Source organism: Sciurus carolinensis, chromosome 5 (genome assembly GCF_902686445.1).
Source record: "Sciurus carolinensis chromosome 5, mSciCar1.2, whole genome shotgun sequence".
In the NCBI taxonomy this organism is placed as follows: Eukaryota; Metazoa; Chordata; class Mammalia; order Rodentia; family Sciuridae; genus Sciurus; species Sciurus carolinensis.
Window position 1 is genome coordinate 569,319 of NC_062217.1, and position 278,591 is coordinate 847,909.

Sequence of the window (278,591 nt, forward strand, 5' to 3'; positions counted from 1 at the left end):
TTCTTGTCTCCACCTTCTCCTTTCACTTGCATTGTCTTGTCTTATATCAGCATAGCTACCTGCTTTTTTGGAGACTGCCTACATGGAATAGCTTTTTCATGCTTTTACTGGCCATCTATGTGTCCTCAGAACTAAAGTCAGACATTTAACAGAACAGACACGTGTATGCGGATCACACATCCTATCCGCAGGCCCACCTGTCTCTGGAGAATCCATTCATTCTTATTTAAAGTGACCACTGATAAGGGAGGACTGCCGTCATTGTGCTACTTGCTCATCCTTTAGGCTTTCCTCATCCCTTTTTCCCCCTTTCCTTCTTTCTTTTAGTATTTTAAATGTATTTGCCTACTGGTTTATGGCCCCAAGATGAAAAATCTCTGCATCACATTATTGAGGAATTCCTGTACATGACAACTGCTGTTTCCAAGACCATTTTCAAAAGTCTAACTACAGTGTTCCTTAAACTCCTTGGATGTTTATGATCCTCCTTCCATCAGACGTGGTGAGTGTGCAGCCACTATTCTCTGTGCCCTCTCATTCTGAGTCTCTCAAAATGTGTATGTTGGTCACCTGGGAGTCCCCTGTCCCTTGAACTTTTCACTTTTTCAACCTCTTCCTTTTCTGTTCCACGTCACTATGATTTCCATTGTCCTATTTTCTAGTTTTCTGGTGCTACCTTTGATTCCCTCTAGTGAATTTCTTACTTGAGTTATTGTACTTCTCAGCCCCAGGATTTCCTTCTGGTTTCTTGTTGGATTTTCTGTCCCTTTATTGATCTTTTCATTTTGTTCAGACATCATGTTAACTTTTTCCACAGCTTTCCTTGCTCTTCGAGAATCTCGGGTTTTCAAGTCCCTAAGTACCTGTCTAGGGTACCTGCCCTCGCAGCGTTGCCAGGGACGGTGTTGCTTTCCTCTCTTTGAAGGGACCATGCTTTCCTGTGTCCTTGTCGCCTTTCGTCTTCCTGCTGTAACTGGAAGTCTGAATCTGTTAACCTGCAACTGAGAAGCAGGCCCCACTTCCCGGGGCTCCTGGCCTTCGCGCTTGCTGCTGACGGTGGTCTGCTGTCTGCAGTGGGATCGGCAGACCAGCAGCCTTCCCGGCTCCTCCGGGCCTGCCTTGGGCATGCACAGCTGCTCTCTACATTTCCTGGGAACACAGAGCTGTCAACTGCCCTCGGCATCAGTGTCTGGCTCCCCAAGGGGAAAGAGGCAATGGGGGGGGGGGGGGGTTGGGAGGAGGAGGCTCCACCCCTCAAGTTCCCCGGAAGTCACCGTGGCCCAGGGGAGGGACCTGCAGTCGGCAGGCGGAGCACAGACCCTGGATGGTTAGGACGTGGTTCTTTTGTCACCTCAGCTCCCACCAGCTGTGCACGGGCTCCCCCAGGAACACGTGCCCAGCGGCCTGCCAGGGTGGAGGGGTGCACACCTGCTGCTGGGCTACGAGCTGGAAGGGACCAGCGTGAACTACGATTTCCCTCCAGCCTGGAAGTTGCGGGCCTTCCAGGCTCCTGATAGTCACATCTGGCAGATCCTGCTGCGTGAGACCACTGTCCAGGTGGCGAGGCGCTGGGGCTCCCACCCAGCTCTGCCATATTTCCAGAATGTGTTCATAATCTTATTCTTTTTCTCAAAGTCAAACCTCTAAAATCTGCTTCAGTTTCTAGGATTGAGGAAAAAAGTCAAGGAGTAAATGTCCTCTGCACTATGGACATTCAGGAAGCAGCGTCCAGGTGCCCCACAGCCCATGCCCACCCTGGCCTCCTTCCTGGCCCCCACAGTGTGGGGGCGGCGGTGGCAGGACCCCCAGCCGCTGCAGACGCGGGGCTGCTTGGGCATCAGCACACAGCAGGTGTTCTCCGTGGAGCCAGAACAATTCAGACAACCCTGAACCAAGACACAGAGCGTGTTTAAAATGCCCATGCGCGTTTTATTAATAAAAACTAACAGTGCCAAGTTAAACAAGTCAACAATTAAAGTCTCTTCATATTCCATAAAATATTACAGAAAATTTTATTTGTGTTTCAATAAAAAGACTATTGTTTCAGAACAGGCAGCTAACAGCAACTGTGCAGTTAACGGTTTTCTGTGAATAAATTTTAAAAGAGACTACTGCCTGTCCTTAAATTCCTTTTTCTTTTTATAAAAAAAGAACTATTAAAAATGATTGACAAATTTTGAGTTAAAAAACTGTTAAAACATTCTCTATGTTTAATTTCAACTTTATAATAGATTACAGGAAGATGCTTACGAAACAAATACGACATTTGTTTCAGTACATGTCTTTAAATGATAGAATTATAAGTATGTAAACAACTATATAATAAAAAGTTTCCAAATGCTGCCTGTAAGAAATCAGGCAAATTTTACCATAAGCAATGACCCTTCCCGACAGTCTCCACAGCGGCACCAGCGTGGCTGTAACTCACCAAACACACACAGAGAAAAGAAGTACTTTGCGATCCGATACTGCAGTAGAGCAGCGCCCGCCACGGGCTGGCGGCCAGCGTCACTCACGGAGAAGCGCAACGCGAGGTCGGGGCCTCACCTCTGTCCTGTGCTGCGCGTGGTCTCCTGCCGGAGCGTCCCCGCAGCAGGCCGGTGAGCACTGCCCGGCGGGGCACAGCACGGCCTCAGCAGGCCAGCGAGCACAGGCAGGAGTGGACTCTGAACTTAGAAGAAAATGTGCTGTGGGCCTGTGTGCAGGCTCCACGTCGCAGGGGTGGCCGCGTCCACGGCAGGATGGGAACCCGGGCAGTCCTTTCTCATCGACTCCGTGGCTGACCAGCATCCTCTTCTTGGGAGAAGCCAAAAGGAAACAAAACCCACCCTAAAGGCAGCAGTCTCTCCTCTCTGCGCAGTGCTCCCGAGGCTGGCGGCTGCGGGGTCAGTCCTCCTCCTCGTTCTCGTTGAACTCGTCATCATCGTCCTCGTCCTCCCCAACGTAGGACACAGGGGTCTCCACCCGGGATCCACTGTACTGAGACCCGTTGGAGCTTGTGGCCAGCATCCCGTCCGCACCGTTGCTCAGGTCACTGCGGGGATGCGGTCAGACAGGGCGGTCAGTGGCATGGCCCACTCTGCCCACCCAAAGACAAGCCACATGTGTCCCCGGCAGGCTTGGTTTTTAAATGATGCGGCACAAAGGAAGCTCGCGTGTCCATGACAAGGCCCCACCCTGTCCTGGGTGGCGTCCTGCCCCCGTCCTGCCCCAGCCCTGTCTTCTCAGATACCCACCCCTGACGCAAGGGCAGGTCGCAGCCCGCACAGCCGGGTGCCCCAGCCCTCCCCCAGGACTCGCTGGCCCAGGCCAGGAAAGCGGAGTACAGCACGCGTGGCCCACGTGGAGACCACGGTGCCCCCGCAGAGGCTGGGTGCCGCTGGCAGGCACACGCCCCGGCCCATCCCAGCACAGAGGTGCACACGTGGGTGAACGTGGACAGCAAGCAAACCCAGCCCCGCGCCCGCCGTCAGCACCAACCAAGTCCAACTCGGCCCGCTGGCAATCGGCACAGCACAGCAAGAACCAGCACCAGCTGTGCTTGGCAGAGATGCCCGTCTGGGAGCGGAGTGGGACCTGGCCTCGTGGCTCCCTCAGCCGCCCACAGCCTGCAAACACCGAGGTGCCACAAGCCCACCCTCGGGACTGGTTTCCGTTCTCCGCGTTTTTCTGCAGTACTAGGGATTAAACCCAGGGCATTGTGCCACTGATGAACGCCCAGGCCTTTTGCTTTATTTTGAGACAGGGTCTTATCAACTTGCCTGGGCTGACCTGAACCTGCGACCCTCCTGCCCAGCCCCTGAGCAGGGACTACAGAGCTGGGACCACTGAGTGGCCACCACGCTGCCCCAGTTAGTTTTCTTGTGAAATGGCTCCAGCTGTGTCTCCCTTGTTGCAAACGCTGCCAAGTCTGGGAAGTTTAGACCGTGAAAAGGACAACCTGAAGATAAAACCTAACACGCAGATTCCACCCGCAGGAACCTCTGCCAGCATTTTGCAGACTGACACTCACAATTCATGAGGTAGAAATTCAGGATGAAGAGCAGGCCTACAGGATGCCACCCGGGTCCCCACTGCACTGCCACCTGCCTGCCCCGCAGCGCACCTCCAACGGTGCCCCTGTGCCCCATGGGCCTGCCCCTCCTGTGTGGCCCACCCCTCACGCCAGTGGCTGCGGAGCACCTACTCACCACACCGTGGACGAGCCGGGAGTGTCAGCTCAGCCCTGCTGACTTACCTAGGTTCTAAGAAACAAGGCCAGTGTTTCAGGAACGTGTGGGCCTGCCCTAAAGCTACACCACCTGAGGTCTTCAGGAACATGTGGGCCTGCCCTAAAGCTGCACCACCTGAGGTCTTCAGGAACGTGTGGGCCTGCCCTAAAGCCACCTGAGGTCTGCAGGAACGTGTGGGCCTGCCCTAAAGCCACACCACCTGAGGTCTTCAGGAACGTGTGGGCCTGCCCTAAAGCCACACCACCTGAGGTCTTCAGGAACGTGTGGGCCTGCCCTAAAGCCACACCACCTGAGGTCTTCAGGAACGTGTGGGCCAGCCCTAAAGCCACACCACCTGAGGTCTGCAGGAACGTGTGGGCCTGCCCTAAAGCTGCACCACCTGAAGTCTTCAGGAACGTGTGGGCCTGCCCTAAAGCTGCACCACCTGAGGTCTTCAGGAACGTGTGGGCCTGCCCTAAAGCCACACCACCTGAGGTCTTCAGGAACGTGTGGGCCTGCCCTAAAGCCACCTGAGGTCTGCAGGAACGTGTGGACCTGCCCTAAAGCTACACCACCTGAGGTCTGCAGGAACGTGTGGGCCTGCCCTAAAGCCACACCACCTGAGGTCTGCAGGAACGTGTGGGCCTGCCCTAAAGCCTCCTGTGGTCTTCAGGAACGTGTGGGCCTGCCCTAAAGCCACACCACCTGAGGTCTGCAGGAACATGTGGGCCTGCCCTAAAGCCACCTGAGGTCTTCAGGAACGTGTGGGCCTGCCCTAAAGCTACACCACCTGAGGTCTTCAGGAACGTGTGGGCCTGCCCTAAAGCCACACCACCTGAGGTCTGCAAGAACGTGTGGGCCTGCCCTAAGGCCACCTGAGGTCTGCAGGAACGTGTGGGCCTGCCCTAAAGCCACACCACCTGAGGTCTGCAGGAACGTGTGGGCCTGCCCTAAAGCTACACCACCTGAGGTCTTCAGGAACGTGTGGGCCTGCCCTAAAGCCACCTGAGGTCTTCAGGAACGTGTAGGCCTGCCCTAAAGCCACCTGAGGTCTTCAGGAACGTGTGGGCCTGCCCTAAAGCCACACCACCTGAGGTCTTCAGGAACGTGTGGGCCTGCCCTAAAGCCACACCACCTGAGGTCTTCAGGAACGTGTGGGCCTGCCCTAAAGCCACACCACTGAGGTCTTCAGGAACGTGTGGGCCTGCCCTAAAGCTACACCACCTGAGGTCTTCAGGATCGTGTGGGCCTGCCCTAAAGCTACACCACCTGAGGTCTGCAGGAACGTGTGGGCCTGCCCTAAAGCCACACCACCTGAGGTCTGCAGGAACGTGTGGGCCTGCCCTAAAGCTACACCACCTGAGGTCTTCAGGAACGTGTGGGCCTGCCCTAAAGCCACCTGAGGTCTTCAGGAACGTGTAGGCCTGCCCTAAAGCCACCTGAGGTCTTCAGGAACGTGTGGGCCTGCCCTAAAGCCACACCACCTGAGGTCTTCAGGAACGTGTGGGCCTGCCCTAAAGCTACACCACCTGAGGTCTGCAGGAATGTGTGGGCCTGCCCTAAAGCCACACCACTTGAGGTCTTCAGGAACGTGTGGGCCTGCCCTAAAGCTACACCACCTGAGGTCTTCAGGAACGTGTGGGCCTGCCCTAAAGCCACCTGAGGTCTTCAGGAACGTGTGGGCCTGCCCTAAAGCCGCACCACCTGAGGTCTTCAGGAACGTGTGGGCCTGCCCTAAAGCCACCTGAGGTCTTCAGGAACGTGTGGGCCTGCCCTAAAGCCACACCACCTGAGGTCTGCAGGAACATGTGGGCCTGCCCTAAAGCCACCTGAGGTCTTCAGGAACGTGTGGGCCTGCCCTAAAGCCACACCACCTGAGGTCTGCAGGAACATGTGGGCCTGCCCTAAAGCCACCTGAGGTCTTCAGGAACGTGTGGGCCTGCCCTAAAGCTACACCACCTGAGGTCTTCAGGAACGTGTGGGCCTGCCCTAAAGCCACACCACCTGAGGTCTGCAGGAACGTGTGGGCCTGCCCTAAAGCCACCTGAGGTCTGCAGGAACGTGTGGGCCTGCCCTAAAGACACCTGAGGTCTGCAGGAACGTGTGGGCCTGCCCTAAAGCCGCACCACCTGAGGTCTTCAGGAACGTGTAGGCCTGCCCTAAAGCCACCTGAGGTCTTCAGGAACGTGTGGGCCTGCCCTAAAGCCACACCACCTGAGGTCTGCAGGAACGTGTGGGCCTGCCCTAAAGCCACACCACCTGAGGTCTTCAGGAACGTGTGGGCCTGCCCTAAAGCTACACCACCTGAGGTCTTCAGGAACGTGTGGGCCTGCCCTAAAGCCACCTGAGGTCTTCAGGAACGTGTGGGCCTGCCCTAAAGCCGCACCACCTGAGGTCTTCAGGAACGTGTGGGCCTGCCCTAAAGCCACCTGAGGTCTTCAGGAACGTGTGGGCCTGCCCTAAAGCCACACCACCTGAGGTCTGCAGGAACATGTGGGCCTGCCCTAAAGCCACCTGAGGTCTTCAGGAACGTGTGGGCCTGCCCTAAAGCCACACCACCTGAGGTCTGCAGGAACATGTGGGCCTGCCCTAAAGCTACACCACCTGAGGTCTTCAGGAACGTGTGGGCCTGCCCTAAAGCCACCTGAGGTCTTCAGGAACGTGTAGGCCTGCCCTAAAGCCACCTGAGGTCTTCAGGAACGTGTGGGCCTGCCCTAAAGCCACACCACCTGAGGTCTTCAGGAACGTGTGGGCCTGCCCTAAAGCCACACCACCTGAGGTCTTCAGGAACGTGTGGGCCTGCCCTAAAGCCACACCACTGAGGTCTTCAGGAACGTGTGGGCCTGCCCTAAAGCTACACCACCTGAGGTCTTCAGGATCGTGTGGGCCTGCCCTAAAGCTACACCACCTGAGGTCTGCAGGAACGTGTGGGCCTGCCCTAAAGCCACACCACCTGAGGTCTGCAGGAACGTGTGGGCCTGCCCTAAAGCTACACCACCTGAGGTCTTCAGGAACGTGTGGGCCTGCCCTAAAGCCACCTGAGGTCTTCAGGAACGTGTAGGCCTGCCCTAAAGCCACCTGAGGTCTTCAGGAACGTGTGGGCCTGCCCTAAAGCCACACCACCTGAGGTCTTCAGGAACGTGTGGGCCTGCCCTAAAGCTACACCACCTGAGGTCTGCAGGAATGTGTGGGCCTGCCCTAAAGCCACACCACTTGAGGTCTTCAGGAACGTGTGGGCCTGCCCTAAAGCTACACCACCTGAGGTCTTCAGGAACGTGTGGGCCTGCCCTAAAGCCACCTGAGGTCTTCAGGAACGTGTGGGCCTGCCCTAAAGCCGCACCACCTGAGGTCTTCAGGAACGTGTGGGCCTGCCCTAAAGCCACCTGAGGTCTGCAGGAACGTGTGGGCCTGCCCTAAAGCCACACCACCTGAGGTCTGCAGGAACATGTGGGCCTGCCCTAAAGCCACCTGAGATCTTCAGGAACGTGTGGGCCTGCCCTAAAGCCACACCACCTGAGGTCTGCAGGAACATGTGGGCCTGCCCTAAAGCCACCTGAGGTCTTCAGGAACGTGTGGGCCTGCCCTAAAGCTACACCACCTGAGGTCTTCAGGAACGTGTGGGCCTGCCCTAAAGCCACACCACCTGAGGTCTGCAGGAACGTGTGGGCCTGCCCTAAAGCCACCTGAGGTCTGCAGGAACGTGTGGGCCTGCCCTAAAGACACCTGAGGTCTGCAGGAACGTGTGGGCCTGCCCTAAAGCCGCACCACCTGAGGTCTTCAGGAACGTGTAGGCCTGCCCTAAAGCCACCTGAGGTCTTCAGGAACGTGTGGGCCTGCCCTAAAGCCACACCACCTGAGGTCTGCAGGAACGTGTGGGCCTGCCCTAAAGCCACACCACCTGAGGTCTTCAGGAACGTGTGGGCCTGCCCTAAAGCTACACCACCTGAGGTCTTCAGGAACGTGTGGGCCTGCCCTAAAGCCACCTGAGGTCTTCAGGAACGTGTGGGCCTGCCCTAAAGCCGCACCACCTGAGGTCTTCAGGAACGTGTGGGCCTGCCCTAAAGCCACCTGAGGTCTGCAGGAACGTGTGGGCCTGCCCTAAAGTCACACCACCTGAGGTCTTCAGGAACGTGTGGGCCTGCCCTAAAGCTACACCACCTGAGGTCTTCAGGAACGTGTGGGCCTGCCCTAAAGCCACCTGAGGTCTTCAGGAACGTGTGGGCCTGTCCTAAAGCTACACCACCTGAGGTCTGCAGGAACGTGTGGGCCTGCCCTAAAGCCACCTGAGGTCTGCAGGAACGTGTGGGCCTGCCCTAAAGCCACACCACCTGAGGTCTGCAGGAACGTGTGGGCCTGCCCTAAAGCCTCCTGTGGTCTTCAGGAACGTGTGGGCCTGCCCTAAAGCCACACCACCTGAGGTCTGACAGTGACCGCCTTGGCATTCACTGTGAAGGCTGCCAGCACCTACCATCAGTGCTGGACAGACCCTAGGATAGCCTTCTGCTCCGGGGAACTGCGGGCCCAGAGGCTAGACACACACTTACTTGAACAACAAGATTAAAAGTTAGAAAAGTAAACGCACAGTGTGATCTCAAAAGCATTTTACGAGAATCAAAGGGAGGTCCTGGCAGCTCTCTCGTCACTGGGGCAGGGGCATGGAGGTCCCCCTCCCAGCGTCGGAGCAGAAAGCACGCACGACTCTCGGCTCTGAGGGTGAGAAAGCTCTTCTCACGGGTCGAGGATGAGGACGGTGGGCTCCCTGGCCTGTGCCCAGGGTGGAAGGTCCCACCACACCACCCCCAGCTGGCTCACCTGGCTGACAGCCTTGTGCCATTGGAGGCGGAGCCTGCCGAGGTGAGGAGCACACCTCCGATGGATCCCTGAGCCATTTCTGCAAAGAGGAAGGGGTTGCAAAGCCCAGAAAGACCAAAGGAGCAAGGGTCGGGAGCAGCTGGGAGCAGGGGGCCAGGGAAGCCTGCAGCCACACAAAAGCCCACCCGCCCCCAAGGTGGCCAGGGCCTACTCATGGCCCGCTCCCCAGCCATGGGTCTGGCCAGACCGTCGCAGGCCCCGGGGGGAGCGGTCCCCGACCCTTGGAGTGCGTCCACCCAGCCAGGGACCACAGGAGGTTGGGCATCTCTGTACACTCACCAAAGCCGTCCCTCAGGCCTGCAGCCAAAGCCCTGATGCTGCAGCAAAGAGGTCACCACACAGGGGCCCAGGGCCCAAGCCCACTGCTCCCCACACGCCCCCAACGAGAGCAACACCCGACAACTGCTGGCTGGCCGCGGTCAGTGGCACCCCCAGGACAGCCTGGCCCCCTCTGGCTCTGCCTGCAAGACCAGCCTGCCTCGGCTCAAGGCCTCACACACACAAAGGCCACCCAGGGCTCCAACAGCACCCATGTTCGCAGGACCGTGCTCAGGCCAGGGCAGGACTGACCTGTCACATACGGTTCCAGAGCCTTGGGTACCAAGCTTCTGGCCATCTTGAGGTCTTCGGCGGAGCAGCTCCCGGACTCCAGCCCGCAGGCCATGCCCATGCGCTTGAGCACCTCGATGTCGTCGTGGATCTCAAAGGTGTTGTCGAAGTTGAACAGGTACTCGAACCTGCGGGGCAGGGGCGTCAGCAGGCCTCCGGGCGAGGCCCTCTCGCTGGCGAGGCCCGGGCTGCCCACAGCCATACCCACCCCCGGTCCTTGTGGCCGCGTCTCTGTACAAAACTTAAGAACTCAGACGCAAAGGACGAGAGGCTCGCACGTCTGTAAACGGCGGTCCACACCCCAGGCACCGCCTGGGGCATGGACGTCCCGCCAGCAGCACACGCTGGCCGTGGCCGCCAGGGGACAGCGCACGATCCCACAGTGCTAGCATGGAGCACTAAGGACGCTCCTGTGGGCTTCTCCTGCGAGGACGCCGGCCACGCACTTGTCATTGGAGATGCTGCAGTCGATGACCGTCTTCCTACTGGTGTTGACGATGATGAAGGGCAGGTGGATGACCGAGCTGGGCGGCGGTGGCCGTCGCGCCTGCAGCTCTGCCTGGCGGTTTCTCTGCACCAAGTTCTTGAAGGCAATTTGCTAAAAAAGAACAGCAGGCAACCTGCATGGCCAGGGCACCGGGGGGGGGCAGGCCTGGTCTCAGAGACGTCCACACCACTCCTGTGGGCACCGTGAGACCAGGCCCCACTGTTGGGAGGGACACGGGAAGCCGAGACTTCAGAGGACGGACCCGTCCCTGGGAGAAGGCCAGGTGTGGAGAGCAGACCAGCATGGTGCCCGCGCTGGCCCACGCTGGCCCACGCGGCCACACCCACGGGCAGGGCTGACCCTGGCCTGCGCCAGGCCATGCATCCTGGACACCAGCCCTGAGTCGCAGCGAGGTTTCAGGTAGTGGATGTGGTGCTACTGAGGGGCTGGGGCCTGCCCCGCTCTGGCCTCTAGGTGCCACTGGACGGCCACAGTTCCCCCAGGCTGGTGGCCTTTCACCCTATGAGCCCCAACCTCCTATCACTCCTTCTGGAAGGTTCTAGCACACCTTGGTCAGGGTGTTGGCCTGCCCCCACAAGCCCCCGCAAGCATGTCACCTTCACTGTCACCCCCACGCTAGACGCTGGACCCTGGGCTCTCCATGGGGACGTCCAGCTCCAGGGCCACTGGTACAGTCACCAGCCCGACCACCTGTGCTGCCCAAACAAAAGGTGTCAGACCACATGGCCCACATTCCCTGGCCTGGCCACGGAGGGGCCCTCAGTGCTACGTGGGTAGGAACTGTGCCCTGGCGCTTGTGTCTCGCACCATGGGAGGCCACGCTCGCACACACGCAGGGCCTCCACCAGCTGCCGCACACAGGAGGCCGCTACCTGCAGGATGAGCTCCTGGAGCTGGGACTGCTTCTGCTTGATCCTCTCCAGGCGCCGCTGCCTCTCCACCTGCAGACAGAGGTGTGTCGCCATGGGCGCAGCGCCCGGCCCCGCAAGCCCCAGGGCCGGCTCGCTCTAAGGACCGCCCTGCACCGCGCCAGAGTGGCGGGCTCCAGACGAGAGCCAGGCCTGGGCCTGGAAGGACACCCAGCCCCCTCCTTGCGAGTTCCACAGAGGACTGAGAAGCCTTCCACTAGGGCTAGACCCAGTGGCCAACAGCGGCAGCTCCAAGGCCCTGCAGCCAGATGCAAATTGCCCCACGACAGCCCGAGATGGTGGGGACACACACCCGCCCACAGAATGCCCCTGCCCCCAAGGGACCAGACAGCACGTCCCGTCACACAGCGGGGACCAGGCAGCAGCCCACCTCCAGATTCTGGCACTCCTGGGCAGAGTTGGTGGGCAGCCCGATCCACTTGATCTCCTTCTTCTCCTTGGAGATGATGTTCATGGCCATCAGCACGTTTAAGGCATCATAGACTCGCCGCCTTATGTTCTTCTGGTCGTACGCCTGGGGGGCACAGCAACAGTCTTCCAAGTGCTCTGAGTGCAAGGCGCAGCCCGGGCGCCTCGGGGCAGAGGCCAGGGGCACCTTAGGGGCAGAGGCCAGGGGCACCTTAGGGGCAGAGGCCAGGAGCATCCTAGGGGAGAGGCACAGGGGCATCCTAGGGGAGAGGCACAGGGGCATCCTAGGGCAGGGCACAGGGGCATCCTAGGGGAGAGGCACAGGGGCATCCTAGGGGAGAGGCACAGGGGCATCCTAGGGCAGAGGCACAGGGGCATCCCAGGGGAGAGGCACAGGGGCATCCTAGGGGAGAGGCACAGGGGCATCCCAGGGGAGAGGCACAGGGGCATCCTAGGGGAGAGGCACAGGGGCATCCTAGGGGAGAGGCACAGGGGCATCCCAGGGGAGAGGCACAGGGGCATCCCAGGGCAGAGGCACAGGGGCATCCCAGGGGAGAGGCACAGGGGCATCCCAGGGCAGAGGCACAGGGGCATCCTAGGGCAGAGGCACAGGGGCATCCTAGGGACAGAGGCACAGGGGCATCCCAGGGCAGAGGCACAGGGGCATCCCAGGGCAGAGGCACAGGGGCATCCTAGGGACAGAGGCACAGGGGCATCCCAGGACAGAGGCACAGGGGCATCCCAGGACAGAGGCACAGGGGCATCCCAGGGGAGAGGCACAGGGGCATCCTAGGGACAGAGGCACAGGGGCATCCCAGGGCAGAGGCACAGGGGCATCCCAGGGGAGAGGCACAGGGGCATCCTAGGGGAGAGGCACAGGGGCATCCTAGGGGAGAGGCACAGGGGCATCCTAGGGGAGAGGCACAGGGGCATCCCAGGGGAGAGGCACAGGGGCATCCCAGGGCAGAGGCACAGGGGCATCCTAGGGACAGAGGCACAGGGGCATCCCAGGGCAGAGGCACAGGGGCATCCCAGGGCAGAGGCACAGGGGCATCCTAGGGACAGAGGCACAGGGGCATCCCAGGGGAGAGGCACAGGGGCATCCCAGGGGAGAGGCACAGGGGCATCCTAGGGCAGAGGCACAGGGGCATCCTAGGGACAGAGGCACAGGGGCATCCTAGGGACAGAGGCACAGGGGCATCCTAGGGACAGAGGCACAGGGGCATCCCAGGACAGAGGCACAGGGGCATCCCAGGACAGAGGCACAGGGGCATCCCAGGGCAGAGGCACAGGGGCATCCTAGGGACAGAGGCACAGGGGCATCCTAGGGCAGAGGCACAGGGGCATCCTAAGGCAGAGGCACAGGGGCATCCCAGGGGAGAGGCACAGGGGCATCCTAGGGCAGAGGTACAGGGGCATCCCAGGACAGAGGCACAGGGGCATCCTAAGGCAGAGGCACAGGGGCATCCCAGGGGAGAGGCACAGGGGCATCCTAGGGCAGAGGTACAGGGGCATCCCAGGACAGAGGCACAGGGGCATCCTAGGGCAGAGGCACAGGGGCATCCCAGGGCAGAGGCACAGGGGCATCCTAGGGCAGAGGCACAGGGGCATCCCAGGGCAGAGGCACAGGGGCATCCTAGGGACAGAGGCACAGGGGCACCCTCGGGGACACAGGCACAGGCCCTGCCCAGGGGGAACCCTGTCCCCAGGCTGGGCTCCTCCTGGGCTCTGCGGGACTTCCTGCCGACCCCACCAGCAGGCCCAGAGCCCGAGGGGACTCACGGATTCGCTGGGCAGGATGTGGCTGTCAGCGGCACTGAACTCGGCCACCAGCTCGTCAGCCACCTCGTTGTAGGAGGTGGTGCCCTTGCGCTGCACCTTCTCGCACACCTTCATGGAGAAGTGCCGCAGGCCTTTGCCGTGCTTCTCCCCCTTCCTGTTGCGCTTCCTTGAAACACACAAGCGCAGCATCAGCAGTGCCGCAGCCTGATGCTCCACACCAAAGACAGCTGCTGCGGGGCAGCCGCCCACGGCTCCCCTGAGGACACGCGGGCACCCATGTACAGGAGGGAGAGAATGTCAGGGCCAGGTGGCACTCTGTGCCTGCGAGTGTCGGGGCCGAGGGGTGGCCACGGAGAGCGGGACCCAAGGACACCAACCATCATCAGAGCAGGACACTGTGGTCCGGATCCGGGAACGTTTAGGGCGGGTGTCTGCAGGCAGTCATGGCCTAAGGCAGGCACCTGGCAACAGCAGGTGCAAGCCACTAGGGGACAGCAAGCGAGCAGGCGCTCCCGCGGCCACACCCAGAAACAGGGCCACCTGTTCCCACAGGCCTGACTCCCAGCTGGGGACGTCTGCCTCAGGCCGGCACCGGGGCAGCTTTGTGCAGCAAGCTTCTAGGGACAGGCACCGCCGGCCTCCGAGAAGACCGTTCCCCGACAGGCTCCTTGGCAGGACGGCCCAGGAGAGGCTCAGAGAGGCTGGGCGAGCGGCCAGAGCCCACGGGGCCAAGGTCAGGGTGCTCACCCGGCAGACCAGGGCGAGGACTCGGAGGGCTGGTTCTGGGACGCGAAGTGCGCGCTGGGTGTGTGCGGGCTCCCCACCACGATCGTGCTGGAGGCCGCGGGCCTCTGGGGCGTGCCGATCACCTGCAGCGGAGAGTTCAGGGCAGTCAGAAAACGCCCACAGCAGTCCCTCAGTGAGGAGGGCCCGCCGAGCCACAGGCCGCCAGGCGGGCCCTGCAAACGGCCACGGCTGCCAGCACCCCAGCCACCTGCTCCGGTTACAGCACCAAGACTCCACCCGCCCGCCAAGGAGGGCAGAGGGCAGGCTTCGGGCCGCGTGGCCCGCAGGCACCGGTGCACTGGCCCAGGGAGGAAGGCCCACAGGTGCACAGCCAGGGCCCACTAAGACCACCCTTCCTGGATGGGTCCCCAGCATGGGCAGATGGCCCTTGCGTGAGGACGAGTGCTGGGCACAGACCTGCAGAAGCACCCGTCTCCTGCTCTGCCCGCCGGGCACGGCAGCCTCTGATGCTGTGCTGGGGCACCCAGGCTCCCACTGACCCACCATCCCGGGGTCCGCGCCACCCACGGAGGGAAGAGGCTCGCCCCAGGCACAGCCACAGCAGCCCTCCCAGGGCTACAGGCGCGGCGGGCTGGGCACACGCAGGGCGCTCCCCACCGCCCAGGCAGCCTGCTGCAGAGGGAGCAGGTCGACGGGCTGGCAGCAGCAGTGCCCTGCCCCAGGGACACGGGGACAGCCGAGGACGGGAGAGAACTGGAGGTGCCCGCAAGAGGGGCAAGAGGAGGAGGCGGTGGCAGGAAGAGAGGCTCCCAGGGTCAGAGGACAGTGGGAGGCTGCGAGGGCAGCAGCCACCCGGCTGGCAAGGCCAGCAGAAGACCCAGGACAGGACACAGGCCACACCATCTGGGAAGGGCCACCCAGGATGTGGACAGAGGGGGCCACCAGCACAGGGTTTCTGCTTGCACCTGCAGCCCAGGTTCCTGGAGCAGGGTGGCCACTTGGCCACTTGAACACCTGCCTCAGCTCAAGGTTCCTTCACCCGCCCATGGAAATATGGGTCCCCCAACCGTCCTAGCCTTGAGGAGAAACAGGGGGAGGTGACAGGTCACAAGAGGCCCCTCTTCCCTGCAGTCCTCACAGAGTCGGGGAAGGAGAGCAACCTGCTCCAGACCCAAGTGCCCACAGCTGCCGTGGGTCACATGATGAAGGTGGGAAACAGGGCAACGGGAGCCAGGCCCAGCATTCGCACAGAGCGGGCAGGACCCCGCGGACACCCTGGCCCAGAGCCAGCCACACTCCAGTTGTGCCTCGTTCTGTGGGGCTGGGCGGAACCCAGGGTCCTGCTCATAAGGCGGGCGCCCACGCTGAGCCTCTGGCAGCCTGAGCGTGGTCCCTGAACCTCGCATGCCCCAGCGAGTCAGACCACGTTGGTGTGCACTGCGGGATGCCCCAGGCAGAGAATCCACAGACACAGCCAACTGCAGCAGGGGCACGGCGGGGGAGCCAGCAGACGTGTCCCTCCAAAGCCCCCTCTGGCAGGAGGCTGCCCACTGCCTGCGGGGCGAGCGTGCATGAGCCGAGGGCCAGCATGCACCCTATGCCCAAAACCTGCCCCACAACAGCCTTAGACTCCCTGCGCCGTCAGGCCCCTCCAAAGGTGCCACCCAGCACTCAGAGCCTGACCTCAGAGCACCAGGGACCCAGCAGCCACCAGCCACGCCGACCCCGCAGGTCCAGGGACCACTGCAACACGTGAGCTTCAACTCACATCAGTGACACTTAGCAAAGCCGGGCACAGCAATTCCTAACCCACCAGCAGCTCCTTGCAAACACTGACGACTGGGCAATGAGTCTGAGCTGCACAAGTGAACGGCCCAATCGCTGGCTTCCACAGCACTGCCGCTGACCACCAGGCTCCTCTGCCCAGCCGCGATCCTCCGCAAGCTCACCTAGGGCACCTGTCAGCACTGAATCACAGGCACTATGAAGTAACACAGAAAATGGAATTCCTAGCCTTTACCAATGTGGCCTCCCTGAGCAGAAGCTTCAACACGCCACAGCCTGAGGCAGGATCGCCATCCCGCAAAGCCGGCAGCGCCTGGGCGGCAGCAAGGCAGAAGCCCTGCGGGACCCACGCTGAAGGCCCGAGCTCGGAGCGCGCCAGCCGCTACTCTGCACTCACACTCAAGCCAAGTGCAGGCCGACACCTCCCTGGTGACCAAGCCTCCCTGGTGCGGCGTCTGCTCAGGAGGGTGTGATCACACTACAGGTGGCCAGAGGACTGCAGGGCGGGGCACTGGGGCCAGGGACGGGGAGACCAGACGCAGGAGCCCTGGTTCCCAGGGGTGGCGGGCTCCCAAGAAAACATGGAACAGCAGTGGGGACAAAGGACGAGGGGGTTGGGCAAGGGAGCACTGCAAGAAGAGGTGGAGTCTGGCCAGGGACAAGATACGTGCTTGTCACTGAGGCCCAGGACTGGACAGGAGGCCTCAGAGTGGAGACTGCAGCCCAAGGTGCCAAGCAGGGCGGGAGCATCTCGGGATGAGGGAAGAGCTTGCAGCCGCAGGTTGGAAGCCCGTCCTGCCTCTGGGCTCAGCGAGGGAAGGGCAGGGCGGGTGCCCCGCTCCGCCTGAACAGAAGGAGAAGCCGGTCCTGCTGCCTGTTCGGCACACAGGGTGACACCCCACCCCCCACCCCCCACCCCCGGTCACACAGAGTCCCTCCAGCAATGAGGGGACCCTGCTCAGCCCAGCGCAGATGGGGCAGCAGCCACAAGCAGGAAGCCGGGGGGAGGCCACTGGGCCAGGGTCATGGCCCCTGCTGGGCCTCCAATGCCGCGGGGCCGGTGCCTCCCTGGCCCAGGTGTGAGAGGCCAGGGCCAGAGCCCACGCCTGCCGCTGGGGAGCAGAGCAAGCCCCCCGGGCCTCACCACTTGCTGGGCGATGTTGACGTTGGACTGTCCAAAGGTCTTCGGCAGGAGCTGCTTCCCGAGAGTGCTCACCGTGGACGGGTGCACAGCGACCAGGGACACCACACCTGCAGCACAGGGGTCAGAGTCAGGGTCAGGGTCACGCCCCCCGTGCTGGGCTGAGGACCCCACTGCTGAGGAACCCCCCACGCTCCCATCCACGAGACCCGGGCTGCGCTGAGCTGCAGCCCACGGCCTGTGCTCCACGCGTGGGCCCCTCCCTCCCAGTGCCCACTAACACTGCTCAGCTGTCTGGCCTGGGGGTTCCAGTGACCAGGGGTCCCAGTGACCAGCGCCCCCCGAGGCCTCTCCAGCACAACACCAGCAGCCCCGCAGCCTCAGGAAAAACGGCCACGCACAGGAGTTTCCTGTTGTTGGTTTGGTACTGGGGATTGAGCCCAGGGGGCTTAACCACTGAGCCACACCCCAGCCTTCTATTTATTTATTTATTTTCTTAAGACAGTCTCCCTGAGTTGCTTTCTCTTAAGTGGCTGGGGCTGACTCTGAACTCGCAATCCTCCTGCCTCAGCCTCCCGAGACGCTTTCACAGGATGGTACAAATTAGAACATAACAGGTTTCCCTGGTAAAAGGCTGCCACGCAGTCCTCAGAGGGGCCGCGGGTCGGGTACGTGGCCAGGAGCCCACGTTACAGATCACGCCACCCAGAGCAAAGTCCTTCCCAAGGAACACACAGCAGGCAGAGCTTGGTGAAGGCCCAGTGGTGGGCCCGTAACACCTGCGCCTCCGTGTGGCCTCCGCTCCCTGGAGAGCGGCTTCTGTGAGATTCCACAGAGAGCACACTGCACCCTCCAGTCTGGAGGCTCGGCTCACTCGGGAGGTGCTGTGCTCACACGGCTGCAGCAGACGGCCAGCCTCACTCTTCAGGACCGAGTAACGTGCGCGATCGAGGCTGCTTGATCCTCTGGTCACTGACGGGCACGCAGGCTGGCTCCCACCAGCGGGGACACGGGAGAGGGCGCGCCTGCTTGGCTTGCGCTGCGGATGGGGGCCAGCGAGGGCCAGCTGCAGTGGATCCTACGGGAGCCTCCACACGTCCGCCCAGGCCTGCGCTCGCACCCTGCGCTCCTCACCACCCTCTGACCTGAGGCAAGGGCCACCCTGACAGTGGCTCCAGGGAGGAGGCCCCGCACTGCAGCTGGGCACAGGCGGGACCTCAGGACCTGCGCACACCCCTGCAGGCAGCCGCATGGCCGTCAGAGTCCCGACTCTCCCTCTGTGCTGAACACTGCAGACGTAGCTTAAAGGACCAGAGGACGCCTCGCACAGCAGCCCGCTGGCCAAGCGCGCGCACACAGCAGCCTCCGCTGGCCCAGGGAAGCGGCCACCCCAACACTCCACAGGCAAGACTGGCGGGGCAGACCACACCATGCACACTGTCTACACAGCTGGGCCACTCCACACCACCCCATGCACACTGTCTACACAGCTGGGCCACTCCTCACCACCCCATGCACACTGTCTACACAGCTGGGCCACTCCACACCACACCATGCACACTGTCCACACACAGCTGGGCCACTCCACACCACCCCATGCACACTGTCTACACAGCTGGGCCACTCCACACCACACCATGCACACTGTCTACACAGCTGGGCCACTCCTCACCACCCCAAGCACACTGTCTACACAGCTGGGCCACTCCTCACCACCCCATGCACACTGTCTACACAGCTGGGCCACTCCACACCACCCCATGCACACAGTCTACACAGCTGGGCCACTCCACACCACCCCATGCACACTGTCCACACACAGCTGGGCCACTCCACACCACGCCATGCACACTGTCTACACAGCTGGGCCACTCCACACCACACCATGCACACTGTCTACACAGGTGAGCCACTCCTCACCACCCCATGCACACTGTCTACACAGCTGGGCCGCTCATCACCACCCCATGCACACAGTCTACACAGCTGGGCCACTCCACACCACCCCATGCACACAGTCTACACAGGTGGGCCACTCCTCACCACACCATGCACACTGTCTACACAGCTGGGCCGCTCATCACCACCCCATGCACACAGTCTACACAGCTGGGCCACTCCACACCACCCCATGCACACTGTCTACACAGCTGGGCCACTCCACACCACACCATGCACACAGTCTACACAGCTGGGCCACTCCACACCACCCCATGCACACTATCTACACAGCTGGGCCACTCCACACCACACCATGCACACTGTCTACACAGCTGGGCCACTCCACACCACCCCATGCACACTGTCTACACAGCTGGGCCACTCCACACCACCCCATGCACACTGTCTACACAGCTGGGCCACTCCACACCACCCCATGCACACAGTCTACACAGCTGGGCCACTCCACACCACCCCATGCACACAGTCTACACAGCTGGGCCACTCCTCACCACCCCATGCACACTGTCTACACACAACTGGGCCACTCCTCACCACACCATGCACACAGTCTACACAGCTGGGCCACTCCTCACCACCCCATGCACACTGTCTACACACAACTGGGCCACTCCTCACCACACCATGCACACAGTCTACACAGCTGGGCCACTCCTCACCACCCCATGCACACTGTCTACACACAACTGGGCCACTCCTCACCACACCATGCACACAGTCTACACAGCTGGGCCACTCCTCACCAGCCCATGCACACTGTCTACACAGCTGGGCCACTCCACACCACACCATGCACACAGTCTACACAGCTGGGCCCTCACCACACCATGCACACTGTCCACACAGCTGGGCCACTCCTCACCACACCATGCACACTGTCTACACAGCTGGGCCACTCCACACCACACCATGCACACAGTCTACACAGCTGGGCCACTCCACACCACACCATGCACACTGTCTACACACAACTGGGCCACTCCTCACCACACCATGCACACAGTCTACACAGCTGGGCCACTCCTCACCACACCATGCACACAGTCTACACAGCTGGGCCACTCCACACCACACCATGCACACAGTCTACACAGCTGGGCCACTCCACACCACACCATGCACACTGTCTACACAGCTGGGCCACTCCTCATCACACCATGCACACTGTCTACACAGCTGGGCCACTCCACACCACCCCATGCACACTGTCTACACAGCTGGGCCACTCCTCACCACACCATGCACACTGTCTACACAGCTGGGCCACTCCTCATCACACCATGCACACTGTCTACACAGCTGGGCCACTCCTCACCACACCATGCACACTGTCTACACAGCTGGGCCACTCCTCACCACACCATGCACACTGTCTACACAGCTGGGCAACTCCTCACCACACCATGCACACTGTCTACACAGCTGGGCCACTCCTCACCACACCATGCACACTGTCTACACAGCTGGGCCACTCCTCACCACACCATGCACACTGTCTACACAGCTGGGCCACTCCTCACCACACCATGCACACTGTCCACACAGCTGGGCCACTCCTCACCACACCATGCACACTGTCTACACAGCTGGGCCACTCCTCACTACCCCATGCACACTGTCTACACAGCTGGGCCACTCCACACCACCCCATGCACACTGTCTACACAGCTGGGCCACTCCTCACCACACCATGCACACTGTCCACACACAGCTGGGCCACTCCCACCAGCCCATGCACACTGTCTACACAGCTGGGCCACTCCTCACCACACCATGCACACAGTCTACACAGCTGGGCCACTCCACACCACACCATGCACACAGTCTACACAGCTGGGCCACTCCTCACCACACCATGCACACTGTCTACACAGCTGGGCCACTCCTCACCACACCATGCACACTGTCCACACACAGCTGGGCCACTCCTCACCAGCCCATGCACACTGTCTACACAGCTGGGCCACTCCTCACCACACCATGCACACTGTCTACACAGCTGGGCCACTCCTCACCACAAAATGCACACAGTCTACACAGCTGGGCCACTCCACACCACCCCATGCACACAGTCTACACAGCTGGGCCACTCCTCACCACCCCATGCACACTGTCTACACAGCTGGGCCACTCCACACCACCCCATGCACACTGTCTACACAGCTGGGCCACTCCACACCACCCCATGCACACTGTCTACACAGCTGGGCCACTCCACACCACCCCATGCACACAGTCTACACAGCTGGGCCACTCCACACCACCCCATGCACACTGTCTACACAGCTGGGCCACTCCTCACCACCCCATGCACACAGTCTACACAGCTGGGCCACTCCTCACCACCCCATGCACACTGTCTACACAGCTGGGCCACTCCTCATCACACCATGCACACAGTCTACACAGCTGGGCCACTCCACACCACCCCATGCACACTGTCTACACAGCTGGGCCACTCCTCACCACCCCATGCACACAGTCTACACAGCTGGGCCACTCCTCACCACCCCATGCACACTGTCTACACAGCTGGGCCACTCCTCATCACACCATGCACACTGTCTACACAGCTGGGCCACTCCTCACCACACCATGCACACTGTCCACACAGCTGGGCCACTCCTCACCACACCATGCACACTGTCTACACAGCTGGGCCACTCCACACCACACCATGCACACTGTCTACACAGCTGGGCCACTCCTCATCACACCATGCACACTGTCCACACAGCTGGGCCACTCCTCACCACACCATGCACACTGTCTACACAGCTGGGCCACTCCTCACCACCCCATGCACACTGTCTACACAGCTGGGCCACTCCTCACCACCCCATGCACACAGTCTACACAGCTGGGCCCTCACCACACCATGCACACTGTCCACACAGCTGGGCCCTCACCGCACCATGCACACTGTCTACACAGCTGGGCCGCTCCTCACCACACCATGCACACAGTCTACACAGCTGGGCCACTCCTCATCACACCATGCACACTGTCTACACAGCTGGGCCACTCCACACCACCCCATGCACACTGTCTACACAGCTGGGCCACTCCACACCACCCCATGCACACAGTCTACACAGCTGGGCCACTCCTCACCACCCCATGCACACAGTCTACACAGCTGGGCCACTCCTCACCACACCATGCACACTGTCTACACAGCTGGGCCACTCCTCACCACACCATGCACACTGTCTACACAGCTGGGCCACTCCTCATCACACCATGCACACTGTCTACACAGCTGGGCCACTCCTCATCACACCATGCACACTGTCTACACAGCTGGGCCACTCCTCACCACACCATGCACACTGTCTACACAGCTGGGCCACTCCTCATCACACCATGCACACTGTCTACACAGCTGGGCCACTCCTCACCACACCATGCACACTGTCTACACAGCTGGGCCACTCCTCATCACACCATGCACACTGTCTACACAGCTGGGCCACTCCTCACCACACCATGCACACTGTCTACACAGCTGGGCCACTCCACACCACCCCATGCACACTGTCTACACAGCTGGGCCACTCCTCACCACACCATGCACACTGTCTACACAGCTGGGCCACTCCTCACCACACCATGCACACTGTCTACACAGCTGGGCCACTCCACACCACACCATGCACACTGTCCACACAGGTGGGCCACTCCACACCACCCCATGCACACTATCTACACAGCTGGGCCACTCCTCACCACACCATGCACACTGTCTACACAGCTGGGCCACTCCACACCACCCCATGCACACAGTCTATACAGCTGGGCCACTCCACACCACCCCATGCACACAGTCTACACAGCTGGGCCACTCCACACCACACCATGCACACTGTCTACACAGCTGGGCCACTCCACACCACACCATGCACACAGTCTACACAGCTGGGCCACTCCACACCACCCCATGCACACAGTCTACACAGCTGGGCCACTCCACACCACCCCATGCACACAGTCTACACAGCTGGGCCACTCCTCACCACCCCATGCACACAGTCTACACAGCTGGGCCACTCCACACCACACCATGCACACTGTCTACACAGCTGGGCCACTCCACACCACACCATGCACACTGTCTACACAGCTGGGCCACTCCACACCACACCATGCACACAGTCTACACAGCTGGGCCACTCCACACCACACCATGCACACAGTCTACACAGCTGGGCCCTCACCACACCATGCACACTGTCCACACAGCTGGGCCACTCCACACCACACCATGCACACAGTCTACACAGCTGGGCCACTCCTCACCACACCATGCACACAGTCTACACAGCTGGGCCCTCACCACACCATGCACACAGTCTACACAGCTGGGCCCTCACCACACCATGCACACTGTCCACACAGCTGGGCCACTCCACACCACACCATGCACACAGTCTACACAGCTGGGCCACTCCACACCACACCATGCACACAGTCTACACAGCTGGGCCCTCACCACACCATGCACACAGTCTACACAGCTGGGCCCTCACCACACCATGCACACTGTCCACACAGCTGGGCCACTCCACACCACACCATGCACACAGTCTACACAGCTGGGCCACTCCACACCACCCCATGCACACAGTCTACACAGCTGGGCCGCTCCTCACCACACCATGCACACAGTCTACACAGCTGGGCCACTCCTCACCACACCATGCACACAGTCTACACAGCTGGGCCCTCACCACACCATGCACACAGTCTACACAGCTGGGCCCTCACCACACCATGCACACTGTCCACACAGCTGGGCCACTCCACACCACACCATGCACACAGTCTACACAGCTGGGCCACTCCACACCACACCATGCACACAGTCTACACAGCTGGGCCCTCACTACACCATGCACACTGTCCACACAGCTGGGCCACTCCACACCACACCATGCACACAGTCTACACAGCTGGGCCCTCACTACACCATGCACACTGTCCACACAGCTGGGCCACTCCACACCACACCATGCACACAGTCTACACAGCTGGGCCACTCCACACCACACCATGCACACAGTCTACACAGCTGGGCCACTCCACACCACACCATGCACACTGTCCACACAGCTGGGCCACTCCACACCACACCATGCACACAGTCTACACAGCTGGGCCACTCCACACCACACCATGCACACTGTCTACACAGCTGGGCCACTCCTCACCACACCATGCACACTGTATACACAGCTGGGCCACTCCTCATCACACCATGCACACTGTCTACACAGCTGGGCCACTCCACACCACACCATGCACACTGTCTACACAGCTGGGCCACTCCACACCACCCCATGCACACAGTCTATACAGCTGGGCCACTCCACACCACCCCATGCACACAGTCTACACAGCTGGGCCACTCCACACCACACCATGCACACTGTCTACACAGCTGGGCCACTCCACACCACACCATGCACACAGTCTACACAGCTGGGCCACTCCACACCACACCATGCACACTGTCTACACAGCTGGGCCCTCACCACACCATGCACACTGTCTACACAGCTGGGCCACTCCTCACCACACCATGCACACTGTCTACACAGCTGGGCCACTCCTCACCACACCATGCACACTGTCTACACAGCTGGGCCACTCCACACCACCCCATGCACACAGTCTACACAGCTGGGCCACTCCTCACCACCCCATGCACACAGTCTACACAGCTGGGCCACTCCACACCACCCCATGCACACAGTCTACACAGCTGGGCCACTCCTCACCACCCCATGCACACAGTCTACACAGCTGGGCCACTCCACACCACACCATGCACACTGTCTACACAGCTGGGCCACTCCACACCACACCATGCACACTGTCCACACAGGTGGGCCACTCCACACCACCCCATGCACACTGTCTACACAGCTGGGCCACTCCACACCACCCCATGCACACTGTCTACACAGCTGGGCAACTCCTCACTACCCCATGCACACTGTCCACACACAGCTAAGCCACTCCTCACCACCCCATGCACACTGTCTACACAGCTGGGCCCTCACCGCACCATGCACACTGTCTACACAGCTGGGCAACTCCTCACCACACCAGGCACACTGTCTACACAGCTGGGCAACTCCTCACTGCCCATGCACACTGTCCACACACAGCTGGGCAACTCCTCACCGCCCATGCACACTGTCCACACACAGCTGGGCAACTCCTCACTGCCCATGCACACTGTCCACAGAGCTGGGCCACTCCTCACCACCCCATGCACACTGTCCACACACAGCTGGGCCACTGTGTGGCAGGCCCAGCAACACTGCAGGGAGGCCCCGTGGGGACGGAAGAGCTCGGCCCCTGGGGACAGCCTTTTCCTGAGGACCCACATGGGCACAGACAAGCTCTGGGGCAGGGAACATCACCAGCTAGAGTTATGTGCAGCATAAAGCAAGAAGAGGGACAGAAAACTGGAAGGCCTCGGGACAGGCCAGGGCCACATTCCTGAGGAAATGACCTGAGGCAACGCTGCTCTATGCAGGAGGGCCCAGGCAAGCAGCTCAGCAAGGCCACATTCCCCGCCAGGTGTGAACCTGACCAGGCCACACAGTCTACACACACACAACCCTACTCCTTACACTGCACCCAGAAGCAAAAAATTATAGAGGTAAAAGGACAACAAAAGGGAACAGATATTCTATGTCACAAAAATGAGAAAAAACAGTTGCAATAATAAAACAAAAAAATGCTAGAAAAAAACCAATGAAAGTTTTCCCAGAGACAGAGCATAACGAAAAGATAGAGACATCTCTAAAACAAAGAGGGCTTAGAGTGAGCACACAGAGAGCAAGCAGAACACAGACTGAGCAGAGCTCAGACCCAGGTGGGAAAGCTCAGAGAAGCAGGATGCCAACTAAGAAGAAACCAGAGTGATCAGACACTAGAGTGAGCAGACCCTAGAGTGAGCAGTGTCCTAGAGTGAACAGTGTCCTAGAGTGAGCAGTGTCCTAGAGTGAGCAGTGTCCTAGAGTGAACAGTGTCCTAGAGTGAGCAGTGTCCTAGAGTGAACAGTGTCCCAGAGTGAACAGTGTCCTAGAGTGAGCAGTGTCCCAGAGTGAACAGTGTCCCAGAGTGAGCAGTGTCCTAGAGTGAGCAGTGTCCTAGAGTGAACAGTGTCCTAGAGTGAACAGTGTCCTAGAGTGAGCAGTGTCCTAGAGTGAACAGTGTCCTAGAGTGAACAGTGTCCTAGAGTGAGCAGTGTCCTAGAGTGAACAGTGTCCTAGAGTGAACAGTGTCCTAGAGTGAGCAGTGTCCTAGAGTGAACAGTGTCCTAGAGTGAACAGCGTCCTAGAGTGAGCAGTGTCCTAGAGTGAGCAGTGTCCTAGAGTGAACAGTGTCCTAGAGTGAGCAGTGTCCTAGAGTGAACAGTGTCCTAGAGTGAACAGCGTCCTAGAGTGAGCAGTGTCCTAGAGTGAACAGTGTCCTAGAGTGAACAGCGTCCTAGAGTGAGCAGTGTCCTAGAGTGAGCAGTGTCCTAGAGTGAACAGTGTCCTAGAGTGAGCAGTGTCCTAGAGTGAACAGTGTCCTAGAGTGAACAGCGTCCTAGAGTGAGCAGTGTCCTAGAGTGAACAGTGTCCCAGAGTGAACAGTGTCCTAGAGTGAGCAGTGTCCTAGAGTGAGCAGTGTCCCAGAGTGAACAGTGTCCTAGAGTGAACAGTGTCCTAGAGTGAACAGTGTCCTAGAGTGAACAGTGTCCCAGAGTGAACAGTGTCCTAGAGTGAGCAGTGTCCTAGAGTGAGCAGTGTCCTAGAGTGAACAGTGTCCCAGAGTGAACAGTGTCCTAGAGTGAACAGTGTCCTAGAGTGAACAGTGTCCTAGAGTGAACAGTGTCCCAGAGTGAACAGTGTCCTAGAGTGAGCAGTGTCCTAGAGTGAGCAGTGTCCTAGAGTGAGCAGTGTCCTAGAGTGAGCAGTGTCCTAGAGTGAACAGTGTCCTAGAGTGAACAGTGTCCTAGAGTGAGCAGTGTCCTAGAGTGAGCAGTGTCCTAGAGTGAACAGTGTCCTAGAGTGAGCAGTGTCCTAGAGTGAGCAGTGTCCTAGAGTGAACAGTGTCCCAGAGTGAACAGTGTCCTAGAGTGAGCAGTGTCCTAGAGTGAGCAGTGTCCTAGAGTGAACAGTGTCCTAGAGTGAACAGTGTCCTAGAGTGAGCAGTGTCCTAGAGTGAGCAGTGTCCTAGAGTGACCAGTGTCCTAGAGTGAGCAGTGTCCTAGAGTGAACAGTGTCCCAGAGTGAACAGTGTCCTAGAGTGAACAGTGTCCTAGAGTGAACAGTGTCCCAGAGTGAACAGTGTCCCAGAGTGAGCAGTGTCCCAGAGTGAACAGTGTCCTAGAGTGAGCAGTGTCCTAGAGTGAACAGTGTCCTAGAGTGAGCAGTGTCCTAGAGTGAGCAGTGTCCTAGAGTGAACAGTGTCCTAGAGTGAACAGTGTCCCAGAGTGAACAGTGTCCTAGAGTGAGCAGTGTCCTAGAGTGAGCAGTGTCCTAGAGTGAACAGTGTCCTAGAGTGAACAGTGTCCCAGAGTGAACAGTGTCCCAGAGTGAACAGTGTCCTAGAGTGAACAGTGTCCTAGAGTGAACAGTGTCCTAGAGTGAGCAGTGTCCTAGAGTGAACAGTGTCCTAGAGTGAACAGTGTCCTAGAGTGAGCAGTGTCCTAGAGTGAACAGTGTCCTAGAGTGAGCAGTGTCCTAGAGTGAACAGTGTCCTAGAGTGAACAGTGTCCTAGAGTGAGCAGTGTCCTAGAGTGAACAGTGTCCTAGAGTGAACAGTGTCCTAGAGTGAACAGTGTCCTAGAGTGAGCAGTGTCCTAGAGTGAACAGTGTCCTAGAGTGAACAGTGTCCTAGAGTGAACAGTGTCCTAGAGTGAACAGTGTCCTAGAGTGAGCAGTGTCCTAGAGTGAGCAGTGCCCTAGAGTGAACAGTGTCCTAGAGTGAGCAGTGTCCTAGAGTGAACAGTGTCCTAGAGTGAGCAGTGTCCCAGAGTGAGCAGTGTCCCAGAGTGAGCAGTGTCCCAGAGTGAACAGTGTCCCAGAGTGAGCAGTGTCCCAGAGTGAACAGTGTCCTAGAGTGTACAGTGTCCCAGAGTGAGCAGTGTCCTAGAGTGAACAGTGTCCCAGAGTGAGCAGTGTCCTAGAGTGAGCAGTGTCCTAGAGTGAGCAGTGTCCTAGAGTGAGCAGTGTCCTAGAGTGAACAGTGTCCCAGAGTGAGCAGTGTCCTAGAGTGAGCAGTGTCCTAGAGTGAGCAGTGTCCTAGAGTGAGCAGTGTCCTAGAGTGAACAGTGTCCTAGAGTGAGCAGTGTCCTAGAGTGAACAGTGTCCCAGAGTGAACAGTGTCCTAGAGTGAGCAGTGTCCTAGAGTGAACAGTGTCCCAGAGTGAGCAGTGTCCTAGAGTGAGCAGTGTCCTAGAGTGAACAGTGTCCTAGAGTGAACAGTGTCCTAGAGTGAGCAGTGTCCTAGAGTGAACAGTGTCCTAGAGTGAACAGTGTCCTAGAGTGAGCAGTGTCCTAGAGTGAACAGTGTCCTAGAGTGAACAGTGTCCTAGAGTGAGCAGTGTCCTAGAGTGAACAGTGTCCTAGAGTGAACAGCGTCCTAGAGTGAGCAGTGTCCTAGAGTGAGCAGTGTCCTAGAGTGAACAGTGTCCTAGAGTGAGCAGTGTCCTAGAGTGAACAGTGTCCTAGAGTGAACAGCGTCCTAGAGTGAGCAGTGTCCCAGAGTGAACAGTGTCCCAGAGTGAACAGTGTCCTAGAGTGAGCAGTGTCCTAGAGTGAGCAGTGTCCCAGAGTGAACAGTGTCCTAGAGTGAACAGTGTCCTAGAGTGAACAGTGTCCTAGAGTGAACAGTGTCCTAGAGTGAACAGTGTCCCAGAGTGAACAGTGTCCTAGAGTGAGCAGTGTCCTAGAGTGAGCAGTGTCCTAGAGTGAACAGTGTCCCAGAGTGAACAGTGTCCTAGAGTGAACAGTGTCCTAGAGTGAACAGTGTCCTAGAGTGAACAGTGTCCCAGAGTGAACAGTGTCCTAGAGTGAGCAGTGTCCTAGAGTGAGCAGTGTCCTAGAGTGAACAGTGTCCTAGAGTGAACAGTGTCCCAGAGTGAACAGTGTCCTAGAGTGAACAGTGTCCTAGAGTGAACAGTGTCCTAGAGTGAACAGTGTCCTAGAGTGAGCAGTGTCCTAGAGTGAGCAGTGTCCTAGAGTGAACAGTGTCCTAGAGTGAACAGTGTCCTAGAGTGAACAGTGTCCTAGAGTGAGCAGTGTCCTAGAGTGAGCAGTGTCCTAGAGTGAGCAGTGTCCTAGAGTGAGCAGTGTCCTAGAGTGAGCAGTGTCCTAGAGTGAACAGTGTCCCAGAGTGAACAGTGTCCCAGAGTGAGCAGTGTCCCAGAGTGAACAGTGTCCTAGAGTGAACAGTGTCCTAGAGTGAGCAGTGTCCTAGAGTGAGCAGTGTCCTAGAGTGAGCAGTGTCCTAGAGTGAGCAGTGTCCTAGAGTGAACAGTGTCCTAGAGTGAGCAGTGTCCTAGAGTGAACAGTGTCCTAGAGTGAGCAGTGTCCTAGAGTGAACAGTGTCCTAGAGTGAACAGTGTCCCAGAGTGACCAGTGTCCCAGAGTGACCAGTGTCCCAGAGTGACCAGTGTCCTAGAGTGACCAGTGTCCTAGAGTGAACAGTGTCCCAGAGTGACCAGTGTCCTAGAGTGAGCAGTGCCCTAGAGTGAACAGTGTCCTAGAGTGAACAGTGTCCCAGAGTGAACAGTGTCCCAGAGTGACCAGTGTCCCAGAGTGAGCAGTGCCCTAGAGTGAACAGTGTCCTAGAGTGAACAGTGTCCTAGAGTGAGCAGTGTCCTAGAGTGAGCAGTGTCCTAGAGTGAGCAGTGTCCTAGAGTGAACAGTGTCCTAGAGTGAACAGTGTCCTAGAGTGAACAGTGTCCTAGAGTGAGCAGTGTCCTAGAGTGAGCAGTGTCCTAGAGTGAGCAGTGTCCTAGAGTGAGCAGTGTCCTAGAGTGAGCAGTGTCCTAGAGTGAACAGTGTCCTAGGGTGAGCAGTGTCCTAGAGTGAGCAGTGTCCTAGGGTGAGCAGTGTCCTAGAGTGAACAGTGTCCTAGGGTGAGCAGTGTCCTAGAGTGAACAGTGTCCTAGAGTGAACAGTGTCCCAGAGTGAACAGTGTCCTAGAGTGACCAGTGTCCTAGAGTGAACAGTGTCCTAGAGTGAACAGTGTCCTAGAGTGAGCAGTGTCCTAGAGTGAACAGTGTCCTAGAGTGAACAGTGTCCCAGAGTGAACAGTGTCCTAGAGTGAACAGTGTCCTAGGGTGAGCAGTGTCCTAGAGTGAACAGTGTCCTAGAGTGAACAGTGTCCCAGAGTGAGCAGTGTCCTAGAGTGAGCAGCGTCCTAGGGTGAACAGTGTCCTAGAGTGAGCAGTGTCCTAGAGTGAACAGTGTCCTAGAGTGAACAGTGTCCCAGAGTGAACAGTGTCCTAGAGTGAACAGTGTCCTAGAGTGAACAGTGTCCTAGGGTGAGCAGTGTCCTAGAGTGAACAGTGTCCTAGAGTGAACAGTGTCCCAGAGTGAGCAGTGTCCTAGAGTGAGCAGCGTCCTAGGGTGAGCAGTGTCCTAGAGTGAACAGTGTCCTAGAGTGAACAGTGTCCTAGAGTGAGCAGTGTCCTAGAGTGAACAGTGTCCTAGAGTGAACAGTGTCCCAGAGTGAACAGTGTCCTAGAGTGAACAGTGTCCTAGGGTGAGCAGTGTCCTAGAGTGAACAGTGTCCTAGAGTGAACAGTGTCCCAGAGTGAGCAGTGTCCTAGAGTGAGCAGCGTCCTAGGGTGAACAGTGTCCTAGAGTGAGCAGTGTCCTAGAGTGAACAGTGTCCTAGAGTGAACAGTGTCCCAGAGTGAACAGTGTCCTAGAGTGAACAGTGTCCTAGGGTGAGCAGTGTCCTAGAGTGAACAGTGTCCTAGAGTGAACAGTGTCCCAGAGTGAGCAGTGTCCTAGAGTGAGCAGCGTCCTAGGGTGAGCAGTGTCCTAGAGTGAACAGTGTCCTAGAGTGAGCAGTGTCCTAGAGTGAACAGTGTCCTAGAGTGAACAGTGTCCCAGAGTGAACAGTGTCCCAGAGTGAGCAGTGTCCTAGAGTGAGCAGTGTCCTAGAGTGAACAGTGTCCTAGAGTGAGCAGTGTCCCAGAGTGAGCAGTGTCCTAGAGTGAGCAGCGTCCTAGGGTGAGCAGTGTCCTAGAGTGAACAGTGTCCTAGAGTGAGCAGTGTCCTAGAGTGAACAGTGTCCTAGAGTGAACAGTGTCCCAGAGTGAACAGTGTCCCAGAGTGAGCAGTGTCCTAGAGTGAACAGTGTCCTAGAGTGAGCAGTGTCCTAGAGTGAACAGTGTCCTAGAGTGAACAGTGTCCCAGAGTGAGCAGTGTCCTAGAGTGAGCAGCGTCCTAGGGTGAGCAGTGTCCTAGAGTGAACAGTGTCCTAGAGTGAACAGTGTCCTAGAGTGAACAGTGTCCTAGAGTGAACAGTGTCCTAGAGTGAACAGTGTCCTAGAGTGAACAGTGTCCCTAGAGTGAACAGTGTCCTAGAGTGAGCAGTGTCCTAGAGTGAGCAGTGTCCTAGAGTGAGCAGTGTCCTAGAGTGAACAGTGTCCTAGAGTGAGCAGTGTCCTAGAGTGAACAGTGTCCTAGAGTGAGCAGTGTCCTAGAGTGAGCAGTGTCCTAGAGTGAACAGTGTCCTAGAGTGACCAGTGTCCCAGAGTGAGCAGTGTGCCAGAGTGAGCAGTGTCCCAGAGTGAGCAGTGTCCTAGAGTGAACAGTGTCCTAGAGTGACCAGTGTCCCAGAGTGACCAGTGTCCCAGAGTGAGCAGTGTCCCAGAGTGAGCAGTGTCCTAGAGTGAACAGTGTCCCAGAGTGAACAGTGTCCCAGAGTGACCAGTGTCCCAGAGTGAGCAGTGTCCTAGAGTGAGCAGTGTCCTAGAGTGACCAGTGTCCCAGAGTGAGCAGTGTGCCAGAGTGAGCAGTGTCCCAGAGTGAGCAGTGTCCTAGAGTGACCAGTGTCCTAGAGTGAACAGTGTCCCAGAGTGACCAGTGTCCCAGAGTGAGCAGTGTGCCAGAGTGAGCAGTGTCCCAGAGTGAGCAGTGTCCTAGAGTGAACAGTGTCCCAGAGTGAACAGTGTCCTAGAGTGAGCAGTGTCCTAGAGTGAACAGTGTCCTAGAGTGAACAGTGTCCTAGAGTGAACAGTGTCCCAGAGTGAACAGTGTCCCAGAGTGACCAGTGTCCTAGAGTGACCAGTGTCCCAGAGTGAGCAGTGTCCCAGAGTGACCAGTGTCCAGAGTGAACAGTGTCCTAGAGTGAGCAGTGTCCCAGAGTGAGCAGTGTCCTAGAGTGAACAGTGTCCTAGAGTGAACAGTGTCCTAGAGTGAACAGTGTCCTAGAGTGAGCAGTGTCCTAGAGTGAGCAGTGTCCTAGAGTGAGCAGTGTCCTAGAGTGAACAGTGTCCTAGAGTGAACAGTGTCCTAGAGTGAGCAGTGTCCTAGAGTGAACAGTGTCCTAGAGTGAACAGTATCCTAGAGTGAACAGTATCCTAGAGTGAGCAGTGCCCTAGAGTGAGCAGTGTCCTAGAGTGAGCAGTGTCCTAGAGTGAACAGTGTCCTAGAGTGACAGTGTCCTAGAGTGAGCAGTGTCCTAGAGTGAGCAGTGTCCTAGAGTGAGCAGTGTCCTAGAGTGAACAGTGTCCTAGAGTGAACAGTGTCCTAGAGTGAACAGTGTCCTAGAGTGAACAGTGTCCTAGAGTGAACAGTGTCCCAGAGTGAACAGTGTCCTAGAGTGAACAGTGTCCTAGAGTGAACAGTGTCCTAGAGTGAACAGTGTCCTAGAGTGAACAGTGTCCTAGAGTGAGCAGTGTCCTAGAGTGAACAGTGTCCTAGAGTGAACAGTGTCCTAGAGTGAGCAGTGTCCTAGAGTGAGCAGTGTCCTAGAGTGAGCAGTGTCCTAGAGTGACCAGTGTCCTAGAGTGAGCAGTGTCCTAGAGTGAACAGTGTCCTAGAGTGAGCAGTGTCCTAGAGTGAACAGTGTCCTAGAGTGAACAGTGTCCCAGAGTGACCAGTGTCCCAGAGTGACCAGTGTCCCAGAGTGAGCAGTGTCCCAGAGTGAGCAGTGTCCTAGAGTGAACAGTGTCCTAGAGTGAGCAGTGTCCTAGAGTGAACAGTGTCCTAGAGTGAACAGTGTCCCAGAGTGAACAGTGTCCCAGAGTGAACAGTGTCCTAGAGTGAGCAGTGTCCTAGAGTGAGCAGTGTCCTAGAGTGACCAGTGTCCTAGAGTGAACAGTGTCCTAGAGTGAACAGTGTCCTAGAGTGAACAGTATCCTAGAGTGAGCAGTGTCCCAGAGTGAACAGTGTCCTAGAGTGAGCAGTGCCCTAGAGTGAGCAGTGCCCTAGAGTGAGCAGTGTCCTAGAGTGAACAGTGTCCTAGAGTGAGCAGTGTCCTAGAGTGAGCAGTGTCCTAGAGTGAACAGTGTCCTAGAGTGAGCAGTGTCCTAGAGTGAACAGTGTCCTAGAGTGAACAGTGTCCTAGAGTGAACAGTGTCCTAGAGTGAACAGTATCCTAGAGTGAGCAGTGTCCCTAGAGTGAACAGTGTCCTAGAGTGAACAGTGTCCTAGAGTGAGCAGTGTCCTAGAGTGAGCAGTGTCCTAGAGTGAACAGTGTCCTAGAGTGAGCAGTGTCCTAGAGTGAGCAGTGTCCTAGAGTGAGCAGTGTCCTAGAGTGAACAGTGTCCTAGAGTGAGGAGTGTCCTAGAGTGAACAGTGTCCTAGAGTGAACAGTGTCCTAGAGTGAACAGTGTCCTAGAGTGAGCAGTGTCCTAGAGTGAACAGTGTCCTAGAGTGAGCAGTGTCCTAGAGTGAGCAGTGTCCTAGAGTGAGCAGTGTCCTAGAGTGAGCAGTGTCCTAGAGTGAGCAGTGTCCTAGAGTGAACAGTGTCCTAGAGTGAGGAGTGTCCTAGAATGAGCAGTGTCCTAGAGTGAGCAGTGTCCCAGAGTGAACAGTGTCCTAGAGTGAGCAGTGTCCTAGAGTGAACAGTGTCCTAGAGTGAACAGTGTCCTAGAGTGAACAGTGTCCTAGAGTGAACAGTGTCCAGAGTGACCAGTGTCCCAGAGTGAGCAGTGTCCTAGAGTGAACAGTGTCCTAGGGTGAGCAGTGTCCTAGAGTGAACAGTGTCCTAGAGTGAACAGTGTCCCAGAGTGACCAGTGTCCCAGAGTGAGCAGTGTCCTAGAGTGAACAGTGTCCTAGAGTGAACAGTGTCCTAGAGTGAGCAGTGTCCTAGAGTGAACAGTGTCCTAGAGTGAGCAGTGTCCTAGAGTGAACAGTGTCCTAGAGTGAACAGTGTCCCAGAGTGACCAGTGTCCCAGAGTGAGCAGTGTCCTAGAGTGAACAGTGTCCTAGAGTGAACAGTGTCCTAGAGTGAGCAGTGCCCTAGAGTGAGCAGTGTCCTAGAGTGAACAGTGTCCTAGAGTGAACAGTGTCCTAGAGTGAGCAGTGTCCCAGAGTGAACAGTGTCCTAGAGTGAACAGTGTCCTAGAGTGAGCAGTGTCCTAGAGTGAGCAGTGTCCTAGAGTGAGCAGTGTCCCAGAGTGAGCAGTGTCCTAGAGTGAGCAGTGTCCTAGAGTGAGCAGTGTCCTAGAGTGAGCAGTGTCCTAGAGTGAACAGTGTCCTAGAGTGAGCAGTGTCCTAGAGTGAACAGTGTCCCAGAGTGAGCAGTGTCCTAGAGTGAACAGTGTCCTAGAGTGAGCAGTGTCCTAGAGTGAGCAGTGTCCCAGAGTGAGCAGTGTCCTAGAGTGAGCAGTGTCCTAGAGTGAGCAGTGTCCTAGAGTGAACAGTGTCCCAGAGTGAGCAGTGTCCTAGAGTGAACAGTGTCCTAGAGTGAACAGTGTCCTAGAGTGAGCAGTGCCCTAGAGTGAACAGTGTCCTAGAGTGAGCAGTGTCCTAGAGTGAGCAGTGTCCTAGAGTGAGCAGTGTCCCAGAGTGAACAGTGTCCCAGAGTGAACAGTGTCCCAGAGTGAGCAGTGTCCTAGAGTGAGCAGTGTCCTAGAGTGAGCAGTGTCCTAGAGTGAACAGTGTCCTAGAGTGAGCAGTGTCCTAGAGTGAACAGTGTCCCAGAGTGAGCAGTGTCCTAGAGTGAACAGTGTCCTAGAGTGAGCAGTGTCCTAGAGTGAGCAGTGTCCCAGAGTGAGCAGTGTCCTAGAGTGAGCAGTGTCCTAGAGTGAGCAGTGTCCTAGAGTGAACAGTGTCCCAGAGTGAGCAGTGTCCTAGAGTGAACAGTGTCCTAGAGTGAGCAGTGTCCTAGAGTGAGCAGTGTCCCAGAGTGAGCAGTGTCCTAGAGTGAGCAGTGTCCTAGAGTGAGCAGTGTCCTAGAGTGAACAGTGTCCCAGAGTGAGCAGTGTCCTAGAGTGAACAGTGTCCTAGAGTGAACAGTGTCCCAGAGTGAGCAGTGTCCTAGAGTGAACAGTGTCCTAGAGTGAGCAGTGTCCTAGAGTGAGCAGTGTCCCAGAGTGAGCAGTGTCCTAGAGTGAACAGTGTCCTAGAGTGAGCAGTGTCCTAGAGTGAGCAGTGTCCCAGAGTGAGCAGTGTCCTAGAGTGAGCAGTGTCCTAGAGTGAGCAGTGTCCTAGAGTGAACAGTGTCCCAGAGTGAGCAGTGTCCTAGAGTGAACAGTGTCCTAGAGTGAGCAGTGTCCTAGAGTGAGCAGTGTCCCAGAGTGAGCAGTGTCCTAGAGTGAGCAGTGTCCTAGAGTGAGCAGTGTCCTAGAGTGAACAGTGTCCCAGAGTGAGCAGTGTCCTAGAGTGAACAGTGTCCTAGAGTGAACAGTGTCCCAGAGTGAGCAGTGTCCTAGAGTGAGCAGTGTCCTAGAGTGAGCAGTGTCCTAGAGTGAGCAGTGCCCTAGAGTGAACAGTGTCCTAGAGTGAACAGTGTCCTAGAGTGAACAGTGTCCTAGAGTGAACAGTGTCCTAGAGTGAGCAGTGTCCTAGAGTGAGCAGTGTCCTAGAGTGAACAGTGTCCTAGAGTGAGCAGTGTCCTAGAGTGAGCAGTGTCCTAGAGTGAACAGTGTCCTAGAGTGAGCAGTGTCCTAGAGTGAACAGTGTCCCAGAGTGAGCAGTGTCCCAGAGTGAGCAGTGTCCCAGAGTGAGCAGTGTCCTAGAGTGAACAGTGTCCCAGAGTGAGCAGTGTCCTAGAGTGAGCAGTGTCCTAGAGTGAACAGTGTCCCAGAGTGAACAGTGTCCTAGAGTGAGCAGTGTCCTAGAGTGAGCAGTGTCCTAGAGTGACCAGTGTCCTAGAGTGAGCAGTGTCCTAGAGTGAACAGTGTCCCAGAGTGAGCAGTGTCCCAGAGTGAGCAGTGTCCCAGAGTGAGCAGTGTCCTAGAGTGAACAGTGTCCCAGAGTGAACAGTGTCCTAGAGTGAGCAGTGTCCTAGAGTGACCAGTGTCCCAGAGTGAGCAGTGTCCTAGAGTGAGCAGTGTCCCAGAGTGAGCAGTGTCCTAGAGTGAACAGTGTCCTAGAGTGAGCAGTGTCCTAGAGTGAGCAGTGTCCTAGAGTGAACAGTGTCCCAGAGTGAGCAGTGTCCTAGAGTGAGCAGTGTCCTAGAGTGAACAGTGTCCCAGAGTGAACAGTGTCCTAGAGTGAGCAGTGTCCTAGAGTGAGCAGTGTCCTAGAGTGACCAGTGTCCTAGAGTGAGCAGTGTCCTAGAGTGAACAGTGTCCCAGAGTGAGCAGTGTCCCAGAGTGAGCAGTGTCCTAGAGTGAGCAGTGTCCTAGAGTGAGCAGTGTCCCAGAGTGAGGAGTGTCCTAGAGTGAACAGTGTCCTAGAGTGAACAGTGTCCTAGAGTGAGCAGTGTCCTAGAGTGAGCAGTGTCCTAGAGTGAACAGTGTCCTAGAGTGAACAGTGTCCTAGAGTGAACAGTGTCCTAGAGTGAACAGTGTCCTAGAGTGAACAGTGTCCCAGAGTGAGCAGTGTCCTAGAGTGAGCAGTGTCCTAGAGTGAGCAGTGTCCTAGAGTGAGCAGTGTCCTAGAGTGAGCAGTGTCCTAGAGTGAACAGCGTCCTAGAGTGAACAGCGTCCTAGAGTGAGCAGTGTCCTAGAGTGAGCAGTGTCCTAGAGTGAACAGTGTCCCAGAGTGAGCAGTGTCCCAGAGTGAACAGTGTCCTAGAGTGAGCAGTGTCCTAGAGTGAGCAGTGTCCTAGAGTGAACAGTGTCCTAGAGTGACCAGTGTCCTAGAGTGAGCAGTGTCCTAGAGTGAGCAGTGTCCTAGAGTGAGCAGTGTCCTAGAGTGAGCAGTGTCCTAGAGTGACCAGTGTCCTAGAGTGAGCAGTGTCCTAGAGTGAACAGTGTCCTAGAGTGAGCAGTGCCCTAGAGTGAGCAGTGCCCTAGAGTGAGCAGTGTCCCAGAGTGACCAGTGTCCCAGAGTGAACAGTGTCCTAGAGTGAACAGTGTCCTAGAGTGACCAGTGTCCTAGAGTGAGCAGTGTCCTAGAGTGAGCAGTGTCCTAGAGTGAACAGTGTCCTAGAGTGAACAGTGTCCTAGAGTGAACAGTGTCCTAGAGTGAACAGTGTCCTAGAGTGAGCAGTGTCCTAGAGTGAGCAGTGTCCTAGAGTGAGCAGTGTCCTAGAGTGACCAGTGTCCCAGAGTGAGCAGTGTCCTAGAGTGAGCAGTGTCCTAGAGTGAGCAGTGTCCTAGAGTGAGCAGTGTCCTAGAGTGAACAGTGTCCTAGAGTGAGCAGTGTCCTAGAGTGAACAGTGTCCTAGAGTGAGCAGTGTCCTAGAGTGAGCAGTGTCCTAGAGTGAACAGTGTCCTAGAGTGAGCAGTGTCCTAGAGTGAGCAGTGTCCTAGAGTGAACAGTGTCCTAGAGTGAGCAGTGTCCTAGAGTGAACAGTGTCCTAGAGTGAGCAGTGTCCTAGAGTGAGCAGTGTCCTAGAGTGAACAGTGTCCTAGAGTGAGCAGTGTCCTAGAGTGAGCAGTGTCCTAGAGTGAGCAGTGTCCTAGAGTGAGCAGTGTCCTAGAGTGAACAGTGTCCTAGAGTGAGCAGTGTCCTAGAGTGAGCAGTGTCCTAGAGTGAGCAGTGTCCTAGAGTGAGCAGTGTCCTAGAGTGAGCAGTGTCCTAGAGTGAACAGTGTCCTAGAGTGAGCAGTGTCCTAGAGTGAGCAGTGTCCTAGAGTGAGCAGTGTCCTAGAGTGAACAGTGTCCTAGAGTGAGCAGTGTCCTAGAGTGAACAGTGTCCTAGAGTGAACAGTGTCCTAGAGTGAACAGTGTCCCAGAGTGAACAGTGTCCTAGAGTGAGCAGTGTCCTAGAGTGAGCAGTGTCCTAGAGTGAACAGTGTCCTAGAGTGAGCAGTGTCCTAGAGTGAGCAGTGTCCTAGAGTGAGCAGTGTCCTAGAGTGAACAGTGTCCTAGAGTGAACAGTGTCCTAGAGTGAACAGTGTCCTAGAGTGAGCAGTGTCCTAGAGTGAGCAGTGTCCTAGAGTGAGCAGTGTCCTAGAGTGAGCAGTGTCCTAGAGTGAACAGTGTCCTAGAGTGAGCAGTGTCCTAGAGTGAGGAGTGTCCCAGAGTGAGCAGTGTCCCAGAGTGACCAGTGTCCCAGAGTGAGCAGTGTCCTAGAGTGAGCAGTGTCCTAGAGTGAGCAGTGTCCCAGAGTGAGCAGTGTCCCAGAGTGACCAGTGTCCCAGAGTGAGCAGTGTCCTAGAGTGAACAGTGTCCTAGAGTGAACAGTGTCCTAGAGTGAACAGTGTCCTAGAGTGAACAGTGTCCTAGAGTGAACAGTGTCCTAGAGTGAGCAGTGTCCTAGAGTGAGCAGTGTCCTAGAGTGAACAGTGTCCTAGAGTGAACAGTGTCCTAGAGTGAACAGTGTCCTAGAGTGAGCAGTGTCCTAGAGTGAACAGTGTCCTAGAGTGAGCAGTGTCCTAGAGTGAACAGTGTCCTAGAGTGAGCAGTGTCCTAGAGTGAGCAGTGTCCTAGAGTGAACAGTGTCCTAGAGTGAGCAGTGTCCTAGAGTGAACAGTGTCCTAGAGTGAACAGTGTCCTAGAGTGAACAGTGTCCTAGAGTGAGCAGTGTCCTAGAGTGACCAGTGTCCCAGAGTGAACAGTGTCCCAGAGTGAACAGTGTCCTAGAGTGAACAGTGTCCTAGAGTGAACAGTGTCCTAGAGTGAACAGTGTCCTAGAGTGAACAGTGTCCTAGAGTGAGCAGTGTCCTAGAGTGAGCAGTGTCCCAGAGTGAACAGTGTCCCAGAGTGAACAGTGTCCCAGAGTGAACAGTGTCCTAGAGTGAACAGTGTCCTAGAGTGAACAGTGTCCTAGAGTGAACAGTGTCCTAGAGTGAACAGTGTCCTAGGGTGAGCAGTGTCCTAGAGTGAACAGCGTCCTAGAGTGAGCAGTGTCCTAGAGTGACCAGTGTCCCAGAGTGAACAGTGTCCCAGAGTGAACAGTGTCCTAGAGTGAACAGTGTCCTAGAGTGAACAGTGTCCTAGAGTGAACAGTGTCCTAGAGTGAGCAGTGTCCTAGAGTGAACAGTGTCCCAGAGTGAACAGTGTCCTAGAGTGAACAGTGTCCTAGAGTGAACAGTGTCCTAGAGTGAACAGTGTCCTAGAGTGAGCAGTGTCCTAGAGTGAACAGTGTCCTAGAGTGAACAGTGTCCTAGAGTGAGGAGTGTCCCAGAGTGAACAGTGTCCTAGAGTGAGCAGTGTCCTAGAGTGAGCAGTGTCCTAGAGTGAGCAGTGTCCTAGAGTGAGCAGTGTCCTAGAGTGAACAGTGTCCTAGAGTGAACAGTGTCCTAGAGTGAACAGTGTCCTAGAGTGAGCAGTGTCCTAGAGTGAACAGTGTCCTAGAGTGAGCAGTGTCCCAGAGTGAGCAGGGCCCTAGAGTGAACAGTGTCCTAGAGTGAGCAGTGTCCTAGAGTGAGCAGTGTCCTAGAGTGAGCAGTGTCCTAGAGTGAACAGTGTCCTAGAGTGAACAGTGTCCTAGAGTGAACAGTGTCCTAGAGTGAACAGTGTCCTAGAGTGAGCAGTGTCCTAGAGTGAGCAGTGTCCTAGAGTGAGCAGTGTCCTAGAGTGAGCAGTGTCCTAGAGTGAGCAGTGTCCTAGAGTGAACAGTGTCCTAGAGTGAACAGTGTCCTAGAGTGAGCAGTGTCCTAGAGTGAGCAGTGTCCTAGAGTGAACAGTGTCCTAGAGTGAACAGTGTCCTAGAGTGAACAGTGTCCTAGAGTGAACAGTGTCCTAGAGTGAGCAGTGTCCTAGAGTGAGCAGTGTCCTAGAGTGAACAGTGTCCTAGAGTGAACAGTGTCCTAGAGTGAGCAGTGTCCTAGAGTGAGCAGTGTCCTAGAGTGAACAGTGTCCTAGAGTGAACAGTGTCCTAGAGTGAACAGTGTCCTAGAGTGAACAGTGTCCTAGAGTGAACAGTGTCCTAGAGTGAGCAGTGTCCTAGAGTGAGCAGTGTCCTAGAGTGAACAGTGTCCTAGAGTGAACAGTGTCCTAGAGTGAGCAGTGTCCTAGAGTGAACAGTGTCCTAGAGTGAACAGTGTCCTAGAGTGAGCAGTGTCCTAGAGTGAGCAGTGTCCTAGAGTGAGCAGTGTCCTAGAGTGAACAGTGTCCTAGAGTGAACAGTGTCCTAGAGTGAACAGTGTCCTAGAGTGAACAGTGTCCTAGAGTGAGCAGTGTCCTAGAGTGAACAGTGTCCTAGAGTGAGCAGTGTCCCAGAGTGAGCAGTGTCCTAGAGTGAACAGTGTCCTAGAGTGAACAGTGTCCTAGAGTGAACAGTGTCCTAGAGTGAACAGTGTCCTAGAGTGAACAGTGCCCTAGAGTGAACAGTGTCCCAGAGTGAGCAGTGTCCCAGAGTGAGCAGTGTCCTAGAGTGAACAGTGTCCTAGAGTGAACAGTGTCCTAGAGTGAGCAGTGTCCTAGAGTGAACAGTGTCCCAGAGTGAGCAGTGTCCCAGAGTGAACAGTGTCCTAGAGTGAACAGTGTCCTAGAGTGAACAGTGTCCTAGAGTGAGCAGTGTCCTAGAGTGAACAGTGTCCTAGAGTGAACAGTGTCCTAGAGTGAACAGTGTCCTAGAGTGAACAGTGTCCTAGAGTGAACAGTGTCCTAGAGTGAACAGTGCCCTAGAGTGAACAGTGTCCTAGAGTGAGCAGTGTCCCAGAGTGAGCAGTGTCCTAGAGTGAACAGTGTCCTAGAGTGAACAGTGTCCTAGAGTGAACAGTGTCCTAGAGTGAACAGTGTCCCAGAGTGAACAGTGTCCTAGAGTGAACAGTGTCCCAGAGTGAACAGTGTCCCAGAGTGAACAGTGTCCCAGAGTGAGCAGTGTCCTAGAGTGAGCAGTGCCCTAGAGTGAGCAGTGTCCTAGAGTGAGCAGTGTCCTAGAGTGAACAGTGTCCTAGAGTGAACAGTGTCTTAGAGTGAGCAGTGTCCTAGAGTGAACAGTGTCCTAGAGTGAGCAGTGTCCTAGAGTGAACAGTGTCCTAGAGTGAGCAGTGTCCTAGAGTGAGCAGTGTCCTAGAGTGAGCAGTGTCCTAGAGTGAACAGTGTCCTAGAGTGAACAGTGTCCTAGAGTGAACAGTGTCCTAGAGTGAACAGTGTCCTAGAGTGAGCAGTGTCCTAGAGTGAGCAGTGTCCTAGAGTGAACAGTGTCCTAGAGTGAACAGTGTCCCAGAGTGAACAGTGTCCCAGAGTGAACAGTGTCCTAGAGTGAGCAGTGTCCTAGAGTGAGCAGTGTCCTAGAGTGAGCAGTGTCCTAGAGTGAACAGTGTCCCAGAGTGAACAGTGTCCCAGAGTGAACAGTGTCCTAGAGTGAGCAGTGTCCTAGAGTGAGCAGTGTCCTAGAGTGAACAGTGTCCTAGAGTGAACAGTGTCCTAGAGTGAACAGTGTCCTAGAGTGAACAGTGTCCTAGAGTGAGCAGTGTCCTAGAGTGAACAGTGTCCTAGAGTGAGCAGTGTCCCAGAGTGAGCAGGGCCCTAGAGTGAACAGTGTCCTAGAGTGAGCAGTGTCCCAGAGTGAGCAGTGTCCCAGAGTGAACAGTGTCCTAGAGTGAGCAGTGTCCTAGAGTGAGCAGTGTCCTAGAGTGAGCAGTGTCCTAGAGTGAACAGTGTCCTAGAGTGAGCAGTGTCCTAGAGTGAGCAGTGTCCTAGAGTGAACAGTGTCCTAGAGTGAACAGTGTCCTAGAGTGAGCAGTGTCCTAGAGTGAGCAGTGTCCTAGAGTGAACAGTGTCCTAGAGTGAGCAGTGTCCTAGAGTGAGCAGTGTCCTAGAGTGAGCAGTGTCCCAGAGTGAGCAGGGCCCTAGAGTGAACAGTGTCCTAGAGTGAGCAGTGTCCCAGAGTGAGCAGTGTCCTAGAGTGAACAGTGTCCTAGAGTGAACAGTGTCCTAGAGTGAACAGTGTCCTAGAGTGAACAGTGTCCCAGAGTGAACAGTGTCCTAGAGTGAACAGTGTCCCAGAGTGAGCAGTGTCCTAGAGTGAGCAGTGTCCTAGAGTGAACAGTGTCCCAGAGTGAGCAGTGTCCTAGAGTGAGCAGTGCCCTAGAGTGAGCAGTGTCCTAGAGTGAGCAGTGTCCTAGAGTGAACAGTGTCCTAGAGTGAACAGTGTCTTAGAGTGAGCAGTGTCCTAGAGTGAACAGTGTCCTAGAGTGAACAGTGTCCTAGAGTGAGCAGTGTCCTAGAGTGAGCAGTGTCCTACAGTGAGCACTGTCCTAGAGTGAGCAGTGTCCTAGAGTGAGCAGTGTCCTAGAGTGAGCAGTGTCCTAGAGTGAGCAGTGTCCTAGAGTGAGCAGTGTCCTAGAGTGAACAGTGTCCCAGAGTGAACAGTGTCCCAGAGTGAGCAGTGTCCTAGAGTGAGCAGTGTCCTAGAGTGAACAGTGTCCCAGAGTGAACAGTGTCCCAGAGTGAACAGTGTCCTAGAGTGAGCAGTGTCCTAGAGTGAGCAGTGTCCTACAGTGAGCACTGTCCTAGAGTGAGCAGTGTCCTAGAGTGAGCAGTGTCCTAGAGTGAGCAGTGTCCTAGAGTGAGCAGTGTCCTAGAGTGAGCAGTGTCCTAGAGTGAGCAGTGTCCCAGAGTGACCAGTGTCCTAGAGTGAGCAGTGTCCTAGAGTGAACAGTGTCCTAGAGTGAGCAGTGTCCTAGAGTGAGCAGTGTCCTAGAGTGAGCAGTGTCCTAGAGTGAACAGTGTCCTAGAGTGAACAGTGTCCTAGAGTGAACAGTGTCCTAGAGTGAGCAGTGTCCTAGAGTGAGCAGTGTCCTAGAGTGAACAGTGTCCTAGAGTGAACAGTGTCCCAGAGTGAACAGTGTCCCAGAGTGAACAGTGTCCTAGAGTGAGCAGTGTCCTAGAGTGAGCAGTGTCCTAGAGTGAGCAGTGTCCTAGAGTGAACAGTGTCCCAGAGTGAACAGTGTCCCAGAGTGAACAGTGTCCTAGAGTGAGCAGTGTCCTAGAGTGAGCAGTGTCCTAGAGTGAGCAGTGTCCTAGAGTGAACAGTGTCCCAGAGTGAACAGTGTCCCAGAGTGAACAGTGTCCTAGAGTGAGCAGTGTCCTAGAGTGACCAGTGTCCTAGAGTGACCAGTGTCCTAGAGTGAGCAGTGTCCTAGAGTGAGCAGTGTCCTAGAGTGAACAGTGTCCTAGAGTGAGCAGTGTCCTAGAGTGAGCAGTGTCCTAGAGTGAACAGTGTCCTAGAGTGAACAGTGTCCTAGAGTGAGCAGTGTCCTAGAGTGAGCAGTGTCCTAGAGTGAGCAGTGTCCTAGAGTGAGCAGTGTCCTAGAGTGAACAGTGTCCTAGAGTGAGCAGTGTCCTAGAGTGAGCAGTGTCCTAGAGTGAACAGTGTCCTAGAGTGAGCAGTGTCCTAGAGTGAGCAGTGTCCTAGAGTGAACAGTGTCCTAGAGTGAACAGTGTCCTAGAGTGAGCAGTGTCCTAGAGTGAGCAGTGTCCTAGAGTGAGCAGTGTCCTAGAGTGAACAGTGTCCTAGAGTGAGCAGTGTCCTAGAGTGAACAGTGTCCTAGAGTGAGCAGTGTCCTAGAGTGAGCAGTGTCCTAGAGTGAACAGTGTCCTAGAGTGAACAGTGTCCTAGAGTGAGCAGTGTCCCAGAGTGAACAGTGTCCCAGAGTGAGCAGTGTCCTAGAGTGAACAGTGTCCCAGAGTGAACAGTGTCCCAGAGTGAACAGTGTCCCAGAGTGAACAGTGTCCCAGAGTGAACAGTGTCCTAGAGTGAGCAGTGTCCTAGAGTGAGCAGTGTCCTAGAGTGAGCAGTGTCCTAGAGTGAACAGTGTCCCAGAGTGAACAGTGTCCCAGAGTGAACAGTGTCCTAGAGTGAGCAGTGTCCTAGAGTGAGCAGTGTCCTAGAGTGAGCAGTGTCCTAGAGTGAACAGTGTCCCAGAGTGAACAGTGTCCCAGAGTGAACAGTGTCCTAGAGTGAGCAGTGTCCTAGAGTGAGCAGTGTCCTAGAGTGAGCAGTGTCCTAGAGTGAACAGTGTCCTAGAGTGAGCAGTGTCCTAGAGTGAGCAGTGTCCTAGAGTGAACAGTGTCCTAGAGTGAACAGTGTCCTAGAGTGAGCAGTGTCCTAGAGTGAGCAGTGTCCTAGAGTGAACAGTGTCCTAGAGTGAACAGTGTCCTAGAGTGAGCAGTGTCCTAGAGTGAACAGTGTCCTAGAGTGAGCAGTGTCCTAGAGTGAGCAGTGTCCTAGAGTGAACAGTGTCCTAGAGTGAGCAGTGTCCTAGAGTGAGCAGTGTCCTAGAGTGAACAGTGTCCTAGAGTGAACAGTGTCCTAGAGTGAGCAGTGTCCTAGAGTGAGCAGTGTCCTAGAGTGAACAGTGTCCTAGAGTGAACAGTGTCCTAGAGTGAGCAGTGTCCTAGAGTGAACAGTGTCCTAGAGTGAGCAGTGTCCTAGAGTGAACAGTGTCCCAGAGTGAACAGTGTCCTAGAGTGAGCAGTGTCCTAGAGTGAGCAGTGTCCCAGAGTGAACAGTGTCCTAGAGTGAGCAGTGTCCTAGAGTGAGCAGTGTCCTAGAGTGAACAGTGTCCTAGAGTGAGCAGTGTCCTAGAGTGAACAGTGTCCTAGAGTGAGCAGTGTCCTAGAGTGAACAGTGTCCCAGAGTGAGCAGTGTCCTAGAGTGAACAGTGTCCTAGAGTGAACAGTGTCCTAGAGTGAACAGTGTCCTAGAGTGAAGTGTCCTAGAGTGAGCAGTGTCCTAGAGTGAGCAGTGTCCTAGAGTGAGCAGTGTCCTAGAGTGAACAGTGTCCCAGAGTGAACAGTGTCCTAGAGTGAGCAGTGTCCCAGAGTGAGCAGTGTCCCAGAGTGAACAGTGTCCTAGAGTGAGCAGTGTCCTAGAGTGAGCAGTGTCCTAGAGTGAACAGTGTCCCAGAGTGAGCAGTGTCCCAGAGTGACCAGTGTCCTAGAGTGAGCAGTGTCCTAGAGTGAACAGTGTCCTAGAGTGAGCAGTGTCCTAGAGTGAGCAGTGTTCTAGAGTGAGCAGTGTCCTAGAGTGAGCAGTGTCCTAGAGTGAGCAGTGTCCTAGAGTGAGCAGTGTTCTAGAGTGAGCAGTGTCCTAGAGTGAGCAGTGTCCTAGAGTGAGCAGTGTCCTAGAGTGAGCAGTGTCCCAGAGTGAACAGTGTCCTAGAGTGACCAGTGTCCTAGAGTGAGCAGTGTCCTAGAGTGAACAGTGTCCTAGAGTGAGCAGTGTCCTAGAGTGAACAGTGTCCTAGAGTGAACAGTGTCCTAGAGTGAACAGTGTCCTAGAGTGAACAGTGTCCTAGAGTGAACAGTGTCCTAGAGTGAGCAGTGTCCTAGAGTGAACAGTGTCCTAGAGTGAACAGTGTCCTAGTGAGCAGGGCCCTAGAGTGAGTAGGGCCCTAGAGCAATCAATGTCCTAGAGTGAGCAGAGCCCTAGAGCAAGCCGGGCCTAGATAGACCTGGGGCTTAGCCCGCTCTTTAGCATGGAACCCAGGAGAGCTATACCCTGGAGGAGTTCTGCTCACCTCACAGAATGATCCCTGTGGACATTGCAGCCCATCTCTGCAAACATCTAAATTCTCCTTAATAATAAAAAAAATAGTCTACTCTAAAATCCAGCAGGATACGTTTCCACCAGACAGACTGACGTCTACAGGCAGCTGGTGACAAGGCACAGAGGCCCAGGTGGGAAGGCCCAGCAGTGCCTTCCAGCCACGTTCTGGGGTCTGTTCCCTGGCTCTCCTTGCCGTGCACCCCACTGTGTGTGCCCTGGGTAGGGTTTCACCGTGCCCATGAGCAGGCACTATTCACGAGGACCATTGGGGCAGGCAGAGCCCAGGACACAGGGAGGGACGAGCACACTGCTGCTCTGGTCTCCCTGGGGACAGAGGCCCAGGGACAGGCAGCACTGCGCCCACAGCAAGGCATGCAGGGCAGCTGACGGGCACAGCCACCGGGGCCAAGTCAAGGCACTGCAGGGCCACAGAAGCCCAGCGCCTGGCCCTCTGCCCACGGGTGAGGAGGAGGAGTGACCACCCCTCCAGATCCCCACCCCATAGCGAAGCCCCGCCCAGAGCAGTGACTGGGATGTGGACAGGGTCTGCCAGCAGCCTCCCAGCTCAGGAGCACAGCCATGCCCACAGCCAGCCGCCTGCGGCCACTGTCACCACCTCCAGCAGGGGGTCTTCTACCCGCCTCTGCAGCCGAGAGCTGGGTGTGTCCAGGCAAGGAGCGGAGTCTCAGAGGGAGACGCGCGCCGCAGCTTCCCCAGGGCCTCGGCTGAGCGCGGTGAGCTTTCTGGCGGGGGAGGCTCTGCCCTCCGCTGGCTCGTTGGAGAATGCCCTCTCTGTGGGCCTGGTCCAGCTGCCGGCCTTCAGCACCCGCGCCCGCTGCTCCAGCTAGCCAGTCCCAACCACCTTCCTCATGCTCACGGCTCCCACGGCCGCGCTTCCCAAAGCCCCGGTGGTCTAGTGTCTCTGCAGCAGGAGAGGCGGAGACACACGTGGTCCTCAGTGGCTCATGTGCCGGGAGGCCAGGAGGTGGACCAGGGTCCGGGAGGGCAATGTGGCAGGCCTCGGTGCTCAGGCCAGTGGGGCCGGAACCAACCCTGCCTCGTCCCAGGCGCAGGTGAGCACCAGCAATCTCAGCCCACGGCGCGGATGACAGTCGCCAGGGCACCACCTGTCCTGCTAATCCCCTGGCAGATGGCTGCGTCCGGCCACAGGGCCTCAAAGGCTCTGACCTGGCCAAGGCACAGGGTGGAGGGCGGGTGTCTGCAGGCCAGCTGCTTACCACCCACCAGTCCCAGGGCTGGTCTTCCTCCACTCTGTCCTGTGAGCCCCTTCCCTCCTGGGCAGTTCTGGTTCCTTCTCCCGATCTGACTCGGGAAGCAGCTCCAGCAGGAATCATTCCGACCACTCAAGGGCCGGGTCCGCTCATCACCTGCAGGCATTTGAGAACTGGCTCTGCTCCCCACCCGAGGCCTCGGCACAGGAGGCCAGGTCTTTGCTCACCACCTAGCGGTATCAGCTTAGGAGGGCTCAGTCTGCTGGCTGGGACCAGCATCTGCTGGGTGCTGCTCAGGAAGCACAGGATGAGGTTCAGAGACCGTCGGGCTGGAATGTAGCTCCGTGGGGAACAGTGCCCAGCACACAGGAGGCCAGGTCCCAGTCCTTCACCACCAAAAAGGAGGACGTTCCAATGCTGAGACCTGGCACCACCCATGGGACTTGCCACCCGGTGAAGGTCTGAGAGCGGCTCAAGCAGTCTAAAGGGTCAGACGTGAGTGCAGCCAGCAGGCAGATCAGCAGAGACTGCCACCCCAGGAGAAGCACACCACCTGCCGTGCACACAGGCCAGAGACACGGGACGGCCCCAGCTTCCAAACACCCCGAGTCTCACAGACCCTCTCTGTGCCCTCGTTCCCATGAAGCGCGGTCTCTGCAACCCAAGTTCCTACCACCCAGAACATCTGCGGGAAAGAAGGGGCACACCTGACAGGCAGACAGGTCCCTCTGCTGGGGAGAGTCCCTAGAGCAAAGGCCAGAAGCTGACGGCAGTGCTCCCCTGCGTGGGAGGGCGCAGGTGTGGGCCCAGGGAGCGGTCACTCTGCACAGAGAATGTCAGGGTCCCACGCGGCCTGCCCACAGCGAGAAGCTCCAGCCTGGGGCAGAGGCAGCCGGGAAGCTGGCTGACCAGCCAGAGCCTCCCACGGGAGCAGAACCGCCACAGCCAACCAGAGGCCAGGCACAGGGACACGTCCAGCCGAAGGCCTGCGTGAGGTAGCGCACAGCCCACAGGCCAAGGTGCTCCCTGTCCAGAGACCCGGTTGAGCTGTGACCCTGCAGGCCATCCTCGCGCCCATGTGCAGTGGTGAGCAGCGTGCGGGGCAGGGCCCCCGGATCAACGGTGTGGTCTCCCTGCCGCTTTCGCTCCTCAGCTGACATGCTGGGCCGGAGTCCCTCAGGGCGCTCCTGCTGAGGGTCTGACCTGGAAGCCCCCTTCCTCTCCAGCAGCCAGGAGAGCCCCACCCAACCCAGCCTGAGCCTCGCCCTCCACCCCTGGGAAACCAGTGGCAAGGCCAGGTCTCGGCAGATCTGTGGGGCAGCCTGCTCTCAGTACCGAAGTCAAGACCTCAGGCTGCCCTGTGCAGCACCCAGGGGACCAGGGATCACTCAGCACAGCCTGCTGGGCTGCTGGCCTGGCGCAGAGGCTGAGGGCCAGGGCACTGGTCTCCACCCCTGACCACGAGCAGACGGGGCCTGACCATCAACAGCGAAGCGGCCAGGTGTGCCCCCGAGAACACCAGAGCTGAGGACGCTGGTGACCTGCTGAGATGGAGCCCCCCTGCCCAGGACCACACCATGTCCACAGCCTGTCCTCCTGAGAACACCAGAGCTGAGGACGCTGGTCACCTGCTGAGATGGAGCCCCCCCCGCCCAGGACCACACCATGTCCACAGCCTGTCCTCCTGAGAACACCAGAGCTGAGGACGCTGGTCACCTGCTGAGATGGAGCCCCCCCCCGCCCAGGACCACACCATGTCCACAGCCTGTCCTCCTGAGAACACCAGAGCTGAGGACGCTGGTGACCTGCTGAGATGGAGCCCCCCCGCCCAGGACCACACCATGTCCACAGCCTGTCCTCCTGAGAACACCAGAGCTGAGGACGCTGGTCACCTGCTGAGATGGAGCCCCCCCGCCCAGGACCACACCATGTCCACAGCCTGTCCTCCGGCACCACCAGTGAGGCCTCCCTCCGAGTGGCCAGAGGACGGCGCCTAAAAGGGCTTCCCCGAGGACGGGTGCTGCAGCCCGAGGGCACACGTGGTGCAGTCCCTTAGGCTTTCCTACGTCCCCCGAGCTTCAGAACCTGTGACCCAGGAGGCAGAGCGGGCACAGGGGAGACCGAGCGCCATGCCCTGCCCTGGGGTTCCTGGAGCAGGGCGTCCCGTGGGGCCAACGGCACCCCAACTGCACCCTCACCCGCAGACTTACGTTTCCAAAACGGGCTCCTTACCTTTCCCAGGACTAAGGTTCTGGTCTATAAAGACCTTTAGTTCTCCGTTGGCTTCAATTAGACCGGCCTGCAGAGAGCAACGACAGCAGTGAATGCAGCATCCACAGCCACACGGCCACCACCAGCAACCCCTCCTGCTCGAAGGCCACCTCCACAGCACACAGAGGCCACGGGACCAGGGCCTCCAGCCAGGCCCAGGGGGCCCACCTCCGGACCCACGCGACGGGCAGCCACACGGTCCCAAGGACTCCAGGACGGGTGGTGGCAGGGGGGCTCTGCAAAGCCTCAAGTGGAAGGCCCAGTCCACGGCGGACGCAGCAGGAGGGTCTCACCCTCGTCCTCCAGGAGACCGCCTAGGCTAAGGCCATGGGACAGGAGACAGCCCTGCGTCCCCAGGCCCACTGAGTGCCAAGCGCACACCAGCAGGTCCAGACTCCTTTGCACAGAAAAAAACAGCCACAGATGGGGGTCAGGGCCACATGGGCAGAGGGACGTTGGCCAGGGCCAGGGCTGAAAGCCTTGAGGGCCCTGGACCGCTTCCTGGACCCAGCGCCCCACCTTCCCACAGATAGCAGGAAGGCAGGGCTGCCCCAGAGGACAAGGACCCCTGTAGCTGGTAGAGGCCACTAGTGGGGGAGGCACAAGAGAGGTCAGGGAGGAGGCCAAGGTGGGGCACAAAGATGGAGCTGGGTGGACACCAGGGTATAAGGAGGCAGACGGCGAGGCCCATGCTGAGGCCCGGTAAGCACGGCCAAGGGGGAGGCTAGAGTGAAGGCTGAGCAGGGAAGGCAGTGAGGCCAAGAGGTGAGAACAGCAGAAGGAACGCCCAGTGCGCAGGGCCCAGGGGAAGACCAGCAGGCTGAAACCATCATGGCATGGTCAGGAGGGTCTGGTCAAGCAGGCATGACCAGGAGATCAACAGAGGCAGGAGGGAGGTCTTGTCTGGAAAAATCACAGAAAAAGCAGAGGAAGGCCCAGGAGATAAGGTAAGGGTCAGGGCCCAAGGGCCAGGTCAGGTAGGTGAGAGCCAGTATGTGGAACTCAGAGATGAGGCCCGGCAGGGAGGCCAGCCCAAGGCCCATGGAGGCCCACAGACTCCAGGGCGACACAGGTCAGAGCCTCAGTTCACACAGTGGGGCCCACTGGGCATAATAGCGCCAAGGCCAGCTGAGCAAGGCCAGGTGGGGACCCAGGCGAGCAGCAGGTGAGGACAGGCCCACAGGTCAAGTGAGTAGGCTGCCGTGACATGGCCAGGAGGGCCACACCTGGAGTCCAGCCCAGGCCTGGGTGAGGCCCGAGGCCCAGCTCCGGCAGTGCCGGCTCTCCTCGGCGCCCCTGGGCATGGCCCACTGCTGCTCCGGGCCACGTGGGCACTCGGCCTAATGAAGTGGACATGCCACTGGGCTCCGTGGCCTGGCCCTCCCGGGCCCCCAACTCCACAGGAGGCTCCCTCTGACGGTGCTCCACGCAGAGGGGACCCAGGGTGAGGCGCCCAGGTCAGCTGGAAGCACGCTGCCTGCCGCCACCAGATCTGCCTCCGTGAACCGTGCATGGCGGCCGGGAGGCTCCGCCACAGACGCGGGCAGGGAACCACCAGGCCTAGGGAGGTGGAGAGACGCCCCGCTGTGCCCCACCCTTAGGAGACGGCTCTGGCTCCTCGCGGCCCAGGGCTCTCCGTGCCGCTCGGCCACACAGGCTGCAGGCACGAGGACAGACCGCCTCCTGCCCAGGGAGGCCTGCCGGGGGCAGGGCCAGACTCCCGGATGCCCCGGGCTCGGCTTGGCACCAGTCAGGACAGAGCACAGTCCAGTGCCACCCGCCCCAGAGGCCACCCAACACTGCCAGGTCGATGCCGCGTGACCCGGGGTGGCCTGCAAGGCCCCGCAGCAGCTCCGGAAAGCTCGCTGGCGGGGCAGACGGCCCGGCCCTGGCTGGGGCCTGAGAGGGAGCACGGGCCAGGCCCTCTGCGTGAGCCCGACCTGCCCGAGCTCGGGAGCGAGAAAGGTGCAGCCGATGCATCGCGCCACCCGGGCAAGACGGCATCCACTACTGGGCAACGGACTCACTTCGCTCCCCAAAAGCCTTGAGATAAATTCCTCCCCTCGTGTCCCTCACACGCTCCAAAAGGACGCTGACACATAGGGCTGGTCGGTGGCCTCAGCCTGCCTGCCTGCTGCCCACCACCCGGGGGTCTGCACACCTGACGCTCCCAGGCCCTACGCCGCCCCTTCCTTCAGCCCTGGCCCGCACACGCCCACCAGATCAACCTGCGTGGCTTTCCCACGGCAGCACAGATGGCCGGGAGACTCCTGGGGACTCCTGCTGTGGGGTGCTCAGCAGTAGCCCTGCTTCCACCCACTTCCTGTCCGCCACACCCCGGAGTCACAGCAACATCACCTGCAGACACGGGGAAACTGCCCTCGTCCAAGGCCCAGCCGGCCCCACCGCCCATGGTAAACACTCCTGGCTTTGTGCCAGCCCGTCTCTAGGCAGGTTCACGAGCCCTGGAAGACAGGAAGCCGGGCCCAGGAGGACCCCATGCAGGAACTCCCTGGCCCACCGTGCACCCACCACAGTCGGCCCCACCAGGACCCGAAAGCTCAGAAAGCTTCCAAAGCCGTCACGGCCACAGGGCCACGCCAGCCCTCCTCTCTATGGAGGAAATGAGGCAACCAAACTGCCTGGGCCTGCTGCCCAGCACTGTCCGAGGGCAGCAACACGTCACTGCGGAGGCCAGCGGCCTCGACACTCAACAGCTGAGCAGACCCTGGGGATGCAGGCCCGCCCACAGCCAGGCAGGGTCCTCAGAAGCACCCCCAGCCCCTGCGCTGCAGATCTGCACAGCACCGCGACCTGGGGCGGGAGTGTCTCGTCACACCTCCCACGTCCCAACCCAGCAACTGGGGGTCAGTAAGCGTGTCATCTTCAGCATCAATTTCCCAGCAGGTGACCGATGCAGTGGCTCAGGGTCACTCAGCACCTGGGAAGGAATCCTGAGCTGTACCTGAGGAAGGTTGCGTCCCATCTGCCCCACAGGGCCGAGCCGCTGGCCTCAGGGTGGCAACTCCAGCGGCCCTCAAGGGAGGTCACGCTGCTGGGCAGTGGTGAGGCCAGCAGCAGCGTTAGAAGCAGGACGTCACTGGCCTTCCCCGAGCAGAATCCCACCTGCAGTTCCACTCAGCTCTGACGTCTGACCCACAGCACCAGGACGGCTCCTGCATCAGTTAAAAACCTCACCCGGCTTTTCCACCTTTAAAAAGGACCTCACAGCCAGGCACAGTGGCCACACCTGCCATCTCAGTGACTAGGGAGCTGAGGCAGGAGGATTCCAAGTTCAAGGCCAGCCTCAGCAACTTAGCAAGGCCCTAAGCAACTCAGTAAAACCTGTCTCTAAATTAAAAAGGCTGAGGATGTGGCTCAGTGGTCAAGCACCCCTGGGTCCAATCCCCAGCACAAAAATAAAATACAACGGACCCTCCCTCCCAACAGTGGCTCCACCCCAGGGAAGGGTGGACCCAGCAAGGTGAGGAAGACCAAGAATCCCACTCTTGTAGCTCCTGCTCCTGCAGCAGAGCAGCACAACCCGACTAGCGTCACCACGAACGCCTCCAACGTCACATGGGGACAACCCCGTCTGCGACCCTGCAGGGTCGAAGCAGGCAGTCAGTCACAGCAGCTCTGAGGGTCGGTGGGTCAGCGGGAGCTGGGCACGGCAGTGCTCGGAGCCTCTGCGGGAGCGCCCAGGCCTGCTGGGTCCGCCCTGTCCAGAGCTCCCTGCCCTGGGAGCCTGGGTGTCCACAGGCACCTGGGCCATCCAGGCTAGGGCCGTGTGACAAACCACCGCACACGTCGGGGTGGAACCTGCCACAGAGCGGAGGAGCCCCAGGACGCCCGACAGGTTTCTCAGGGCTGACGCTCAGCAGAGGCTGCAAACCCAACTGCAGCCAGCACTGGCTCGGGGACGCACGGCCAGCGCCTCCACCAGCACCCACGCTGGAGCCAACAGAGCTGCCGGGCTCCACGGCGCCAGAGGCAGCCCAGGGCAGCACCAACACGAACCACCAGAGGCACCCCTTGTTGCCCCGGAAGCCGCCATCCCTCCCAGCAGCAGGTCATGCAGGACAAACAGTGGCCACCAGGGACCGTCCAGGACGGCGCCCATCACCATCTCCACTTAGACCCATCAGGGCTCAGCAGGCGGGTTCACACACTGCCCAGAAAGCCACTCTCTGAGGCCAGGACCAGCACCACGCTGCAGGCCGTGTCCTGAGGCCCGAGGGCGAAGCCCTAAGCAGGAGAGACATGGACAAGACAGTGATGGAGCAGGACGAGCTGCCACCACCCCCCACCACCCCCTCAGTGCCTGCCCAGCCCCCCCAGGCAGTCCTGGGAACTTCCCTGGCCAGGATGCAGGGGCCATGGAGACCAAGGCACCAGCTCAGCTGGGGAAGAGCGGGAGAGTCAGGGGGACGGCCCAGCCGGGTCGAGGTCCAGGGCAGCACAACAGCAGGCCTGCTGTGGCAAGGTACAGCTTACTTCCTGGGGACTCTGGAGTAAGGGCCTGCACCAGCGGCCCAGCCCCCCAGGCCCACAGCCAGGCCAGGAATGGGCGACCCTGCACACAACTATGCTACTCCCCAGATGGTCAACTGAGGCTTGGCACTGGAGGTCAGGAGTGGCGGACCGTGAGGGGCAAGCACAGCAGGAGGCGGGAGGCTTCGGAAGCACCAGGACACCAAAGCCTTGGGGCCACGCGATGGTGTGAGAAGGCCAACCACCGGCAGTCACTGACCAGCTGTGAGGGACTCCAAGTGGACATGCACAGCCTGACCACCACTACTGCCCATCAGAGGCAGCACCACAACACAAGGCCACCACCAACCTCAGGACCAGAAACACAGCCACTTCGACAGCCACGCGTGTGTCAGCAGAGCCCACAGCAGCCCTGGAAATGCAACGACCCCCAGGATGACACACGGAGTCAGGGAGACTCCGAGGTCGGGGCGGGAGGTGCAGATGTGAGGCACCCCAGAGACTCGTGGGAGACACGCGAGAGGGTTCGGGGGACGCGACGGTCTCTAGCACCTTGGCCTGCGCGGGGTCGAGGGGAGGGCTGGAGAAGCGGATCCCGGGGTGCCCTGGTAAGAGGCGCGCTCTGCGTCCCAGCCCGTCTCCCAGCTGTCTTCTCCGCCACACGCCTGCCGTGACGCTCGCTCCATGTCAGGCCTTGAGAATCAAACACCACCTGTGGACTGAGACTCCGAGCCCCGGAGCAAGAGCACTGGCTTTTCTTCCTCTAATGCTTCTTATTGGGTTTTCTGACCACAGCAGCAAAAAAGCTGAAACAGAAATTGGTACTGAGAAGTGGGGTCATGGCTGTGACTAACCGGACCATGTGGCTCAGAAGCTTTTGGAGCTTTGTGGAATTTGTGGGAGTTATTTTGAAGTTTAGTGATGTAAGCTGGAGAAGCTTTAGGTTGTTGTCGGTGGAGCTTAAGAGCAAATCTGGTGGGAGCTCAGAAACCAGAAGGCTAATAGGACTGTGGACAGTAAAGACTGGGCTCATGGGGTTTCATAGGAAAGAGAACTTTGTTGGAAATTGGACTGCAGGTCAATTTGTGTTAAGTTCTGCCTAAGATGTTGCCTGCATTTTGTCCATGTCCTGAAACTTTCTATGAGGTTGAATTTAAAAGTGATGTAATAATCAATCTAGTGAAGGAAATTTCAAGGTAGCACAGAATTCAGGTGGTGGCATGGATATTGCTGGTGGCTTTTAGTCAAATTTACTGTGATAATCAGGAGCAAAAAGCAAAGCAGAAAGATTTGAAAAACTCAGTTTGGCCAAAAAACTGAGTAAAACCGGGGTTAAGGAAAATATGGTTGTTAAGAACATTACTGCCACTAAAGAGATGCTAAATACTTTACCCAAAGACAATAGGAAAGATGGCTGAGGGCATCTCAGGAATTGGCAAGACCGCCCCATCTTAGATTCAAGGTTATAGAAGTAAAAATTCCCAATGAGGCACCTGCTTGCACAGGGCAGTCTAGGAGGTTGAGGGATCCTGCGGCCAGCACCCTCCCTGCAGTCCAGACTCCAAGCCCACAAACTGTGCTGTGCCAGACACTGTCGCGGGTCATTTAGCTAGACACTAGGCCAGCCCAGCTCTTCTTGGTCACACATAAACACAGCTGCCACCAACATGGAACTCAGCAGGACTGGCAAGGCAGCTGGCCATGCTGGCCTCCCAAGGAAACAGTCACACCTGGAGAAGACTTAAGATGCGCCCACAGGCGTGCGCTGAGCAGATAACAAACGGAAACAGAACCAGCAACGCCAGGTGTGCAACATCAACAGTGACTTCCAGACCAAGCCAGCAGCCAGAAATAGCCACAAGACACAGTAAGTGTAGATCTGCGCCGACACCCACGTGACAAGGAGTCCAGGAGGGAGGGGAGTGGGTCCCTTCCACGCCCAGGCCTGGCTGACCTGGGAAGACCGTACCAGCCAGGGATGTGGGACCAGAGAGAAGGCCCCAGGCCACACCTGGGGAGACACCTAGAAACCTCCAAGAAAGGGCCCTCTCAAGACAAGGCCCAGAGTCCACAGCCCCAGGACGAACTGCCCAGCTGAAGGAGTGTGCCAGAGCCTTGAGTCCCCATCACAGCTCCTGACCCAACACGTCCAGCGGGCAACCAGTCACAGCCCAGGTCAGAGCTGGAGCCCCAGGGGATGGGCCAGAAGCACCAGGACACACTGACATGCTCAAGAGCTCAGACTCAGGCCTCAGAACACAGCAAAGATCCAAAAGAAGGCTCCGGAACGGGAAAGGGCACTAACTGCACACTGGACATAGCTAGCGGTGCTGCGAGAACAGTGAGGCTGAGGGAACAGCGGTCCAACAAGCCAAGGGACAAGAGCCAGCAGAGGCTGCCCACACAGTGGGGCAGCACGCCGACTGCGGGGAGGGCCAGGGAAGGACACACAGCACAGGCCAGCGCACCCAGGAGACAGCCTCCAGGTAAACCCAGAAAGGGCTGGGGCTGCCACTCATTGGCGGAGCCCTGGGTTCAGCCCTGTACCAAAGAGGAAAAAAGACCGAGGCCTAAGAGGACACACAGGAGGCAGCCCTGGCAGCAGACCAGGAGTGCCACACCAGCGCAGGCGACAGCCGTGGTCTCCACCAGCCAACGCCCGGAGCCCGGAGCCCGGAGCCCGGCCTCTCCAGCCCTCGATCCCGGGCCCAAAGTCCCGCTGCCAAGAGCCCGTCTCCAGCAGCCAGCCCCAGCCACCGGATCTTCCTCAGGATCTGCTTAAACAAAGGGGAACACCTGGAAGGTGGACGGCCCCTCCTGGGGGTGGTGGCAGAGGCCATCTCCCTGCTAGCCCATAAGCAGGAGGTCTGTTCCTAGGATGAGCCTCAGGACCTCCCCACACCCTCATCCCGCCATCACTTTGCCTGGTGAGGGCTCGAAGTAAGAATGGCAAGAAAGCACCAGGAGATGGGCCCCTGCAGTCAAGCGCCCACGGTCCCTGCAGCCAAGCGCCCACGGTCCCTGCAGCCAAGCGCCCACGGTCCCTGCAGCCAAGCGCCCACGGCCCCTGCAGGCAAAGCCCACGGCCCCTGCAGGTAAAGCCCACAGTCCCTGCAGCCAAGCGCCCACGGCCCCTGCAGCCAAGCTCCCACGGCCCCTGCAGGCAAAGCCCACGGTCCCTGCAGCCAAGCGCCCATGGTCCCTGCAGCCAAGCGCCCATGGCCCCTGCAGTCAAGCGTCCATGATCCCTGCAGCCAAGTGCCCACGGTCCCTGCAGCCAAGCGCCCACGGCCCCTGCAGTCAAGCGTCCATGGTCCCTACAGCCAAGTGCCCACGGTCCCTGCAGCCAAGCGCCCACGGCCCCTGCAGGCAAAGCCCATGGTCCCTGCAGCCAAGCACCCACGGCCCCTGCAGCCAAGCACCCACGGCCCCTGCAGCAAAGCATCCACGGCCCCTGTAGCAAAGACCACGGCCCCTGCAGCCAAGCGTCCATGGTCCCTGCAGCCAAGCGCCCATGGCCCCTGCAGCCAAGCACCCACGGCCCCTGCAGCAAAGCGTCCATGGTCACTGCAGCCAAGCGCCCACGGCCCCTGCAGTGAAACCCACGACCACTGCAAACTTGGCCTGAGAGGCCCCGGGTCCCAAGAGTGCCTGCCTTGGCCATGCTGAAGAAGCTGTCTCTGAGGAGCAAGTCCAAATACAGAGGGACCAGAGGGACCGTCCCAAGGCAGGCAGCAGGGACACAGGCCTCCAGGCACAGCCTCCCTACTTGCGGGTGTGACTGAAGTGTCCTCAGGAGCTTTTAAAACTGCTGCCGGAAAAGCCTAAGGCAAACTGCAGAGGAAAACAGCCAGAGATGGCCAAGGGTCCAGCGCTCCCTCCTACAGCTGCTAAAGAATGAGAAGACAGGTCCCTGGAATGCAGGGAGACCACAGAGAAGAGGAAGGGTGGGAGGAGGGCAGGGAAGGACTTCTGCCAGACCACGCCATGTCCACAGAGACCAGAGACCTGTGCAGACAATGCGCCAATCAGAATAGTGGCAGGGAGAGTGAGTGCTGGGAAGGAGCCGGCCAGCTGTGTGTGCATGTGCCACTGGGATGCCCGCCTCCGAAGGGCCAAATAAAACAACAGCAGGGAAAGGGTGTGTGAGTCACGTGGGCACAGCCGGGACACCCCAGAACGGCAGCAGGCTGGGCACGAGAGCCACCCGGGCCTTGGCCTCAGGCCCCCTTCCTTCCCAACACCTTTGTGCACGGGGGGGGATTTCAACAAGACCTCCGTTTTGTTACGCAGAAAACGTAACGAAGCTGCTTCCTTTCCTGATGCGGGCAAGACTGCGGGCAGACTGCGGGCAAGACTGCGGGCAGACTGTGGCAGATGTGTCCAGAGGGTCACAAGTCCCAGGAAAGGAAGACCGGGCAGGAGCCCCAGGAAGTTGACGGGCAGGGTGAACTCACAAGGTGCCATTCCCGGAGTTGGACGGCAAGAGAACCAGGCGGTGCTGCAGGGAGGCCAGAGGAGCACGGGCGCTGGCCTGGATGGGGACAGGCGGGGGTCCCTCCGCACGGAGGTGCAGAGGTTCAGGGAGGCCGACCGAGGCCATCTTTCCCAAGACGGAGGAATCAAAGTCAAGCAGTCGGGACGGCTTCTCCAGCACAGGGAGACCCTGGCCACCTCGCCCACCCGGCTCCTGACCTCCTTCTCCACGAGCCCACCCAGCTCTGGCCCAAACAGAGGGGCTGGCGGCCCTCCTGAGAAGCACAGCGGCCTCTGCTCTAACACCTCTTCTTCCAGACGCCACATGCACTCGGTTCCACCAAGGACAAGGAAACCCTGCCTGCAGAGCCAAAGCAGCACCAGGGCCGCGGCCAGCTTCTGCCTGCCCCCCACGTCCTGGTGTCTCTGGGGCAGATCCCTGGGGTGAATGTAGTCCCGCGGAGCCGTGGGGTCCCAGGGAGTGAGGAACCGCCAGGGCAGACGGGGCCACCGGTCCCCAGGTCGCTCTCCAACAGGCCAGGGCCTCGTATCTGCACCGCCACCAGCGGAGCTGGAACCCCAGGGGCGGGTGCTGCCCGCCACTTTCCTAAACCAAAGCCACCCTGCATTTAACTGCAGGCCTCTGCTGTCAAGGTCCAAAGCCCAAGGCGCTGACATGGATGGAGTCGAGGCTGGAAGTCAGACCGCGAGACGGAGGACACAAAGTTCCCTCGTCCTTCGCCAAACGTTACTTCACAGGTGAGCATGGCAAAACAGCAGGTTTTCAAAAGAAGCTCTAAAGCAACAACCGCCAAGAAGAAACAGCCAGAATGACCCAAAGCACAGCAGACCCAGGTAGGAAGACTCAGCCATGAAGACATCTCCTTTTTCCTGCAAAATAAGGTGAGTGCTGACCAACAGAGGAGGCAGACGATGCCTCAGTGCAAATCCCAGGCTGGCCGTGGCGGGCAGAGCGGTGCTGAGCAAGCCTCCAGGCCCTGGGTGCCACCCCAGCAGGGAAGGAAAGACGCACCTTGCCTTTTCTGAAAGGCAGAAGAAAGAGCAGAGCCCCGAGATGAGAGCCATCCACACGCCTCCAATTTCCAGACAGCAGAAGCAGATCACAGCGGCCAGGAGGCTGGAGCTGGACCTTGTGCAGCACTGTCACCTTGAGCCAAGAGCCCGTGGACACACTGACTGCCCCGGGGACTGGGCCTCCAGGGCTTCAGGATCACACCAAGTAAGGACGACCAAATAAATGCTGATGGCCACACCAAGAACACGCCCTGGCACTATTTAAAAATCATCTGTATTTAATGCTGAAATTCAAGGTACACGGCCAGGCGCAGCAGTGCAGCTGAAATCCCAACGCCTCGGGAGGCTGAGGCAGGAGGACCGGAAGTTCAAAGGCAGTCTTAGCAACCTAGCAAGGCCCTAAGCAACTCGGTAAGACCCTGTCTCAAAATAAAAAATATAAAGGGCTGGGGACGTGGCTCAGGGGTTAAGCCACGACCCCAGGGTCAATCCCTGGTATCGAAAAAGAAAAAAATCAAGCTATGTTCCACTCAGGCTTAGAAAAAATTGAGTCCATGCAAATCAACACAAAACAGATAAAGACAAATGAGAACTGTCAGGACACATTCACCAATTTACAAAGAAATACAATGTTTTCAAAGGAAAATACTGCCAAGTGTAAAAAACGCAAATTAAAACAAGACAGTCTGACCCTCCAAACTGCAGAACCCTGTGGGCCTTGAGGTGTGCTAGACAGGCACTGTCCTGCCATGACACTCAAGGAAAACCTGGCACAAACCTTCTGGAAGAAGCCACATCTCAAAGGCACAGCATGTGCACATGCACACACGCATTCACACACGTGTTCACACCTCCAGGGATCTGTGCTAAGGGTCCCCATGGATGTGACTCACTGGAAGTCACTGGATGTCCACAGAAGGCCAGGGCTATCCGGGCCACTGAACAGCAGCACTGTCCAGGACTTGCTGGTCTCTCCCAATACCTGCTGATGCCACCTGTTTTTGTCATTGAAAGCTGGGGACACTTGCAGACAGTCCAGGAAGCTTTAAATGTCTTTTTCTCACTATTCGTCCTGCAGAAATCAGACTGGGTATCGTGGGACTAGATCATGCAGGCAGCTCAAGAGGACCCAGTTCTGAGAAGGGACTTCACCTGCTGCCGCAGGACCACGGTATTTGCTGGTCTAAAAGGAACCAAGGATCCAGGCTCTCCTGTTATTTCCCACGTTAACTCGCTACTCCAGTAACTGACCACCTACAATCCCAGCACAACAGACAGCGGCCGAAAACAGGTCAGGAGAAAGGTGAAAGGTGTGGGACTCCAGCGACAGGAGGAGAGGTGGGACAGGTGTGGAGCCCAGCCACAGGAGGAGAGGTGGGACAGATGTGGAGCCCAGCCACAGGAGGAGAGGTGGGACAGGTGTGGACTCCAGCCACAGGAGGAGAGGTGGGACAGGTGTGGGACTCCAGCCACAGGAGGAGAGGTGGGACAGGTGTGGGACTCCAGCCACAGGAGGAGAGGTGGGAGAGGTGTGGACTCCAGCCACAGGAGGAGAGGTGGGACAGGTGTGGGACTCCAGCCACAGGAGGAGAGGTGGGAGAGGTGTGGACTCCAGCCACAGGAGGAGAGGTGGGACAGGTGTGGGACTCCAGCCACAGGAGGAGGGGGGGACAGGTGTGGACTCCAGTCACAGGAGGAGAGGTGGGACAGGTGTGGACTCTAGCCACAGGAGGAGAGGTGGGACAGGTGTGGAGCCTAGTCACAGGAGGAGAGGTGGGACAGGTGTGGGACTCCAGCCACAGGAGGAGAGGTGGGACAGGTGTGGAGCCCAGCCACAGGAGGAGAGGTGGGACAGGTGTGGAGCCCAGCCACAGGAGGAGAGGTGGGACAGGTGTGGAGCCCAGCCACAGGAGAGGTGGGACAGGTGTGGAGCCCAGCCACAGGAGAGGTGGGACAGGTGTGGAGCCCAGCCACAGGAGGAGAGGTGGGACAGGTGTGGAGCCCAGCCACAGGAGAGGTGGGACAGGTGTGGAGCCCAGCCACAGGAGGAGAGGTGGGTCAGGTGTGGAGCCCAGCCACAGGAGGAGAGGTGGGACAGGTGTGGAGCCCAGCCACAGGAGAGGTGGGACAGGTGTGGAGCCCAGCCACAGGAGGAGAGGTGGGTCAGGTGTGGAGCCCAGCCACAGGAGAGGTGGGACAGGTGTGGAGCCCAGCCACAGGAGAGGTGGGACAGGTGTGGAGCCCAGCCACAGGAGAGGTGGGACAGGTGTGGAGCCCAGCCACAGGAGGAGAGGTGGGTCAGGTGTGGAGCCCAGCCACAGGAGGAGAGGTGGGACAGGTGTGGAGCCCAGCCACAGGAGAGGTGGGACAGGTGTGGAGCCCAGCCACAGGAGGAGAGGTGGGTCAGGTGTGGAGCCCAGCCACAGGAGGAGAGGTGGGACAGGTGTGGAGCCCAGCCACAGGAGAGGTGGGACAGGTGTGGAGCCCAGCCACAGGAGGAGAGGTGGGTCAGGTGTGGAGCCCAGCCACAGGAGGAGAGGTGGGACAGGTGTGGAGCCCAGCCACAGGAGAGGTGGGACAGGTGTGGAGCCCAGCCACAGGAGGAGAGGTGGGTCAGGTGTGGAGCCCAGCCACAGGAGAGGTGGGACAGGTGTGGAGCCCAGCCACAGGAGGAGAGGTGGGTCAGGTGTGGAGCCCAGCCACAGGAGGAGAGGTGGGCCAGGCTGGAGCTCAGCCCCAGGGACCACCAGGCAGACCTGAGGAGGACTTCCCTCTCTCCTCTGCTCCCCCAGATCTCCCAAACTCTCTCGTAATGAGCAGGAATTCCGCCTGATAAAACTCCTGTTACTCCACCTAACGGACCCAACAGCTCCCAGCGGCAGGCAGCACAGCCCACAGTGACCTGCAGAACAGTGCCTGGTCTCCATGGAGAGCTGCCTGCTGCCCCAGAACAGGCCTGGGAATGCGAGACGTCCCCTGCGAGGACAGACCTGGGACAGGGACTCCCTGCAGACACACTGAGGGCAGGGCCAGGTGCAGGGCAGCCCGGGCATCTGGTTACCTTCCTGCCCACCTCTCGGAGCACCCAGTCTTGCTTTCTCAGGCTCAGGAGCTATGACCTAATGGGAGCCCTGGATGCCAGGGCAAGTTCCAGGGCCACAGGGCACAGGTGGCTTCATTCCCACTCACTGTGACCAAGACCAGAGCTCAGGGAACAGGCTGCAGGGAAGCAGGCCCACTCTCCACTTAGGTCTCAGAATCACCAGCTGCACTCAAGGACGGGGGCCCAGCTCAGCATCCAAATGCACCCTGAGCGGGCAGGACCTGCAGAGGCTCAGCAGCAAGCATTCACCGACCCAGCTCGAAGATGAGGAATCAGGCTCCTTAAGAGCCAACACACCAGACAGAAGACCAAAGCTCCACCCTGTGCACCCTACACCCTCACTCTGAGGCCTGGCTGAGCAAGACTCAAGACATCGTGTCCTTCTGACAAACAGCAGAACTACACCAAAGGCAAGCCAAGTAGAAACTCCAAAGAGAATATTTAACTGTTCTATGATGAAAAGTAAGAATCAACTCTTTAAATACTGAGAGCAAGAGTATCCACATAGCAGGGTGATCATGAGACTCTCGCCCAGAGCACCTGCAAGGGTCCTGCTGGTCAACGGCAGGACTGCAGACTACATGCCCCCCACCAACAGGACAGCTCAAGGATCCCACCTGCGGGGGCTCAGGGGCACCACGCTCCACACACTCAAATCCAGGCTCAAACCCCAGCATCACGAAACAAACAAAAATGAGAAAGGACCATCTCTCTCCCGGCGTGCCCTCCAGCTAAGCACCAGGTTCCAAGAGCCTCTGTGGGCTTCTAGGCCACTTGGGATCTCTCCACCTTCCTCCCCCAGAACAGCCTGACCATCAGACTCCCCACACCAGCCCCAGGGCTGCATCTGCAGCCTGCTCATCTCCACAAGGGTCCTTCCTTCCAGAGAGGCTGCAGGGACCGCAGGAGTGACTGCCCGCGGGCCCTTCTGTCTAGGCCTGCAAGGTAGGGGTGCCCAGGTGCTTAGGTAAGGTCATCATCTGCTCCTGGCACCAGACCAGGTTTCCTGGCCAAACCACCCGAGAGCTGAGACCGCGATGCGCGTCCCCTGCCCCTACTCTCCACAGCACAAGTGAGTGCTCTCCAGTGACCCCAGGACACAACGGGTAGCACGGACCAGCCATCAGGGTCAAGGAACTGGACACGCCATGCTCTCTGCGAAGGCAGATGACCAGTGACGTCCACGTGCTCCCAGGACATGTGGCCGTCCTCCAGTATCCACAGGAATAGCTCCAGGACCCCACTGGACACAGAGACCCACCAAAGCTCAAGGGGCTCCCATAAAGTGCCCAGTGCTTGCACCTGACCGCACATATCCTGCAGACTTCAGAGCATTCCAGACGGCTCAGCAGCCCAACCCCTGCCGTGGCTGTGTTGACAGCAGTCGCTCTGCCTTGTCCAGGGAACAGCGACATGTCCAGAGCAGATGCAGCATTTTGTTTTTTTAATGTATTTTTTTTAGTTGCCAATGGACCTGTATTTAATTAATTTACTTATTTATATGTGGTGTTCAGAATCAAACCCCGTGCTTCACACATGCCAGGCAAGTGCTTTACCACTGAGCTATGCCCAGATGCAGTGTTTAAAGACCTTTAACTTGCAGTTGGTCGGCTGGCCAGCACACTCGTGGTGAGCACTGCGCCTGGCGCACATACTTCTCCCCACCAACAGCGCATGGGGCTCAGAGGGGCCCGTGGGCTCTACTCAACAAAGGTTCCCTCCCTGTGGCACTGTAGGAAGTGGCATCCCCTCCCTTGCCACCTACAAACCTCCCTGACGTGACAGGTACAGAACAGTTCCCCAGGCAGCGAGCACAGTGGAGACCCCGAGAGAGGGTCACACAGGGTCCTGCAGCCCGGCCCTGAGAATCCAGCACTGCAGCAGGGTGGCCGGCCTTCCCTGTGCACGCCTCCCGTCAGGGCCACTGGAGAGCGCCCCTAAGTGCCTGGTGGAGCAGTCAACGGACACCCCGCTCTCCTACCCACACCCCACATCCTCCCAGAGCACCCTTCTCCTCTGCAGCGGAGGCTCTGCAAGTCCATCCTCCAGCACCCGCCGCCCATCATCAGCCACTACTCAGACGCTCCTGCACTGGGCTCCGCGCGGCCCTGCTCCCCAGCGTGCAGCTCACCGGGCCCTGCCCAGACCTGCTGGTCCCACAGGGCCAGCACTGCGGCACACGCTCCTCCTCCTCTCCACTACCTTCCCGCCAACCCTCGTGGTCCACTCCTCTGTCCCCTGCCCTGGGCCCCAGAGTCCCCCACAGATCCCCGGCACTCACTAGGGCACTGCTTAGAAAACCCCAGTGTTCCTCCACATTCCTCCAGTGCCAGGTGCAAAGTCCTCTCTGAAACTCAAAAGCCATGCCCCCACTTTAAGGAAACGGGTAAAGGACAGGTCCAGCCCTTGGCCTGTCCATAACCTCTAGCCCAGCCTAATGGGACCGGACTCCCTCTAGCCTGAACAGGGAAGGCCCTCTGCCTCCCGACCAGCCGCTCTGCAGTGCACAGGGCCCCTCACCTCCCCACAGCAGCAGCTCCCACCAGCACAGTGAAGGGTCTGAGCCAGCTAGGGCTGGGCCCATCCCTGCATCCGTCTGCCTCACTAGCCAGGCAACCAGCTCAGGGGGTCCATCCTCCTCTCCAGATGGCCGAGACTGACCACAGGTCAGCACATCCACCAGGGCCTCACAGTACGCAGGATGTGCACAGTGCCAAGCAGACAATGTGGAATCAAGAGGGCCTCGGACCACATCAGTGATGTGTGCTTAATAAGGTGACCACACAATGAGAAGCACCCACAGGGCACGGGGACCCATCCCCACTTCAGACGACCTAGGCGTCCAGCTGCTTTCTAAGCACGCGCCCAGCCTCTTGCGCCTTAGGGCATGCACACAAGAGAAGAGGCATGGCCCTCGACCAAAAGCACCTAACGACGCTCACAGACGTGACTTCCGCTCGGCCACACTGGCCCGCCTGCAGGCCGGCCAGCGCACAGCTTCTCTGGGACGGGCAGAGCCTGTGCCAACGGGAGGGCCCTCCGGTTCAGCGCGGTGGGTACGCTCTTACCACACCACTGTACTCTGTCAAATGCAGCATACATGTCCAACGTGCCTACATGTCCACCTCCGCAGAGTGAACACTAAGTAGCCTCTTTTGCTGATGCTTCTGGAACCCCACATCCCCAGGACACACGGATGCAGCTGGCATTGAGGTGATTAAACAGATATTACAAAGAACTATGAGACCAACAGCACGGACTACGATTTCCAGACCTAAAAGTCTACTTCTCCACACCAGTTTAAATATTACTCGGAATAGTCGAGTTTCAAGACATACACGAAACTAAGCTAACTAGCATAGTGCACCACATTTCATTTATCACCAAACACTACCTCTGAGAAAACAGTGCCAAAACCAGCGTCAGTGTTTGACCCAGCAAAGCTGAATTTCTGTCCTCCACGATATGCAAGGCAGACACAGCCTGAGCCCTAGGCCCCTGGGTGCTGCTCAGTCCTCCTGTGCATAAGGTCACAGAGCCCGCGACACCCTCTTCCTCCCTGAACACAGCGGTGGATTCGCCCGTAGATTCAGTGCAGTCCAGAGGCACAGAAAACACTTGACGCTGCATCACCCAGCACCACCAAGGTGCAGCCAGGCGCTGGAATGACAAAGAGCAGGAAGCACTGGACCCCTCCATCTCTCACCTCTGCCACCTGGGTTCAGAAGTCTGAAAATGTACACACGGCAGTCCACCTGCTGCATCCTGAAATAAAGGGAAAGCCCCCAGGAACGAGCCTTGCTACCACCCATCTGCCTGCCTCGTGAAGCAGACATACTTACATCTTTTGCCATGTTACCAGATCCAGGAAATCGAGACTAAAGCTGTGCACCTCCACAGGAGAACTGACTTTTCTGGTAGAAAAAAGGAAAGACAGATGATGAGTAAGAATGAAAAAAGAAGTTTCGCACACATCACATCTCAAAGGCAATGCCTTCCCCCACCAGCACGCGGGCCTCCAGGCAGCAGGGCCTTCTCGGCCCAATCCTGAGAGTGGAGCTGGCCAAGTACGTCCCACAGTGGGTTTCTGGCCACCTCTCCAAATGTAAGTGCACCCCAGAACACCCCGCAGCACCTGCAGCCAGAGGGGCCAGCGCAGGACCCCAGAGCCTGGGCCCTGCGGTCAGGGGTCACTCCCACCCTCCGGGGCACAAGGCCCCACCTGGGCAGGAGGCCCCACCTGGGCGGGAGGCCCGGCGGGGCTCCGCCCGGCTCCCAGCGCAGTACGCAGGCTCTCAGTCCCATGGAGACCCCCGGCCGCGGCCGGCTACTCTGACAGGTGGGCTCCGGGGGTCCCGCCCGCCTCAACCTGTCACTAGGCCCCGCGGCCCGCCCCGAGCGCGCGCTGCGAGGGCGCGGGGGCGACCCGGGACCCCTGCCCGCCGACCGCCGGCCTGCAGAGCCCCGGCGCAGGCCAGGCCGGCTAGGGGCGCGGGCCGGGCCGGGCCGGGGCGGCGGTCGGCGGGATGCAGCCGGCCGGGTGCCGCCGCGCCCCACGCCCGCCCCGCCGCACCTGGCTCGCCGGGCGGGCGCGCTGGGCGCGGGCGCGGCGCCGGCCGGGCGGTCCGGCCGTGGCGGGTCCGTGCCCTGGGCCAGCGGCGCCGGGACGCGGGCTCACCCTGGGCCGAGCGTCGGGCCGGCGTGACGTGCGCGCGGCGCGGTGACGTGGGCGCGGCGGCCCGCTCCGCTCAGCGCGCCTGCGCGCCTTTTCGCGCCTTCGGTGCCCTCCTCCTCCTCCTCCTCCTCCTTCTCCTCCTCCTCCTCCTCTTCCTCCCCGCCGCTCCGCTCCCGCTCCTCCCGCCCGGGTCGCCCGCTCTGGGGGTGGGGGACGCGCGCGCGTCCTCGAGTGCGCGTGCGCCAGGCGCCGGTGGAGACGGGCTGGAACCAGAGCGCGCGGTGCGCGCGCGCCTGCGTGTGCGCACGGAGAGGGGCCACGTGTGTGCGTGCCTGTGTGTGTGCACGGAGAAGGCCAAATGTATGCATACCTGTGTGTGTGCGCACCAAGGGGACAAGTGTGAGCTCGCCTGTGTGTGCGCATGGAGGGCAAACGTGTGTGTATGCATGTGAGTGGGCACGGAGAAGGGGCCACGTGTGTGTACGCCTCCGAGCTTGCAGGGAGCAGGGCCAGTTGTATGCACGCCTGTGTGTGTGCAAGTAGAGGAACCACGTGTGAGCATGTCTGCATATATGCGTACCTATGAGTACATGGAAGAGAAGGAAACCTGTGTGCTTGTGATCACGCACAGAGAAGGCGCCAAGTATGTGCACGAAAGGGCCAGCTGTGTGCACTCACGTTTGCATGCCTGTGCACAAGAGAGGGCTGACTATGCACACCTTCGTGTGTGTCCGCGCGCATGGACAAGAAAGTGGCCAGGCTTGGGGGTGCTCTCAAGTGCTTTCATGTGCACCCAAAGGAAAGGAGGCCCAATTGGTGTAGGTTTGTGCAGAGGAGGGCAGGTGGGGCATGTGAGTACAGGTTTGTACTGGACACCAAGGAAGGACAGACTGCTGCCCTGAGTTAGGAAACGGCCTCAGCCCCCTTGCGACTGCACCCAGATTCCCAGCGATTCCACGAGTTCTGAGCGCGTGGGTAAAGGAACCAGGAAGGGGTTTGCAGGGAAAACCAGGCAGCCTGTTTGCTCCTGGAGGGCAGAAACAGTTTTGTCTCAGGATGGACCTGGTGCACCCTGGCCCTGGAGGCTCAGTCCAGACTGAATCCCACCACCCAGCCAGGCAGAGGACGGGCTGGGCCTCTAGAATCTGTGCAAAGGTCAAGGCTGCACCAAGCCCAGGGAGCAATTAACCTCTGTCAAGGACTTTAAGGAGTGCCTACCTAAGGCCTCCTTCTGTACCTGGAACATATTATTACAGGACACCCCACTTCAGACGATTTCACAATTTAACCACTTGTTCACAGACTACACCCACTCCTGCCTCTCCAGTGAAGCTCCGCCCCTGCTTAAGCCGCCAACAATTTAATTAGCCTTGGTTTCTTTGAAGAGAGCAGACACCTTCCAGTTCTGTGTGCTGATTGGCACATTCTAGATACTCAGAAAACGCTGACGGGGAGGTAGGGTGAGCCAGAGGCTCCTGGGGAAACCCTACAGATTACTAGCCTGGAGAAGGGCCTTGCTCTCTCTGGTGGAATCTGTGTGCTGTGAGGGGGTCAGCTTTACTTCCAAAACTACACTGCTCTGCACTTCTTTCCAGAAGGCTGTAGGTTCCTAGCTCCACTCCTGCAAATACAGGTTCTTCCAATTCAGCAGTTCTGTTATGGGCTTCTGCACAAAGATGGCCATGACACAGTGGAACAGGTACTCAGATGTCAGGGTCACCTGGAGAGCGATTCCTCCTTGCAGAGTGATTCCTCCTTGCCTCCCCACACCCCACCCCACAGAAAGCCCCTGTTTCCACTTTAACAAAAGTGAACAAAATTCTAAAATTTTTGGTTGAAGCTCCAATACTGTGGAGGGGATGGTGAAGTGCATGCCTTCACCTAGACCTGGTACACTGGGGCACCTCTGCAGCGTGGGCTATTCAGACAGTGTGATTCTTCTGACCTGTGTGTCTTCGGCATGGTCGCTACACTGTGGCTGGCTCTCACCCCTGTGTGGTTGGGCAGATGGGTCTGTTGTGAACTCTGAGCACCAGCTTGCTCTAAGGGTCCTGGTCTTAGAAATGACTGCTCTGAACTGCACGGGAAGCAGCTTCTCAGGTTCATCCCAGGAAGACCGAGGCTCCTGGGGGTCTGGGTCTGCTCCAGTCTCAGGGCACAGTCAACTCCTGTCCCTCGTCCCCCTCCTCCATTACACTGTTCCTTAAAGAGAAAGTTTTCTAATCCCATTCAAATTCTTCATCCATTTGCTGCATACCCAACTTGTTTCTGGTTTCCCTCCCAACGATACTGGTCTTTTCCCTTTATCCACCTTCTTGGGTCACTATGAGACCTTTTGTGGGAGAGGAAAGGGTCTTGGGACTTATGGGGGAAGTTAAAAAATAGTATTCCTGAGCCTGGGAAAGTGACTTTTCTCCTTCTCTGGTAAAATATCAGTAAAGGCACCTTTAGAAAACTGCTCTGCTGTTTTGAGTGTATGGTAAAATGTAAATCAGTGACTTCTGACCTCAGAATGAGGCCAGCCCCTCCCACCCGGATCACCACCTGGCTATAAGAGATGCAAGAAGCAGCCATTGGCCTGGGTCACATGCCTACCTAAACATCTTGGAAAACAGATTCTGGGAGACACTTGGCCATTTCTTCAAACTGATGTGGAGAGGTTGTGTTTCAGAGATAGATGGCAGTAGGCAGGATGGATGGGAGATTCGGGTGGGGCAAGGGGTCTGGTGCAGTGACTGAAACCAACTCCGGTCCTTCTTGAAAGGCGGCTGCAGAACCTGGATGACTGAGGCACAGGTCTTAGAGCCAATAGAGGCCTGAGCCAAGAAGGCCAGCCCCAGTCCAGCTCCAGCTGGGTGCTGGCATGACTGGAACTGGCTGGCTGGAGTGATGTGTCTCAAAGCTGTGCACAGGAGGCCTCAGATGGCTAAGTGTCCTCCAGGTCTCTCGTCCCTGCCCTCCACCCCAGAAAGCATTCTGTACTTCCACAGTGGGAGGTGACCCGGCCTCCTGCTAGTCTCTGACAAGGGTGGATTCCCTATGTTCAAGGAGTGGCTCCAGCATGTGATCATTCAGAGAGCAACTGAACTCACTTCAGTTGGGAGAGGTGGAGGCTCCACAAGCGCTTTGAAGACTGGATGGACCTGGGCAAAAAGGAAGTGACCAGATGGGGCACAGGGCCAGAGAACGTGGGCAAGGGGCGACTTTGGGAAAGCACTCCTAATGGATGAGTTGCAGGTTTCTGCTTAAAATTCTGGGGTGGGCTGCCCCGCCCCTGGGATGCGCAGTAAGCAGACTCTAGGTAGGACTTATTCATCAATGTGCCACTGTCACAGGAAGCGCAGCGAGCGTCTCCCAGGGCCTGTGTACCTGAGAACAGTGCCTTCTGCTGCCGGTGTGCAGCGTCTCCCATGCAGGCCTGTCGGGCCCTGAGTGCCCTGCCGGGTCCTGCATCCTTACTGGCCTCTTGTCTGGCTGCTCTATCCAAGGTGGAGAGAAGCACTGACGACTCCGCAGCTACTGAGAAGGGCCTGTCATGCAAGCCGCCACTGCTTCTTTGTATGTTTAGAAGCTCTGATGTCCGATGCACATGTATTTGCATTGCTGCGTCTTCTTGGTGAACTGGCCCTTGTATACGAGGTCCTTGTCTCTCTCCACAGTTTTTGACAGTCTGCATTCTTATATGGGTGGCGCTGCCTTGCTTTCTTCTGTTGACTGTTTGTCTTGATGTATTTCTCACCCTTTCACTTTCAGCCTCTGTCCTTAGATCTAAAGTGGATCTTTTGTAGACAGCATATTTTTGGATCCTGTATTCATTCATTCATTCATTCATTCACTTTAGTACTGGGTGTTGACTTTAGGGGCACTTTACCACTGAGCCACACCCCCAACCCTTTTTATTTTTTTTGAGATAGGGTCTCACTAAGTTGCTGAGGCTGGCCTCAAACCTGCAACACCCCTGCCTCAGCCTCCCAAGTCACTGGGATTGCAGGTATGTGCCACCAGGCTCAGCTTGAATTCTGTTTTTTTATTTGTTTGTTTGTTTGTTGTTTTTGTTTTTATCACTCTCACAATCTGTGCCTTTTGGTTGAGTTTTATCCACTTACATCTTTACACATTTTTTGCCCAATAACATTATATTTATTCTCCTTTAAATCACATAGGAAATAAAAAGAGGAGTTACAAACCAAAAATACACCACTTTTTGCCTTTCTACTTGCGCACATACCTACTGCATGGTGCCTGGAGACAGTCACTCTTCGCATGGCTCCTGCCTGCTGTCCTTCATGTCACCCTGTGGTATTCCTCAGGGGCAGGTCTACAGGTGACACATGCCCTCGGCTTGTGTTTGCCTGGAGAGTGTCTTACGCTCTCCTTTATGTTTTAAGGGCAGTTTTGACAGACACATAATTATTGATTTGGGGTCTCTTATTTTTTTCTTTCAACACTTCAAATGTACTATACTGCTGCTTTCTGGGCCCCACTGGTTTCTGATGGGAAATCAGGGTAGTTTGTGAGTGACGGATCACTTCTCTCTTCATGCCTTCAAGTTCCTTCTGTTTTGGTCTTTTGAGTTTGGTTATGTCTCTTGAGGAGCTCTCTTTTGAGTGTAACTATTTGGGATTCATTGAGCCTCTTGTATTTGTAGATTTGTGTCTTTCATCAAATAGTGAACACTTGAGATTTATTCCAGGAATGCAAAGGTCCTTCAACATAAGATGATCCTGCAACTTCACATCTACACACACAAGTATATATGTTGCTATGTCATGCCAATGCTCATTACAGCATTACTCGCAATAGCTGAAAGGTGGAAAGACTCTAAGTGTCCATCCACAAAGGAAGGGATAGACAAAATGTGAGGTATACACACAGTGGACTATCGTTCAGTCATGTAAAAGAATGAAATTCTGACACATCCTGCACATGGATGAACCTTGAAAGCATTACACGAAGTGAAATAGGCCAGACTTCCAGAATATAAGGAGGGATATTGTGTGATTCCAATTGTATAGAACATCCAGAACAGGTAAACTCATAAAAAAATGGACTGAACATTGTCCTGAGGCTGTTGGTTGTAAGAGATGGGTAGTTGCTAGTTGATGGTTGAAGTTTCTAATTGCAGTGATGGAAACATTTTGAAGAGTTAATGATGGATGGGTTAGGGTAGCAGCTCAGAGGTGGAGCACTTGCCTAGCACATGTGAAGCACTGGGTTCAATCCTCTGTACCACATAAAATAAAGAAAGTGAATAAAGGTATTGTGTCCATCTACAACTAAAAAATATTTTTAAAAAAGAGTGAATGGTGGTGACTGCACAATGTTGTAAACTAACTCCACTGTCTGTACACTTAAATGACTAAAAGGCAACCTTTGCTACAGATACACACACACATAAAGCTACAAAGGACCTCATCGTTCTGGGAACAACTGAAGATTTTACATGTTCCAACTATTAGGTAAGAGAAGAAATTACTCTGTTAGGTGTGAAGATGGTATTGTAGTAGTGTGATTGTCCTTATTCTTAGAAGAGGCAAGATAATGAATATAGGTACTAAATGTCATGTTATTTTTTTAATTAAAATATTTTTTATTTTTACAGACACATTTTGATTCATTTTACACAAACGGGGTACAACTTTTCATTTCTATGGTTGTACACAATGTAGATTCACACCATTCATGTAATCATACCTATATATAGGGTAATACTGTTTCATTCTACTGTTTTTCCATCCCCCCACCCCAGTTTCCTCTACACCTGTTGAGGGCCATCTTGGACAAGATGGCTCCTGGCAGTGAGCCAAAGGGCACTGGATACCAAAATAAGGAAGTACCCAAAAAGGTTGCTTGCCTGCTAGTTCCTTGGAGACTTATGACGTGTTAACGCCAGGCTCTAGGACTGGCTATCTAATATCATGCCACGCGTGGACAGCTCATGATTCATATAGTGCTATGCTGACATTCCTCTGCATGCTCTCCTGCGTGAGAGAAAGCTTTGCTATAATTGGCTGATAAGCTAGGAGCCTGGGGAAGGAGAGAGGGAGAGGGTAGAAGAAGGGAGACAGTGGGAGAACAAAGGAGGCAGAAAAACAGGGAGGACGCAATAAATCTCGTCAACTAAAGATTGGTGGTGTCTCCTTTCTCCACGCCGGTTCTGCTGGACGGAACATACACCATCCAAAGTTCCTTCATTCTTCTCTTCCCCCATCACCCCCCCTCATTATATATCATCATGCACTTATCAGAGAAAACATTCAGCCTTTGGTTTTTTGGGCTTGGCCTATTTCACCTAGCATGATATTTTCCAACTTCATCCATTTACTAGCAAATGCCATAATTTTATTCTTCTTTATGACTGAGTAATATTCCATCATGTATATACCAGTTTCTTTATCCATTCATCAATCAAAGGGCATCTAGGTTGGTTCCACAATCTAGCTCTTGTGAATTGAACTGCTATGAACATTGATGTGGCTGTATCACTGTAGTATGTTGACTTTAAGTCCTTTGGGTATAAACCGAGGAGTGGGATAGCTGGGTCAAATGGTGGGTCCATTCCAAGCTTTCTGAGGAATCTCCATACTGCCTTCCAGAGTGGCTGCACCAATTTGCAACTCCACCAGCAATGTATGAGTGTGCCTTTTTCCCCACATCCAAGCCAACACTTACTATTGCTTGTGTTCTTGATAATCGCCATTCTAATTGGAGTTAGATGAAATCTTAGGGTGGTTTAAATTTGCATTTCTCTAATCACTAGGGATGATGAGCACTATTTCATATATTGGTTGATCACCTGTATATCTTCTTCTGTGATGTGTCTGCCCAGTTCCTTAGCCCATTTATTGATTGGGTTCTTTGTATTTTGGGTGTAAAGTTGATTAAATTCTTTATAAACTTTGGAGATGAGTGCTCTGTCTGAAGTGTGTGTGTGGAAAAGATTTTCTCCCACTCTGTGGGCTCTCTTTTCACATTACTGATTGTTTTCTGTGCTGAGAAAAAAAATTTTAATTTTGAATTTATCCCATTTATTGATTTTTGCTTTTATTTCTTGTGCTCTGGGGGTCTTGTTAAGGAAGTCTGGTCCTAAGCCTACATGGTGGAGATTCGGGTCTATGTTTTCTTCAATTTGGTGAAGGGTCTCAGGTCTAATTCCTAGATCCTTGATCCATTTTGAGTTGAGTTTTGTACAGGGTGAGAGATAGGGGTTTAATTTCATTTTACTGCATATGGATTTCCAGTTTTCCCAGCACCATTCAACAAAATACAACACCCCTCCATGCTCAAAACACTAGGAAAAACAGGGATAGTAGGAACATACCTCAACATTGTAAAGGCTTTTTATGCTAAGCCCAAAGTCAACATCATTCTTAATAGAGAAAAACTGAAAGCATTCTCTTTTTTTAAAATTTTAATTTATTTTTATTGTAAACAAATGGGATACATGTTGTTTCTCTGTTTGTACATGGAGTAACAGCATACCATTTGCGGAATCATACATTTACATAGGGTAATGATGTTTGATTCATTCTGTTATTTTTTCCCTTCCTTCCACCCCTCCCACCCATCTTTTCCCTCTACACAGTCCCTCCTTCCTCCATTCTTGCCCCCCTCCCATCCCCCATTATGCGTCATCATCCGCTTATCAGTGAGATCATTCATCCTTTGGTTTTTGGGGATTGGCTTATCTCACTTAGCATGATATTCTCCAATTTCATCCATTTGCCTGCAAATGCCATAATTTTATTATTCTTTATAGCTGAGAAATATTCCATTGTATATATATACCACAGTTTCTGTATCCAGTCATCAATTGAAGGGCATCTAGGTTGGTTCCACAGTCTGGCTGTTGTGAATTGAGCAGCTATGAACATTGATGTGGCTGTATCTCTGTAGTATGCTAATTTTAAGTCCTTTGGGTATAGACGGAGGAGTGGGATAGCTGGGTCAAATGGTGGGTCCATTCCAAGTTTTCTAAGGAATCTCCATACTGCTCTGAAAGCATTCTCTTTAAAAACTGGAACAAGGCAGGGATGTCCTCTTTCACCACTTCTATTCAACATCATCCTTGAAATTAGCCAGAGCAATTAGACAGACCAAAGAAATTAAAGAGGTATGAATAGGAACAGAGGAACTCAAGCTGTCACTATTTGCTGATGACATGATTCTCTATTTAGAGGATCCGAAAAACTCCTCCAGAAAACTTCTAGACCTCATAAGTGAATTCAGCAAAATAGCAGGATATAAAATCAACACACATAAATCTAAAGCTTTTTAATACATAAGTAATGAAACATCTGAAAGGGAAATAAGGAAAACAACTCCATTTGCAATAGCTTCAAAAAAACATAAAATACTTAGGAATCAATCTAACCAAAGAGGTAAAAGATCTCTACGATGAAAACTACCAGAACATTGAAGAAAGAAATTGAAGAAGACCTTAGAAGATGGAAAGATCTCCCATGTTCTTGGATAGGCAGAATTAATGTTATCAAAATGGCCATACTTCCAAAGGCACTATATGGATTTAATGCAATTCCAATTAAAATCCCAATGACATTTCTCATAGAAACAGAAAAAGCAATCATGAAATTCATCTGGAGAACAAAAGACCCAGAATAGCCAAAGCAATCCTGGGCAGGAAGAGTGATGCAGGAGGTATCAGAACACCAGACCTTAAACTCTATTATAGAGCAATAGTAACAAAAACGGCATGGTATTGGCACCAAAATAGACAGGTATACCAATGGTACAGGATAGAAGACATGGAGACAAACCCACCTGAGTACAGTTATGTCATACTACACAAAGGTGCCAAAAACTTACAATGGAGAATAAATGTCATTGACAATTTTTTTTTTTTTTTTTTTTTTTTTTTTTTTGCAGTGCTGGGGTTGAACCCAGGGCCTAATGCTTGCAAGGCAAGCACTCTACCAACTGAACTGTATCCCCAGCTAGTTTCCTTTCCCTGGTGAACAGTATTTCGCGGTCTGGATAGACCACAATGTCTTATTTATTTGGGTGCTGGGGATGGACCCAGGGCCTTGTGGATATGCAAGCTCTCCACCACTGTGCTACCTCCCCAGCCCGTCTTCACTTTACCTTGAGACAGAGCCTCACTAGGTTGCTGAGGCTGGCCTTGAACTTACAATTTTACCTTGGCCTCCCGCTAACCAAGATGACAAGGTGAGCCACCTGCCTTCACCCACTGAAGGATGCCTTTGCTGCTTCTGAGTTTGAGCACTTAGCTGGTTTTGTGTGAAGTTTTTAAAAATATTTTTTAGATGTGGATAGGCTTTTATTTCATTTACTTATTTATATGTGGCGCTGAGAATCGAACCCAGTGCCTCACACATGCCAGGCAAGCGCTCTACCACTGAGCCACAGCCCAGCCCCTGTGTGCAGCGTCCCACTGCTTCGGTAGGCACCCAGGAGCACGGTGACTGGATCCTTCGGTAGAAGCATGCCTGGTTTTGCCAGAAGCGCCAAGCCGTCTTCCACAGTGGCTGCCCACTTGACATTACCACAGGCGATGGGCGGGTGCCATTCCTCCTGGACCTCGCCCAACCAGTGCCCCACCGCCAGCTGGCTTTGATGCAGGGTGTGGTGCTTGGAGGTCTGGGGTCACTCAGCTCTGGCCTCCTCCAAGGCCATTCTTTGGGGAGTTGGTCCAGCTGTGGCCGCTGGACAGGGGGTGCGCGGAAGGCGAGGATCTGTGGCGTTGCCCGAAGGCGCGCATGCAGTCCTGAACACAGGCACAGGTGCGCCTTAGACGGAGCCCCAGGGAGGTCAAGGGAGGGGACGACTGCTCTCGTGCTGCCACTGCAGCGGCAGAAGGCCCGTGATGTGTCCGTGACCACGGCAGGAACACCCCAGCAAAGATCAAGCAGTGTCCGCCTCGCGCCCATTTGGCACGCATCCGTTTGTTTCCTGAGAGTCGTAAAGAATTCCAGCTCAATTCTTGTTACTCTGAAGAAACCATAGCGAAGGCACCTCCCGGGAACCCTTGAAGACAGGAGGCGTGGTCCTTCACCCCACTTTGCGCTCTGTCTCCACGCTGCCGCCGCCGCCTCAGCGGTCTGGGTGGTGAAGACAGAACCAGCACGAGGTGAGCACAAAGAGGAACTGCAAGCGTCGCCCAGGAGCAGAGGAAGCTCGGCTCCTCCCGATGCTGGCAGGGAGCTGCCAGGGGGCTGCCCATGCCAGGAGCATCCCCAGCTATCCTCCCAGGCCAGAGCTGCCTGCTCCACCCACACCAGGCCCAGCACAGTGACCCTGGCTGCCACTGGGCCTTCCCTCTGAAGGTCACCATCCACCTGTCACCTCCACTGTTTGGGGCCCATCACTTTCCTTCTCATCTCTAACCTTAACTCACCTCTCAAGTAAAGTTTTTGTGGAAAATGGCGATTCTCAGCACAAACTCAAATTGCCATGGACATAGGCTCTGAAGCCACCGGTGCCTGCAGGGCACTGCACACGCGGCCTGCTTCTTTCTGGGTAGGACCATGCAGTTAGTCCACTCAGGGAAATACCTCCAGCTCCTCCTCTGGATGGACATCCCCATGGCCCTCATCAACACCAGGTCCTGGACATCCAGCCAGGGTGGACCGGTGGTTTGGACACCATGACTCACCTGCTGGCTCCTCTTCTACCACCAGGCCCCAGAACGTTCCTCTTGTCCTCGGGTTGTCTCCTCCATGCCCCCACGTGTCGGCTGTGGCCCGTGTCCAGAGTCCCCACCTCTCCAGGGACATGTGCTGGAAGGTGGGTGGGCAAGGCAGAGTTTGCATCTGCAGATGGGCTGCTGTAGAACCTGGCTAGCCAGCTGACTTTAGAACGAGGGCGGCCGAGGGGAGGACTGCAGTTAAAATGGGTGCAGTCGGAGCCAGTCAAGCGGAATACGCACTGCTCTGAAAACGCAGCGCCAGACTTTGCGTCTCACAGGTGCCCCCTTTTTGACTTTGCTTCTCACAAGTCCCCCCTTTTTCTGTTTAGACTTTGGTTTCATTTTCATGGCGCCCTTCAGTATCGCTGTCCATCCTAGGCAGACACTGTGACGTGGAAAGTGGCCCAGTCATGAGCTCCCTCCTTTCAGCAGTTTGGATAGCCAGCTGGTGATGCAATTGGTAAGGTCCTTTCTAGCTCGGCTGAAGACGGTCTTCTCTCCAGGTCCTGACTACAGTCAAACCAGGCTGGAAGTGATGAACTGTAAATTCTAGAAGGGGAGTCAGAGCAGAAGTTTATAATAACCAGACCAGAAAAATAAAAAGGCACAGATAGGTCTCAACCTAACTCAGAACAAACTTGTGCATCAAGCACTCCTGCAGAAAAAAAAAGTTTTTTTAAATAAAACTCCCCAGTATTTGCTTACTTTGGTGAGGACCGACACAAATGTGTATCTCCAGTTACACTGTCTTTTCTTTTAAATGCCCATGTAGGATTGTGCTTCAGTTATACTCTCCTGCCATGTATTTAAGGCCAAGTTGGTCAAAACTGACCTTGTTCCTTCCTATCTATTACTAAGAGTCAGCTGAGATTCCTCAGGAGCTCACTCTTAGAAACTTGTAAGAAGCCTCTTGGCTTCTCTAGTGCTATTTCCAGGCTGGATCAGGGTCTAGCTGACCACATGTGCCATCCCTTGGAAGCATTAGGGACATGACCTTCTTTGCAGACCACGCACTGGGCTGGCTTCCTGTTCTTGAGGGTCCTCTTAATCCCCCTGATCAGGAGGTCATGTGACCCAGAGTTGCAAAGCCCTTGGAGAAGTCCAATACATAAATTTTATATATGTCTGTTTATATATTGTTCCCTGGATCTGAGCAGACCTTGGAGGGCAAGGGCCAAAGATTGGCTACTTTTCCCTTAGCCCTTTAACTTTCTTGACTTTGTTTTGATTTTAAACACCCAGCAGGCCAGTTTCACCAGTCTTGAAGTACTGGGTTTGAACTTTAGTGTTTATAACTTTACAGTTAATTATCCCTTCCATTTAATTGGGGTCAGCATTAGTACTGGAAGCCAGACTTATATTTTGTCTGTCCTATAGGTGATAACTTGCTTTACAATTAACTTAGTTTGTCCTGTTAGAAGGAATACTTCTTCAAAACACTAACAGACAAAAGTTACAAAGTTCTATAAGGAAAATACAAAATGAAATTAATCAGACCAAAAACATATTCAGTTTGTATAATAGCTTTGGACCAAGAAACATAATTTCTATAATAACATTAATATTTCTTTGGTACCTATTTTGCCTGCACAAAGACACATAAATTCATCAACTCAATCATGAGACCCTTTACAATTTTTACTTTATTTTAAACCTCTTAGAACCTTACATACCTTTTATAACTTACCAAAATCTTTACTTAGTTTTGTATCATATCCCTTGGTTATTTTGAGATCACAGTAATCTTTACAACAAAAATCTATCTTTTGAACACAACTTTACCTGAGCTTAAGTCTAGGCTCCATTGGAGCCATCCTAATATGGAGTAGGGTGAGAGGCAGAGTCTTAACTCAGGTAAGCCTTATCTCTTGACAAATAACACGATACACGATTACATCCAAAACATGGGTCAAACAAAAAACTAAGAGAGCTCTTAGCTTTTGTTTTGTGGAAAAATTTTTAAAAAGTGGCAAAATGCTTTCATGTTCCACATTGTCAGCCTTTAAACAAATCAGGCTCTCGTTATTACCTTCCAAAACACATTTAAATTTCCATCCCAGTGTAAAGAGTAACACAAAATTTTACATATGTCTGTTATTGATGACAGGTTGTTTTTATCCAATTATTAAATATTAAATAACAAAAATAAATCCCCATTTATTTATGTAGAAATTTTTTTATTTCTACATAAGTCTGAAGAGACTATGGCTGTAGACATCTTCAGTTTGAAGACACCAGCTTGGTAAAGTGCTCTCCTATGCTTCACATTTCACTTGGAGGACATGAATATATCTAATACCCCAAGAAGCCAGTAACAGCATCACAATTATACCGATGTCCTAAGTTTAAACTTAAAAGAAAAATTTAGAAGCCATAGTGTAGGTAATAACCTAAAATAAAAATTGTTTGTTTAACCAGAGTTGCATAAAACCTAATTCCTTTAAGACCTAGCTTCCCTAAAGTGATAAAACCTAACAGACACAAGAGAATCATCTGGATAGAGAGCAGCAGCTCAGTGCTCAGATTCTGCTTCCTATCAGCACATTTGAGTTCCGGGGACTCTGCTGGGGCTGATCAGAGCGACTCAATCACACAGGCAAACTCTGAGATCCACCTTCCCTGAACCTCAGTAGCTTAGACATTCTACAGCTTATCTACATTCTCAGTTTTGTCCTCTTTCACCTTGAACTTAAGAACAAGAATGTTATTTTACCATACAAAAATACCATCTCACCTAGAAACATTTCTTTGATCTTCTAATTTTGTACAGTAAAATATATTTGTAGACCTATGACTTTCTTTGTTTTTTTCCTAGTGTTAGACATTTTCTTAAATTTATTTTGAAACAATCCTTATGAATATTATCTGTGCATTTAATTTACACAACGAATTTCATCCCAGGAGAGGGATCAGACAATCTGGCATACACAAAAATTCTGTACCTAGAGGCACATTTTGGGCCTTCTTCTTACATTAGGCAGATTGATTAATGGAAGAGGCCCTTTCCGTCTTTTTCCTTTTGTTTCCCTTTCTGGAACTTACTGAGAGAGCAGAACCCATGTGTAAGAGAAAGCGCCATAGCAGTTTGGGGCTAAAAGTGACATTTCCCCCTTCCTTTGGTCTCCAGCCAGTTTGGGTAACTGCTCAGGTAAGTCCAGCTGTAAGATGGGGTTACAGTGTCTGCCTTCCAACAAGCACAGAAAACGTCAGGCCTCTTTCCCCAGGCCGAGGGCCACAGGAATCCCCGTGTCCAGGTCTGTGCCAGGTGGAGTGTGACCCCTCCACAAGCCATGGGGAGGCTCCCTGGGCATCCATCCACTGTCTGAGCCAGATCGGGACGTTCCTTGATCCTGGGGACCTGACGCCACTGGCAACCACCCCTGGAGGACGGCCTAGGACTCCCGAGCTGGCCAGATTATGGCCCCTTAGCAATTCATGGCTCAGACCCCTCACTTCACCTCCGCGATCCTCAGGGCGTCGGGCTACAGAGCACAGGCTGAGGGGCCTCGGGGAGGCTGGCGTCAGAGGCTCCTTACCAACACAGGGCCCAACATCCCCTTTGTGCTCCTCCCCTCCTAAAGGAGGAGCCTGATTTTGTACTGTGTTTACTCCAATTGCAGAAGCATTGCAGACAGGCTGCACGTCCCAGAGGAGACAGGCCAACAGCTTTCCGGGCTGCTCTGGTAAGGGAGAGGCGTGCTCCTGACAGCCATGTGCCCTGGGCAAGTCTGAAGCCTTTGCTGAAGTCTGTGTTGGCCAGCCCGCTGTACCACCTGACGCACAGTCATGGCCACCAAAGCCCTGACCTATGGTTGTTGTACAAAGGGATCTAACTTACACGGCCAGGGATGATGTCCCCTCCACAGAACCAAAACCCGAGACCTGGAGGAGAGAAGTAGTCAATACCCAACTTCACGTTGCTCATTCCACCTGGCAGGTAGGCAGCAGTTACAAGGAGAGCCAGGGACAGGGAGGCGGTGGGAGCCTCGGCACACACTCGTCCTGGGAGGAGGAGAACATCTGTCCTATGTCTGATAAAGAACAAACTAGCAAAACCCAGGGTCAGTGGGGCAGGATGTGGAAGGTGGCTGCCGGGCAGGGCAGAGGAAGGAAAGGGTGCCTCAGCACCGGCAGGTGGAGCCATCAACTCACGCTGAGAAGTTACCCCAACAAAACAGGACAAGACAAACAGCAAACAAGGGACTCAAGAACTTAAGCAGAGAGGCTTTCAGAGTGAGCACTGGACATCAAAGCTGGGGGTGCGCAGGGACCAGGCCGCTGCTAAGCAGTGCTGAACGCCGCCTCATTTACGGATGGCGCCAGAGCCCTGGCAGGCGGGAAACGGTAGGGAGAGTCCAGGCCTGGACGCCAGCACGGGGCCCTTCGACACTGAAGGGCTGTCACTGCCAAGTGTCAAGCTGCTGCCGGGTCTGCTGGTCCTCCTGACAGCTGATCATCCCTGGTAACAGACTCGGGTTTCTTCCTTCCAGATAAAACTTATTTTTAATGTATTTGTCTTTGAAAATTTGAGAAATGCAGAAAAATATTTAAAAATTAAAGGTCATTCATATTCCTGTTTGAAAAAAAGGAATGAAGGGAAGAATACACAGCAGGACCCCACCATGCGGGCGAGGCCGGGCAGCAGGAAGCCGGCTTTGGTGTGCTCGTTGAGGGGCTGACGCCTCAAGCAGGCGTTGGAAGAGTGTGGAGGCCTGAGTTCGGCTGCATCCTTGGACCCGAGTTTTAACCCTTCTTGAAACTCTCATCTGGGTTCACCCCACCGTCACATTTTCCTGCCTCTGGGACACAGGAGCTGGCTGGAGTGTTCCCACAAGTGGATTCAAGGTCACTGACCTTTGAAATAGGCCTTGAAGTTGCCATTCATACTTCTATGGTTAACCTCCTGGTGTGGTCTCTGCATTTCAACAAGACCTGAGTTGGGGCCCATCACTTCTGACTGCTGACCATTGACTATTCTATTTATCAACGCTCTGCTGCCCACCTAGAAAAAACCTGTGGCTTGGTCATTTCAACCCACAGGCCCTTTGGCTAACGTTTTATTTACGTTGCATGAACTGAAAGGCGTTTGGATCCGCACGTTAAACATGTAAGTACTCACGGACCTACAGGTCAATTTTGATACCATGAACATGTGTAGACACAAGCACCTATACAGACACAGAGAGTGTGCACACATACACAGAACAGACAGGAAGCAAAGATCTGTTGCTAGCAGGTAGTAGATCTCCACAGGTAGGCGGCAACAGCCACAGATGTTTACTAAGGTCTCTGCTAGATCTGGCCCTTTAGAAATTAAAAATAGAGCAGGCCATACTTTTACAGGGTGACCCAGACATGAAGAGGGCCTGTGAAATGGGAACATTAGGAAAGAGTCCACCAGCTGTGGTGGACACTGAAGTCAAAGGTTCAGGTGGCCACCTGCCCTCCATGGGGCACATCTACTCCCACCATTACTACTGTCTATGTCCCTGCTCAGGACTCTTTACAGGAAAGGGTCTGTACATATGGGTTCTTTCCACTGTCCATCCCTGTCCCCAGCCCTAGGATTTTTATTCTTCATTTTTGGTAGGTTCCTGTGATTGGGCTTCTCCTTCTGCATCTAACCTCCCACTTTCTCTGTGCTCAGACCCCCTCACTGGGGATTTCTTGCCTGACCACCAAAGGAATACTTCTCCCTCAAGAATGGATTTTCTGACCTTGGTCTATGCACAGAATCACTCGGTTGCCGCGGTTCTTGCCTGGGCCTTTCCCTGTGTTGCCGATCCACTTTCAATCCACTTTTGATTTTGGGTCCTTTGTGGGCCTCAAAGGCAGGAGTAGTGGGTGTCTCCTCTGAGGAGGGGGGTCCCTGAGACCCCTACGTGATGCACAGAGCCCCACAGCAGGCTCCAAAATCCTTAGAAGTACCGAAGTGCCACAAGAAACCAAGCGTGCTGGCAAGTGGGTGGGCGAGGCACTCCTGCCAGAGAGGCACGGAACCCGCCAGCAAGCGCAGCTGGGAGGTGCCGCTGTTCCTATACCCCACGCAGCGCTGCCCCGCGCCCTGGGAGGATTCGGGTGCCATCCACGCGACTGGCTGACTTTAGAACGAGGGCGGCCGAGGAAAGGGCTGCAATTAAAATGGGTGCAGTTGGAGCCAGTCAAGCTGAACACACACTGCTCTGAAAACGCAGCGCCAGACTTTGCTTCTCACAGGTGCCAGTGTGCCGTGGGGACCAGGAGTGTTCCCAGAGGCTACCGGGCGGAAGGCTAAGTCTCCAGTGCAGCAGGGGTGAGAGGGGGCTTTGGGGAAGTGACCGATCGGAGGGCTCTGAGCTCAGCAGTGTGTTCGTCCATGGACGTCTGAGGGGACTCGGGAGCCGTGGGGCGTAGGACATGGGCTGCAATGGAGGAGTGGGTGACCAGGTACATCCTTCCTGGCCCCTCTCTCCCTCTTCCTCTCTCCTGTGCTGCTTCCCAGCTGCCAGGCGCTGAGCAGCTCCCTCTGTCCCACCCATCCACCATGATGTCTGCCTTCCCTCAGGCCCAGAGCAAAGAGCAGACGGCCATGGAGAGAATCCTTTCAAACCATGAACCCAAATCAATTTTCCTCCTCTAAGTTATTCGTCAGGTATTTTGGTCACAGTGACAAAGACAACCGACATATGGAGCATGGCCATGGAGCCCCAGAAATGCCCGCTAGAAGGCGGCCACAGCCGTTTCCTCCCTCCTGCCACCCCCGTTCTGAAGTCCAAGGGAACAGCACCGTCCCTTCCCGGCTCCTCCCAAAGCTTCCTCTGCACAAACCCACCTCCCCTCCACCCTCTGAGCAGGGGGTTCCAATGCTTTGGCTTTCATGAAACAAACCTCAGGAAAACTGGCATGCCAGCTGACCCCTGGCCACCCAGGACCAAGCCTGAGACACCGAGGCACGAGACTGCAGTCGTAGCTCCAAGGACTCCCGCCCCCTCCAGAGTGGGCCACGGCGGTCACCCAGGGGTGCCAGCTGGAGAAGCCTGCGGAAGCTCTTTCCATTCTGGCCAGCACCCGGCTTCCTGGGCCAAGCTGGCTCGGCTGCCTCCCCTCGTCAGAGCTGCACACCTAGCAGGCTGCCCCTTAAAAGTGTCTATTCTGAAACACAGATGCGGCACCGTTGGCAACTGCTCCCTTGGACAACAGCAAAAAAGGAAGTTGATCCTTCTCTGTCTGCTCTGGACCCAGGTGATGCCCCAGACCCAGTTCCCCATCTCTCCCTAGGTCAGGAGACACTCCGGTTAGTGTACAAAGTGGGATCCCAGCCCCAGGCCTCCTGGGACCAGGACACAGGGCGATCACTCTGGGTGCTCTTACCTCCCTGCTGCTAGGTGTAGGAAGATGTCTTGGTGTAGGCCTCCTGGTTCACCTCTCCCTAAACAGCTGGACTGTCCTGGACTCCCCTACCGTGTGGATAACCAAGACGAGGTCACAGGTAGCAGGGCCAGCACTCGGCAGGACCCTGGACATGGGGGAGGAAAGTCAGCAGCAATGAGCCGGGTGGTGTCATGCAGCAATGAGCGAGCCAGAGCCTTTTCCCCAACTCCTTTACATCAGCTCTCTATTCATTGCTCCAGACCAGAAGCACCCTGGTTACTTCCCATGGTTTGACCCACATCACGCACACAGCACACAGACACCTGATGCTCTCCCTCTCCCTCAAGGCCACTGGCAGAGTGTGCACAGTAAGACCACTTTCAGTGGCAGCTCTCCTGCATGAGGGACACACATGATCCATCTGCCTACTAAATATACGTGCAACGGAAAGGAAGAGAGAACATGCTATGACCCAGAGGTATGTCCCCAGACTTGTGTGATGCAGGCCTGTCCCCGTGGCAACAGAGCTGGGCTCCGTGGGGAAGCGGAGGTTGGGGTCTGCAGGAAGGGCTCGTGGGAGCAGATCTCCCTCTGCTGCTCCCCGAGGACACAGCTGTCAGGCGCTACCCTGGGGGTGCAGAGACGGTGCCTCCACCTGTGCTCTGCCAGCACCCAGACCCGGACTTCCTGGCCTGCAGACAGAGAAAGGAATGCCTGTTCTTTATCAATCACCCAGTCTCGGGAAGGTCTTGTTACAGCACCTCAACATGAACCAAGACAGGCCCTGTGAGTGTCAGACCACAGGGGCACCTGACAACATACCAGGAGTCAGAACTTAAGCTTTTCAAATAGTGCTGCACTCGTTCAGTCCTTGGAGAACAGCATGGTGATCTACAAGCCATCTTTATTTTAAAAATTAGCTGAGGTTTTGTGCAAAGATTAGTTCAATACAAAGATCAAAACAGATTCTCAATAAATTTCAATTAATTATACCCTGATCATAACTGACCATTAAGAATGCATATTCTTATGATTCAAAATCAAATATTTTAAGAGTGATATACCTAATAGTGATTGACATGGAAGTATTTTCACTTAAAATAGCTACGAGGATGGATGTGGTAGTCCACGCCTGTAATCCCAGGGACTCGGGGAGCTGAGGCAGGGGGATCACAAGTTCAAAGCCAGCCTCAGCAACTTAGCTAGGCCCTAGGCAACTTAGCAAGACCCTGTCTCAAAATAAAAATAAAAAAACAAAAAGGGGTGGGGATGTGGCTCAGTGATTAAACACCCTGAGTTAAACCCTTGATACTCCCGGTCCCCCAAAATTTTAAATTAAAAAATAAAATAGCTAAGAGGCAAATAGACATATATAAAATATTCATCTCACCTAGGAAACAAAGATTTTTTTTTTTTTTTTTGGTGATGCTGGGGATTGAACCCAGGGCCTCATGCTTGCAAGGCAAGCACTCTACCAACTGAGCTATATCCCCAGCAGAAACAAAGATTTTAAGAGTAAAAAGTTTCCAAACTCACTGCCAGAATTAAGATCTCAGCACAGACAGGTTTAATAACAAGTAGTTGACCAACAGATTGTAATTCTAAAGTTGCACAATAAGAATTTTTCTAATTTTATCTTCTTTACAAAAAAAATCATTAACTGATGAATTAACAATAAAAAGTTAATAATAATTTCAGAAAAAAGGCACATCCAGGCAAAACAGTTGAGGCGATCTGGAAGCGCAATGCCTCTATCCTACAGTGCCCGATGGCAAGAGAGTCACTCGGGGAATTTCTGCACCACCACAGGCAGGCAGAGACACAGCCTGCTTGCTGATGGCACTCTGTCCGAACGCGGTGCACAGGATAAGGACGCCTTCACGATGGATGGTGTGCACAGGAGGACGCCTTCGCGACAACGGTGTGCACAGAAGGACGCCTTCGCGATGACGGTGTGCACGGGAGGAAGGACGCCTTCGCGACGACGGTGTGCACGGGAGGAAGGACGCCTTTGCGACGACGGTGTGCACGGGATAAGGACGCCTTCGCGACGAATGGTGTGCATGGGATAAGGACGCCTTCGCGACGACGGTGTGCACGGGAGGAAGGACGCCTTCGCGATGATGGTGTGCACGGGATAAGGACGCCTTCGCGATGATGGTGTGCACGGGATAAGGACGCCTTCGCGACGAATGGTGTGCACGGGAGGAAGGACGCCTTCGTGACGACGGTGTGCACGGGAGGAAGGACGCCTTCGCGACGACGGTGTGCACGGGAGGACGCCTTCGCGATGACGGTGTGCATGGGAGGAAGGACGCCTTCGCGACGGATGGTGTGCACGGGAGGAAGGACGCCTTCGCGATGACGGTGTGCACGGGAGGACGCCTTCGCGATGACCGTGTGCACAGAGGAAGTACGCCTTCATTTCCCACAGAGGTGGTCCCAAGTCGCTCAACACCCAGTGCAGTCAGAGGCTGGACCGCCTTTCCGATCTTGGCACACATTTTGTAATTGCAACTCTCCACAGCACTGGGGCCAGTAAAAGGCTGAGTGTGGTCACACTGAGTATAAGGAGGTACACCTGCAACAGGTGAGCACAGCACGTGGACATAATGAGCTTTGGTGGGGACCCCTGCACAGGTACGAGGCTGGGCGCAGTCAGGCAGGGCACTCGAGGACCCCTGTGCGGGTACGAGGCTGGGCGCGGTCAGGCAGGGCACTCGGGGATCCCTGCGTGGGTACGAGGCTGGGCGTGGTCACGCTGAGCACTCGGGGATCCCTGCGTGGGTACGAGGCTGGGCATGGTCACGGTCACGCTGAGCCCTGGGGGACCTCCTGGGGGGGGGGGAGGCTGGGCGTGGTCACGCTGAGCACTGGGGGACCTCCTGTCGGGGGGTACGAGGCTGGGCGTGGTCACGCTGAGCACTGGGGGACCTCCTGCCAGGGGGTACCAGGCTGGGCGTGGTCACGCTGAGCACTGGGGGACCTCCTGCGGGGGGGGGGGGTGAGGCTGGGCGTGGTCACGCTGAGCACTGGGGGACCTCCTGCGGGGGGGGGGGGCGAGGCTGGGCGTGGTCACGCTGAGCACTGGGGGACCTCCTGCGGGGGTGGGGGGGACGAGGCTGGGCGTGGTCACGCTGAGCACTGGGGGACCTCCTGTGGGGGGGGGACGAGGCTGGGCGTGGTCATGCTGAGCACTGGGGGACCTCCTGCGGGGGGGGGGCGAGGCTGGGCGTGGTCATGCTGAGCACTGGGGGACCTCCTGCGGGGGGGGGCGAGGCTGGGCGTGGTCACGTCCAGCACTAGGAAGGTAAAGGCTGGGCGCCGTTATGCCCAGCACTCAGGGGATGCCTGCACACCAGGTGCTCTCCGTCTTTTCAGGGCACATCAAATGTAGCCACAGGTGAGAGGGCCCTGGACCCTGGACGCGGGAGGGGAGCGTCTCATGGCACGGAGCCTGGCTCCCTGAGGGTGCGCCTAGCACACTGACTCCACTCTGAAGCGAAGGCTCCTGTGCTCCTCCCCTGGGGGTACACAAGGGGATGACCGCTGGACTCTGAACGCCCCGCAGGCTTCAGTGTGTCAAGTTCATGGTTCAGGCCTCTCAAGTGCCGTTCCCAAGCTAGCCAACAGTTCAGCCTCCAGGGCAGGATCAGCACCGGGCACTGGCAGCAGTTCAGGAAGTGCGACCTGATGGTTCATCTGAGACGCTGCGTGTGCTGGTAAGCAGTGCCCTGGAGATCGTCCCCCGGCACAGATGTGCCCTGCAGGAGCTGCTGGCCCACCTGCAGCAGGGACTTGAGGGCGGACGCCTGAGGGGCAGCAACCACTCACCTCCCGGGAGATGATGCCTGCTCTCCGCGCCCGGCTCCCCAGGACGAAGGAGAACTCGCTGACCTGGGCCAGCCCTGCGGAGATGATCCACTTCATGTACTGGCTGCTCTTTGGCAGGATGAGAGACAAGACCAGTGCTGCCGATACAAACTGCAAGAGCACACCTCACGTTACTGGTGGAGACTGAAGCCCAGTGCAAATTAAACCACACAGCTGGGCACGGTGGTCCAGGCTGGTGATCCCAGCAACTGGGAGGCTAAGGCAGGAGAATTCAAAGTTCAAAGCCAGCCTCAGCAATTTAGTGAGGCCCTAAGCAACTTAGCAAGACCCTGTCTCAAAATAAAAAATAAAACGGGCTGGGAATTGGCTCAGTGGTAAGCACCCCCTGGGTTCAATCCTCAGGACAAAAAACAAAAAATTAAAACTCAAAACAGAACCTAGATGGGAAGCATCAAAGGCTGCCACAGCCCTGAGTAACAAGGCAGGGCGTGCCAAAGGCTCTTCCGGTCCCCAGCACACGCCAGGTACACAAACTGCCTCAAGTCCATGCAGCCCGCACAGGTGAAAGAAGAGGTTCAGGTTTACTAGCAGAAAACGTGCCTTTCCCCCAAATTAAATCAACAGCATTAGATGTTAGGCAGTGTCTAAGATGGAAAAGCTTTATTAAGAGAGAGGCACCTCTCTCACTAAGCAGCCCAGTGTTGGTGAGGCCACTCTGCCATCATCCGATTCTGAATCCTTTAAATGGAAATACCTCAAGTCCATTTTCATGAGAGGTACCTGCATCATAAAGCAAATGCTAACAGGGGCTCTGCAGACCCATCCAGAACAAGACCCGCACCGGGGAGAGCCTAACGGGGGTCCAGATGGGTGCTCCCGGTCCCACCTCCCAGCACCCCCAGCGTGAACTCCTCCATTCTGAGGCAGGTGACATCACCCCAACCCCAAAATCACCAAGCTTGGCTCAGTCTGCCTCCCAGGGCCTTCTGGCCAGGGGCAGCATCCAGGCTTCAAAGGCTGGATGCTGCTGCTGGACGCGGGGCCTAGGGATGCGCTCTGTGCCGGGAGGCAGGTGCGATGAAGTGGCGTGGGCATGACGGGCGTGAGGCAGGAGGAAGCATCAGTACCTTCATGACCACCACCGACAGGGTGAGGAACACCAGCACCGTGAGCTCGTAGGCCACGAAGGTGGGGAACACGTGCAGCCCTGCGGGAGACAGCACAGGTGACCAGGTGACCAGGCGACCAGCAGCCCAGCACAGCGAACTACCACCCACGTCCCCAGCACGCTGGTCAGGGACAGAGGGCCACTGCCTGCTTCCTGCAGCTGGCCCCTCCACAGTCACACGGAGAGTGGGGACCCCGCATGAGCCTTCCCTGACCTGGGTGTGCGGCCCTGCCTCTGCAAGTGGACAGCTGTACCCAGACGGGCAACAGTCCTGCGCGTCCGCCTGCCGGGTCTGGCTCTCCAGGCTCACGCTCATGCTCTTGAGAGGCCGCAGGAAATTCTTCCCAAACACTTCCCTCTGCCCCGTGCCACTGCAGAGGCTGCTGCGTGGGCACTGCCTAGGGACACCACCGGACAGGCAGCTGCAGGAGCCTCAGCGCCCTCCGAGGAAAACACTGGTGCCTGAGACCCTGTGGAGTGGAAACTCAGGGGAGCAGAGGTCTTGCCTGCCACCCACAACGCCTCTGCGTCTCCCTTGGAAGTGCAGTGTGAAGGCCTCCTCCTTCCTGAGATCCAGAGGTGCCTCCCTGACACAGCTGGGCTGTGTTTCACTGACCGCACACCAGGCCCTTGGCGAGGCTGCCCTTCCCAAGGCCTGTCTTCGGCCTGTGCCCGGGCCCTGCGTGCACCACCTGCTCTCCCTCAGTAGGGGTAGGATGGGCACTGTGGTCAGCTTTCCCTCTGGTGCCCCAGCTCTGCCCTTCCACTGCCTGGATGCCCTGCACTCCTGCCTCTGGCTTGGCCTGTGGTCACTGCAGACTGCTACACCACCCTATCCCAGGCCTGCCCTGCTGCTGTGGACGCCATACTGCAAGGGCAGCACCCGCTGGCTGGCACCTGCCCTGCGCTGAGCTCCTCACCAGATGGTGAGCTTGTGATGTCGGCATGACGGCATGGAGGACCGTGAGGAGCTGGGGCCCTGGGCCTCAGCCTCGAGTCACCGCAGCTGGCAGGAGGGCAAGCAAGCCAGGCTACCACCTCCCAGAGGTGCCCCAGTGCCACAGGGGCCTGAGCACTCACCCAGCCCTGGCCCAGCATTGCCTAAGGGCCCTCCCCGGCCCCTCAGCCCCGGTGTCCGCACCCAGGCGTGGGTTTGGGGCGGGTGAATAACGCCCGCCAGGGAGGTCACGTTGGTCTCAGGGCCACTCTGCCAGCAGCAAAGCCACTGACATCCAGGTGAGCACGGAACTCAAGGTGTGCAAGTCAGGTCCCCCAGGAACTTGACAAGCAACTACCATCTCCATCCCGCTAGAACCCACAGGCCCGCTCTGGAACCCTCTCTGTGCCCAGGGAGGTGGGCCAGGCAGGAGGATGAAGTTCTTGCTGAAAATTCCCTGAGAACAAACACTGAATGGTCAGCAGTGCTTGTGAGCTAGAGGTGACTGGGCCGGGCAGCAGCAGAGCTGGCCCCTGCTCCAGACACTGGGCGGCCCTGCTTCCTGCCCCTGGCCGGGCAGTCTGTGCTGCAGCAGGCCTGGGCCTGGACGGAGCTCCAGCAGGGGCCGCTCTTCTGGAGATGAAGCTGAGAAAGTAACCAGGAGACCCTGTGGTCCACACGCCAGGACTGTGGCCTTGGAAGAGCAAGAGAGGCAGGGACCGCGTATGATTTTTCTTTTTTAAAATAGTTTTTAGTTGTCAGTGGACCTTTATTTTATTTATATGTGGTACTAAGGATTGAACCCAGTGCCTCACACATGCCAGGCAAGTGCTCTTCCACTGAGCCACAACTCCAAGCCCCGCACGCTTTCATATTAAACTTCTGTCAAATAAAATTTAGTTAACAGTTAAAAAAATAAAAATAAAATAAATTAAAAAAAAAAAAAAAAAGGAAAGACAATTAGAGAGAGCTCTGGGCTGCAGCGGCTGTCCTAGTGTTCTCCCAACAACCACGCTGACCACCACACACACAGGAGCAGCCCTGGGCCCAGGAAGGCGTAACACCGTGGTGTCCAGACTGGGCATGGGCCTACCCCTGTCCAGTAGGGTGAACATGGGCTCCAAAGTTGGGGCTCGACACCCACTGGCCCTCTTCCCGGTGCCTTCAGCAGCCGGGTCAATTTCCTCAGACCCTCCCAAGGGAGTAGGAGAGCAGAGTCCATTCCGCGTGCTGAGAAACGCCATGGGGCGGGGGCCTGAGTGCGGAAGGGACAGGTGCCCAGGGGACGGGGCGGCCCAGCTGTCAGGCTCTCCATGGCCTCCCTGCTCTGGGCCGATTCCCCCTGTACTGAGCAGCACCGGATCACCGGCCCCACTGGCCAGAGGCTGGCTTCCCCTCTGAAGCGATGCTGGCTCCTCTGCTTCTCCTTGGGCAGGACATGGCTACGCGTGGCCCTTCGCATTTCCATGTAGCGCTCAGAGTCAGTTTCCACATCTCCTTGGGGCTGTGCTGAATCTAGGTAGCCATGTAGATTGCACAAGCATCTTAGACAATAAACACCAAGGGGAGAGAGGCCAGGGACACGTCAGGGCTTCAGAAGCCCAGGTGGCCCTGTCTGTTCACATCACTTCTCCCAACCAGGCACTCAAGAGTCTAGAGCAGCCACCTGGATGTGGCTGGTTTAGCTCCTACAATTTGCAGGGTGCTGGGACAGGAAGACAAAGCTCAGCCCCTCTGTAGGCTGTATGAGGACAGCAGGAGACGTCAGGGGATGGCCTCTCAGATCTGCTGACCACCAGGGTGCCTGCAGACAAGCTTCCCCGAGCACACCCCCTTTTCTGCCTGTCTCTCACTCTCTATGTAAGATTTCCTTCAGGCTCTGGAGAGAGACATGTTTACACACGAACATCGTAGAAATAATCTGCAAGTATTAACAAACAGTTACAACAAAAAGAAGACAGATTACCTATCGAGGCAAAGAAGACCATGGCCAGGAAGTCTCGAATGGGCTCGAGGTAGGCCATAACCTCCTCAGTGACTACGTGGCCTTGGGAAGAGACCAGCGCTCCAGCCAGGAAGCAGCCCAGCTCCATGGACACGTCCAGTAGCTCCGTGACCTGGACACAGAATGAGACAACGTCACCCATCAGGGATGTTTACACAGACACACCCGCAGGCCCGCCAGACCACCATGGTGCACAGCGAGGACAACAGCCCCCAGGAGAGCCCGGCATTGTGGCTCAGACGCAGGCTTCCCTGTGCCTAATTACCATGCGAGGAGGGTACTTCTGCATGAGACTCTCTTCAACATTTACTTTCAGCATTTGTGATGCATTTGCTCTCCCTGAAACAGTGAACAGCCAGACTGTAACACTAGCAGGGGAGTCCCACGTGCGGACGATGACCACACAGAACCATGGGAGCCAAGGCCCCGGCGTGAGCACAGGTGAGCAGGTCCAGGCAGCGAGGGGAGCCAGAAACACGTTCGCACACCGCACGCACGAAGACAGTCGCACACAGCCATGGGGCACACAAGCACTCACATACCCACGCAGCACACTCTCCAACACACGCCCACTACACAGCAGGACGACTCGAACTCTCATGGCCATGCTCCGGGAGACGGTGTGGGGCAGACATGCAGCATCCAGGGCAGGCACATCCAATCTGAGGCCAGCACACACCCAGGGCTGAGCTCTCAGAGGACAGTGGAGCTGGAGGATGACACGGAACATCCTATGTCCTGGGGCAGGCAAGGCCTTCACACAGAAAGTCCAAAGTGTCCGTGTTCGCTCAAGAAAACACACGGCCTCCGGAACATGCTGAAGTCCAGCTCAGTCATCAGCAAAACCCACAAAACACGAGTGCACAGGTGAGGCACAGCAGCGGGGGCTGGCCAGGGCACGCTCCACACCACAGACCCGAGGCCAGCACACGAAGTGGAGGCAGCCACCCTGGGAGCACGCGCAGGACCCCCTGCACGTGGGGCAGAGGCAGCACCACTGGGCGGGGAGGAAGCTCGGGTTTCTTCTCGGGCGGGGAGCGCTCCTGACCTGGCAGCACGGCACCCCGCAGACACTGCCTTCTTCCACATGGTGGGGGAGGCAACTCCGACCCAGAGTGGACAACAGAAACCTCCAGTGAAACTTGCCAGAGAAAACAGATCTAGAGTGGGAGAATCACGGCCGCAGACAGGAAGAACCTGAAGACTTCAACGGAGCCGAGCCAGCTCTCCAGCACCCCAGCAGGTGCCTAGACGCCTCTCCAGTGCCCACGCAGGTGCCTGCACGGTTCTCCAGCACCCCACGGGGCCCAGAGGGTGTGCAACATCGGCAGTCATGAGGCCAGAGGGATGACGGTGCCAGGACAGGGCAAAACCCAGGGAGACAATACCAAGTGGGTGCCGACCAGAATGGCTGGCTCCCATGGATTCTGGTGGCACTGCGGGCAGTCGCTTTGAGGAAGCCAGTGGGGACAGCAGTCAGGTGGGCTCCATGACGGGCAGCTCCACCTCTGCTCTGTGCTCATGCAGACAGCCCTCCTGGGACGTGCTGCAGCTGGACTCTCTGCAGCCCAGGGACACAGCCGGTGCCCCCAGCGTAGAGGAAGAGCAGGAACACTCACGCCCCACGCACGGAAGCTCCGACCAAGACCACCGGCCCTGGCCTCCGACGCCGAGCACCTGGGGCAGCTCTGCAGGCGCAGTACAGACCGTCCGCTTAAGGGAAGGAGACCGCCAAGGGAAGCACAGAGAAGAGAACTGTGCAACTGAGGATGTGGCCGTGGGAGGAGGCCACAGCAGACAGCCCGGCCACGAGCCGTCTCCGGAGAGGATGCCTCAGGACGCAAGGGGCCGTGGGAGAGCAGAGCAGGCACCGCTGGCGGCACCTGGAGCAGCTCTAGCAGTGGCTCTCTGTCCCCTCCCAGGACGAGCACATGCGGCCCGCGTGACCAAGTGGAGCTGTTCCTACGTGTGACCCTGAGCACAGATGTGCTCCCGGGGCTGAGGGACAGCTCTGCCGCCCAGGCCCCTGAGGCAGTGCCCCAGCAGCAGTGGCGCCTGCAGCACAGACCCGCAGCCCCGGTGCTCCCGACTGCCACCAGCCTTGTGCACAGACGGTCACTGCCCGCCAGCTACGAGAACGCACCTGGCAGTATGCAGCCCGGTGACCCTTCCACTCTGCCTGGCTCTCTGGGAAGCCCCTGGGCTACACGTGCCAGCATCCAGTGGGCTGGACAGTACTCCTGGGAGCCGCCTGCCCACCATTCACCCTGAAGGACATGGGGACAAGTTCTGGCTGGTTCGAGAAAAGCTGCTGTGGACATTCCTGCACCTGCTTCTGAGTGAACAGTCCTCACCTCAGTGAGATGAACGCTGAGGCAGCAACCGGTGGTCCTGATAGTGCAAGGTGCTGCCGTGCAGCTGGGTAGACTAGGGAGCCCCGGGGACCCTCCCCAGGCTCCCCTCACAGCGAGGAGAAGCCCGTGCTCCAGAGGCGGCCGGGCAGACCCTCCACACTGCAGCCACAGAGACTCGGCCTGGCCTGTCTCATCACACGAGGCTGCTCAGCCACACAGCTGCTCTAGGCGCCACAGGCACGGGGGCTGGGGACAGCAGCCCGGCTGACACGTGCATGGCTTTTCACCAGCTCAGAGGCACTGATCACTCCTCCCCTCGAGCTAGGAGCGAGCACGAACAAGCAGGCGCAGGCCCAGGCCCAGCACCATGAACCACACGAGACAAAGATCCGTGCATTTCAGACATTCAATTGAAACTCCCATGAAACGTAGGCAGGCCACACGTGAGGAGGAGCTGGAGAGGGACTTACCGTCAGCATGGAGAAGATGAAGGCAGACACACCCAGGACCAGGGCCTCCTTGTTCCCTTTACTCTCCAGACGCAGCTTCCGGCAGAAAGGCCCAATGAGGGACATCTTGATGAGGAGACACAGAACGAAGACCAGGGCCAGCGAGAAGAGGGCCTGGCCGACCAGGAGCAGCGTGCGCAGCACCCCCACCACGAGGCTGGAAGGGAAGGAGCCGCGTGGTGCACCTCCGGGGCCCAGGGGCGACCCATCCCTCCTGCAGCACACCACGGAGTGACCCAGACCACACGCTGCCACCACCACGGACAGCGAGCAGCCCTGCGAGGCAGACGCAGGCAGCACTGGGCTCACGTGCCTCGGGCCTGAAGACTGGACGGACGTGCTTCCACGTGCAGGAGGACGACAGCCCTCCCCGCGGTCAGCACCACGGCTCTCAGCAGGCCACCCGACCCCCAGGAGTGTGTCCCTAGTGCCCAGCCAGACTCCTCAGGCTGATGCCTAGCACCCAGGTGCAAGAGAATGAGTCCCTACCAAGCGCTTCAGAGGCTGTGGGGGCCTGTGGTCACTAAGACTTGGCCCACGGCTTCTGTGGAAAGGCATGATGGCATGGCAGCAGGGTTCAGACCCCACTGCTGCCCCTTGGGACAAAACCCTCCTCCGTCCTGCTCAAGGAGGAGACCTCGTCACCAAGGAAGGACTGGTCTGTCCCTGCGGTCAGGCTCATGCCAGCACTGGACTGCTGGACAGTGACCCAGGAGACCAGGAGAGACAGAACAAAGAGACCATTGACTGACCCTACAGCCCCAGAGGAAGGGACGCCGCCCCACTGCCCCAGCTGAAGCCGCCTGGGTGCCCACAGTCCTGACGAGGCTTCCCGACCACCAGCCTGCCCGGGATCCGCCCTGGGCCACGCTCTCAAGGCGCCAAGACCTGTCCGAACCCATGGCTCTGCTCACAGGAAGCTGCCCCCTTCACCAAGCATGCCTCCCCTCCATCCTGCGCAGACGCGGCCCGCAGGGGCAGGGCCTGTGCACCGTGTCCACATGCTGGATGCCCCCCAGGAGCCCTCTTCCCAGCTGGTCAGCTGAGTCCTCAGACCTCCGTCACAGGCTGGCTGGAACAGAGGCCCCTTAGGTCCTAGGAGGTCACTGCTGCCACAGATCTGCAGCGCCACCTCAGTCCTGGACTCACCTTCTTGTCACCCACGCGCCCGCACTCCCTCACACGGGGCACCTCTCCGAGCAAAGTCATGCCCCCTTCGCCCCATCCCCAGGGTGGAGGGTAGACCCTGTTCTAACCCATCCGGCCCATGAGAAAGGGGCAGCACAGGGAGAAGGGGAACCGGCTGCAGCGCCCGGCCAAGCCCCCACAGCTCTGCAGTGGCCACGCCAGGCTCAGCAAAGGCCCACCTCCCACGTACACAGGCCACCTGCAAGCAAGAGGAGGTCAGTGCAGGCCAGCCTCTCCGGCTCAGCACTGTTAGGACCAGGGCCAGATGTAGACGTGCGGCCTCCACCCACTACACCAATGGGGGGCATATGCACAAGGGGGCACACGCAAAAGGCACACACACAAGACACAGAGCACACAGGAGACACAGAGCACACAGGGGACACAGAGCACACAGGAGACACAGAGCACACAGGGGGCCCAGAGCATACAGGGGACACAGAGCACACAGGGGACACAGAGCACACAGGTGACACAGAGCACACAGGTGGCACAGAGCATACAGGGGACACAGAGCACACAGGTGGCACAGAGCATACAGGGGCACAGAGCATACAGGGGACACAGAGGACACAGGGGACACAGAGCACACAGGGGACACAGAGCACACAGGGGACACAGAGCACACATGGGGCACAGAGCACACAGAAGACACAGAGCACACAGGGACACAGAGCTCACAGAAGACACAGAGCACACATGGGGCACAGAGCATACAGGGGACACAGAGCACACAGGGACACAGAGCACATAGGTGGCACAGAGCACACAGAAGACACAGAGCACACAGGGGACACAGAGCACACAGAAGACACAGAGCACACAGGTGGCACAGAGCTCACAGGGGACACAGAGCTCACAGGGGACACAGAGCTCACAGGGGACACAGAGCATACAGAAGACACAGAGCACACATGGGACACAGCACACAGGGGACACAGAGCACACAAGTGGCACAGAGCATACAGGGGACACAGAGCACATAGGGGACACAGAGCACACATGGGACACAGAGCACACAGGTGGCACAGAGCACACAGGGGACACAGAGCACACATGGGACACAGAGCACACAGGGGCACAGAGCATACAGGGGACACAGAGCACACATGGGACACAGAGCACACAGGTGGTACAGAGCATACAGGGGACACAGAGCACACATGGGGCACAGAGCATACAGGGGACACAGAGCACACATGGGACACAGAGCACACATGGGACACAGAGCACACAGGTGGCACAGAGCACACGGGGCACAGAGCACACAGGGGACACAGAGCACACAGGGGACACAGAGCACACAGGTGGCACAGAGCTCACAGGGGACACAGAGCACACAGGGGACACAGAGCACACAGGTGGCACAGAGCATACAGGGGACACAGAGCACACATGGGACACAGAGCACACAGGGGACACAGAGCACACAGGGGCACAGAGCACACATGGGGCACAGAGCATACAGGGGACACAGAGCACACAGGGGCACAGAGTATACAGGGGACACAGAGCACACATGGGACACAGAGCACACAGGTGGTACAGAGCACACAGGGGACACAGAGCACACAGGGGCACAGAGCATACAGGGGACACAGAGCACACATGGGGCACAGAGCATACAGGGGACACAGAGCACACAGGTGGCACAGAGCATACAGGGGGCACAGAGCACACAGGTGGCACAGAGCACGCAGCACAGAGCACACAGGGGACACAGAGCACACAGGGGACAACACCAGGTTCTCTCCCTCCCCACTCACAGTGTTGAGACATGCCTGCCTCTGCACTAGCCTCCCTGCGGGTACGGGGAGTGCACCCTAGGTGGGCACACGCGTGGCCTACCCGGGCCAGGAAGCCACACCTCTGCGAACTCCCCCAGCTCCGACCAGCCCGACCCAGCCCACGCGAGCCACCCCCTTGGCACCACGGAGGCCCCTTCCGCAATGCTGGGTTAGAAACAGGGCGCTCTCCCGTGGAGCTGATCGGGCCTGTTCTACTTTTGTTGAGACAGCGCCTCCGCCTGGCGACCCCTCTGCCCTGGCCTCCCCGGGGGCTGGGAGCGCAGGCGCCAGCCAACCCTCGGCTTGCTGGTGGAAGCCGGAGGTGCGGTTTGCGTCCTGGGCCCCGCACAGGCCCGCTCCACACAGTCAGGGCCCCCGCCAGGCTGGGTCTCAGACCTGGCCCCGCTGCTTCTGGTAAGGGACAAGACAACCTCAAGACCAGAGAGGCGACCTGCTGAGTCCATGGGTGCCCCTTCTGTGCTGTGGGAAGCTGGTTCTAAGTCCTGTTCTTTCCTGTGCAATGTTGGGGGGGCTTATTTTTTCCTTTAGGAAAGATCAAGATTAATTCTAAGTAAAGCTTCATAAGCAAAGTCTCCATTGTTATGACTAATTTTATTTCTTTGATTTATTTTACTGTAAACTTTTCATGGTTATTAGAACTGGAAGAGAGGTTTTCCTAAATTACAGAAAAGTTATAAGGTAGACAGAGAAAAATTACCCCAACCTTTCCTATTCTAGTAGCATCACAGTGAAATCAAAGCCCAAGTCAGTAACAGACAACAGGAAATTCAACACTTCTGAAGAAACCATGAACCAAAGAAAAGATATTGAAGGAAATCTTAAAAATTCACTGAATTGAGGGGCTGGGGCGGTGGCTCGGTGGTGAAGCGCTGCCAGGCATGTGTGAGGCACTAGGTTCAATTCTCAGCACCTCTTATCAATAAAACAAAGGTCCACTGACAACTAAAAAATTCTTCAAAAAATTTACTGAATTGAATGAAAATTATATATATACACATACATACAAGTGAGATGCAGCTGCACAGTGCGGAGAGGGAAACGAGAGCCAAATACACCCACGGCCAACAGAAAGGACCAACGGTGGGAGAGGATGACCGCAGAGGACAGGCCCAACTCCTCAGTACTGCAAGCCTCTCGAGGACGCCAGGGGCACTCCCGAGAGCCCTGCAGCAGCCGAGCAGACCGAGGTGGACGCCAAGGATGCCCGGGGTGCCCTGGAGCAGCCTGGAGATCCTGGGGCTTCACAGCAGAGAGGCCAGATGTCTGCGGAGGAGGAACCACGGCTCTATACCACACTTGCCAGAAACGCTTCCCAAATCTTTTATGAACCTAAAACGACTCTCAATGCCAAAATCACAGAGTGCATGAAAGGGAGACTCCTGGACTCAGGCTCCCTAGGCCTCAAGAAATCAGCCAAGTGAACACACAAAGAAGAAAAGTTAAGACACCACAACCAAGTGGGATTTACTGCACATGGTTCAGCTCCTGAAAAACAACACAGCCCACCATGTCACCGAAGAAGAAAGTCACATTTCCACCCCGGTGGGTGAAGAAAGGCACCGACAGAAACCACGTCCACTCACACGGACTCCTGGGAAACCTGCCCGGCTGGAGAAGGAACTCGTACAGCCCCACGCCAGCCCCACGCCAACCAAGAACACACATCCAGCCAAGTTCTGGGCAGCAGTCAGTGTGTGGAACAGAGAAGGCAGAGGCACAGCCCAGAGCAGAGGCCAGCACCTGGGGCAGGTCCTGCCACACACAGGGGCGGCAGCAGGCTGGCGAGGTCAGGCAAGTGTGGGTCCCACCCTCGGACAGCAGCCTGGGCCTCAGCGGCTCCCGCTCCCACTAGCTGGGCCTTCTCCGGCTGGTGCTCTGGCCGCGGACCCCATGGAGCAGAACCTGCAGCTTCCTGGGCCAGCTCGCCCCACCAGCCAGAGCGCCCAGTGTGGTGTGGGGATTCCAGTGGGAGACACAGTCATGAGGACGACGGCGACAACCGTAGCCACACGCCACACACGTGCCCTGACTGCCCGAGGCAGGGACCCCGCCAGCCCCGTGCTGGGCACACAGCTCGGACACTGCTTTGGGAAAAGCATTTGGAAGCTTTTCAGAAACGAAGGGTTTTAGCTAGAAAAGCAAAGCTTTCTAGGAAGTGCAGAGGACACTCACCTGGCGGACGCGGCTGCCCCTGCTTGTATGAGCGTCGGCATGACGGCAATGAAGAGTCCCAGCTGCACGTCCTGTGTCACCAGCATCCCCAGCAGCACCGTGCTGTAGTCAACGTCACCTGCTGGAGAGAGCGTCACTCCAACACAGGCGGGCGGCAACGCCAGCAGCCCCCAGTGCACCCTTGGCACGTTTCCCAAACACCCAGACAGGGCGCTGTGCTTCTTCCTGGTCCCAGGGACTGACCCAGGGGCACCTCACCACTGAGCCACATCTCGACTCTTCATTTTTTATTTTGTGACAGGGCCTTGCTAAGTTGCTTGGACCTAACCGAGTCGTGGAGGCTGACCTGAACTTCGATCCCCCACCTCAGCCTCCCGAGCAGCTGAGAGGACAGGCGCGCACCACCGTGCCTGCTTCTGATGGCGCGGGCGTTAAGAACGACGAGATGCCTCCTTGAAGTCGGGCGTGACACCAGGCAGACCTGCAATCCCAGTCCTCGGGCTGACGCTGGGCAGCACTGGAGCCAGGAGCTCCAGGCCAGCCGGGTGCCACAGCGAGACACTGTCTCCAAAAGTGAGTTTTTAATATTTAAACACTGCAATATTTGCTTTCAAAGAGATTTTAAGTCTTTTTTCTTTCTTTTCTTTTTTTGGGAAAGAAACTCATAACTCACTTGTTATTTACAGAATTATAGAAAAACGTCACCACAAAAGATCCCATGGCAAACAACAGGACAGCAGGTGAGGACGGTGACCCCATGTCCGTGTCCTTGACACGCAGGACCCCACACCCTCCCCAGCCCAAGAGCCACAAAGACCCCGTCTGGACAGGGTGCCTTCCACACACGCACTGGGCTTCCCTCCCCCACATGGACTTCCTTCCCGACACAGGCGACGAAGCGCAAGCTAACGATGTGCTTCCACTTCCCGGGGACGCCTCTGCTGTGAAACGCTGGACAGAAAGGCCTCAAGCACTGTGTGACCAGCAGCAGGTGCTGCCCGCTCCTGGGCACCGGCGACCCATGGCCACAGCCCGCCTCCCCAGGAGCTACTGCCCAATGCCTGCTCAGGCTTTGGGGTGTGCCGAGCACGCCCCAGGTTTCACGTGGGTGGCATGGGCCAGGGCACTGGGCTCCACACCCACACCCTGCTGCTAGAGGGTCACCCACTCTCTTCTGCAGCCTTCCAAGGACGCTGTGCCGCTCAACTGCAGCACCCAGGGCCCAGGCCACCGTTGACATCTTGCTACCACAGAGGACGCTGCCTCGGCCACTCCCGTGCACTGTGAGAACCTCCTAGGAACATAACTAGAAAAATAATTTTCTATTCAGAAACTGCTCTCCATGGTGGCTGGCCCACTGCGGCTTCCATGAGGAAAACTGGGCGCCTGGGATTCCCTGGACTCACTTCGCTGGGCACCAGATGCCCACTCGGAGCCTTTGCCAGCTGAGGATGGTGCACAAGTACCTCAGGGACCTTGGCTGCCCTCCTGGGGCCAAGCGAGGCTCCTCTAAGAGACCCCTGCCAGGTTTCCGATTGGTTCACCGTTCTGTCTGGGCATTCAGGAAATCAGGCCTTGGCTTGTTCTACAGAGACCCAGCCTGTGCGTACCAAGCACCTTCTACTAAGTCACAAAGCTGGCTGTTCCGTGCATATCAGGATTTTCTCTATGGGATTCTGTACTGCATGTTTTAAGAGATCCACTACCCTAAGGCCACAGGTATTTCCTGTATTTCCTCCTAGCAGTCCAGGGTTCTGCTCTTCACATGCAGGTGTCTGATACAGGACGTTCTGGGGTACAAACCAGGGGAGGGCTCCAGATTCTCTCTTTTCCACTTGGGGACTTCCGTTCCCTCTCCCTGTGGTGCTGGGCCGAGGCTGGGCACGCAGTCACGTGGGGATGCCCGGGTGCTCTTCACGCAGGCTGTGCTTGGCCTTCTGCTCTTACATCCACAGTAGGGTCAGTCCTTCAAGTCCCATGAAAACCCTGCCAACCTCAACGGGGACAGGAGTGTGTGACTCTGAGAAACGCCTCGGTACAGTGACCTTGCACCAAGCCTGGACACACCCGTGAAGCCTCAAAGACAGATGTTCCCTTCAAAGGCGACCCAGATCTTATCTTTAGGGATTTATCCATGTGCTTTCTGCTGCTACTATAAATGGGAGTTCTTTTCAAACTACGTTTTCTCACTGTGCTGCAGGTACACTGCTAACCAGCTTAACTACACCTGCCTGTCCAAGTCTGCATGCTTTAGCATGTCTGCCTCCCCCTCGGTGTGCACCCACAGAGTGGCCCCTCTGACCACCTCACTATCCAGAGTTTTACTGTGGTCTTAAGAAAAACTCCAAGATACAAAACCACCTCCTTGCCAGGTGTGGTGGCACATACATGTGATCTCAAGTGATTCAGGAGGCTGAGGTAGGAGGATCGCAAGTTCAAGGCCAGCCTCAGCAACTTAGTGAGGCCCTAAACAACTTAGTAAGACTCTGTCTCAAAATGAAAAATAAAAAGGGCTGGGGATGTTGCTCAGTGGTTAGGCACCCTGGGTTCAATCCCTGTGCCAAAAAACAAAACAAGAAACCACCTCTTTTCTAATAGCCCCAGTTATTCAGCAACTTGAGGAAGCTCTCACCACCCGGGCCTGTCCCATGCTGCTCTGCACTGCAGGACCGAGGGCAGCTGGCACTTGGCTTCTTCCGTCAGAGACCCCTGAACTCCCCCCAGTCTTCGGCAGCCTCTTTGCTGGTTCCTGTGCCCGACCCTTCCCAGCACAGGGAGGAGTCCCCGTCTTCCGCTACGCCACGGCTGGAGATGGGAGCCGTCCACGTGCCTGCTTGCACAGCGCCTGCCCTCGCAGACAGGTCCACTTCCCTGGGCATTTGCAGTGCTGCTGTCCTGATATGACACCCCGGTGAGTCCGGGGACGAGCCTTGAGTCTCGGGCCCTCCTCCAGTCCGGAGGCTGCCCGCCATGCTGCAGCCTTCCTACGGTGCAGAGTAGGCCTGCAACAGGGTCTGTGGGTACCCACCTTCCCCACTACGGGTCTCTATGCTGCATCTGATCCAGCTGAACAAAGGTGGCGCCTTCACTTTGTTTCCAGGGTTACGAGCATGTTTGTTCTGGTCTTCACTAGGCTCTCCCGTGGACGAGGGGGCTCGCGCTCTGATCCCTGCGTTCTCCCTCTGAAGTGTCCACCAGGCTCTCCCGTGGACGAGGGGGCTCGCGCTGTGATCCCTGCGTTCTCCCTCTGAAGTGTCCACCAGGCTCTCCCGAGCACGAGGTGGCTCGCAGTCTCACTCTGGAGTGTGGCCATCCACCCTCTGTCCACAGGCCCTGTGGGTATAGCACTGTGGTGTCCGCTGTCCCCTCAGGAGCTGCTTCCACGGGTGTCACCAGCCCCTGCTCTGCCTGACCCTCCTGCCCTGCTCTTCAGTCCTGTTCACCTCTCATGGACCTGCGGTCAGAGCCTTTGCAACTGTGAGGAAAATGCCTGACAAAACAACTCTGATAGAAAACTTGTACTTTGTGACAGTTTTCGAGATCTCAGTCCATGGTCAGCTGACTCCCCTGCTCTGGTTCTGAGGTGAAGCAGAAGATCATGGCGGAAGGACGAGTTTGTGGGGTCTGCTCAGCTCACAGAAGCCAGAAGCAGAGGGAGGGAGGGAATGAGGGAAGAAGGGAGGAGCCAGGGACAAGAAACACAATCCGCAAGGGCACGCCCACTGCCTGTGGTCAGGCGCAGTCCTTCAGACTGCTGACCCACCAGTGGTGACCTGTAGGGATGAGTCCTGGCTCTTGTGAACTGGTCATTTCACCCCTCAATATTCCTGTGTCGTCTGACATGAGCTTTGGAGCGCCTCATATACTGACCGTAACAGCGGGCTGCTCTAAGAATCAGCCCACAGAAGCCGCAGAGATGCAGCCGCTGGGGCAGGGGCAGCCGGTCCAGTCCCTGTGGAGGGGGTGCCCTGTGTGTGCAGGGCAGAGTCTGGCAGAAGGCAATGGTTTCCTGTGCACACTTTCAGCAGTGGCCCCGCCTCCAGGCCACATGGAGGGAGGGCTGGTGTGGACCAGGCCCAGCGCAGAGCAGCGCGGTCTCCGTGGTGGTCAGCAGGACTCTGCAGCTCCTGTGCTGCTCCTCGCTCCGCCTTGATGCCAGCCCTTCACAGGCACAGATGGAACAGGAGCACAGGGGCACTCAAAGTCCCAGGTTAAGACGAGTGTCAGGCCGAGCCGATGCTCAGGACTCGCCACAGCTGAGCAGCCACACTGATTTCCTCGGCACTCTGACCCCACAGGACGTTCTGCAGTGCAGACTGGCTTCACAACTTGGGTGCCGAGTCTCTCAAGCCCTTAGGCCACCTGGACGGCAAGCATGTGAGGGGCACGGTTCTTAACCCAGGGAGCGGCAGCTGCAGGTGCTCGCCCGTGCCAGGCCTCTGCAGAGGTGTGGAGGACTCCCAGCTCCCACCATGAGCCGTACGCCAGATCCACACAGCACGAACTGCACCTGTACTGAGCCCATCCCTACCTTCTTTATCGCTCCGGGAACTGCCTGCAAGGAACCTGGACACCAGGGGAGTGCTCGACAAGGACAGGCAGGTGGAAATGAAGACGCTCTGCGTGGGTCTGATCTGCAGGAGGTGTCCCCACAACAGGCCAAAGGCGGTCATCAGCAGGGTCATGTAGCACGGTCCTTGTAAGGATATCTTCCACACCTGAAAGACAGCACACCCCAGACCACATCTCAGTGACAGCCACCAGCACCAGAGCTCCCGTACCTACTGGGCTTGACTTTGGGGAAGCAGCTGAGGTTGCACCTGGACAGTCTGACACTGTACACAATCGTCCCAGGACACACACACACAAGGCAGTAGTCAATCCTGGGGACCCCTGCAGATGGGTTACAGGTCCTCTTGCCACATACCAAACTCCCCTATGCTCAAGTCCCTTAAATAAAAAGTATACTATCTGTAGAACCTACACACATTCTGTATATTGGGCTTTTGGTGCTGGGATTGAACCCAGAGGCTAGACCCAGGCTAGACTGGGTGTTGAGCTGAACACCCAGTGCTTTTTATTTTTTGAGTAGAGCCTCACTAATTTCCATGGCTGGCCTTGAACTTGCAATCCTCCTGCCTCAGCCTCCCAAGTTGTGGGATCAGAGGGTTGTGCCAGTGTGCCCAACAGAAACCAGGCTGGACCCTCACAGGTTTGGATCTAGCTGAGGTGAGCTGGTGAAAACCCTGGCATTTGAGTCCTGTATGTCAAGACACTGGAGACTGGTCCCTTCCCTCCAAGCACCTGTCCCTCTCCTCACCACACATGCCCCATCCAAGCCGACACTTCCTACGCAGCGAAGCCCCACTGACTGAGCCCTGGGAGGGCTGGCACGTGCAGCAGCAGGCTGAGGCTGGCTGGAGGCTCAGCGTGGAGGAGGCTTCTCAGCACGGTTCTCCCCAGGTACTCTGCGGCAGAGGCTTACCACCCCTCCCCCGGTTTGGGGACAGACTCCCCCTCACTCTTCAGCAATCAGAGAGGTTGGGATTTCCATCCACAGTCCAGCAAGCACTTGCCCCGCCTCCTGTGGCATGACCAGAGCCTGACTGCCGTGTGCACCCGAGCAGCAGGCCTGGTGATGGACAGCTAAGACACGAATCCAGGCTCTGCTTGTGTCTTCTGCCACGTGATTCAGACCCCGAGGGCCACCTTCACCCAGAGGTAGCTCGAGATGCCAGGAGGCCCTTCTCCTTCCTGTGCGCACACTCAGGAGGGTGCTCTAAAGCCAACCCACCCGACTCTCCTCCTGCATCACCAAGATGGACAGGCACACCTGGTCCCAGGCTGACTGCGGCTTCAGGGGCCAACCATGCTGGAGCGCAGCACACAGGTTGGAGGCAGTTTCTCCTGTGAGCAGGGTCAGCCTTTACTTAGGGTCCTGCTGACCCTTGCGGATCCTGGGGTGTGGGCTTGCACCTGTTGCTAACTAGCCCTGCACCATGTGAAGCAGCAGACTGCGGCCCTGGCTCCATGTCTGCAAGGCCAGGCCCAGTGCCCCGGTCTCCCCAAAGCAGACCTGCTCTCCGTCCACCTGGCACTTCTCAGGATGACCACGAGGCAGGGTGTGGAGGTCCCTGGTGGAAAGAACTGGGGACAGGCAGGAGCTGCCAGAGGTCCTGGTCAGCATGGGACCTGGGAATTCATCAGAAACCAGCCTGTGGCCACCCTGGGGCAAGAGCCCATGCTTGGTGTGCTCCCCGCTGCTCCCTGCTGCCAGTTCAGGAAGTGCTGCCTGACAAGCCCTCCGCTGTGGTCTGACTCCAGGTCAGGGTGTTAGGGTTTGGACATGGAACGTCCCCAGAAGCTACCCAAGGAGACCACGCAGTGCTCTGAGGTGGAATGACCAGGTCTTGAGAAATAGTCTTGAGGGGACACTTGTAGGTAGGTGTGGCTGGGAAGGCCCCTGGAGGTGGGCCTTGGGATTTCATCGTCTCTGTCCCCTCTCTGCTTCCCTGAGCTGACCTCTCCTCCACCTCTCCTTCCACTAAGATGCTCTGTCTCATTGGGCCCAGAGCAGTGCAGCAAAGAAGTCAGACCACCACAGGTTGGACCTCGGAAACTGTGAGCCCCACACAGGCTTCTCTTCCTCAAATTGCTCCGCTCAGGACTTCTGGTCATGGCAACAGAAAGCTGGCTAACACAGAGACCATCTCAGTGTCTTCCTCTCCCCTCCCAGACACGTCTCTGAAATGCGAATGCAGGCCAAGGGCAAGGCCTGTCCATGCCCAGCGCTACTGCAGGGTCTGCAACAGGGCAGGTGTGTGGCAAGCAATACAAAGACCTGAAGACTGGTCCACCCAGGGGCAGCAGCTGATGGACCATTAAGAGTAAACCCAGGAACCACTAGGGCGCGCTCAAAGGGCGACCACGAGGCAGGGTGGTCGGCACACTGGTGGTCTAGGTGGGGAGACTACAGCTTCCTCAGCCTCGCCAGCCTGAGCAGACCTCCGGGGGAGCCGGGGCAGCTGCGGCTTCAAGAGTGCCTTGACCAGGACTTCCTGTGGGGCAGAGCCACCTACTGTGCCAGTCGCATCGAGGAAAGCAGCACACCACTGAACAAGGGGGACTGTGAAGGCGACAGCAACCTGCTGCAGCTCCAACCGCGGAGGCCCTCATGGCGGTGAGAACCGGAGTCCCGGCGCCCATCCAGGGCTAGGGCTGCCCCCAGGCTCGAGGATGGCAAAAATCAGACAAGGATGAGAGTCCTGGCAGCCCCAGCTCCGCTCAGTGTAGATGCACAGAAGCAGGTTTGGTCCAGCGTCTTTCACCCACCAGACGTACCCCCCAGGCCACCCTGCGCCCCAGGCGGTGAAGAGCACCTGCACCACCAGGCACCTGGCTTCAAGCCACTTCTGACTCCCGGACCACCACTACCAATTGCCTGCAGTTGCTTCACCTGGAACAGTAGTGCAAAAAACAGGAATTAAGAAAGTTCACTGGCAGAAGAAACCTTCATCTCCTGAATTCCTAGGAAACTGATGTCCACAAGGTTCAAAAGCGTGACATCCTGCCTGCAGCTACCGCAGGAGCGATTCTCCCTGCCTGCCTGCTCTCGGTGGCCGCTCTCGGAGGCGCTAATGAAACACCACGGCAGGCGGGGGAGCCGCTGTGATGGACATTGAGGCCTTGCGCTCAGAGCCCCATGAGACGGCACCACCAGGCAGGCGGCCACTCTGCTGAAGCAAGGCACCCGCCAGGAGACCCGCACCCGCCAGGCCTGCTCCACGCCCACCTGCAACACACTCCAGAGAATTCATAGGAGGCACAAGCACTTACTTGCAGGATCCAGGAAAGAGGCCAGTTTCCTTTAAACTCTGAGTCTGGGAATTAAACTGACGAGGGGTTCTCATGTCAGAAGTGGAGGAAGATACAGAAGCACCCAAAGGGAGTGGGGTAAGGGAGGGTTCTGGACCCACTCCAGGAAGCAGGACGTATAGAGAGGAGGCGGGAGCAGAGGGGCTGGAGAGCAAGACGGCCTGGGAACGAGGCAGCCACAGGTGAGAGAAGGGAGTCAGGACCCAGGACTTTCAAAAGCAAACAAGCCTCTGAAAGTCTACTCTTCATTCAATAAAGGAAGGACACTGATGGCCATGGACAATTGGGGCAGTTCAGGGGTACAGCGTCTGCAATCACGCCCTGCCCCCTTGGTGGCCACCTGTGTGACGGTCTTGCTGTGCAGCCCAGGCTGGCCTGAGTGATGCCACACCCGGGCTCATCCTCTCCTAAGGTCAGAGCGTAACCAACACGCTTCTTCATTTTCACACGCTCTCCTGACGTTCCGATGGCCACACAGCCTTCCCAGTCCTTATGCCACGGCGTCACGAGCCACCGGACTCGGGCTGAACCCTCAGCCTGAGGAGCTAAGAGGCTTCTGTGCGGGAGCCCTCTAAACATCTCTTAAGTGGCTCCTTCCTGGGGTGGACCTGGGAAAGCGACCAGGTCAGAGGCTCTGGAACCAAGTGGGAACAGGAGGCACGGGCACGGCGGTGCAGTCCTCCCACCCCACTGGCACGGGTGCGGCCACGCTGTGGCTTTCCTGTGGACACGGAGGACGCTTGCTATACCCCCGCCTCCCACAGCCTTCTCCACTCCAAAGCATCTGCTAAGCCGAGCGTCTTCGCGACACTAAGGCTGGCGGTCTTGGGACTCTCCCTGGGAATGCACTGAGCACTGTCTATGGTGCTCCACCCCCGGCTGCACCTAATTGGAGGGACCCAAATAGGAAGTTCAAACATTACTTCTTGACCTTTTCTGGAATTAGCCATGAGAAAGTGAATTTCACACAGAGGACCAGAGGAGCAAGCCTGAAATCCCAGCAGCTCAGGAGGCTGAGGCAGGAGGATCTCAAGCTCAAAGCCAGCCTCAGCAAAAGCGAGGCACTAAGTAACTCAATGAGACCCTGTCTCTAAATACCAAAAATGGCTGGGGATGTGGCTCAGGGGTCGAGTGTCCCTGAGTTCAATCCCGCTACCTTAAAAAAAAAAAAAAAAAGTCAATTGAAGAAAGTTAATCTCATTTATTGAATTTTAACTTTTTCAAACATAGCCATTTTTTTAATCTTTAGAAACTTACGTCTTAAAAACAGTATCAAACTAAAACAACACATTCTATCCTAAAAATGTGAAATCCAATAGCTAAGCTGTCATTAAATGTCAAACGAGAACTGAACAAAACCTACAGCACTAAGACACAGCCTCACCTTTCTCAGCTTCTCGGGGGAGAACTCCAGGCCAACGAGGAAGAGGCTGAAGAAGACCCCGAACTCTCCCAGAGTCTCCACCTGGACAACGGACTGCAAAGCAAGGGTGGAGAAGCCAGTGACTCCAGTCCCCACAGCAGGAAGCCCCCACACCTGTACTTCAGAGAAACCGATTCCTCAAATTTCTTCTGCATCTGAGAAATTCTGCCCTGCGATCTCCCCCTTTCTCGATTCACAAAGGCGCGTTTCTCTTCACCATCTGCGAGTTGCAGGGGCCTCCTCTCCGCCATGAGGAGGCAGCTCACTCGTGCTGCAGTCCCAGCCACTGTGACCCTGTCTGTCCCAAGCAGGTCCCTGCAGGTGAGTCTTCCCGAGTGTGCTGCCCACATCCAGGGGCCGTGAGCAGCTTCTGCATCTGCTTGGACTCTTCATTTGGCATATACTTTTAACATTTTTCTGGATAAATAAATAGCACACAACACCTGGTGTCTCTGTCCTGGCAACTAACAGTTTGATCTTTTTTTTTTTTGTACCGGGGATTAAACTCAGGGGTGCTTAACCACTGAGCCACATTCCCAGACCATTTTTTTAAAATTTAGAAACAGGGTCTTGCTGAGTTGCTGAGATTGGCTTTGAACTTGCCACCCTCATGCCTCAGCCTCCCAAGGCGCTGGGATCACAGGTGCTGGCTCCATCTTTAAAAATGCTCATGTGGCACTGTCCTGACCCCACTGAGCTGGCCTCGCAGGTCAAGATTCCCGTCCTGTTGTGACGGGCACCTGCTTTCTGCCCTTCTCCGTGGTTGTGGTCACCGAGCCTGCTTGATGTTCTCCATGGGCCTGTGTACGTTCCGGCTGCACGAGAGGGGAACTGGCCCCTGCTCTCACCTGCTTCCGCTGCTTCCACTTTCACTTCTCTTCCCTTTTCCTAATCATGCTGCGACTTATGACTTCAAAGTAACAATCCAAACCTGTACTTCGGCTTGGGAACAGACAACTCCTGTGCAGGTATAGTCCCCGATCCCACCGAGCTGCTCCTGGCTTGCCTCTACACACACGGCACCATTCCTCGGTGCCGCTGGCTTAGTGAGCTCAGCGTCTGCAGCGCCAGGCCCTTGCCTCCACTCTGCTCCCAGCTCTCTTTGCCACTGAGGGGAAAGGGGGGCACCGTGTCTTCCCTTGACTTGCTGACACCTGGGAGGGTGGGGTGAGGCAGGAAGGCTCCTGCTCGCAGCCTTCCAAGCTGCTGAGCCACACGGAGCTGCCAGTGCAGAAAGCGAGACTGGGAGTCCTCTGTGCCTCCAGGCCTGTGTGCTGCCTGGGCTGTGGCCCCACTTCAGGAGAGCTCACAGCTCCCCCTAGAGGCACTGACGGACGGCTCTGCACCCGCCCAGGGCTACCTGTTGCTCAGGTGAGCACCGCACGGTTCTCTTCAGACCCTTTCTGCTGTGTGTGCACGTCTAGGGAAATCACTGGGGTTCTTACACCTGGCTCAAGGCTTGCCAGTCGCTAGTGGAGGGAGCGGGCTTCTCATCCCACACACCAGCCCTGGGACAACCGGCAAGGCTGGGGCATTCGAGGCTGATCTTCACCCTCCTGGGTTTTTGAGTGTGCTCAGATGACACACTGGGAGGCCCTCGAGGCTCAGGACCCTTCTTTCCTGCCAGAGTGAGCCCAGGAGTGACAAGTGGCAGTGGGTCTGTCAGCAGCCTTGGCAAGAGCAGCGCAGGCCTGCCGCCCGGGAGGCAGTGCACGCTCAGAACTTCGCAGCACAGGAGGAACCCAGTGCTCGGAGCTGCTTGGCGTCCAAAGGACATGTGGGCCACTGGAAGTGGAACCATTCGGCTAAGGCACCATGGTGGCTAACGAGCTGCCTCTGCCAAGCTGCCTCTTCATTATGGAGGGCAATGCCCCCCCGGTACTAGGAAGTCTTCCTGGCATGAGTGAGGCCGGCTCTTCACCGACTCAGTTTGGAGCCTCTCCGCCTCTGTGCCTGTCCTGTCAGGTGCCAGGACAGCCAAGCTGTGTTCTTACCTTGATGCTGTTCAGTCCCGAAGGCCCCAGAAGCACACCACAAACGATGTACCCAAACATGGTGGGCAGCCCTATCGCCGTGCACAGCCAGCCACAAGGTAAGGACAGCATGCCTATGGAGACAATGTCCTAGAGCAGAAGAGACAGCAAGGCTCAAGGTGACAGCGGGCAGGACAGCAGGGGGGACAGCCGACCCACCTCACAGGAACCAGGCAGGCAGTGGAACTGAGAGGGCCCTACACCACTGTGTCCGCAGCAAGCCCGGCACACGCCAGGCGTGCGCTGGGAGCAGACAGAGCCAGCTCCCGGTCCTTCCTGCCCAGGTCCCACAGCACAGTCAACAGCCCAAACCCCAGACTCCAGCCACTCCTGGCCTCAGAGCCCTTGCAGCTGGGGTCTTCCCTATGACTCCCCTGCCCTCACTGTCAGAGTCCCGTGGCTTGTCACTTTCCACGGGCATCAGGGCCACCTGGTGGGAGCTCACGGGGAGCAGGCTGTGTGCAGTCTCAAACACACCCCCAGAGACGACTCACTCCTCACACAGGGAAGAAGGAACTGCCCTGGCAGAGCGGTCCACGGTCCTTCCCTGGAGGATGGCAGAACGGTCCGAGCCAGCACCTGGGAGGAGCCCTCCTCCCTCAGCCGGAGACCCAGGCTCTCTGGTTTCTGTTCCTTACAAAGCTCTGCTGTAGGAGGTTTTTATTTTGGTTCTTTTAAAAAAAGCACTTTCTAAACTTGATTTATTTATTTTTTATGAGGTGGTGAGGACTGAGTCCACTGCCTCAGAAGTGCTAGGCAAACGCTCTGCCGCTGAGCCGCAGCCCAGCCTGCGCCTTAGGAGTTTTGCAGAGACCCACAGCTCGTCAGATCCTCCAGGCCATCTGGGGGCTGCCTGGCTGCTCCTGCTCCACAACCAGGCGGTTTCCCAGGAGGACACAGATCTGCACCACTGCCACCTGGAAAGCCAGGCGCCACTGGGGTGCCCAGGCCCCACAGCCCACGTCCACGCCTGTCTCGCAAAGGTTTTCTCTTTTAGAGAAAATGCTTTATCTTCTTTAATCTCAGTTTATATTTTCAGATGGGGCCTTGCTATGTTGCCAGGCTGGACTCAGCAATCCTCCTGCCTCAGCCAACCCCAAAGACAGGTCTTAGGCAGCTAAAGCTTTAATCCCATCAGCCACTCCCAATTTCCGAAAGTCCTCCAAATTCTCCAAAACAGAATTAAATTTCACCTTAAATGTTAAAACGCCTTTTTCCTTTAGAAACAATTAAGTAAGAGAGGCTGTCCCAAAGCACAGTGTGGGATTCTAGCAGCCTCGGGCAGGAGGAAGGCTGTGCACCCAGAGAGAAGTCCCGCATCACAGTTCAGGCCTGCTGACTGCCCAGCGCAGCCAGGCGGGTGGCCGCAGCTTGCCTTTATGAAGTGGTGGTCTGCACGTGGGATGGTGGCATCCCGGGGTTTCGTGAGGACATACTGGTTGTTCTGGGAGTCAATCAGCATGCTGAGGCCCAGGCCCTCCTCCACGTCCCGCTTTGTGATATTCTGCTTGGAACTGGCCTCCTCCTCCTCCACCCGCAGAACTGCCTCAAAGTTGACACCTCTGACCTGTGAGAATGACCAATTATCATGCAATCAGAATCATTCCGATGCTTCTGCAGTCAACGTCAAGAGGAAAAAACAAAGAATGGCAGATGCACGTTCCCGTCCTGTCAAATAAGACAGAGACACGCAGGACCATGAGCATGAGCAAGGGCATTGACCATGGAGGCCTTCAAGGAGGGAGCAGCCCCCGCTACCTCCACATCCACTCGGCCTGGTGCAGGGCACACGCTCACACACGACCCCAGAAACCGAGAACGTGAATATCGGTTTCTCTGCTTTCTTTCTCTCCACCCTTTTGTAGGTCCACCCAGACACACCACCAGTTCTCAGCTGGCCTCAGTTTCTCCTCAGGGTCTCAGCCTGTTAGAACCAAGCAGCCAGAACCTGCTTCCTCTGCTCAGGAAGGAAGACTCCATGCCTCCTGAGGCCACAGTCCCAAGCCCCATGAGTGGCAAAGCTGGGGCTGGTGCTGAGTTGCCACAGGGCCCAACGGCAGGTGCCAGGAGGTGAGGGAGCAGGGTGGCTGCTCCTCCTGCAGCCCTGCCACAGCACCAGCTGCGTCCTCACAGACAGGCTGAAGCAGCCCACACCACACAGCCAGCCCAGCAGAACTGCTGGCAGGGCAGAGGAGCCCTCTGGACGCGGCTTACCGATTTGTTGTCATCGAAGGCGTGCTCTTCAATCTCCTCCTCTAAGCGATCTGCAGCCTTCCGCACGTCCTCAAGAATCTCGTCAAGCATGGAAAGACTCTTGTTCTGATGCTGCATGTTCTTAAGGGCTTCCACTTGATGTTTTTCTGCGGCAAGAAGTTCTACATACTCCGTCTCTTCCTATTTGTTTGTAAGAAAAGGCGAGATACAAGAAAAACCAGGACATGACTTTCTCAGACCTGCTCAGGGTCCTGGAGCCTAGATCCATCAGTGGCTCCGGGTCACACCCCACTGCTGCACGTGTGATTCTGTCCAACAAGGGAGGCTGACATCCCAGACAAATACAGGGAGCTCCGCAAAGTATGCAGGGACAGCATCTACACCCAGGGGAGGCAGTGTCCACTGCAGGTGGGTCCAGCTCAGGGACAGCACCTGCCCCTCTACCCTAGGGGAGGTAGGGTCCACTGCAGATGGGTCCGGCGTCTCCTAAGGTCGCCTCCCACACGCTGCCGTGTACTGCAGTGTGGTGCTGCTCCTCACAAGGTTGAAAGCCAGTTGCAACACATGGGTATGTAGCCACCTCTGGGATTTCTAAAGCAGAACGCAGTCTAATCCCAGTTAGAAAGAGGGAACTGATCCAGAAAACATGGAAAGCAGGAAGTGTTGATTATTTGGGAAATTGCTGTGCAGTGCTGGCAATTGCGTTTAGTAAACATACTTTGTTTAACCTTATTCAATTGATAACCTTACTTTTAAAATATTCACTCACATTTAAAGGGGGCCTGGCTGGAACAGAGCAGTGGCCAACTACCACAGCAGCGTGACTCCTTCGTGACCACAGTAACCCCTGTCCCTTCCTCAGTGCCCCTAATGGTGGCTGCTGCCATAGAAGGACCACAGAGCCCTGAGGGAGGACAGGTGCAGGCTGCAATATGCAGGGGGTCACAGGTCTGCAAGTCTGATTGTAGCCACCAGACTCATACGTCTTCTCCTCTCCAACAGATGGACTGCAAACCTGGAGTCCACTGGAAGTTCACTTTAAAACCAAAGGGTCTTAGCATTTCGCCTGTCCTCAGGGTCAAGATGCAGGCAGCTCTGTTCCAGGAGCCGCAGGGCTGCACAGCAACGGACAGGCAGCCAAGTAGGGGTCACTGAGTGCCTTGATTTGAATGCTTGTTTGACCAAAAACTACCATGGTTTTGGTGACAAAATCTTAAGCAGCTTACATCTCCTTCTAAGCTGCGTGACAGCCTGAGGACTTCCAGGAAAAGGAAGCCCGTCTGAGGCCGAGACGTGCTGCCTGGCCAGCCCTGGGTGCATGGCAGTGCCCCCGGGAGAACTGGCACAGTGGCCGCCTGTGAGAGCAGGCTGGGTCCCAGTCCTAAACTCGCACACACACACCTGTTTACCACTATTTTCGTATTTGTTGTTTTCAGTGTACGGACAATGAAGAATACCAAGCTTCACACTGAAAGGACCCCTGCGGGATGCAGCAGGCAGACCCAGGTCAGAGATGCAGCCAGTGTCCCTCAAGGACAATGCCAGGAGAGGCAATCCAGCCACTGTGCAAATGCCAGTATCCTTACAAAAACTGGGCTGGCCAGGAAGTCACTGGACAGAACTCTCAGCCCCCAGGGCATGTGGCTGGGCCCTCAGAGGCATGAAGGCTGCATAGTTATCCCCCCATCTCTGAGTGCTCCGCTGGGCCCAGGGATCTCCACAACAGGACTGAGGGCTGGTCCTCCCAGAAGTGACTAGCACCACAGAGGTCCAGAGCCCCCACCCCACCCAGACCATAGCAATGGACCCACACTCGCTGCTTGGCTGACCTTGATGGCGGCCTCCCGCAGGGCCTCCAGCCGCTGCTTGCTGCTCTCCTTCATGTTGACAACGTCTCTGTAATCCCCCTGCAGGGCTCTCTGCAGCCCATGGATGGCCTGGAAGACGGAATTTTCACTTTCATTCAGCTCTTTCTGGAAAATCTCGAATGTATGCACCTGGAATAGCTTCTCTTCGTCTGACAGGCCAGCATCTTTTTCCACCGCTCGAATCGCACCTTTCAGCTTGTTCAGAACCACGTTCTTCTGCCGAAGGAGCCCAGTGAGCTTCCTGCAGCTGTCCAGGGCCCACTGCCTCCTCTGGGTGGCAGGCGCCCCCCGGCCACGGTGCAACTTGATGGCATGTTTTGCCACCTCCTCGTGCTCTGCGGCACTTGTCACCATGCAAAGGGATGGGAGTAGCATCCAGAAGAGGCTCTCGTCCAACACCCTCATGATCCCAGCACAGCAAGGGCTCCACAGGCTGCTGCTTGGTTCGGCTTGCATTTTAGATGCACATTTTCAGCTGGAAAACAAATTTCCTGTCACAGACGGCTAAACTATGATTCATTATTACTGACCTGAGTTAAGTATTAACATCCAAACACTACAAGTTTTTAGAAGAAAATGTTTTATCCTACATAGTAACAACATCTGAACTATTTATTATACCTAGATTTAAATCAAACACTAAATGTTGAAGGACCTCTTAGGGTGCCTGGTACAGAGTGAAGATTAAAAGTTAGTTACATCAGATTTTAAGGGCGGTTTTTAGAAATCTTAAGCTTTGTATATTTACGAAATCTACCATGTGCAAAAGATAAAAGTCAGTTCTACTTAAGAGGGATCACATATCAAAGGCCAGAAGACACTATCTCAGGTGGGCAAGTCCCTGGGGAACCATGTTCAGGAGCATTCCAGAAAGGCCATCTCCTGAGACATGGCTCTCAGCCACACTGCTGGCTTTTCAAAATCATTTGGAATGTTGCCAAATTTCCAAAGTCCGCCACAGTCAAGTGCTAATAAGAGATGAAGATAGAAAACAAAACAAAACAAAAGAACCTCACACCTGGAGCTCTAGGGTCTTACTCGCTGTTCAGACTTTTCTATCACAAACTCAGTGCTGGGTTTCAGTGCCTTTTCAGAAGTTAGGCCCTGAAAGGGCTGAGTTCACGCTGCACAGGGATGCACTCAGCACAGCTCCTAGCAGAGCTCTGCATGCGACCAGCTCCAGCCCCTGCAGAGCAGTGAGGCCTTGCAGTTGCAACCCTCCCCCTACAGGAGTGCAGGCCCTTTCTAGAACCCAGACTGAAATCTGACATGCTTACTTTATACTTCCCATTTTCCCCCAAACATCTCAAAAGTAATTTAAAAAAAAAAATTTTTTTTGGCAGTACTGGGAATTGAACCAGGGCCTTGCACATGCTAGGCACTACTCTACCATTAAGCTAAATCCCCAGTCCTAAATGTGGTTCTTTTATGGGTTTCATGCTTTGGAAAAACAACTTGCAATGCAGTTTGTACGTGAGTAATACATCTCTATGCACGTTTCTGTTTTTTTCCTCTACCCCTACACCTAAGGGAGTTACTAATTTTTATGAGACACCTTTCAGGATTTCAGTTGTAGTCACACTAACAGTCCCCACTCAGATGTCTCATAACATGAGCATGATATTGAAATTGCTTATACATCTTAATATGAACCACTCATTTTCAAAAGTTGATTTCATTTTACTCTCAAGCCTGCCTACACAATCCTATGGACTACTACATTATACCATGTTTTCTCTTCAGCAAACTAGTAAATATTTTTAGTTTCAGTATTTTTTTTGTTGTTGTTATCAATAAGACATTCAGATTCTAGTAATAGTGAACTATGGATACATTCGACGAGAACAGACCTTGAGGCTGAGTGAAGGGACGCTCCTGAGGCCACATCTTACACAATCCCATTTTCATAAAAACCTCACAGTGCCCCTTGGCAAGGAGGGGAGATGTCTGCGGCTAAAAGGGACCAGGGTCCTCCCGGAATGGGAATGCTGGGTGGGAACCGCACAGCCCTTCACTTGCTGGGGACACACATGGGCAAACCCAAAGGCCAATGGAGTCTGTTAGTGGACAGGCAAGGGACTCTACCAGTGGACAGAACAAGAATCTACCTGTGGACAGTCAAGGGGTCTACTAATGGACAGGTGAACGGAGTCTATGAACAGGCATGGAGTTTACAAGAGGACAGGACAACAGGTCAACCAGTGGACAGGTCAAGGGGTTCAACCAGCAACAGGTCAACAGGGTCTACCAGTGACACGTTTTATTTAGATAAACAGCAAAATCAACACTTTGAGCTGAGCACAAGTCTTTCAACTCAGAGACTCCAGAGGTTGAGGGAAGGGGATAATTAGTTCAAGGCGAGCCTCAGCTAGTGAGGTGCTAAGTATCTCAGCAAGACCCTGACTAAAAGGGCCTACATGTAGCTCAGTGGTTTGGCGTCCCTATGGGATTCAATACCCAGTACTAAAAATAAATAAATAAATAACAAGAATGATCTACACTTGGAGCGCAAAAATCACAAATTCCTTTAAAATTGTTCATGTTAGGAAGAAAAACATCTGTAACACACAGGCAGCCCAGAGTACTCTCTGCTGGAGAAGATAGGAAGCCAGAGCTGGGTACCACAGCTGGAGTCCTTTCAGGGAACCTCCATGCTTGTGCCTGCGTAAGCTCTGAGAAGCTGCTGCTCTGCTTGGCCTCTCAGGTAACTTGCCACCCTCTCTTCCTTGAGGCCTGTACAACCCATTCGCTCGGGGTTCACCAAGTCACACCATGGGAAATAGAGCTGACTTGTCATCCCCAGAGTGTCCGTGAAGCAGGGCTGTCAGATGGGTATGTCAGGCAGATGTCACAACCTGGCAACTTCTCTCCTGACTATGCAAAGCTGGGTACGGCTGTGGGGGTGGACTGGCTAGTGGCTGCCTTGGTTCATGCAGCTGAACCAAGGGCCCCAGTGAGTGTGGGTGCAGGAGTACCCAGATGGGACAGGCAGCCTTCCTGTGGGTCTTCAGGCAGGGAATTCCTGGAACAGGTGGGTGGACGTGTGGGGAACTGAATACCGTGTCTAGCACAAGGTTATCTAGCGTCCCCTGCAAGAGAGAAAATGGGGGGGCTCATCTGAAGTAAAGGATTTATTTCTTCACATTACTGACACCATCTCCAAGCTCAGCACAAGGCAGCTTTTGAGTAGGCAAAGGAGGCAGAGATCCATGAGCAGGTGAGAAAGGATCAATTAGAGTGGTTTACCAAAGTTTTTTTTATGGAGTCTTTATCTTAAAGGACAATTTTAAACTCTAAAGTACATTTCTTAAAGATGGCATGCTTATGATCCCATAAATACAATTGACAGTTGCCAAAAATGAAGTAAATGATTCATAAATACATTATTCATATTAAATTAGTAAAAGAATTAGGGAACTAGGTAAGAAGAAGGAAGGGAGAAAAAAGAAGGTAATTCTTGTGGTCATTAAAAAGTTTTATACTACTTAAGTTAAACCTCTAGAAAAAGCAAATATTTCATTGGTTAATCCAATCATGAGACTCTACTATTTAAATGAAAAAAAAAAAAAAAAAAAAACAGGCAATATGGAAGACCAATAAAAAGTTCTGATTCTAAAAATGATCAGGAAAATGTACAGAGGCTGAGCAGGAAAACAGGAATGTGACCTACAACCTGTGAACCATGGCATCTTGAGTGTCCCACGAGGTGTTCAAATAGCCACTGTGTTTGTTCAGGCGGTGCCAGGTGGGGTCTACAAGGAACAGAGAAGCAGAGCCCTCACCAAGGGCTGCAGGCCAGCTGCTAGTGTTTGTTCCTTCTTTAGTGCCAGGAGAGCCAACCAGGAGGAAAAAAGGAGACTTGTGAAGAAGAGTCCCTTCAGTAGCAAACACCCTCCAGCAGGGAGCAGCAAGAAATCAGTACCAGATGGCCAGGAAGGTGAACTGGCTGATAAGACCAAGCCGCAGGGTCCCCCTTCTCCTCCATCTGAAGGGCTGGGTGAGGCTACAAATGGTGAGGCCGGCAGATACACTGGACTTTGGGTCACTGTGGACTTATTTAAATGGTCGCCCCCCAAACAATTCACAGCTAGGCTATGACTTCCCAGGGGATCTGCAAGCCAGCCTGGTTGTTTCGTCTACTCTGAAGCCTCCCAGGCTCTGTAAGCTTAAGCAGAGGTCTTGCAGGTCTGTTGCCAGGTGTATGTGTTTAAAGGGACCATAAAGGACAACTGCTAAAAGAATTCGCCTCAACACAACACAGGCCAAGACAGACCAGTAAGCTCCGGGGGAAAGCAGGATCCGGGGCGGCTGGGAAGGAGAGCCCCCAGGAAAGAAGCCCCTGGGAAGGGGAGCACCCACCGAGGAGAAACCCAGGAGTATCCTTCCAGAGGGGAACCTGCAGAAGAACAGCCCGAGAGGAGCCCTGCCCTCCAAAAGAAGCGCTCAAGGAAGAGGCCTCGCATAAAGCCTCCCCGGGCCTCCCCAGAAGAACACGCCGGGCGGCCTCTGGGGAGGGTTCCCCTGGGGAAGAAGCTCCCAGAGAAGATGACCCCCTCAGAGAAGAGCCCCCGGGAAGGACCCCCACACAGGAGTCCCCTGGTGAAGAAGGCTCCCCAGGAGCCCCCCCACGGCGCCCCCGAGGAAGTGCGCACGCGCCCCGGGAGGCGTCCGGGGTAGGGAAGGAGCCCCCATCTCCCCGACAGAAGCCCCGCGCGGGGAAGGAGCCCCGGGGGTCAGGAGCCGCAAGCGGGGCGGCAGCCCCCGGGCGCGTCGCAGGAGGGACGGGGCCCAGCGCACCCACGGCGCTCACCGGGGCGAGGCGGCCGCGCCCTGGACGTCCGGCCCGAGCATCACCGTCCTCCAGCCGGAGCTCCGCGGTGCCGCGAGCCAAGCTCTGGGCGTGGGTGTCCCCGCATCCCTTCCCCTGGCGGCCTGGGCGGGACCGGACGCGGGACCAGAAGGCGGACGACCGCCACCGCCCTCTTCCCGAGTGGGCAACTCCACCCAGGTCAGAAAGCGAGGCGCGGCCCCTTTAAGAGGGCGGGGCGGGGCCGCTCCTACCGGCTCCCGCGCGGCGCCGGGTAGTTCCGCGGTCTGGTCGGCCTCCCTCCTCCTCCCAGCGGACGCGAGGCCTGAGAGTCGCAGACCGGCGGTAGCCTCCGCAGGAGGAGCGGCAGAATCCTTAAGAAGTAGCACTTGCACAGAAGGGCGGCGCGGTGCATGCCGGGAGCCAGGGACAGAAGAACGCCCCGAGCTGCAGCCGGCCGGGCGGCGTGCGCCTGCGCGGAGGGCCGGCGGGGCGGGGCGGCGTGCGCCTGCGCGGAGGGCCGGCGGGGGTGGCGGCGCCAGCGCTAGCGAGCATGGTAGGTGTGGGGCATCGCGTTTCGTCCGCCCGGGCGGGGTTCGGCCGGGCGAGCCAGTGGCGGCGGCCCCACAGGGTCCGGAGGGGACGCCGCTCGTCCCGCAGAGCGGGGGGCGAGGACGGCGGCGGGGTCGGGCTGCGCGGAGGCCGGCTCGGCCCGGGTCGGTGCGGCTAATTGGGCCGCCCGTGTAGGTTGACCCCGAGAGGAGAGGTTACGAGCCCGTCGCAGGGACGTTTCGTTACGTCACGCTGGTGTCCTTGGAGCCGGGGTCTCACAAGGTCACTCGTGAAGTGTTGAGAGCTTTGCAGGTTAGAGAGCTGTTGTTTCCCCTGGACTGTTTTTTATTTCAAGAATTCTGTACATTTTAGCAGAATAAATTAAAAAGACATAGGAAACCCCCCGTCCCCGTGCTTTGATTGCCATGACCTGGTAACTTCAGTTAAAGTCATCAGCACTTATGCCTGGGTCCTGGTCCTGCCAGTTTGCAGACCTTGATTATCTTGCATGTAATTTGCATCTGTCTAGGTGGACGCAGCGCGCTTCCTTTTATAAGTTCCTAGTTTATGAACCCTATTTTCCCTTTTCTACCAGTGGAACCTGGGTCTCCTAGTTACTTTTGGACATGTCGTGCATGCAGTTCTTAAACTTAGCTGTCGATTGTTGTTTAATCACTGTTATTTTATAGAGAAACATGTATGGAGTAACATCAAATCGTGCAGCTTTGTTGACGTGCTTCTTGCTATTCCTTTATGACTGCTGCTACTCATGCCAAACTAGCACCTTGGTACCCCTAGAGGTCCAAAGTTGTGATGTCCTGTACAGATGAAGCTGCTTGAATAGATTGCAGAGGGCTCATCATGCTTCTGTCTCCACTTCTGTCCAATTTATTTCTGTAACTAACACGGCCTGGATCCATTTACCTGCATCTGCCAGGCATGTTCTTTTAAGTGGATGTCGCTGTGTTGTCAGCTGGGAGGTCTCCAGAAGTGATCCTCAGGAGTGGTAGCTTAGGATCAGAATCATCCTCCCTTCCAGGTGTCCGTGTTTTCCTGATGTGGAGCCATCAGTGCTGTGATGGTCAAATGACCCAGCCGCCTAAGGGTGTGTGACTCTGCTGATTGGTCTTGGAGGCCTGGCTATTATGCTGACATTTTTGTGAAGTGAAATTCACATGACATAAAATTAACTGTTTTGAAGTGTACAGTTCAGTGTTTGCCACACCACCTCGATGGAGTGTCAAAACTTTTTAATCACTCCCAGAGAAACCCTGTTCATGAGCAAGCACTCCCAGCTCCTCCACGCCAGCCCCCGGCACCCTCTAATCTACCTTCTTTTCTACAGCTTTGCCTGTTCTGAACATCTCCTGTCAGTGGAAGACATGTAGCCTTTGTGTGGCCTTTTGTGTCTGGCATTTCCTTAGTGTTATGCTTTCGAGGTTCACCACACTGCAGCAAATGCCATTACTTTGTTGCTTTATTGCTAAATGACATCCCATCATATGGATGGACTGAATTTCGTTTTATGCCCGTGACAGTTTTTTAACCCAGTGTTGATGGCTGTTCCGTGATGAAGACGTGGCTGTTGCTCATGGAAGGGCTTTTTCTGGTTGCATGTGTGTTCTTATCTTACAGTTTTTGAGGCAACTCTTGCTCATCTTGCCATCGACCCTCCTCATGAAAAGATGCTGACTTCATCGCTTGCCAGCCTGCCCTTGTGGCGCGTGAGCTCTGCCCTGATCTAACTACACTGATCTTACTACAGAATATGACCTTGAATTCTTTGTCTAGTTCTTTTCAAGGGCTGTTTTGGGAAATAACTTTTAGTATATATATGTCCCATGTGTCACTCTAGAATTTAACATGTTCAGCAAACTACCTCCCACAATGGGACTGCCTGTTTTCATAAGTGAAGTTTTATTAGCCAGCAACCATACCCATTTGTGTATACATTGTCCGCACTGTCGGCTTCTGCCCTGCAGTGGTGACCTGGGTAACCACATGAGATTCATACGGACACAGGCCTATATTTTTAGGAATGATTTGGGGAAAAAAAAAGAATGATTGGCTCCCCAAAGAGCTTTTGTTTGTGTGGTTAATGGACGTTGATGTTCACTGCATCAGGAATTAAAATGTTTTTAAATATGTAAGGATTAACAATAGCAAACCCATTACTTTTTCACATTAGATTTTTGCAGATTTTTGTTTTATTTTTTAGTTGTAGGTGGTCCCAGTATCTGTATTTTATTTTTATGTGGTGCTGAGGATCAAACCCAGTGCCTCACACATGCTAGGTAAGCGCTCTACCACTGAGCCACAGCCACAACCCCAGCAGATATCTTTAATATCTGGCGTCACAGGAGAGAAGTTCTTGAACCTTGCATTTAGCCTCTTGTGACATCACAGCTCAGGCAACTCTGCAGGCCTTTCCTGCATGCTCACAAGATGAGCACGAGGTGGCCTAGTGATGACTTTGAGTTCTTGGAAAATCAGTTTTGTTGTTGTAGAACCTGGGAGAGGTCTCAGGCCAAGGTCCCCAGGACAGGCGAGAGCCGAGGGTGTGGTCCTATGTGTCTGGCTGCACCCTCTGGCTCCTGTGGCTCGCGTGCTTGTGTTTTGCTACCAGCACGTTTGGGTTGCCTTACAAAAACCTCTGCAGCTTCCTCTGCTGCTTACTCTTGGCATGATTGTGAAGAATCGGGCTGAGCCATTTCCCTCAGGTTCAAGGCTAGGATGAGTGATACCACTCTGAACCACTGTGGGTTTTTACATTTATTAAAGAGATTATCCTGACTAACCCTGTCCTCTTGGCTGTGGCACCTGGGTGTCCGGGAGCCTGCTTCCAGCCCACCTTCAGCTCTGGCTCCTGGTGCACAGGTCTTTACACTGATCGTAGCCCTGGCTCTTGTCCTTTTTCAGTTTTGTCATCTCCACCTGTCAAACATTTACATCTTTCAGTAGGCTATAATTTATTGTGTCTATAAATTCTTATCTTTATTTGAACAAGATCAAGTATAATCTTCATAAATAAAACTTTTCCTTTTGTGTTGGGTAAAGCATTTACATAATGAAGAGCGGCCCCTAGTAGATCAAGGTGTCTGCTTGGAATCGCCCAAGTTAGCTTGTTGCTTCCAATAGGGGACCTTAGAGCAGTGAGAGCCGTGCCCTGTCTACTGTCCCGTCAGGGACTATGGACAGCGCAGGTGGCACTTGCTGGTGTTGCTCACCCTCCTCTCTGCCCTGTTTCTGTCTCACATGTGCAGACAGGTTGTCACTAGTGTCATCGCTTCGCTTCGTCACACAGGCTTTCTGTGCTGCTGATGTGGTGATCATTCTGTGTGTGCACGTTTCCATCACTGGTGTTTTTAAACTGGGAAGCAGTCAGCGTTTCAAATTGCTGGCCCTTCCTGTTCAGTGGAGCTTGCGCTCAGTAGAGGCAAAGACCCTGCAGATGGACCCTGCGCTGATGTCAGGCCTGCCTTGTCTGCAGAGGGCCAGATGTGTCTTGCAGGGAGCTCGTGCTGAGATTTTCGGGAGGGGAGGGACTGTTGGTATCTATATGCAAGGGGAACCAGGTAGTGATCAAAATATATTTTCTGTAAAATGATGATTCTCGTAATTTGTTGAGGATTGGACTTGGCATATTTGTTGCTATATAGATGCTGTCGTTTCAGTTTTCAGAAGACCGTGGAGTCTTTTTAACTGATGAACAAGGCTATGGGGTCCTAGAATTCTGAAGTGAAGTTGAGTCGCCCAAGAAAACCAAGTCCTGTTAAAATGTAGGCATTAGAAACAGAGGCGGGCACAAACCCCAGAGTGGCTTCATTGGCTTTCCCGCTTCTTTTGCATCCCAAAGCATAAGCTTAAATCGACTCAGAAGGACAAAGTTCGCCAGTTTATGGCATGTACTCAGGCTGGTGAGAGAACTGCCATCTACTGCCTAACGCAGAATGAGTGGAAGCTAGACGAGGCCACAGACAGCTTCTTCCAAAACCCAGACGCGTTCCACAGGGAGTCCATGCGGAACGCTGTGGACCAGAGGAAGCTGGAGCAGCTGTATGGCAGGTATAAAGGTAAGGGGCATGTGGCAGCAAAGCCAGACCAGAGGCCATCCCTAGCAAGCAGAGGGAACATTGTTCCTGGGACTTCGGGTGCCAAGGACAAAAGAACCCCAAGTTTCTGCTCCTTCTCACGTTCAGCTCCAGAACCCCTTTTTTAATAAAGGGGAAAGAGGGGCATTGGAAAGCTGACCAGGTGTGAGCCTTTGGCCGCAGCTTATTCTGTGCAGTGTGACCCATTGACAGCCGTGGGGAAGCGTCACTGCTCGGCCGCTTGGTGTCGGGCCTAGAGTCGGCTGTGCCACACCTGATGATACGGTGTTTTTGCAAGCATTTGTCTAGGCTGAAACATTTGTGGTAGAACACTACTGAATGGAGAGAAGGATCCCGTAAGGGTATGACACAGCCTTCTCCCCCCTGGGGACTGTCCTAGCACTGAGATGGCTTCTATCACTGTCACTTTGTTGGGGAGGCTGTAGGCAAGACCTCCGTGTGGAGGTTCCGGATGATTTATTTTAATTGAAGAGCCTAGAATGTGGCTTTACTTATCAAAACCCAGTTATGCTGTGAGAGTAAGTGTGCACCGAAGAGCATCAACGGATCCTGATCCCTCGGTAGGCATGAGGCTTCATATCAAATGAAGCAGAAACAATTCACTTGGCAGACTGTTTTTTCTTTCTAATAGTTTTGAAGGTTAAGTTTTTCTTAAAAACACTTTCAGTAGGCAAGTGTTAGCCCAATAGAATGATTTCGTTGGTTTTACATTCTTATTGTTATTTTTGGAAATACTGTCTCCTTGCTCTCTTCTCTTGGGCAAGTGGATTGAAAATTGCATTCTTAAAAAACAAAAAACAGACTTGTAATTACTGTAGTCTGAAAAAAATAACTGTTTAGTGTACTTTAAATTATTTTAGCTAAGTTAATTCTGTAAGTCATATGCTTTGCACAACTTTACAGTTATTCAAATAGAGCTGCCTTTGGGAAAATACGTCAGTGAAAATTGTTGTCTGTGATTTTGTTTACACCTCTTCCCTTCATCATTATCTGATTTATTCATGCAGACTAGTCTTTTAAGTAGATAAAACGTTACATCCTTTTGGGTTCTAAATATATAATTCAAAGACTGTGGACAAATATAACATTTAATGTATACAAATGAAGGAGAACTTCATAAAGTTTACCAGGATGGCTTGTTGGGTAAGAGCAGGGTTTTCTGTGACCTTCAGAAGTGTAATGTCAAGAGAGAATGGAAGTAAAGAATGCAGAACCTTTGTCCCATACTCCACTGAGGTTGGTTTCTCTGTGTGAAAAAGTACAGTTAGAAGGGTTTCTGGTTTCGTTCATTTAATTTATGTCAGTTTTTCCTTGGAAACAACATGTATTTTTAAAAAATGTAATCTATAGTGTTTAGATGACCAAAGTTAAGTTACATATGGAGGGGAAGAAAAATTCATCACATCTGAGATTTATTTGACTGAAGAAGCTGTAGGTTTTTTATTCGCATCTCTGAACCAATAGAATTCACACATACATTATGATAACATTATAACATACATAATCCTTCCAAAATTAAAGGGTCCGGTATTGTGAGGTCTTGCTGGGCTATTTCAATATACTTTAACGTTTTGATTTTCTCATAGACAAATGCTTAATTTCTTAATTTAATTTCTAAAGTAAAAATAGGGGAGTCTGACTTTCTGTGCTTATGCTGATAAGTGCAGATACATATGCCAAATTTTTTTGAGACAGATCTTGCTGAGTGACTGAAGCTAACTTGCAATCCTCTTGCCTCAGCCTCCCCAGTCACTGGTATCACAGGTGTGTGCCATGGCATCCACCAAGCTAAATGATTTTGGAAAGTAATTATTGTCTGGTGGCATTAGAATTAGCAAATGAAGTGAATTAAAAAGAAAAATATCAATCTTCTTTTTTTGCTTTGGCAGAGTTGTGATAAAAATTCCTAATATTCAAAACTTTTTATCACTGCAGTATCTTTTGTAGCAGTCTGTCTTCAAGGAAAGTAAAATTCTGTAAACTTAAATTTTTATTTTACTTTAGGGAAATTGAATTGTTTGTTTATTTTGCAGTGCAGGAGATGAAACCTAGAGCCTTGTGCACCCTAGGCAATTTTTCTACCTTGGATCTGCATTCCTAGTCCTTATTTATTTATTTATTTATTGTGGTGGTGCTTCCACTCAATCACAGGGCCCTGTGCATGTGAGACAAGCACTCTTCTACTGAGCTACCACTCCCTTACATGTATTCCTGAAAGATGAAGTCTTCTCAGAGAAGTCTCAATGATTTTTCTTTCCTTAAAACCCAGAAATCAAACTAGAATAACTCAGTAATACAGAACTTGCCTAGTATGTTTGAGGTACTAGGTCCAGCCCCACAGCACTGCTGAAAACAAACAAACAAAAGCATGTCTAGATTTTAAAGATAGGGCTGGTTTCTGGGTAGATTGTTACTTGTTGCCCACTGTTCTTCCTGTGTAGTAGAAAACTGTAGTACATTGATGTGTGTGTCTGAAGGCCTGCTGAAACTATGCAGAAACATGGTATACCTCTAACCTCCTATTTTAGGGTCGGTTTTCAAAGGAGTACAACTCGTTTTCCCTGATTTTAACTGCAGACCCGCAGGATGGAGACAGAATCGGGATTGATGGGATTCAGCAGTTCTGTGATGATCTGCGGCTGGACCCTGCCAGCATCAGCGTGCTGGTCATAGCGTGGAAGTTCAGGGCTGCCACTCAGTGTGAATTCAGCAGGAAGGAATTCATGGACGGCATGACAGAGCTTGGGTAGGTAAACCATCCTCAGTTTAAGTTTCTCCAGAAGGGAACATACTTTCAACGTTAGTAATTTTCAATTTATAAATTATGATTTTAGGCTGGGCACAGTGGCACACACCTATAATCCCAGCAGCTCAGGAGGCTGAGGCAGGGGGATCACAAGTTCAAAGCCAGACTCAGCAACTTAACAAGGCCCTAAGCAACTTAGCAAGATCCTGTCTCAAAATAAAAAATAAAAAGGGTTGGGGATGTGGCTCAGTGGTTTAGCACCCCTGCGTTGAATTTCTGGTTAAAAAAAAATTCTGATTATATACCTGTGTGTTTTCTTCATGTATCCTATAAATATCTTACACACCTACAATACAAGCCTTTTAAATTCCAGTTTCAAGTTTTATTTACTATTTTTAGTCACATTATCCCTTTAATAACTCATTTTCTTTTTTATTCCCTTCCAATTTTAAATTGACAGTCAGTAGTAGGGGTCTTTCAACCACTCTTATTTCACGCTATTGTATGTTACATAATGTATTGCACATACTAAATACATAATTTATTATGCTTCTGTATTATACTCTTATAAAATCTCACTTTGCTTTTTGCTTGTTACATTTTTCAAGTCTACCCTCAGGGTTAAGGTTAATAACTTAAGATGTTTCTCAGTTATCAGATGTGTCATAGAAGTAAATGAAAATAGTTCAACATTGGCCTTTTAAAATAGCTTGTTTCTAGCTGCTGAAGACGGCTTACAGCCATGGGGAAAGAAAAACACATGCTGTGTTCTCCACCACACTGACGCTGTACATCTGTACAGCTAGGAAACTCTACAAGACTTTGCTTCTAATGATACTTACCCCATTCTTGGTGATTGTGTAAACCAGCAAAGGACCTCCTTCCAGCCTGGTTCCACAGCTTGTTTCTTTGTACTCCTGGCACTTTGGAAGTCTGGGTGAGCCTGTTTTTACCCTCTTTTTGGGTCAAAAAAATGTTTGATAAAGAAACACTGAGTAAAACGTGTTCTTAGAGAAGACAGAAAGCACAAGCCATATAGGAAAATGTTGAGGAGCTGGGCCTCATCCAAGTTAACTGCTACTTATCCAAAGATAGATAAAAAGGGTGGCCGGACACGTGACTCGTTGCTAGCCCTTTCCCAGCACGTGGGAGGCCCTGGGTTCCATCCCCAGTGCTGCAAAAAAAGAAAACAGACATTTGGGAGAAAATATTAACTACATAAAGATGTCTCATAATTACAAATAGTAGAAGAGTAAATACACATATTTTCTAAATAACATAAAATTATTTAAAACAAAGTGATTTTAAAATTCAGCTGAATCAACTTACACATGCTGGTAGAGACAGATACAACTAAAGGAAAGGGCCCAGAACAGTGGGGAAGGTCAAGTCGATGTGTCGTGCAGACAGGGAACTGGGACTGCCGATGTCCGAGCAGTTCTGAGGATAACGAAGGACGTTTCATGACAAGGTTCATTTCACCAGGAAAGCAAGAGCTTTTATGTTTTTCTACACTTGCTCAATAGTATCAAATATTTAAATTATTTAAAGCAAAGATAAACAACTACCAAGAGAAGGATGCAAAGTCAGGAATTCCCACACACCTCTTAGTAACTGATAAATTGAACCAGTAAAAAATCAATAAAGAAATAGAAGATTGGGCAAGATAACTTCTTCATGAGCATATTTAGAGCTCTGCCTTGATGCTAACAAACATGTACTACTTTTTCAGGAAATAGGACATTCATAAAAATCAAGCATAAACACAAAAGTAAATGAAGACAAATTGGGAGGCAGGAGGATTGTGAGTTCAAAACCAGCCTCAGCAAAAGTGAGGCACTAAGCAACTCAGACCCTGTCTCTAAATAAAATAAAATACAAAATAGTGTTGAGGATGCGACTCAGTGGTCAAGTGCCCCTGAGTTGAGTGTCCAGTACCCGCCCCGCAACCAAAAAAAAAAAAAAGACAAAAAATCAATAAATAAAACCTGTGGGATTCAACTTCTTAAATGTACGTTTGAGAAAGAAGAATGGCTGAAAGTCGTCACACAAACGTGTCCACATTAGGTAGAAGAAACAGAAGACCCAGGTGCAACTCAGTGGTAGAGCTTACCTGAACGTGCTCAGGGCCCTGGGTTTCATTCCTAGTGCCACCAAAAGAAAAAAAAGAAGAGCAGAAAATTAAACTTAAAAGGATGTAGAAGAAGGAAATAAGCAGAAGCAGAAGTAATAATTTAAAAACTGGGAGGGCTGGATACGTAGCTCAGTGATAGAGCTCTTGCACAGCATTAGCAAAGCCCTGGGTTCCACCCCCAGTACCAAAACAAGAGGAAGAAAAGAAAGAAGCTGTGGGTATAAAGGGTGAGTAAAACCAGAAACATGTTTTTTGAATAGACTTTAAAAAGCAGTAAATAACAAAAAACAACACAGAATGAAAAGGGGCATCACTGTGGATCCTACAGCCATCAAGAAATAGATTTATTATGAACAATTTTAGAAGTACGATGTACTGAAACAGACACATGGAGAAGTGGAAAATTTTTTTAAAAACTTTTTTTAGTTATCAATGGACTTTATTTTTATGTGATGCTGAGAATCGAACCCAGTGCCTCACACACGCTAGGCGTGTGCTCTACCACTGAGCCACAGCCTCAGCCCAGAAGTGGGGAATTGTGAGAGTTCTGTCACTCAAGCATTTGAGCCTGTTGAAGTCTCAGAAAGGAAACTTGGTTGGAATGGCTCATTGGCACATTCACCAAATGTCTGATGAGAGGAAATCTCAAGCTGTGAGCAGCTTCTTCCAGACAGAGTAAAGGAAGCAGTCCCTGGTTTGTTTTGAGGCCAGCACGATCCTAGGAACAAAGCCAAGGAAGGATGTTCTGATGATGGAGAACTGCAGGCCAGATTCACTCAAGATGAACGTGAGATGCAGAAATTCTACATATAGCCAAGACAAATCAGCAACCAGAAAGGTGGGGTGATGCGTCATGACAGAGCTTGCTGTACTCCAGGAGTGGGAGTTCTGTGACGTAGCCATTAGCAACAGAAAGAAGGAAAGGATGGTCTCAGGTGTAAAAGTTCAGTGGAGGCTGGGCTGCGGCTCAGTGGTAGAGCACTTGCCTAGCATGTGTGGGGCCCTGGGTTTGATTCTCAGCGCGGCGTATAAATAAATAAAAATAAGGGTCCATCAACAAATTTTTTTAAATGTCCAGTGGAATTGAATGTCTGCTCATGATTTAAAAAAAAAAAAGAACTCACAACAAACTAACCTTGACCAAAAGAAACAAACGAATGCATAAATAAATCTTACAGCAAACAGTACACTTATGCATTGTAAGCTGCTTCTCCTTTGAGGCAGGGCAGCAAGACTTGGGATAAATCTAATTAAAGATGTGTGAGACCAAATACAGCCAAACAGTGAATTTTTTAAATGTGTGTTATTTTCAGTTATCATCAAAAATGCAAAATAATACCAGGTGTAATGGTACACCCTGTAAAAGCTACTTGGGAATCTGAAGCAGGAGGATCATGAGTTTGAGGCCAGCTTGGGTAACATAGCAAGACCCCCAGCTCAAAAAAGAAAAAAAATGCCTTAGGGTAAATCAAAGATGGCTGAAACCTCCTTAGAGAAAACAGTTCATTGAGACAATAGGAAAGAAGCCCTCAAATGTCTTTTTAATAAATGTCCTGGGAGAACTGGTTGGTTTATGGAAAAAAGTTAATCTTGAGAGCACTCATTATATGTATTATATGAAAACAGGTTTCAGGTGGATTGTAGATCTCAGTACTAAAGGCAAAAGCACAAAGTGCTAGAAAATAATGTAGAAAAAGATCTAGGCTGGTCATATAACGTAGTGGTAAAGCCCCTGCTCTAGTGTGAGGCCCTGGTTTAGTTCAGTCCCCAGCACAAAAATTACAATTGTGACTAGGCAGTAGGGTAAGTTTTAAAGCATGTCACCTCTACCAGAGGGGAAAAAAAAATCACTGTAAATGAAAAGACTGATAGAGTATCCACGCTAAAAATAAGAATCTAGAACCAGACAAAGTGGACGGGCTGTAATCCTAGTGACTTGGGAGGCTGAGGCAGGAGGATCGCAAGTTCAAGCAAGTTAAGGAGACCCTGTCTCAAAATTAAAAATAAAAAAAAGGGCTGGGTTGTGGCTCAGTGGTAAAGCACCCTTGAGTTCAATCCCCAGTACCAAAAATATAAATAAAAACAAATAAGGGCCAGAGATTCAGTTAGGTGGAAGAATGCACTAGGTCCAATCCACTGTACAAAAAAAAAGGTAGCTGACACCGTGGGAAAAGTAAGCAGTCGCCTTCCGGTTGAGTGCTCTCAAAAGGTCTGACGTGCTGTCTCAAGAATTCCTGCAAAATAATGGAGAGTCCTGTAGGATAGGTGGATTTGAATCAGAGCTTCACAAAGGAGGACCTCCACGTGGCCTGTGAAAGCACAGGAAGCTCTCCTTGCTGTCCCTGGGGAGGTGCGGCTGAAGCTTGATTGAGATGGAACCCCAACAGGCTGGCTGGGAGGCCAGGCGCAGGTGGCGGGAGTGGGCCAGCTCGCCGTCTCTGACGCCAGCAGCCATGCTCTGCCCTGTGGCCCTGTGCCCCCGCGCTGGCAGAGTGCTGAGAGCACTGCCTGCGAGGAAAAGAGGGAGCTGCCTCGGTGCTCAGTCTCCCCGAGGCACGAGGGTCTCAGCAGCCGCTCGCAGGCCTGCAGATCCGACCCGAGCTCCCGGCAACACGTGCGCCTCCGGGCGGGGCGTGCAGGGGGCTGTGGGCCAGGGCACTGCTGCGCCTGGCAGTGGTGCTGGTGCCCCAGCTTCCTGCAGTTCCTCAGGCTGCCCCGCTTGAGTACAGGGTGAGTGGAGTGGAGCGCCCTGCGGTCCCTTGCTATGCAACTGATACAAGAAAGAGTTCATCATTTTTACTAAGTTTTTTCCCCCTTTTGAGGTGCTAAAATTCAAACCCAGGGCCTCATATGTGCTAGCAAGTGCCTTACCTATGAGCTGCATCCCAGCCCAGATCAGTTAATGATTTTACAGATACTTTACCTCGTGGAGGAAAATTCAGCATACCGTAATATGTTTGTTTAATTCTGTAACCGTTTTTAGAGTACTTAGCTATCTGAAGTGTACCTGCTACACTCAATGTGGAAGGGATGAGGCTTATTCCCTGGACAGCCACACGCAGGCAGCAGTGGCACAGGCTGGCCGGTTGGCCCATCTCGTGCTCACTGGCCATGGGGACTTTGCATCTAGTGTCTGCCACCCTCGGGACTCGGCCTCAGCATGTGGCCAGAGGTGTAGGGATAGGCCATGCTTCGCTCCAGCTTCGCTGAGTGGCCCAGTGCTGTCACCGCTGACTGTCCTCGGCTGGCACTCAGGTGTTTGTGGAGTTGTGCGCCGTCACCGGAGTGTGGCTCGCCTCCCTGGAAATTCTCTTAGAACCCCACCCACACCAGCCCAGACCTGGGCCATGTCGGCCCAGTTGAGGGGAGCATTGGTGGGCCCTCTGCCACAGGTGACAAGCCGTGTCTCATCACAGGTGTGACAGCACTGAGAAGCTGAAAGCCCTCCTGCCCAGGCTGGAGCAAGAGCTGCAGGACTCCGTGAAGTTCAAGGACTTCTACCAGTTTACCTTTACCTTTGCTAAAAGCCCTGGGCAGAAGGGCCTAGGTGAGTAGGGAGCGCACAGGGAGGAGCTGCTGTGTCTACAGGGTCTCAGTGCACCCAGCCGTGCTGTTACCCTGTCCTGGTTCTCTGCTTATATCATGGGCCTGAAAACCTCAACCAGCAGCGTTTCAGTCGTGACTTCTGGGTCTGACTCTTGAGTTCTAAGGTGTAGACTGATTGACAGGTATTCCGTGTCCTCCTGTTGAGAGTGGCTGGTGAGGCAAACCTGGCAGTTCTGGGGAGCTGGAGTGGACCTGTTCAGAACAATCGTGTGTGCCTCGTTGCTCCTTTCAGGGTCCTGGGGCTGCTTGTGTTTTGTGTACAGTGTGTCTAGGAGGTTTTCAACTTAAATTTTTAGTTTGAGTCAAACACAGTGGCACTGGCCTGTGATCCTAGCAGTTTGGGAGACTGAGGCAGGAGGATTGCAAGTTCAAAGCCAGCCTCAGCAACTTAGCAAGATCCTGTCTCAAAATAAATAAAAAGGGCTGGGGATGTGGCTCAGTCATTAAGCATTCCAGGTTCAATCCTGGTACCAAAACAAACAAACAAAAAAATTTTTTTTCAGTTTGAGAATTTGATTTATTTGTTTTGTTTTGCACTTGAGTATGATTATTTCTGGCTTACCTCTTCCTAAAAATCTATCCATGCTGATAGAGGTTGCCTCGGGCATGGAATAGGCCTTCTTTAATTAACTTCAAATCTCTTAAGTTTGTTGGTGGAGTTACATATGGTCTTTTAAATAAGGATTAAACAGCATATTAGAAAGTATGTTTTGAAGGAAAACTCCTGTAAATAACAGCAATATCATAAGATGACTAAAAATTACATAGGAAACTGGAAAGGGGCTTGAAACTTCCAGAGGTAGAAAAGCTGGCCACCAGTGTTTGTTTCTCTGTCCTGATCTCCGCAAGCCTGTGTCAGGAATGCTGTGCCCGGGGGATGCCGGCAGTCCTGCCTCTCTCTCTCCTGTTGCTGCCATATTCTCAAACCCAGGTACGGACCCAGAGGCAGCTCTCCTCCTGGACCCGGGGCTGGGGTTTCCTCTGGTGTTTCCCAGTGTTAACTGCCTGCTTCTCATGTTGGTGTGTTGGGTCTTCAATTACTTATCTGGTTCCCTTTTCCTCTAGATTTATTTATAGATGTCACCTGTGGTTTTGGGTTCCTGATGGTACCTCCTCACACCTAGATTTATTGTTGACGTCACCTGTGGGTTTGGTTGTGCTGTCTGGTTGTTGTCTGTGTTTATGTGAGGATTCAGAGAAGTTTAAAAGCACAGTCCAGTAGTAGTAAGTGCATATGCAGTGTTGGGCCCCCATTCCAGGTGTGTCTGCAGAACCCTTCCATCTTCCCATTATTATTTCTCAAACAGTATTTAGGTAATGCTTTACTTTTAGCAGTTTATTTCCTAGAGACTTGTCTGACTTTGATTTTCAAAATGAGCATTAGTTCTTGCACCAGCACACAGCTGTAATCCCAACAGCTCGGGAAGCTTAGGAGGATCAAAAGCTCAAGGCCAGCCTCAGCAACTTAATGAGTCCCTGTCTCAAAAATAAAAAGGGCTATGACTGCAGTTCTGTGGTAGAACACCCTTGGGTTCAGTTCCCAGCAGAAAAATAATAATAATAATAATGGATGCAAGCAGCAGTCTGATCCAAGTTTTTAAATAACATCAGTTCTTCAGTGTTAAATGGTTGTTAGGAAAGGACACCTTCAAGTTTTAATGAATGACCAAAAAGGTTTTTGTTTGTTTTTGTTTTTTTTTTTTTCTGTTTTCTTCTCTTTAGAATCTTCAGTATAATATTAGGATATTTAAGCTTGTTAGCACTAAATAATTTACATTTTGCATTCCTGGGGATTCCATCCTTTTAGTGTTGAAGTGAAAACTATTGGCAGGGTTAGCAAGTCATTTGACTTCTTGTGTGTGGGGATTGTGCTTTGAGGATTCTGTCTTTTGACACCAGGTTAACTTCAGATGTGGAGCAGTACCAAGGACCTTCTTCTAGGCCTTGCAGGGGTCTCCTGTAGGCAGCAGCCTCAGTGCCAGGAGCTCCCAGAGACAAAGTCTCAGACCTTGCTGCAGACCCACTCTTAGGCCTGTACCCCTGTGGACCAGACCACCTTGAAACTTTGTGGCTTTGGGTGACAATCTTTTTTTTTATAGCACCTGATCTTTTGGGTCAGGGGTTCAGGCAGGACTTGGCAAGGCAACCCTTCTGTTCCCCCAGGACAGCAGAACTCGAGGGCATCTCAGCTGGCTGGTAGAAGCACCCAGGAACCTGTAGATCTGGCCTTCTCACAGCTCAGGGGCTGCAGGAGAGGAAGGGCTGTGCAGGCACATGATTTCTGTGCGACACCACCACCTTCCAGAAGGCTGTAAGTTGCAGCCTGAAGCAGTTCCCTAATTTGAAGTTGGGAACTCCAGCCAGGGGTATAGCCCAGTGGTAGAGGTATTGCCTGGCATGCACAAGGCCCTGGTTTCAGTCCCAACACTGTAAAAACAATTTTAAAAATTTTTAGTTAAAAAATTTATTTTTTTCTCTGAACGTTTCAGTGATGTTCAGTACAAAGGCACAGAGTGTCTGAAGCAGTGTGCAGTCCGGGCCCTCTGTTCAGCCTTCAAGCCACAGAGGAGACCAACCAGTGAGACACATTCACAGTTCCTTTACTGAGAACAGACGGTCTTCTTTCTTATTTCCATAGATATCTAAACATGATCAGTTTGCCTTTTCCAAGGTGCATCATTGTATGTTTGGCTCCTGAAGAGTCACAGGAGCTGAAGAGATAGGCACACGTTTCCTGCAGTTCCTAGCAGAGAGGTAGATGGCATTGGGTACTGGACAGTGGCATCCAGTGAGTTTTTTCAGCTCTGCCCTCAAGTCTGGGTGTGCATCACTATGTTTCCCATGCTGGGCTCTGACTCCTGGGCTCCAGTGACGCCTCCCACCTGACCTTCCAAGTTCTGGGGCTGCAGTTGCCCACCCCCACGCCTGACTGCTGTGTTGTTTCTGTGTGTGATTACTTCTAACCTTGTACTTAACTGTGGGCAGCCTGTGGAGCCCGTCATTACAGTGGTTTGACTTGTTGCTTATGGTGCCAGGGATCTGACCCCAGCCTTCAGCAGCCTGGTGATTGAGCCACCATGGAGCTACATCCTCAGTGTGTCTCTGCCACCTCGAGGGCTTCACACTGGCTAGAGCTGGAATCAGTTGGCTTTGAGAATTTTACTTTTTGAGGAAGGTATCATGATAATAAGCTAATTCTTATGTCTGCCCCAAGGTCCTTTTTGGACAGTGGGCCATCTTCACTATCTAGCCCTCAATGGAGCATTGCTGGCTGAATTCTAACAGTAATGTCTGAGGCGTACTTAACACGGAGATGAGACATCTTAGAAGCTCGTGTGGGGAAAACGGCTGCCAAAGAGATCCAGCACCAGAGCAACTCCAGCCCAACTTGAGCCTCACCTTCTGCCATTCTGAGTCTGTTTTATTTTGAATAGCCAAGTCCATTGGGACATTGTGACATTTTCACACAGATAGCATTAGATATTGGAAATGCCTACATTTACTTTTTAGTCATGTGATTTGCACACATCCAAAACAGATAGTTCATACGAAAGGTTTCCAGGACCAAAATGAATCCAAGAGTAACTAGATTTTATATATATGCCATAAAACTCTGTTTTCTTCCTCCCCAGGTTCAGCTCCATTTCCCAATGGGAGAGCTTGTCATCATTAAGATGAGTCGAATGTAGTCCTCACTTAGGGTTCTTCCTAAGTGGTAAGGATGTAGGCTTATGAGCAGGACGAGATAATCATCTTAGCCTTACCCTGCGGGTCCCCTAGGTAAGGCTCAGAGAGCTCCTCCATGTGCCCGGCACTCGGAACTTTCTGTCTGTCTGTCTTTCTGTTGAGACTTGGGTGCTAGAGACTCGAGCGGTTCTGCGATGAGTTCTGAGCACACAGGACTTAGCCGTCTTGCAGAAGCTGGTTGCTACTTGTTCATCTCTTCCCATCCAGTGTTACTGGTCAGCCCTGGAGATCTCAAGTCAGAGTTCCAGCTTAATAGCTCCTGTCCAAGTGGGACTAAGCCAGACTTAGAAAAATTCTTTCGAAAAGTGTTTAGTTGGGTATTTTGCATTTAAACTAATCTTTAGCTTAATGTGTCAGTCTGTTTTCACATTACGTGACGCACATGTAAGCAGCAATTAGGAAGTTATTTCAACATGCCTTGTCCCTTCATTGCTTACCAGTGGTGAGCAATATTCACCATGATGAAAGGTGGTCCATTTGAAGAAATTAATTTCTTTGCCCTTTACATACTTACTATGGCAAGCATATAAAAAGTGATTTTAAAATTTCCATTCAACAGAGAATACGTGAGTACAGGAAAACTGTGGCTTGGAGATGCTGTCATGCTGTAGCCCTGAAGCATAGCCTTCATTCCATCAGCTGCTTTTACAGTGGCACCCTCTATCGGGTTTGCATGGAAGGTGAGGAGCAACATCTGCCTTCCAGGGGAGCTTAGACTTTGATTGACAGGCAACCAGGACTTTTACTTATTCTTTCATTGGTGAAAATGCTTTTCCCAGCATGTACTGATTGATCTTGACCATGAAGTGAGGAATCAGAAAGGTTGGAATGCCTGGCTTATGTGCTTGCAACCAGTGATTCTCAAGCATTAAGACTGTCTTGGTTTGTATCAAGAGGAAGCAGGTCTGATGGAGAGCAGGGGTCCCTTCTTTCTGGAAAAGATGTTTAATTTCCAACTGTTTTTAAAAATAAATGATATGCATTAATAGTTGCCAGATCAAAGCAAGACTAACAAAGGACTGGTGTGCATGAAATAGAAGTCTCCCAAACTGACTAATTGGGGGACAGGTTACTTGCATTTCCAAATAACTCAGTACACAATTCCTTTGCTCAAGAAATTTCCTCAGATTCATAAAATTAAATTACATACCATTTTCAGGAACATTTGTATTGAGTGCGATTAGGCCTCATGTGACTCTTGGGTAAGCTTGCCAAATTTTTTCAATCAAGTGAGTGTCATTTTTTGTACAGTAGAAAAAGAGATTGGGATTTATTAACTACTATTTCTCTTTTTTGCCAGATTTAGAAATGGCTGTTGCATATTGGAAATTAGTGTTATCGGGAAGGTTTAAATTTTTAGATCTTTGGAACACATTCCTGCTGGTAAGTTCTGTATTTTCTGCTGGGTGTGCCCATCAGAAGGGGAGGCCTCAGCATGAGGCTGAGCATGGTGATAACCCCCTAACTGCAGCCTTCCACCTGGAAGTCCTGCTCAGAGGGACTGCGGTGTGGGAGAGGCACTGCTCTGCCCCACCACCTGCGGAGGTGGGAGACACCCTTCAGATGGGTTCCAGGAGAGTGGGGGAGTTCTGCAGCAGCCCTGGACCCACCATCTCCTCCAAGAACCCCTTGCCAAATAACTTTCTGTTAATCCTGAGAGACTTCAGATCCTTGAGGAAAGGGCTGGGCCACACTCACTGCTGGGTAGGGGCTCTAGAGCTGTGCCCAGGTCCCGGTGGCCAGAGGTCCCAGCCACTGTGTGTCTGTGTTCTGGGAAGGTTTTTAAGTGTATTTTATAGTGCTTAGGAAGAAAGGAGCCTTAATGGGCCTGCTAGGTGCATGTGAGCCTGGGCAGGGGGCAGGTAGGGTGTCCTCCTGGGCCACCGTGGGCAACAGGTGCCGCCGCGGCGAGTGAGAAGTGGGTGGGTATGAGGACTTGCGGCAGTAGTGGAACAGACCTGTCGCGCTGCGGTGGCAGTGGAAGGACATCTTTACCCAGTGTGGCAGTTGTGGCAAGGAGGAGCCTCTCTGCTCCTTCGTGGGCCCAGGAGACTCCCTCCTCTCTGTTGGGAGTTCCGGGAGCCTCCGGCCTCCATCTGCTGGCAGCACTCACTGTGTGTGGCCTCGGCAGGGGCCGTGGTGAACCCTGCAGATCCCAGTCACTTACTGAATTGCTCCTCCTGAGCTGTTCAGAGGTCTGACAGTGTGCCACCACCCCCATGCCCGTACCCCTGGCCTTCCCCAGAGAACCCCGTGCCAGGAGCCACAGAACAAGGTGAGTGTGCCGACACGGCCCAGCCGTGCTGACCTCCTGCCACAGGTCGTGTGGGAGAGAGGCAGGTGGGCAGGAGCTGCCCTGGTCGAGTCGTGGCTGGTGCAGTGCTGCTCCTGAGTCTCAGGGCTGTGTGCACATGTGGCACCACTGTGGCGCCTCCCTCAGGAGGATGAGCACCTCCAAGAGGCAGCAGGCAGTGGCGGGAGAGGCGGGGCCCAGCGCAGGCCGGGCTCCCCCTCCAGGGTACAGCGTCACATTTGCCTTTGGGGCTTTGGTGTTTCTGAAATATCGAATAACAGATTCTTCCAGAGAATCAGCCCATCCCCCTGCAAGAACTAGCAAATACATAGAAAAATGAATATGTGCAAATCAGCAGGAATGTGATCACCTTGTTGTCCCACAGTGTCTCTGAATTGGTTGGGAGGGAAGCAAGGAGAATAAAGATGCTGCCCTTCTGTCTGACTGCACAGGAATGTGTGGTCTTAGCATTTAAATGTCTGCTTTTGCATTGGCACTGCCTTGGCTCTTCCTGTGTAAGCAAGGTACCATTACTACTGCTGCCTACTCCCCATCAGATCAACAGGATCTTCACTGATGGACCCCTGGCCACTAGGATATCTGAGAGTTGAGCTCTGAACTTTAATCTGCTGGGTTTTTTTTGTTTTGTTTTGTTTTGTTTTGTTTTCTTTTCTCTTATGTATTAGGAACATCACAAAAGATCGATTCCAAGGGACACTTGGAATCTTCTGCTAGATTTTGGAAACATGATTGCAGATGATATGTCTAACTACGATGAAGAAGGTACTGGGCACTGTAGGACTTCAGAGGGCCTCCGGGGGGCAGCACTGGTCAGACTGGCGGCCCTTCCTGTTGGTTCCTCAGGTTCCCACAGGGTACTTGCTGTGCCGCTGATGGGGACGCTTCTGGTGACTTATGTGACTGTGTGCATGTACATGCCCCCATGCCTGGGGCGCTACCCCAGGGGTGTCTGGGTTCCTCCTGGGCTCTAGGCATGCCACCCTGGGAAGGGCCAGTCCCAGGCAGAGGCCTCCCCTCCAGGACCTGCCTCTGTGCTCGCTGGGCTGGCCAGGACTGCTCTGGACGCCCCTCTCCCAGGAGGCCTGGGCCTTTCCCTGCTTCCGGCAGTGTTCTTCACAGCTACAGCTCCTCTCTCTTCAGCACTCGGCCGGGTTGTAGCTCACAGTGGGAGAACTAGTGCTGCCACGTAGACAGAAGCTCAGCTTCTGGAAGGTCAGCTGTGGTCAGCTGGGTGGGGCTCGTCTGTACAAGTGGCCCACAGCGTGGACAGCACTTGGTCGGGGGCAGCTGCAGGAGCTGCCGGGTGGGACAGAGCCTTTGTGAGGAGTCCAACTGGAGAGGCAGCAGGAAGGCAGCCCTCCTGCTGGCCAGAATATCCCCACTTGCAGAGACAGCTCCTTCCTGCAGAGGGCAGACCGATCCTTGTTCGTCCCAGATCAGTGGGTCCTAACTGCCTGGAGGCCAACCAAGGAAGCTCCCATTCAGTGAGTGGTATGCTGCCCACAGGCCACATCTCGTGGTGACTCACTGACCCTAGCCTGCTGGCAAAAGAATTAGGTGGCTTCAGCCAATTATTTGGTGAAACATGCTGTGTGAACTGCAGATCATTTGGATTCTTGAAACAGGAATAAGTTTTGGAAAAAGTACTCTGAGTGTATCAGTTGCGCTAACAGTGACTTCTAAAGACCTGTGTCTGCTTCTCTGTAGGGGCGTGGCCTGTCCTCATCGATGACTTTGTGGAGTATGCTCGGCCCGTGCTCACCGGTGGAAAACGCAGCTGAAGGTGGAGTGGGGTGTGCAGCCAGCTCCCGTCCTGCAGGCACGCCGGGTGGTGCTGGGTGCCTCACTGCCAGCCTCAGATGCCGCCCTTCCCTCCCGGAGCCGGAATGCCACCCTCCTCTGCTCAGAGCCGCAGTGGCTGGTGCAGGCTCTGTGGGGCAGCTCCCCACAGGACAGCTGCTGCTCCAGGAGTCAGCAGGCTTGCTGTAGCTGCTGCTTTAGGAGAGTCCTGTCTGATGCATGTTCGGGTGAACACCAGCAGCCACCAAGTTGTATCACAGTCGCATTGTACTCACACGCGAAAAGCGGTGTTTGTGTCCTGGGGAGGATGTAGTTTTGTGCAAGTCGGAACAGTCTCGGTGCCAGGAGTTGAGAGGTTTATCCTGACCTAAGGGTCATCTAGGAATCCAGTGCTGCCCCTCCTGGTAGTTTTGCTGTCTGTCTTCTTGGATATCCATTTTTATCTGAAAACCATTTTATATTTAAGACCCCACTGTCATCTGCAGTGATGGCCTGTGTGGTGTGACTCCAGCCAGATTAAACTGCGTCAAGCCCGTGGGCCTGTTGTACTTCTAATAATGTTATTTCACCTTCCTGGGAAGTTTCATACTTTTAATATATTTTATTTTAAAAGAAATCTTTCCATGAAAAAATATTTATTTTTTAAGTGGTGAATTGCAAATTAAAAAATAATGAAATGCACTGGTTCCTTTCATCTGTCTGTGATACCCACGGTGCCTGGTGTCTGGCCCTTCTTACAGTCATTGTCCAAAGCACCCACACCTGAAACCTTCCTTTCCTTTGGAGCTGCAGCGTGACTTCACCACCCATCACTGCTGCTCCAGAGCCTCCTGGCCCAGGCCCACTCGTGCACACAGGTGTAGAGGCCTGGATGCTGCTGCTCCTGTTGAGCTCTGAACAGAACTGTGCTGACCTCACCTTGCACTTACAAGACCTTGTGCCGCAGCGTGCCTTGCAACACGCCATGGAGCAGATGGCTGGGGCTCTCCCGCCATTTTCAGTGTCCTGTGCACACAGTGTGCACCCCAGACTGCCCTGTGTTGAGCTGAATGGACATGCTGCAGCCGTAGGAAACAGCCCCTCAAGGGTCATGTGCCCTGCTACCTGAGTAACTGCCAGGGCCCAAGTGGAAGCCTTGCAGAGGCCAGCAGGGATGGAGGATTGGAGGACGAGGCTAGTCACTCAGGATGGGCCACGTGACCCTCCTGGGGTTCTCCTGCCTTGTCTGAAACAGGAAACTGCCATCTCTCAGTCTGACTCAGCATTTCTCCAATAAAATAAACTGACTTCAATAAAAACCCAAGAACAGTACAGCACCCCTCTAGGCTGCCTGGACTCTTGTGTAATTGTTCTCTTGAGAGACATTTGTAGAATTCAGAGACTAAGTGATGGAGGTCCTCAGTCCTTCTGTTCAAGGCTTGAAATTCTGTGGGGCTCTCAGTGAACACTGCAGTGTTGGTATCTGTCTGATACTGAAATGGAACTGGTCAGACTTCAAAAACCTGCGCTCGTTGCTTCCATTATTGACGCTTGAGTTGTGCATGCTGCGAAGACGCTAAGAACTTCGGAAACACTTCAATAAAACATTTTCCCCAGGCTTGTGTCATTCTGGTCTAATTGGTTGTGCAGATATGTGCCTCCTGCTGTTTATCAAGGGCCAGCAGGAAAGCCCACCTGGTATCTGACCCAGTTAGATAACCATGGCCCAGACAGACAGCTCTCCTCACTCCCCTCACTGATGCTGAGCATGGTTCTCCGAGAAGGTACAGGCTGCACTCAACACAGAGCATTTGGAGGATCCAAATGTTCAGAAGGCACTGGGTGTGCACTGAGTGCTTATTGAGGACCGTTAGCGTCTGGCTGCCTGTGGAAATTCCTCCCGGTGTGTTCTCGAGTCCAGCTGGCCCCTGCAGCTCTTGGGTGCCAGCAGGAAGGCAGCCAGCCCCTTAGGCCGGGATGCTGTTGCAGTCATGCTTGTGAGGCCCTCTCTCAGCAGGCAGGCAAGGCCCACGCAGGTCCGGTGTCGTGACCAGACGCCTGTTCACCTCGAGGCCCGTGGACCTGTTGCAGGGGTTGTCAAGATGATGCCTGCCTGCCACAAGGGGCCAGGGCACTTTGGGGCCTTATGCTGTGTTTTGTTGTTGTTGTTGTTTGTTTGTTTTTGTCTTTTGGTTTTTTTTTTAGTTTTCTATCAACATTTTATAGTCCGAAAACATTCTCCAAAGGATGAAACTAGTGAGTGACATTCAGAGGACACAGAAGGCCACAAATTTCTAGAAAACTTTACTTAGTATATAGCAAGATAGATACGTTTGTTTGAAATTTCTAGAAAAGGCAGTTACAGAAACAGCAGAGGGGTGTTTGCCAGGGGCCGAAGGGGAAGAGCAGAAGGTGGCTCAGGAGTGTGGGGCGGCGTGCTGGGGCAGGCCAGCGGGTCCCCAGGCACCCACCCCGCTCTGCTGGTGTCACAGCCTTCCAGGAGGGCCTGTGTGGCTCCCGATGCCTGCAGCCACCCGCGGCCGCGAGCCAGAGCCTGCAGAGGCCGACTCCTCCCACGTGGCGGGGTCAGAGCGTTCTCCATTGGTGCCACCCGCAGAGACAGGAAAGGAGTGTCTGGCCACTTAGAGGGCGCTGGACGGCGATACGATGACCAGTATAAATGTCAGCGAGCGGGCTGAGGGCGGCCAGGGAAGGACAAGAGCAGCTGCAGGGTGTGTGGAGCCGCCTCCGAGATGGAGAAGTTCACAGCCGCGATGCTGCTGGGGAGTGTGGGTGACGTCTTGGGCTACGCCAACGTCTGCAGGGAGAACAGTGCTCTGGGCTCCGTCCAGGAGGAGCTGCAGAAAATTGGGGGGCTGGACCACCTGGTGCTCTCTCCTGGAAAGTGGCCAGTGAGTGACAACACCATCATGCACTTGGCCACCGCCGAGGCGCTCACCACAGGTAGGGAGGCCTGTGCACTGTGCACTGTGGCACTGCTCGGACTGGGGTGGGGTGCAGGGGCACCTCTGAGCGGGGGCCTGGGAGGTGGAGTCACCAGCGTCCCTCGGGAATCGGGCACAGGTCATGTTTCTGCTGTGGTGTCTCTGTGGGTGACAGGATCGCTTTGCAGATGACAAGGTGCAGCTTTGAGCAGCTCTTCTGGTGGAGCATCAGCTAAGCCCGGCAGCCCATCTCCACCTGGCAGCCCCTCCCTTCAGAGCCGCTGGGGGAGCAGGCTGAGGGCTGCTGCTGCACTAGAGAGTGCGCCTTCTTGTTCCCAGAGTGCAGCCAGCTTGAAACATGGAGCCTTGATACTCGACCATTCGGGGATCTCAGCTCAGACCCAATGAACTAATGTTGAAGGGTCTGCCCGAATGTTCATCTTGAACATTGCTTCTGTACATGTGTTCTGGAGGACACTGCAGAACTGATTGGATCTGGGGGGACAGTCTCTTAAACTGTTCTGTAAGGAGCAGGTTGATCTCAGGATCAACCAGATGTCATGAGTTTCGGAGAAACAGCAGGTGCACAGAAAGGCAGCTCTCCCACGGCCTTTGACTTAAGATCCTGTGGGTATCGTTAGTCTGTCGTTGCAGAAAGAGATGTGAGGGCAGCACCTAAGGCGACGGGTTTCATCTGTGCCTTCTCGTCGCCATTCCACTCGTCTGCCGTGAGCAGGCTCACTTTAGCTCTGTGGTCACCGGGTAGGAATGCCATCACTCTCCCTAAATAGCCGATGAGAGGGCTGAAGCCTGTCAGTAAGATCAGAAGCCACCGCCTGCTGAGAGTGGCATCTCCACAACTCTGGAGCCCTTTCCTGCCTTTGGTCCTGTAGCAGATGTGTGTGCCTTTCTGCCCTCATCAGCACCAGCACGGTGCCCTGGGCCCAGAGCCGTGGCCACCTGCAGACCTGCCAGAGAGCACAGCCCTGTCCTGCCGCGCACAGCCAGCACGGGCTCTTCTCTTGCTGACCGGCTCCACGTGTTCACAAAGGCACATCCGCACAGAGCCCCCACGTGTGCTTGCCTCCAGCACATCAGAAGGCGCGGAAGCCCTGGGCACCTGTGTAGCTTTGTGGTTACTATGGACACAGTCCACCCTAAGGTGAAGCAGGGTTAGGAAACTGCGATGTTCCCAAGTGGGAGGTCAGTTCCCCATGAGGTGGCAGTTGTGCACGTCATGTCCAGTCGTGGCCTCACAAAGATTCCCCTTTATCACTTGCTCCTCTAGAAACTAGAGCAAGCATATTTCTTTCAACTCACTAACACTCAAAGTTGAAATTTCATTTAAGTTCAGTTTTCAAAGAGCCCATTTTGTTCTCTAAGTAACAGACGGTGGCCCGCTGTAGGGTTTCCGAGCCACGCTGATACAGCGGGCTGTTTCTGGCATGTGAGTGTACAGCCGGCCTCATGCCTGGTCCCAGGGTGAGTGTCCTCATATCCCACAGGTGGCTTCAGTGCTGCTGTGCTACAGGTGAGAGGCTGGCACGCAGAAAGGCTCCATGCCCAGCGCCACGCAGCCACACAGTGACAGTGCCACCAGGAGCCCCGTCTGGCCCTGGCCTTGTTTTCACATGCTCTCCCAACTCTGCAAGGTCACTGTGGCCATGCAGGTATTTTCCTGACCCCAGTGAGCAGTGGCTCTTCAACATGTCCCCACGTCAGGCAGAGTTCTGCAAATGGACCCACTCTTGCACATTTGGCCTGTGAGCCTGTGGCCGGGTGGCCTGGGCACTGCCCAGTCAGGTGCATCCCACGGCATAGAGCAGAAGCTGACCAGACGTGGCCCAGTGTGGTGGGGCACCATGTCACTCAGTGAGCATCCCGCAAAGGCAAGCTCAGGTGCCAGGCTGCAGGGGCTGCTCGTCCTCAGAGAGCTCGCTCTGGAGCCCAGCTTCTCAGGCCCATGTTTCTGCTCGCCTCTTCCAAGCTGGGGAAATTGATGCATTCACCTCCCTGAGACTTTGGTCCCCCTAGGGCAGAGTGGGGTCCACAGAACCCCAAGGGAAGTGGGGTGAGCACTTGGGAGGCTTGGTCAAACGAGCTGGACCTTGTGGTTCTAAGAGTCAGCAGAACGGTGGGTGGAGGGCTGCCAGGAGGTGCCCACGTGCCCCCACCAACTGCAGCCCCTTCCTCAGCAGCGCCCTCGAGGACACTGGTGCTGTTTGCCTCTTGTCATGACAGGCAGTCTCCCCAGCTGGCCTGTCCTTCAGGAGGCAAGGTGGGACAGCAGCAAGACTAGTGGGCCACCACAGCACCAGTCTGCAGCCCAGGGAACCTGCTTCCAGTCTGGACTCAGCCGAAAAGGCTCTGTGCTGCCACTGGCCCCTGGGCCAGGGCCAGACCCAGGCTGCTCGCACCAGGCACGTGATCAGCACCAGGCTGAGCCCCAACCTGCCTCTGCACTGTTTTTGTCCTGGGATTGAACCCACGTGCTCTACCACTGAGCCACATCCCCGCCTTTCTGTCCTTTATTTTGAGACAGGGTCTTGCTGAGTTGCCCAGGCTGGCCTCAAACTGCAGTCTTCATCCTCAGCCTCCTGAGTTGCTGGAATTCCAGGTGTGTGACACCACACCCAGACTGCCATTTTGTTTTTGTGGACTTTATTTTGCTTTACAGAAAGCAATTAATGTTAAATTCATCAATTCTGTGGTATCTGATTCTGCAATGAAAGTAACTACTTAGAGAGCTCAGGAAGGTCAGGCTGGTTGGCTGGCCAGGGTAGAGGGAAAGCAGGCCGTGTTTGAAGGGACAGCACTGTGGATTGAGCCAGAACCCTGTCAGCTTACAGAGAGCTGGACGACCATGGCCCACTGCCCCAGGGCCCCTGTGCAGACCAAGGCTGCTTCTTCCTTTCTTCCTGCAAATTGCCATGTGGGCCCTCCCTGGATGTGTGATACTCATTCCTCCCAAATGGGCCTCAGAGCTGGGCGCCCTGCTGCTTGCCCAGGGAAGGGCCTTGGAAATCGCATCCCGGACTCCCCACTGTCCAGGGAGCCTGGGGCTGGGCTGGGAGTGCTCCTTCCCCAGGGCTTACAGCTGCGAGCTGCCAGAGACCCTCCCCACCTTTCATGCCGTGGCTCCGCAGCACTGGCTCTGGTCCAGCCATGAGGAGGCCTCTGGGTTTTCTGGCCCTGCCCTTCCAGGGGCAGGTGTACACTTGCCCCCACCAGCCTCTTCCCTCCTCCACGTTCCTACCCCCTGACCCCGGAAGGTAGGCCCTCATCACCAAGAGAGGGGGCAGTGACGCCTCTCACAGGCACCAAGGCAGCCCAGACACCCTGGGCGCAGCTCAGGTGCAGAGCCAAGCGCAGTGCTGGTGCAGAAGGAGAGGCTGGGAGGCACCCCACACAGCCTCACCTGACACTGCCCACTCTTGGTGTGGCCAGCACCTTGGACTCCAGCATCAGGGTGTGACCTCTGTCCACCACACATGGATCAGCCTAGTGACCAAAACACAGCTTCACAACCAAAACCCACTGAACCCCTGCAGACATGGACAAGATTCACCTCCCTGACATGATGATGTGTGGGTCTGTCTGCTGTCAGATGCAGATGTCCAGCTGCAGTGAGCGCTGAGGGCGGGCTCTCTGTGGACTGGCTCTTTTGCCCTCAGTGTCCATGATCTTTGACTCGATACTTGTCCCCAGAATATACTTTTTGGGGACAGGGACACAGTGTGGCGCTGCACAGTGTTCCTGCGAGCTGAGACAGCTGCGTCGTGCCCAGGAGCAGGGATTTTGCTATTTTGCTCTCATGCACACAGAGCAGTTAGCAGAGAATGGGGGTTTGGAGGTCTCCCAGGCTCTCATGTGTGACCGGGACAGGCATGGCAGCCACAGGACATCTGGGTCACAGTGAGGTCCAGGACTCTGTGTGTCGGCCACCTCCATCACAGGACTGGCTCGGAGGTCCAGTCTCTGCCTCCCCTGTGCAGGCCCTGACCCCAGGTGACCTGTCTTCCTTCTTTCTCCCAGACTACTGGTGCCTGGACGACCTGTACCGTGAGATGGTGAGATGCTACGTGGAGGCCATCGAGAAGCTTCCCGAACGTCGGCCAGACCCAGCTACCGTTGAGGGCTGCTCACTGCTGAAGCCGGATAACTACCTCCTGGCCTGGCACACGCCCTTCAGTGAAAAGGGTCAGGAAGCCTGGCCCGCCCCCAGAGCTGCTGCCAGTCCCACAGACACGGGTCCTGCCCGACCACCGGCTCTTGGGTTGCCCCTTGTCGTCTGCTGGACCACATGGGGCTCCCGGGGATTCGTCCCCAGTTCAGGGTTACTTAAGGGTACTTCTGGGGTGCCTTAAGGCTCCGGGAGTGTGCGTGTGGGCAGCCCAGCCTCTGCAGAGCCTCTGCTCCTCCCCTCTCGGGATCCATCGTGGTGTTGGGAGTGCTGCGGTCCTGGACTGGGTCTTCAGGGGCTTTCCCTGACATAAAGAAGGCAGCAGAAACACTGGGGGGACAGGCAGCCCCAGATGGGCCGAAGGAAAAGACCTGGAGCTCTCGAAGGGGCAGGTTGAAGCCGGTGCCTACTGGCTACAACCAGAAAAGCCTTGGGCACCTTTGTAGTGTGAGACAGCACTCAGGGCTTCTTGCGGGATGGGTAAAGGTGGCCTCCTGACAGGAAATCTGGCATCATCCATCAGAATTGCTTAACGAACACTCCCTTTAATTTGGTAAACCTACTTCCAAAAGTTTAAAAGCCCCATAACGACAGTCCATGAGTGCAGGTGTGCGGGAAAGGTAGCGGGGAGCGGCTGTGGCACATGCTCAGAGCAGCGCTGCTGGGAGGGTGGGCGGAGCTTCCAGGGCAGGTGCGCGGAGGAGCGGGGTGGGCGGAGCTGCCCCGGTAGGTGTGCGGAGGAGCGCTGCTGGGGGTAGGCGGAGCTGCCCCGGTAGGTGTGCGGAGGAGCGCTGCTGGGGGTGGGCGGAGCTGCCGGGGCAGGTGCGCGGAGCAGCGCTGCTGGGGGGGGGGGCGGAGCTGCCCCGGTAGGTGTGCGGAGGAGCGCTGCTGGGGGTGCGCGGAGCTGCCCGGGCAGGTGCGCGGAGGAGCGCTGCTGGGGGTGGGCGGAGCTGCCGGGGCAGGTGCGGGAAGGAGCTCTGCTGGGGGTGGGCGGAGCTGCCCCGGTATGTGTGCGGAGGAGCGCTGCTGGGGGTGGGCGGAGCTGCCCCCGGCAGGTGCGCGGAGAAGGGCTGCGGGGAGGAGACAGGCAGCAGGTCAAGTCAGGGCTCCTGCCTCCCTCGGGCTGTGTTACTGGAAGGTGGCGCGTGGATAGAGGTCACAGGCGGATGTGCTCGGGTGACTTCTCTAAGGGAAAAGAAACGCCTTTGCTATGGAGACAGCAGGCTGCAGGGAAGTTCCCGGGCTTTTAAAATTAGTTTTCGTTTTGCTTTCATCCTTATTCTTTACCTTGCAAATGTGTAACTCTTATGATTAAAAACTGATTTAAATATTTTTCTTTTAAGAACACAGAATCTGCTGACTTGGCATCTAGTCTTGAGTTCTGATACCACCTTGTGACAGTGAACAGGTCTCTGACCGCTTATAGCTACATTTCTCTTTAGACTTTTTTTTTCTTTTAAGTTGCAGATGGACACAGTACCTTTATTTTTTACTTACATGCGGTGCTCAGGATGCAACCCAGGGCCTCACATCTGCTAGGCAAGCGCGCTGCCACTGAGCCACAACCCCAGTCCTCTCTTTAGACTCTTAATGCCGCCTCTGCCACACTGAGGGGAAGGGCCAACAGAAGTCGCGCTGTGACTTGGCTGTTGGCGGCCCTCCCTTTATGTATTCTGTCTTGGGCTAGGATCCCTTGGGTTGGAGGCTGGCGGGCATCTTCGCAGCACGAGTATCATAAACATTCATTAAGCCTGCGCTCATGGAGTGCGACTCCAGTCTCAGCCTCAGGAGCTGTCCACCTGCTGGGGCAGGCGGCTTCCGACCCAGAGCCCCTCTGCCTGCTCCAGTTTCCTGCTGCAGTGAGATCTCAACTTTTCATCTGCACGTTTATCACGTAATTTAAAACTTTTGGATGTGGAGACATGTTTAAATGCTCTAGGATGGCGGCTGGCCTTGGGCCAAGAGGTGGCGCATAATTAGTGTTAACATGACGTGATCTCTCATGACCTTTTGCCTGATTGGTTGGTGTCTCTCAGTGCTCATGGTCAACATGTGTTCCTCATTCTTTCTTGATTGGTTCCGTGGCGTGTGCTCTAATCGTGCTACTAATCCTAAGCTGATTGGCTGCCTTAGTGTGTATGAGACATTCTCTTCACCTGGGAGGGGGACTAAGAACACACCTATAGGAAGCACCTCTGATAACAACACCTCTGATAGGACGTAGGACGCACCTCTAAGATGCACCTCTAAGAAGAAGCAGCAGACCTCTAAGAAGTAGCCTCTCTGAAAGTGTAGGACCTCCAAAAGCAAGCAAGCCTCTCTTCTTCTATAAACTAGCAACAAGCAAACAAGCAGCCCAGAATAGAAGTAGTTCATTCCCAGTCCGCCTCCGATAAATTCCCGCGGGATTGTTGCTGCAGACAGCGACAGACCAGGAGCATGGAGGCACCCTGTAAAGACAGCAAGCAGCCCAACACAAAAGGCAAAAGGTTCAGCACCTCGCCACGGAAGTGTCGAGCCCAAGGTCACCAAGCAGGCACAGAAGTGGTTGGACGTCGTTGCTCATTGGAAATGTGAATGCAAAGCACACGAAGGCACCAGTGCATGCCTGGTATCAGGGCTGAAGTCACAGGCTGCCGGGGCGTGGAGCAGCCCCTGGGTGTCAGAGGCACAGCCACTTTGGAAGCCCGGTGTGGTTTCCTCAGAGTTACCTATTGTCACATGCAGACTCCTCAGGAGGCCAAGTGTCCTGCAGGGACTCCCAGGGTGCAGGTGCCTCACGGGCACAAAGCCTGTGCCACTTGCTGCCTTCACACAGAAAGGCAGATGGGGGTCGAGAGCGCACGGTGGATGCGGTCTGTCCTCCACAGCTTCCCCAGCAGGGCCACGTCCTCGGTGTGTCCCTGTGCCACTGTGTCTGCTTTGAGTGACTAAGCTTTGTCTCCTCCATCTCTTTTCTTCTTTTCTGTTGTCAGGCTTGGGTGGCTTGCCAGTGTTCACTCACCCAAATGACAACCCCACACAGGAACTGTTTTTTTAATTGCTCACAGACGTTTCCTCCATAATCCAACAAACAACAGAGAAATGGTACGCCTTTCTTTCAATTTGCATACAATGGAAGAACATGTGTGTGTGTGTACTTATTTATAAATATATACATACATATATATATATATACACACACACACACACACACACACACACACACACATATATATATATATATTTTTTTTTTTTACAAAGTTTAAATAATGGACACTAGCCCGTTGACAATTTGTAGTTGAGGAGCTGGGCTGTGGCTCAGTGCTAGAGCACTTGCCTGGCATGTGTGAGGCACTGGGTTTAATTCTCAGCACCACATATAAATAAATGAATAAAATAAGGTCTATCAACATCTAAAAAAAATTTAAAAATCAATCTATAGCTGAGAAATGATCTAATAAAAGTAATCCCGAATGACGTTCTGGTGAATGTGCTATGACATGAGGTCTTGTACTTCAGACATCATTGTGCTGCAGATGGCCAGAGCTGGGCCTGTCGGAGCAGAAGTCTGACTCTGGGTACTCTCTGCACGTAGGTTCAGGATTTGGAGCTGCCACAAAAGCCATGTGCATCGGCATGCGGTACTGAAGCCGGAGCGGCTGGGGACCCTGATTGAAGTCAGCATCGAGTGCGGCAGAATGACCCACAACCATCCCACAGGTAGTGCTGGCGCCAGCAGAGGCAGGCCCTGCCAGCTGAGAGAGCCGGGTCCTTGTAGCCACAGCACCGCTGGCCTCAGCTGGCTGGCACTCCCATGATCTCTTTGCTCCCTGTACTGGAAATCTCGACCTTTCCGTTGGTTACTTGTCTGGGGAATTGGGCCATTTCTTAATGGTCGACTTTGCCTGAGGTCTCTTTCCACCTGAATAGTACCAGGTGTGGTGACACGGGGAGACGCTGCAGGGGAAAATGCCCGGCCCTGAATCTGTTCATGTTGGACCAAAGAGAAGAAAGGGGAGGGCCATGGTGGTGCAGACTCAGCACAGAGGCAGCGCTGGGAGGATGGCGTGGTTGGGGGAGCTGGGCACTGCCCCAGGGTGAGTGGCCAGCACACCCTGCCTCACCTGTCACAGGATGAGGGTGGCAGTGGCATTGTGAACTGACTCCAGAGAGAACATTTGCAGTTGGGACAGCTTTCCCTTCCAAATCTGTCGTTTGGGTGGATCCAGACAGACCTGGCTCTGTAGCCTTGTGACCCGGAACAAGGGGCTGCACCCCCGAGCGTCACCTCCTCACCTCACAGCTGGCTCTCTGGCAGTGGCTGGAGCAGCACCCACGGGCCTGTCAGAGGCTCTGGGGTGCAAGGATGAACTCGGTCAGGCGACATTGCCTGAACACAGGGCCCCACGAATGGCACAGGGGTTCAGCACTGTCTAGGATCTGGACCACACAGACGGTCCAGGACCCCAAGTCCCCCAGGCCTAGGAGGCGGGGACGTGATCAGCTCATTCCGCTCACAGCTTGCATGGCTGCGAGCATTACCTGGAAAGGCAGGCAGCACAGCCCTGGTCAGAATTGCAAAGCAGTCACCCAGGCTGCCCTGGCCAGGCCTGCTCAGGACCCAGGAGCCAGCAACAGAGTGGGCTTTCTCTTCCCATCCCCAGGCTTCCTCGGCTCCCTGTGCACGGCCCTGTTTGCCTCTTACGCAGTACAAGGAAGGCCGCTGGTGCAGTGGGGGAGAGACATGCTGAAGGTGGTCCCGCTGGCTGAAGAGTACTGCAGGAAGACCATCCGGCACATGGGCAGGTGAGCACGCTGGCTTTCCCCGGGCAGGGCCTCCACGCTCCCACAGCGTGAGGCGCATCCTGTGAGGCAATGGCCAGCCAGAGAATCCCTCCGGTCAGTGCACGCACCGCTGACCTCACAGAGGAGTGAAGTTAGCTCTGCCCAGCCAGAGGAAACCTGGCCAGAGCAAACACCTGCTGAGTGGAGTAGCGTGCACCTGCAGAGCCAGGCCCAGCCAGCAGCTTCGTCCCAGCACGAGTCCTGCAGACGCCACTTCACCCTCTGCCTCTCGTTGCAGTGGCAAAGAGGAGCTGGGCTTGTGCTGCAATGTCCAAGCTAACACAGTTCAAGTCCATTGTGCTACCAGTGTCCAAGCTGAGGAGCCACGGAGCCGGGCCAGCACCCCAGCCTGACCGGGGACCCAGTTTCCACCTCGCTGGGGAGGCGTGCACCCCTTGCCACCAGGTCACAGTGATCTGTGCCCACTGAGGACATTGGTTCCCAGAGTTCCCAATTGTGCCTGCTCACCATTTTAGGACACAGGTGCCATATTAATGACCACGTCCATCATAGGTCACCGGGAGGTCCGGGCTTCCAGTGACTTGGGTGGATGGCATCAAAGCATGTTCTGAAATGCAGGCCAGAGCTGCATGCAGAACCTGGAAGACCACAGGTCTCCCAGCTGGCTGACCAGTGAGCCGAGGGCCAGGGGAGAGGGCCTTTGGGCCCTGAGAGGGACAGGTGCCAGGTGAAGCAGCCCAGGGCACTCCTACATGTTGAGACTTCTGAGATAGGGTATCTGATTTGTCCTGAAAGAGGGGAGAGTGGGGAGGAGAGCATGGGCCAGGAAGAAAAGAGAGGAGAGGAGAGGAGAAAAGGGGAGGGGAGAGGGGAGCATGGCCAGGGGTTCTGGGGAAGGGGAGATGGGAAGAGAGGAGAGGAGAGGAGAGCTGAGTGTGGGGCCAGGGTCCTGAGGGACCCTCCACCTCCAGGATGGCATGGCTCTGTGCCCACCTCCCTGAATTTGGGGCACCCTCCATGTGACTTGGCTCCACGGAACCTGACGGTGGGGGCTGTGTGGTGCAGTGAGCAGTGCCACAACTGGTTATTCTTCTGTGACCTGGGCCACGGTTCTCGGTTCCTCCGTCTCCAACAGCCCTGCCACCCTAGTGCAGGGCGGCACAGACAGGCCTTGCCAGCTGGGGGCTCCCTTCTGCCGTGGGCGCGCACTGACCGGGAAGGAGGCGGTGGTCCCTCGGAGTGTGCAGCCCTGCAGCACCGCCTCACCCTCCCCAGGACAACCGCCAGCACTCTGCTGCCCAGAGTGGCTGCTGCGTGTCCTGGACAGCGGTCCACCCACACCCTGAGCTCCAGGGTCAGCCAGCTGGTTTGGAGACCTCTTCCTCGTGGGTACTGAGAAGCCCACGAACAGATGGAAGCCAGAAACAGGCCTGAGTCTGACTGTAACTGTGCCAACCTGGCATTTGCAGGAACCCAGTAGGTCCTAAGGTCACGCATGGAGAACTCAGTTCTGTGACTCTCAGGGAGACGTCCCCAGGCTTCTAGCTAGGGGCCGAGTGGCTCTGCCAGCCCGTCCATGTGTCTGCAGTTACGTCCCAAGTGCTGACCATGGACCTGACCTGTGCCAGGAGGGGGCTCCTCCCTCTCTGCTCTTGCTCCCCAGCCCTGACAGGCAGAAGGACCTGTGTCCACCTTCAGTGCTATCCATGGGGCCTTGGCAGCACTAAGGGTCAGCACAGCTGGTGTCCTTGGTGGCCTCTAGCCATGAGGAGGAGAGTGAGGTGGCCAGACAGGTTCTGGTCTCACGCACAGTGGTCAGGGGGCACTCAGGGTCTTCCGCCTGCTGCTCCTCTGAGCTCTGGCAGTGGCCCTGTGTGGTCTCTGAGGTATGCAGCTGGGGCTCCTGGCCAGGTCAGTGTCTCCTCCCCAAAGTGACCAGAAGCGCTCCCATGCACCTGGGGCTGGGTTCCATGGAGCTCTGCTGTGCAGCACTGGTTATATCAGTGAGGATGCAGACTCAGAACCCGGAGTGAGCAGAGCTTCAGTGTCTGTCCGGGAGTCTGCTGCCCGCCCCAGCCCGCGTCGTGTGCCACAGCTGCAGGGTACACTCTCTGCTCCTGGAGGGCACACCACCCCCTCCCTGCAATGGCCAGTGGCCGCTCACCTCTGCGTGTGTCCAGAGTACCAGGAGCATGGTTCTACTTGAAGCCAAGTGGCAGTTTTACTTGGAGGAAAGGAAGATCAGCGAGGACTCAGGAAATGAAGCCACCTTTCCTGACAGCTACGATGCAGAGGAGAGAGAGAAGGTGAGCCTGCCCACAGCTGTGAGCTGTGCCCGCACGCGCCAGCCTGCAGCCCGGCTCTCGGGCAGGGACGCGCACTGCCCGGTTCCACTTGGCTCTCTTCAGACCTACAGGAAGTGGAGCTCAGAAGGCCGAGGGGGCCGGAGAGGCCACGACGCCCCATGATAGCCTATGACGCCCTCCTGGCGGCAGGCAGCAGCTGGACGGAACTGTGCCAGCGGGCCATGCTCCACGGAGGTGAGCACCGGGCAGCAGATCCTCTGCCACTGTGGGACCCTTGGGAGGCCTCTGCCGCCTGCACACTGCAGGACAGAGGCCACAGCTGCTGCCCAGGGGCGGCCGCTGTCAGGAGGGCTGTGCAGCGTGTGGTGGCCAGTATGGGGCTTGTCTTGCTGGTTCAAGAGCCACAGGCTGCGCTGGGCCCACCTTGAGGCTCTGCCACCCTGCGCCTCTGTGGTCTGTGCAGCCCTGACCTGTGCTGGGCAGCCAGGCCCCGGCCAGCTGAGCTTGCTCTGCTTCCTGCTCCATCTCTCCAGGCAGCACCCACCCTTGGGACTGCAGTGTGACCCAAGGAGAAAGGTGGTGCCCTCCAGGCCTGGAGGGCACCTCTGCTCTCACTGGGGTGGTGTCCTCCCACTGGAGGCGCTGGCTGCTGCGGCTCTGGAAAAGCCGGGACCCAGCTTGGGGGCCCCGCCACGGAGAGGCGGAGGGGCTGAGGGACCGGGCAGGAGTCGTCTGCAGAGCCCGCTCGGTGCAGACGGGAGGAGAACCGCTGCTGCCGGGCCTGCAGTGAAGGCAGAGCAGGAGAAGCAGGGTGGACAGCTGGGCGCTGGGATGGCCGAGGGGGCCACCCGGGCACCGGCACCTGCAGAGTCGGGGGGGTGCCACAGGGGGCCCACCTTGACAGGCCACCGCCCTGCGGTCCCCCCAGCCCAGCCATGGCCAACGCACCGCTGTGTGATGGGGTGGCCAGAGCAGAAAGTTCTCTGTGGGACCAGAACCTGTCCCACGGGTGAAGGTGGGACTCACCTGGGAAGGGGGCCCGGGAGGGTGGGCCGGGCGGTGACGCTCCGTGTCCGCCCCTCCAGGTGAGAGCGGGGCCACCGGAGCCATCGCCGGCTGCCTGTTCGGGCTGCTGCACGGGCTGGACCCGGTGCCCAGGGGCCTGTACCAGGAGCTGGAGCACAAGAACCGCCTGCAGGGCGTGGGCGCTGCCCTGCACCGCCTGTCCACAGAGGAGAAGTAAAGCTGCTGCCGCGCCGCCCAGGCCCGGGGCGCGGCCGGGGGGCTCTGCCTGCTTTCCCTCCGCTGCAGTGCCCCGCTTGCCACCCAGACCGTGGCCTGCCCTGGAGGTGGTGCTCCCTCCCCGCCCGCACTGCTGACCGCCTCTGCCGGCTGTGCTCACGCCTCCAATACAGTCACGGTCTCCACCTGAGCAGCGGTGCTGTGTTCTGCCGCACAACCAGCGTTTGCTCCCTCACCCCACTCCTGTCCGCAGTGGTGCCCGTTAGAGAGCAGTCTCCCCCTTTCTGCTCCTGAACACATGTTGATGGAGGCACACCTGCCGCCACCTCAGGCTCCTGGAGAGTCCCCTCCTCCAGCAGTCAAAGGCTCCGTGTCCTCACAGGAGGCACCAGTGCTGGAGCCTCCTGGGCCTCCCCAGCCAGGTGCTTGCCACACTGGACCTCTGAGATCAGTGCCTCTGGGAAAAAGCGGCTGAGAGGGCCAGGGCGCAGCAGCCTCCCTGTCCCTGTGTCCTCCCACAGGAGGTCCGAGCCCTGCAGCCCTGCGCCCTGCGCCCTGAGCATCCCGGGGCACTGTGGTGCCTGAGGGGGCACTTGCTCCTGTGGCAGAGATGACCTGGGTGTGATTCTCTCCAAGCAGCTCAGGTGTGAGTAGAGCAGCCGGGGGGTGGGCTGGGCTCCGCGCCCCGCGGGGGCCTGTCTTGTTGGCTGTGGTGCTCCTTGCATTGCTGTGCTCCTCTCTGAGGAGAGCCGCGCCTCTTCAGGTGAGCGCAGGCCAGGGTCCCTGCCGCTCTGCAGAGCAGCCAGGGCGGGAAGTGTCCTGGCACCAGACGCTGGCCAAGCCCAGAGGGCAGCCTGGCTCTGCGGGTGCTGTCTCCTGTGGGTAGTTTGGACGGGATGTGGTGTCTCTGGGTCTGTCCATCAGACAGCTGGACAAGTGGCCACTGGTGAGGGCCCCGCCTCCAGGCTTAGGGGCATGCTGGGCTTCCTGGAGTTGCTGTATGGCTCCCAGGTGCCTGGGCCTCCCTGTGCCCTGGTGGAGGGCCCTGCGGTGTGTGCTGGGGGTAGAGCGGCTTTTCAGCATCGCCTGGCTCCCACATCCAGAGGAGCGTGGGCGTGGTGAGGGACCGCGGTGACCACACTGGACAGCAGCACTGTCTGCACAGGTTGGACTTCTGAAGGGTGCTGGGACTGGCGTGCTTTCAGTCAGAATCAGAAAGGCAGGTTTCGCCTCAGAGTGGCCTCCCTTCCCACGTCCAGCAGAGGACAGCTGTCAGGACCAGGGTGCACAAGGGTGGTGAGTCGAAAAGCAGTCACTTAAAAACTGCTCACACGTTGGAATGTTAGGCCCACGTAAGATCCTTAGACACCAAAGCACGTTTCCCAGTTAGTCTCCTCGTATGGAGAAATGCACACAGACTGAAAACCAGCGGGAGCGAGGAGGTGCGTCCCGCGTCTTCTTGACTTTTAGACACTGAGCGCTTGCCGGCTTCGTTTTATCATAAAAGTAGAGAGTGACGGCTGCAGGCTGTACCACTGCTGCCAGGGTGAGTGGCCAGCGGCCCTGCAGCTTGCCCAGGCTCTCAGGCCCACTTCTCCTGCCGCCTCAGAAAGGAGGAGAGAACGGCTGCCCTGTTTCGCACTCACGTGGCTTCTCCCCGCGACAGGGTTTGCACTAGGCACATGGTGTGCTTTGCTTTTCCACTAACCTGGTATCTTTTTAGATGGACACAACACCTTTATTTTCATTTATTTATCTTTTATGTGGTGCTGGGGATTGAACCCAGTGCCTCACATGTGCTAGGTAAGTGCTCCACCACTGAGCCACAGTCCAGCCTGAACCTGGTTTAATTTGAGGGGTACTGGGGATTGAACCCAGGGTGCTCCACCACTGAGCCACAGTCCAGCCTGAACCTGGTTTAATTTTGAGGGGTACTGGGGATTGAACCCAGGGTGCTCCACCACTGAGCCACAGTCCAGCCTGAACCTGGTTTAATTTTGAGGGGTACTGAGGATTGAACCAGGGTGCTCCACCGCTGAGCCACAGCTTCAGGCATTTTTATTTTTAACTTTGAGACAGGGCCTTACTAAGTTGCCCAGGCTGGCCTTGAACTTGCATCCTCTTGCCTTAGTCTCCCCAGTATCTGGATTACAGGCAGGCAGGCAGCAGTGATCCTGGGCTAACCTGAGGTTTTGGGGGTTTTTTCGGCACTGGGGATGGAACCCAGGGCAATTAACCACTGAGACACATCCCCTGCTGGGCTTCTTTGCGTTTTATTTATTTATTTATTTTTCCAGTGCTGGGGATTGAACCCAGGGCCTTGTGCTTGCAAGGCAAGCACTCTACCAACTGAGCTATCCTCCCCAGCCCTGTATTTTATTTTGAGACAGGTTCTTGCTGAGTTGCTGAGAACCTCACTAAGTCACTGAGACTAGCTTTGAACTCATGATGCTCCTTCCTCAGCCTCCCGAGCCTCTGGGATATCGGTGTACAGCACTGCCCAGCTTGAGATTTTTAAAAAAATATTTTCTATATCTCTCTGTCATCTATATCTATCATCTATCAGTAATCTATCTACCTACCTATCATCTATTATCTATCAATCACCTACCTATAATCTATCCATAGGTTTACCTGTACCTATCATCTATCAATCTCAACTACCTACAGCCTCTCATCCCTCTACCTCTGTCTGTGCCTGTACCTACCTGTCACCTGTCCATCATCTCTCCACTCCCTGCCTCTCCCTGCTGTCCTCTGTCTGTGCCTGCATCTCCCCAGTTGCCTCAAGTCTCCATGGTGCAATGTCCACCTTTACATGTTCAGACCCCTTGATGGAGCGGTGAAGTTGTTTCCACTTCCTGAACTGCGCTTTTCCTATCTGTCCTTTGTGGCTTTATCATGTTGCTTACCTTTTCCTAGGAAAGCAGGGGCTCTGCCCACAGCACAGCCAGGCCCCGCCTCATTCTGGAGCAGGGCTCTGTAGTGTTTCTGACCTTGCGATGCGTTCTGTATTTCATATCTCGAAGGTCAGCTGGTGAAGGCTGCTCTCACTCTCTCCGCGTCACATGAATATAGTGCATGCTGTGCTAGTCGCTGCTTAGCCCGGGTCCCCACGGGGTCCCCCCCATGCATCGTGTGCCTGGGGGTCAGCGCCTCTTTCTCCCAGTGACAGTCCAGGGTGACTCTCCGGCAGGCGTGGGTCATGGATGTGATCCACTTGAATCTGGGGTCTGGGGACATGGGGTGAGCAGTTGAAGCCAAAGTGGGAACAGAGAGGGCTGAGGTTCTGGAAGGTGTCGCTCAGGAGAGATCTGGACTCTGGCAGCCATCTCTGTCCTCAGGCTACACACAGCCAGGCCCCTGAATTCCTGGCAGAGGCCCAGGCTGACAACATTTAGCCTGCGCAGAGGGCTGGTCAGGGAGATAGGAGTAGGGCTGGACTCATCATTGACCCAAACTCTTTGGTTAAGCCATTTTTCGTTTGTATTTAAAATGATTTTTCCAAGGGTTTCGTATCTGAAAGCCAGATCAGAGGTCAGTGTGGCAGAGGACTCTCAGCCCTCTGACAGGCAGAGAGAGCCGGTCTGGAGCAGATGGGCCTCTCAGAGGAGAGCCCAAGGAGACTCGAGTCTTAAAAGGACACTGCGGAGCTGGTGAGGTGGCCACACCTGTGATCCCAGACACCAGGGAGGCCAAGGCGGGAGGATGGCAAGTTCAAGGCCAGCCTGGGCAACTTAGTGAGAACTCATCTCAAAGCGAAATAAAAAGGGCTGGGGTGCAACTCGGTGGTGGAGCACCCCAGGTTCCGTCCACCGTACAAAAACCTAAACACAAACAAACAGAAAGCTACTGAAGCACCAGTGGGTCCCAGAGCAGTGGGCAGCTGTACACCAGGCTCGGTGCTCAGGCCTACGCTGCAGCCCAGTCCCGGAGCAGCTGGGCACAGGCATGCTGGCTGCTGAGCGCCACTATGGCCACGAGCACCGCTGCTCACCTGGGCTTCGTCCCCAGAACCCCTGTGCAGCAGGGACCAGGACTCGGGCTTCCAGCTCTTAGAGAGCTGAGAGCCAAGCAGCCAGGGAGAGGAGCTCAGCTGCCTTCCCCTGCCCAGGGCCCCCTCAAGGTCGTGCCCTCCCGGCTGGGCGTGGCAGCCCCCGGTCGCTGAAGCCAGGCATGCAGACTTGCTGGGGGTCAGGCCGCACTGAGGCTCCGGCTGTCACTCTCACTCTCGGCCCCGCTGGGAGCCGCCCCTCCGGCTCAGAGCCCCCGCCCACGGACCGGTTCCTGTTCATACAAGTTGCCGGCCGGCTGGGGCCTGAGAGCGGCAGCCGCCGGCTTCAGTGTGCTGGCACCTGAGAGCACCCTGGGCGCCGTGCACCGCTGAGCACGGCACAGACAGGTGACGGGGCCACAGCCCCACTGCGTGCCCAGGCCACCCTGCCCACCCTGCTCTGCGCCAGGAGGAGGGTGTCCAGGCCACAGATCACCCAGCCCGGGACGGCACCTGCCGGTGGCAGTCACACTGTGGCTTGGCTCTCCTCCTTTCCCATCCTGATGAAGCACTTTAACAGTCAGAAGAGTCAGCGGACCCCAGGTTCCCCATCCTGCTCCACAGCTGCCCACCAGGGCCACACTCGCCATGCACTTCTCTCTCTGTACACCCATGTGCACACGCACAGACATGCAGACGCAGGCAGACACACACATTCAGTCACAGACGCAGACACACATTCAGACAGTCACAGACACGCAGGACACACATTCAGACACAGACACGCAGACACACATTCAGAAGGTCACAGACACACAGACACAAAAACAGTCACAGACACGCATTCAGACAGTCACAGACACGCAGACACGCATTCAGACCACAGACACGCAGACACACATTCAGAAGGTCACAGACCACATTCAGACACAGACACACAGACACACAATCAAACAGTCACAGACACACATTCAGACACAGACACGCAGACACACATTCCGACAGGCACAGAACACAATCAGACACAGACACGCAGGACACACATTCAGACAGTCACAGACACACATTCAGACAGTCACAGACACGCAGACACATATTCAGACACAGACACATTCAGACACAGACACGGAGACACATACAGACACACAGATACAGACATGCAGACACACAGACACGCAGACACATGCAGACACACAGATACAAACATGCGACATACAGACACGCAGACACATGCAGACACACAGATACAGACATGCAGACAGCAGACACGCAGACACATGCAGACACACAGAACAAACATGCAGACATACAGACACGCAGACACATGCAGACACACAGATACAACATGCAGACATGCAGACACACAGACACTGCAGACACACAGATACAAACATGCAGACATACAGACACGCAGACACATGCAGACACACAGATACAAACATGCAGACAGCAGACCGCAGACACATGCAGACACACAGATACAAACATGCAGACAGCAGACACGCAGACACATGCAGACACACAGATACAAACATGCAGATAGCAGACACGCAGACACATGCAGACAGATACACGCAGACCCACAGGCAGACACACACGTGCACTTTTTATGAGCGATTGGAGGGTGAGCCACACCCTGCGTCACGTGGTAACTGGAAGCAAGAGGACCCGGGGCTCGGTGGAGGCGGCACCGTCTGGGCCACCACGGGCATCCTCTCAGTCTGCGCAGCGCCTGGGGTGCCAGGCCAGCGGTCCTGCCTGCTCCTCCTGCTCATGTCCGACTCGCCTCGCAGCTCCAGCTGCCCTGACCCTCCTGCCCACTGTCGTGCGGGGCTGAGGGGCAGCGTGAGGAGGGGCTGAAACCAGGGAACGCCTCCTGGCCGAGCAGACATCTCTGCCACTCAGCGTGGGCACCCACGCAGGTGCAGGCGCAGTGCCCAGGCATCGACCCACAGCCTGATGCCCCCTGTACAGCAGGTGCAGTCAGCCACCTCGCTACAGAACCACAGGTAACGGACAGCTGTCGCCTGCTTCATGGACAGTCCCTCTAGACTGGCCAACACCAGTGTGGAGCAGCAGCCCCCTCACGGTTGCCCAGCTGGGTCCCTGCTCCGCCCCTGTCTTCCGGGTTTTAGGAGGTACTTCACCTCTTGGCATTAGATTTTCCCTATTCACAGATCTATCAGATTTACTTGTAAATATTGGGAACCTCAACCTGAAGGGTCTCTTGTTCAAAATCAGTCTGACTGGAGCTGGTGTGGCTCAGCAGTAGAGCAGATGCCTCCCGTGCACTAGACTCTCGGTTCTCCCCCAGCGCCAAGAAAACCCCCCAAAGCAAAACCTGTCTCATTTAAAATCTGTCTATTTATAAAAATCACTAGCAAACCTAGATCGCCTCTCTTTTTTTGTACTGGGGATTGAACCCAGGGGTGCTTAACCACTGAATCACATCTCTAGCCCTGTTTATTTTTTGTTTTGAGACGGTCTTGCTAAGTTACTTAGGGCCTTGCTACATTGCTGAAGCTAGCCTCAAACTTGCGATCCTCTTGCTTCAGCCTCCTGCGTTGCTGGGATTACAGACACGCACCACACGCTCAGCAATACCCTCTCCTTTGTAAGAACATGGCAGATGCTCTGTGGGAACCTGCCAGTGGGTCCCTGGTAGAGGAGCAGGGACTGGAGGCAGGTGGGTGTTGATCTGTGGCAGGTGCTCAGGTCCTGGAGGGCACCTATTGAAAGTGCCCTGTTGGGCACTGAGCCCTTCAACAGCTGAGCCGACCCAATGGGGCCCTGTGGAGAGCCCCGGATCAGATGGTGGGGCAGCCCAGAGGGTCTCTGTCCTCAGGCTATACTGTCCCTCCAGAGTGACCGGGAAGACACAGTGGAGCCCAGTGGAACAGCCGGGAGTCTGTCAGTGAGCCGAGGGAGAGGCTGCAGACAAAGGCCGAGGCCCCTCCTGCCCAGGGAGCTGCAGGGCAGTGAACTGAGGAGGGCAGGAGGGGCCTGCTTGCTGGTGGGAGCAGCTGGGGACGAGGCAGCCCTGGAGAGCACACCCGTGGGTCACTGTGGAGTGCATCCACTGTGTCCAGGCAAGAACAAGCAGGGCCTCTGCCTGCGAGCTCAGGGCAAGGGACAGGGGCACGGACACCGTCCTGTGGACACGCAGGAGCAGGGGTGCCGTGAGGGGTCCGTCCCCCGCCAGCACACAGCCTGGGCTGAGCTCAAGGGGAGATGGGGGACAGGGGAACAGACCACAGGGCCAGACGACCTTGGTCCCCAGAGGGGCAGAGGACGGTGCACCTGGGCAGAGAGAGCTGTCCCGTGGCTTGTCCTGCGAGGGGAAGGACGTGGCAGCAAGGTGGCCTGTCACAGGAGCCAGGACGAGGGTGGCAGTGCTGGCCTGAGGTGCCTGCGGAGCTCGCTGAGCAGGCCCAGTGCCACGTGGAGTCTGCCCAAGCCTGTCGGAGGCCTGAGGACGAGGTGAGGGCCACTCCCTGCGGGAGGACCTCAGGGCGGGCGCCAGGCTCTGGCGGCCCTGGCACGGCCCCTGCTGGAGCCACCCACCCTGCTGCAGGACAGTCCCGAGGACCCGGAATGGCGGTAGCTGATGGGTCCTCAGGTAGGGTGTGCTGGGCTGGGAGTGTGTCCAAGCGATTGTTTAGATGACCTTTCCACCAGCCAGTCGCCAGCGCCTACATTAGGCAGGTTCCTGGTGCCCATGTTTGTGCTGGCCCTGGAGGGTGGACTCCTCTCCTTCCCAGGCCAGACTCTGCCGCTGGTCCGGTGCCTGAGGGACATGGTGAACAGGCTCAGGCATGTCTGCTGGCTGCTGCTGGCCAAGGAGCATCCCAGGTGGGCAGCCATCTCCTGTGGGCTGCGGCCGCCAGGAACAGGCCCCAGAGCCTCCCACTGCAGGTTAGGCCAGAGAGCAGGGAGGCTGAGGACAAGACCACGGCGGGGGTCCATGGCAGACAGGCAGAGCTGTCCTCCTCTGATTCAGTGACTCTGGGGTGCAGGGGGTCCATGGCAGACAGGCAGAGTTGCCTTCCTCTGATTCAGTGACTTTGGGGTGCAGGGGGTCCATGGCAGACAGGCAGAGCTGCCCCCTCTGATTCAGTGACTCTGGGGTGCAGGGGGTCCATGGCAGACAGGCAGAGCTGCCCCCTCTGATTCAGTGACTCTGGGGTGCAGGGGGTCCATGGCAGACAGGCAGAGCTGTCCTCCTCTGATTCAGTGACTCTGGGGTGCAGGGGGTCCATGGCAGACAGGCAGAGCTGCCCTCTTCTGATTCAGTGACTCTGGGGTGCAGGGGGTCCATGGCAGACAGGCAGAGTTGCCCCCTCTGATTCAGTGACTCTGGGATGCAGGGGGTCCATGGCAGACAGGCAGAGCTGCCCTCCTCTGATTCAGTGACTCTGGGGGTGCAGGGGGTCCATGGCAGACAGGCAGAGCTGCCCCCTCTGATTCAGTGACTCTGGGGTGCAGGGGGTCCATGACAGACAGGCAGAGCTGTCCTCCTCTGATTCAGTGACTCTGGGGTGCAGGGGGTCCATGGCAGACAGGCAGAGCTGCCCTCCTCTGATTCAGTGACTCTGGGGGTGCAGGGGGTCCATGGCAGACAGGCAGAGCTGCCCCCTCTGATTCAGTGACTCTGGGGTGCAGGGGGTCCATGGCAGACAGGCAGAGCTGTCCTCCTCTGATTCAGTGACTCTGGGATGCAGGGGGTCCATGGCAGACAGGCAGAGTTGCCCTCTTCTGATTCAGTGACTCTGGGGTGCAGGGGGTCCATGGCAGACAGGCAGAGCTGCCCTCCTCTGATTCAGTGACTCTGGGGGTGCAGGGGGTCCATGGCAGACAGGCAGAGCTGCCCCTCTGATTCAGTGACTCTGGAGGTGCAGGGGGTCCATGGCAGACAGGCAGAGCTGCCCCCTCTGATTCAGTGACTCTGGGGTGCAGGGGGTCCATGGCAGACAGGCAGAGCTGCCCCCTCTGATTCAGTGACTCTGGGGTGCAGGGGGTCCATGGCAGACAGGCAGAGCTGCCCCCTCTGATTCAGTGACTCTGGGGTGCAGGGGGTCCATGGCAGACAGGCAGAGCTGCCCCCTCTGATTCAGTGACTCTGGAGGTGCAGGGGGTCCATGGCAGACAGGCAGAGCTGTCCTCCTCTGATTCAGTGACTCTGGGGTGCAGGGGGTCCATGGCAGACGGCAGAGCTGCCCCCTCTGATTCAGTGTCTCTGGGGTGCAGGGGGTCCATGACAGACAGGCGGAGCTGCCCCCTCTGATTCAGTGTCTCTGGGGTGCAGGGGGTCCATGGCAGACAGGCAGAGCTGCCCCCTCTGATTCAGTGACTCTGGGGTGCAGGGGGTCCATGGCAGACAGGCAGAGCTGCCCCCTCTGATTCAGTGACTCTGGGGTGCAGGGGGTCCATGGCAGACAGGCAGAGCTGCCCCCTCTGATTCAGTGACTCTGGGGTGCAGGGGGTCCATGGCAGACAGGCAGAGCTGCCCCTCTGATTCAGTGACTCTGGGGTGCAGGGGGTCCATGGCAGACAGGCAGAGCTGCCCCTCTGATTCAGTGACTCTGGGGTGCAGGGGGTCCATGGCAGACAGGCAGAGCTGCCCCCTCTGATTCAGTGACTCTGGAGGTGCAGGGGGTCCATGGCAGACAGGCAGAGCTGTCCTCCTCTGATTCAGTGACTCTGGGGTGCAGGGGGTCCATGGCAGACAGGCAGAGCTGCCCCCTCTGATTCAGTGTCTCTGGGGTGCAGGGGGTCCATGACAGACAGGCGGAGCTGCCCCCCTCTGATTCAGTGTCTCTGGGGTGCAGGGGGTCCATGGCAGACAGGCAGAGCTGCCCCCTCTGATTCAGTGACTCTGGGGTGCAGGGGGTCCATGGCAGACAGGCAGAGCTGCCCCCTCTGATTCAGTGACTCTGGGGGTGCACAAGGGTGTCACAGGATCATGGCCTGGGCTCATGGAGGTGTCTTGCTTTAAAGGCTCTATGAGGAGGCTGCCTGAAGTAGGACCTGCAGATGAACAGGAGCCTGCCAGAGAGGCAGGGAGGCTAGTGTGGAGGGAGCCAGGTGTCGGAGGCTGGAGCTAGGAGAGGAGAGCACAGAGTAGAAGGGCGGCCCTGTCTGCAGCCAGGAGTCCAAAGTGAGCTCATCTGCTCTGCCCTGGGTGTCTGCCCTCCTAGAGGCACGTGTGGGCCCTGGGGAGGCCTGGAGAGCAAGATGACTTCCTGTTCAGGTGCCGCCTCCACCTCGTGGGGCCACACAGGAGAAGTTCCACTCCCTGAAATCACAGCGGACCTCAGAATGTGGCTGGTGCTGTGACAGTGGCCTCTTAGCCACATGCTGGAGAAAAGCCGTGGTCGTAGGCTCCAGGACCCCCAGAAGGGGACACCATAGTCACGGATTGAGGGGGCAGATGTACTGAGGTGGAGGAGCTGGTGTGGGCGGGAGCTGGACCTGCAGACCAGGGAGGTGGCCTGCAGCGGGGAGCCCTGCCCAGCAGTGGTGTGGGTGGCCAGAGCACAGGGTAGCAGATCACAGGAGGGAGACTGGGGACCAGTGAGCGTTGTTGAGCACAAGCGACTCACTGTGGGAACTGCAGTCTGACGTCCGTCAGATCCGTCACCGGGCAGCACTCCTCCAGCCGCAGGGCCTTGGCTGAGGCCGAGGCCACCGTGAAGAGGCATGGCCTGCTCACCAGAAAAGAATGCAAGGCACTGGCCTAGTCCCCTGATCCCTGCCTATAAATCCTAGCAGAGCCTCTGACCTGCTGTGAGCAGGACCTCTCCTGGAGGAGGCAGCACTGGAACCTTGGTACTCCGCCAGGACTGATGGAGGAAGGCCCCTGCTGTGTCCACCCAGGGGTTGGGCTGACCGCCAGAGGGGAGCCGCCTGTCTGTTCCCAGTGGGAGCCGGCCGGCCTGGGTGGAAGGCCACACCTGGCTCAGAGCCACATGACTCCTGTGGCCCCAGAGGACGCGCAGCAAGCCCAACAAGTCGCGCTCACGCCACGGGAGGGGTGCAGCCCACCCCTGCTTCTCCTGGCAGGAGGGAGGGTGCAGGCGCCTCCTGCAGCCGCCTCATCAGGGAGGAACTTGGGGAGAGGCAGGTCACACCGTCCTGTGTGGCTGGGTCTCGTGGCCTTCAGGCAGGCCACCAGAATGTCCCCACAGCACGCTGTCAGCCTGGCTATTTCAGTCATCCTGATGACTCAACCTGAGAAGTCATCAACAGGGTTGCAGCCAGCCCCGCAGGCCAGGGCAGTGTGGCCACCACGCTCCTGAGGGACTGTGGGCCTGAGGCTCCTGCCACGGGTGAGGCTGCTTCAGTGCGTGGGGACAGAGTCCCTTTCTCACATCTCTGCAGGCCTGTGGCTCCTGGGAACTCTCCCAGGACACTGGGGGCCGGTCCTGGCATTGCCCATGAGGGTTCTCAGGCCCACAACTGAGGTGTGACAGGTGTCCAGAGCCCACACAGGACCTCGCTGGAGGGTGGGCTTCAGAACCGCAGATGCGCCCCGGGCGAGGTCCTGGGTACACACCTCAGGGTTCCGACCTGGGCCAGTCCAAGACGCCAGAGCTGTGCAGATGGGTGGGCTGTCGAGGGTGTGGAGGACAGACTCAGGGTCAGGCTGCTCTGTCTTAGTGTGCTCTGCCGGTCAGCGTCCCCTCATGGTGACAGCTTCGAGGGACAGCTTATACAGAAGATGGGAGGGCAGAAAAGCAGCCAGGCAGGAGGGCGAAGCTAACGGGGGAGTGGGTTCGGGCAGGGGGCCCGTGACCTTCCAGAGAGAACCCTGCTGGCTGTGGGGTGCGGCAGAGCTCCCGTGGCAGCGAGCTGGGCGTGCTCCCGTGGGTGGAGGCGGTGCCTGGGCAGCACCTTGTGTGGGGCTGGAGGTGCTGCTCAGGAGGACCTCCTGGAGCTGGGTCCAGGGGCCTGGGCTGTGCCTGTGAGACCCCGGATGTCAGCCAGAGACAGAGCTGGGCTGTTGCCAGGGGCCATCCCAAGATGCTGAGCCTAAGTGGCCACCAATTAGAAACTGCTATGTCTCTTCCCTAGCCTGGGAAATGCAAAGACATGGCCTGAGCCTCAAGCCAGCCCACCACCAGGGCACCACAGATCCAGCTCTGTCTCCCTCGGAGATGGGACAGGGCCTCAGACCAAAGCGGCTGTGCACGGCCCTGCAGCCCAACGGCGACTGCCGAGGCTCGATCCTCTGCTTTGGAATGCTGGCGGGGAGCCTGGGTCAGCCGCGGAGCACTCTCCTAGAGCAGGGGAGCCCCAAGACGGCTCTCTGGTGATGCCCAGGGAAGGTCAGCCTCTCGGGTGGACGATGGCCTCTCTCCCAGAGCAGCCTCGTGGGGACTCTACTGTGTGGGAGGGATGTGTCCACAGAGCACCGCAGGGAGAGGCCGGTCAGACAGCCCTCCTATGACCAGCAGGTGCTGCAGAGGGCCGCAGAGCCCCAGCCACCACATAGGCACCTCTGAGGCCCCGGCTCCTCTGTCTCTCTCAACCCAAGATGCTGACCAGGGCAGTCGAGGGCCAGTCCTGGTTATCCGCATGAGGACGCAGAGTGGCCCTGTCCAGGAGGAGTGGCCCCTTCACCTCCAATGGCTCAGAGGTCTGGGCTCTGATGACGGTAGCTGTGCCCTGGATGAGTTTATTCTGTACTCTGGTCAAGGGCTGGGGGCTCACTCCTCGGGGGGCTGCTGTGTGTTCAGGCTGGGGTTTCTATTTAGGTCCCATCCACCTGTCGGCTCTCCAAATGCATGGCTTCTGAGGCTTGGGGAGACCTGGCCTCGCAGTGGGGACCTGCCCCAGCTGCAAGGACCTCCTCAAGGGCTTGATGGGAGCGCTGCGCCTGTGTGCCTCCCCCTCTGCTGGTGGAGTGCTCCCACCTGTGTGCCTCCCCCTGCTGGTGGAGTGCTCCCGTGTCCTCCCCCTCTGCTGGTGGAGTGCTCCCACCTGTGTGCCTCCCCCTCTGCTGGTGGAGTGCTCCATGTGCCTCCCCCTCTGCTGTGGAGTGCCCACCTGTGTGCCTCCCCCTCTGCTGGTGGAGTGCTCCCACCTGTGTGCCTCCCCTCTGCTGGTGGAGTGCTCCATGTGCCTCCCCCTCTGCTGGTGGAGTGCTCCCACCTGTGTGCCTCCCCCTCTGCTGGTGGAGTGCTCCCGTGTGCCCCCTCTGCTGGTGGAGTGCTCCTGCCTGTGTGCCAATCCACTCTTTGCTTCTCCCTTAGAGCACTTTGCCAGTCTGCATCCTCTCACGGTGACAAACTGCTTCAAGAGAGAGCTTGTATGGACGACAGGCCTATTTTGGCTCACAGTCTCTGAGGGTTCAGTCCACAGTGTGTTGGCCCTGCTGCTTCTGGCCTGTGGTAGCAAGGACATCACTCAGGAGCATGTGGTAATCTGATTACCTGTAGCCCCAGCTACTCAGGAGGCGGAGGCCGGAGGATTCTAAGCTCGTTCCAGGCCAGCCACATGAGAAGGTCTTGTCTGAGAAAAGAGGAAGACTGGTGCTTCCCGAGCTTGGCCCAGGTCCTCCAGAAGCCTGGTGTCCTGCCATGAGGGCATATCCGTAGGCACCTTCCGTGTGGTCCAACTGTGTCAGAAAGGGAGGGTCCTCTGGGGCCTGAGGGCAGGAGCCCTCCGTACTGGGTGGTCTCAGGGCCATATCTCTGAGGCCTCAGGTGCTCGTGCATAAGGTTGGGGGTGAGCAGGGGACGAGGCTGCTCCCCTGTCACACTAGGGCTGGCTGAGTGACAGGTTCATAGAGGATGTGTATGTAGCTCCTCTTCTGGGGCGACGCAGAAAGGTGAAACTTACATCTATCGCATGTTTCCTTGCGGCCTGTTTCAGCAGGGCCAGTCTCTGCGGCTTGGTGCACACCGTCCCAGTGAGGCTGGGCCCCTAGCAAAGCCCCTGGGCCAGGCCGCCAGCACTCTCAGTTCCTTGATATTGGGTTGGTCCTGTGAAGACCCTGCCAGCAGGGCTGGAAGCCTTGTTCTGTCTCTGGTTGTCTCCCTCAAACGCACAGCCAGCAGGGGCAGCAGCAGGGCTGAGCTCTGGGCGGGCCTTCGCAGAGCTGCCTCAGAGCTGTGCGATGCCAGCTCTGCAGGCCGGCCGGGCTGGTGCGGTCAGTGGGTGCCGGAAGTCGTCTCCAGGCCCTCCAGCCTGGGGGCTCTCTGTGCGCCAGCAGGGTTCCCCCAGCTCCGACCTCCACGCTGTGACCATTCCTGGGGCCCAGTGTTCACTCAGCAACTAGCTCCTGCCCAGGAGCCCAGTGGGGTGATCCATCAGGATCTGCCTCCCATCCGGGGCCCTGGCCTGCAACTGCCATCAGAGTCTCTGCACTCGCGGCCTGAGGATTATGGTAGAATGAATTTCAACATTAATTCTGTCTGTCCTATTAAAGCTAAACATATGCACAGATCGTGCAGACAATATAAATTTTTATACTTCATTTTTTTGCCTATTTATACCAGCAAAATAAATCCTTTATTACTTAAAAATAACTTAAATAAGCAAAGTGGTTTTTCCAAAGTACATTCACAAAGTTAATGAGTGTGAATTTTCAAAGTACTCAGGAGCAGAGTGCTTAAGAAGTCAGTGCTACTGAACAGGAAACCATGGTTCAGGAAAGCTGTGGGCCTCCCTGACATCCCAGAGTGGACGGCAGGGATGACTCGGCCCCCCTGTGCGCTTCCTGCTAGCCCCAGGCACTCAGGATGTGGGACTGCCCATCACAAATATTCTCCAGACTAAGCTTGGGACAATGCTGGTAAAATATGTGACCGTCCATTTTTTTCCCCTACAGCCCTAAGTGCAGCAAGAGCCGCAGCGATAAGACGTCGATGGAACACAGGCTCTGAGGAAGAAGCTCAGCCGCACGTGTGACGAGGTAGCCCGTGCCCTCCTTGGCAGCCTCCTGATGTACGTCTCAGACCGTGCGGACGGGCTGCAGAGGGCAGCGGGTCCAGGGCACGTGGTGGGCTGCCCGCCGCAGCCTCAGGAGGCCAGCCGGAGGCCCACACGCTTCCAGCTTCTGCAGGCCAAGTTCCTGGGCACAGGCCGGGAACACCACCTCAAGAGGACCAGGGAGGTGGGCAGGCTGATCTCCAAGGACAAGCAGGGTCCCAGCAGGAGCCTCGTGAGTGCCACCATCAACAAGCTCCTCGAGAAGACCAAGGAGGGGGCCAGCAGCCCCGGCCAGGGGTCCCTGCCTGGTGAGAAGCCCCGCTGGGGACCCCTGGTGGGGAAGAGCACCGTGAAAAACATCCTGAGGAAGTTCCTGGCTGCGGAGGAGAAGGAAAAGAAGGAGAAAGAAGCAGGGGAGAAGCCCCCGGCCGGCAGCCTGCAGCCACCAGGGGCCTCCTGCCGAGGATTGTGGGCAGGAGCTCCATCTTGTCCAAACTGCGAGAGAGATTTGAGCAGAGCAGCTGCCTCCACTCGGAGGCCAGCCTGCTACCACTCCACAAGGAGGGGCGGAGGAGCCTGCAGAAGAAGATGCACAGGCCAGAGCTGCGGGTGCTCCACACGGCCACCATGGCCACCAGCTGTACCAGGACGCCCCCTGCCCGCTTTCTGGCCTGCACAGCTGAGCCATGCCGGCCCTCAGCATAGCCACTGTGTCTGCAGCCCCGGAGCTGGGTGTCTCACTGTGCAAAAATCAGGCACTTGGACTCTAGGCATGGCCAGGAGAGACACCAGCACGTCCCCAACTCAAGGGAACACCAGAGCCCAACAGGGACAAAATGCCAGGAACAGGGGCCCTGAGCGAGGAGCCAGAGGAGAAGCAAAGCCCTTGAAGTCTCAATTCCCCCAGGTGGCCACTCCGGGGACAGAGAACGGCTCTGAATACCATGGAGGGCACCCCCCAGCAGGCCTCCGGGCCTCTTGGGAAGCCCTGCCTGACCACGTTGCCCCTGCTGTCCCCATTCGGACCAGCCAGCCCCAGGGGTGTTGGGCCAGCTGAAGGGGACAGGACAGTGGAGCCCACAGCAAAGGAACCAGGAGGCCACATCTGGGGGCTGAAGGAGGAGGCTGCAGGGGAGGCTCCTGATGTCACCTTGACTGTGTGCAGTTCTGAGGATGAAGCAGAAAGTGAGCCCCCAGCCTCAGACAGGAAGCCCCTCTTTGCCACCCAGAGGCACCTTCCAGAGCAGGGGCCAGCAGCACAGGTCCCCCCGCTGGCCACCCCCACAGTCCAGGCTGCACGGCGAATACAGCCGGTGGTGGAGTCTCCACAGATCACCCTGCGGCTTCCAGTTGTCCACGAAATGCCGGCCCCTCCAGGGCCCCTGCAAGGCACCTCGCCTGGCGAGGACGGGCATCCCCAGGCTTCAGGAGGGCACGCTCTGGGTGCGAGTGCACACGCGGGGTTTCCCGCTGCGACTGAGGACTGCCCTGCCGTGGGGAGACAGCGCCCGTCCTGCGGGGCACCAGCGAGCCTTGGTGCTTCCTCCGAGCCGGATCCCCAGAAGCCCTGAGGGCCACTGCCTGCCTGGGTCCTGGAGGCCCACAGGTGGTCCTGGAACCAAACTCTCCAAAAAGTACCCTTGGAGGGAAGGGGAACAATCACAGCCTTGTGAGCCCCAGGGAGGGCGGCGGTCCCAGGGCTGGCTCTGAGCTCAGCTGCCAGAAGCATCTGTTGCCGGAATCAAGTGAAATTCCGGCCCCTAACCACGGCACCTCACCAAATTATTCCATATTTGCATCCCAAAGCCATCCAGGAGGGAGCGCCTGCTACCTCTGGCCGCCAGCAAGGACCGGCTCCCAGAGGCCCTGAGAGTCCTACCATGAGTGACAGGAGAGTCCTGTGTGGGCAGGAAGAGGGCAAAAGCCCCCCAACAGAGTCAGCTCAGCCACTGAGGGTTGCCCAGGAAGATGCCGGCCGTGAGTTGAGCAAGAACAGACTGTCCCCATTAGATGAGCCCCCAGCCTAGTGGGAGAGCCTCTAGGGTCACAGCGCCTGCAGGGAGGGTCCCACACCCTACCACACCACCACCGTGGGGCTCCTGGGCCCCCGAGGACAGGACGGCAGCTGCACGGGGCGCCCAGGACCCCCAGGACAGGACGGCAGCTGCATGGGGCCCCAGGACCCCCAGGACAGGACGGTACCTACTCGGGGTGCCCAGGACCCCCAGGACAGGACGGCAGCTGCACGGGGTCCCCAGGACCCCCAGGACAGGAGGGCACCTACACGGGGAGCCCAGGACCCCCAGGACAGGACAGCAGCTGCACGGGGTCCCCAGGACCCCCAGGACAGGACAGCAGCTGCACGGGGTCCCCAGGACCCCCAGGACAGGAGGGCACCTACACGGGGCGCCCAGGACCCCCAGGACAGGAGGGCAGCTGCACGGGGTCCCCAGGACCCCCAGGACAGGACAGCAGCTGCACGGGGTCCCCAGGACCCCCAGGACAGGACGGCACCTACACGGGGTCCCCAGGACCCCCAGGACAGGACGGCACCTACTCGGGGCACCCAGGACCCCCAGGACAGGACGGCACCTACACGGGGTGCCCAGGACCCCCAGGACAGGAGGGCACCTACACGGGGTCCCCAGGACCCCCAGGACAGGAGGGCACCTACACGAGGCGCCCAGGACCCCAGGACAGGACAGCAGCTGCACGGGGTCCCCAGGACCCCCAGGACAGGAGGGCACCTACACGGGGTCCCCAGGACCCCCAGGACAGGACGGCACCTACAGGGGCCCAGGACCCCCAGGACAGGACGGCACCTACATGGGGCACCCAGGACCCCCAGGACAGGACGGCACCTACACGGGGTCCCCAGGACCCCCAGGACAGGACAGCAGCTGCACGGGGCACCCAGGACCCCCAGGACAGGAGGGCACCTACACGGGGCACCCAGGACCCCCAGGACAGGACGGCACTGGGGGTCACGGGGGCCCCTGAGGACCACAGCACAGAAGTGTGGACGGCTTTCGATGGGGAGGAGCACAGAGCTCGGTCAGCTGGCAGTGCCGCTGCTGGAGGAAGTGGGCCCCTGGGAGACACTCTGCCCCCGGAACCTGGCAAGCACCTCTTCTTGACACCGCCCGGCCCCTACGCACAGGAGCCCAGCAGCAGAAGGGAGCACCTGGGAGGACAGGACGGGGCCGCCCCAGCAGGGGCGCCGGGCCAGGAGGTCGCCTTGGGCCCTTGCCTGGCGCTTGCTGAGCGCTGGCTGTGTGTTCCACCGGACTCTGCATCCGCGGACCCCCGGAGCCCAGCCAGCAGAGCCCTGGGAGGAGGCCCTGGACCCAGGGGTGCAGCCTCTGGAGTCCAGCCTCCCAGCCGCCCCACACCTCACAGCAGCCCCTCAGGGTCCCTGGGCCAGCCTCAGGGGCCTGCGGCAGACCAGCAGGCGCAGGACAGCGGGAGCCTCCAGCCAGCCGCACGTGCTTTCCCCGGAGCGGCCGGCACCCCGGCGCTCTCTCCCGGCCGGCTCCAGAGCAGGAAGCCCGGCCTGCGGGGCCGAGGGCTGCGGCCAAGGCAGAGAGCTTGGGGTCCACACGGCCAGGCCGGGGAAGCCAGAGCGACTCTTCAAACCTGAGGACAGTGTCACAGGGCACGAGAGGCCACACCAGACACAAGAGTCAGGGGGGGTTGGGAACAGAGGGACAGCACCCAGGGGCGAGAAGGCCGAGCTGCGTGCGACAGAGCCTCGGGCACAGGCTGCTCAGGACCCGGCGAGGGGACAGAAGGCAGCAGGGATGGCGAAGCCCTGCCAGCCCAGGGCCAGGGGCCAGCAGCGCCCACTGGGGCCCTGCGGGAGGCCCGTGAGGAGCCCAACTCAAGAAGGCGACCCCAAGGCTGACCGGAGCCCAGCCGTGCCCTCAAGGACATGTGGGGGTCCTACAGCCTGGCTGCACAGGGACAGGCCCAGGCCCAGGAACTGGCCGGCGGGACGGCATCCCAGGCTTGGGGGCAGCCTGACAGCTCAGCGGATGGAGCACCCGCTGCAGGGGCAGGTGGGGGATCCTGGAGGTCAGCCCACAGGGCCAGGGGCTGGGGGAGTCTGGGGACCCCATCCCCCACCCCGGGAAGCCGGCCCCTTGTGGGGCAGAGTGCTGCAGCCCCTCCCCCAGAGCCAGCAGACAGTTCCGCCCTGACCCCCCAGCCCCCCGCCCAGGAGGGGCTCCCAGACACCCCTGGAGCAGAGAGGGACCTGTCAGAGGGTGAGCATCACAGGAGGTCAGTGCACTGCCCAAAATACAAGGCACAGAGCTTCAGGGACCAGAGAGCCTTTGACCTGTCCTTCAGACCCACCCTGCTCAGGGCCAGCGATACCTTCGAAGTCCCAAAGTGAGACCCAGCTGTGAGTGGCCAGGGCTTGAGGCTCTAGCCTGGGGTTGAGATGTGCTTCCTGCCTATGCCATGCTTTGGGCGTCCCTCACAGAGACCGCTGTCCATCCCGCCCTTCCTCCTCCATGCCAGCAGAGCTTGGGAGAGGAGCGTTGCTGAGGCCTGCTCCTCCCACAGCACCGGGCTGCTTCCCTGGGGCCCTGAGGCTGCTTCTCAGCACCAGCAAGGTGCCGGCTGGGCTGCTCGCACGAGGTCCTGGTGCTCTGTCTGCACTGTCCCTTGGAAGGCACCAGTGCACACTCCTGACCCGGCAGAGCAGGACTCGCGCTGCGGGCCGCCCTGCCCTGCAGGTTGCCCTGCCCTGCCCTCTCATGCTGCTCTGGGAGCCCTCTGCTCCCCAGGGCCAGCCTTCCCCTCCATGTCCCTGCCAAGCACCCAAAGGCAGAGCTGGTGACTTGCAACCGGAGCCAGGCGTGTGTGGGAGAAAGTACTTCTCTGCGCTTCTGGGCCCCCAGGCCCGCAATAGCCAAGTGGAGGCCGAGGCTGCCTCAGGCTGTGGGGGCTCTTCTGGGGCCTACTCCTACCACAGACCAACAGACCGTGGGACGTGCCTGGGAGCCAGCCCTGCAGATCCACCGCGGGCTGTGTCAATGGCCCCTGCTGCCGGCCTCCAGGGCTGGCCACCCATCTCCCTGCCTCTGCAGAGTGCACTCTGCCTGGGGCCTAAGCTGTTGTGAGGAAGGATGGGGAAGGAGGCCAGCCACTGCGCTGCCTCCACATCACTTGGTGCACTCTGCCCTCTTCCCCTGAGCCGTTCCCTCAGCGTCTCCTCTGGGGCACGGCACACCCGTCCCAGGCCACCTCCACCTGAGGCTGGGCTTCCAGAGGTGCTGAGGAGGCAGCTGCCCTGCAGCGCAGCGCTCTGGCTTCTCTGCAGAAAATTAATTTCTGCTTTTTGAAGACTTCTTGGTGGGCCGGGGTTACAGCCCCGTTGGGATCGTGCCTGTCTCGCATGCACAAGGCCCTGGGTTCAATCCCCAGCACCACAGGAAAAAAGGCTTCTTGGTGTTCACTTCTTTGCAACTGAGCAATGTCCTGAAAACCCTTCTGGTTCTGGAGAAGGCGCTTGGTGCTCACAGCGATCTTTATTTTCTGTGCTACTTCAAGCTTGGAAAGCTAGCACATTCCTCCTTGGGATGTGCCAGGGAAACACCCCTCTCCTGGGGCCTCTGGATCCCTCACCCAGCTCGGAAGCTGCATGAGGGGCTGTGGGTGTCGTGTTCCCTGCCCAGGAGTTTGGGGAGCCTGCACCCAGGGTTAGGACTGGCTTTGGAAGCTGCCCAGATGCAGGGGCCAGGAAGCAGAAGCGCAGGGTGGCCCCAGTAGAGGCCCTGACCAGCCTCTGGGAGCCGCTGACGTGGAGCTGGGAGCTGCCTGGATTTGGGAGGTAGCTTAGGCCCCAAGGTGCCCATGCAGGGCCACCCCCACCATACTCCAGCGAAACATTTCATCCATTTTATTTATTTATTTATGCTTTGTTCCAGAAAGGTTAAGGGGCAACCTTTGGCGAAGCATGTGATGACGGACATGAGATAAAAATACTGCCCTCACCAGCGTTCCCTCTAAAATAAGCAGCAGCGCGCCTCGCTGCTATCTTTAGACAGACCAGGAGCCCTGGAGAGTGTCGGCTGGGTTCCTGCACAGCCAGCAGGTGGGCGCAGTCCCTCCACACAGCAGAGTGGAGGCCGTCCCAACAAGGCCAGTGGGATTTTCCATGCAGATCTGGTCTGGAGACCACAACACCAGCAGACTGCTGGCCGCAGTCTGGATGGGAAAGGGACTTTGCGTCCCGGGGAGAGAGGCTGCCAGCCCCAGGGCTGAGACCACCAATGTGGGGTGCAAACCATCCTTAGCAGACATTTGAAGTAAGACCCCAAGGGGAGAACAGAGAGCAGGGGTCCATCCGGGACTTCACTTGAGCACCTGGGCAGCTCTTCACATTTGCCGCAGGTTTTACAGACCCACGTGTGAGCGCCTGCACTCTTGCAAGCACACTGAGGATGAGGCTAGCATTTACACCAGTGTCTGCCATCTCAGCTATGATCTTTTAATTGTGTATCCACCCTCAGTATTTATTCTTTCTTCATATCCTTCTTTGTATAATAACCATTCTAAAGTGAATTAGTCAGGAAAAAATAAGAATGTATTTGTTTTATTATCTGCTTTAAGTTTTTACTAACTCCATACAGCTAGAAATAACTTCTAAGAAAGGAAAATAACTGGACTGGGGATGTGTTCAAAGGTTAGAGGGCTCTCCTACCATGCACCAGGCTCTGTATTGGAGTCCCAGGCTGAAAAAATAAAGTATGCTACAAATCTTTTCCTTGCATCTGTGAAGGGTGTGTGAAACAGGATTCTCAGGAAGCAGTCAGGGAACAAGGGGTGCATGATGGGCAGGGGTCAGCAGGGCTATTGTCCAGGACACCCAGGTGTGGGAGGGAATCCTCTTAGTGTGTGCTGGGGAAGAAGGAAGGGGACACCTCCCGCAGGACACCCCGGGGTGAGCTGAATGACTGCTTGCTCCGTTGCAACACACAGTGTGGTGTGGACACAGGCAGTGGGCGCAGCGCCATGGAACACCTGCCTCCCTCCAGGACACCCAGACAGCTTGGTGCCCACAATGGGCAACAGTGCATCTTCCCTGAACAGTGCAGGACCACAGGCAGCATCCCACTGGTGTGCAGGGACAGGCAACGCTGTGGACAGCGGCTTCAGGGCCACCACAGAGTCATTCTGAGTCCAGCTTGACGGAGATGGTGCTCAGCTCGCCAGTGGTTCTGAAGCTAGAGAAGGAAGCACCCAGTAAAGCACAGGTCGCCCTTGTTCAGTCAGTGACAATAAAACAAGGGCAAATTTCTGAAATCCGTGGGCTTGCTGGCGTCAGCAGGCCATATGCTTAACACTCAGGACCCACAGCAAACCAAGGCAGAGGGGAGAGCAGCCGGCACCGCCGAGTTGGGAGGGAGACCAGCTCTGCCTCAGGCTCCCAGGCCCCGGTGCTCAGGAGAGCCCAAGGCCTGCCTGCCCTGGTCACTGGCTCGGGGGTCCTTCGCTGATGCGGATGGAGCTCAAACACGGCTAACAAGGAGACACAAAGGTCACTCATTATATTTGTCAGCAGAGCAAAGTGGTCACCCTTGGGCAGAGTGGCCAGAGGCAAGGGGTAAACAGCAAGGGCTGGAAATAGGCATGGCCGCCAGCAATGTCGCAGCTTCTCGTTTCGCCTGCACCAACTCTCACAAGGTAAAAAACGTGCCTCGGGTCGGGTCCCAGGACCGCCGAGGTCAGACGGCCCGCCCTTCCGCAGGCACCCCCTGGGCCCCGCCCCGCGCCGCTCCGCCGAGCGCTGGCGACCCGCCCTCTGCACCGAGGCCCTGACCCGGCCGCCGCCCGCCTCCGGGGTCCACCCGGGAGGAGAGGCTCCCCAGGCCACCGCAAGGGGCTGAATGAGATGGGCAGCAGGCCCTAGACCCGCGGGGGCTGTGGCTAGTGACTCGATGGTTGCCTGGTCGTGCAGAGGACTCAGGGAGTCAGGGGAAGGGGCTGCGTGGCGGAGCAGCCCGTCCTTGGAGGAGCCTTTGGCCTGTTCAACGCAACTGTGCAACCGCGCCCAGCCCTTTTCGTTGTTTTTTCCTGGTACCAGGGTTGAACCCAGGCGTGCTCTACCACTGAGCCACATCCCCAGCCCTTTTTATTTATTTTTTTTTTATTTTGAGACAGGGTCTTGCTAAGATGCAGAGGCTAGCTTTCAACTTGTGGTCCTCCTGACTCAGCCTCCCAGGTCACTGGGATTAGAGCTGTGCACCACAGTGCCGGCCAACTCTAATGAAGATCCAGGGCTGTACCCACAGTAACCCAGCAGACAGCTCCTGGGCACCCTTTGCCTTTTCTGCTTCAGCCGGCCGGGAGTGCACCACCGGCAACCCAAAGTTCTGTGTGCCTCAGTCCACCAGACAGGAACGCTCCGGTTTTTAAAGGAAAAGTAACACTGCGTTTGGGAATGTGCTGATGCAGGCTAAGCTGATGGAGCAAACAGCAGATCTTCTTTTTAAAATAAAGCGATTTCACAGTGTATGTCAGGAACCTTAAAGGTGCAGACTTAGTGATTCTGTCTTAGGACATATTACATATTCCATTTTTTCATTCAAATCTTTTTAAAATTTGCTTAGTGTTTTATTTATTATTCAAGATTAAGACATAGATGACATAAAACTCCATTAACAGATAGTTAAATTATGGCATATTATCAACGAAATATCATGCAGCCATTTAAGATCGTTTTTAAAATAATTTTCTGAAGTGAAGTGTCTTACCATGTCATGTCTAAAATCCACATAAAGCAGTAGACCTAAATACGTCTGTGTGAGTGGGGAAGGGAAAGCAGAATGAAAGCATGCAGAAGGGCGGTCCTTGCAGACGGTGAACAGGCCTCCGCAGGTGCTCTCCCGAGTCCGCGTGCCCGCAAGTGAAGCACCTGTGTGATCAGAAGGAGGTACCTGGTCCTTAGTGGCCGCCGAGGGCACTGGCGGGGAGCAGGCTTCAGGCCCCATACCTGTTTACTAGCCTTGCGATTCTGCCCGGGTGACATACCACTAGGCCTCGGATCCCATCTCTGGGCTGGGGACCGTGGCGGACGAGCCACCCCCACCAGGGCGAGCCACCCGGAGGAGGGCGGCAAGCAGCGCCGCAGGTGGGTGGCCGGGGCGCCGCCCCTGCCCCTGCGACCCGGGGCACCACGCCACCGCCTCTCGCTCGGGGCAGCAGGGGGCGCGCTGTCTCCAGAGCCCAGCCCCGGCGGCCTCCCGCGGTAGGAGAGGCTGCGCAAACGCGCGCCGCCCCACGGTCAGTTGCTGCCCACACCTGGGCGCTTTGGGCGTGGCTAGAACCAGTCCGGGCCGGTAGCGGGAAGTGGGCTCACGGACACACCGCGCCGGTGGTCACCGCCGCTCGGCCAGCGTCTCGGGAATGCAGGCGTGTCCCCAAAGCCCAGCGGAAGCGCCTCCCCTGACCACGCGGAGGCACTGCCCTCCGGCCTTGGGGACAGGACCCAGAGCCACTCCAGCAGCTGCCAGCTTGGAGTCCTGGCCTTGCCACTGTGGGCCACGTGGCCTTCCGAGGTCCCCGCGTTGCGTGTGCCCTGTCGCCTGGGTGGGGACATGCCCGCGCGCCGCCCGCGACCTGGCCTGGGGTGAGACGCTGGCGCTGCTAGGCTCGTGTGAGCACCGCGGTCACGCGCGGCACTCGGTTTGCCATGCAGCGCGTGGGGCCTCCCGTGCGAGGGCCGCCTGCTGTCGCCAGCGCTGCTGCAGCACTACCTTCTCTCTGCGGAGGGGCGTCCTGGCGTCCGGGGCCGCTTTGGAACAGCCTCTGCCCCGACCCGTCCGCACACCAGGCTCGGATCGGCGTTCTGGGTTTTGCCCGAGCGCAGGGCTGGAAAGTCCCCGCCTCCTCTCCGGTCCCAGGACCCCAGCGATGCTCTGTTTCTGCCCTGGGCAGCTCAGCGGAGGGATGTGCGATGGAGGCCAAGCACCTCGCTGGCGGCCCAGCACCTCGCTGGCACTGCGACCCAGATCTGCAGGTGAGACTTGGGGGCTGCGGGCGGAGGAGGGCAGCGGTGTCCCCGCGGAGGAGGAGGAGCAAGCGGCGGCGCCGCCCCAGGGCGCACCCACCGGACTGGGCGTGAGCGGCTGAAGCCGGACCCAGGGTCCAACCCCAGCCGGCTGTCATTCTCCCGGTGCGGCCCTGCAGGGGAGGCTTCAGAAAGAGCCAGAGACCGGGATCTTGGAGGCTCGGTGTGAGAACGCAGAACCAGAAGCCAGGAAGCCGGAGGCGCGTTTGCCTCATAAACAAAGTTTTCTGTCAAAGAAAAGTGGGAGGTGGCTGGCCTGGGCCGCTGGAAGAAACCCTGCGGAGCAGAAGGCAGCACAGCGCCAGGGTCCTCTGAGCTCCTGCAGAGGCGGGAAACCCACGCACAGGGCGGCCGCCGGTTGGACCCCAGCGTCAGCGGGACAGAAAAGGCTGAAGCACCCAGGCAGGCCCTGGATCCCAGTGCGGGGACGAACCCTGCGCTTTGCTTGTTGTTTCCACGGTATGCGGTTTGTGCCGCGTGACTGTCCGCACACCAGCCCTCCACTGCAGGGAGGGGCGGGGCCGCGGAGGCCAGCTCAGACCAGGTCAGGGGCGCCCTTCGGGACGCTGGGGATCCTGTTTTCCTGGGGACTTCCCCTTTGTCCCCCGCTAGTAGCGTGTGGCTATCGTGCTCTGGTTACTTCGATGTGGACTTGCGTTTCCTTGTCAAACTCCAGAGACTTAACTATTTTAGCAGTTTTATTGAAGCATAATTTGTATCAGCTTTTCCGTGACCGTGACCAAGACCTTGACGAGAACAGTCAGAGGAGGACAAGCTTACTGGGAGCTCGCGGTTTTCGGAGGTCTCCGTCCACTCATGGGCTCGACGTGGGGCAGAACGTCATGGCAAAGGGTCTGCGGAGGGCAGCAGCGCGAGCCTGGCTCGGGGAGGCAGAGCGCAGCGGCCGGTGCGCAACCCCCGGGGCCACCTGCTGCGGCCACACCCACTTGCCTGCCCGCAGCCCGCTAGTACCGCCAGAGGATCAATGCGAGGCCTGGGTCTGCTCTCCACCCACCTTTCTCCGCTGAGCCTTCCTGCATCGTCACTGGCATGAGCTCTTAGGAACACCTGGCCTGCAGCCGTAGCACAGTCCCGGCGATTCACCACTTAAAATGCGCCATTCATGGTTCTTCAGACACTCAGGCTGCGTCAGCCAGCCCCACAGTCCTTTTAGGACTCTTCCATCCTGGATCCAAGGCCCGCTCACCCTGCACCCTGCTCCACACCCCACTCCATTGCCCCTGCACCCGCCTCGCCTGGGTGATTGTTGCCCTGTCAGGCACCATGGATATTTTTTGATACCAGGTATCAAACCCAGGCGTGCTTAACCTGAGCCACATCCCCAGCCCTTTTTTAATGTGTCGGTGTGTTTGCTTGTTATTATTTGTTCTGACGAGTTCTACGTGACAGTAGAATGCACTCCACACGTCATACATAAATGGAGCACGACTTATCATTCTTCTGGTTGTACGTGGCGTACAGTCACACTGGTCTGTAGTCATATGTACACATAGGGTGATAATGTCCCATTCATTCTACCATCCTTCCTACTCCTATCCCCTCCTCTCCCTTCACTCCCACTCTGCCTGATCCAAAGTACCTGTTTTTCCCTAGTCCCCCCATTATGAATTAGCATCCACATATCAAAGAAAATATTCGCCCTTGGTTTTTTGGGATTGGCTTATCTCATTTAGCATGATATCCTCCAGTTCCACCCATTTACCTGCAAATGCCCTGATTCATCTTTAAGGCTGAGTAATACTCCATCATGTATATAACCACATTTTCTTATCATTCATTGTTGAAGGGCATCTAAGTTGGTTTCGTAGTTTTCCCTAGCCCTTTTTTATTCTTTATTTACAGGCAGGATCTTGCCAAGTTGCTTAGGGCCTTGTTGAAATTGCTGAGGCTGGCAATGAACTTGCAATCCTTCTGCCTCAGCCTCCTCAGCTGCTGGGATTACACTCTGTGTACCACTGCCCTGGTGCCATGTTTTAAAGGTTCAGAACTTTAATCCAGAGAACAGAGGGAGGTGGGACAGCCCAACAGGAGACAGTTGAAACCCAGGCGAGCTCCAGGAAGACTGTGCACCCCACGGTACTCAGCCAATGAGGGGCCGGGGAGGGACCTTGGGCACCAGGGCTTGAGATGCCCTCTGTGAGTGCTGGGGTGTCGCTCTCGCCAGCAAGAACGACCCGGAGGCGTGATGGGTGGCAACTTCTTTATTAACAGCTGATTCTTCTTCTTATTTCTTCCTTTTTTTTTTTTTTTTAGGGAAGTTATTGTCACTTATATAGGTTATATCAACTAATTAGAATATTCATGATATGTGGGGAGAAGATAGACGTATATGGGTATAACTTGAAGCACCTCAAGAATCACGCAAGAATCATGCAGAGGCCCTGACCAATTACTGAGACTTCCTCAAGGTGAAGTTAGTTGTATACGTGCAGAATAGCAGTTTTTCAACCTCACTGGCAGCTTGCCAGGCGCCATCTTGGCCAGGCTCCACCTAGGGCCAGGGGTCCTCGGCCCGAAACCCCGACAGTTCCCCCTTTTTTCTTTTAAAAGAAAAGCTCGGGACCAAGCCTGTCTTAGGCGGAGTGGTCAACTACCGTCCTTACCCGTCATCGGATAACTGTAGAGCTGCTACAGCTCCTGTCTTAGGTCGGTACGGAGTTACCTACTACCTTACCCGTCTGGTCAATGGTCCAGCCTCGCGAGCCACACTTGTGGGGAGCTGCCGGCCTCTAGGGCAGCCATGGCCTGATGGAAGATGATACGATCTCTCGCTTGACTCTGGCGCACACGCATGATAGTGCGTGAGAGGAAGATAACAGCAATGATCATAAGCATGCATAATGCTCCCGTACCAGCCCACTGCTTAATAAAACTGAAAGAGGAGGATAACCAATTTAGCACTTCAGACATTGGAGCTACATCAACTCTAGTAGCATTAAGGCTAGCAATTTGAGATCTAAGAATAGCAGTAAGATTATCAAATTCATAAGACCAGTTGGAACGTAGCTGAACAGACAAGATTCTAGACAAATTTGCTGCATAGCTGAAGTTATGATAGCTACAGGTGTAATGCACAGTCCCGCCAGATGATAAATACATCCCCACGTTTAAACAGTTCCTGTAAATGTCCATTTGTCTTGAAGTAAGTCCACTCGATGGTCATAAGGAGTATGCCTGCTGTAGATGTTGGTTTAGGGTCTCTTTCGTCTGTAGGCTGCAGCTTCATTTTCGGCCAATGTGATCGGACTGCTGTTGCTGTAGGTATGGCAGTTGCTAGTGCTGCTTGTGCAGAAACCACTATTGCAGGACCATAGCCGCTGTTGATGCCAAATCTCTCCTGTTTCTTGATAGTAACACTGGCAATTCTGCATCTGTAACCTAGACTGGGATGTAGGAAGGTAGGAAACACCACATGAAGTCTGCCAGCAGGAACTAGAAGCATTTTAACATTGAGGGATAGCACAAATCTGAAGTACAATTGAAAGACGCAGTGTTTTGTTACATAGTTGAACTGTTCCTCCTAAGAGACTAAAAAGAGGTAGTAAGTTAGTTTATTCCGTGGAAACACACAAACTGAGCCGCAGCTCCAGTAAAGCACCGGGTTACCCTTATTACCCAGAGTTAAAAAAAAAACCCCAAACAAAGAGACAAGAGAAAGTTATCTTTAGGGGACCTGAAGGTCTCCTCTATTCCCCCTTTTTGTTTATAAAGAGCATTTTTGAGGGTGAGATGTGTATGTTCAACAATACCTTGTTTTTGTGGGTTATAAGGTACATCTGTGGTTAGAGTTATTTTAATTTTAGTGAGGAATTGGTTCTTACCAATTTTAGTTTTTAAAGAAAAATTTAGACTTTATAACGTAGTACAATCTTTAACAGTTGTTTAACCATACTATATAAACCCCTATTTTTAAGACAATGTTTTAAAGAATAAAACTTAAGAGACACAAAGTTAAGAATGAATTAGTGTTTCTAAGAAATCCTTGTCATTTTACCATGTCATTTTACCATATAGATTAAACTTTGGCTTATATCAGAACATTAGTATTTCACCTTAGGAAAACCTTAAATAGCTTTAGCTGTTTTACATACACACAACCAACTTAGTTACACATAGACTTGTTGAAACTTGTCCTTTGTTACACACAGACTTCTACCCAGAAACATTTCCTTTTACCTTTTACTAAATATTTCTATACCCAAAACCTTTTATTTATTTATTTATTTATTTATTTTTTTTTTTTTTTTGTGCTCTGTTTGTGGTTTTGTTTGTACTTTCTCCTTTTTTTTTTTTCCACTGCGCCACTGTATATTTTTGTAAGCTCAACTCTTGTAAAGCCTTTTGTAACGCCTTTTTTTTTTGTCTTCTAGCTGCTGTCCTATGCCTCCAATTCCCTAATGTCTGTTGGACTAATTGAACAGCTTGAGAACACTTTGTTTCTTCACTAATTTATTTAACTCCATCTCTGAGAGTCCCTCTTCGCTCTCATCAGAATCTAACTGAAGCGCTAACAGAGCCCTTTTGTGACTCTTCTTTTACCTTTTCTAACACTTCCTCTCCCTGCGCAACTGCCTTTTGTAAAGCCTCCCGGGGGAACGCAGAGCAAGTTCTGACTAATGACCAAACTGCTAACGTCCCTGGGAGCGTTACCGGACAGCGCTTTAAATTTTCCCCCGGGTGTTCCCACTGTGGGATAGTTAACAATCCTTCCTCCAGAAACCAAGGTGAAATCTCCTCTACCTGCTTTAAAAATGCCCAAGCAGTTTGTCTTTAAGGAAGTGCCATTAGCTTTAAGAATTTCTTTCAAGGGACCTTCCATTCTACATCAGCAACCTCGTTCCCCATATTTTGAGGAAACTTTAACCTCTCGTTCCTAGGAACTTTATCGCAATCACAATATTCTCGTCTCTAGGAAACTTCCCTGTCCACTGACAGATCTGGGTGCACACTTTCACGGATCGTTGCTCACCTCACTCACCTCTCCGCGGCACGTAAGATTCCCGGGGTTCAGCAGCACTTGTCGCTCTCGCCAGCAAGAACGACCCGGAGACATGATGGGTGGCAAACTTCTTTATTAACAGCTGATTCTTCTTCTTATTTCTTCCTTTTTTTTTTTTTTTAGGGAAGTTATTGTCACTTATATAGGTTATATCAACTAATTAGAATATTCATGATATGTGGGGAGAAGATAGACGTATATGGGTATAACTTGAAGCACCTAAGAATCACGCAAGAATCATGCAGAGGCCCTGACCAATTACTGAGACTTCCTCAAGGTGAAGTTAGTGTATACGTGCAGAATAGCAGTTTTCAACCTCACTGGCAGCTTGCCAGGCGCCATCTTGGCCAGGCTCCCCTAGGGCCAGGGGTCCGGCCGAAACCCCGACACTGGTGGTGCCTGCTCCCCAGACACCCAGTCTTGCAAGAGCGTCATTAAAGCCTGGCTTCCCGCCCTACCTCCTCCTGTCTCTCGGCCCATCCTTTGGGTCTGCAGGCGAGCTGTTCCTCACACCAGCTCCCTACCTTGCATGGTCTCCGACTCAGGCCCTTCTGAATAATGCCACGCTGACCGTAACCAGGGTCCACTGTGTGCTTTAAACACATCCCTTGCTGCTCTGCCACTGCAACTGATTTTTAAGTGGACATGACCCTCTTCCCTCTCTTCCTGATCCTCCCTTATCTCGGGGAAACAGGATTACCTCTCCTCCCCCAACTTGGGCAGAGTCATCTGTCCCTGAGCACACACCCACCGTATGAATGAGGCAGTCCAGACCTTGGGGATGGCACCAGAAGATCTCAGAAATGACTCCCTCCCAATTTAACAAGTGACTTCCAATTCCAACAGAGGACACGTGGAATGTGGCTTTAAAAGCCCCCTGTTCCTGCTGATGGGCAGAATCACAGTCTCTGGGACAGGAGTCCCTTGTGATTCTCCTTTGCTAGCAAAGAAATAACCTTCTTTTTCCTTTTTCTCAAAACCATGTCCTCGTTTTGGGATTGGTATTGGGGACAAGGACCGAGCTTTTGACAACAAAGGGAGACTTCTTTTGACCAGCAGGACGTGCATCTGGAGACAAGCTTCTGACCCAGCGGGTGTCTCTGAGGGTAGCTTCTGACCACAGCCTCCACCACTAGAGGCCATTCCCCACCGTGAACCTGGCTTCTCAGCAAGCTTCACAGACATCCATGGACACAAGGCTGAGAGCAAAGTAGCAGGAATGATTAGGGTAATAGGAAGAAAGCAGAGCTCCTGATGGGGCGGATCCCAGGAGAGGAATCCCAGAGAGGCTGTTGTCCAGCGGTTTACACAGATCTTCCAGATTGAGGGTCCGTGGGCTCTTCATGCACCCTGTGCTCCAGTCAGGTCACTGAGCCTTGTTTTGGATGGGGTCTGGGTACCAGAGAGCAGATGTCTCCTTATCGGCTTGTTTTTCTGCTCACACAGGAGTCAGCCCGACCTGGCTGGTGACTGGCTCCTCAACCCCGCCCACTTTACCCTTTCTCCTGCCTCGCAGCAGGCGGTGCGATGCTGAGCTGCTACTTCAAGTGCCCACGGCAGCAGCCTCCACCCTCCCTCTGGGAAGCTCGGCATTGGTGTGCCCCTTGGTGTGATCTGCCTCGCGGTGGCCAGGGTGGTTGCTCACTGTGTCTGCTGAGTGAGCGTGGACAGCACTTGGAGTTTGTGGGCTTGTGTTTAAACACAGTTCTGACCTATTCCAACCCTACTTACAGTGTGAGGGTAGAAGGTCCGGAGGTCCATTTTCAAAACACAGTATGAGCCTTAAATGTGACATTACTGGGAATGTCACAGAAAACAAAGGGGAAAGAGAACAAATGGTTACCAGCCCTTCACACCTGAGTGGGACAGACTCACCGCCCTGGACGGACAGGAGGGAGGAAGGGGCCACTGGACTTCATGTCTCTTAGTCCATCCCTGGGATTAGGCAGGGGAGCTCGTCTCTCGCACAAGTATTTGTTCTGAAGTTAATATTCTAAAAACTGGGTTTCTAGTCCAGATTAGCATTCACCATGTGTATTCAGGATGCTTTCCACCCACCTTCAGAGACCTGCACACACTGCTCCAACCTGATGGGTCCCAAAGCTCCTGTACCCTGAAGTCCAGAGAGGCGTCTGCGCTGGGGCCCAGGGCTCTGCCTGCTCCACAGGTTACGCAGGGAAAGACCCAGAAACAGACGGACTTGTTCTTCTGGGGAAGTGCCTGGTGGAAGAGCTCCTCGCCTCTGCCGAGTCCAGCTCTGGAGAGCCCAGCCCCCGGGGCAGAAGGGCGGACAAGCGCAGAGAGCCTGGGCCAGTGCAGACCAGAGCAAGGTAGGGGGCGCCTGCCGGGCACTGGGAGTGTTCTGGCAGACCAAAGAAAAGCTCTGAATGTGGATCAAGTTTCCACCCTACAAAGATACACATTTATTAAAAGTCCATTGGTACAGGCACCTCCCTCGCCCGGGGCAGGGGCCTCCCCACAGGAACTTTGCTGCCACCCTGTTCCTGGGGCTTCCTGGTCCCCTTCCTGCCCTGAAGAAGCCCAGTGTCCCTCCACAGGGAGAGGACACCAGGCAGGCACATCTTCTGGGGTTGCACAGGATGGTGGGAGCAGTGGAGCCTCTCTGGTCCCTGTTCAGCAGGAGTCAAAGGGGCAGCCACCACCTGGTGGGGGAGGGGTCACTGCCCCTGCACCTGCTGCACCTGCAGCCCTGCCTGGGCTTAGCGGTTTCTAGGGGCGCGACCTCCTAGAGGTGCAGCCTCCGTTGCCTGGATCCTCTTCTACTGCTGGACTGCCAAGGCACAGCATTGTTTTCAAGGATGAAAACAGGTCTTTTTGGAGTGCTGGGCACAGACCTCGGGGGCCACAGGCAGCTTCAGAGCTAAGCGCGGGCTGTGTGTATTTAGAAAGGCTGAGGTAGGATAGAAGAAGTAAAAGAAAAAGTAGAAGGGAGACACAGGAAATCAGGGCTTAACGTGGAGGGTCACACATCTGTCCCGGCCTATTGCTGCCTCAGCCAGCCTCTCTTCCAGGCCTGTCCCTCCCAGATTCCTGGGAAATCTGTAAACCTTAAAGTCACCATAAATGCATTCACTTATGATAATCACCTTACTTTTTTTTGTACTGGGATTGAACCCAGGGGCACTTTACCACTGAGTTGCTCCCCGGCCCTTTTTATTCTCTGTTTTGAGATGGGGTCTTGCTTAGTTGTGCAACTGGCCTCCAGCTTGCTGTCCTCTGCCTCGGCCTCCCGCGACGCGGGGTCCCAGGTATGGCCACTGCTCCTGGCCTCCTTGTGCACTGTTAGCCAGCCCTCAGTTAACAGGCTGGGCCGAGAGATGCGCTGTCCTGAGGAACTCATCTTTAGGGAACTTTCTAGTGCTAATGGTCAGGTAATGAAGACCACGGTGCCTCAGGAACCTAGGACCCCCCAACCCCGTGAACCTTTTTGACTGAGGTCCCATTACTCTTGCCAGGCTTCCTGTAAGAGGGGCCCGGTGCCCCAAGCGCGTCTGTCCGAGACGGCTTGCCTTCCCCCAGGGTGTGCACCTGCCCTGCCTCTGGCTGGCGCCCCGTTCCTGGGCAGCTCCCCTCTGCCTCTGCTGCTCCTGTGGCAGGGCTCCCTGCCTGGTGCTGCTCCTCATCCGTGCTGACAAGCACCATTTCCAAAGGGTCCAGAGTCCGTGCATTCCTTACAAAGCCGAGCTCTTGTGTTAGGTTGGACCTGGATGTCCCCAATGACTCCTGTGTTCCAGGCCTGTCCCCAGTGCAGCAGGGCACAGAGGGTGGTGGGAAGGGGTCACAGGCTCTGAGTGCACCAGAGGATTGACCCACTGATGGACTGATAATCTGAAGGCGGCATACGGAAGTGACTGTAGGATGTGGGGCCTCGCTAGAAAAAGTGGTTGCTGGGTGGGTCCTGCTGTCTGTCCCTGGTCCCTTCCCCCATCCCCTGCTTCCTAGCCACCAGAAGCTGGGCAGCCTTCCCCTGCCAGGATGCCCTGCCTTCTCTCAAGCCCTGAGTAGAGCAGCCAACTGTGGACTGAACCTGATGCAGTGAGCCAAGACAGACTTTTCCTCCTTTGGGTTTTGTCCTAGAGGAAAGACGCTAAGAGAAGGTACGCTGTGGCCCATGTGCACAGGAAGACGCTGGGCAGCCCTGACCATCAGGGAACACCACCTGGCACAGGTCGGCAAGGCTACTGCCTATGGAGAAGTCAGAGCCCCGTGCACTGCTGGTGGAAGGCAGGATGTTGTGTAGGATAACCACAGGATTCAGCAACCCCCCAGTACATTTCAGAAGAACCAGCAGCGTCTGGAAGAGATAGCAGTGTGTTTCCCGGGCACTCAGAGGCAAAAGCAGAGCCCTGCCCAGGGAGAGAGGGATGGGTAAGCAGAACGTAGTCTGTCTACACAGCGGAGCACATTCAGCCACCAAAGGGAGGGGTCCTGGCCCAGTCTACACCCTGAATGGCCTGAGGACATCAGTGTGGTGAGCCCTTCCCCAGAGACAAATGCCTGGGCGTCATGATGCAAGGTCCCTGGGCTCGTCAAATTCAGAGAGGGGCGGGTGGGGGCAGCCAGGGGCTCGTGGACAGTGAGCAGGACAGAGGTCAGTCTTCCCAGAGGACACGCGCCTGGGGACAGTGACGGTGGCGGCAAACAGTGCCATGTGCTCAGCGGCACTGCGGTATGCGTGTGAAGCTCAGGCTGCACGGGCCTCAGCAAACATGGGCACAGAGCAGGAGGTGGGAAGGGCCTGCCCGGGAGAGGATGGTCCTCAGACCCCCTCCTGCAGGACAACAGCAGGCCAAGTCCACTCTGGAGAGGTGAAACCCCGCCCCAGCTGGGCAGCCGTGGATGCTTCTGGATGATGGTGTGGGGGCTGGAGAAGCAGGCCAGGCAGGGACCTGCCGCCCAGGGTGTGGGTTCAGGTGGCGCTGAGTCCGTGTCCTGAGGGAGGCAGGAAAGGGAGCGCTCTCCCTGTTGGGAGAGAATGGGGGCTCGTGCCCACAGGAGGCCCAGCAAGGAGCCGTGTGCAGGCAGGCAGTGTCCTCAGGACCAGGGTCTGGTCACCTCTGGGACATGCAGAGTGCAGCCGGCCCCACGCAGAAGCTCTGGGTCATTGCCTGGAGGACATTTCCTGTCAGCCATTCTCAGCTGACACCGTGTGAGCTGAAGGTCCATCCGCCCAAGACCTCAGGATGTGACTGTCTAAGGTTGTTGACAGGACAGGGCCAGGATGGAGTGATCCAGCAGGACACGAGGAGGAGACCAGGACCCACACAGAGAGGAGACCCATGAAGACACAGGGTGAAGCCAGGAAGGGAGGAACCAGACCTGCCAGTGTCTCCATCCGACTTCCAGCGGCCAGGACGAGGTTCCAGTCACCAGAAGGTGGGGCTTTGTCACACAGACCCAAGACAGGAACCCAAACTAAGACAGGAGAAGAGGCCCTGGGGACGGTGAGCGCTCTGCACTGCCACCTGCCTAAGCTGGACTCTGGGTCTCTGAACAGGGCCCTCTGCCTGCACTGCCATCCAGGGTAAGCAGGCGCCCCAGGGCCCTGCAGAGCAGAGTCCCGCAGTCCATCAAGGCTCAGCCTCCCTCGATGGTCGAGGCACCCAACTGGCTCAGAAAGGATCATGTGCACCTTGTATAGTCTTGTTACAGTGGATACAGTACCATGCGCTGTTGCGATATTTCCTTAAAGATACTCATTTAAATATAAAAGTAACTCACTCTAGCTCATTGGTTACACTCAGAACTTTCCTGAACCAAACGAAGCTTCCAGCAATGCCAGCACCAAGCTGAATACCTGCCACTCAGACCCTGTGCTGACAGAGCAGAGGGAGCAGGAGCTGCGCTCACCTCATGGTGGCACCTGCTGCAGCAGGCACACCCAGACCCGCCCCTCCTATGCCTGTTTCTTCCTCAGAGGCCAATCTGGACAAAATCCCCCAAGAGGGGCTCTCAGGTGCCTTGGGACCTTGCGTGTGCACAGGGGCCCCTGCACTGGGAATGCCTCCTTGCGGAGGTGAGGGAGGCTGGATTCTGCAGGTCCAGTTGGGACTCTGACAGCACAACTGCATGTTGCGGGCATGGGCACCTGGGCCAGGCCACACCTCACTCCTGTGGGCAAGGGCACAACTGTCCAGTCACCACCACCTGTGCTGAGTGGAGGCCCCTTGGTGCCTTGGGGTTAGGGGTCCCTGGACAGCTGTTGTGGCCTGCTGTCCCTGCTGATTATTTCCTTAGGTCTTGCTTGGGCCTTACCTGGCAGGCAAAGAGAAGGCAGGGACTCCCCAGGGAGAGCTGCAGTAATGTGGAGAAGTGGGAACCCTAGGGGCGCCGAGCCCCGCATCCCCTCCCTACAGACAGCCCTGCGCTGGCGCAGCTGCCGCCGGGAGGCCGGCAGGGCAGCACCATCTCCTGGCTTTGAGGGGAGCGCTGTGCAGGCACACTGACGCCTCAGGATCCAGCTGGCTCAGCAGGCGGGGCTCTGCTGACCCTGGACCAGGAAGCTGGGCCCACAGAGGCTGCCAGAACCTCTGTCCTGGGTGGAAGCCGCCGTCAGGGCCAAGAGGGAGGAGCTCCACTCCCCACTGTTTCAAGCAGATGATGGAAAATTTCAGATATACATGAAAATCTGCTCAGGGTCTCATGATCCAACTGCAAAGAGTTTGTCACTCTTCTTTCCCAGTCTCTGCCCCCGCAGCAGGAGGGTATTTTTAAAGCCAACTCCAGATTTAATATTTTTTTCCCTTTTGTCAAACAAACAAAAAAAATCTGCCAAACTTACAGAAGTAGACAGTAGCATGTAATTGCCAAGGGTAACAAATAAATAAAAAAATTTAAAAGTGTCAATACAAGTTGGAACTCAGACAGTCAGGGCCATGAATTCAGGAGGTGGACAGAGAGATTTCCAGTGCAGAGTGGACCTGTGAAGTTCAGAAGGACAGGTGTGAGGCAGAGGGAGGGCTGGTCATGGGCAGGCAGAGTCGGCACCTGGTCCCTGGTCCCCAGAAGGACTCCGCGTAGGCTGGGGGCAAAGGTCTGGGCAGAGAAACACACCCGAAGTTGCTTCATGAGCATGTGTCCTGGGATCAAGGAGGCCCAGCAGAATGGCCAGTGTCACCACACCCACAGAGCAGCCACCCAGCCACCCAGCACCTGCCTGCTGCACCTTGCACGCGGTGTCTCTTAAACTTTTTTCCTTTGGTGCTGGGAATTGAACCCAGGGCCACTGAGCCACATCCCCAGCCCTTTTACGTTTTATTCTGAGGCAGAGTCTCGCTGGATTTACAGGCCTGTGCCACGGTGCTGGCCCTCTTAAGCCCCCTTCTAGTCTATGACAGCTGCCCCTCCCTTTCTGTTAAGACTGGTTGTTTCTAAGTCCTGGCCACACGGGCGTCCACAGGCTCCAGGGCTGGAGCCACACAGAGGCCCAGGCCCTACAGCGTCAGGATCTGCAGCTCCTGGGTTTGAAAAGCACAACTCGAAGCTTCCTGTGAGGAGGATGTGGGCGTTGCCTGCTGGCCTCCCACAGTTCTGCAGTGGGCAGGGGCTCGGGCTCAGTGGGGGCCAGGACCCCCAGGGCAGGCCCTGTAGCTCCCTGGGTGGTTCAGGATGGATGACTGATCAGAAGGTCCACCTGATGCTATCTCTGTCCTTCCACACAGCTCTGCTCACTCCTCTCAGGTCCTGGCTGCCCTTGGGGCCTTGCTGGATGTCCTCTGGTCTGAGGAGATGGCCCCAGAGCCCACATCCACTTGAGGCACTCCTAGACCTCCTGCAGGCGCTGGGTGATCAGACTGTGCACACAGCAGCTGCCCGTGGTCCCCTGAAGCCTGGGCATGGGGCTGGCGGCGTGCTCCTGGAGATGTGAGAGCCCTGGGTCCTGGTGACCCTGGCTGGCCCTGTGCAGAAGGTGGCCAGGCTCTCTCACTCAGCTGAGAGAAGTCAACCAAGAGAGACTCCTCCAAGGACGTTGTTGGCCCTGGTTTCCTGGTCCTAAGTGGGGGATCCCCAGCTCTGCCTGGCTTTGGCTGCCAGCCAGCCTCAGGCCTTGGGCAGGGGCCTAGTATCTTTCCTCTCCACTCTTCCTGGAGGGTAGCCACCCTTCTCTGACATGCTTGGGACCAGCTCACTTGCACGGTGGTCACATCTGGCACTGACTCCAGGGGGAGGGTACATCTTCACTCTCAAGTTTGAGTGAAGGAGGCCTGGGGCCTGTGTTTCCCAGCTGGTGTGGGAGCCACGGGCTAGGGCTGCCCTCCAAGGCCACAGAGGGATCCAGTGGACTCCTAACACCCGCAGCAAGAGGCATGAATTACAGAAGAGCAGCCTCAGGGGCTCGCCAACCTGCAGCCAGATGGAGCTGGGCCATGCCAAGCATGCAGGCCAGATCTGGGCTGGGAAACAGAAGGGATGAAGGAGCTGAGAGGTAGTGTCCGAGCAGAACAGGAAGGGCGTCTTACTTTTGTTTGGGTGGGCTACAGCCCCATGCGAGGCTTGAGGAGAAGGGAAGCAGGGCAGCAGGAGAGGCTGGGGCCCCTGGCTGAGCCCGGCAGCTCTGTTGGCTGGGCAGCATGTAGGGTGAGGGTGACAGCAGATCTGAGTCTGTGCAAGGAAAGGAAAATGACCCCACAGGTCAGGGCACAGAGTGGCCTTGGGAAGAAGGGACGCTATCTCTCAAAAGCCAAAGGCTGCCGGTCTGGTCTGAGCTGCCACTTCAAGAGGTGTTTTTTTTTTTTTTCAGAACTAGAAAATGGCACAGCTGGGAAACTGGAATTTGGGGTTATGCTCTGTGAGTACAAAATTTTCGGCTGTCTTCCAGGGCCTGGAGAAGGCCGAAAAGGAGCACAGGGTGTTCCCCATGTAGGGGCCTGTCCAGTACCTGCCTGTCTTTCCAGGCCCCCTGCTAGGGGTTCGCAGGAAGCATTCCGGAACAAGGAGGCGCCCGCGTCAGTTTTCAGGGCCCGGCAAACTGCAGCGCAGGGCTGCGGTATCTCTTTCCTACACATCCAGCTTTCGCGCTGTTTCCAGCAGGGTTTCCACCGGGGTGGGCAGCCGCTTCGGGATGGGAGTCCTGGACAAGGGCCCCGTCGCAGGGCGCTGGGGAGAAGACGTGCTCTCGGCTCGCCCACTGCTGACTCCATTTAAAAGCGCCTTGGGCGGGGGGAGGCCGAGGTTGCAGGGTGCCCTTCACCTCGCCCTGTCCCACGGCAATCAAAACCCGCAGTCCGCTGCCACGAAAGGAGACCCACCGGTGGTTCTCCCGCTAAAATGCTGAGACCCCAGGATGCCATGCTGGCGACGGGTCCAGAGGCGGCCAACGCGGCGGCGCCGTCCCCTCGCGGGTCTTGGCGCATAAGAGATCGCAGGGCACCGAGTTCCCACCCTCACGAGGCGCTGCCCCGGACGCCGAGCGGAGGCCGAAGCCGCCGGGGCGCGGGGGCGCTCCTTCCGCGGTCCACCTGCTATTCCCGCCACGCGGCTGCGGGGCTGCAGTGCTGCGTCCACCCCAGGCCCAGCTCGCCCACACGCAGGGATGGACACCGGGCGGAACTCCGCCTCCTGCTGGCTCGGGGTCCCGGTCCCAACCCCGGGGTCCGAGGAGGCCGAACGGGTGTCCCTCGCGGGCGCAGGATGCAGGCCTTCCAAGGCCCCGAAACGGAGCAAATGAAAACGGGATTTGCTCACGAGAACAAAATAGGAGCCCGCGCGGCCGAAGTCTGCTCTGCTGGGCGTTCAGGCTGAAGGACGCGCAAAGAACCCCAACTGGACCCGTAGCCCCCAACCTTCCCGCGGGCGGAGAGGTCGCAGCGGCGCGGGAGCCGGCGCGCCGCCCACCACCGCCGTCCGCGCCCGCGGGGCCCTCCGCACCCTCCGCCCTCCGCAGCCCCTCCTCCTCCTCCCCATCGCTGGTCCCGCCTCCACCCCCTCCCCTCCCCTCCCTCCTCTCCCCTCCCCTCCCCTGTCCCTCCCTCCCCTCCCTCCCCCTTGCCCCTCCCCTCCTTCCCCTCCCCTCTCTCCCCTCCCCTGTCCCTCCCTCCTCTCCCCTGTCCCTCCCTCCTCTCCCCTCCCTCCCCTCCCCTCTCCTCCCTCCCTTGCCCCTCCCCTCCCTCCCCTCCCTCCCCCTTGCCCCTCCCCTCCCCTCCCCTGTCCCTCCCTCCCCCGGCGCTCCGCGGTCGCCCGGGCCCCGCCCCCGCCGGAAGGACTCGCGCGCCCCGGGGCTGCGGGCGCACTTGGCTGGGGCTCAGCCACTGGGTTGGGCTCCCCCGGGTTGGGGTCCGCGCTCGGGTGGGGTCGGCGGTCCTTCCCGCATGGAGCGCGCCGAGCGCCTGCAGGCGGCGCGGGCCCGGGTGCCCAGGTGTGTGTGGCGGAGCCGAGTCCGAGCTTGGTGGGCTCCAGGTGCCGCGCCGCCTGTCCCCGGGGAGGGTCCCGCAGTGTGGCGGGATCGGGGAGGGAGGCGGACTAGGCAGGGAGGGGGCCCGGGAGAGAGCCGGTGAGGCGTGTCGGGGAGCGAGGAGGTTCCGCGGGGTGCCGGGCGGGGGGCGTCCGGCCGGGAGGGGGTTGCGGAAGGAGGAGGGCCCGGCGGGAGGCAGTCGGGCGGTCGCGCTGCCTGGACACAGCCGTCTCCGCGGGCGAGGAAACTTCGTTTGGGAAACAGGTTTTTCTTTGTCTAGGGTGGATCCCTATGGGTTTGAAAGGCCTGAGGACTTTGATTATGCAGCTTATGAAGAATTCTTTTCCACATATCTGGTAATTCTCACCAAGAGAGCAATAAAATGGTCGAGACTGCTGAAGGGAGGCCGTGGCGTCCGGAAAAGCAGCACAGGTGAGGGAGCCGCGAGGACCGCACCACCGCCCTCTTCCCCGGATGGGCAAAGTCCAGCTCCTTCCCCAGGAGCCGCCTGGCAGGCTTGGAGGGAGGTGGCCTCTCCAGACAAGGCGCAGCACCTGGAAACAAAGCAGGTCTCCTACCTTCAGGACCAGACGGGGCAGCTCTCCTTTGCCCCTTCTGGTGGAATGCTTGCCTTCCCCACAGGAAGGGAAGTCCAGTGAGTGGGCTCCCTCCAGACCCCAGCGTTTCGTCCAAGCCCACCCATAGTGATCTTTGGTGTCCGTGCTGAGCCCGACCACCCTGGAAAGTGGTATGGCCAGGAAGGGGACTTTGGTGTTTGTTAAGTGGGCAAGGAAGAGTTTACCAGAAGGAGGCCACAGAGAGACCACCAGCCCACTAGCGCTGCAGTGCCTGGGGGCTTGGGAGCCACCTCCTGAGAGGGGCCAGTGAAGGCCAGGCTTCAGGGGACAGAGCTGGGTCAGCCAAAGGTTAGAGGTGTGAGGGACAGAAGGGATGAAGCCCAGGACCCTGCACTGCCTGCACTGGCGGGTGGGACTGGAGTACCCAGTGGACAGTGAGCAGACAGAAGCACCTAGCGCTTGAAGGGTTTTAAAGGTGTTAGTGAGCAGGGCCAGGGTGGTGCCCAGGCCGTGCTCAGAAATGTGCTGGGTTGAAAGAGAGAGGACAGGGGAGGCTGGTCACCTGCTCCAGCCCCTGGGCTTCTTGCCCCTGCCCTCCCTCCCAGGCCAGGCCATTGCTGTGAGGGTGGGCGAAGGTGCCCCAGGCTCAACACTGACAGTGTAGCCTACAGAGCAGAGCGGAAGGGGCTCAGGTTCCGCTGGTGGGCTCCACAGGCTGAGGTGAGGCCCTGCGTGTGTGCTGCAGGTGCTTATGTACTGCCGTCCCAGGCCGAACACCTGTTTGCTCCAGCGAGCATGTACTTCTGCTTTTCTTCCTTTGGATTTATTCTTAAAAGTTGCCTCATCTTTTAACTTAAAAAACTACTTGATTGTATACAGTCATATTTGCACCATGTATAATATATACAGGTAAAATGTGTGTGTGTGTGCACGCGCGCGCGTGCATATACTTAAAAACAAAAAATTATGCACACGGCAAACATTTCAGTCACAGTAGAGGTTGGAAAATGAAGTTGCTTATTGCCTGCCCCAGGCCCCAGCCTCCTGCAGAGGTGACCACTAGGGACTGCCCAGGTATCCCCCAGGAGCAGGTGCCAGCACACCGGCTCACACCCAGCGGCTTCGGGCTCTGCAGCGGGTTGCAGAGTAGGGGCCCAGGTAGAGCGGAGAGTCCCTGAAGGGTGTCAAGGACACACACCTTGAAATCTCATGTGAATCGGCACATTCCTCCCGTCGGCGTTCATTTGTGATCCCGTGCTGCTGTCCTTTGACTGGTGGGTCTGCATCATCTTCTCAGGGAAGCCGTGCCTGCCCCAGTCTGCCATCTTCCCATGTGGGGAGGGTCTCGGTGGAGCAGAAATAAGAGGCATTTGGAAGCCATCTGAGTGCAGAACACACTCCAGAGCCTCGCTCCCCACTTCTACCGTTATCTTACCTGATCCAGCAGTTTTTGTTTTGCTTTGCTTTTTTTGAGCACCATCTCAACTCTTTCTAAAAATTTGACATAGTTTTTATTGAAATAACCTTTTCCTGCTAATATTTCTTTAGTGATGTAATGAGACAGATTATGATAACAAGCATAAGGAATGTTGGCAGGTTGGGGAGATCAGTCTGTGGCCCAGCGATCCTCAGCCTGAGGGTGGGAGCCACAGGGCATCATCAGCCTGAGGTTCTGGCAGGAAATGGGGACCTGCTTAGTCTGGTGGGGGCTCAGGAGTCTGCACCCTTGGGTCCTTGCTGGCACAAGGTGTAGTTTCTGGGTCCCTCACTGTGGACAAAGGGGCCCTTGGTGCAGGCAGAACTCCAGGTGGATTGTGAGGCCTAAAACAGGAGAGGACACGTTACTCCTGGGACCCAGGTTTTCCTGCCAGATGTTCTGGGTTGGGGCAGTCGGGTGGCAGTGTCCCCAGAGAAGATATGGCAGGGCCCAGGCGTGAGGGTGTGGCCATGGTGCTCAGCCTCGGGCCCAAGTGACATCTCCCTCCCTCGGGGGTTTGTCACTTTGTGCAGCAGTGCCATCCAGCTTTGATGTGCCCGGTAGCACATCACCTGCAGATCTTGGCCTTCAGCTGTCTTGAGAACACAGCGAAACTCATTCCTCTGCATGCCAGTTGTGGGTGCAGTGAACACAGTAGTTTCTTTCCCCATCATGTCTGCCAGCAGCCTTATAGCCTGCTGCTCCCGTAGCCTAGAAAGACAGCTCCGCACCAAGGTCCTGCTTTCCTGTTTCATTTTCTGTCTGGGTGTAACAAGGACTTCTTGCAGATATCCTTCTGAGTTGCTTAAGATGTTAACACACCTAAATTAAAATTAAGTTACAGTAGCATTTTCAAAGACAAATGCCAAAAGTATGAGACTTTTCTTACTTTGTCAGGGCAGACAGATGGAAGCTTATTCTCTGGGATACATCTGTGGGCAGGCCCTGCCCTTGGGAGGGGTCAGTCTGGGAGGGCAGGAAACCTTCCCTGATAAAGAAACAGTGTAGGTTCAGACAGCAAACTTGTCAGAAAGTAGCAGAAAACTCTGTTCTTTGTAACCTGAAAGTGTAGCTGCTACTTCTGCCACGGGCTGGGCCCCATGGCACCCCTGCCCTGCCCCGGCACCAGGTGGCTGTCTCCCTGTGCACCTGAGACTGGGAGGTCTGCCAGGTCTTGCAGCTGCGTGTCAGCAGAGCAGGTGTCTCTGTTTTGTTCTGGGGCTAGGACCCAGAGCATCTTCCCACTACACCACATCCTGACACTTTATATTTCTTGAGGCAGGATCTCTCTGAGTCTCCCAGGCTGGCCTAGAAATCGTAGTCCTCTTACCTCAGCTTTCCAAGTCACTGGGATGACAGGTGTGCATCACTGCACCTGGCCAGAGCAGGTGTCTTACATCAAAGTTGGCGTGTGTAACCATTTTGCCCTTTCTTAAAAACAAAACTATATTGCCTAATTATTTTTTAAATTTACAGTGAGACTTATTTTTGTCTGTGCATATTTCTGTGAGTTTAGACCTAGTCCTCACCACAGTGAAGATTCAAAACCGTTCTATCACCTTCAAAACTGTTTCTTGCTGGGTGTGATGGCGTAGGGCTGTCATCCCAGAGAGGGCTGAGGCAGGAGGATCATGAGTTCAAAGCTAGCCTCAGCGACTTGGCAAGGCCTTTTCTCAAAAAATTAAAAGGGCCAGGAATGTGGCTCAGTGGGTGCAAACCCCTGGGTCTAATCCCTGGTACTGGGGGAAAACATCCCCCTTCTTTGCAGAACTCATTCACAGGCCGCCGCCATCTGCTCTCCGCTGTAGACAGGCTGTGCGCAGCCTTTCGAGTCTAGTTCCAACACGATGTTTCTGAGACTCATCTACGATCCTGTGTACCAGTAGCTCATTCCCTTCCATTGCTGAGGAGTGATCCGCTTTATGGATTTCTCTGTCCATCACTTGATATTTGGGACGTGCCTAGTCAACCCTGTACGCATTCACGTGCTTCGTTATGAACTGAGCTTTTGTCTCTCTTGGAAAACACTTAGGACTGGAATTGCTGGGTCGTGATGTTTGACTTGCAAGAAGTTGCATTTCTCAGCACGTGCAAGGTACTGGATCCAGTCTCCGCTCCCCACACACAAAAAAGGAAAAAGAAATTGTAAACTCTTTTTCCAAAGTGGCTGTACAATTTTGCATTCCCACCAAAAACCCAGGAACATTCAAGTGGCTACATGTTCTTGTTACCATTTTATGTTTTTTTAGCTATTGGTTCTTTTGGATAGATTTTTCTGTTTGCAATTGAGTTTCTTTTGCAACTTTGCCAAAAAACACTTGATTCTGTCTAGTGAGCCTGTCCTGGATTCTTTCCTGTGCTCCACCTATCCACTCGTGTGGCCTTTCACCTGTACCTTGTTGTCCGTACCGTAGTTTTATGGTCAGCTTTAAAATCAGATCATCTGACTCTTCCAACTTCAGTCTCAAGCCCGTTTTGGGTCTTTCTGCTTTTCGAGTGAGGCTTGTTGTTACCCTCAAGGTGTATTTCCTGTGCCCTTGGTGGGCACTGTGATTAGGATCCTGTAGATGGATCTGGGGAGAAGGGGCCTCTCTGTCGGTCTCCCAGTCTGTGAGCGAGGTGTGTCTGCATTGCTCGGCTCTGCCGGCTCCTCTTGCAGCGTTCAGCCTCCATACCCTGCAAGTGTTTCCTCTGGTTTGTCCCCTTTCCTGTTACTTTTTGGTGTTACTGTAAGTGACTCCTTCACATTTTTTGCTTTCTGGTTGTTTGCTGTTGGTTTGCAGAGATGACCCTGCTTTGCACTTTCCTTTCCTTTTGGCAAAAGTTCCTCTAGTTAGAATGGCCCCTGCCCATGTTGGAACTGACCCCTCCTGGTGCAGTTCTGCACAGAGTGATGCAAATGTTCAGAGCCCTCTGGTCACAGTGCCCTGAGGGGTCATGAGACCTGCAGCCCAACTTCAGTACAGATCCTACTGATTTGGAGGGAAGGTCAGGTGGAATTATTTGTGTCTGCTAGAATTTTAAACAGAACCAAGCTCATGCTTTCAGTATTCCCACATACAGTGATCAGACGAGCGGACTGAGGTGATCTTGCCAGAGCAGGATCCTCAAGGACACTCCTAAGCTGCAAAGAGGATTTCCCCAGGTTTTTTGGCCCCTGTGGGTGGTGCTCCTGTCTGTCCTTTCCTGCCCTGAAACTTCCTGGCTGCCCATAGCTCTTGTCAGCAGTGGCTGAGGATCTGGATTGGGAGGTCCAGCGGGCTTTGTCCTTCTAGTCCTGCTGCAAGGTGGCCAGGCCCAGATACCCATAACTGTGGGGTCCCTGAAACTTGTGTTAGCAAGGTTTGTTACTAGTGGCTTTCCTGTTGGAGCCTGTGAGGTCCTTCTTAGGGCTTGTGCTACCTTGTGGAATTTCACTGAGTGCATGACTTTTTACTTCTCTGTCCTGTTCGGTCAGCTGAGGTCTCTCTTGGCTCACAGTGTCGGAGGCTCTAGTCATGCTTGGTTGGCCCCACTGCTCTGAGCCTTGGTGAGGCAGGCGTCATGGCAGATGCGCATGGCTGACTAGACTGCTCACCCCACCCTAAGGCCAAGAAGCAGAAGAGCAGAGGAAGGGATGTACCTGCCCGGCAGAACTCCCAGTGACCCAGGAACCGCCCAGGAGGCTCCACTCTTAAAGGTTGCTCCTCCAAGAAGTGTGCCCTGGGACAGAACCTTTAACATATGGCCTCGGGGGCAGCGGACACATAGACGGGGCACTGCCTGAGTGTGATCACTTAGAACAGTGTATTCACAGTTCAGTGTCAAAGGAGCACAGCAAAGCTTTGAAGACTCGCTGTTCGGCAGGCTGATGTCAGGAAGCATAGAGGGGCACCTGGTCTAAGTGGTCCGCATGTCAGTCTCACTTGGTGTCAGTTATCTGAGGTGGCTCACTGGCTCTTTGCTTCTGGTCCTGTCTGTTTCTGTGGTCTTTAGAAAATTACTAATTACTGGCTGGGGATGTGATTCAGTAATGAGACTCATGCGTGAGACCTGGGTTTGATTACCAGCACTGTAAAAAAAATTGTTTTTTCTTTTATTTATGTTCAATGAACATAAAACCATAAGATGTCAGGCTCAATATACAGATTAATGACTGAACAGGGACAAAGCACCTGCACCAAAGCCGTGGCCCCACTGAGCTGTCCTGTCTGCTCGTGGCAGGACGCCTCAGCTCCTCTATTGGCCGGCACTCCCCGCAGCCCCGCTGGCAAATGCCCTGCAGCCCAGTTGCACTGTACGTGGGTGCTGCCCCTGATTCGGTCCCCCTGCTTCCCCACCTTCAGGTCAGGGTCAGCACCTGAGCCCGGGCCAGGGGTCCTCTGGGGCTGTGCCGCCTGAAGTTGTGCTGTGGCCCCTGCCAGCCTGCCTGCAGGTGCAGGACCAGCAGAGGGTCAGCACCTGCCTGCCCCCTCCTGCAGAGGGCCTTCTCCTCCTGACTGTGTGTGCACTGGGGAGCCCTCTGTGTGCCTCTATCTGAGCTCACGCTGGCACAGAGGGCACTGTGGCTGCTGAGGACGCGTCTCCCCAGAGCAGGAGCCTTCGGCAAGGCCCGTCTCCACGTCTAGGCGCCTGGCACAGAGTTTGCAGGGCGGGCAGAAAGGAGGGTCCGGGGAGCCTGAGGCCCCCGCCTGTCCTGTCCGTGGCCTGACAGAGCAGCAGCCGTGTGGGCGGCTCTGGGGAACGTCTGCTGTGGAGGATTCTGCAGAGCGTGTGTGGGCTTGGGGGAGGCCCTCCAGGTCTTGGACCCTCTCATGGTCTTCGGAGGGCACGCGTGTGAGCTGAGGGCTGCAGTGACCGTGAGGGGCATGCTCAGCCCTCCTGGTTCTGACTCACGGGCACTGTCCGTCCTCTTGGTTTCAGTGAAACGCTACGTCCGGAAAGGGATCCCGCTGGAGCACCGGGCCCGTGTCTGGATGGCAGTGAGTGGAGCCCAGGCCCAGATGGACAAGAACCCTGGCTACTACCACCGACTGCTCCAGGGTGAGAGGAGTTCCTGCCTGGAGGAGGCCATCAGGACAGGTGGGAGCCAAGCCTGCGTGTGGCGGGTCGTGGACGGCCACCGGGCAGGGGCAGAAGTGCGGCCCGTGCTGCTGTCCCCGGGCCCCTGGAGAACGCTGTGTGGGCCAAGACGCGTCGGCCCGCTGTAATTTGAGATCACATTTTGGAGGGAAAATATGCTGAAGCATTCATGGGGAGAACAGTGTTTTTAACCCATCCAGGAAATATGGGAGCACCTCTCCTCTCAGGAGAGGGGGCAGCCAGCAGCGCCCTGCAACCCTGTGAGTGTGTGTGCCCGGGAGCCACTCTCCAGCCACTCCCAGTGTCCGCGTGCTGGCGGCAGCGCCTGTGCTTCCGGTCCTCAGAGTCTTTAGTGAGCCCTGGGCTCACTGAGCCCTCAGAAATTCAAAGTGCGGAGGGAGGTTTGGCCTCCGTCGAACAGGAGATGTCTAGGAAACAGATCTCCTTCCCACTTCTGAAGCTTTTGGGAAAAATAGATGCAGACCCAACACGACTTCTGAACAAACCCACTCATTTCCAAGACCAGAGGTGGAGGGAGTGGGCTGGCCCTGAAGTGCGGGGCTCCGCACTCCCCTCCTGGCTGCAGTGTCCCCACGGCTCCTGCCAGGGGAGCAGGCGTGGCTGGGTGGTGGTGTGGGAGCCAGAGGCGCCCTGTCTCGGAGTGGTGCTCAGAGGCCTCAGAGCAGAAGCACGGCCCAGGCACCTCCCTCGGCAGGGCGGAGGGGCAGACGGAGGCGGGAGGGGCACTCTCAGAGGCTGCGCGCAGCCAAGCAAATGGAGTACTGCCGTTTGCTTCAGAAATGACTTTAAAGTTTCTGTTGAACATGGTTTTTGGATGCATCTTTTTGTTTTATTGTAGTAAAGGCAGAACATAAGAGTTACTGTTTTATATTGCCAAAGACTGTCCTCATTGGGCACTCGCCTGCCCCGGGCCCCACAGGCCCACTCTGCTGTCTCTGGCTGGCTCCTGAGGGTCCTCACTGGAGGAATCCCAGTGGGTGTCCGTCCCTGAGCAGTGGCCGTGAGCAGTGGTCGAGGCTGCAGTGGCCTACCGGTATGTGGGCACCACCTTTAGTTCACTCTTGGGGCTACAGTGGACACTTGGCAGCTCCCGCCTGGCTCTCGTGTGCAATGTGTGAGGACGTGGGTGTCTGCTGGAGTCCCTGCCTTGGGTCCCTACTTCTGGAAGCAGGCCTGCTGGGTGGGTGGGGGCTCTGTGTCTAACTTGGAGGCATCTGGACAAGCCGGTTCACAGGGGTCGCATGGTGAGTGCGTCTGTCCTCTTGGGCCTTTTCCTTCCCCATGGAACGACCTCAGAGAAGGAGCAGCTTCTCCCACCAGGGACCCTGAAGGAGAGTCCACGGCCGTCTCTCTAGTCTTTCCCCTGACCAGTTCCGTTTATCTGAATGTTGACAATTCCAGAAAGGTCTGTCTGGGGCCTGGGTGGGGATGTTGAGCAGGGGCATGGGCCTGGAATCAGGCAGAGCCAGCAGGGAGCCACCTCATTCAAAAGCAGCAGTGCCAGTTGACTTGTTGCCTGGGCTCAGCCGTGTCTGCTTCTTTCTGGGTGAGTCTCTCTCCCTTGCTGTGTGCTTGTCTCCAGAACTGGGAAGCTCCCCAGGTCACCCTGCCCTGGGGGGAGGGCTCTTCCTGGGGGACCTGGGACCCAGGTGAGGTGGGCTGTGCTGGCAGGGCCAGTGTGGAGGTGGGCCACTGAGGGCTGTGGCTCTGGATAGCTGCTGTGCCATCTCTGAACCTGAGAGGAAGGACGGTCGGAACCCATTGCCTGTGTCCCCAGAATCCACGAACACCCCTTTCTTCCTGACACAGTGTGCCTGTCACCTGGACTGTGCTGACCTTTCCTGGGTCAGTTCAAGAGGCGACCGGGCTGTGGCCACTCCTGAGGTCCTAGAGGAGTCCCACTGTGCGGGCGGATGCAGAGCTTGGGTGGTGACCTCTCTGGTGAATTTCCCTGCAGATCTGAACCGGACCTTCCCTGACAACGTGCGGTTTCGGAAGACAGCCGAGCCCTGCCTGCAGAAGACCTTGTACAACGTGCTGCTGGCGTATGGGACACACAACCGAGGCGTGGGGTACTGCCAGGTGAGCCTCCAGGCCCTTGCGCCAGCACGAGGTCACTGGGAGGGAGCCCCAGGCACCCTGGAGCTCACAGCGCTGTCCAGGTCCACGAGCTCCTGAGTCACACGCCTCCCGGAGGCTGTGGCCTGCAGCGGTTCTGAGAAAGCAGCAGAGCGTCTGCTCTGCACCTGGCGTTGGAGTGTGGACAGGGTGAGGGCAGGGGGCAGGAGGGCGGCACCGAGTCAGCAGGACCTGAGTCGCCTCTCGCAGGCCTTGTGGGGTGCGTTCCTTCAGGGTTACTTCTGGAAGCCCAATCTAATGGGAGACCCCACCTGTGGATTTTGGTGCTGTTTGGATTTGCTTTGGTGAACTAGCAGGGACTGTGGGAAGACCATCTCCCCATCTGTCTGGGGGCAGGTCTAATGGGCGCTTGCTCGCGACCTGGAAAGTGGGGGCAGCCCAAGTGAGAACCCAGGCTGGCGGCGTGTCAGGGCCTCTGTGCGCCGCTGGTCTCAGCGCCGGGAGCTTGGCTGCAGTTGCAGCGGGGCTGCCTCCCAGTTGCCAGGAGAGCACGCGTACTAGGCTCCCAAGGGCCAGCATGTGCCACCCTGGGCTACCAGCTGTAGCCCAGGACTGCCGTAGGGTGGGAAGCAGCTCTTCCTGAGCGGGGGCCACAAGCTTCACATGCTTCTCGTGGCTGAGGCTGGCCAGAGGCTTCCTTAGAGGGCAGTGTGTCCGTGGCCTGGCGATTTTGATTCCCTGTCCGGGGCAGTGGCTCCAGAGGCCCAGTCAGTGCCAGGGAGCCCGAGGGCCTGGTTGAGGGAGCAGGTCTGGCAGCGCCATTCCCACTGCAGAGCCCTCCCTTGCACTTGGGCAAGCAAGGGGTTCCAGGGCAGTGGCGTGGGCAGAGAGGACAGAGAAAGCGGACGGGAGGATGGCGTTGTGGTCGTCCCTGGGTGGACACAGGCCTGCAGACTGCGCTGCTGGACGCTGTGGTGTGTGCAGAGCACTGACGCAGATGCCCCTCCATTCTTGGCCTGTTGCTGTTGCTGCCCTCTGTTGAGGAACCGACTGTGGCTCAAAGGAGCTGAAGCAGAACGCCTTTAGATCATCTACTTTCTGTTCTTTTGGCTTTTGAAAAAATAGCCTTGCTTTCAAACACATGCACAGTTTCAACGTGATGCCGGAGCTCTGCGGGCCGGGCTGCACACGGGGGTCTCCAGGCACGCGCTGCCTGACGGAGCCATCACAAGTCCATTCTCCTGGGATCAGGTGTGCTGGGGCTGGAGGCCCCGCAGGCCGTGAGGGGCCTGTCCCAGCTCCCCCAGCTCCTGGCCGTGCTGGCATCTTTGGTGTTCCTGGGCTTGTAGATGTAGCACCCCGATCTCTGGCGCATCGTCCCAAGACGCTCTGCCTGCTTAGTGTGCTCAGTGCCCATGTTCCCCTTCCGTAAGGGTCTTAACCCTATTAGACCCTCACCTACGCCAGCAGCAACTGCCACCACCTGGCCTCTAGCACGCCTCACTCTGAGGCCCCTCCCCGTGTTCTCGGTGGGGTGGTGGACCACACGCGTGATCCTGGTTCTCGGTGGGGTGGTGGGCCACTCGCGTGATCCTGGTTCTCGGTGGGGTGGTGGGCCACTCTCGTGATCCTGGTTCTCGGTGGGGTGGTGGGCCACACGTGTGATCCTGGTTCTCGGTGGGGTGGTGGACCACTCGTGTGATCCTGGTTCTCGGTGGGGTGGTGGACCGCACGTGTGATCTGGTTCTGGTTGATCCCCCAAGGTGGCCGCCCATGGGTGCTGCCATGTCAGCATGGTCTTCCGCGTGGTTGTGCCCAGTCCCAGTTCATGTTGTCCCCGACTCTGGCTGGCCTCTGCTTCCCAGCCTTGATGTCGGGGTCTCTGTGCAGTTGCTTCTGGCTTTTGAGTGGCGTTCTGAGTTCTGCTGTGTGACTGGAGGTGCGGCCCTGGGGTGTGCAGCCAGCATCGGCTCGGCAAGCCCTCGGCGGCACGTGCAGACCAAGGCCCTGGCCTCACCAGCCTCACGCTCCTGCAGCCTCACCTGCGTTGTACCACTCTCACCATCTCCTGTGCAAGGCCCGGTCCCCTGGCAGGGACACTACTAGGCAGCTCGGTCCCCAGCATCAGGAGCGCCCCACTCAGAGGGCTGTAGACTCGATGTTTCCCACATGCCCTTTGGAACGCGTGCTGCGAATCTCTTACAATTCCCACAGCTCCGTGGTCAGGCCGTGACCCTCACTTTGTACGATTACAGCCCCTGGTGTCGCTTCACCTTGCATGGAGAGCACCATGTCAAGCAAGTGGTCAGACAGCCCCTGGGAGCCAGGGCTGGTGGGCTGACCCATGCCGTCCCCAGAGCGTGGTCTTCAGTGCTCCATGCCTTGTTCAGGGGTTTTTAACTGTTACCTTTTTCTTATTTTTATGGAGGTTGAATAAACAATACTACTGGCAGACACTTGGTTTCTCTAAAATTCTACCAAAAGATGTTCTAGACTCATGCCAGTTTTAGGGAAGGGAGGAGAACCGGGAACCTAGTGGCAGCAAACAAGTACTGATTGCAAGGCAGTTTAAGACTCAGTGGGACCAGTTGTGGTGGCCACACCTGCAATCCCAGTGACTTGGGGGGCTGGGGCAGGGGGATTGCAAGTTTAAGGCCAGCCTGGCAACTCAGCAAAACCCAGTCTCAAAAAATAAAAAGGTCCTGGGCTACAGCTGAGTGAAGGGAGGGCCCCGGGTTCAATCCTTGGTACCACAAAAAACAAAAGAGAACATGAAGACCTCAGTATGAGTTTTGCTTCTCTTTCTTTCTCATTTCAGGGAATGAACTTCATAGCAGGATATCTGATTCTCATAACAAAGAATGAGGAAGAGTCTTTTTGGCTCCTGGACGCTCTTGTTGGAAGGATACTGCCTGGTATGTCGGAGCCCCTGCTGTGCCTTCGTGCCGTGCCTCAGGGTTAGCCAGGCCATCTGGCTGACCCTCCAGCCCTAGTGAACTCACAGTTGTCTCCCTCGGGGTCCCGGCCTGGATGCGGGCACTGGTGGGCATGGGGGTGTCTGTGGTCTCTGGCAGAGCAGGGCGTGGCTCTGGCCATGGGTTTGGCTCAGCTCTTCCTCTGGTGGTCCTTCCCCGGGGAGTCCGTGGATCGCGAAGGCTGCTGGGGGCTAGCCTGGCTTCCCTGCGTGTTGGTCATTGAGACTGTGAGTGCTAGTCAGCACGATAGCAATCACTTATTACTACTTTGGGGGGAAATCATTCTTCTTAAATCTTTATGCTTTTTAACTCACTAGTAAATAAGAACAGCTACCAAATTTAGCAAAGCATAGTGCAGACTGTGGGCTGCAGTGCGAGGTCACTTTGGGTGGAGAGGAGACAGAGGCTTGGGGCAGCTGACTTCCTGCCTTGCCCCAGCCTGACGCAGGAGCTGGGAAGAGCACCCCGTGCCCGACCAGGGACAAGGGCATGAGGCCCGAGGGCCTTGGCGCTGCAGCTGCTGCCTCTCCGGCCCGAGGGGCCGTCCAGGCGCCTGGTGCACCGCCCACACGTCTCACTCCGGCCCAGGTCGGTCCTGCGCTGGACAGCGCAGCACTGCTCTCACAGACGGTCACAGGCGTGGGGCGTGGGGCTGCCCGGGGAGGCGGCGGCACTGGGACCTCAGCCTGTGCTCCCTGGAAGGGCCCTTGAGCGACTGCGGGGAGGAGCAGGCAGGCTGAGGGGTGCGGCCACCTCGCAGCAGCCGGGGGCAGAGCACAGAGGGCCAGCACAGGAGAGGGAGCCACCGCTGCCCGGGCCCAGGGTGGAGGAGGAGGGTGTGGCCAGGTCAGCCCAGTCCTCCCCGTGCAGCCTGGCACGGTCGACCCCGTTCTGGGGCCTGGGAGCACCTTCCTGTCCTGGTGCAGGTCCCATCCTGAGCAGGAGAGCACGTGGGTCGGAGGGAGAAGGGCCAGGCTCTGGCTTCCTTGCAGCAGCTGCGTTGACCAGAGCTGCATCCCCATGTCACTGCGCGCCCGGCTTCACGTGAACCAGACTGCCACGGGACGGGTCTGGATTCAAACTCGGGACTCTGGGTGACCGTCAGCCAGGGGGAGCAAAGGGGTGGTTCCTGGCACCAGGAGCCCTCCAGATGCAGAGCGGCAGAAACGCTGCTGGTCCTCACGTCCTGCTCCCCGAAGGCCCTCGTCCTGCCCTCCTGGTTTCTTTCTGATTATGTGAGGAGCACACAGACACGTTCTCACTGGAGGAGCCCAGGAAATCCAGTCCTGATGATCGTGACCGTGACAGTTTGCACAGACACATGCCCATCTGCCCAGCTCGGGCGTTGAGGGACAGTCTAACAAAGTCGACCTCAGGGACACTCCTTGTTTTTACTACTGTCAAACCTTGAAGAAACAGATAATTCCTGTTTTATTTAATTATATTTAAAAATCAATCTTAGCTGGGCACAGTGGCATGTATCTGTGGTCCCACGTACTCAGGAGGCTGAGGCAGGAGGATCGTTTGAGCCCAGGAGTTGGAGACCAGCCTGGGTGACATGCAAGAACCCATCTCAAAAAAAAAAAAAAAAAAAATTGGTCTGAGGTGGATATTGGCAGTTGAGTGTTTGCCTAGCACTCATAAAGCCCTGGGTTTGAGTCCCAGCACCATAAAACTTTTAAAAATAAATCTTGCAGAAAATGGAAGATCTTAAGTGTCTCCTCAGTTCACGTTAGGAAGCTCACGTCAGGAAGCTCGTGTGCGCGTGATGTCTCGCGGGATCATCTCTAATGCACAGGTGCACTCTCCCCTGGTAAGGTGCTCACTGAGTTAGCAATTGGAACCTGGAAATGGTTGTGAAGTATTTTTTTTTGTATAAAGTCACTTTATTTCAGGAATGCAAGAATGACTTAATCATTTCAAAGAGTCTGGGGCAAGACAGGCCAAGAAAAGTTAAAAGTTAAAAGAAGGAGATTGGAGATTGATCAGTGATTAAGGTGGTGTGGAATTAGTCTGGGATGGGTGAGGACATGCGTGGAACAGCACTGAAAAGCCAGAGACCAACCAGTCTGTAGCTGCATCTGCCAGTCTATTGGAATGTCATTGATGAGGCATATCAATCAATGGGAAAAAGACTATTTAAAACAACATTCTGTGACAATTGACTGTCTTCATGGAAGAAAACAAAATCAGGTCCTTATTTCAATTCCAGATGGGTTCAAGATTCCACTGTGAAAGGCCCAACTCTAAAGCTCAGAGAAGACAGAACAGTTTGTGAGGCTGCAGTGAGATGAAGCTCTTGAATGCAACTTGAAAGCGTAAAAGACACTGAGAACCTCAATCATGTGAAAATAAACTAGTCTTGGTGACAGATGACATGAGCAAAGCGGCTGTGGGCTTGGAGAGAGGGCATCTGTGGTCCATGTGATGAACCAAGGGCTGGATCTGGATTGTCTTAAGAATTCCTAAAGGTCTGAGAGGAAGACAGCGTCAGGGGAAGGATATGGCCAACAGGCCATTCACAGACAGAAGCCTGGCTGCCCGTGAACTTGGGGAAGGTGGTGAGGGCTGTGGCAGGCCAGTGCTGAGCAAGGCCTCCAACTGTGGAGCCACTGAAAACTGGCAGTAGTCACCTGCATCCCTGAGAATGGGTGTCAGTCTGTGCATTTCAGAAGGAGCCTGGGAGGAGAGGACTGAGCAACCTGCCAACACCCCACCCCAGGGCTTCTGCACTGTGGCCAGTCCTTGGCTGCCCTCGTCTGCCACTCAGCCCTGGTTCAGGGTTCCAAGTCCCTCTCCTCCTGGTTGTGCAGATCGGCAGGAAGCCACGTGCACAAGCAGTTGGGAACCCTTGGTGCCTCGCCACCTCTTCAGGGTGCTACTGTACAACGCAGTTTGTGGCTTCCTTGCAGGAAGAGGAGTCCTCTGTCTTCCAGAGGAGCCAGTCAGGCTGGTGGGGCTCTGGGATGACACCTGTGGATCTCTGGTGGTGGGAGAGGGCCTCATGGTGAGTTGATGCCTGCATGTCCTGAAAAACTGGTTTGACCTGATTTCCCCTGAAATGCAGGGAGCAGGCCCTTCATTGCTGGTCATAGAAATGCCTCAGCTGGAGCCAGCAGGGTGGCTGAGCTGGGTCACGCAGGCACACTCTGCAAGGCCAAGCTCCAGTCCCAGGAGCAGAGCAGGGTTGGTGTGGGCTGCTGGTGCCCTGCTGCTTGCAGCAGGGCTGAGTAGGACTCCTTCCTCTGCTGGTGGGCTTCCCCCATGGCTGCCCATCCTGAGCTTGGTGCTTGCTGGGTGAGTGCTGCCCCTGCTGTCTGAGTTAGCATGCCACCGGAGGCTACGTCTTGGGGCCAGGGGCTTGAGTCCCAGTGCCACCATGGAACAGTCAGGTCGCACACGACTGCTCTCCGGCCTCTTTGGCTAGCACTGGGCCTCAGAGGGGAGGATCCCACAGCATGCCAAGCCAGGTCCTTCCAGTGGAGCCTGGCACCCTGGGGCTCTTCCCCTCCCCAAGGAGGAGCTGGGACTTGATCTCCCTGCCAGGCAGACGAGGGACCATTGCATGTTTTGTTTTCCTCAGTTAAATTCTAGTGTTGTGCCCTAAAGAATGTGTCATTTCTAAACTAATAGGCTTAGGACTTAGCAAAATATGGAGAGAAGAAAATAAAAATGTTTTTGTATGCTCACCTTTGTCAGAGCAGGGTCTCACTTTGTGGCCCTGCCTCAGCCTCCTGTGTCGGGGCTGCAGGTATGTGCCACCATGCCTGGTTGCTCTAAGATCTGTTTATTTTTATTGCTGTCTAACGAGCTAATTACTTACATATATATTTTAATTTTTTTAATGTTTTGTTACCATAGTTGAACGTAGGGGCACTTAAACACTGAGCCACGTCCCCAGCCCTTTTTTGTATTTTAATTAGAAACAGGGTCTCACTAAGTTGCTTAGAGCCTCCATAAGTTGCTGAGGCAGGCTTTGAACCCGTTATCCTTCTGCCCCAGCTTTCTGTGTTGCTGGGATTATGGGCGTGTGCCACCACGCCCAGCTTATTTCTTTAATTTTGACACAGTTTTGCCAAGTTGCATAGGGTCTTGCTTAGCTGCTGAGGCCGGCCTTGAACTTGGGATCCTCCTACCTCAGCTTTCAGAGTTGCTGAGTTAAAGTATGTGTGGCTGAGAGTTCTTTTTAAAGTTCTCTTGTTGGGGAATGAAAGGCTGAACAGACTCAACAGGCTGTCACAGGATCCTCCACTGCCCCATTAAGAGTGACACAGTGAGCCGGCACGTGGTGCACACCTGGAATCCCAGTGACTCGGGAACTTGAGGCAGGAGGATGGCAAGTTTGAGGGCAGCCTCAGCAACTTAGATCCCTTTTCAAAATAAAAAATATTTTAAAAGGGCTGGGAATGTTGCTTAGTGGTAGAGGGCCCTAGGGGGTCAACCCATAATACCACACACAAACTAAGTAAACCTAAAAAATATTGCAGTGTCCCCTCATCCCTGGGGACATGCCCGAAGACACCCCCCATGCCTCGAACCATGAGCAGTACTGAGCCTGCCGTTGATGCTCACACAGGCCTGCGGCAAGGTTTATCAGCTGGGCAGAGGTCAGCAGTGACCCGTGCCAAGGCAGACTGAGAATGTGCCCTGTAAGAAAGACTGGGTGAAGGAGGCCTCCCTCTTAAGCCTCTGCCATGCTTGCCTTTCCTGAGGACAGGAGGCCATGACGTGGCCCTGGGCATAGGCTGGGCACCAAGGTTGCCACGAGGTTGCTAGTGGCAGTGCGGCTGAGGGCAGTCTGTCCTGCAGGGAGAGGCTCCTGAGCGTGGAAGGGCAGCTGCTGGTCCCGTGGCCCTGAGGTCACAGCCACCCAGTCCAGTGGCAGCTGCTGCACCCTGGTGGACACACCGTGCCCGCCTTCCCTTTGTCCCAGGCTGCGCAGAGTGGTGCCCGGAGACCCTGCCGGTGGCGCCAGGGTTGGGTGTGCCACGTGGGAGGCCCTCGTCCAGCGCAGTGCCCTCAGGGCTGCGTTCATTCCCGTCCTCCCTCCGTCCCTGGTTTTGGGGGAGGAAGGCTCCTGGGTCCTGTTCCTGAGGGGTGGGGAGTGGGTGGTTTGAGGCCCCTAGACTGGGCCCTGGGTTCTGGGTGTCCGTGAATGGGATTGGCCGTGTGCACTGGGTTTCGGGGTGCGGGCAAGTGGGGTGTGGCCCTGGGCGTCAGTCCTGGCGGGGCTCCTGCGCTGACGGAGGCGAGGCTGCCTGACGGTGATGCGCCCTGCCTGGGAAGCCACCTGCTTCCTGTGTCCCAGCGTGCCGCAGCTGGGCCTGTCTCCTGGTCTCTCATTCCTGCCCCACAGGTGGAGACACTCCCGCCTCACTGTGGGGAGGCACAGGCCTCCTGGCTGGTCCTTGAGGACCTGCTGTCCCACTCAGGTCCCTTAGCCAGCCGCGCAGGCGGGACCTGGGTCTCCTGAGTGGCTCTCAGCACGTGTGCCACGTTGCCCCAGCAGCTGGGGTCACGGGAGGTCAGGATGGCACAGCGCTTCCCCAGCCCTCACCTGCAGACAAGGAGACCAGCCAGGTGGCATGGACTCCAGCACAGGCATGTCAGCGTGGTGGGCTGGGCCACCCCACACGATGCAGTGTCCCCACCACGTGCCCAACACTGCCAGTGCCCAAGGCTGGTCTGGTGGGTACACCTGCGTGCCAGTGTGGCTTGCCCTGGAATTGAGGTGACCTGCGTTGCCTGTTTTTGTGGCCCGTTTTATGCCATTGGGTGGTTAGCAATTGGGTGGTCTTAATGGTTCTTAAATGTTCTGTTTCCTTTAGGTCCCTTGGGGCTGGCTCAGCCATAGGTGGCTTACCACAAAGGCCAGGCACCTCTCTGCCTCCTCGGCCCCCCGCAGATAGCCCACAGAGGTGCTTCTGGGTCTGTTTGACTCTGCCTCTCGTCCTTTTTCCAACTGAGCACCAGGTGGAGACCCCACGTGTGTGTGGGAGCTGATCACGGCCCTCACACAAGCTTCTCATGGATGAGACGCGGGGGACGAGTCCAGCATGAAGGCCATGGTCACAGCCACTGGAGATGCTGTGCTGCTGTCCGTGTGGCCCCTCCAGTGTGACCTCAGGCCTTGGGGCCCTGGGGGTGCTGGAATCCAGGCCCACTTGTGCCTGCTGGGTGCAGCGCCTGCTGCCAGCCCTCCACACTCAGGGAAGGAAGGTGCTGTGGACTTGACTTAATCCTGCCCTTGGAGACCCTGCTCAGCCCCTATTATGTTTAGCGCCTCTATTTATGGAAGCTGTCCTAAGCCTCTCTGTACTGGGGCCAAGGTCACACTGCACCTTGCAAATCGCCTCTTGCTTGCTGCTCCGCTCAGCCCTCTCCAGTCTGCTGACAGATTTGGGGTCGCTGTGGCTCTCTTCCAGCTAAACAGCATGCTCTCGGGTATGAAGGCAAAGACAGCAAGCAGCTCTCACTTTGAAGAGACGCGTGTAATATCAAGATAAGAAGGGGTTTTGAGAACCCCTGGCATTTCTTGAAATTATCAGGAACTTCCATTTTGGACACCCTGCATTGTTTGCTCACCCCGAGACTCAGTCACGTGCCGGCATCTGTGATGACTGCACCCCCGCCTGTGGGGTGGGGATCCTGTGGCAGGTGGGGATCCTGTGCTGGGCACACGGGCTCTGCCACAGCTGCTGCTTTGTGACGGCAGGAGGGTGGCCTGCTGCGTTCTTCTGGAACACAAATCAAGCACTGACACACTTCAGCACATCATGTTAACATTCAGAATCGAGTAGGAAACCCAGAAGGTCTTTGGTAAGACAAATGTCTATTCAAAAGGAAGACAGAAATGCTATTAGAAGTGTTTGAGGGTGAATCTTATTTTTATTGGGGTAAAACACATGGCATGAATTCACCGTCTTAACCATTTCTCAGTGCTCACTTTGGCGTTAGTGAGACACCGAGTTTGGGGGCCCTCTAATCAAGGGCCTTGATTCTCCTGCTGAGAGGGAAGCACAAGCTGCAGAGGCTGGGAGTGGAGCGGCCCTGCGAGGGCCTGTCCGGCACAGGCCTGGCGCCTGCACGTTTCCTGCCAGTGGCCTCACCTCTCCACCTGGTCTCCTGTAAAGTCCTGCTCACTTTCAGGGGTTTTGAAGATGGGACTTGTGACACCATTAAGTTTCTTCTGTCTCTCTTCAGAGCCAGCTTTGGATAAAACCTCTTCCTACCAGGCTGACTCTGAATACTGTGCAGCGGCAGCTGCTCCCGCCTGCCCTCTGCCCTCGCTGCCGTGCAGTGTCACCTTCCACCTGACTTCCTTCCCCACCACCCGGCCTGTCTGGCTCTGAGGGATGACTTAGGGACCTCTTAGACGAGGTGCCATGTGGTGTGTCTTTTCTGGACAGGCTCATTCCATTGAGCGCAGTGTCTCGAGGACGGTGGCCTGTTGTGGCCTGTGTTAGAAGCCCTTTCGTCTTACTGCTGGGTGATAGTTCATCATATGGACATCTTTGTCTTCGTTTGTCTGTTGATGGACACCTTTTAGTTGTGAACAGCACTGCTGTGAACACCCGGGTGTGCAAACATCTTTTTCAGTCCCTGCTTCCTGCCTGCGTATTTTAACTGATGCTCAGTGGGTCCAGAGTGGGTGGCATCTGGCCTCCTGGTGCCCGTGTCTGTCCTGGGGCCTTATTTTGGAAATCATTCATAGTTGCTCCTGGACTCTGGTCCTTCCCTCCTGGGAAGGACCCTCCTGGGGAGAGCCCTGTCTCCACTTCCAGCTTAGAGGGGGACAAGGCCTTTGGGGCCCCGACAGCTTGCCAAGCATGACCTGAACTTTCTGGTTTCTCTTCTCCCCCGTGTGTGGCAGATTACTACAGCCCTGAGATGCTAGGCCTGAAGACAGACCAGGAGGTCCTTGCGGAGCTGGTGAGGCTGAAGCTGCCGGCAGTGGCAGCCCTGATGGAGGGACACGGTGTGCTGTGGACCCTGCTGGTGTCCCGCTGGTTCATCTGCCTGTTTGTGGACATCCTGCCAGTGGAGGTGAGCACCTCCATGGGCCCAGGAGTGCCTGGGCCGCTGCCGGAGTGACGTGGGTCTGTGTCTCCACAGACAGTGCTACGCATCTGGGACTGCTTGTTCAACGAAGGCTCCAAGATCCTCTTCCGGGTGGCCCTGACTTTGATCAAGCAGCACCAGAGGTTCATCCTGGAAGCCACCAGCGTCCCAGACATCTGTGATAGGTTCAAGCAGATCACCAAGGGGACCTTTGTGACCGAGTGCCACACGTTCATGCAGGCGAGTTTTGCAGAGGCTCAACCTTCGGGGGCTCCACAGGCCCTCCCTGCCTGCAGCCTGCCTGTGTGCTGGACCTGGGCTTCTGCTGGACCCCTCTCTCCAGGAGGGCTCCACCATCTTCCAGCTGTAGCCAGCTCTCCTCTCCTGTGGCCTGCCAGGGTGCCGGCACAATTCCCCTTACCCATCCTTGTCTGAGGCTACCTCTGACCACCTAGAGGGCCAGGTCAGAAGGGTGGGCACAAGAACACAGGCCTGCCTGCCTGTGCTCTGGTTTCCTGGGGTCTGGGAGGCTGGTACCATGTCAGCCAGGCTGGCCGCTGCCGTGCGCTGACTCGTCCAAGCCTGTTCAGGGCTCTCCTGATCATTCTGCCTGTAGCAGGCCATCTCTTCTCAGCCTTCATGCTCTGACCTCACCTTGGCCTGATGGGCTGTCCCTGTCTGTGGCTCCCTGCTGAGTCCTGAGCCTGACTGTGCAGACAGACTCATGTGGGATCTGCACCGACAGGCCTTCTGGGGCAGTTGCAGGGCTGGGCAAGGCCGTGAGCAGAGCTCAAGGGGCCTGTTGCACGTTTTAACATCTTACTTGAAATACAGATTCAAAGGAAGTGGGGGACGCACCTTGGGGTTCACCCCACACAGCCTCGGCTAGGTGCCAGGAGAGCTGGGGACATGGCTTCAGGAGCCCCGCAAACTGCAGAGCAGTGAGCAGGTGGCACTCCTGCCGGAGTCTTGACTGGCTCTTCTTCTGCCTTGTGGTGGGTGGTACCAGTGAGCGTGGCCCGAGCGCAGGAGAGTGGCCCTTTGCCTTGGGGCACAGCCTGCAGCAGGTGGGCTCCTGCTCCCAGCAGGCTCTGGCAGAGCTGCACCTCCCGTGCTGCGGGGTTCTCGGCATCACGTGCTGTGCTCTGCGTGTGGCCTGTGGCGTGCGAGTGGTTCTGCTGGGCACACCCTCTGTGCTGTGGGCAGCATCTCATGTGAACCCCTAGCCTAGGGTCCGCTCCACTGGCTCTGGTCACTAGGAACTAGTGCCCTTGGAGGGGCAGTGCTGGCCCCTGCTCAGGGCTCCTCCAGGAGATGTTCCAAGTGGAACGTTAGCAGGCATGACACCGTGGCCTCTCTCTGGGGCACTGAGCACTGGCCCTGGGGCAGTGGCAGTGCAGTCCATAGGCTTAGCCTGAGTCAGGAGCAGAGACTTGCAGAGAGACCAGACTCCATGACCTCCGAGCTGGAGGTCTCAGCAGCAGCAGACGCCCAGTCCCTGGGCTGACAGAACACCTGGGAGCACATGTCCTGGGGTGTCCCACAGCCTTGGGCTGGCAGAAAGGACCATTTAGGGGACTGGAGTCAGGAGTGCATTCTCAGAGGCCTTGCTAAGTGTGCCCACATGCACTGGATTTGTTTTGGCTTTCTCTGGCCAAATGAAGTGCCAGTTGCCTCCCCCCAGTAAAGGGCCAGAAACCTGTGGCCATCTCCGGAGGGACCCCAGGAGTTGGCCCTGGGGCTGCCCGTCAGTCTTCCCTCAGCACCAAGGCCAAGCGGCAGCATAGGTGTCTTGGGTTGGGCCTTACCTTCCTGGAATTGGTGCTTCACCCTTTTTGCAGTACAGCTGTAGCAGACAGCAGGTGGCCCCGGCTTCCCAGGTGGGCAAGGCCCTGTCGTCCTCAGCCACAGGTTTGAATTGGGAAGTGGACCAAGGGAGACGAGCGTGGCCCAGCAGCACTCTGGGCAGTTGCTGGGTACGTGGCCCCACAGCCTCCCTCCAGGTCGACAGCAGGCAAGCGGGCTCCAGGAGCCTCGCCCGTCAGTGTCCCCAGGATGGTTTTCCTAGGTAGCTGCCAGCGGCCCCTCCTGTGCAGAAAGTCACAAGGGTCTTAGAATCCACATTGTGGGAAAGCCTTTGTCATTCCAGGGCTTTTGGAACTTTGGAAAACAGAATTTGATTCTGATCTTTTGTGAATAACTGATTTTTTTACATGACCAGTTACTTCCTCATGGTGGGTTCTATGGGATTAAGGGTCCAAACGTTCTTCCCATGAAGACTCAGGAGCAGCATTGGTGAAAACAGGCCTGGCCGTGTGTGGTTTGCGTGAGGCAGCGTCAGGCGACCTCGGGATCGTTTGGATCTTGATGCCAAGTTAGAGAAGCCCACTGGGAGAAGTTTCTGGGTAGCGGTGGGGGTCAAGGATGCGCGGGGCAGACCGGGCCAGAAGACCTGGCGAAGCTGCGACACTGCAGCCTGCAGAGCTCTGCCCCTGCTTGGGACGCCCCACTGGAGTCAGAGCCCCAAGCGCCCCAGGACAAAGACGTTCACAGGGCTTCCATGCCGCCCAAGGGTGAGGCAGGGCACATGGGGACGGCAAGGGGCTGGTGGGCTTGGCTGTTCTCAGGGTCGCTGCAGGTTTCTGTGTTCCTGCTTGAGTCTGTGAAGCCGGTAGTGACAAACGTCCCCCCAGGAGTCGCAGTCTGGACTCGTGCCGTGTGCATGCCATTGGTCACTGGCTCCCACCTCCCTCTCAAAGCCTGAGTCCTCTTGTCTTTGCGGTGGGCAGTGACCCTTGCCAAGCACAGGGATCAGAGGGGTACGCATGGCCCAAGAGAGCCAGTGCTGCATGCAGGTCCGCCTGGCTTCTGGGTGAACTGACAGCCCAGCCCTGCAGCATGTGACACTCAGGCTGGCTGAGTGTGTGGCTGCCTGGGCAAGGGGGGGTGGACGCTGTGGTCATTGTGGATACAGAGCCCACCGGCCCGGCTCCTCTGAACTGGCCCTGCAGGGAAGGCTGGTGGCTCCACACCATAAGGTGTACTTGGTGAGCACCGGCCAGTGGCTTCGTCCTCTTGCTGTTCCGAACAAGGTGGAATGTATTATCGGGCTGACCTGTCTTTAAATGGTTTCTCTTCCAGAAAGTGTTCTCGGAGCCAGGGAGCCTGTCCATGGCCACCATCACCAGGCTGCGGGAGAGCTGCCGGGCCGCACTGCTGGCACAGGGCTGAGCCTCTCCCTCCTCCCTGCCCTTCACTGCCCACTGGCCCATGACCATTCCTACTGCTTTCGTCAGTGCTGTAAATACCTAGTATCACTACGCTGTAGTGGTGGGTTTTTAGAGATTTTAAATCCTGTCACTCTATACCCTTTTGGTTATTAGCTATGGAATCAGGTTTCTAAAGAAAAGTTATTTTTGACTTCCCTGACACCGGAGTACATGAACTCTGAGATGGCGTTTGTATTTAATAAAGTGCGTCAGCCTGTGAGCTGACCGGGTCACACCTGAGCCCTCTGTGTGTCAGGATGGCAACCCTGTGCGGTCCTTGCCGTGTGGGGTCTGCAGGCAGCACACGGGCCTCATACGGCGGGCTCTTAGAGCCACTGCTACACAGGGAGGCTGGACCCCTCTAGCCATCCCAGCTGACAAGCAGAGATCTCCACAGCGGCACCCAGGTGGGGAAGGGGAGAGACGGTGGGGGTGACAGGCTAGGCACCTGCGCGGTCCGGAACTGGCGCCCGCTCAGCAGGGTCACTCTGACCCGTCTCCTCCAGTAGGTCCTGCGCCAGTCTGGCCCCTTCCAGGCTCTCAGGCTGCTCTGCGAGGGGCTCCTCACAGGGTGGGCTACCTCAGTGCCCCCAGGTCCACTAGACGGAGCAGCACTGCTGGAGGAGGAGCTTGGGGTGCCTGGCAGGCTGTCTTTAGAGCCAATGCCCAAGGTTCCCAGAGCCTCAGTGCACAGGGTTCTGCTTCAGAAGACGGAAGGCCAGCTTGTGCCCTACGCTCCTGGTTCCAGCCGGTAGTGTATCCCACTGCACCTCATGGAGACCAGAGGAGGTGCCAGCCCTGAGCACTGAGGATGGGGAGGCAGCCTCTTCAGAGCCACGCGCTTCTCCAGTCTCAAGCCTGCCTTTCCGAGTGCAGCAGCTCTGATGTATCTGTTGGCCTTCTATGCCTCTCATAAGCAAACAGGAAGTTGGTGAGAACAGCACCCCACAAAGTGGAGGGGCAGACACCAAGCTGCACGAGCACAGCACAGCCTGCGCTGCAGGCGGGGGCCAGCACGGCCTCTTCTCCCCACAGCCCACTCGAGCATCTGTGGTTCTGACAGCCTGGCCACTGCGGTCACTCATGACCCAGTGTGCTCAGGTTACTGCCCGGGGGGAGGCTGACTATCCTTACGGCTCTCCTACACCAAGGTGGAGGAAGCAGGCCCTGCTCTGGCCGCTGCCCACACCTCCTATCTGCAGACCCCAGCAGCACTCCACTGTGGCACACATGGCGCCTGGCAAGAGACGAGTGCAGACAGACGAAGAAAGAGACTTTTTATTAGCATCATTACAGGCAGCGTGTCGCATGTGAGCCGACCCTCAGTGTGCAACCCACCCAAGCCGCAGCGCAGACGTCAGTGGTGAGTCTATTATTGTACGCAGTGCAGAAACAGAGTCACCCTGAATGCCGACAGAAGACGGAAAATCACTTTACAAAAAGTAAATAAAAATAACACCCTTTCTATACTTAGAAAAGTGCCAGCTCTTGGGCGGCAAAGCATGGGAACACTGAGGGTCACACCAAGCCTGGGCACCACCTCAGCATGTGGGCCAGCCTTCCTGAAAAAGCTTGACCTGAGCATCCAGATGTTCACCCTCGGCACCTCCACGGTAGCGCCTTCCTGGCGCTGCTGTTTTTAATTTCCTAAGCATGCCAGTCTAACGTCAGCCACCTGCACCAGGCTCAAGTGTTCAGACCAGAGACTTCCCTTTGTAAGGCTTAAATCTGAGCAAAGAATGGAGAAACCAACACCAAATCTTAACAGTCGAATCAAAGTGGAGCTGCGCCACGTCAGCAAAGCACAACTGCCTCCTTAGAGCTCTACTTTGGTGAATATTAACGTTGAACCAGTTAGCAAGATATTTAACCCAGTTAGCAGAATTAACACCGTCATTTCAATAGTTACTCTTTTGTGCATAGTAAATGTTGCAGGATGAACTTCACATTTGATAAAGCAATTTGAAAACGGTTTGCCAGAGAGTATGCCCCCCTCCACACCAATCTAAGCTCGGGGACATGAAAACAGACCCCTGCCTCTGCTGTCTGCGGCACACCTGCCAGCCTGCTAAATTGTCTGGTAGCCAGCATGACTCCTCTTCCTGCCGATGAGGTAGGCGATGAGGACGATGAGGACAAGCCCCGCCAGGGCACCCCCCACGGCGATGGGGATCAGCATGTTGTTCCCATCGAGCAGACACTCTTCCACTGCAAGACAGGCAGGCACGCACCACTCACCACAGGGCCCGTCCCCTACCTGCCGGTCCTCCCCAGCCAGCGGGGAAAGAGCCACTCAGGTGAAAGGCCTCCATTCCAGACAAGTGTCACTGGGCAAGTCACTACGGGGATGGGCGCTCTCCACCCTGCTGGGGATTTACAGGAGTGCCTCACCCCAGATTAGAGGATGTGCCAACCAGCGAGATGTGACTGGCTGCCCGTGCTGAACTCAGCCCAGGACCCCTTGCACTCAGCATCCATAGCACCACCTCCATTTCTGAAATAGTGCCTCTGTCAAGGGAGTCCTGTGCCTCACCCGTCAGGCAGTTTGGGTCCTTGTAAAGCAAGGGGAAAGGGTTTTCTCCAGAATCTCTCCATGGGAAGAGAGTTCTTTGAAAGGGAAAAGGAAGCCACAGTCCCCAGTGCCCGGCGGCACAACTGGGCGAGGTCTGATGTGCTGCTGCCACCCCCCCACCACAAGTGCCACCCCAGACCCACTTACCAGACCCAAACCGGTCACCTTCCACCTTGAAGGCCTGGACCCACACGCTGAAAACGTTGAGGGAGAAGGCCTGGGTGACGCGGATGTGCTCCTCAGTGTTACACCTGTAGGAGTGCCCAATGGTGGCCTGCAGGGCTCTCAGTGAGGTGTTGGTGGCTCCAAAGGTGGGCTCTGCAAAGCAGTCAAGAGTCAGTCCCCGGGCCACTGTGGCTAGGGCCTGGAGAATTGTGGGGTCTTACCTTTGGCGTCAGGAAAAGTTGCATTCAGCTGGATCCCTTGTAGGAAAAACCGGCTAGAGCTTGCATTCTGAGAGGCGAAAGAGGGCGCAGTCACCCAGGAGATCTGCACAAGCTGTTAACCCACTGGTGCCTGGTCATCCACCAGACATTCTGCATTCCTTGCTTCAGGACAAAGCTGTGCATCCTATTATCTTAAAAGCACCATGACTCTAGGGAGCACAACTTTTATGGTTCTTTCCAGACCTTTTCAGGGATTCAGATTCTCTGCTAAAATTGGGATTGCAAGAGCCATCTTGTAAAAAACTGAACTTTTTTTGAAAGGGTAAAGTTAAAATTTAAGAGACCCAACTGTTAAATCAATTCATTTACATAGCATTAAACTGAGAATACCTATGAGTGGCTCTTACGTTCTTCCTATTTTACTGTCTGACTCTGCATACCATGGTTCTTCCCAGGCAGAGGGCACAGGACATGGAAACACCATCACAGGAAGCAGGTAGCAGCACAGGGCCCCCGTCAGCAACCTGTGCCCTGAGGGCTGTGGCTGTTCCATGTCCCCTTTCTTCTCTGCAGGCACCCTGGCTGTCAGCCCTACACAGAACTTTCTGAAATGTCTGCAGAATAAATGAACCATGGTGTGCAGTGATGAGAAAGTAGGAGGGGAACTCAGGGCAGCAGAGTCTGTGCTTCTGGAGGCAGAGCCGTAACTGCTGGACTCTGAACCATAGACTCAGCTCACACACAGCAGCCTGCAATAACCCGGGCACCCCAGCAGGCAAGAAGAGTGCCTGACACTGCTGCAAGGGCAGGAGAAAGCTGGCAGGAGAAAGACCCCAGCGAGTAGCCTCACCATCCCAAATCGCAAGACCAGGACCATGCCCCTCTTGCTCTGCAGCTCCAGGGTCACCAGGAAGGCACTGCAGTTCCCGCTGGCTGTGGTCTCATTTGGGTTGATGTTGAGAACACTAGTCACAGTCTGAAAGAAAAGCAAACAGGTCACCAGCTCAGACCTGGGGCCAGGCAACTGTGGGACCACACGCTCATCAGCCAAGCCCAGGAGCACCGAGAAGACACCGGGTCCCACAGCACTGCCTCTGCTTTCCAACACGCCGTCAGAATGCTGGGTGGCCTGGGCCTGACAGCCTGCCCCAACAGCACACACTTCTTTCTTAAAGATTCCAACCTGGGTTTTGAGACGTGGTCTCACGTGCTCAGGTGGCCTTTTAACTCTTGGGTTCAAGCCATCCCTGTCTCGGCATCCCAGGCAGTGCAGACAACAGGTGCCTGCACCACACCCAGCTCAGCCACACTTTAAAACTCAAGTCGGCACCCGTTCTCCCAGCCCACTGACGCTTGTTATTGGGGAAGAACAGAATTTCTTAAGTAAAGTATAAAAATGACCTCTAAGTGAGTAACAGAAGCTCAAGGGACAGGCAGGGACTGACACTTCCTCTGTGAGGGGCCAACGAGCACTCTGGGCTGACAGCACACCTGCCGCAGCCCCAGCATGGAGGACGTGGGGCTCTGCAGGGAGCCCTGACTGGGAGTCTCCAGTGAACGGAGGCCCTGGGACTGGCCTACCTTGTTGTCTCTCCGTGTGTAGGTGATGTTCAGCTGTAGCCCCATGCTGGCCAGCAGGCAGGTCCCGTTGTCGCCGCTCACATTGTACTTGGACACAAAGGGGCTCTCGGTGGGCACGGGGCTGGGTGAGGGGCTGGGTGAGGGGCTGGGTGGAGCAGGTGGCAGCGTGGCTGGGGAAGGCTGAGGCTGGTCCTGCTGGCAGCGCGACTCTGCAGGATGGAGGGTATGTGAAGGTCAAAGGGCAGCTTTCTTGTAAGGACTGCTAGTTTGCCTGAGACCAAAGCCAGCACTGAGGAGGCACTACAGACACCCAGTCTGCTCAGCCGTGACGTCCCCCCAGAGGACAGCATGAGGCCACGCTCTCTCAAGCACAGGATGGAGGCATGTCACACGTGGCTCAGGGCAGCAGACTCGTGGGTATGCCAGAATGCCCTCATTCACTGCTGCCTCGGTTCAGCCTGGGTGGGGGGTCGCTGTGCCCCTCTGTGGCCTGACACCAGAGAACAGGCGTGCAGGCCCTCTTTATAGACACGTGCCCACAACTGTTACTGGTGGTTATTCCATCGTTCCAAGTGGTCTCCTTCCAGGCACCGTGTTAGAGCCAACAGAGAGGACGGCAGAGGTCCTCACCTCCCAGACTCAGCAGGTGGGACAGCATAAGCATAGACACTGACCACTGTCTACCAGGTGGGACATTCCCTGAGGACCCCAAATAGGAACCCAAGGTGAATGGGGCCAGCCAGCTATCTCAGGGCCGTAAGGGCAGGGACAAGTATCCTCATTTAGGGAGAAGGTAGTGGGGGGAGGCCCAGAGACAGATAGGAGAGAGCAATCTAGGACGTGAGGGATACGGGTGTGCCCACAGGACAGTGGGCACAGGAGGGCCTGCAGGGAGGGGGCACACTAACGAATCTGAGCATGATTCTGTCCCTCAGAATGTGATCTGCCAAGAGGTTTCACAGCAAAAATCTATATCTAGCACTAAGTTAGACTGAACCCCAGGCAGGAGAGCTGCTCACTGCTCAGAAATGGAAGGATGGAGGTCTGCCTTCTGTGACTGATGCTCTCCAAGAGCACTTCCTCACCGCCTAGTTTTGGAGGATAATCAAGAGTCTAGAACGCTCACACATTTTCCATCCAATCTGATCCCGTCCACATTTTCTCCTGAGCTGAGTCATGGAAATGTGGCCCCAAATATCCAGCGTGGGTGAGCCCAGGGGAATGTACCACGGAGCTCTGTGAATCATTCGCCACCAGGAGCTAGGACCGAGCTTTCGTTCCCACTCCTTTCCAGTTACCAGCTCCTATCCCACCCCATGTGCACTTGCAGCAGGGGACAGGGACCTTCACCTACAATACATCCCAAGTGACAATTGACATGCTTCCAGAAAGGCTCACTCACCAGCATCGTCTTCCCCATGTAAAGAACCCACTTCTGAACAGAGCAGAACAACAGAGGTGGCCCAGCTTGGGCCCAGAGAAGTTGCACAGAGCTTTGCAGAGTCACTTAACCCTGGTGACATGGCAGTGCAGATGCCATGGCCAAAGCCCAATGGACGAGTGCCTATCTAGGGAGTGCTGACCAAGCCCACTGGCCCACTCCTGGGTGAAGCTGCAGGGTGGCACTGCACCATACTTACTCAGAACTCTAGAAGTCTGGGTGGCAAGGGCCCTCTTCCTTCCCTGAGGATGATGCACGTGAAAGCCATACTCCCTAAACATGCACCAGTACCAGAGGCCCTCTGCAGAGGGCTCGTGACCTGGAAGGCAACTGCACATGAACTGCACCGAGATGCACACAGGGAGACGTCCTGGCCCCTCAGAGCATGGGTGCAGGGCGGCCATGAGTGTCCTTCCACCACCTCCCAACAGCAGCAGGTGCTCCAACAGCCTGCCCGCTGCATCAGGCGCCATCTCAGGTGGCAGGACCTGTCAGCACCACTGCCCTTGGCTTGGCCCAGCCTGGAGGGAGGCCCTGGTTCCTGCGGAATCAAACAGAAACACTGGCCAACCGGGTCAAGCGAGCCTTATGGTGACCCAGGCTGCAAAGTCATGGAAGCCTCTGACTCACGACAAGTACCTACACAAGCAGCTCGAAAAGACACAAAGATGGCGGCGTCCCAGTCCCAGGTGAACTGGTCACAGCCCGGTTTTCTCCACACAGCCAGGCCAGCGCCAGCATCATGTGCCTGGCTCGCAAGTGCTCAGCAGCTCTCCTCGTCATCGGGCTGACAGGAGGTCCGCACAACCTGGCTTGTACTTTCTTCTCTTTCATCAAGTCTCCCTTGATAGGATGTTATGTTCAAAGGCAAGATGACGAGGATGGCTGGTCAAGGCCACTGCTGCACCACTGACACACAGGCCACAGAAGCCTCCCTCTTCTCCATCAGTAGCTTGTCAAATAAAAGCTAGGTGGGCAAGAGACCAAGGAACCGTTTTCTGACCAAAAAAAATCAGTATTAACAGAAACGAATTCAATAAGCATGCATTAAGAATCCGTTTAGAGCAAGCTGGAGATACAAAAAAGACTCCACGGAATTGATCTGGGACCTTTCCCTGACGCAGCTCTTGATTAGTTAAGAGACAACAAAAAATAAGTCATAACCAAAGGGACAAAAAGAAAATGAAATGACCCAATTCTAACAGACCTCAAGTATACGTAAGCAGCCTTGTCATGTAGTCGGCCATTTCAAATGTCAACACATTCTCTGTGCCTGTGCCCCAGAGTGCTGGCCTTCAGCAAGTCCTTGCTGCCCACAGCCGAGACCCCACCCTAGACAGTAAGTGGTGAGGACTGAACCTGCGTGCCAGGCAAGTGGCTCCCTGGGCCCCACTCCACCCCCAGCTGTTTGTGCCTACTTATCCTTTTGCAGTGAGAAGGGCCTGGACTGACTGATGAGGACTTACTGAAGGCTGTGACTCCACACTGAGATGGCTTCCAAAAGCCCAGGGGCTCCTTCCTCCTAATGAAGAGGACCTCCTCCACCCCTCACCCTTGTGGCTGGCAAAAAGAGGGCAGACCTGGACTGTCAGGACACCCCAGTTTCTGCAGAACGTTCAGGAAGTTTTAGGATGATTTTTAACTCCCCTATCACCCACTAGAACTCACTAAAAAAGGCTCTAAGATCTTTGAAAAAGAAGCAAGATTTCCCTCTACACAGGTATCTGCAGATTTAATAAAATCAAGACATCATGATGAAATGGCAGGTATGGATGGATGCTCTTAGCCCCTTCTCTGAAGGGAGGGCGTGCCAAGTGACCAAGCTCTGATGGACAATTTGATGGACAGTCAGGGACAGCCACCCACAACGAGGTTCACATAATGACTCATCAGTTTCAAAGCCCAGCCTCTGGGGCAGTCAACATCCAACACAAGCACATGGCCAAGCTACAGCACTGGCTGCCCAGGGAGGGACATGGGGCTGCCTCAGGCATCAGGAGGTTTGCTTCTCGGACCCTTTCCACAAGCATGTGCTCTCCACTTAACTAGGGTGTGGATCTGGACAGTGAGGGATGCTGGTGGAGCAGTGGGTATACAGCTGTGAACCTACAACTGTTACAAAAAACAAAATCTCTCAAAAAACACACCAAGTCTATCTCTGCTGTGTGTCCACGTTCAGTCCAGAGAGAGCAGCCAAGGTCTCAGGGTTGGTCCTTGTTGACCACCACTGCACGGCCCTTCCCTCCAGGCCCTCTCTGGGTGGGGAAGAAGAAAGCAGGTCACCAGGTGACAGGTGCCCAGAATGTAGAGCTACGTGGCAAGCCACATTCTGTGACCACCACATTCAGGCCAAGCCAGCAGCAGACCCTGGAGGAGGTCAGCAAGCCCGACTCTGATGTCCCAGGTCCTTCCTGCTTTCCAGATCTGGGCAAACTCTGAGGGCCCACACGGCAAGGGACTCCTGGCTGACACTCCCTGCTCTCAACACCTGCCACCCTGCGAGGTCACTGCAAGCTGCCTGGGCAGGGACTGGAGAGGCTGCCAGTCAGGCTGTCCTCACCGGAGCCCACATGCCAGCTGTGCCCTCCCCACCCTACCAAGCACGGACAGGCTCAGTTCTGCTTCTGTGTCACTGGGTGAGCTGCTAACCATCACTGTGGTGAGGTTTGTCCAAAAACCTGACTTGAGTTGGGTTCCTTCAGAATCTCCCTGTGTAGCCCTGTTCCTCCAAATTACACCTGGCTTTTGGGGGCAAGGCTTCTTTTAGGCCTGTCTCTGCCACTAATGCTCTTGCCACTGCAAAGGCCACCAAGCCCTTTCTGTAAAGTGATGGGCAGTAAATATTTTAGACTTTGCAGGCTCTGGTTCTTGGTCCTGATAACTGGACTGCCATTATTAATGCAAAAGCAGCAACAGAAAATACTGCACAAGTAAGAGTGGCTCTGCCCAATGAAGCTCTGCTGACAGAGCAAACGTCTTCTGTGTGGGGTACTGGAGGTTGAATCCAAGGCCTCAAGCATGCTAGTAAAGCACTGTCCCACTGAGCTACATCCTAGCACGCTCGTCTCCTTTAAATAAATTCCGAGATAGGGTTGTGCTAAGTAGTCCAGGCTACCTGCAATCTGCTTGCCTCAGCCTCCCCAGTCACTAGGATTACTGGCATGTGCCATGGTGCCTGGCCAGGCGCTGAATTTTATTATCATCTTTTTTTTTAAACCTTAGCAGGATGGGACCTGCTGGAAGCACATACCCTGAACGGGAAAAGAGGCTGTAGCGAGCACTGCAGAAAGAGTATCCTGTTCGCCACTCCCCCGAGGGGCTTTGGAGCCTTCAAGAAGACTCCTGGGGACGATGGCAAACCAAGGTCAAGGCAGTTCTCTTCACACACCTGAGGGGACCCAGTGAGCCCTTCTCAGGCCAGTCACATATCCTCTACTTCTCAAGTGTGAGTGGCTTCTGACCTGGCTGGTAAGATTTGGGGAGGGTTTTCTTAAGTAACAGTAAAATGATTTAGAAGAAAAAATAGATGAAAAAGGAGAGAGTAAAATGTATTTGTTACTCTTTGTCAGACAATGATAAGCACTTTGCATAAATCTCTTTTTCAATCCCAACAACATCTTTCAAAGACAGGAAGAATGGTTTGACCCACCAGCGGCTGAGTCCACAGGTGCAGGCCAGACACACAGACTCAGGAAGGAAATGCTGATCCTGCTGCACCACCCTTGTCCTCCCAAGTGAAACCAAGAGCACTTGCGGCTCCTATCCCTCTAGCCTGGGCACGAGGGATGGCGACACAGGGAGGGTCCAGCGGCTTTGCTCTTCTGCTGCCCTCCTTTCCCTCCCTTCCCTCTTACTTCCTGCAGAGCTGGGGAGCAAGCCCAGGTGCTCTGCCACTGACTACACCTCCAGCCCCTTTCACTTTTGAAGACAGTCTCCACGTCACCCAGGCCTGAACTTGCCATCGCCCTGCCTCAGCCTCCCAAGCGGCTTGGATCGCAGGTGTGCACTACTGTGCCTCACTTGCCCTCCTTGTGCAGAAACACTTAAGGACCACTCTCTTAGCAATGTTCAAGAACACAGTGCATCGCTGCTCACCGCCATCACCACATGGCATAACGATCTCTGGGCTCTATTGATCCTAACTGAACCACACTATTTGCAGATCAACGTCCCCATCTTAGCCCCTGGCCACTACCAGCCTACTCTCCACATGTGTGAGATCTAGACTGGACATGTGAGATCACATGACACTAGTCCTTCCATGCCTGGCTTATTTTACTTCACCCTTCTACCCTTGTTAATCAAGAGGTGTCCACCCTCATCTACAGAGGTCACCTTCTCAAAGGGAAAAGTCCTGCTGCACAGCTCTGCACAGAGGCGTTCCTGGATGCATGAAGACCCCCTTCCTGTGGTGTGCCAGGCACCTGACGCAGAGAAGTGAGCCACCCACAGCCATTGCAGCCCAACGACCGGCACCAGAAGACAAGGGTCAGTGTCTTACCTCCCTTGCTGAAGTTGTTGTTTGACAGGTAGGCCTGGATGGTGACATCACGGAGGCTGACGGTCACGTTGCTCATGTGGACCTCGGTGGTGCTGACACATCTGTACTTCGTGTCTATGTCTGCCTTGATGTCAGTGACAGACGAAACAGTCTTGACCTCTGTTATCAAAAGCAAAATTAAAAATTAAAACACCAATAATCAGAATCAACAAACCCCCCACAATTTTGAACTACTCATGGTACTCTATTAAAAGTGATTTTTTTTTTTTTTTTTTTTGTGGTACTGGGGATCGAACTCAGGGCCTTAGTGCTTGCGAGGCAAGCACTCTACCAGCTGAGCTATCTCCCCAGCCCTAAAAGTGATTTCTGAGCATCTTCCCAAGCAACTCTCTCTTCAAGCAGTCAACCCTGGTCCCTACCCTTGGAACTTGCGTTGGGGAAAGTTGATGTGTCTGACATGTTGTAAATAAAACGCATGAGCTGGACCCGATAACGTGTTGCATTTCTCGTGAAAGTGAGTGCCAGCGAATGTCCTCCTCCGAAAGCAATCACGAGGCTAGGGCTGGAAGCATTTACTCCCCCACAAGAGCTGTTGTTCTTCAGTACTTCTGCAGAGGGTGGTAATTCAAAGCTCACGTTCTAGAACAACACAATTGCAACAGAGCCCAGTGAGAACGCATGTTATTAAAGTGACTGAAATATCAAAAACAGAGCTCTCTTAAGTCTGATGTAGGCTTACACCGCAGTTCTATCTTAGACACACGCTTTTCTAAGTGCTGGAGTCCTTCAGACTCTTATCTTCTAGTTATTTGAAATATGCAATACATTTTTATAGGCTCGAGTTACCTCACAGTTCTATAAGATATTTTTTTTTGGGGGGGGGGGTACCAGGGATTGAACTTGGGGACCCTGGATCACTTAGCCACATCCCCAGCCCTATTTTGTATTTTATTTAGGGACAGAGTCTCGCTGAGTTGCTTAGGGCCTTTTTGTTGAGGCTGGCTTTGAACTTGTGATCCTCCTGCCTTAGCCTCCCAAGCTGCTGGGATTACAGGTGTGAGCCACCACATCATTTTTAACGTAAACAACAAAACACACTTAAAAAAAGGTCAGTCACATGTCAGTTAATAGGAAAGTAAATCAAATCTAAGAGAAAGCTGATTTCATTATTCATAGTTTAAAACTTTGCTCCTATTAAAATGACTTTAATTTATTTATAACAGAATCAAAACTAAAGTTCCTTTGAAACTAAAGTGCCCTGAAACTTAGTCCTTACTGGCTATCAGAACCAGTTACATATTCATTATAATTGAAAAACTGTCGCTACTTTTTTTTTTTACTATAGAAATACTTGTTGGTTAAAAAATACCTCTTTAAAACAAAGTACTTACTGGAGAATTGTTTGAATTTACTCTTATAAGCAAAACTGGAAAACCACCTAAGGTGTATCAAAATGAACTGGGCTAGTAAATGAACTATAGTATGGCTGCTTGCAAATATGGTTCTAGAAATTGACAGAATTACAAGAGGCAACAAAATAAAGCAGAGACAGCATTCTTAATGATCCCATTTATGGTACATAATCCACGCTAACAGACTGATTTCTAAAACACCCAACTACCAAGACCATATCCCAAAAAATGAAGTTGAAATTAAAAAGTGATTGGACAAGTACATACAACCTGAGACACACTGTTACAAATCCTTTCCAGTTTTCTTCAATTTGACAGACACACAGACACATGGAGCCAAGTAAAAAATTTAAAAAAAATGGGTCAAGCAGCTGCACAAAGTACAGTGGGTGCTGGAGACTTTAGCTTCTTCCTGACAATTCAGCCCACCACTGCCCTCAGCTAATGGACAGCTGAGTGTGGCTGACAGGGCAGTATGGAGAGCCAGGCAAGAACTGAACATAAAATGTAGCTCGGGGATGCAATTATAGGGTGAATATTATACAGAATGAATACATGAAAGGTTCAGTAATGGCTAGCCGAGGAAGAAACACAACAAATACGTCCTACCTACTTGTTAGAAATCTAGGAAACACAAAGGTCTCACTCATCTCACAGAGACGCAAAGTTGTCTTAATAGAACTAGAAACATTTAATCAAAGTAATACAGTGCTATAAGCCAACAATTATATACATGTCTTGGAGTGTAATAAATTATCCAAAGTAAATGCAACATCAAAAAAATCTATGGAGCTGTTCAAGGGGCACTAGAAAGAGTGAGCCTGCCAACAGGTGAGCAGCATGACGAGGCGCTCGTCAGCACACGGCAGTACTGCTCTCTGACTACAAAAGGACATCATGACCAGACAGGCACGCATGCTCATACAGTGAGGCATCTGTTATGGCCGCAGCACAGGCCACCAAAGAAGGGCCATGTCAAGCAGAGGTTGCTTCACACAGACTCAGTTTGAACTTAGGCTCTCACACACTCAGACGAAGCCTGAGCACCAGCATCTCCTACCTGAAAACCATGCCCAGTCTCATAGCTTGTCCCAAAGGCAGCAGAGAAGTTGGCCATTATACAAGCTGTCCCGTTGCTGTCTCTCACCACGAACTCTGCCGAGGCACCATGCACAACACCTGTGGATTCCAGGAAAGACAGAATCAAGCATCTTTCTCAAAGTACAACTGGGCGTTTCAGTTTTCTGCACCTGCAATGGGAACACGTTTTATTACAAGATTCCACTGTGCCTCCTAAACCACTGAAGAACTAGACCAGGGTGTGTGAGATGCAAGCTGGATCACCTGGTGCTGTCCGCCTAGACACTAGTACTTTATTTCAGAACACTTACTGGGTGGTTACAGTCCATTTCCAGGTCAACTTTCTGCACACGTTGCTCCCTGCTCCTCAGGAGCATCTGTGAAGATGTGGGGGCCTTGAGAGCACAACACACACCTCATATAAACTTCTGCTGAGATTCTGGGGAGAGTGTCCAGTTCCCTTCACTGCAGACCTAAACTGGTATTTCAAGTCCTATCTGTTGTGGCTTCTCTCAGACCAGTGGTGTGGCAAGAGAAGTCATTCTAAACTTGTTACCCAATTTCAGGAAGGTCCTCAAATGCAGTGAGTAGAACTTAACTTGCACATGGCTAAGACATCTCAAGTATACTGGAAGTTAAAAGGCAGATGAAAGCTACGTGGGTCTTTTTGGCCCAAAGTGGTCCTTGCTGAATACTTCCTCTCTGGCTGCTTTATGCTGCCCTGCCCTGAACAAGATGCCTAGCAAATGGAATCATCACTATGGTACAAAAGCAGTGCTTCTGAAAAATCACTAGTTTTATTACACAGTTCATATACAGACTGCCCCAAATTGGTGTTTTTGCTAAGTCTTTCTTTCTTTCTTTCTCTCTCTCCCTTTCTTTCTCTCTTTCTTTTTGGGGGGTACCAGGGACTCAACTCAGGGGCACTTGACAACTGAACCACATCCCCAGTCCTATTTTGTATTTTATTTAGAGACGGAGTCTCACCAAGATGCTTAGCACCTCACTTTTGCTGAGGCTGGCTTTAAACTTGAGATCTTCCTGCCTCAGCCTCCTGAGTTGCTGGGATTACAGGTAGTCACCACCATGTCCGGTTTGTTTTTGCTAGTTCTAGAGCCAAATACTTATCAGCCACCACGGTGTAGTGAATACAGAAATGATACGCTGTCACTGGTCTCTGCTGCTACAAGCCTGTGCACACCCTTCCCAATGACACTTGTATACCTGGGGTCTGATGTGACGTTCGAAGTGTGTATGCCCATCTGATGAGAATTTATCTACACACCTGCAGCTAGGTCTGTTACTCTAAGCGTATACATGACTCAAGTACAGTTTGGGAACAGCATCCTCAAAGAGAGGCCACTCAACTTTTCATTTAAAATTCTATTTTTTTGGGGAAACTAAATGAATTCCTGTGAACCTAATTCATTTCACCCTTTGGACTTTAACAAAATAAAAATCTTTCGAGAAACTGGTATTCACGCTCAGAACCAAGAAAATACCAGAAATTCGACGTAACTTTCCTTAGAAAAGGAAAGACAAATACCTACACTCATGAAGAAATGCTGCTATATGAGGCTGAATCAGATGCCTTCCACAGAAGGAAGCCTGTGTAGCTTACTGTGTACTCTGCTTTCTGATCCACACCCTGCTGTGTGCTTGGGCAGTATCAAACTAAAAGCATTCCCAATTAACCAATGTTGCACTTTAAAAACCTAGAGAAGATTCAACGATGTATCTCCCATTCAGTAAAGCTTCTAAAAACAAACATTCTCACTCCTGTCTGTGAGGGGTGGCAGCAGAGGCAGCAAGGCCAGAGGCAAGGCAGGCAGAAGAGCACGCCACTCCATGAAGGATGGGCTTCAAGGCCAAAGGAAGAAGGGAATACTGATTAGTATATGCATAGTGGGAGAGGTCCTCGGGGGGAGGACCACTGGGTCGTCTGACACAACAGGATGCCTAGTCGGGATCATACACAGACCAGCACTCACCAAGAGGTGCTTTTACCCAAGTTTCCTAAATCATTAAAAAAAAATCTTTTGGGGCTGAAGATGCAACTTGCCTATCATGCATGAGGACCTGGCTTCAATCACCACTACTGGTGATTGAAAACAAAGGAAAAAAAACCCTTTTTACTGACTCAAAGCACTTCATTAGGAAACACTTCACTCTAAGTCACCTGTCAATCACATAATCACATCTTTTTTCATTTAGTGAATATGGTGAGGGTCTAAGCTTTAAAAGGAAAACAAAGAAGTATCACTCACAAATCTAAAATAAGTTTGAGGAGCACTCAACATCCATGTTTATTCTGGAAAGGCCCAGAAATTTATCTGCCCTAGAAGTCAATTCTGGTCAAGAAAAAAATGTCAACAAGAGCACTAGAATATAGGATTTTAGGAAAAGATGTATATTGATGATAGACAGTCTTTTAAAAAGTCCTTAACTGTAACAATTGACTTGGGGGCTTCTAAAGTCAATTAAGTTGCTTGAGGTAACCTGGCAAGTGTTGGGCCTGTCAGAGCAGCTGCTAAGGTGCTCAGTGCCCGCTGAGGACCACTGGCTCTGCTCACCCAGAAACCCAACAATTTATTTCTCCAGGGGTCACTTAAAGGAACAACTTTGGTTTGCTCTTTCAAAATATTCACATTTGTAGAAATTCCTTCTCTGACAGTACAGGCTGAGGGAAGCACATGTGCTTCAAGTCAGAGGCTTCAGCCCTCAGTGGCCCCTCCACCACACACTAGCTATGGGACCTTGGCCCAGAGCAACCACCCCACCCTCAGTTCATGCACTTGTGAAGAGGAAATAAGGGTGCTGACACATCAGGTTGCAAGAGCACCTCAGCAGTCAAAGCAACTGAGCACAGGTAGAGGCAGTCACTCATTTCAGCATTGCTTAATTCATCATTTAATTCTCAATCCCTGACAAAGCATCAAAAAGATACATTAACAACACTACTCCCAGGCAGACACCACTGCTCGGATTTAAGCTTTACTCCTGCCTCAGTCTCTCCAAATGCTGGGACTACAGGCATATGCCACTACACCTGGCTTAACAAGGATTTGTAATACACTTACTTTGTGACAGGCACTGCTGAAAGCTCTCTGCAATTAATTTGATTACCATGACAACCCTAATAGTTAGATACTATTATGACTGCATTTTACAGAGGTGGAGACTAAGACACAGAAGCTGACTGACTTGCTCAAGATCACACAGTGAGTGGCACAGGGCTTGCAAGCTGGCTTCAGGACATGTATCACGGCTGACCACACTGCCTTTCCAGTGCGTGGTGAGGGAATATGCTTTACATTATTAAACATTTGTTTTTGAAATGAGACTGCTATCTGAAGTCAATAAATTTAAAATTAATTTGCATAAGAAATCAAATCCTAGTTTGTTCTTCTTTCAAATTTGGTTTGTTTGTTCCTTTTTTGGCACCAGGGATTGAAGCCAAGGGAGTTTAACCACTGAGCCAAATCCTCAGCCCTTTTTATGTTTAATTTAGACTCAGGGTCTCACTAAGCTGCTTAGGGCCTCACTAAATTACTGAGGCTGGCCTGGAACTTGCAATCCTCCTGCCTCAGCTTCCTGAGCTGCTGGGCTCACAGGTGTGTAAAATCCTCACCATGCCTAGCCTAGTATTTTTCTTCTTAACCAGCAACAATCACCTGTACATTAAAAAAAAAAAAAAAAAAAAAAAAAGACCCAAGCTCCACTCAGGCACACATCACAACCTTAAGTGGCAGGGCACAGTATGAGTATTCCTTTTTTCTTTTTAAACTTTTTGTTGTAAACTGGACAGCATGACTTTAGCGCTAGGCAAGCGCTCTGCCGCGGAGCTACAGACCCGGCCCTAGGAGTATTCTTTTTTTTTTTTTGGCGGTGCTGGGGATCGAACCCAGGGCTTTGTGCTTGCAAGGCAAGCACTCAACCGACTGAGCTATCTCCCCAGCCCTGAGTATTCTTAAAGCCACCTGTGCCTGACATTGGTCAATGACCAATGTCATAAAATCCAACATTTCCAAACAAAACAAGCCAGGCACAGACAGACAAGCATGCTGTTTTCTCCCATTCCTGGAAGGCAGAAGGGGGTGGGGATGTAGAAAAGGGTGTCATGAAAGCAGAAGGGAGACCATCAAGGTAAAGGAAATGGGGAAGTAAAAGGAGGTACTGGAGAACAAAATTGGTCAAACTAAGTTATATGCCTGTATGACTATGCTATAACGAAACTCGCTGTTCTGCATAATCAATAAGCATCAGTAATAAAAATCAGACATATTCTCATGGAAGTGCCACACACTATCAAGCCTGGATTGGGCTTTAAGTACAGGAAAGGCGAAAGACCTGTCAAAACAGTCACAAAAGAGGTGGCTTGTTGCCAAGTCAAAGGATGTCCAGTTTTTAAGTACTGGGAGACAGTACTCTCTGGGATGCTTCTAACCTAATTCCACCTGGAAAGCTGATAAACTTCACAACTGAGGGTAACACTGGTTAGCACATAACCTTTCCAGCTTCCCAAGTGGCAGACGTCATTCAGAAACAGGAAGGCATTCAGCCATCATCTATGTTCACCTTGACATTGTACATTACCTGTTCAAGATCTAAAGGTTCGGTTCTTGCTTCCCCTTGCTTTCTAAGAAGGAGAGACACAGAGGCAGTTTTACCAGTTCTAGTTACTAGTGTAGAAGAACTTAGAAACCAGAATCTTTTTTGAAAGATGCTTTATGGTGAAGTTGTGCGTTTTTAAAAAAACGTAAGACCTTTTTGTCCGCAAGCCTGTCGTCCCACTACTGGGAAGCCGAGGCCAGCCTGGGCAACGGGCGACGCTGGGTCCGGACCTGACCAAGGGGCGGAGGGCGCCACGCCACCTTCCGGCAGCGGTCCGGTCTTTACCCCGCACGCTCGTTAAGCACGCCCTGGGCCGCCGACGCCCCGAGCGGGTTTGAACCGCGCGGCCGAGCGGCACACCCTGCGGCTCGCGCGCCCTGCCAAGAGCACGGCGGCCTCGGCGCGTCGGCCTCGAGCCAGGCTGCGGGCGGCCGGCGAGGCTCGTCCTGGGGGCCGCCCGCAGCGCGCCGGCCTTCCGCGCAGGCCGGACCGCGGGGCTCAGGGCGGCCCGGCCCGCAAGCTGGCCCGCGGCCTCCGCGCCGCCCGCCCGCCGCCATGGCGCCGCGCCCAACGGCCGCCGCGAGCGCAGCCCCCCGCCCGCGCTCACCCAGCAGCAGCAGCAGCAGCAGCGGTCGCCGGGCGCCGCCGGGGGCCGCCATGACGCGGGGCGGCCGGACGCGGCGGGCGGGAGCGCGGCCGGCGGGCGGAGCGGCGTCCAACTCTGGAGAGCGCCGGCCGCTGCGGCGCCGGCTCCGAGAGACCCCGCTGCCGGCAGCGCCTGTCACGTGAGCCGCGCCGCGCCCGCCGCCACGTGACCCGCAGGTGTCGCGAGAGCGAACGTCGACGCCCCGCTTTCCCCCGCCCTCCCCGCGACCCCGCCCGCAGCGCACGTGACGCTCTCTGGCACGTGACCGTCCCTCCCGGCACGTGACGCCCGGGCCACGTGAGGCGGCAGCGCTGCGACCCCGGGACACCGGTGCCGGCGGCCTGGAAGGAACGGTAGCGGGGGCTGGCGAGGAATAGCCGCCGCAGGGGAAAGTGAGGGCGAAAGGGGAAGCCGCAGGGAGGAAGGGCGGCGCGGTGGACGCGGCGCCGAGCGGTGCTGCAGGGTCCGGTCGCAGGCCGGCCCCCACCGCCGGTGGTGTGGGTGGGAGGCGGGGAGGCCGACCTGCTGAAGGTGGCCCTGGGTCCCCGCTAGGTATGGGCAGGGAAGACTGTCTTGAAAAGGCAGGTTCCTCAGTTGCTGTCGAGCCGCAAGGAGGAGGCAACGAGAGTGAATGTGGTCCAAAATCAGTTGGCTTTTATTTGATGCTGATCACACAATTATTTATAGTTATTCTAACTTTAGTCACACCAATACCACACGTTACTTAATCACTAAGTTATTATAAGCCTCGAATAAACAAGACTCACTCCTTACTGAGACCCGTTCCTGAGGTCCACTCGAGTTGAAGGGCAGCGACTCCCAGAGGTCAGTCAGGAAGACAGCTCAGGACATCTCGCTGGGGAGCTCCCTCCAGCTGGAGCCTGATCAGGGAGGACGGTTGGACAGCGAAGGAGGGCGGCGAGGTCTCAGGCAGGTTGCACACGGGCAGCTCCGCTGTCACTTCCACAGGAACGTCTTGGTCACAGTCAGGATGATGGATGGTCCATCAAGCAACAAGCAAGTCAGTGAGTCCCCTTCAGGCTTGGCACAACACGGGTGTCATTGGTGTAAAATGGGGACTGGAGCTAGGCTCATCATGAGCCCTTTTAAACCCTTTTTATCAGACCCTGCCAGCCGGTCTTGGTCTGAGGTAAGTTAGTTATCTTACTCTGGGTCAGTTGCACGTGTCTCCAACTTGGGGGCAACAGCACATCATTACCTCATTACAGCACAGAGCACTCAAGTAACTTTTTGCAAGTTACACAGCACAGAGTAAACAAGTTGTTTTTTGTAAGTTACACAGCACACAGAATGTCATACATTTAACTTTGCTCCTTACAGTTGCCCCACAGAAACTTGTTTCCCTGTCTTCAGAGGTCTTAGTGTTATGGGGTGCAACTTAAGAGCAGACCCATCACCATTGAGAAGTCCAGATTTGAGAGTCTTCATTAAGCATCTGGCTGACTGTCTCACACAATGCCCCCAAAAATGGCTATTGGGAAAATAGCCCCAACCGTAGGGTTGTAGAGGTTCTTACACCAAAAAGTAATCATAAGTGTTGCTATGATTCAAAATTACACATTAACATCATGAGATCATTGACAAAGGGGGGAGTGGGGAGTGGGTCACCTAGGTACGAACTAAAGGATGGTTACTAACAACCACACAATTACTGCTACATGGTACACTTGTTAGGAGCAATAGAGATCAGAAGAAAGCAATTTTTCATTACATAGGAATTGTCATTTTGTATTGTTAAACACGTCACACCAAGTACTGAGGATGGGCACAGAGGCGGGGTATTCCCATGGGAGAAGCTTATTTCCTACATAACATGGAGTCTCAGAGCAAAATGGAGTCTGGCCTACAACATTCTCATGGAGTTAGATCTGTCAGCCCATCACATTAGGAAACAAAGGATTTGAAATTGGGTGAGTACAGTTTTGATTTCAAAGCAGGAAGGGAAGTAGAGGAGCAGGTATGATGGAGATTTTTCTTCTAGCTGTTTGGAGCACTCTTGATGGCCGGAGAAGATAGCCATGATCAGCCTTGCCCCCAGGATTTCCCCCAACAAACTCAACATCTTTCAGTCCTTTCCCAAAGCACTGAAACACCGTCCTCTTTTGTTGGATTAATACTGGAAACCTCTGAATTTTAACTTAAGGATTCCACTAGCCCTCTGATTCTTGAAAAGTCTGGAAGTGGGAGTTAGAAAGAACTGGGACTTCAACAAGCATGCTGAATGCTGGAATTCATGTTTTGAAAGAAAAAATTGTCTTAAGAATAGGAACTGCTGTGCTTGGTGGTGCAGGCCTGTAATCCCAGCTGCCCAGGAGGCTGAGGCAGGAGAACTGCAAGTTCAAAGCCAGCCTCAGTGATTTATCAAGTCCCTAAGCAACTTGGCAAGACCCTGTCATGAATAAAATATAAAAAGGGCTGGGATGTGGCTCAGTGATTAAGTGCCCCTGGATTAAATTCCTGGTCCACAAAAAAAAAAAGAAAAAAAAAAAGAAAAAAGAAAGATAAGGAAACTACAGCAGGGCCCTGTTATGCACACTTGTAATCCCAATGATTTGGGAGGCTGAGGCAGGAGGATTCCAAGTTCAAGGCCAAATTTGGCAATGTAGCAAGTCAAATAGATAGATAAATAGAAAGAAAGTGTCCTTGGGTTCAATCCTCAGTAGTTCCACCCCACCACCACCACCAAAAAAGGAACTTAATGCTGGAAAAAAAAAAAAAATCTTGGTTTAAGGGGTTGCAGTCATCCTTGTTTAGTGGTCTTGCAGTGTGCTAGGCCACAGGCAGGGGGATTACCGAAGCATGGCAGAAGCACTCAGTCCAATACATGCTTTCCTTGAGGAAAAATCCAAGTCTCACTGCCTCTAGGGCCTGAGGTAGCCTCTCAGCTCAGCTCCTGCTGTCGGCAGGGTGGAGATCCCAGTCTTTTTGCTATGAGAGGCTTCATTGGGTCCTTCCCTTTGCTCCTGGTGCATGTCTCTCCTTTTTGTTGGTTCAGTTATTTATACAAATGAGAGTTCCACCTCTTCCCTCCCCTGCAACATAAAATGCCAACTTCTTAGGAAACATACCTCAAGTCACTTCAGTTAAGGTTTGTGGACTAGAGTGGGTCACTCAACTAAGTTGTCCTGAATTCTTGTGACTTTTTGTTTTTGCTTTTTGTAGATTTTGACTCTCCCTGCTGTTAATTCTGCCTTGCTTCTGTCTCTCCTAATAAATAGCGGCCTGGAATGGAAGTGCAGACAGGTCTTCACACAGAGTTTGTTCTGGTTGGGGCAGGAAGGGAATGCTTGGTGAAGCATGTGTTTCCTCATAGCTGCTTTGCCGGGGTCCAGCCCTAGCAGCCGTCGGGGGTCCTATGTGGATGGGAGGCGTCCGCGTGGTGGAGAAACAACACACAGAGACACCAAGTGTTCTGAGGCTGAGTCTGAATCTTTATTGATCACAGAATCTTTTTGTACGTTTTTTCTTTGGTATTGATGACATCATTTCATGGTTAATAGAAGGAAATGTTAAGTAGAAAATCTTCAAGAGTATAATTAATGATCTTATTTAAGAAACATGTTTACTGTATGATAGCTTAAATAAAAAAAGAAACCCAGTTCCCAGCAAGGTAGAGGGCACCATGCTCTGTTTAGTTTTAATTTCCTGAAAGAATGTGTCACTAAGTTTTTATAGAAGTTACTCTTTCCAAGAACTCTAATGTTAGTTATTAACAGTGGAAAATTTTTGTTATTACTAACAGAGAATAGAGGAATCAGCTTATAGTTAATATTTATTCTATTTCATGTACTCAATGGCGGACTAAAACTCTATTTTGATCTCTAAAGAACTAGACAGGAAGAATACAACTTGTCCTTATTATTAACCTATTTGTTTTTTTATTAAGTGGGGAAAATATCCTTAAACTTAATCATAAACTAAGAAAGCAATGAAGACCAAATACCACATCAAAGCTCAGAGGAATACATTCTCATATACCTATATATAACTTTTAGAGAATTTGTATACTAAAGAAATCACAGGCTCCTTACAAATTTGAGCAAATCTTAATTGCTTATTTATGATTTCATCTAAGTATTAATATTAAGCTTTATGTTATTTTTTCCCAGCACCATGAAATCTCCCTATATTCTCTATAATCTGAATCTTAGGATACATTGATGATTAGTATTTAAAGCAACTGCACATGGAGACATGCCACGTCTATGGCCCCCAAGAGGGAGGATGATCTCTCGAGAGAACGTGTCAGGTGTCGGATCCTCTGCTCCAGCACAACTGCGTCACGTGCTAGAAAGGTGGGAAGCAGACGGGCACTGCTCCAGGTTTCCAGGTTCTTCTGCAGTTTGTTTCCTGCTGTTCCAGGTAGGAAGAGTAACGGCAGAATTCTACCAAGCTGATGTTCTTCACCTTGCTGTCCAGGCCAAGGCCTGCCGTGGTGCACAGCCAACTGACAGCACTGGCTCCAGGCCTGCTGAGACTTCTGTGAAGTAACGTGACCTGCTATTAGTCCAATATCTGAAAAGGCTAAGTCTGGATTGCTTCTGTGAAGTGCAGTGTTAAACATGATTGGAGACATTCTAGAATATTTCCATTTTCTCCTTAATATTGTGATGTTGAAAAACTACCAGATAATATTGAGCATGGAAACAAAGCCCCGGAACTGCGCTCCTCAGCTCTGAACCCCTTCCTGTCTTGTGAGTGTTGGTGGTGGGCAGACCCTCCTGCAAAGGCTGAGACAAGAGCCACTTTCCCAGCTTTCCTGGCCACTCGGGTGTGGGCTTCAGCAGGAGCCCAGCCTGTGAGGCTGGATTGGAGCTGGTGAAGGCAGAGAGGCTGCCCCGAGCCTCAGGAGCGGTGTTTGCTGGCCTGCCAGGACCTGTCAGTGTGGATTTTCAGCCTGTTCTCAGCTGTGATCCTGGCTATTCCCTGTCGTGGTTTTCCTGCACTATTCTACATCCTTTTTGGAAATTTCGTGAGCTACTCAGAGTCTTTTCGGTACATTATTTTTCTCTTAGAGCATTCAGAACCTGTGCTGTGTACAATCAAGAACTTACCTTTCCAAATCTCTTTGTAGCCAGACTCAGTGGCATATGCCTGTAATCCCAGTGGCTCAGGAGGCTGAGGCAGGAGGATCACAAGTTCAAAGCCAGCCTCAGCAATTTAGTGATGCCCTAAGCAACTTAGTGAGACTCTGTCTCTTTATAAAATATAAAAAAGGGCTGGGGACGTGAGTTAGTGGTTAAGTGTCCCTGGGTTCAATCCACAGGACAAAAAAAAAATCTCTTTTTAAAACTATAGCTTCTTTAAAGACTAGCAAAAGAATAGGGTATCAAAAGCAGCCACAAATGAAAACGCCTAGTAGAAACAATTTGATAGTGTAGAGTGACAGAACAGAGCTGTAAGGAGAATTTTCAGTGTTTTGTTTTTTTGTGTGTAGAATCCTTCCAGGCTGATGTGGTCCAATGGAAGGAAGATGTAAATTAACATGTGAGCAACTTTGTGTCTGGCAAGGTCTTCGGAAGGGAGGTTTTCTTTTCTTTCTTTCTTTTTTTAAACTAAGCAGTTTTGGCAGTGAGCAGTAGAGAAGTTTTCCTCTTGGAAAGCAGCAGATAGCTTTATCTGCTTCAGGTACTTGGCAGAGTCGAGGAGCAAAACCTAGCACATCATTTATATTGAAGGATGGTAATCTGTTCCCAAAATAAATATTCTTAATAACTAATAGAAAACTATTGGCTGGGGTGGATCCCAGAGGCAGAGTGCTTGCCCAGCATGTGTAAGGCCCCGTTTGATCCCTAGCACCACCACAGAGAGAAGACCAGTTGATACCACTTCAATCAGCTGACCAGGTCAGCATCACCAGTGGAAGGACGAACTGACGAGGGCACCGTGTGGCACTCTGGCATTCTTAGCAGTGACGGGGCCGTGCTTCTGCTCTGTCGTAGAGCAGAAGGGCACGTGTGGTGGGCTCCGCAGGACAAGGGGCAGCTGACCAGTTCTCTTAGGTTGAAAGCTCACAAAGATAGGACCACAGGTAGAAAGAGACTCGGAGACGGAAGACCAGTGCAATATGGGATCCTGGGCACTCCTGCAACCGAAACAGGATGTGGTCAAGACGGCGGTAACATCCGAGGGAACCTTGTGGTTTCTCTTGACCAGTGTTGGTGTCTGTGGGTGAGCACAGCCGTGCTGTGAGGCTCCTGGTGAAAGATCAGGGAGCTCGGTCCTGCCGAGACTCTCCTAGCCAACAGCAACCTGGTCTTGTTGGACCCTGTCATGTTGTACATCAGCTGGGAGTGGACGTCTTCCTGGCCCTGTGTCTTCTGATCTCTGGCATTTCATTTGTAGACATTCAGTGGAAGTAATTTTTAGATTAGTTTTTATGTGAAAATAACTGTTGTTAGTAATAGAAAATTGAGAAATGTAAATAAGTGAAGTGAAAGGAGGAAATGCACCACTAGTTACCCACCAGTTGTGTACGGTGATTTTTCGTTGTTGTTTCTTGGTGGTACTGAGGATCAAAGGCAGGGCCTCGTGCATTCTAGGCAGGCTTTCTGCCACTGAGCTACATTCCCAGCCCCTGTGGTAATGTTTTGAGTCTCAGTACACAGGCACTTTTAAAAAAATGCTGATATTTTATATCTTAGTTCTTCACGTATAACAAGTATTTTCCCATGCACCACAGACTTTTTAGAAGCAGCTTTAGTAGTTGTATCACATCATTTCCTGATGTAAGCAATACTATGAAAGACATTTTTGAAGATGATGTTTTGTACATGCTCAGGACTCCCATATTCTGCCAGGTCAAGGGGGTGGTGTCCGGTGCCTGTTGCCCGTCTACCCCACTAGCAACCACTGAAATACTTCTGTTCTATTTATTCTCTCGTCAGCCATTTGTCAAGACAAGATCATTTACTTATGTTTCTATGTTGCCCAAGTTCTACATCATTTGTTCTTTGCCTAAGAATGGGTGGAGCTGGTTGGAATTTTAAGCATTTGGCCTGGGAGGAAGGAGGGGTTGCCAGAGGGCCTTCCCACCACAGACCCTTGCACCCAGAGGGCTGGCCCTTTTCCTTCTCTTCCGTTTTCCTGACCATCCGCCTCAGGAGCATTGGCTTTTGATTAGTTAATGATGCACAGGTAACTGCCTTGACTGGCAGGGCAGGACAGTTTTGATATGTGTTGGGGACGTATAGCAAGTTTCCAAGTGGATGTGTGCTGATGCACGGAGAAGAGCAAGCCTCCTGTCTGTGCTGGCTGCAGGCTGCGGGGCAGCTCGGAATGAGCTCAGTGCAGGTGGCACTTGTTGCCTCACTGGGTCAGGACCCTCCAGCCAGGACATGCGTGGCCTCGGCTGTGAAGCCTGCACGGTGCTGTCACTCTGGCCTCTGTCCCTGCTTATGGCAAAAGGATATTTAAGGACCAAGGTGGAGACAGCAAGACTGCAGCAAAGTGTTTCCAACTGGAAACTCCTTGGCTGAAGAGCCAGCGTCTCCTTGCCTCTTAGGTCATCTAGGCAGAGAGAGTATGTCATTCATTTAAGAACCAACTTTTTAAAGGTTAGTCTACGTAAAATAGAGATACCCGTTTTAGCTGTGTAGGTCAGCGAGCTTTGACAGTTGGGTACGCCTGTGAAGCCAGCAGCCCACAGGCGACGTCAGATGCTTCCTTCACACAGAGGTGCCCTGTGCCCTGGAGCATGGCCCCGCCCGTCCACCAGTCACTGCAGAGCAGTCTGTCCTACACAGAACCTGGTGTAGGACACAGTAAGACTCATTAGAAGAACACAGTAAGATGGTGCACTGTCTGTGTGGGCACCCACACACGTCGCTCCTGGCCCTCCTGTGTCTCTGGCTCCATTTTCCTGTGCTATAAGGAAGCCCCTCAGCCCTTCTCCATGTGGGTCTGGTGGAGGTCATTCTTCATTCTTCAGCACATCTGACTGTTGGTGATCTGCCTCCATTCAGGAGTACGTGATCAGTTGAATGTTCATGAATACAGCACTTCAGTTATGCCTGGGCTTCTCCTGGGGAGCTAGTTTGCAGTGTGCAGGCTGTTCCTCTCTCCTGTCCTGATGGGGCTTCTGGTGTAAGAAGTTTTGTACTTTGAACTCAGAACAGCCCCCAGGAATTAGGATTATTATCTCCACTTGAAAAATAAAAACCATGGTTGGGAGAATTAAGCAATTTGCCTGGGGCACACAGCCCTTGCAGAACTGGTTCCTGGGTCTTCCACCTTCAGAGGCCCAGCCTGAGGCCAGTGTGGACCTCCTCGTCACTGACCCTTGTCTTGAAAGCTCTGTCAACTCTTCATGATGGTGCAGACTCCTGGCGGTGCCCGCGGGGTGGTGCCATCCCAGTTGACTCTGCAGCTGGCTGTGATTCCTGTGTCGCTCGCCTGTCCTCCCTTGCTTCACCTCCATGGACATCTGCACCTGACTTTGCAGTGTGTGCTGCCACCCAAGGCAGGTGTGCAGGCCACATGTGCTGGGTTTCCTGCACTGTCCCGTTTCTCCTGGAAACATGGCCGTCTACCATTCCTTCTCTCCCACGTCTTCACATTCTTCCTTTCCTCCCTGGATTAGCTTTAGTCCCTTCAAACTTGCTCTGCTTTCATCATCCTGGAGAAACCCCCTGCCTCTGCCATGTCCAGTGGCCACTGCTGAATCCTTCGGCTCTGTCCCTCTGCAGCTGCTCCGTTCTTTCCACTCTATTCCTACTTCCCCTGATCCTCCCTATTCTAATTGGCTCCGCTCTCTGGGCACTGGATGTGCACCACTCAGGTAAAGCTCTGCCTTGGGAAGCCTGGTGAATGAGGCCCTGGAACACCAGAGGTGGCGAGGGCTGCGCGGTAGGAAGAAGCCCTGTGCAGGTCGGGGTACGACCTTTGACCTTCACATTCCAGGATGCCTTGCGATTAAAGCACAGAAATGGGGGCTGGTTAGTGCTTGGACCTAATGACCAGACTAACCACTGGCTCTGGAGCAGACGGCTGCCCGAACCTCATTATGCAATAGATGAACTAAAAATGGTTTTAAGATTAAAAAAAATTTTTTTTAGTTATACATGATCCACAATAACTTCTTATTTATTTGTATGGGGTGCTGAAGATCGAACCCAGGGCCTCACACATGCTAGGCAAGCACTCTTACCACTGAGCTATGATCCCAGCCCCTTAAGATTTTTCAGTGTGAGAAAACAAGCATATATAACTGACCATATGAGATCTGCAACGCTATTTTCTCTCTAGCCCTTTACAGGAAAAGTTTGCTTCTCTGCCGTGGGCAGGAGGGAGGAGAAAAGAACTGTGTAGCTATATAATAAAAAGTCTGTTAGGGCTGGGTAGAGCACTTGCCCAGCATGTGTGAGGCACTGGATTCAGTTCTCAGCACCACATATAAATAAGTAAAAATAAAGGTGCAGTGACAACTAAAAAAAATTATTAAAAAAGTATTATTAAACCAGGCATGGTAGAGCACACCTGTAATCTCAGCAGCTCTGAAGGCTGAGGCAGGAGGATTGCAAGTTCAAAGTCAGCCTCAGCAACTTAGCAAGGCCCTTTCTCATAAAGTAAAAAGGGCTGGGGATGTGGCTCAGTGGTTGAGCACCCCCTTGAATCAATCCCTGGTACAAAAACAAAACAAAACAAAAAAGTCTTTTTATAATGCAGTGATCAGAATACAAGAAATGATCTGACATGGAAGCCATGAACAGGAACCGAGAAACAAATGAAACAGGGTCTTGGGGAGGTAGCCTTTCCTTGCAAGAGCCTCTGGCCAGCTGACCTTAACAAATGTAAGGCAAGTGGAGCAAAAGAGCTGGAGGAGCAGAGGTAACATGGGAAGGTCAGAAGGCCCACTGAGCTGAGGCTGCCTGAACCCGGAAAACAGGTGGACCTGGAAGCTGGAGGGTGCAGGATGGCACCCTGCAGTGCTTCAAGCTCAGGTTTGTCATCTTATTTCTAACCAAAATGTTTTCAGATTCTTTTAACTGACCCTCCCTGCCAGGTCAACTTTAAAAATGTCATTCAAAATTGTGCAAGGTGGCACATGCCTGTAACCCCAGCACTTGGGAGGCTGAGGCAGGAGGATCACAAGTTCAAGACCAGCCTCGGCAATTCAGCAAGGCCCTGTCTTGAAAAATAACATGTAGCTCAGTGGTACAGCACCTCTGGATTCAAATCCCAGTACCCCCCATTCACTTCACTGGGGTGTAGCTCAGCAGTAGAGCATCTGCTTAGCAAGCAAGAAGCCATGGGTTCAATCTGTAGCATCAAAAATAAAATAAATATGAGACTTAAAAATGAGCACACACCTGTGGCAAGACATTCAAGTGAAAATCCCACTCTGGGCTGGGGTGCAGCTCAGGCCAAGGTGCTTGCTCAGCACACACCCAGCCCCGCCAGTGAAGCACCAGCCAGTCCTCTTCTAAGAGAACAGAGCTGAGTTCACCTTAGTGGAAAGCCACAATAGAGCATCTCATGTTTCCTTCCTGTATTTATGGGTTTGTTTTTTTCCACTTAGAGCTCCAACCTCATTTAACTTGTTAGAACTAAAATGGCTTTGACCCAACTCTGCCCGAGGTGGTGACTGACGTTTTGAAAAGCTGGTGTGGAGTGACAGGCCTTCCCGCTTCCCTGCAGCCCGGGTCTGGTCTCCAGGCTCTGTGCCATGTCCCTTTATGAGCCAGTGGTCTGTGGCTGCAACCGTCTTCAATGTCTGGCTGTTCCTGCAGACTTCTTTCTATTCTAATTTAGAACCAGCCTGTCTTCTTTTCTTCATGGTGGGACTGAACCCAGGGCTCTGTCTTTGAGACAGCATCTGGAAGCTGTTGAGGCTGGCCTGCACTTGCATCCTCCTGTTTCAGCCTTCCACGCTGCTGGGATGCGTGATGTGGGATAGCACCACCTCACTTCTTTTCACAGATATTTCTCTCTGTTACTAGGAATTTTATCTTCTGTGGCTACTGAAAGCATGATCTTCCATGATGGCTGCATTTGCAGGAAGACCACTCCCTGTCCTGTTAATTGGCGTCGTAACTCTCTGTGGGCTTCTCTTGGATTTTCTGGGCACGCTTTTCTAGTCTACAATTTCGCCTTTCTAACTTCACAACTCTCTTCTTGACTGTTTTCCTTTTATTTCCTCTGTGCAAAGTGTTTAACCACATAACTTTAATAAAATACTGGCTGGTGCTGATGACAGGGCTGTCCTTACGGCCATTATGTGGACGGAGGGGCGCAGCCCAGCTCCGTGTCTGCTGAGGCTCTGCCTTTCCAGTTGCTGGTGACAGGAAGGGACAGCCACCCAAGAGTGTGAAGGGCTTCCCTGAGCTGGTGTGCTAATAATTGAAGTTGCTCAACAGTTATGAGGAATGTGTAGTTTGCATACCAAAAAGTTCTATTAATGTACTTTTAAGGCCAATTAAACTAATTTTATTCAAAGTCTATATTAAATTACAATATTAACAATCTCTAGACACAATGAACTTAAAATATAAGAATAGAAATAGAAATCTATCTGGTCTTTCATAGACCACATATAGAACTCATAAATGAAAATTTACAAATATAGAAATTATGATATTTAAAGAGTAAGGATCTTAACATAGGAACCCAAAAGATGTCATATTTTAAACACACATGTCTCAAAAAGGGAGAATCCTTTAATAAATTTAGCATAAAATCAAATTATATAAACTTGGTATATTCCAGAAAATATTGCTTCAAACACAATACCATGATCAAAATTCCTTTGGTAGCTTTTAATCAAAATGAAACATGCTACTCTGCAAAATAGAAGTACTTTTCAGTGTTCTCAAAGAGCATCTTTGTCATTGTTGCCATAGTAACGTCTCCACTCAATTCTGGTTCTGCCTCGTGTGTGTTCATGTGTAACCAGGAACTAACAAAACCCTGTGATCCTTTGACAACATAACTGCTGTGTCGCAATGTCGGGACTGTTAAGTCTGCTAGAAGACTTCCTGCAGTGTGGGGCAGAGAACAGGACAGTCCCTGCTCAGGACTGGAAAACCAAACAAACCAAACTTTATCATAGTCATCACACGAATACTGCAAGTTAGGAAACCAAATGCAGGTGCCCGATGCCCAAGCGGGATTGCCGGACTCAACCTCAGAAAGAAAACAGGAACCCGGCTCCAAGCCCTCAGCAGAGGGCTTTCAAGTCTGCTGCAGGCCGCTGGCCGTGCGCCTTGCTCAGTGCAATCACATGGGGACCTCACTTTCAAGCTCGATGTACAGAAATCCGTTGCCACAGCTTAAACCTTTTTGGGACCCCTGAAACACAGATGAAGGTCTCAGGCTGCTTCGTCAAACTGCCACTGAGACCCTGACTTTCTTCCCAGTCGCCAGTGAAGGGCTCCTGTTTTCACTCTGAGGCTCGTCAGCCAGAGCACTTCGGGACTTTGATGCAGCATGAAGGGTCTCTTCATTGTGCACTCGGGACCACACACACACACACACACACACACACACACACACACCACACAAACCCACTGGGGGCTCCCTCCACAACAGCAGGACCTTGTGAAGGACTCCTGTCAACTACCACCTGTGTCCAACCTCAAAGTCATTCTGCACAGAGCAACAAACCATCTAAATGCCTAAGAGAACTAGAGGAAGAACTGGAGGGAAAGGTACGTGTCATGTGAAAACCCTTGTGCCATGGAGAGATGGCCTGGTCGTCTCCCTGCCCAGTGAGTCAAAGGGTCCCCAGCGTCCAGCAGCAGGCTCCTGGGAGAGAGCAGGCTTCAGTACTCTGCAGGGCGTCTCACGTGGGCTTTGCTGGAGACGAGGGTCCGCCGGCACGTCAGGCCACGTAGTGGTACTGGTTGGGACTGTCCTTGTCTCGCTCCATGTAGTCTCTGTCTATCAGAGATTCAATTCTCTTCTTCAGGTCTCCAGGCTTGAAGAGAAAAAGCCAACAGAGCTCCTAACTACAGCAGCACCACACTCCCACGGACGCAGCTCTGGAAACATTCCGTGGTGCTACGGAGGACACCTGTTCCTAAGTGGTTGACAGTCGTGAGAAGAACACACGCCCCCTCGAGCATCGCCACCAGGGCATGGTCCACAGTGGGACACTCGCCACCAGCCACAAGCAGGCCAGCCGCAGGGATCCCGCGGGGACCTGTTTTGAGAATTTGGAGGGGAAGCCCTATGGCCTCCAGGAGGGCACCTCTCTTGGGCCTACAGCACAGCCACAGAATCCCAGTGTTCCTCTGCCAACAGCAGAGACTGTGTCAGCGAGCTGCCGCTAGGAAGGGCACCAACAGCTGTGCCAGGAGGCGAATCTGGGCTCTCTCAAGGGGGGCACTCGTTTTCCAAGTAGCAAACCCTTCTATTTAGCAGCAGGCCACATGCTTTACAAGACAGGGCTGAACACCCAGTTACTAGGAGAGCAGACCTCAGGCCTGGTCAGCTGCACACTGTACCTGCTACTTCACTGCAGGGTCTGTGTGCAAAGGGAGAAACACTTGCCCTGATGTGGGGCAGGAAAGAACAGTTTCATGGGCTCTGCACGTCACCCTAGGTAGCAAGGGCAGGTAGAGGCTCTCTCTGGGACCTGCCTGGTGAGGAGGGAGGGTCACACCCCACATTATGAAACAGGGGACTTCAACTTGTTGGCAGGCCAGGGTCCTGAGTTGACACCTTCTGGGGTGATGAGTGTGCTCGCGACTCACTTTCTGACCCCCTTTTGTAACACCTGCCTAGCCCGTCCCCACATTCTGCTCAGGTCTGGAGCACAGCATGGGGGACAGTCTAAGGTGACTTCTACGCAGAGCATGAGGTATCGCCAACGCAGCTTCAAGTGCTGAGTGAGCCGTTATCATGGTTCCTGCAGGATCCCCTCCACATGGAGAAGGGTCCTTCTGCCTCTTCCTCCCCACGGGACAGCAGGTGTGCAGCAAGCCCTCACACCCCTCTGGCCAGTGCCCTGCTGATGGCCGAGACGTGGGGCAGCACAATGCCACACACTCACCTGTGCTAGTGGGCTTTTGTGGTGGTTTTCTGGGCCCTTGTACATGCCAAGCAAGAGCTGTACCACTGAGCTGCACCCAGCACTTAAGCCACAGAGGCATTTACCTTGACTGGAAACTTCAGCTGGTTATACAGCTCAGAAACTAGAAGATTGTGACCAAGAGTCTTCCTCATCTTCATGATTCTGACTATAGCAGCATCAATCTGATATTGTCTATCCTGAAACACTCTCTCAGTAGTGCTGACTTGTTCTTCAACCTGCACAGAGAAAGGAACGGAGCATAAAGATGTATTTTCTGTGTTGTTGCGTTTGACAAGTTTTCTTTTGATGCAAATGAAGGCCAGATCTCGGACAGACCCTGTTATTTTAGGTGTTTTCATTTGTTCTAGGAGAACAGCTTCTCAGTATGACACTCGAAAACAAAAGTTGAAACTAATTTTAAGTTATATTTTCCTTAAAAAAGCAAGAATGCTTTTATCAGAATGTTGGACTCAGCAGTAGAATAAACCAAGCGTCAAGACTTATTCCAGAAGGAGCTTTGCCTGACACCAGGAGCAAGACGGCAGCCCACGGTCAGGCTGCACGGCCACCTGGAGATGTGAAAAGGCACAGCACCAAGCACAGTGGCACACGGCTGTCATCACAGCCTCTCGGGAGCCCGAGGCAGGAGAATCACGAGTTCAAAGCCAGCCTCAGCAACTTAGAGAGGCACTTAGCAACTTGGCCAGACCCTCTTTCTAAATAAAGTATAAAAAAGGGCTGGGGATGTGGCTCAGAGTTAAGTTCCCTTGAGTTCAATTCTCAGTACCAAAAAAGAAAAAAAAACAATGACAACAAAAAGCAAGAGAGGCAGCCTGGAAGATGACTTTTGATTTAAAACCAGCGTTATCAAGTAAGGACTGATTTATAGAAGAGGGGTAGGACTTGAACCTGATAAAGAACATTACTAGAAACGAACAGTGAATACCAAAAACGACCTGACTTCAGGTGAACAGAAGCCTGGTGGGTCTGCAGTGGGGCCAGGCTGGGGAAAGAGCCTGTGCTTACGTGCACGGTCAGGGAACCTCAGGAAGGGAGACGTCCACGTGCTCATCACATTTCCAAAGGGACCCGTGACCCAGAGAAGTTTAACAGTCCCTGCACCAGAGGAAATTCAGGAAGAAAAAGCCTAGTTGCATTGCTATTTGTAAAAAATGTGATTTAAGTGGAATGTCCTGGTGTATGCCTGTAACTTCTGCTGCTCAGGAGGTCAAGGCAAAAGGATTGCCAAGTTCAAGGCTAGTCTGGGCAACTTAGCAAGACCCTGTCTCAAAATTATAAAAATAAAAAAGGGTTGGAGATGGAGCTCAGTGGTATAGTACACCACTGTGTTCAATCCCCAGTGCCAAACAAAAACAAAAACACTCAAAACACTAACACAAAACACATCATATCTTATTCAGAAGGTTCTACCTATGTAACTGAAAACAAAGAGATATATTAAGAAACAACAGACAAAATGATCATTATTTTTAGATGAACTAGAAAAACCTAAGAAACTCAACTGAAAAACCATCAAAATGATGAGAATTTTGTAAAGGGGCTGAAGTAAGAAAAATGCACAAAAACGAACAGTGATGATCCATACACACTACTAACTGCTATCAGAAATGGGAGAACAGGGACTCTAAGCAGGGGTGGCAGCACATGGGGGACACTGGGTTCCATCCTCAGCATCACATAAAAAATAAGTAAAATAAAGGTTCTGTGTCCACTTGAAACTAAAAAAGAACTGAGACTCCCTGAAGGGGTGGGTGCTGCCCTGGGGCCTCAGCTCTGGTGGCTTGCAAACGCAGCCGCTTCTTCAGGAGGGCTTTGCTTCCTGTACTTCTCTACTGCCACAGCGCCCTTAGCTGAACGAATCGTCCACATGCCGGATAGGACTGCTGGACCTCCATGGGATGCACACCCAGGCCACAGGAGGTGTGGGCCGTCGTCTGCTGCGTGAGTACACTGGCAACTACCGGGTGAGAAGGGAGTCGAGGAGCCAGGGAGCTGGGACCTGCACACACTGGAAGCCCTGGCAGTCTGGCCCGAGGACTCTGCAAGAGGGCCAGCGCAGAGTGAAAGACACCAACGTTCACACCAGATCCACTGGGGAAATGAGAGCTAGAGGACTAAGTACATTAACCAAAACACCTGGGGCCCGGGTGCCTCGCAGGTGAGATGCCCTGGGTCCAATCCGAGTTCTGGGGAGAAAACGAGGAAGGATTAGGTGCTGGCTGTGAAACAGATGGAGAGAACCTAGAGAACGGGACTGAGAAGCTGACACAAGGGCAGGACCGTGAGGCGCAGAGACGGCACTTCCCGTACGCCGCTGGGGGCGTCAGATGGGGCCTGCTTGCGAGCTCCCACCTTAAGAACAGCTGTACCAGGCACGTCCCAGGGGCGACTGGGGGCCCACTGCAGTGGCAGCATGGCCCCTGGGACCAGGTGGCAGCAGCGCACTCTGCAGTTACAGAACTGACGCTTCACACTTGTCACCCAAAGCTGGCAAGGGTGTGTGCACTTGTCTGTGACGGACAGCAGACTGCCCACTCAGAGGGTGACCCCCATCCACACCAGGACGCTCGCTGTGCCTCACTCATGGAAACAGCCAGGATGCCCTTCCGTGGCTGGAGAACACGCCTGGCAGGTGGGCAGTGGCGCTGGTGCATGCTGCCGAGAGGAGGGCCCTCCTCAAAGGCCCGGTGGCCGCCAGGGTGCGGGGGAGCTGAGAGGAAGAGGGATGTGGCAGTGACGCGGCCTGACCCGACGCTGAGAAGGTGGACCTTGGTAGGAGTCGGGGTGGGGCAGGGGTCAGCGCACACCCACCAGAGGCATAGCCCCGACGGCAGACCCCACGCAGGCCTGCACGGGGTGGGCGCTGAGGGTGCAGCTCACTCACCAACTGCACCAGGGCGTGGATGGGGGAGGCGGGAGGGGAGGGCAGGGGGCACACGGGAAGTTTCTACCCTTGCCTGTCAGTTTCGCCATGAATCTACAATGAGGCTAAGAAGAGTCTTTCAGGACTGCGCACGCAGGAGCCCAGGACACGCCAGTCCAACGCCCCTCACGTTCGGGGTCTGCTTCCCCACACTCACTCACCTCGAGGTCATCAGACTTCTTAACATCTCCCAAATGCACGTGAAAAACGGAATACGACTTTGATTTAAAAGGGCTACTGATGTGAGTCAACGCTATCTTACTCTGTGGCTGGTCTTTTGTGTTTCCTTTTGAGTGATCTGAACGTACTTTACATCTGGCTCCCTGAAGCCTCCAATTGCCAGAGCCGAGGTGGAAAGGTATCTGTGGCTCGCCCAGGTTAATCAGTCACCCTCATGTCCTCTGAAGTGGCGCCGCCCCTTCACGAGGGCCCCTGGTATACACCATTTAGGTCTGGCGATCACAGGGCGAGGCAGCGGGCTGGAATCCGCTACACATGCTGGTGCCTGGGGCGTGAGGGCTACCGTAGCAGCCTGAGAGCTGGGGTCTCGAGCCCGTCCACACCATGGACACTCCAGGGTCTGCTCCCTGCTCAAGCCGCCACCCCGCGTGGTGACACAGACACTGCAGTGGGCTCCCGCCTCAGGCCAAGGACCTGGTTGTAGAAATCCCACAGGCTCTTTGTGCCAGGAGACTGCTGCAGAAGGACCGACCCGGCACCCCACTGAGGGGGAATGACCGCTGCTGAACAGATTTCTGATTCTCCTTCTCACTGAGACGATAAAGCTAATGGAAGCTACGTGAAAATGAGCACTCTTATGAATGTCTAGGCGTTCGAATTAGGTCTAGAAAAATGCTTTGGACCTTCCTTGAATCACTATGGAAACCAACGGTTTCTCGGTGAGCACCAAGTTAAGAAGAGGAAGCTGTACATACGGTTTCCTTCATCTGGATCTGGTTGATCTTTATTCTAAACAGCTTGTGCTTGAATTCTGCGTTGAAGAGGAATTTGTCTCCATCTTCCACCTCCTTTCCTTTGGGGCTTTTGATCAGAACACGCGCTTTGCCACAGGCCAGGGACTGCAGAGTTCTTCTCAGTTCACTGTCCTCTGGGCGGGAGGCAAAAGCAAGCAAAGGTTGGCAGAGAGAACAAGAGACTAGACGAGGAGGCCGAGGTGGACGCCACCTCTCAGAGGGAGCCATCCGAGGAGTCCTCCTACCTATCCCGGTGGCCACTTTTATCTCCTCAAAGCTGAATCCGTCTCCCTCATTGAACATGAGCAGCACCAACGTCTGGAAGAGGGACACCTGGAACTCCTTCTTCCCCTTCAAGAAAACAGAGCTGCGCTGCAGGAGCTGTCCCTGGGCACCCAGGCAGGCTGCAGAGGCTGCATTCTGTGTTCAAACTTTGTGTAAGGGATCAAGAACTCACTAAGAGCCACCAAGTACAAAGAAATTATGTCATGGACTATAAAAGGATAAAATGACGATCTGGTACTGTCGTTAGAATTCTTCTCTTGAAATGTTTTCTGAAGCAGTGAAAGGTTCTTCCCTAAGCCCTTCTGCACTGAAGGGCATTGTCCCGTCTATGGCCAGACACACTTGCTGACCGATGTCCAGCAGCTCCTTGGCCATCCCATCATCTCTAGTGATGGGGCTTCCTGGTGGTAGCGGGAATACCTGAAGCTAGAGGAAGGAGGAGGCTCAGTGGCAGAACAGGCGGGGGAGGGTGAGCAGGCAGAACTCCTCTAGGGGAGCACGGGGAGTGGCAGCCCAGCCCTGGCTGTGTGTGCAGAGTGGCAGTTGCCAGAGGCCATGCCCTGACTGCAGCGCCCTGGCAAGGCAGAGACTGGGGTGGAAGGTGGGCACGGGTTTCACCCAGGAGCGGTGCGAGGACAGGCGTAGAGGACACAGACCTGTGGGCAGCCACAAGCTACGTGAAGCAGGAATCTAGGACTCTCTGGCGTAGCGTAGGCAACTGCGTGTCATTCACAGAATGCAAGTCCTGCGTGGACACGCAGGGACCGTGCCACGCACTCTGGAGACAAGCTCCTTCGCCAGCTTTTCCCTTCCTGCCTGACCACTCTCACCACCAGCCTGCAGCAGGTACTCTCGTGACCCTGCCCAAGCGTCCTGCGAGCTCCCACTCCACCTGGGGCGATTCAGGAAGACCATCGTGAAATCTTCACAGAGCCCCTCTGACACGGCCCCTGCACAGCTCTCGGGCGGTGTCAGGACTTACTCACGGGCTTGGCACTTAAAACAAAATGAAGGAAGTAAAAGGAAAAAAACCAGGAAGAATCCCTGGAGCTGCATGGCACGGGCCACCTGGGTCCAGCTGAGTGCTGAGCTGCTGCAGGACACCCCACGACACCCCTCCCCCTCGTTTCAGTCAGTTCCTTGGTCAAAAATGACACTTCTGGTCAGCAGAGAAGCAGAATGTATCTGCATACCCTCTGCTCGTTCTGATGAGGTGAATGGCTTCTACTGATTGACTCCTTACTGACTTCTCCACTGGAATACTGTATTAACTCTAACTGTCGTTCATTTTATTTTCCTAAAAAAGCTGGTGCTACATTACACCAAACAATGTTTCCTCCTTTGCTATCAAAGTTCAATGACAATTTAAAAATTCTACTAACAGCCAGGCGTGGTGGCGCACACCTGTTACCCAGTGACTGGGGAGGCCACAAAATGAAATGCAAAACTTCTGAGGATGTGGCTCAGTGGCACCGCTTGGTGCTAGACCATGGGTTCCATCCCCAGCACTGCAACAACAGAAAGTGAAAATCAGAGAAGCAGAGGAAGAACCTACCTCCTTAAACTCCGCCTTTAAGACAGCGTGCCCCAGGGTGGTCTGCCACTGGAGCTTCCGGCCACTGTGCTTGCCCAGGTAGAAGGTCTTGAACACCTCCTGGAGGCGGACCATCTGCGGGCATGGGAGACAGGAAAGTGACGCTCAGTACACAGGGCTGCCCCTGCAGTTCCCGGGCTCAGTCGCAAGTGCAGCCTGTTGTGAAGGTCATCTTCCTGGATTCGTCACGTGGGACAGGCCCCCCGCCTGGGGGTTCCCGGCACACCCGGCTCCTGCCCGTCGCAGTCATGAGGTTCCCACGTCCACCGCTTCCTCGCAGCCCGTGGGCTCCACCAGCCCCTGCCTCACCACGCCAGGGGCACACGGCAAGGACCGCAGACCTGGGTCCGGAGCTGCAGCCGGACGCCCCAGCCCACTGTCGCCTGTGCAGAGGACGTGACCCGCCTGCGCTGCTCTGTGGTGAGGGTGGTGCCAGACACAAGAGCACCAGGGCTCCAGGGCTGGCAAGCAGGCCAGCACTGGGAGTCGCTCTCGCCAGCCCCTGCCACCCGGTGCCCTGTGCCAATTAGCAAGAAGGCCCTCATCAGACGTGGCACCTGACCTTGGGCTTCCCAGGCCCCAGAACCAAAGGAGAGAACCGTCTCTTCTGTGTGAAGTTCTCTGTCACAGCAGCAGGAGACGCGCACGGCCGGGTGCAGGGACAGGCGATGAGCGCTGGTGAGGAAGTGGTGGACGGGGCAGCAGAACGGAGCCCACGTGGGGTGGTCTGGAGGAGCTCCCAGACGAGCCCGCCAGGCTGCCGAGCAACGTCCCCAGAATGACCTGCACCCCGTCTTCACGGACGCACGACTCCCACCAGCCCTCGGGCGGACAACCCAGGCGCCCATCACTGAGCGAGTGGAGAGCACAACGTCCACACAAGTGCAAGAGGGGCGGCCTGGCAGCTGCGGCATCTACGATGCAGAGCCTGCAGAGACAGCGCCAAGGCCAGCAGCTGTGTGTGGTCGCGGTCCTGCTGACGTGAGGCCTCCACGGTGCAGAGTGACCAAGCAGCAGCTGGTGGCCCAGGGCTGGGGAGGGCTCTGACTGAGCATCAGGGCCCTGCACGCTTGGAACCTGCTCAACACTGCTGACCTGGGTCCTGGAGGACGGAGGCCTGCCTGGCCGGCGTATTCACCACAGCTCAGAGCTCGCAAAGCACGGCAGGGTGCGCCAAGGAGCCCTGGCCAGCAAGCCTGGGGGATGGCACAAGCAGACACCAGCGAGCAACCAAGCACCCGCGGATTCCGAGCCATGAGGAGACGAAGCAGGCTGAGGGCCACAGAAGCTCCTCCTCAGCAGCAGGGTGGAACCAGGGCTCCAGCCCATTCACCAGGGCAGTGAGCCGGTGTGGAATGGTGCAGACCCAGCCAGGTGAGCAGACTCCTGCCCACAAGTCACTCACTCCTCGGAGAGAAAGGACAGACCACACCACCACTCCCTCAGACATCACTGGGCAGCACGCTGCCCTGCACGCAGTGCCCCCTCGTCAGGACGACGTGTTGCTACCTGTGCCTGCACCCTGGGCTACGCTGGGCAGAAAGATGCAGTGAGGATGCTTTGAGGCAGCTGATGGGACTGGGATAGGTATTCTGTTGAGCACTCCTGGCTGGACGGGCTCTGGCGTCCTTGGGAGACACACACAAGCCTTCGGCCCACCTGTCCCCACAGACCAGGAACACCACACACAGGGAGAGTGGCTGCTACGTGGCCAGGGCCAACACAGGTGTTCTCCCCGTCTGTGTTGTTTCAGGGTAAGGGCAGCCACGAGGGGCATGCTGGGAGCAACCAGGGGGTTTCCAGTCATGGCAAGCCAGTCTCTGGAAGAAGCAAGAGCCGCTGCCACAGGAGAGGTCCCGAGGACGCAGGGAGGCCCACGCAGAGTGTGCTGGTGAGAGGTGGGCAGAGCGAGGGCTGGGGACCCCAAGGACAGAGTGGCGCAGGACAGCTGCAAGCCTGAGGGCAAGTGACGTGCCAGCGGTGCGGGGGACCGATGGAGAGAACAGGTGACTACAAAGGCCACTGACCTGAGGAGACCCAGCAGAGACCGGCCTGGGCCGCGTTAGGAGAGGCTGCTGGGCCCAGCTCTGCCGGCTCTGGGCTCTGGCTCCCTGCTGTGAGGCCCCACTTGTCCTTCACTACCAGACACGGGGCACCTTCTGCCGCAGGGTCTACTTCGCCAAGCCCGGCACTCTGCCTCCCGCCTGCAGTTAGGCCCCAAGGCTTCCACACTTCCCAGCAGAGGGAAGGATGAGCAGCCACACAGCCACTTACAAAGCAAGTGCCCTGTGGCAGTGGACTCAGCCATGGCCACAGGGGTCAATTCCAAGCACCGCTCTCCAGAGACCACAGGGCAAGTCTTGACAGGGCAGGTTCCTTAACAAACACCTCATCCTGTGCTTCCTGGGCAGCTGCGCACAGTGGGTCTGCCGTGAGCCAGCGCTTACCTCCGGAGGCAGGTGCACTTCCATGGGCGTGTAGGTGGGCCAGTACCCCATGGTGAGGATGTTCACTGTGAGGTCGATGGGGCCCGGGGCACTCTGGTTCTGCATGTGCTGAAAACACACAGGTCCAAGACAGAACGGTCAGCTGAGGAGGCCATCAGAACACTGGCACACTCAACAGGAAATGGTGTGATTTTCAAGATACAAGCCTCCCAGGTTAGCAGGCATGCCAGCCCCTAGGACACAGGCCCACAAGCCATGCCGTTATCCAGTGTCGCTGGAATGGCTCTTCTGCTTCTGGGCACTGCCATGCGACACACCGCCAACCCACTCCAACAGGGTTGCCTGAGGCCACTCGGCTCACCTGCTTGAAGTGCACCATGATGTCCTTGGAAAGCTCCATGTCCTTGAACATGCCCTCCAGCTTGCTGGTGAAGGCAGCCCCGCACTCTGTGACACGCGAGAGACCAGGCTATCGTCCCCAGCCCAGGAGCAGGGCTGGCCCGCTGTCCCCAGGGCCAGGAGCACCCGACATTCCCCACCACGGGCTCACCATGCTTGAGCTTCGATAGCATCGACTTTTCGGCATCAACTGAGGCACTTTTTCCAACGAGGAGTCTTTTTGCCAAATCTTTCTTATAAAACGCTTCAAAGACATCTTTGCCTAGGCATGAGCAGTGAGAACACGCAGGACGTCAGAGCAGCCAGGATGCACGCCACGGCTGCCGAGGTCAGTGCCGTCCTGGCCCGGGGCCTCAGTTCAGCTGGGGCACCAGCACCCCAGCGCTCACCGTGGATGAACCTGAAGAGTATCATGATCTTGTCCAGGATCCTCTCCAGCTCCTCATCTGTGGCTTCCTTGTTACCTGCCCGTAGCTTTGAGTCCACGTGCTTAGCTGTGCGAGAGTTGGGAACGCGAGGGGTTGTGGCTCAGGCAGAGTGCTTGCCTGGCCACCTGCACCTGCGTCTCACTCGGGGGCGGGAGGGAGGAGGAGAGAAGGGGCACTGGGCTCCCTCTCTCCCTCGGGCAGCACCTCATCAAAACAGCACTCTTGCACTAAAGGGTAAACACCTAATTTCTGAGACAGGCAATCTCCAGTTATGCAAGAACAAACACTTCCCAGAACTTGAACAAAGTCAAGACTGGAACCTTCATGAAGTAGCTTGAAATACCTTTTCTAACCCCAAATCAAGAAGAAAACCGACTCCAGTATTAACCATTGGGTTCCTGGACTTGCTACTGCACAGAAGCTAGAAAACCCTTTAAGAGCCAAGAATAAGCCAGAGGCGACCTTCTCACAGAACTCTCAGGGCTTCCAGAGGCTAAACCCAAGCATCACTGCAGGGATAAGAGGACTTCTCCCCATGGAGCACTCTGAACGTGCACACCAGCAGACGACCATCTGGTGGGTGCTGCTCCATTTTATACCAGCAACCAACACAGATTCTGAGTCCCTGTGTTATGGTGCCCCTTTACCCTTTTACCTGCTGTGAATTGAAAACACTTTTACTGGCTAATAAGTTTTGAGATCTGAAAAGATTCTGATGTCATGAAATCATCTGCAAAGTGGAAATTCAAAACGGGTCCCCTTTGAGGTCTCCATACTGCCACCTACTCAATACTCAGTCAAAGAGGTAAACGGTAACGAAAGCCTGCGTCACACGGCACGGACTGACGCAACCACGCGCATGCCAAGCATCTGCCCACCTTTCCAGGAGGGCGAGGCCGCGCCTAGCCCAGGAGGACAGCCCGGAACAGCCCTCCTGGTTCCCCCAGTGAGGCCTTGCTTCCCTGTGCAGAACAGCACACACGCCGTGTCCCCAGGAGGCGCGATGAGCCCCCGCAGGAGCCCCAACACTTGAGAACTAGATCGGCCAGTGCCTGGCCTCACTCTCAGCTTACCGATGAGCTCAGCGGGCTTGTTGGGCCTCCTGTTGATGAAGGCCTCAAAGGACTCCTTCATCAAGTTGACGAAGCGCTCATTCCTCTGGAAGCACACCTCCACCACGTGGTCCACTCTGTCCTTGAACTCCAGCAGGTCCTGCACCATGTCTTTGTCCTTCTCAGGGTTGATGACAATCGCTGTCCCGAAAGTCTACAAAAATAACCAGGTGCCACATCAGTGTCAGGCAGCGCCCTAGGGGCCACCAGAACTGCCTACAGACATGGCCAAATACCCGGGGGCAGAGCCTGGGGATGCGACGAGGCCCCGAGCTGGCACCTGATAGCAGCTGGGGCAGGATACCCAGGAGGCCGCGGCAGCACACCCGCCACCTGTGCTCCCAGTGCGGAGGAGCAGCGCTGTGCCCGTGGCAGTGGGACGAGCCAAGGTCCCCACCAGCGCCCAACGGCAAGTCCTGCCACCAGGCTGCACGCGCCGCCCTGGTGTTGGCCGCCACTATTGCTGTCGTCTTTTTTGGGGCGCGGGGACTGGGGATTGAGCTCAGGGGCACTTGACCACTGGGCCACGCCCCCAGCCCTATCTTGCATCTTATTTAGAGACAAGGTCTCACTGAGCTGCTAGGAGCCTCGCTGTTGCTGAGCCTGGCTTTAAACTCGCCATCCTCCTGCCTCAGCCGCCCCCAGCTGCTGGGATCACAGGCATGGGCAACTCGCCCAGTGCTGCTGTCCTAAGAAAGCACGTGCTGCGTGTGACCTGGCAGAACAGGCAGCCCGTGACAGCCACACACCTTGATGTACTCGCTCCAGTGCTGCAGCAGTGCCTGCTGCCCGCCCTTCACCCGGCTGAACAGCTGGTACATCTGCGTGAGGTCGGGCACTCTGTTCTCATCCAGCAGGTGGTCAAGTCCTAGGTGCAGAAATGCAGGCAGGTTATGGCAGCACCCGGCACCTGTGGCCTGCCAGAAGGTGGCATGGCCACATCATGGGAATGTGAGGGCACACAGCACGCGCTGCCTACTTCTACGTGGTAAGCTAGCCCCGCCAGACACTGTGACGGGCCTCGGTAGGTGGACCTCCTTTCCCAAGCACGCTGGGAGACGTGTTATTTATTTCTTCCTGTCGCTGAATCTCTCATTTCACTAATGTACAACAGTCACAAACCATTTACACCAACTGTTCCTTCTGGGGATTCATGCGGCAAATCATTTCTGGCTTAGTCCCTAGTAGGAAAACATTTGCTATGAGATAGGCGCAAATCTTCTGGTTGATTAATTTACTCTCACGTAGTAAGTTGTGAGATAAACACTTCTCATCAAATACTGGGAAGATTTCTTTTTTTGGTACCGGGGATTGAACTCAGGAGCACTCGACCACTGAGTCACATCCCTAGCCCTATTTTGTATTTAATTTAGAGAGAAGGTCTCACTGAGTTGCTTAGCACCTCACTTTTGTTGAGGCTGGCTTTGAACTCAAGATCCTCCTGCCTTAGCCTCTCAGGTCAGTGGAATTAAGGCGTGTGCCCCCGTGTCTGGCTTACTCTGAAGATTTAACATAGCATTTTTAGGCTTTTATTGTTTGCAGCTATGTTCTAGACACTGCCTCCTGGCACCTGGCCTGCACCCGGGCAGGAGGTAGGCCTGTATGGCACAGGTGGTGAGCGAGCTGCTGTGTGCAGCTAGAGTACCTAGCTCCCACCACTTCTCCACATAACTCCTCACCCATGGTTTTCTAGTTTTTCTTTCTGAAAACCTAAACAGTGTCCTATTGAAAATTTTAAAATGTAGCTTTTTATTTTTTAAATGCTTCTAAAAAAATTCAGAATAAGCTTTTACACGTATAATTCACCATTTTCTTACAACCATTTTGCTCAAAGTATACACTGAAACAATACAATTTTCTGCTATTTACTTGAAGTCTTCTTTTCTTAGAGAGTGACTCCTTTTCAACAAAATACCTGTTACAAAATTTTTGAATGCATTTGTTTTTAGGTGGACAATACATGAGGTCCTCATGCATGCGAGAATTTTCCAGCTATGCAGGTTTTCTTGGGTGTAGGTAGAAAACACCTCCGATTGAAACCGTGTGGCCCAGGCACCAGTGTCAATGTGGAGTGGGCATGACTGTGTTGTGGGTCCTTCGAGACCAAGTCACTGCACCCAGCACAGTCTCCTGTGACCTCAGATGCTCAGGGATGTCAACGGTCCCCTTCCAGCTTTCCCCAGCTGGCACCTGGGGACACTGGGGACAGGACTACTAGCCACACAGCAGAGCCCAAGTCAGAACATGTCTAGGCAGGACCCAGGCCACCCCAGATGGAGCCTCAGGTACACTGGCATGGGAGAGCTGCAGCCCCAAACACCTGGACGTCGCAGAGTGACCAAGTGCCGGGGCTCTGAAAGACCAGGCTGCTGGTCACAGCCACTGGGAGAGCTTCAGGGAGGGAGCGCAACCCTGAAGATGGCAGAGCCCACTTCTCTTCCTCAGGAACAGGAGAGGTTGAGCCTCTGCCCTGAGGACCACATTCTGGCCATCTACTCAATGAGGCGGCCGTGCACACCTGCCGAGACTTGACCACCACAGGCTCAGGACGTGCAGGACGCCCAGCACAGGCATCGCGCTGGGAGCGCCTCTGCTCCTGGGCAGCAGCCACTGTGGGCTCCCTGCACTTCCTGTTGGCCTGAGGGCTTGCTGGCTGGGCGCCGCTCTCTCCACCTTCATTGCCAGCTGCCGTGCTCGCTGCAGACTTGTGCCCGCCTTGTGAGAGCCAGTCCCGGGCCCTCCCCCAGGCCTCCCCGCCTGCTCCTGCGGAGGCCGGCACGCGCATCCACTCACACAGTGGAATCTACCTTTCTGCAGAATCGCTGTCAAGTGTTCTCCCAGCAGCTGCTTCTCCACACAGGCTATCAGTGGTTTCCTGCAGAGGCAGCAGAGAGCGGCGTCAGGAACAGAAGAATGGTCAGCCGCAAGGTGAGGCCAGACACCCCCCACAGCAGCTCAGGGCAGCCCATGGCCCAGCTTCTCACGCCAACCAAGCTGGCCCGAGATTCTACATGCAACCTGCTCAATGGCTCTCTCTGGCAGAGAGCGGGCACCCAGGGAGATGGTCTAGCTGGATGGCAGCTACAGATGCAGTTCCTGCTCTGCCTTCTACCACGGGACATTACTGCCCACTGTGGGCATTCCCTGAACAGTACACGGAGCCTGTAGGCAGGCTGGTCTGCTCTGGGCTGGCCTGGGGGGCACGCCGCTGTCCCTGAGAAGTGGCAGCCCGGGCTGTGGCTCTCCTGTGCAGACTGCCTTCTCCCGCACCTCCCCACCTGGCCTGTACCCCTTCCCTCGTCTCCTGCGGCAGCCCTGAGACCCACACCCACTTCTGTCCTCCTGTTCCCAATGGACGGGATTCTGTGCTTTGTGGATGTCCACCCCCCTGCCTGCAGTGCACAGGGGCCATGTGGAGTGGGCGCTGGAGGGTCTGGAATTCAGTAAGCAAGACGCCTCGTCCACGGGACACACAGCCATCTCCCACAACCTGTCCATCACCCACAGCTCAGTTTCATTTTCGGTTCTTTTCAGATCAGAGCATGTGCTGCATCTCAAGGCTTGCTGACCTTAGGTACGTTCACCTCAGAGTCGGGAGGAAACTTCCTAACGTGCCATCTGTGCAAAACTTGCGGCAGCCCCGTGGAGAATGGAGGGGTCAGTACTCTCCTCCACAACACGCCCGGGGACAGGGAGTGCAGAGAGGCACTTGCTTGGTGCCTGTTGGCCCTTCTGCCGGCCCCCGGAGGGACCCTCTCCCCTGCCCCAGGAACCAGCTGCACAGGCAGTCCCAAGCAGCCCTGTGCACCCAGCTCCAGGCTCTGCCCCCTCCTCCTGCCTGGCCTCCACCACAGAGCTGAGTTCTGCACCTGTCACCACATTCAGCTTCCTGTCCGGAGCTTGCCGCGGTTCCCGGGACACTCACACCACTCCCTGCTCCCCCTCGCTACCCCTCAGCCTCAGGAAAGAAACCGTGAAACGAGGAGTCAGTGTGACCGTCCCACAGTGAGCTGCAGTCACAAAGAGGTCGCCACAAAGGTTGCAGTGCCAGGGCCTCGTGTTCCGCGGGGGCTGCCGCTAAGTCCTTGGCTGGACCTGCTCCCCGTGGCACTCAGAGTGACCACACGGCGAGGCCAGCAGAAGCAAAGTGCCCCAGGAGCGGGATGCACGCAGGGCACAAGGTGCCTTCCACACCAGCGCCAGCCAGACCTGACTGCCAGGCAGGTGGCCGAGGAGCAGACTCACTGTGTGCTGTGGTCCAGGTATGTGATCACGCGGTCTCCCTCCTCCTCCAGACGTTTACTCACGTGGTTAAGGTACTCGGGGACCTTCCGGAGGAATGTGGAACACATCAGTCGCACAAAGAACCCAAACCCTGCTTTCCTCATGAGATTAAAAAGACAAACGCTGACCACGTGGGGGCTGGGGAGCACGAGGGTCAGCTGGGGTTGAACCTTCTCCCGGGAGGCCCGAGCTGGGCTCATGTCTCCCCTGCCCAGTGCCATTCCCTCCTTGAGGCCTATGGACAGCAGGGCAGCACCTGAGGGAGGGCACTGGACCTGCCACAACCCCAGGCCCAGAAGGTGCCAGAGGACCCTGCGCATGACCGCACAGCAGTGCCTGGCTCTCAGCGAAGCACCCCTGGAAAACCAGGCCTGGGACCAGCCAGGTCTGTGCTGAGCCCTGTAGGTGACCAGGTCGGCCCAGTGGACTCCTCTAGGGCTCTCGCATCTGGGAAGCTCCTACCAGGTGTTTTTTTTTGGTACTGGGATCGAACCCAGGGGAGCTTGACAAGTAAGCCACGCACCCAGTCCTTTTTAAAACTATTTTATTACGAGATAGGGTCTCACTGAGTTGCTGAGGCTCTTGCTAAGTTGCTTAGGCTGGTTCTGAACTTAGCATCCTCCTGCCTCAGTCAACAAGCCACCAGCTACATAGGATTTTGGGGGAATTTTTTCCCCCAATATTTTCTAGAGATGAAAAACTTAATGGGGCTGGGTGTGGTGGCCCACAGCACATCTGTGATCCCAGTGGCTTGGGAGGCCCAGGCAGGAGGATCATGAGTTCAAAGCCAACCTCAGCAATGGCGAGGCACTAAGCAGCTCAGTGAGACCCTGTCTCTAAATTAAATACAAAATAGGGCTGGGATGTGGCTCAGTGGTAAGTGCCCCTGAGTTCCATCCCTGGTACCCTCCCCCAAAAAACCAAACAAAACTTTGATGGGTTTTCTTTTCTGTTTAGGGTTTACTTTTTCCTCTTGATTAAGCTTGAGATTCTTTACTATTTCAGAAAACATCTTGTGGGCTTTTCATCTGTAGCAGGAGGGCAAAATACAGTTTCTAAGTGAAGGGAAGGAAATTAGATCCTTACTAGGGTGGGAATAAGCTCACCACTGGGGACTCTGGCCAGACCGAGCTCCTGGAGACTTGGAAGACCTACAGATGGGAGGGGAGCCAACCCCAGCACCAGCCAGGAGCACAGCTGGAGAGCCAGGATAGGCAGTTCAGATGCAGCCCAGGGTCTCACCTCTCTCTCTTGCATTAATCTTTGGCCTTCTGCAGCATATAAACAATTAGTTTCTTCCAAAAATTTCAGCTCAAACGAATCTTTGTACACCTAAGAAACAAGCAGTTACTGACCAATTTCAGTGAAGAAGCCTCCAGGGTTAAGGACCCCCCTCCTGAGGCAGCCCTGTGCCCAGCTGCCAGCACCACCTGTTGCTGGGCTCCCCTGGCAGCACCCTGGGCCCTGCACCTGCAGGGTGCTGAGCCATTAAATGGCATAACTTGTTTGTCCTTTAGAGTGTACTGATATTTATTTCCAGTTTTGTCACCTGGTTTTATGTTTATGGTACATTTCCTATGAAAATCATCATTTTAACATGGTCACATCTATCAGTCTTTCCTCCTGCAGCTCCTGGTGAATGGCCAGACTGAGTGCCACACCCTCCTCAGCCTTAAAGACCTCCCCGTTTCCTCACCAGCAGGCTCACCTGAAGGTCTGAGAGCATGCCCAGCAGGCTGCGCAGCAGGCTCCTGTCCACGGCTTCACCACTGCGCTCCCGTTCGATCAGTAGGAGGATCCCGTCGATGGTCTTACTCTGAACCATCTTGTCACTGATGATGTGGTTTCTGAAAAGCTCCAATCCCATGTCCCTGGACAACGGTGAAGACACACCGAACTTCGTGCCTCAGACCCTCCAGCTGTGCCATGTGCCTCATTCAGGGTTGCTCTTCACTAGCCCCCACACCTAAAACCGTCTATTTCTGGTCAGTCCAGTACGCCTTGTCTCCTTCCCTACAGGATGCTCATTGTCCTGGACAGGTCAGGCTGACCACCCCAAGAGGTATGAGCCCAGCTTATGCCTGCAGCTGACTGTCCAAACTGCCCACTGCCCAGCACACTCCTGGCCCCAGCTCACCTCACCCCCTCCTCCTGGGGCCTATCCTTTTCCCTCTGCCGGCCCGAGCTCCCTCTCCAGGCACTGGGGCCCCGGGGCTGGGTGGGTCCTTTCCAAGAGCAGATCTGAAAGTCATGCATCCTTAGCTCAAAGCCTGCATCTGGGGCAGGTGACGAAGCCACCAGGTGACCACCCAGACCCTGACACAAATCTGCACTGTGCTTCAGAACTCCAGTGGGTCCCTAATTGCTGAACCCCACAAAAAAGAGGGGATGAACTCAGCTGCTGGGCTCCGGCTGTGCACCCCAGCTGGCACCTCGGGGGCAGCACTGGGGCTGCGTATGAGCACGGGGGTGTACGGTGCTGTGGTGGACACGAGGTCTGGAAGCCAGTGGTGGTCTGTGCATGGGAGATGAGCCATTCACCTTGGCTGGAGCAGTGAAGGGCAGCAGGCAGGCCCAGCCACTAGGTGTCAATCTTAGCTCTGCTACTTGGCTGGGTAACAGGGAACTGGGGCAGGAACTCGACCTCTCTGTACCTGTCCTTTACGGTGACAGGGGACCAGTGTGAGCTGCTGCTCTGGAGGTGCTGCAGACAGGCTGCTGGTGCTCCCACTGCAGACCCCTGACAGCCCCAGGTCAGAGGCTGTGGGCAGCCATGCAGGCCGGACCACCAGGCTCCTGACGTGCCCGATCTGCTGGACGCCCTACTTCCCTTCTTCTGCCGTCTCAGTGGCAGGCACCACCCACCCTGGCCCCCACTTCAAAGCTCAGGCCCAGGCTGCCATCAGCTGGCCCTCCTGCTGCGGTGCTGCCTCAGGCACCAGGAATGGGTCCTCTGGCCACTCAGCCTCTCCTTCAGCTTTGCTGGCCCGTGCAGTGGACTGGGGGTGGTGAGCCCGCTTTATACCACAGGTGATGCTTACAGTTCACCTGACGAGTTATGCTATAAGCTGCTGCCAAACACGAGTCCAGCTTGGGATCCTGACAACTCAGAGCAGGTGACTTCATCTCTGTCTTAGTGTCTAAAAAACGGGGATGGTAATGGTCGTGCCGGGAGCACTGGGTGCCCTCCCTCTCAGTTCCGGGGGGCAGAGACACCCTGTACTGTGCTGTGATCATTTCTACTGCCTCATCCTGTCTTGTGTACAGGGCCCACGTGGACGTCCAGTGCGAGACGTGGGGCCAAAAGCAGCCAGGAGTAAAGGGTAACAGGGAATGGTGACAAGGAGGGGCAGCACCTGGGAAGGAAGAGCCCCAGTTACGTGGAATGCAACAGCAGGCTCCGAGGGAGGAAGCCAGGGGGCCACACCACCTCGGGAGGAAGGATGGAGGAGGAGCGAGCACCTCACGGGTGAAGGACAGCAGAGTGCGACTGTGCTTTATTTTAGGTGGGAAAGCAATGAGCCACAGCAACCGAGAACAAGATGACTTGGAGACGGGACGTCGTTAGACAGGCCTCCACTTCAAGCTAGCCACTGTTAGGGAAGCCGAGGGGAGGGCTCTTGGGCCCTCGGGGACCCCGAGCAGCATCGGGGGAGCTCCCACCTTACCCAGCCCCTGCAGGGAGGCAGAGGATGGGAGGCAGAGGCAGAAGGGACAGGCCTGCACCCAAGAAGCCAGGGTCGTCAGGGGCAGGCGGGCCCAAGGGGCCTTGGGTATCAGGCCCTGGCTAGCAGTCTTCAGTTTCAGCTGAAAAGCAGCTCAGCTCAGCCTCAAATGCAGGCAGCCAGAGGGAGAGGCCAGGTCCTGGGTCTTCACCCCACACAGGCCGGGCTGTGCAGAGGACCCGAGGAAGGCCCAGGGCGTCATGACCCCAGCCCAGCACCCTGGTGCCCTCACTGCGCATCCAGGACCCCTCGCCTCACCCGCTCTGCCGTGAGGACCCAGCTGCCCTGTGCTGCACCTGCACTGTGGCTGGTCACACTCACCAGATGGAGGGCAGCAGGGAGTTCTGCAGGACGTAGGTGCGGTCCAAGAACAGGAAGATGCCTCTGACCATGATCTGGGGACCAGAAGGGCAGTTGTCCCTCCAGAGCAGGCCTCTTGGACGCCGCCACACGCGCCACTGTGAAGCTCCATCGCCTCTGGATGGAAAGACGCTCCTGCCACGGCCTCGCCTGCTGGAGTCAGCTTTTCTGCCGTGCTTGACAAGCTCTCACTACCACACCCTGACGGCAGGGACTGTGAAGGGCCTCAAACCCGGTCGCTTCCGCTGGCGTGACACAGCCCTTTAGACTAGGGGACCCACTGGGTCTTCTAAGCCAGCTCTTGTTCCACTGCCCGCGGCTCCTAGGTGCCTGCGCGGTCTGACTCAAGTAAGCCAGGGCAGAGGCAGTACGGCCGCGAAGGGCGCCCATGCCCAGACCAGCAGACGCCTCACTGCTGCGGAGACCCCTCTCCTCTCACTTGGGTCCCGACTGACAGTCAGGCTGCTAAGACTGTCCCCTGGCTAAGAAGAGAGGCACGGAGCCAGAGCAGCCACAGCCAGCAGACGGCCGCCCCTCGGGGAATCCTCCGGTGAGGGTGGGGTCCCGGCTGGCTGCTGCCTTCCCGACCAGGAGGGAAGCCCACACTCACCATCTGTCTGCAGTGATCCTGCCAGCAGGCGTTGATCTTCTTCAGGAACACGAGGCTGTCGAGCGCATCTGTGAGAGCTGCTAAGGAAACCTTCGAGGCACGGCCCTGAGCACCGTGGCCCAGCTCCACCCAGGCGCCTCTGCAGTACCACGCCTGCCGCTCCAGGCCGGGCTCTGTGCTTCCCCCACACCCACAAGCCGAAACCCCAGGCACAAGGCGGCAAGACTTCCAGGAGCTGCCTGCCCCTCTGCATGGGTGCGCTGCGAGGAGGTGCCCTCAACCAAAGGCCAACCTGGGTGCCTGGACGTCGACTCCGGCCTTGCGCCTGTGGTTTATGGCCACCCGGTTCAAGGGACCGTGTGACAGCAGCCCCAAGGGACCAAGGGCACCACTCCCAAGCCATGTGCATGGCTCACTCACCTGAATTGACCCAGGCACAGCCTGCACACCCTGGGCCACGCCATCCTCAACCCTCCAGTTCCCGAGCCCTCCTTCCCTTGCTTCACTGGTATGTTCAGGCCCTGCCAGTTGAACCAAGCCACAGGGCCACAGTCAGGGTGGCTGGACCACAGCCCCACCCAGCAAAGGGCATTCACTGGACGCAGCTCTGCTGCTGGGACACCCCTGCACATGGAGGGACAATGGCTATTAATAGCGCCGGGAGCTGGCAGCTGAGAGGAGGCAGCGATGGGCCTCTTCTGGCTGCAGTGAACATTGGCTTCCTTTCTACAGCAGACATGGTCTCCCTCTCAACCAGGTCTGAGCTGAGCTCCACACACAGAGCGCCGGGCTCCGGACGGAGATCCCGAGCATTCTGGGTCTGCCCTGCACTGAGCTCCACCCAAGCGCCCTGGCCTTCTTGTTTCTCTCTTCTTGCCAGTTGGCCCCCTCCCTCTGAACGGGAAAGCCTCTCCAAGGTTTTCCTGATTTCTCCACTGCAAGAGGACAGTCACCCGACACATGGTCCTGCTGCCCACTCCTGTCCAGGAACAGCCGGGCACACATGCCAGGCACTCTGATGTCCTCCCAACAAGGCCCACCCCAGTCTGCCTGCCCTGAGCAGCAGATCCCCCACCGCAGGGCGAAGTCCTGGCTTTGGGGGTCCCTACCTTGGTGTCGCCTCCTTGGCTGCCCCTTTGGAGTCGGGCCTGCAGCAGCCACTCCGAACTTCTGCTGGGTACTCTTGTCCTCCCTGCCAGGCCTCTGCACAGGTGCCTGCCACCTTCACCTCCGCCCTCACAGGGCACCAAGGTCACCCACCCTCAGTGCTGCCACCAGGCATGCTGGCTGCAGAGTTCAAGGACTCTGTGGCAGGAAAGCCGATATTCATGCATCTGTCACCCTGGAGGAAGGCGAGTTCCAAGGGACAGAATCCCACTCTATTCAGACCTTTCCCAGGCCTTGCCAGATGCCCGGCAGGTCGTGCATGGCTGCACGGCGCCCCCAGCCCACAACTGGCCCCTGTGTTCTACTTTATCTTTATTCTGACAAAGTGATCCTCACAGGACAGTTGGATCCTGTGTGTGTGTGTGTGTGTGTGTGTGTGTGTGTGTGTGTGTTCCTAGGGATTGGACCCAGGGGCACTCTACTACTGAGCTGCATCCCCAGTCCTTGAACTTAAGACCCTCCTGCCTCAGCCTCCCAAGTTGCTGGAACTGCAGATTTGCGTCACCATGCCTGGCTCTCTTGGGTTCTTGGAAAATCTGTAAGAACTGTTGGTTGCTCACAGATTTAAGTCCAGCTCCTTCGGTGCATTACCAGTCCCTGGTCCCGTCTAGGATCTCCTGGGCCCCATCAGCCCACCAGTTCTAGGCATGCAAACTGCTCAAGGTCCCCAGGAACACCTCCGCACTCTGCCTCATTCTGTCCGAGAGATCCTGCTGTCCAGGGGCACTGCCCAGTGCCTGTCCTGACGCCCAAGGCTGAACACGTCTGACCCCGAGGTGCCACACATCTAAGGAGGATACTGCATGTGAGTGTCTTCTGTCCTCTTCTATGGAAACAGTGGTGAGTTTCACAATCATGGTTTTGTCACAGCACCAGAGGAAATATTGGCCCCTGGCTCTACCACAGGTCTGTGGCCCCTGGACAGTGGGCATCAGGCAGGGCAGTCACTTTTCTGCTTTCCAGTATGAGTACATGAGGCCGGAAGCAAGCACTTGCTGATCACTGAATCAATGAACACTTTAGTCAATCACAGGGCAGGATTCACTGGCAGGGGTAATCTGAGCAGGTAATCAAAAAGCAGTTTTCAAGCCAACTGAGATTAGGGGAAGCAGCTCCAGCAGACTGACGTGACAGCAGCTGCTCATAAGGCCGACCAGCGCCCCCAGGGGTGTCCTGAGATAAGTGGGCACTGGCAGGTTCCCAAAGGCATGTGGCCACCTCGTCCTGCACGTCCTCACAGTCAGCAGCACAGAGCTCTGTCACAAAGTTTGGTGGAGGGGATCTCACACACCCATGTTGGCAGCCATGCAGACCCTGCCTGAGTGGAAGCACCTTGCCCTGCACTTCACAGCCTCAATATCCACATCCAACGCCACCAACTGTGGCTGCCCTGAGGTGGCCCCAACCTACTCAAGATGGGGGCGAAGGGGAGAAAGAATCCTGAGTCAGAAGAACTGAGAAGCTGGCAGGTCCCAGACACCTCCTTCTCCACGTGAAGATGGGGGCCAGGAAGGACAGTCCTCTGCAATGACTGAATCTGCCTTCTAACGCAGTCAAGGGAGACCAGTGGCTGTGGCAGGGAGAGGGGCTGGGGACCGTGCTGAGGCAGGTCAAAGAGTCTCAGTCTCCTCATAGACATGAGTCACAGATGGGGGACAGCAAATCCCAAGACGCCCTCGCTGTCCCCAGCACGTGCCTGGTGGCACCCTCCCCTTGACTTGAGAGCCACAGGCGCCATCCCTCCATGGACTGTGTGCGAGGTGCAGTCTTGGCAGACCAGAGGCAGCACACAGTCATCCTGAGAGGCAGCCTGGAGCTGGGAGTGCCGGCCAACGCCAGGAAGAAAGCAGGGCCTTGTTCAGACAGGACTGAATTCTGCACCTTGCTGACACCTGCATTTCGGCCTTAAGACTGAGCAGAGAAACCTCTGAGCCACGGACTCCTGACAGACACTGGGAGCAGGACCGGGCATCTGAGCTGTGGCATCTGTCCCAGGATTTGCTACACATTCAGGAAACCAGTACAGATGGTTTTTACTAGAACCAAGGACAGAATTAACACTGAGATGCTTCCAGAACTTTCTAAATCTTTTACCAGGCACAATAAACAGACCCTAAACTGCTTTTCATTCCTACCAGTAAAGCAGAAGATAAAATTTCACTTAAAAATCTAAGCACAAGGGGCTGGGGCTGTGGCTCAGTGGTACAGCACTTGCCTAGCATGTGTGAGGCACTGGGCTCGATTCTCAGCACAGAATATAAATAACTGAAGAAAATAAAGGTCTATCCACATCTTAAAAAACCATCTGAGCACAAAGGCTGGGATTGTAGCTCAGTGGCAAAGCACCTGCCTAGCACATGTGAAGCACTGGGTGCAATCCTCAGCACCACATAATAAATAAATAAAATAATGGTATTAAATACGAGCACAAAGCAAACATAAGCTTTCTGTTCTCTATGTAAAAGAGCACTTGAGAGCTGTGGTTCTGACGTTAAGGATACGCACTAGCTCTTTACCCTACCGATCCAGCTTTAAAGACTCAGGTATGGAACAGATGCTTCATGAGCCACAAAAGGATATTCTCTAAATGGAAGGATCTGAGCCTGGACGTGGTCCTCGCAGACCTGGCGCAGCTGCTTGTAGAGCGTGGCAGAGGCTTTGTGAGAGCAGAGATTCTCCACGGCCTGAACAAAGGAACAGTCCATCACCGGCAGGAAGGCGACTCAATCGAGACGCTGCGGGGGCACCCGCAGGGCAGTGTCCCTCGGTGCCCAGGGCCATGCAGGGCCTCACCGTGAGCTCGCTGTCCTGGGACCCCAGCACTGCGCCCCACGCCCTTGCTGCTCCCCTCGCACGGCAGTTCCCAGGGCGCCCAGCAGGCGTGGTCCCCAGAGGACCTATCCCGGGGCCTGCGGCGTGTGCTTCATCCGTGTGGTCGCCGTGTCACTGCAGCAAGGGGCCCGTCCCCTTCGCCCTGGAGGAGCCGGAGGACTCCTGGACCACACAGGCCAGGCCCAGCGGTCCTCGCTCACGCCTCTGCAGGCGACGTGTGCTTCACCAAGTTCTAGCTTAGTGAAGAAACATGCAACTTTTTGAGGCAGAAATTTTTTTCTTAGAATATTTCTATTCACTTCCAATAAACTGTTTTTACACATTTTTTCCCCTTTTTTCAATACTAAGGATTGAACGCATGGGTGCTTAACCACTGAGCCACATCCCCAGCCCTTTTCATTTTTTAAAATTCGAGACAGGGTCTTGCTAAGTTGCTGAGGGTCTCACTACATTGCTGAGCTGGTGAACTTGTGTTCCTCCTACTTTAGCCTCCCAAAGCACCAGGGTTACACGCCTGGCTATGTCTGTACCTTCTTACCAGTTCTAATAAAGCCTCCTTCGTATCTCCTGTACAAATCCAGACTCTCATTCAACTCAAATGTAAAAGATCATAAAGAGAAATGTGTTTATTTTTGTTTTTTACCAACTAGTTTTGAATCATTTAAAAAGACAGGATATAAAGAATTGAGATATAACAGAAAAATAATCTAACTCAAATATAATATTCTCCTGGGAAAAAAGGTAGGTTAAAGGGTCATAAAAATACAGTAGCAGTGCTAAGTGCTAATTCCAACACTTAACACTAGTACTGTGGGACACAGTACTAATCATGTTAAGTCAGCGATCACCACCATGTAAGATAAGAACCACCACAGGGTGACAATTAAACATCAGAATCTGTTCTTTTAAGCAGATTTACCATCAAAGAACAAAAAGTCCGAACATTTTCTTTCCCCTATGGTCTGTCTTAGGGTAGAAATACGGATTCCCATCCATCGCGACTCCTGCTGCTTGTTGCCCTTCCCCGTCCTCAGTCTGCACTTTTCGCACCATGTCTGTGACTCAAGCCAAGGTCTCCCATCACCTTCTTCCTGAGAACCCCATGGCTGCTGGCAAGCTCTGCTCCAGTGCCAGTCACCAGGGGTTCCCACAAACACAGCCACCACAAACTGCAACGACCTAACACACGAGGACCCAGACAGGCTGCGTAGCGTGTCCTTCACAAAAAGCTACTGGACAGGACTGACTTCTGGGTGCCC

At 55.2% G+C, this 278,591-nt stretch overlaps 7 protein-coding genes, 2 long non-coding RNA genes and 1 other non-coding gene across 23 annotated transcripts in view; 4 read left to right on the forward strand and 6 right to left on the reverse strand.

Annotated features, from left to right (window-relative positions):
- Positions 1-1,912: 1,912 nt before the first annotated feature.
- On the reverse strand, positions 1,913-67,320 carry Tfdp1 (transcription factor Dp-1). Of its 2 annotated transcripts, none has more exons than XM_047554458.1 (12): positions 67,175-67,320; positions 66,444-66,515; positions 49,455-49,521; positions 16,996-17,102; positions 14,067-14,188; positions 13,320-13,485; positions 11,500-11,643; positions 11,073-11,141; positions 10,139-10,290; positions 9,654-9,820; positions 9,024-9,102; positions 1,913-3,034 (listed from the first exon to the last, which is right to left on the reverse strand). In XM_047554458.1, exons 2-12 carry the CDS (start codon positions 66,453-66,455, stop codon positions 2,887-2,889), a joined length of 1,233 nt encoding a protein of 410 aa, XP_047410414.1. In that variant the 5' UTR covers positions 66,456-66,515; positions 67,175-67,320; the 3' UTR covers positions 1,913-2,886. The 2 variants fall into 2 exon arrangements, with proteins under 2 accessions (XP_047410414.1, XP_047410415.1); XM_047554459.1 differs by having other exon boundaries at positions 67,280-67,313.
- Positions 67,321-86,712: 19,392 nt separating this feature from the next.
- Positions 86,713-86,785, reverse strand: Trnaa-ugc (transfer RNA alanine (anticodon UGC)). Its single transcript has one exon. It is a non-coding gene; the product is annotated as a tRNA-Ala (tRNA).
- Positions 86,786-87,615: 830 nt separating this feature from the next.
- Tmco3 (transmembrane and coiled-coil domains 3) lies at positions 87,616-121,970 on the reverse strand. 4 transcript variants are annotated; one of them, XM_047553833.1, is made up of 15 exons: positions 121,491-121,968; positions 116,642-117,155; positions 114,813-114,992; positions 113,974-114,165; positions 112,560-112,688; positions 110,527-110,619; positions 105,799-105,985; positions 101,268-101,388; positions 96,061-96,256; positions 94,285-94,396; positions 93,502-93,575; positions 93,198-93,348; positions 90,254-90,333; positions 89,127-89,276; positions 87,616-87,873 (listed from the first exon to the last, which is right to left on the reverse strand). In XM_047553833.1, exons 2-15 carry the CDS (start codon positions 117,134-117,136, stop codon positions 87,760-87,762), a joined length of 2,274 nt encoding a protein of 757 aa, XP_047409789.1. In that variant the 5' UTR covers positions 117,137-117,155; positions 121,491-121,968; the 3' UTR covers positions 87,616-87,759. The 4 variants fall into 4 exon arrangements, with proteins under 4 accessions (XP_047409789.1, XP_047409792.1, XP_047409791.1 ...); XM_047553836.1 differs by lacking the exons at positions 93,502-93,575; positions 94,285-94,396 and having other exon boundaries at positions 101,268-101,385; positions 121,491-121,966; XM_047553835.1 differs by lacking the exons at positions 93,502-93,575; positions 94,285-94,396 and having other exon boundaries at positions 121,491-121,966.
- Positions 121,771-144,094, forward strand: Dcun1d2 (defective in cullin neddylation 1 domain containing 2). 4 transcript variants are annotated; one of them, XM_047553840.1, is made up of 7 exons: positions 121,781-122,043; positions 125,896-126,112; positions 128,729-128,897; positions 134,448-134,578; positions 139,685-139,767; positions 141,364-141,460; positions 142,406-142,625. In XM_047553840.1, exons 1-7 carry the CDS (start codon positions 122,041-122,043, stop codon positions 142,477-142,479), a joined length of 774 nt encoding a protein of 257 aa, XP_047409796.1. In that variant the 5' UTR covers positions 121,781-122,040; the 3' UTR covers positions 142,480-142,625. The 4 variants fall into 4 exon arrangements, with proteins under 4 accessions (XP_047409797.1, XP_047409794.1, XP_047409796.1 ...); XM_047553838.1 differs by lacking the exon at positions 141,364-141,460 and having other exon boundaries at positions 121,779-122,043; positions 142,406-144,094; XM_047553839.1 differs by lacking the exons at positions 121,781-122,043; positions 141,364-141,460 and adding an exon at positions 122,070-122,351 and having other exon boundaries at positions 142,406-144,094.
- A 1,082-nt stretch (positions 144,095-145,176) lies between these two features.
- Positions 145,177-173,795, forward strand: Adprhl1 (ADP-ribosylhydrolase like 1). Its single transcript, XM_047552740.1, is given in 11 exon segments — positions 145,177-145,441; positions 149,458-149,622; positions 153,183-153,230; positions 153,233-153,307; positions 154,252-154,393; positions 156,574-156,593; positions 156,596-156,699; positions 156,802-156,850; positions 156,853-156,933; positions 157,785-159,237; positions 172,770-173,795. Coding segments are annotated over 10 exon segments (1,053 nt in total). The 5' UTR covers positions 145,177-145,230; the 3' UTR covers positions 157,943-159,237; positions 172,770-173,795.
- Positions 173,796-178,850: 5,055 nt separating this feature from the next.
- Positions 178,851-183,048, reverse strand: LOC124984743 (uncharacterized). The gene is made up of 3 exons (XR_007108747.1): positions 182,638-183,048; positions 181,636-181,796; positions 178,851-180,105 (listed from the first exon to the last, which is right to left on the reverse strand). It is a non-coding gene; the product is annotated as an uncharacterized LOC124984743 (long non-coding RNA).
- Positions 183,049-198,151: 15,103 nt separating this feature from the next.
- Positions 198,152-226,152, forward strand: Grtp1 (growth hormone regulated TBC protein 1). 4 transcript variants are annotated; one of them, XM_047553560.1, is made up of 8 exons: positions 198,155-198,346; positions 198,663-198,814; positions 205,340-205,498; positions 207,477-207,601; positions 210,417-210,513; positions 218,447-218,619; positions 218,689-218,874; positions 221,776-226,109. In XM_047553560.1, the coding sequence occupies exons 1-8, from the start codon at positions 198,300-198,302 to the stop codon at positions 221,863-221,865; spliced, it is 1,029 nt and encodes a 342-aa protein (XP_047409516.1). In that variant the 5' UTR covers positions 198,155-198,299; the 3' UTR covers positions 221,866-226,109. The 4 variants fall into 4 exon arrangements, with proteins under 4 accessions (XP_047409517.1, XP_047409515.1, XP_047409519.1 ...); XM_047553561.1 differs by having other exon boundaries at positions 198,152-198,346; positions 218,447-218,505; positions 218,689-226,152; XM_047553559.1 differs by having other exon boundaries at positions 198,153-198,346; positions 218,689-226,144.
- On the reverse strand, positions 223,164-240,288 carry Lamp1 (lysosomal associated membrane protein 1). The gene is made up of 9 exons (XM_047553555.1): positions 240,098-240,288; positions 234,857-234,975; positions 232,804-233,023; positions 232,385-232,543; positions 226,443-226,651; positions 225,712-225,837; positions 224,862-224,928; positions 224,623-224,793; positions 223,164-224,111 (listed from the first exon to the last, which is right to left on the reverse strand). The coding sequence occupies exons 1-9, from the start codon at positions 240,147-240,149 to the stop codon at positions 223,972-223,974; spliced, it is 1,263 nt and encodes a 420-aa protein (XP_047409511.1). The 5' UTR covers positions 240,150-240,288; the 3' UTR covers positions 223,164-223,971.
- A 147-nt stretch (positions 240,289-240,435) lies between these two features.
- Positions 240,436-249,218, forward strand: LOC124985140 (uncharacterized). The gene is made up of 2 exons (XR_007108812.1): positions 240,436-240,528; positions 244,267-249,218. It is a non-coding gene; the product is annotated as an uncharacterized LOC124985140 (long non-coding RNA).
- A 2,574-nt stretch (positions 249,219-251,792) lies between these two features.
- The window catches only part of Cul4a (cullin 4A), a 32,849-nt gene continuing 6,050 nt past the window's right edge, over positions 251,793-278,591 (reverse strand). For 2 of the 4 annotated variants that reach the window (XM_047553550.1, XM_047553551.1), the window contains 18 exons: positions 277,081-277,184; positions 273,334-273,403; positions 272,685-272,758; positions 270,347-270,509; positions 269,881-269,970; positions 268,600-268,682; positions 267,162-267,229; positions 265,104-265,222; positions 264,316-264,508; positions 263,204-263,308; positions 262,966-263,076; positions 262,777-262,862; positions 262,416-262,523; positions 259,930-260,043; positions 258,335-258,440; positions 258,051-258,223; positions 254,255-254,407; positions 251,793-253,073 (listed from right to left, as the gene is read on the reverse strand). In XM_047553550.1, coding sequence (XP_047409506.1) covers positions 252,978-253,073; positions 254,255-254,407; positions 258,051-258,223; positions 258,335-258,440; positions 259,930-260,043; positions 262,416-262,523; positions 262,777-262,862; positions 262,966-263,076; positions 263,204-263,308; positions 264,316-264,508; positions 265,104-265,222; positions 267,162-267,229; positions 268,600-268,682; positions 269,881-269,970; positions 270,347-270,509; positions 272,685-272,758; positions 273,334-273,403; positions 277,081-277,184 — 2,016 coding nt within the window. In that variant the 3' untranslated portion in view covers positions 251,793-252,977. Of the gene's footprint in view, positions 253,074-254,254; positions 254,408-258,050; positions 258,224-258,334; positions 258,441-259,929; positions 260,044-262,415; positions 262,524-262,776; positions 262,863-262,965; positions 263,077-263,203; positions 263,309-264,315; positions 264,509-265,103; positions 265,223-267,161; positions 267,230-268,599; positions 268,683-269,880; positions 269,971-270,346; positions 270,510-272,684; positions 272,759-273,333; positions 273,424-273,753; positions 273,855-274,442; positions 274,553-275,300; positions 275,501-277,080; positions 277,185-278,591 lie in introns of those variants that run through there. The other 2 variants (XM_047553554.1, XM_047553553.1) reach the window with 2 other exon arrangements.

Coding starts and splice junctions, on each gene's coding strand:
- Tmco3 (XM_047553833.1), bottom strand. CDS start 117,136: ATGCAAGCCGAACCAAGCAGCAGCCTGTGGAGCCCTTGCTGTGCTGGG. Junction 110,620..112,559: donor CGGGACTGAACAGCATCAAG/GTAAGAACACAG, acceptor CTTGCTTTGCAG/TCCGTTGTCCAGGTGGAGAC. Junction 90,334..93,197: donor GGTCTTCTTTGCCTCGATAG/GTAATCTGTCTT, acceptor TGTCTCCCGCAG/GGCTGCACGTGTTCCCCACC.
- Dcun1d2 (XM_047553838.1), top strand. Junction 128,898..134,447: donor GACGGCATGACAGAGCTTGG/GTAGGTAAACCA, acceptor GTCTCATCACAG/GTGTGACAGCACTGAGAAGC. Junction 139,768..142,405: donor TTTGGAACACATTCCTGCTG/GTAAGTTCTGTA, acceptor GCTTCTCTGTAG/GGGCGTGGCCTGTCCTCATC.
- Grtp1 (XM_047553559.1), top strand. CDS start 198,300: ATGGAGCGCGCCGAGCGCCTGCAGGCGGCGCGGGCCCGGGTGCCCAG. Junction 205,499..207,476: donor GGAGGAGGCCATCAGGACAG/GTGGGAGCCAAG, acceptor ATTTCCCTGCAG/ATCTGAACCGGACCTTCCCT. Junction 207,602..210,416: donor GAGGCGTGGGGTACTGCCAG/GTGAGCCTCCAG, acceptor TTCTCATTTCAG/GGAATGAACTTCATAGCAGG.
- Lamp1 (XM_047553555.1), bottom strand. CDS start 240,149: ATGGCGGCCCCCGGCGGCGCCCGGCGACCGCTGCTGCTGCTGCTGCTG. Junction 225,838..226,442: donor ACACACGGAGAGACAACAAG/GTAGGCCAGTCC, acceptor CTTTTCTTTCAG/ACTGTGACTAGTGTTCTCAA. Junction 224,112..224,622: donor AGGTGACCGGTTTGGGTCTG/GTAAGTGGGTCT, acceptor CCTGTCTTGCAG/TGGAAGAGTGTCTGCTCGAT.
- Tfdp1 (XM_047554458.1), bottom strand. Junction 11,142..11,499: donor AGGAGTGCCAGAATCTGGAG/GTGGGCTGCTGC, acceptor CTCTGTCTGCAG/GTGGAGAGGCAGCGGCGCCT. Junction 10,291..11,072: donor TCCAGGAGCTCATCCTGCAG/GTAGCGGCCTCC, acceptor GTTCTTTTTTAG/CAAATTGCCTTCAAGAACTT.